Source organism: Dendrobates tinctorius, unplaced genomic scaffold (assembly GCF_039654945.1).
Source record: "Dendrobates tinctorius isolate UK_male_01 unplaced genomic scaffold, ASM3965494v1 ptg000116l, whole genome shotgun sequence".
In the NCBI taxonomy this organism is placed as follows: domain Eukaryota; kingdom Metazoa; phylum Chordata; class Amphibia; order Anura; family Dendrobatidae; genus Dendrobates; species Dendrobates tinctorius.
Window position 1 is genome coordinate 2743952 of NW_027361784.1, and position 288358 is coordinate 3032309.

Sequence of the window (288358 nt, forward strand, 5' to 3'; positions counted from 1 at the left end):
TGCTTAGCCCTATTCCTCCCATTCTGTATATTTTTTCATTTTTATTGCCCAGATGTAGAACTTTGCATTTTTCCCAGTTAAAAACTATTCTGTTAGTTTCTGCCCACTGCTCCAGTTTAGTTATATCTTTTGAATCAATCTGCGCTAGATAATTTGCATCTGATTCTTTCGCAAATTTAGGATTCTGATAACCCCCTTATTGGGGACTGTGTTCGGTTATACCTAACACATCCCATATCTGTACTTTGCTCTAATAAAATAAATTTAATACATTTCTAGGGTACACATGTGGGCTTTTCTCAGCTATAGATGCACACGCTCACTAATAATATTTAACACATTGGTTAATGTTGTATTAATTATCCCTTTCCCATTTAGTCTATATTATAGAAATTTAAAATGCTGGTCACCAACTCGGTAACGTTTTTGGCTAACACCCTAGTGATGACTTTCCATCTAATCATAAAAAATAGATTTCAATATTTCATATACCTGAAAAAATACGGAAAGGCCATGAATTAAAATGATAGGAAAAGACTGGCTACATCTTGATTGGAATCACATTAACTTAAAGTGGATCTCCGGTTATTTCACTGGACAGAGACAGAAGAAGGTCCCTGTGCACAAACAGTACAAGGGGTCCTTTGCAATCAATGCACAATCCCACCTGATTTGGAGGTGGTAGTGCCCCCCTTACCTCCAGGGCTCCTGTGCGGCTGCACATGCTGCACCAATGATATTATCCACCTCTGGGATATTTTACACTGATGGCTCAGGATAGGCCATCAGTATTAGGTTTATGGGTATCAGACACCCCAATCTCCCACCAATTAGCTTCTATTCATGAAAATAGGGGGCTGTTCTGCAATACTCAGCCGCCATAGCTGACAGCAGCCGATCAATGGAGGATTCCATGTGTCAGACTCCCACCGATCTGATCCTAAGACTAGCACATCAATATCTTATTACTGGAGAACACTTTTAAGGGGGTTGTCAAACTCTGGGGACAATTTTTTTTTCTAAAACCCATGTATTCAGGGGTAAAAATTATTTTTTGTTCTTTGGTTTCATTAAAAAATGTTCACCATTTTGCCTTCATAGGCTCTTATTTCCATGCAAATTTAACTTCAAAGTGGTCTATGGTCATAAGTTAGCTCAAAGGAGACAAAAAAGACAGCTAAAAGATTTAGAAAGTCTCCCACCAGATCATCAGAATGAGCTCACTGACGGTTTTTAGTTAATTCATTCTGCAGCCAGCAATAGACAGTGCACACAGAGGTCATAGGAGTCAAATAATGCAACATTTTGAATGAAACCCAACTACAAAAATTATTTTTAGACAAAAATGCATGCAGTTACGTAAGAAAAAAAAAGAGGTCCCCAAAAGTGGACAAACCCTTTAATATAGTAACATGTCATAAAAATGTTACTATCTTTAAAAAAAAATACATATTACCATAAAAACATTGTAAACACATGGACACATGGCTTTTGGCTCCTATCAATCAAGATTTACATATCCCAGTTTAGCTGCAGGTGAAATGTTCATCACTCAAAACTCAACTTTTTAAAGTTTTGCATGATTTCACCTTAACCACTACGCATGCTAATCAAAAAAGTGCTGCTGTGAGGTGACATGATTAGCACAAGGATTTATGACTGGGGAGTAAAAAGTTACTACCTGAAATGCTTCACCCACAAGGATACGTCTTCTTTGTCTCATCTAGATGTGTTTCATCAATTTTGGAACCACCTGTCAGAGCATGAATCCTATACCAAGGTTTCATCAATGTCATGAAATATGCACTTTAAACGAAGACGCCTCTACAAGCAGGATCACCGATGACGTAGAACAACCGATACTGTAGTAAAGGGCCTTAGTTAAAAAAATGTATGCATGATCTGTAACCTGAGGAAAAGCATGATCTCTTAGGATCTACTAAGCATATGATGAAGGCTTCTAAGGGCATACAAAGATCATATTACCCCTTCGTAGCCTGCTTTTAACTTTGCAATTCAGTCTTTTGGTGGTGTGAACACTGTCCTACAGACTTGTTCACTGTGTGCATGGCCCATGTGTTTATATGCAATTGGTTTCTTGTTTCTGCAAGATTAGGGAGGTCTCCACCCCTCCCTTGTGGGTCATGTACATATAAGCCGTCTTCCACAGCGTGTCCACATCGGACATTACCTTTCTGGATCCTGCTCATATAAGTACCATACACATGGTCAGGTTTTAAATACATCGGTTAGGAACTGCTCTGATATGGGTTACCTTTACGTTTGGTAGAGCTGCTTAGTATACATTTCTTGCAAGAAATGTATCAACCAAATACCCTGTTTTATTATCATCCTTTTACTAGCACTTGCTGTTTACTGTTACTTTTTTACAGCAGAGTATTTTTATACGTTTGTTATACTGTGTTTTCCTGTGTTTCAATTTAACAAGTAGACAGCACTCCCATAAACTTCTAACCTAGACCAGAACCCAAAATCCTGGACAATTGTAGAAAATAAAATGAATCGCACAATCTAATTTCATGTTGTGTGGGTTCGGTTTTAAAGATGACCTGCCACTTGCTCAAAAAATTAAGTTTAATACCTTGAAGAAAAAAATCTCTGAGCTCCTCTGATTCCACCACTTTTTTCCATTTTGTTCTGCGTCGCTCCATTGCAAAGATATTCACATTTGTTGCTTTCGGAGAGCAGTATGTGAAATCTCTGCTTGTAGTCAAACTGGTGTCTGAATAACAGAATGTCTGTGGATATTATCCACGCTTCTGAATAGAAATGAGATGTAGATCAGGATACATGTGGTCATTTTCTGATGAAGAAGTAACCTTATACTTCGAAACTCGTTGAATAAACCACCATCTTTCAGTTCATCACACCTGGATCTAGGTCTCATTTCTATTCAGCAGCGCGGATAATATCCACAGACATCCTGTTATTCTGATACTGATACGGTCACTTGCTGACTCATGGATCTGCTGCAGCTGACATTCCTATTTATACATTTTCACCCTTAAAAATAATAGATCAGGTTAGTATAATCTGAGAAAAACCTTTTATTGGAAAAGACCCTATTTTGATGTCTCCTACAGCTTCATCGTTTGTAGTCAAACTGGGGATTTCTTCTGGGGTCATGCGTTTTTACCCCTTCCTCTCAGATGCTGTCAATTTCAGTTCAGCAGTATCTGAGACTGTTAGATCAGTTGCTGAGCAATGCTCAGCTGCCTCTGGGAGGGAGAGGTGAAAGTGCACGCTGCCAGAGAAGACTCTGAAGAAACGCCCAGTTGGTCTGCAAACAGAGATTTCACATACTGCTCCCTAAAAGCAACAAATGAGAATGTCTCTGCAATGGCGTGACACTGGGCAAAATGGAAAATAATGGCAGAATCAGGGTCTCAGGGATTTTTAAAAAGTAATTCATTTCTTTTTTGAGCAAACAACAGATCCTCTCCTATTGGACATTGAATATCTTCTGCTGTCTGATTATCATGAGAACATGCAATTTAATCAGGGACAGGTATAATATATTCATAAAGTAAATGTGGGCTCTTTATCTCTTCTGTACAACCTCCAAAAAACCCTTTGGTTTATTATTATTGTGCGCCGCTTGTTCCTATCAGTCTATTTGGTTAGCACAGAATTAGAGCAACTCTACAAGCATGGGGTCATTTATTGTGGTATATAGTCTCTAAAGTTCCACACACACACAGACTCACCTCTGGTAAGAAAAATGAGCACAAAGTAATTGGAGGAAGGTAAAGTCCTTTTGATTGAATAGAATGTTTCAGTTTCCAGGAATGCTACTATCTACAAGATATGTGCTGAATTTGTTTTCTAGCTGGTGAAATATGGATCAAGCCTTGAGTCTTTGTCTTCCAGTTGACTGAGAGCTTTAGACAGGTTTTTCCAATATTTTCCAAATAGTGAGTAACATCCTGAGACTTTCTGGATTCACACAAAATTTGAAACATCTCCCAGGAACTGCAGAAGTCTCCAAAGTCTAAGTTTCCTGTGTATGGAGCGGAGAGGTTTTGTGATCAGACTGAGCCCCAGGTTCCAGATGCACAGTCGAGAGATGTAAATAGAGATGTGAAAGGGGCATGATCCATAAAAATTGGATGTGGGAAAAAACAGTCTACTTTCTTGCAAGCCCGTTTCAAATAGATGGCAAGAATGGTATTAAGAAAGATGTATTAAGAATCATACTATATCCTTGTGGTCACCTCTGATCTTGAGTACTTTTGATGTTTTTTTATTACTTGTACAAATGTATTCTCCTCTAAAACTATCGCTTTTTAAGGACATGGTGCTTTTTAAAGGCACCATATGGCAAAACACAAGGGCTCATAATACGTGTGAGGCTATATAAGGACCAGAAGTGACTCAAGTGACAACTGCATGCACAATATGATGCAATACATTCCCTGGCAGAAGTTATGTCGCTTATCCAAGTTATGTAAATAAAAGCTTATAACCTGATGTTAAATTCATCCATTGGTTGTATAAATTATTCTTCCGAAAGCTGAAACCCTCCGAAATGTGATTTAGGTTAAGAAAATAAATTGCCATCAATGCAGAAATATTGATCATTTAATGGACATAGAATGGTCAGATTTTGGCTAGACAAAAGTTTTGTCGGCCACAGAAAGTAATGTGATATTCAAACAAATAATTAACTTAAAATACAAATATATGTTGCATAACATTGGTGAATGAAGTTGTGGTGCTATTAGAGTCATAATTAATATTTTGTGTGACTTCCATGAGCTTGAAGGACTGCATCCATGCGGTTCAACAATGATTCATACAATTTATTAATGAAGTCATCAGGAATATCAAAGATTGCAGTCTTACATGCCTCCCAGAGTTCATCTAGATTCTTTGGTTTTGTCTTCCAAGCTTCCTCTTTCATCATACCCCAAACATGCTCAATAATGTTCATGTCTGGTGACTGGGCTGGCCAGTCCTTGAGCACCTTGATCTTTTTTTACCTGGAGGAACTTTGTTGTAGAGAATTTACCTGCTGCAGAATTTGACCCCTTTTATGATTTGGAATATAAGAGGTAGCTAATACTTCTTGATATTTTATGCTATTGGTATTGCCTTACACCTTGCAAATGTTTCACACACCCCCATACTGAATGTAACCCCAGACCATGATCTTTCCACCACTGTTTTCTGTGTGTATTTTTGATCCATACGGGCTCCAATAGGTCTCCTGCAGTATTTGCGGCGTCTGTGGTGTAATTCTACTGAAGATTCATCAGAGAAATCCACCTTCTGCCACTTTTCCAGCGTCCATCTGTTTAGCAGGCTGTGGGACTTTGCAAATGCCACACAGTTTTTTATTTGCCTTTTGTTTAGTGCTGGTTTCTGGGCACTGATTCGACCATGGAGGCCATTTCGAGACAGAATCCTACAAACTGTTCTAGTTGACACAGGGACTTGAGATGACCAGGCCTGTTGGAGCTCTGCTGCAGTAGAAGAGGGTCTTGCTTTGGATTTTGTAACCAACAAACGTTCCTCCTGAGCAGTTGTCTTGCAGGGTCTGCCCGACCTGGGCTTGGCAAACACATCTCCAGTCTCTTCGAATCTTTTTTTAATTCTTTGTACTTGACGCTGAGACACATTAAAGGTGCCAGCCACCTCTGCAGTGGATCTGGTCTTTAGCCTCTTGATAATCCAGGCTTTGGTCGCAGGGTGGATTTTTGGCATGTTGTCAGAGCTCATGTTGCAGCTCAAATGAAGGTCTGGGGTGATGGGTTTCTTTATATCCACACCCACTAATTATCCGATCATTTACTGAGCACAGGTGAGGATGTAAACTAGGATTGGGTGCATTATATAGGTGACAAAACTTTTGTCTTGCCAATATCTGACCATTCTGTGTCCATTAAATGATCAATATTTCTGCATTGATGGCAATCTATTTTCTTAACCTAAACCACATTTCGGAGGGTTTCAGCTTTCAAAAGAATAATTTATACAACCAATGGATGAATTTAACGTTAGGTTATAAGCTTTTATTTACATAACATGGATAAGCGACATAACTTCTGTCAGGGAATGTACATGGTCCATGCTTTTAGAGTTGCCCTAATGCTGTGCCAGCCAAATACTCTGATTTACAAAAGAAGTGTGCAATAACCTGAATGTTTTTGGGGGGATATGATAGACTGTAAAGGAGACATAAAAGCCCCAAACGTATTCTTCTACCTGTCCTTGATTAAAATGCACTTTTTCATGATGGACATACCAAGGGTGGACACAGACAGCAGAGAACTCACTATATGGGTCTCTAGTTCTCAAAAAGTGTAGCTTAGAGCACACGCCCCTTCTGAAATTATTTTGCTTGATCTGTCACATAGAATCTAATAAACAGTAGTATATTTTTTTTTAGGGTGACTTTAGACGTTCATGTCTACGGGTCCCCAGTGCATCTTCACGAATAGTATTTCTGCCTCTAGGTTGAACATTGAAAAAGAGCAATTACACAAAAAGCAAAAAGTTTCATGTCATCGCCCCTGAAGTCCTATACTCACTGACGTAGATATATGATGTTACCATGAACCTGTATGTCGAAATATTGGTTTAGTATCTACGGTAAATATCAAAGGTTGTCAGTTATGTCATGCAGTGTTCAAGCCTTTGGAAAGCACACATCCACTAATAGGAGTAGTAAGATAATCACAAAACACAGGCCCCCGCTTAGGTTACTATATATAGGAGAGACATGTTACTATCGAATTGAAAAGACTCGATAAAATGTTTTCAGATGTTCTCAAGAATAAAGTCAAGCACAGACCCTGTAGATGGAGGCTCATACTATGCTTCAAATTGCATCAAATGCGCTTGATATGAAGCCTCTTCCAGAAATCGAAATATCCACAAGACTTTCAACCTGATGCTTAGGTGCACTCAGCACGAAACTTTTGTGCCCCTTTTTTTCCCTTCTTGATACCCTCATAATATATCTGTTTCCAAAAGAAACCCTGTTCTTTTAAGAAAACAGTCATAAAGTATTACACTTTCTTTGCGTCCTTCTGCTCCTTCATTTAAGTGTGCAAAATGTTTTCAACATGCCCCCCGTGAGCATCTTCTTCCAGATTAATTAAGACAGTTCTCAGCAATCCGTCCATCGTTGTCCATTGGTCTTATGGTTTTCGATAAGTTGATGGTGACTTCTTTTTTGGGCATCCGCTTGCTGTCTCTTTTGCCCTATTGAAAATAATGCAGAAATAAAAATGAAATCCAATTGGGTTCCAGAGAGGGACACAATCTGTCAAACACATAGCCAAAATTACAGTTTTAATCAACTATTTCATTACTTTCTAGAAATAAAATTGCAATGTGTTCAAAAGGGTGAATAAAGTGAAATATAATTTTTTGAGTCTGAAGTTTCCCTTAAACACATTATAGGGAACTCGGATAAGACATCGGACTTAAAAGGGTGGTCCAAAGGTTAAGTCTGAGTAGAAGGAGGGCTGTGATATTTATGCATTCTTTCAAGCCCATAGCTGATATTTGGTGGGTCTCCGGAGGACAGGAGACTATTAGGGTCATGTGCATTTACTAGTTTAAAGAAGCACTCCTCTTCCTCCCATCAAAACTTTTATCTTATTAATTTATTGCAATCATCATATTATATAGCACTGTGTACAGTGGGGAAAAAAGTATTTAGTCAGCCACCAATTGTGCAAGTTCTTCCACTCAAAAAGATGAGAGAGGCCTGTAATTGAAATCATAGGTAGACCACAACTATGGGTGACAAAATGAGAAAACAAATCCAGAAAATCACCTTGTCTGATTTGGCAGGATTTATTTTTCAAATTATGGTGGAAAATAAGTATTTGGTCATAAACAAAAGTTCATCTCAATATTTTGTTATGTATCCTTTGTTGGCAATGACAGAGGTCAAATGTTTTCTGTAAGTCTTCACAAGGTTGGCACACACTGTTGGTGGTATGTTGGCCCAGTCCTCCATGCAGATCTCATCTTGAGCAGTGATGTTTTGAGCCTGTTGCTGAGCAACACAGACTTTCAAATCCCTCCAAAGGTTTTCTATGGGGTTAAGGTCTGGAGACTGGCTAGGCCACTCCAGGACGTTCATATTCTTCTTACGAAGCCACTCCTTCGTTGCCCTGGTGGTGTGCTTGGGATCATTATCATGCTGAAAGACCCATCCATGTTTCATCTTCAATGCCCTTGCTGATGGAATGAGGTTTGCACTCAAAATCTCACGATACATGGCCCCATTCATTCTTTCATGTACACGGATCAGTCGTCACTTTGCAGAGAAACAGCCCCAAAGCATGATGTTTCCACCCCCGTGCTTCACAGTAGGTATGGTGTTCTATGGCTGCAACTCAGCATTTTGTCTACTAAAAACACGACGAGTTTTGTTTCCACCAAACAGTTCTACTTTGGTTTCATCAGACCATATGACATTCTCCCAATACACTTATAATAATAATATAATAATAAATTTTATTTTTATAGCGCCGACATATTCCGCAGCACTTTACATTTCAGAGGGGATTTGTACAGACAATAGATATTACAGCATAACAATAATCACATACAGTAGATTATAACACATACCAAGAGGAAAGAGGGCCCTGCTCGCAAGCTTACAGTCTATGAGGAAAGAGGGAGACACGAAAGGTGGGTGGTAACAGTTACCCTGAATACCACTTCTGGATAATCCAAATGCTCTCTAGCAAACTTCAGATGGGCCCAGACATGTACTGGCTTAAGCAGGGGGACACATCTGGAACTGCAGGATCTGAGTCCATCGCGGCGTAGTGTGTTACTGATGGTAGCCTTTATTACGGTGGTCCCAGCTATATGCAGGTAATTCACTAGGTCCCCCTGTGTGATTCTTGGATTTTTGCTCACTGCTCTTGTGATCATTTTGATCCTATGGGGTGAGATCTTGAGTGGAGCCCCAGATCGAGGGAGATTATCAGTGGTCTTGTATGTCTTCCATTTTTTTATTATTGCTCCCACAGTTGATTTCATCAACTGGTGCAGGGCTACAGTTTTGTTTTTGGTGTCCTTCGACAGCTCTTTGGTCTTCACCATAGTGGAGTTTGGTGGAGTGTGACTGTTTGAGGTTGTGGACAGGTGTCTTTTATACTGATAACAAATTCAAACAGGTGCCATTACTACAGCTAATGAGTGGAGGACAGAGAAGCCTCTTAAAGAAGAAGTTACAGGTTTGTGAGAGCCAGAAATCTTGCATGTTTTAAGGTGACCAAAAACTTATTTTCCACCATAATTTGCAAAATAAATTTTGCCAAATCAGACAAGGTGATTTTCTGGATTTGTTTTCTCATTTTGACTCTCATAGCTGTGGTCTACATATGATGTTAATTACAGGCCTCTCTCATCTTTTTAAGTGTGAGAACTTGCACAATTGGTGGCTGACTAAATACCTTTCTTTCCCCACTGTACTTACAATTTCTCATTTTGCCTTTCTACCTAGCTAATTATTCTCTTTTCCATGAGGTCTATGACATCACATGATTAAAAACTGACTGACTAGCTAAATCCTTCTAAGCGCCATGTAGAAACAGGAGGTAAATTTTGTCTGCACAAGTCAAGAGTCACTGCAAAAGTCTATTTTAAGGGGAGGAGCGGAGCAGCTGGGTCAGAAGTTGAAGAGGGGGATGATAAATGCAGGGACAAGAGACATCCTGTTTCTACATAGAGCAGGGAAAAGAAAAGAACTAGCTGGGTAGAAAGGCAAAATGAGCAATTGTAAGTAAACAATGCTACTACTGTATAAAATATGATGACTCAAATATATTAAGAGGATAACAACTTTGATGGGACTGCCTCATTAAGTTCTAGTAGTGGTGAATGGCACCAGGGAGGCAAGACTGGGACTCTTTTTTGTATTGTGACTCTCACTACAGGGCCAGATTTTGACCCCGATGTCCAGCACAAATTCCTAGAAATTGTAACAGTGCTTCTCATTTTTCAGTGATGTGAGGTATCACAGGAACCATTTCTATTTAAAAGTCTGGCTGGTTTATTTCCGTCCTCATAAACCACTTCACAGGAAAACTTAAATACAACCCTTGTCCAACACAAAGTGAAACATGCATCAAAAGTCCATACAATAGTGCTGGCTTGTCAGTTTAGGTTAGAGTCCAGCTTGTTTGTCCTTTAGCAAAGCCACATAAACCAGGAGGTCAAAATACCTCCTTTCACAGAACCATGTGTGACATAAACAGGTCCCATTTTACAATGTGAACCACACACTAGAGTGGAGATATGGTGTGCAGCCGTCTTGCCCTAACTCTTCAGATGCGCACATTAAGACTTGGCCCTATCATGGACAATCAACCCCTCTTAGTAATATGTGTGCTATAGGATTACTCCAGGTTTTACGTGACAGAGGACATCCAGCTCTGTGATACATATCTCCCATCCACTATATGTCCAGCAGCCATGTTACAAAATATATAATCTTTCCACCATTTTTGCTGCTTTGCATTGCATGGTTATATTTCCTTGCTGTTTATCCTTCGACAATCTTGGCAACTATGAAGATTTGCAGTATTAAGAATATTATTAGCCGCCCAGAGTACTCAACTTTGATCCACTTCGGTCTCCATTACTTGAAATAGTTTATTGCTAATGGAGTGAATTATAATCACATGCTGGAAATGGGGAAGGTAATTATGCTAATGGCATGTGTCCTTCTAGGAGCTGACATACAATGGACAAGTCTGGAAGCCTCTCTTGTTGATTAGGAAACATGTGAGAGGCATTATCAGAGGCATAAATTAACATATTTATTCTGGTGCTCTCGAAGTGTCTCATTGAAGATCGTTCACCCCATCCTCAGCCAAGTGCGTAATGAAGAACTGAAGATTAAATCTGATTCTAGCTAACGTCATTGGGAGGTGTAGAGTCCTCAGCTCATTCAAATGGACTGTACCATGCTAAAATAATTAAAATTAAATTTCATATTATGTTAATAAAAGCTATTTTTATGCCTGTTTAGGACCAGTCCAGACGTGAGGGGGTGGTTCAAGATTCCCACTCCACACCTACTTGCCTGTGTAAACATAAAAGATGTTATTGGTGTTTTAGCCACTAGATGGCAGCGGTTCACAGATTCATACGACTTTCACCTGTATGTCAGTTGGAACACAGGGAGATAACCAGCTTGAGCCGCCCCAGCAACAGTTGGAAAACGGAAGGATGACTGAGAGCTGCAGGCCAATTTAGAGTGCAGTTAGTAAGAGACAGATGTGACAGGAGCACAGGAGAGTTAAGAAGAATGGGTATGTGCAGTGTGCTAGGAGCTGGTCAGATTAATGAGGAAAGGTGCAACTGTTCCTGTGATTCCTGTCAAAGAGGAAGAATCACATTGGGGAGACAACTACGGTTGGATACAGAGTTAGATCCCACCCAAAGCATTGGCTGTGACGTGAATGGCCTTCTGCTAGCCTGTCAGGCAAAAACTGTATTCCAGGTAACAAGCCCAAGATCCACTCCATGGTTTTCCAGCTAAACGGCTGTTCGGACTACTAGACAGCCATTTCTGTGTTCAGTTAATGGCCGGTAAGTCCTGAGCTCAGGCCCCATCACAGGGATCCTGGTGGGTGCTTGCATGCAGACTTTAGATAGAATTTGGCACCAAACCTAAATTCTCAGTTAGAGACATTGTTTCCTAAGAGGGCTGTGTGAACCTTAGCTGGATACTCCCTTCACTGGGTGAGCTTGTATATAGATAGCAGTTCTCTAAAATTACAATTCTGTTAGGCTAACTTTGTGAATCTCAACTGCTGCAGGGGCCGCCTCCTGCACTCATCTAATTACACTCATGCTCTGGGTAACTTCCGGTTACCACATTAGGCAGAACCAAAGGTCAGGCAAATTATAAAACATACTGGGCCTATCGGCTGTGCATAGCAGGGGTCCTAGCTGATCTGGGCAAGGTGTATGTATGATAGTTAACGGTGTTTCTTTCTTGTTATTTCCGTGTAACACAGTTTTCACAGAAGTCTTCCTAGACCTGGAAGTCCAGCCAAACTGAGCAATTGTGGGAGAAGAGCCTTGGTGAGAGAGGTAAAGAAGAACCCCAAGATCACTGTGGCTGAGCTCCAAAGATGCAGTAGGGAGATGGGAGAAAGTTCCACAAAGTCAACTGTCACTGCAGCCCTTCACCAGTCAGGCCTTTATGGCAGAGTGGTCCAACGGAAGCCTCTCCTCAGTGCCAGACATATGAAAGCTCCCATAGAGTTTGCTAAAAAAAACAAATAAAGGACTCCCAGACTATGATAAATAAGATTCTCTGGTCTGATGACACGAAGATAGAACTTTTTGGTGATAATTCTAAGCGATATGTGTGGAGAAAACCAGGCACTGCTCATCACCTGCCCAATACAATCCCAACAGTGAAACATGGTGGTGGCAGCATAATGCTGCGGGGGTGTTTTTCAGCTGCAGGGACAGGATAACTGGTTGCAATTGAAGGAAACATGAATGCGGCCAAGTACAGTGATATCCTGGATGAAAACCTCTTCCAGAGTGCTCTGGACCTCAGACTTGGCCGAAGGTTCACTTTCCAACAAGACAATGACCCTAAGCACACAGCTAAAATAACAAAGGAGTGGCTTCAGAACAACTCTGTGACCATTCATGACTGGCCGAGCCAGAGCCCTGACCTAAACCCAATTGAGCATTTCTGGAGAGACCTGAAAATGGCTGTCCACCAATGCTCACCATCCCACCTGACGGAACTGGAGAGGATCTGCAATGAAGAATGGCAGAGGATCCCCAAATCCAGGTGTGAAAAACTTATTGCATCATTCCCAAGAAGGCCCATGGCTGTACTAGCTCAAAAGGGTGCTTCTCCTCAATACTGAGCAAATGGTATGAATACTTTTGACCATTTGATATTTCAGTTTTTCTTTTTTAATAAATTTGCAAAAATTTCTACATCTATGTTTTTTCAGTCAAGATGGGGTGCAGAGTGTACATTAATGAGAAAAAAATCAACTTTTTTGAATTTAACAAATGGCTGCAATGAAACAAAGAGTGAAAAATGTAAAGGGGTCTGAATACTTTCCGCACTCATTGTATTTACCATACAACTATAGGATTAGTAATGAATATGTGTCTTACAGACGCCTCTCCATTACTAAGCCATGAGCTTGATGTCATGTGACAATACAAATATGACATCAACCCCACAAATATGAACCCCACTTGCCACCACTGCAGGGCAAGTGATAAGAGCCGGGCAAAGCGCCAGAATTGGCGCATCTAATAGATGTGCCTTTTCTGGGCAGCTGCGGGCTGCTATTTTTAGGCTGAGGGGGCCAATATCCATGGCCCCTTACTAGCCTGAGAATACCAGTCCCCAGCTGTCAGCTTTAGCGAGGCTGGTTGTCAAAAATGGAAGGGACCCCACGCCATTTCTTAAAAATTATTTATTTAAATAATTTAAAATACAGCGTGGGGACCCCTCTATTCTTGATAAATAGCCTTGCTGAAGCTGACAGCTGAGGGTTGCAGCCCCCAGCTGTGAGTTTTAACTGGCTGGTTAGCAAAAATACAGGAGAATCCATGCCTTTTTAAAAAAAATTATTTACTTACAGCACAGGAGCGGTTAATGAATACTTCCATCCGATGATCCTGCTTTCACTGTAATTCCGGCAGCAGGTGTCGGATAATGGGATCAATAGTCCCATCAGCTGACACCAGTGACCGGAGGTAACATTTATACCACCGATCACAGCCGAGCACTCACGTTTTCTTTTGACAGCGTGTGAACCGTGGCTCTCTGACCGGCGGGGATGATTTCACCGCCGATCAGAAACGGTATTTTTTGTGCTGACAGCGCGACAAACACCCAGTGTTCGAGCAGCCAGACCCGAACAGTAACATGGACTTCTTGTTTGGTGTCCATGCCCGAACAGTAGGTGTTTGGTATAGATGCCGTACTTTACTGTTCAGGTGCGCCCACCTCTAATGAAAGGCTGTATAGTCGCATTATGCAACAATGCAGCCTGCCATCCAGATGTAGCAGAGCTAGACCCATAGCAAGAGAAATGAATTATCTTCTCTGCGAACAGATGAGGAATATGGTTGTTTATTACTTTAATTCTCTTACAGGGGACAATGGCTTAATTGGAATGGGCAATGACTTAAGTATGGTTTAATTAAGATTGAGTAAAGGAGTCTGTGTCATTATTTCAATTAAAGGACTTTATTCTGGATGTGAGTGTTTTTATAAAATTTGACTATGGGGTTAGTAATGGGGGGGTCTTATAGACGCCTCTCCATTACTATCCTCTGCACTTGATGTCACCTGACAGTACAAAGGTGACATCTACCCTCCCCCCAACTATCGCCCCACTTGTCAACGCACCAGGGCAAGAGGTAAGAGTGAGGCTAAATGCTAGAATTGGCATATCTTATAGATGCAACTTTTCTGAGGTAGCTGAGAGCTGATGTTTTTAGCCTGGGGGGCCCAATATGCATGGCCCCTTCCTAGGCTATTAATATTAGCAAGCAGCTGTCTTCCTAGCTTTTGCTGGTTACTAATTATAGTGGGACCCTATGCTTTTTTTGGGAGGGTCCCCCATTTTAATAACCAGTAAAAGCTAAGTATACAACTGTGAGCAGATATTAATAGCCTGGGAAGCTCCTTGGGTATTACCCCATTCCTAGGCTATAAACATCTACCCCCAGTCGTCGGCTGGTTTGGAAAATTACGCGGAGGCCTACGCCATTTTTTTCAGAAAAATAATAATTTATTAATTAAATGCATATACAGTAAGCTGCACACACTGTAGTAATCATATATGTGACTGACATCTTTATATCTATCTATTCTATGTGTATATATCTATTCTATTGAGTCACACTGATTTTATTGTACGCGGCTGCTGAATTACCGGCTTTTCATCTATTTAATATATATGTGTGTGTGTGTATTGGAGAATATTTCCTTTGAAAATGACGTGTAAATGACAGAGATTTGCTCTATGTAAAGGCTCATGTTAAAATCACACTGCAATCAGATAGCAATCGCACTGCATTCGGATGTAAATCGGATGCTAGGTGTGAAAAATCAGATTGTATTCGCATGAAAATCGCATGAAACTTGCATTACACTAGTCCTACTTTTCTGGACCAAAATAAGAACTTTTTTTCACGGTGATGGATACGAGCACTTATTCTGGTTATATGCACTGTGCAGTACCACTTCTCCTGTCCTGTTTTTGCAGAGGCGGCATTGGACTTCTGGATTATCATTATTGGTTTATTATTTTCTATATTCCCAATGGCAGATAAAAATAAATCTTGGAAAACCTGTTTAAATGGGTTATCCCAAATTTAGAAGTTATCCCCTATCCTCTGGAAAGGAGATAATAATAATAATCTTTATTTTTATATAGCGCTAACATATTCCACAGCGCTTTACAGTTTGCACACATTATCATCACTGTCCCCAATGGGGCTCACAATCTAAATTCCCTATCAGTATGTCTTTGGAATGTGGGAGGAAACCGGAGTACCCGGAGGAAACCCACGCAAATACGGGGAGAACATACAAACTCATAACTATTCAATCGCTGGGGATCCGACTGCTGGGACCACCCAAGATCTGGAGAACCAGAACTCTGAAGGGCAACATGTGAATGCAGATTTGGTCGATCATACGCACTGTGGCGCCATTCACATGTGACTCTTCCAATATTTCCTTTAAGAGGGTGTTGACGGGCATGGCCAAGTGAAGCAAAACTCTTTGATCAGTGGGTGGGGAGTGTTATAGTATGTAGGCTGTTGGGGTTTGAGTGCCAGGGCTGCTTTTTTTTTTGTCCAAGTCCGGCCCTGGGCTAGTACCTATGTGCAGTTATATAAACTACAACATTATTAAAAACCTACTTAGTGTTGAAGTAATCATTTTAAATTCTCTGTTCATACTCTGCTTTATCAGTCTCCTAATCAAACCACTTAACCAGCTGTGCTGTGCCGATATGTTTATTGTCTGTTCATCTCATGGCTCTTCTAGCCTGAGTGTATATCGCACCAACAGATGAAAGTGAATAGTAGTAATGTGAATATATTGCCTCACACAGCTGCAGTCTAGCACAATGGGAAATTTAATATACTGTCTTATTACAGAAATTCAAATTACTTTCTTTAAAACCTTAACTTGCAGACTCTCTGACATGTTTCGCCATGACTGGCATCATCAGGGGTTAGAGGCTGCAAAGTAGTTTAGTTATGTAGCTTAATTTCGTTGTTTCTATAAGTGTACATGTGTTAAGTTTTTATTTGGAATAAATAAAAAATACCATATTTTATTTACATTTTATTTATGTTTTAAATGCAGTATGGAGTTTTGTGGGTAATAATTTGTCATTTAGCAACTTGTAGATAAAATACATTTGAATTGATCCCCACCTGGTCTGGTGGGCATAAAAAAAAGTTAAGTGTAGTTTTTGAATTAGGTTAAGGATTTAGTAAACGACACAACCTTCATAAAAGCTCCCCTCCCTTCATTTTTACCATAAACTTCTGCCTGTATATCACCCTGTAAACATCCCGGGTTGACATATCTGGATATATGAACAGACTCACTCATCAGTGGCCCTCACTAGGCTAGACAATGGGAACTAGAGCATGTGCCTCGTTGGGAGCAGTATTATTCAGTAGAGGCCACTTATGGATGGGTCAGGTTACATGCCCCTCAATTAGCGGTGTGACTAAACAAGGATAACACTTTCCAATTCAAAATCAGGATAGTGATGCAGATCTTCAAATTACATTACTATAGTAAATGACTTTATTTGCTGTTTCCACATTCATGCAAACTTTTTTAAGGCTGTGCACCTAACCATGCTTCCTTCTCTGCATCACAGCTTGTCACCCCTTTCTCATGCCCTCTTCTTTCTGTAAGATTTGTTGGCGACCAGTAGTAGATTTATTCATGGATTAATCGTTTCCAACAAAATTGAGAAACTAAAGTGGCCAACTCCTTTTATTAGACCTCATAGTGATGTTTTAAGCTTTAAATATGGCTGTATAGTCCTGGGATATCTAGTATTGGCTCTTCTCCCAAGTGACGGCATATGTAAAAGTGTCATAAATTTTAGTCCAAGCAACAATTTTTTACTATTTACTCCTTCCCAGCCTCCACTTCCCTAGTATGACCCAGTATGAACTGTTACAGTTCATGGTAATTGTGTAGAACTGGGATTTAGACACTATGGAATATTATATCTGGTTTTATAGAGTGGTTCAGATTTCTGATGGTATTTTCAGGATTGATTGGTGGTACCAAACAAAGTAATCTTCTCCGCTATAAGTTTCAGACAAGACTATTGGTGGTATTCTAAGGAGGTGGCAGGGACCCTAATGTACCTTCTACCGCCTGAACACTTTTCGCACGATTACATGTAGCACCTAATTTTTATTAATGTGTAATGTAATGATTATGTACTGTGATGTCATGTATTTGTTATTTATTGTGTATATGTTTAGGATTAGGGATAGAAGTTAGCATAGGGTAATAGCGGGGTTAGAACAGAGGGGGGGCATATTAGAGCTAGAGACTAGGATAGATAATGGTATTAGTTTAGGCACAGGCAGCAAGGAGTTAAGTAGAAGAGAGAGGCACAGAGCAGAACATCACAGAGCAGGGAGATATAGAACAGATGCTTCCTGGTTCTGTCAGACGCCTGGGCAGTCTGCCCAAGGGCAGGACATATGCAGTGGACAGTAGCAAGCTGTGGGGATAAGTCTGCAGATGGCAGTAAGAGGTCCCCAGCTGAAGAACAGGGTAAATGGGCATCACCTTAAAGCAATCATCCCCAGGAAGGATTCGGGGTCTAAGACCGGGACAGCAGCAGCTGAGATGGTGTTCCCGGCACCTTTCCCTATTGGAACCGGACAAGGGGCTGACAGAGAGCTGGTGATGCTGAAGGTACAGATGGGACATGGACTGTCCAAAGGGACTGCCCATATGGCAGAGGAAGGGAAAGTATAGGAAATGTTGCCCCGTGTGAACTGTGCTGCTTATGTTATGGATGCCTTACTGTTTAGTAAAGTTCAACTGTTGGAAAAGAACTGTGACTCTGTGGTGTTTCCTGGAACCTGGAAGCTGGAGTAACGGAGGTAACTAACAGTATAGCAGTACCAGGACTTTATTCATCCTTTCAAGTACAAGGTGCCGGGGTGCTCACTGACTGTGAACTCGCCCACAACTACCTCCTCGTGCCACCTTGTTACATTTGGTGTAGTCGGCAGGATCAAATCCAGAAGCCCTGCAGCTACAGAACTGGGGGAAACGATTCCTGGAACTTTCAAGGTGACAGCCGTGAAAGAGTTATAGATGGCGGCTGATTGTGACTTTAAGATGGTGCTGAACACTGACAAGGAGACAGTGGTCAGTGCCGCGAAAATGGAGAGTGGTGCTGCCTTTCGTGGGCATCCCAGAGAGAAACTAGCACCAAAAGGAAGGAGACCACATCCCATTGTGACTGGTGGCTGCCTGAGATGGGCGCGGCAGAAGAAGCCCCGACACCTGCAGCAGAATCTGAGGGAACAGGTGGGGCAGCTGGAAGTAACTCCACCCATGAACGGGTGGATCCCAGAAGAGCAAGACGGCCCACCCGGAAGAGAGACGCAATTACCAAGTGAGATATCTGTGCAGATCAAGATCGCCAAGAGCGAGTACACCATGGACGCGGAGAAGTTGGAGCCGGAAGAAGTAATAAAGAAACCAGAAGTCATGGAGAGAGGGACCATCGTGGCTGTGATCCCGAGTTCATGCGGCCATAGAGCAGGGCCATCGCAGCCGGCTGCAGTTACGGAGAGTGTGACACCAACCCTCACCCCAGTCCCCGCATCCCCCATGGCAGCTACCTAGACGAGTCCTGGGCCCCAATAGCGAGACAGGCTCGGTGGGTGAAGGAAGTTATTGAAGAAAAGAAATGGCAGGAGCCCTGAATTTTAAAGGAGTGAAAGAGGCACTGCATTGACTAGTGAGGACCCTTATAAGTGTGATGAGGTGTGCCGGATGCACTAAATGAGAGACTGTTCCGCGTCTCCTGAAGGGCAGGGAGCCCTGGATGGCACCAGGACTGAGTGTCGGTGGAGACCTGAATGGTCACAGATAAAAGACTGTTGTTTTTGCTTTCTCCCTTCCTCATCCAAGTTTCATTTGCGCATCCCCTGCTGGATTACAGAACTGGAACCCTGAAAGGGTTAATCACAATGGACTGTGTGTGCGGTTGCTTTAAGGACTGTGTTATTTTAACCCTACATCTTACCTGCATTTGCCCCAAATTTTAGTTGACCCAACCAAAGTTATCAGATAGAGACTGTGTTAATTGTAAATGTATGTTTAAAAAAAATGTTTTCTAACAGTTTTACATTGACAGGTGCCGCCATGGTCGAGGACATCCATATTTTAGGCGGAAGTAGTGTAAGGAGGTGGTGGGGACCCTCATGCACCTTCTCTCTCCTGAACGCTGTTCGCACGATTACATGTGGCACCTTATTGTTATTAATGTGTAATGTAATGTTTATGTACTGTGATGTCATGTATTTGCCATGTATTGTGTATATGTTTAGGATTAGGGGTAGAAGTTAGCTAGAGTAATAGTGGGGTTAGAATAGAGTGGGGCACATTAGAGCTAGAGACTAAGATAGATAATGGTATTAATTTAGGCACAGGCAGCAAGGAGTTAAGTAGAAGACTACCTGTGTGGACCTGGGCAAAAATGCAGCCATTCTGCTTGTGAATGCTCTTATTTCAGGACTGCAGTAAAATCATGATCTTCAGAACAAGTTCACATAAAAAAGTAATTTGCTTTAATAGGATTTGATTTGTGCCATGTTTTTTTTCTGAAGCATTCACAATGATATAACGAAGATGAAAATGTATTGGTTTTCTTACTGCAGTTGTTTAATTACAGAAATTCACAGTAGTATGGCATAAATTACAGGGGAACAAACCTACAATTAACTTTGCATAAATCACACGCATAGGTGAATATAAGAAACTTTGTAATATATCTTATCAATGAAATCTGCTTCTTTCTCCACTTACGAGCCACATGTCCCCATTTGCCTTTCCCTGTCTTCTTAACTCAACATCCACTATGAAAAGCAGCTCAATCCACCTTCCAGGTATCAATCATCTATTTTACGAATCCAAACTTTTTTTTAACTGTTAGGCCGAACCCACCGGACCTGAACATCTAGGGTCCGCCCATCTCTATTAAGGATTGTATCAATACATCTCTCCTCTGATCCCTAACTTACGACTTCTGGCAGTTTGGAACTTCTTGGACCGCACAGGACACTATGCCCCATGCCACAGCAAAGGCACTGGCTTGTCTCCTTGATCTCCTGCACCACTCTATCACAGGGGCACAGGGTTGCTTCTCCTGGGATTGGTAGATCTCCTGCAAGGGCTGCTACCTATCAGACCTCACATTAGCCCTTGAACTAATTATATGTGTGCATGTTAAAATGGCTGAAGAGCTGGCTACCTACACCATCAGATGCCACCTGGCATTGTAGGGCGCCACATATTTTTCATTCTCACGTTAACTGGCAGTTCTGGTAGTTGGTCATAGTATAGTGACAGCAAAGATATCAAATTGCTCCAGTAAGAAAAGGGAACATATGGATCTAGGGGCAGAAACTGTTGAGAAAGCAGCAGTACTGGAAGATTTGAGAATTAGAGATGATTTAGCCGGGAGGCTGATCCCAAGAGACACTGTGGGTTCACAGTGAATCACCCTGGATCAGTGAGCTGTGGCATAGTTGTAAGAAGAATGACCTCTATTGCGCTGGGTCCAGAACTGTTGGAACTGTCACCTTTGTTGTCCGGGGGAAATCTTAGAAACCCGGAACGACCTTAGCACTCAACAACAGAGATGTGGCTAAGCTAAAAAGGCCAGAACGAGCGAAAAAGCGGAGCAACTTTGCGGCAGAAGTTTGGTGCTCCGTCCTCTGAGCACCGTGACAGAGCAGGCCCACGCTATAGGGTCCCTGCGTTGGCGTACAGAGATTGTGACCAGAGACGTGCCGAGTGCCTGTTGGCTCCCGCAGCTAAAAGTGCCAAACGCTCCGGGCTATTAAGTACCGCGCGCGTGCCGTTTAAGAAGGACCGGGTGACTCACTGTGCCCTTTCTCACCCGCGTACATCTGTCGGGCTACATTGAGCTCCGGCAGAGTTGAAGACTGCATTCCACTCCACGCAACGAATCCTGGACCCAGGACCCCATATATGACGTCAAGGACTCCACCGCCGGGAACCAGATCATCAAAGCCTCCAGGACAACACTGGATTCATTATGCGTTAACTGCGTTGGCACCACCATTTGAACCAGGACTCTGCAATCAGGAAGCCTTTGGACTGATAAGTTAACCCTTAATGAACGATTGTTTTACTTATTACAATTGTGATCTCACCCTGCACACCCTTTCGGCTAGTATTATCTGCTACACCCCTGTTTACCTCTTCTCCTCCCTGCGTGGATATCTCCCTGTTCAAGTAAACTTAATGTTAACCTTTGCTCTGCCTCCTGTCCATTACTGCATCCGGCAACCTGCTCACATACTCTTGGCCAAGTCTAGGAAGTTTGTAGAGAAGAGATACTAAGGTTTCCTGACAGGGACACTGAGGAGCAGCTAATGAAGCTATATTGTAGGGGAAAAGAGAAGGAAGATGTGTGTGCCCAATCTATGAGGCCGATCTGCAACTGTTAAGCCCCCCGTTACACACTGCGATATCGCTAGCAATATCGCTGTAAAGTCACCGATTTTGTGACGTTGCAGCGATATTTCTAGCGATATCGCTGCATGTGATACTTACCTCCGACCGGCTCCCCCGCTGGTTATCGCTGATCGCGCGAGAAGCTCCTGGACCATTCCTCGTCGGTCACTTCCTGTGGCGCTTCCTGTGGCGCCGGCGAGCGACGCGTGGAGCCGGGCGGGAGGACGCAGGAGCACCGCGTCTGACAGGTAAGTAGCGATCCCCGTCCCCAGCGATGTCGCTGGTGAGATCTGCCTGTGTGGCAGCTCACTAGCGACCACCTAGCGATGCACCAGCGATCCTGACCGCGTCATATCGCTGGTCGGGATCGCTGGTGCATCGCTAGGTGTAACGGTACCCTTAGGCCTAGTACCACCAATTACAACTGTTAAGTCATTACTTTTGTCCACCACAGAAGCTCAGTATAACAAGTGTCATGCCTACTATCACTGAATTCTGCAGTAAAGACTGCTTTATTTTAAGAAGAGCCCGCTTCTCTCCTGATATTCAGGAAGTAATGTGTCTCAACTAGAAATGAATTTTGGAGATTCTGCTAGCATTCGAATTCAAAGTTGGCCAAGAAGTTCGATTTGCATCAAACTTATTTTATGTGAATCGATATAGGTTAAATGAGCCATTTATTAGCTGCTGAGTTTCCCAACAACAAAATATAATGCAGTAAATGGATGGGCCAGGAAGGGGTTAAAAATAATAACATTTCATACATACCTAACCCCTCATCTTTCCTGTGCAACTCCTCACCTGTCCTCTACTGTCCTTCTAGGCCTCTGCTTGGCTAGAACTCAACACACGTTCTGACATCATGACATATGATGGCAGAACATATTTCGAGGCCTAGCCGGTACCGGCAAACGGTGGGGAAGAAACCGACAAATGAGCAGAGTGGGCATCTAGAAATCCAGCAGCAGACCGAAGGAGAGCTGCGGTAGCAGAGACAGATGAGGGGTCAGATGAGTATGATTTTTTTTGTTTGTTTTTAGCCCCCTCCTGGCTCATATGAATCCAGCTGCCTTACATTTTGCTGGATTCATACAACTGAATTTACAAAAATTTGTATTTGCTAGAATCTCTAAATTTACTCATCCTTAGTTCCAAAAGATGCATCATGTGAACGGAACAGGCCATTAAAGGTACAACGAGAATATGGTGAAGCCCTCCAAGTTTGTGAAGTTGTGTTTACGATGGTGCATAACTGTGACCATGCGAGCACCTTACAAGCAGTGCAAGATTGAAGGGATGTCATTCTGGGAGGACATGAACAGATGGAGTATACTGGCACTACACACAAGAAATCCTCATGGAAGCACTTCTTTCCCTGAGAAGTTTTGGAGGTTTCAGCATTGCCCAAGAGACTTGCCACATTTTTTTGGAATCTACCCTTTTTAAGGCAGCTTCAGAAAAAGTCTGGGGAGTGGGCAACTATAGGTTAATTCTGCTCTACTCTCCCAAAAAGAAAATGGAGATGTAGAAATAATTGCTAGATTCTCCCATCAAGTACTGGGAAACACCAGTTGCCTCGTCAAGTTATTAATATTTGAAGGTTATGACATCTCTATAATACACAGATGAAGAAATGTATGTCAAATATAAAAACGATGCCATTTTTTAAAATTAGTAAATTGAAAATAATTATGTTGTGCATAAAATGGTAAAATATAATTGCTTGTTTTTAAATACATCATGGTTTCATAACTGGTCCCTACCCCGTTAGGTTCTTGTCCTGATGCGCGCTTTGCTTCTCTTACCCCAGTCTGCTAGACTATCTTGTGCTCCATGTCGGGCTGTGCAAGTAGCCCGAAACGCTCCCATGTGTTTTATTTCCTGGGCCTATATAAGGCCTCCCAAGATACATACCTGGATCTCGGTATTAAAACTTGCTAGTAACGCTTTTAGTTGTCTGTGTACAGTTTCTGTCCACAGTCTTCAGGACATCTATTGGCTGTCTGTGGTTTCCTGTCCATGAGTTATTGCTTGATGCTTCCAGTAACCCTGCTACCTATCAGTGGTCTCCAGGACGTCACCTGTTTGTCTGTGGCTTCCAATAACCCTGCTACCTATCAGTGGCTTCCAGTAACCCTGTTACCTTTCAATGGTCTCCAGGACGTCACCTGTTTGTCTGTGGCTTCCAGTAACTCTGCTATCTATCAGTGGCTTCCAGTAACCCTGCTACCTATCAATGGTCTCCGGGATGTCACCTGTTTTTCTGTGGCTTCCAGTAACCCTGCTACCTATCATTGGTCTCCAGGATGTCACCTATATGTCTGTGGCTTCAAGTAACCCTGCTACCTATCATTGGTCTCCAGCTTCCAGTAACCCTGCTGTCGGTCTGTGGTCTCAAAGACTTCACCTGTTTATGTGTGGCTTCCAGTTAGGCCGGGGTCACACTTGCGAGAAACTCGCACAAGCCTCGCGTCTCAATATCTAGCACTGCCGCCGGCTCTCGGGACCGGAGTGTGCGGCTGCATGTATTTCTATGCAGCTGAGCACTCCAGTCCGAGTTCCGGCGGCAGTGCCGGGTATTGAGACGCAAGACTTGTGCGAATTTCTCGCAAGTGTGACCCCGGCCTTACTCTGATATCTATTTCCCACGTACAATACCAGCCTGCTCCACCAACGCCCATGGCTCATATACCCACTCTACCCTTGGGTTTAGATGATCCAACTCATCTAGTGAGCCTGTTTTGTGTAACACCCTCCAATATTGAACTATTTGAAGTTAACTGGTGCACTTGTAGAAATCTGCTAGGTACCTCTGAAGTCCTGCACATACTCTTCTGCTTTTGGGTCTTTGTTCCTGTGGAGTAGACGGTTGGTTTTCCACATTGTGTTCCTGAATTGGTTTTCTTTAGGGTTTCTTTGCTAGAGGATGACACACATGTCTGAGTTAACTTCCCATCTTCCATAACACCTAAAACAAAAAGAAAAAAAGTACTAAATAACTTGAGAAAATATAGACAGAATATACCTCATGCTAAATCGGTCAGTAGCAAAAGTCCAAGGTCTGGGGCTCAGCGCCATCTACAAAAAAAATTATTTGATGACTGCTCATCAAGAATTCATTTGGTTCCAAAAAAATTGTTCTGTCCCTTTGGAGTCATATATCCCATTCACTAATGTTCATTGTGCTGGAAATGATCTCAGCTGTCAAGAGATAGGATGTACTCATCATAGCAAACTGATTAACCTCTCCTGGTGCTGACAAATCCCTATGGACATTTTCTTTTTCAATCCTTTGACTTTAGAAACATCCTTAAAAGGCAAGGTCACGTCTTATATTTCTTCGAGGCAATGCAAGTGCAGAAACGTAAGAACAAATTATTGCAGAAAGGAAATTTTATGATGAAAAATAAAAGATTCTGCCAGACCATCAAAGGTTTTTTTTCCAAGGTCAAACATTCAACAACCTCCTTGAAGAAAAGTCAGAAAACCCTGTGTGAATGCCTCCACTTATCCAGTGCGTAACAGCAGTGTACCAAGAGCAAGTATGGAAGAAACATGTAAAATGCAATCATATACCATAGTTATAGTTTGCATTGTAACACAAGAACAGACTGCTGACTTCTTTTAACCATTTCTCATCTTTTTAAATCTAAAGTGGTTCAAAGAAGCTTAACCCCTTAACGACCAGAGCTATTTTTGGTTTTGCATTTTCATTTTTTGCTCCCCTTCTTCCCAGAGCCCTAACTTTTTTTTATTTTTGGTCAAAATGGCCATGCGAGGGCTTGTTTTTTGCGGGACAAGTTCTACTTTTCAACGACACCATTGGTTTTACCATGTTGTGTACTTGAAAAATGGGGAAAAAATTCCAAGTGCGGTGAAATGGCAAACAAACTGCAATCCCACACTTGTTTTTTGTTTTGCATTTTTGCTAAGTTCACTAAATGCTAAAACTGACCTGCCGCTATGATTCTCCAGGTCATCATGAGTTCATAGACACCAAACATGTGTAGGTTCTTTTTTATCTAAGTGATGAAAAAAAAATCCAAACTTTGTTAAAAAAAAGCGCCATTTTCCGATACTCGTAGCGTCTCCATTTTTCGTGATCTCCGGTTGGGTGAGAGCTTATTTTCATTTTTAACAATACCATGTTGGTGCAGATAAGATCTTTTGATCGTCCGTTATTGCATTTTGATGCAATGTTGCGGCAACCAAAAAATGCATTCTGACGTTTTGACTTTTTTTCTCACTACGCCGTTTAGCAATCAGGTTAATCCTTTTTTTTTATTGATAGACCGGGTGATTCTAAATGTGACGATACCAAATATGTGCATGTTTGATTTTTCCTTATTGTTTTATTTTGAATGGGGCGAAAGTGAGGTGATTTGAACTTTTATATATTTTTTTTTAAAAAATTTCAGTTTTTGCATGCTTCAAAATAAATTCTCCATGGGAGACTAGTAGCTGCCATAACCCAATCGGCCCTGCTACATAGAGGCGTGTACAGTTATGGTGTGACAGCACAGCATTGAAACAGATTGATGTGTGAGGAAAAGAGAATAATACAGATTTAATTGATAGTGAGATAGAGTCTATAGGTAGCAGAGTCACTGCATTTCTGGTTACCAACCATAGATGGCATGAGATCAATGGAAGGCCCCATCTTACCACAGCCATATGTTTTGAGGTCACTTTGACATTAGTAAGGCTTTGTTTGTATGAAAGAGCTTGAAATAGGTTGGAAACAGTCCGTTGAGACCATAGAGCGCTGCACAGATCTTTTCAGGGCAATTGGAGGCTTTGATGTACTATCAATTTGCACCACTTCACAGTTTATCACATTTTTAGGGAAACATTTGACAAAGCTGGAGAAATTGAATTTCACAGGAATAGTTTGCCAGTACAGGTGATTATTGGACTTTTTCTTCTTATTTGATAAGATTTCATTATGTTGATTTTTTATTTTTTTTTTAAACTCAAAACAACCTCTCTTACGGGATTTTTTTTAAACATGCAACTGTCAAAAAATGTGTTTAAATAATAAAATAGCCATTTCTCACTTAGTCAGTCCACTGCTGCTGCAGTGATGTTGCTCCAGTGGTCCTCCATGGCCCTGCAATGATGATTTCACACCTATCCTTCACATGATCGCTGGCCTCAGAAACTGACGTGTAGATCATATGACCACTAAGACCAGTGATTTCCTATTGGAATCATGTAAATGATGAATATCATTTAATCATTGCAGGCGAGGACCACTGGAGCAGCAGCGCTAGAATGGAGGATTGAAGAATAGGTGAGTTTTATTCAAAACACATTTTCAACCATTTCACCATTATTCAAAAATTCAGGACAAACCATTTATTACCACTTATTGGGCTACAATGAGTGCTCCCTAATGGCAAAAAAAACAAATCATCTATGTTTTTGAGTGTAAGAAGGAAGCAGTGGCAGAGCAAACAACTGTGATGGGTATACTATTGCAGTTTAGATTTATATACAGTTAGGTCCATATATATTTGGACAGAGAGAACATTTTTCTAATTTTGGTTCTAGACATTACCACAATGAATTTTAAACAAAACAATTCAGATGCAGTTGAAGTTCAGACTTTCAGCTTTCATTTGAGGGTATCCACATTAACAGTGGATGAAGGGTTTAGGAGTTTTAGCTCCTTAACATGTGCCACCCTGTTTTTAAAGGGACCAAAAGTAATTGGACAGATTAAATAATTGTAAATAAAATGTTCATTTCTAGTACTTGCCAACACTTTGTTGGCAATGACTGCCTGAAGTCTTGAACTCATGGACATCACCAGACGCTGTGTTTCCTCCTTTTTGATGCTCTGCCAGGCCTTCACTGCGGTTGTTTTCAGTTGCTGCTTGTTTGTGGGCCTTTCTGTCTGAAGTTTAGTCTTTAACAAGTGAAATGCAAGCTCAATTGGGTTGAGATCAGGTGACTGACTTGGTCATTCAAGAATATTCCACTTCTTTGCTTTAATAAACTCCTGGGTTGCTTTGGCTTTATGTTTTGGGTCATTGTCCATCTGTAGTATGAAACAACGACCAATCAGTTTGGCTGCATTTGGCTGGATCTGAGCACACAGTATGGCTCTGAATACCTCAGAATTCATTCGGCTGCTTCTGTCCTGTGTCACATCATCAATAAACACTAGTGACCCAGTTCCACTGGCAGCCATGCATGCCCAAGCCATCACACTGCCTCCGCCGTGTTTTACAGATGATGTGGTATGCCTTGGATCATGAGCTGTACCACGCCTTCGCCATAATTTTCTCTTTCCATCATTCTGGTAGAGGTTGATCTTGGTTTCATCTGTCCAAAGAATGTTCTTCCAGAACTGTGCTGGCTTTTTTAGATGTTTTTTAGCAAAGTTCAGTCTAGCCTTTTTATTCTTGATGCTTATGAGTGGCTTGCACCGTGCAGTGAACCCTCTGCATTTACTTTCATGCAGTCTTCTCTTTATGGTAGATTTGGATATTGATACGCCTACCTCCTGGAGAGTGTTGTTCACTTGGTTGGCTGTTGTGAAGGGGTTTCGCTTCACCATGGAGACTATTCTGCGATCATCCACCACTGTTGTCTTCCGTGGGCGCCCAGGTCTTTTTGCATTGATGAGTTCACCAGTGCTTTCTTTCTTTCTCAGGATGTACAAAACTGTAGATTTTGCCGCTCCTAATGTTGTAGCAATTTCTGTTTTTGCAGCTTAAGGATGGCTTATTTCACCTGCATGGAGAGCTCCTTTGACCGCTTGTTTCCTTCACAGCAAAACCTTCCAAATGTAAGCACCACACCTCAAATCAACTCCAGGCCTTTTATCTGCTTAATTTAGAATGACATAACGAAGGGATTGCCCACACCTGTCCATGAAATAGGCTTGGAGTCAATTGTCCAATTACTTTTGGTCCTTTTACAAACAGGGTGGCACATGTTAAGCAGCTGAAACTCCTAAACCCTTCATCCAGTTTTAATGTGGATGCCCTCAAATGAAAGCTGAAAGTCTGAACTTCAACTGCATCTGAATTGTTTTGTTTAAAATTCATTGTGGTAATGTCTAGAACCAAAATTAGAAAAACATTGTGTCTGTCCAAATATATATGGACCTAACTGTACATTCACTGCCATGATCTTCACATGACTGTTTGTTCTGCAGAAATTCTGTGTTTGCTCCAAAGAGCATTGAATTAAAAAAAAGAATCAGAAAGTAAACAATAAATCAGTTAAATGCCGGAACTATTTAGATAATCCAACATTAATATTACAAATATAATTACTGCCGTTCGTCATACCAGATGGAGAAAAGGGATTAGTAACGGTTCTGCTATTGTTTTTCAAGGATTTCCAGAATAGGAAGAGTTAACTAAAAATAAACAGATTTACTATAATGAACCTGGAATATGGCACCGTGAACATGAAGGATTAGCATAACGAATGGGCGCAAAAGTCAAGTATGGAACCGCTATGGATTCTATTAATGTGCTGTCTGTGGGTAACGGTTTACATGAAGAATCCCATAGGATGGGAGCGTGCAGTTACTGTAAATGCTCATTAGACATTCGATGATAGTTCTCCAGTTTATACATTTTGATTCCTCTTATATGTTTTGTACCATTAAATTGCAAAGATGTTATCTTGAATTTATAGAGCTTAAAGAACTATTCCTGTTTTACTAAATGATGGAATATCGCTATCACTTAAAGTCGTCCCGGACTAAGATATTGATGACCTAACATATTCTTATGACCTAAGTGAAACGATCCTATGGATTTATTTTTTGTTTATTAATTTACAGATGTAGCCACCTTAAATTTCTGTTTTTGATATAAGTTTTACTATATGAAATCTTGCTTTTTTTGTGCTTGTAAGCAGGGCTGCGGAGTCGTGGAGTTGGAATTGAAGTCGGTATAAAATAGGCTGACTCCTAAAATATATAATAAATTGGGTACAGTAGGACAATGCAGAATGTGATGTAAATGTTTTCATAAGAATTTGGAAAAGTTATGAAATGTCCTATAAATGTCTGTGGAACTAAGGATCACGGCTTTAATTTGAGATGAATCTGTGCTGCACTTTATGTTGTGGAGTTGGAATCGTGGAGACGGAAGTCAAGGAAATTGAAGAGTCGGAGTCAGAGGCTTGGCTTACCGACTCCACAGCCCTGCTGGTGGTAAGATTGTCTTCAGTACTGTGTTTTATTTTCTGCAGGTGCCTGCACCAAACTGCATTAACAACTTCTCACATCCGATTTGCTTGGACATTTAAATGCAGCAGAATTTGAGCAAGAAAAAAATGCAGAATTTTACGCTATATGCATAAACAGTCTAAGGCCACATGCACACATTGAGTATTTGGTGAGTTTTTTACGACAGTATTTGTAAGCCAAAACCAGGAGTGGAACGGTCAGAGGAAAAGCATAATAGAAACATTTGCACCACTTCTGCATTTTTCACCCACTCCTGGTTTTGGCTTACAAATACTGGTGTAAAAAACTCAACAAATACTCAATGTGTGTATGTGGCCTAAGGCCGGAGTCACACTAAACATATGAAAAATCGGTCTGACTCTAAACTGCCGAGAGTTGTAGGAGTGTCATGCGAGTACAGTCCGATTTTCACACCTAGTACCTGATTTACATCCGATTGCAGTGCGATTTTAACATGACCTTTTACATAGAGCAATTCTCTATGTCATTTATACATTATTTTCAAAGGAAATATTCTTCAAAACGCACACGTATATATATATATATATATATATACATACAGTATATATATATATATACACAGCATATGTGAGTGTGTTTTAAAGAATATTTCCTTTGAAAACAATGTAGATAGAATAAAAGCTGGCACGTACAGTAAAATCACAGAGTGACAGATTAGAATAGATAGATACATACACATAGAATATGTGGTGCCCCCAGGAGTATGGTCACCACAGTGGCATTGCCTTCCTCCTAGGGAGTGTGATGTCTTGCTTGGAAGCAATAAAGGATCTCTCTGGCAGTTATCCACAACACAGTTTCCATTCCAGGTCAGCAGAGGGAGCTCTGAACCAAAGCTGGGGGAGGAGCTGCTCTCTGGGGGCCAGGAAGGAAAAAGCAGAAGTTCGTGTGAGGAGGGCAACGTGTGTGGACGTGAGAAGAAGAGCTGGGAGATTGAGCAGAGAGTTCAGGCTCATTCCCAGCTATAGCGCATGATCTGGAGCCCGGTCTCCAAGGCTGTACGGACACTGATGGTCCTGCAACAGAAACAGGAGGAATAGGAAGCTGTAAATGCTCTATTCCCACATAAGACTCGGAGGCACAACAGCGACACGTGAGCCAGAAGAGGAAGGCTACAGCTGTCTGCCATACGAGGGCGTTCTAAGGAGAATAAGCAAGTGGAACTTCAGTGTAGCTGAGCACTGCAAGTACCTAAAACTAAGCGCTAGGAAGGAGACTACACAACCCATCTGCCTATAGAGATTCCTAAGTTGCTTCCAGGCTAGCCAGCTCCTGTGCCATCTGTAATCTGGACCCTGGACTGCATTTGCCAAGCAAAGTAAAGGTAAAGAAACTGCACCCTGTTGTGTCCTTGCCTTCTTCCTGCAACCCCATCAGCACTGCTACATTTCTGCGCCAGACACTGCACCCTCTTCCTCAACATCTATCCTCACTGCCCTGGGATTACTGCCCTACCTGTGGAAGGCCACAACATCATAGCTGCACCGCACCATCTGTCCCAGGGGATCTGTCTGCAGCATCGGCTTAACATCTTCATTGCCGAACACCACAGGTGGCGTCACGAATCATTCACTCATAAACTTTATTCCATCACTTAATCCCTTTTACATGGGTGCCCAGGGCCACGGACCGGGTCACCGCTATTGTGACACTTCCCTCTGAGATACCGGCCCTGTACCGAGTACCCCACAACCCTGGGAGGGTGACCCATTTTGGCGTCACGAACAGGATTTACGGAGCCCGGTGTCCCCGGGTCCTGTGTGCCAGAGACTGTGTTATCTGCCATAGACTATTTGTGCAGTTGCCTCCATTACCCCGCCGCTTGGCGCACGCGGGAAGCAACAGGGGCGGGCCGTCATGGGCGGAGCCATCCGAAAAGCGCGAAAAAGTGAAGTTCCGCATGGGAAGAGGCCAGTGCGCGAGAAGTGAGAAGCGGAGGCCTGCAGCCCCGGCGTCCCCCCGATCGTCCAGCCGGTGGAGCGGTAACCGGTAAGCCAGTGCAACCCAGGGCCTGGCCAACGTTAACTAGGGGGAAAGACAATGTCTGAGGCAAGAGCAGATGCAACGGTGGACACCACCGCACCCCCCACAGCGCCGCAAGATGCAGGGACCAGCGCAGCTGCGGCTCCAATGGCACCACAGAATCCAGCAGCCAGTGCTGCCTCCACAGCGCCACAAGAATCAACGCCCACTGCAGGTGTCCCCATAATGCCGCTGTCCATACCCTATATACCGGGAGCGGCCTGACTACCGCAGTACTCAGGTGAGTCACATACCCTGAGTGAATTCAAAGAGAGACTGTGCATTTTGTTTGAGGTGTATCCTCTGTCTGAAAACCAAAAAGTGAACATCCTTATTGGGCAGCTAACTGGTGCAGCACAAAGGGAAGTATAAGCCTGGCAGGACACTGACAAAGAGACTGTAAAAAAGATTCTGGCTAAGCTGAAAAGCACCTTTGACACTCGCACTGCAGCTGAAATAAAAATGAGATTCTTTGGGTGTAAGCAGAGAGTGCAGGACGGTATACGGGACTATGCCCTTAACCTGCAGGAGGCGCTGCGAGCCATAAAGCAGATTGACCCAGACAGTGTGAAAGATGGAAACAGACTGTTAAAGGAGCAATTTATTGAAGGACTCCTATCCAGTACCCACAGAGCACAGCTGCGCATCATAGCCCTACAAAACACTGATCTAGACTTTGTAGACTTCAAAGACAGGGCTATTCAGGTGCTGCATGAACCAAATGTCTGCCGTCCAGCGCCCCCTAGGCGCCCAGTGATCACATACCATCTAGAAGCAGCATCTTTCCCTCTCAGCCCTGTGGAGGCTCATGCACAGACTCTGGACAAAGACCCATCTACCGAATTGCGTCTTCAGGTCCAGGAGCTGACCAAAAATATGGCTGCACTTGCCAAAACTGTGCAGTCCCTGCAGGTGTCATCAAAGGAGAAGATCCAGCTGGCCTCCAATCCAGGGGATGTCCCATGGCTACGGAAGAAGAGGATGCCGCCACGCTGAGGGAGGGACAACGATCGCTATGACTTGGACGGACGTCCCATCTGTCGTCACTGCTGCAAGGCAGGCCACATTGCAAGGTTCTGTTATTTAAACGAGCAACCCATGGGCAGAGGGCCAAACTCCAGGAGTAGGACCACAAGGCCCAAAGAACTGGCGAGCCAAGTATGTTGGAGGGCGACCGGTCCTCCCAGTGGTGATTGACGGCATCCCCATGAACGCTTTGCTGGACACTAGCTCTCAGGTGACAACTATGCCATATATCCTTTACAAGCGGTATTGGGCTGACTCTGAACTTACTCGCGGCCCAAGTGATGAACTCACAGTAGTTGCCAGCAATGGTCAGTCTTTGCCGCAAGTAGGATGTAAAGAGATTACAATTAAAGTGGGGCGAGTAGAGTTAAAATCTCAAGGTCTGATAGTTGTAGACATTGATCGACGAGAATGTAATCCAATGATGACCTTAGGTACTAATGTGATTTAAAATTGTCTTCCCGAGGTTATTGTTTTGTTGCAACAGGTGGCTGAGACTGCTGGTCCCAGCGAACAAGGAGATCAAGGCCCTGATGCAAAGACAGCAGGTAGAACTGTCTGGCGGAGAAATTGGCAGCGTCAGAGTGAGTGATTCTTTCCCCATTGCAATACCCCCCCAGAGGTGAAATGTAAATTTGGTGTCGGGCAGCCATAGGCCTCAGAGGAAAAGATTACAAGCATTGGTAGAGCCAGTGTACTCTGATAGCCGGCCCACTGTCCTGACAGCCAGAGGGGTAGTTGATGTTCGCAAAGGGAGAGTACCTGTACGCCTCTTGAATTGTGGGGAAGAGGAGGCCACAGTTGCTAAGCTGCTTACTGTCAGTAACAATGCAATACGGGCAGCAGAGCCCTTGGTCTCATCCGACCAGGTGGAGGACAATGGCTCCATAAAGCAGCTGGAGGAGTGGTGTCAGCAGCTGCAGGTGGGAACTGACTCCACCCCTTCATACCAAAAGAGTGGGGTTTACCGAGTGACTCAGGAGTATGAGCCTGTATTCAGTAAACACCCCCTAGACTTTGGGAAGGCAAAAGGGGTTCAACACCATATCCCCACTGGAGATCATCCCCCCATTAAAGAAAGGTACCGGCCTAAACCCCCAACACAATATCAATGTGCCAAAAGTATGTTGCGGGAAATGAAGGAGGCTGACAGTTGTAGCCCCTGGGCAGCTCCCATAGTCTTTGTGAAAAAGAAGGATGGTACCATGAGAATGTGTGTTGATTACAGAAAAATTAACAGCATTACACATAAGGATGCCTACCCTTTACCCAGAATTGAGGAGTCATTAGCTGCACTTAAAACTGCTAACTATTTTTCCACCTTAGATCTCACTAGTGGGTATTGGCAGGTTCCCGTGGCAGAGGCAGACAAGGAGAAAACAGCGTTTACTACACCAATGGGTCTCTGCGAGTTCAACTACATGCCGTTCAGGCTTTGCACCGCCCCAGGGGCATTTCAACAGTTAATGGAGTGCTGTCTTGGACACAAGAACATCGAGACAGTCCTGTTGTACCTTGATGATGTCAATGTTTTCTCCAAGACTTATGAAGACCATGTGAAGCACCTGGCTGAGGTGTTGGAAGCGTTGTCCAACTTTGGCCTGAAAGTGAAGCCATCCAAATGCCACCTCCTGAAGCCCAAGGTACAGTACCTCGGTCATGTAGTGAGTGCAGAAGGTGTGGCACTGGATCTTGAACAAAGTCACTGTCATCCGAGACTTGCAGAAGCCCAGCAACCTCCATGAAGTACGTCAATTCCTCGGGTTGGTAGGCTACTACCGAAGGTTCATCAAAGGCTTCACTGAGATAGCAACCCCTATGCAAAATCTTCTGGTGGGCCAGCCCAAGAAAGCCAGGAAGAAGTGTCCTACATTTGAATGGAATGAGGAACTGGAGAGGTCCTTCACTCGACTGAAAATGGCTCTCACAGGAGATGAAGTTCTGGCCTACCCAGATTATGACCAACCATTTGTGTTGTATACTGATGCCAGCAACGTGGGACTGGGAGCAGTACTGTCACAGGTACAGAATGGCAAAGAAAGAGTGATCTCTTACGCCAGCAGGAAGCTTCGTCCCACTGAAAGGAACCCTGACAACTACATTTCCTTCAAACTGGAGTTCTTCACCATAGTCTGGGCTGTGACTGAATGATTCAAGCACTACCTAGCTTCAGCCAAGTTTACCATCTTCACGGACAACAACACGTTGACTCACTTGGAAACTGCAAAACTAGGTGCACTGGAGCAGCGATGGAAGGCCCGGCTGTCTAACTGTGAATTTACCATCAAGTACCGAGCGGGGCACAAGAATGCCAATGCTGATGCGCTGTCCAGAATGCCTAATCTGCCACATGCAGGAGAAGACCCTGAGGCACTCGAAGAAATAGAGTTACCTGCCTTCCACCGGCCAATTGCGGCGCAACGTGCCCAAGGAGTGAGAAACAGACGGTCTATCGTGAAAGAGGCCACCCTAAATCCATTGCCTCATCATGACTGGGCAGAAATGCAGGATAGCGACCCCGCAGTCCACCTGGTAAAGGAGCTACTGTCACAAGCTGACTCACGCCCAGATCCAGATGCTCCTAAAGAAACCCAGTAGTTGTGGAAGGAAAGAGGCAGGCTGTTCATCTATGAAGGAAAGCTGTCGGAGGAGTATCAATGCCCGCACTCATGAGCTGGTCTGGCAGGTGGTAGTCCCAAAGAGGGAGGCATCAATGGTCTTGGAAGCATACCACAATGGAGCTGGACACTTCGGATGGAAGAAGTTGGAGGCCTTACTCCGGGAGAGATTTTACTAGGCTGGTATGAGGAAGGCCATTGATAATTGGTGCCGGGAGTGTGGATAATGCAACCTGCGCAGAAAAGACCGTAACAGCAAGCGAGCTCCTTTGCAGCCAATAATAATCAAACAACCACTTGAGTTGGTCGCCCTGGACCATGTGAAGCTGGTCCCAAGCCGTTCAGGCTACGTTTATGCTCTTACCATCATTGACCACTACTCGAGATTCCTGGTAGTCGTGCCTGTCAAGGATCAAACAGCCAGGACAGCAGCCAGAGCATTCCAACAGCACTTTTGTCGACCACACGGATATCCCGAGCGAGTGCTTACAGATCAAGGTCCAGCCTTTGAGGCAGAAGTGTTCCAGGAATTCTGTAACTTGTACGGTTGCAAGAAGATCAGGACAACACCGTACCATCCACAGACCAATGGCATGTGTGAAAAGATGAATCAGGTGGTCATCGATCTACTGAAGAGCTTGCCTTTGGAGGAGAGGAATCTGTGGCCAGAGAAGTTGCCAGATCTGGTCGACCTCTACAATCACATTCCTGTGAATTCCACCAACTGCACTCCAGCCTACCTAATGAGAGCGAGGCCTTGCAAGTTGCCTATTGATTTGGATATGGGAGTCCTTACACCTGAGGTAACATCACCAGATGCTGACTGGGATACAGAGCGGCAGAAACAATACCAAAGAGTACAAGAGTGCATAGAAAAGAGTATAGCTCAGGCGAGACAAAAGCAAGAAAAGAACTACAATCAACATGCACCTGCAGTTCCCTTGTCACCCGGAAAACAAGTCCTAAAAAGGAAAAGGAGGATGCATAAATTGGATGACCAATGGGAAGCTGAACCCTACACTGTCTTACCATCAAACTTTGACAACACCAAAGTGTGCCTTATAAGTAAGGATGGAGGAGAAACCTCATCAGCAGTATCGAGTGATCATCTGAAATTGTGCCCTGACCAACTAAAGGACAGAATGGAAGAACAAAACAACCTTCTGCCCATAGAGGAAGAAGAAAAAAAAGGTCAGCACTGTATTCGGAGAATTTCCTGCAAATTTGACTAGAGCGAATCAAGCCATAGTGGTGGCAGTTTTGACCTTTCCCCAACTGGTAGTGAAAGAAGAAGTGACTCAAGACCACCCTGAAACCAGCAAGTACAGGTAGTGGATGCCACACCAGCAGTGGAACAAGAGAATTCTCACCCTGCCAGTGGTGAATCTGTCATGCCCACAATGAGTAGAAGTGGTCCTAGGAAATATAGTATCCCTGTGCTATGCAGAACCAACAGTAATGTAGCCAGTACAACACACACTACACCAGTAGTAGTTAATACAAGGCATCCAGTAAGGTCCACAACACCAGTGCTACGTAGGTCTGTCTGTGGTACCCAAGGTATTCCACCCCTAAGGTTCCGCATATAGATAAGTTTGTAAATGTTTATCTGTAAATATGCAACGTTTCAAGTTTTGTGCCTATAGAGACTCTGTAAGACATTTTGGAGATTTTATTTTGTTTCAATGGACAGTTGGACCACAGGACTATGTGTGGCCAAAACTCTACTTGTAAATAGTTTACCAACTTGCTCAGGAATTGGACCATGGACATTGACGCTTGGACTAATCGTCACAGGGACTATTTTTGAGCTTGGTTTTTGTAATTTTTCATTTTTTTAAATCTTGTTACAGTTACAATTGTTAATTTGTTAATATGTTTTCCATGTTTTCTCAGTCCGGGAGTACTGAATTGCACTAGGGGGAATGTGGCGCCCCCAGGAGTATGGTCACCACAGTGGCATTGCCTTCCTCCTAGGGAATGTGATGTCATGCTTGGAAGCAATAAAGGATCTCTCTGGCAGTTAACCACAACACACAACACAGTTTCCATTCCAGGTCAGCAGAGGGAGCTCTGAACCAAAGCTGGGGGAGGAGCTACTCTCTGGGGGCTAGGAAGGAAAAAGCAGAAGTTCGTGTGAGGAGGGCAACGTGTGTGGATGTGAGGAGAAGAGCTGGGAGATTGAGCAGAGAGTTCAGGCTCATTCCCAGCTACAGCGCATGATCTGGAGCCCGGTCTCCAAGGCTGTACGGACACTGATGGTCCTGCAACAGAAACCGAAGGAATAGGAAGCTGTAAATGCTCTATTCCCACATAAGACTCGGAGGCACAACAGCGACATGTGAGCCAGAAGAGGAAGGCTACAGCTGTCTGCCATACGAGGGAATTCTAAAGAGAATAAGCAAGTGGAACTTCAGTGTAGCTGAGCACTGCAAGTACCTAAAACTAAGCGCTAGGAAGGAGACTACACAACCCATCTGCCTATAGAGATTCCTAAGTTGCTTCCAGGCTAGCCAGCTCCTGTGCCATCTGTAATCTGGACCCTGGACTGCATTTGCCAAGCAAAGTAAAGGTAAAGAAACTGCACCCTGTTTTAGGTACTGCAAGTACCTAAAACTAAGCGCTAGGAAGGAGACTACACAACCCATCTGCCTAGAGAGATTCCTAAGTTGCTTCCAGGCTAGCCAGCTCCTGTGCCATCTGTAATCTGGACCCTGGACTGCATTTGCCAAGCAAAGTAAAGGTAAAGAAACTGCACCCTGTTGTGTGCTTGCCTTCTTCCTGCAACCCCGTCATTTTCTTAACCAGCAGAGGGAAAGCCGAGGGCTGGGGGCCAATGTTTATAGCCTGGGAAGTGGGTAATACCATGGAGCTTCCCAGGCTATTAATATCAGCTCACAACTGTATACTTAGCCTTTACTGGCTATTAAAATGGGGGACCCTAAAAAAAATCACGTAGGGGCCCCCTATAATTAATAAACAGCAAAGGCTATGCAGACAGCTGCCCCCTCCAGGCTTAAAACATCAGCTCTCAGCCGCCTCAGAAAAGGCGCATCTGTAAGATGCGCCAATTCTGGCACTTAGCTTCACTCTTCCCAATTGCCCTGTAGCGGTGGCAAGTGGAGTGATGGTTGGGGGGGTTGATGTCACCCTTATATCGTCAGGTGACATCAAGCACTGAGGTTAGTAATGGAGAGGCATCAATAAGACACCCCCATTACTAACGCCATAGACACAAACAGAAAAAATTCCTTTAATTGCAAGAATGACACAGACTCCTTTAATAAATCTTAATGAAACCATACTTACGTCCTCGCCCATTCCACGAACGTCATTGTCGTCTGAAAAATAGTTAAAAAAACAAGCAACAATATTCCTCACCTTTCCGCAGAGATGATGATAATCCATTTGTCCCACAATGGGTCTAGCTCTGCTACATCTAGATGGCAGACTTCATGGTTGCATGATGCAACCATACAGCCTGCCATCCAGCAGAGACACCAAACAGCATGTGCTCAGTGTCTCCCTGTGAACTCCCATTCCCTGTCTGATGGCATTGCGAGAGTGAGAATGTTCTCCTGCTCGTGGTGCCATCATACAGGTCTTGCGAGTTCTCAGCCAATGAACTCAATTCACCTGTGTGACATCAGTGCGAGCACCGTGAGAAATTTTCCCACGGTGCTTGCTCTGACGTCAGAAAGGTGATGTGAGTTCACTGGCTCTGAGCTCCCAGGACCTTTGTTTAGTGTGCTCCACCATTATCTACAAGGTGTGCATTTACCTGGCTTACCTTTGTGACTCTGCATACCTTGCCGTACTGGTCAACCTTCTGCAACCCACCTCCTTACACTGTTGTTGCGCTTTCATCACATTGAACATTCATTCCTGCACTATGGCTGTGGTTCCCCTGTCTCCCTTGGTTGCAGCTTTGGACTTACCTATGTTCTTTCTAAATCTGCCACCTGTGGTTTCCACTGTGCCAAATCCTCACTCTCCATGTGCCTCCCTATCTGCTGTACTAATGCCAGTAGCCCATGTGCCCCTCCGGACCTAAGTCTTTGTGGATCCACCTCACCGGAGGAGCTTAACAATCAGTTACACAAATACATTTTACTACACGTGAAAGTGATTTTAGTAGTGGGGAAAAGCAGTTGCGGGGTAATCAGATTCCACATGGATAAACTACTGGCACCATGAGCAGAGATTAGGCTGTCACTAAAGTGTCCATTACTCAATGCATAGATTAGGTGGGCTGTCGTGAGACAAAAATAAAATCGCAACTCTTCAACCGCTGTCCTCCTGGTGATAGCATCCAAAAGGTAAGCAAAATGAATAATGCACCCCAACACTTCTACATACCGTTGCATAGTTTTCACAATTACAAATGTTCCAGTCATTCTTTAATCCATTCATTGCTTCCAACCTTTAGCTGTTACAAAACTATTTAAGGGCATATCCTCAGAGGGATACGGAGCGGTAATACTGCACCCATAACAGTGTGTGTCCCTATACTGTATGTATTTCATACAAAAGTCTTTCCTGTCCATCAGATGTCATGATGAAGTTATTCTAATATTAAATGATTACTTCCATGGGAGAAAAAGTCACATAAAAAACACATAAAGCCATGCAGGTTCCGTGGTCATGTACATCAGGGTTCCCCCACTCCAGTCCTCAAGGCCCACCAACAGATCATGTTTTCAGGATTTCCTTTGTATTGCACAGATGAAGCAATTATCACCTGAGCAATACTAAGGAAATACTGAAAACATGATCTGTTGGTGGGCCTTGAGGACTGGAGTTGGGGAACCTTGATCTACATGACACCTAAAGACTAAAGCCTGGGTCACACTTGCGAGTCTCTCGCCTCAATATCCGGCACTGCCACCTGCGGTTCTGACCGGAGTGTTCAGCTGCATAGAAATACATGCAGCCGTACACTCTGATCCCAAGTACCGGCGGCAGTGCCGGGTATTGAGGCGAGAGACTCGTGTGAGTTTCTCGCATTGCACTAGCAAGTCTGACCGCGGCCTTGGGTGTCTCCACGCTGTTATTTTCAGGAGCAGAAACACTTAGAAAAACTCTGAGGAGTTAAAAAAAAAACATGAGTTTTGATTGGAGACTTGAGGTACGTGAATCTGTTGTCTGCTCTAAGAAAAATCGCACTGGTCTCTTCCGTATTTAGGATGGGACTCACATGTTCAAGACTATGGGTGCACAAATAAATCTGATCCCATACGGAACAACTGTATAGCATCCGATTTTTAGGTCTACAATCCAATTCTTAACATAGGAAACTATTTGGGCTTGTAAATTTTATCAGCTGGTGTATAAAATCAGATGTCATACTGATGAAAAAGAGGAATTTTTTTTATATGTTTATGTAAATTTATCCAAAATAGTATTTTCATCTTAGACATTTATAGAATAGCCGTAGGATAATCCATAATCGGTGCAGGTGTAAAGGTGGTATCTGCATCTATCTTGAGAACAAGGCCCTATCTTGTGCCTTAGGGCTCATTCAGATGCCCATGTTTTTCAGAAAGTAGTTCTTGTAGTTTCAGCAGTGAGTTTGTTCACAGTTTCATCAGAGTGTCATCTGAGTTTGCTCCGCGTTTCAGCAGTTTTCTGATATGAAAAGTTTATGTTCCTTCTCCTGTGTTTGAATAATGCTTACTATTGTATGTATTGCATCAACTATTATTTACTACTGTTTGATAGTGCATGAATTTCTATCTCCAGCATTGGTGTTCTGTTGCCAGAAAAGCACTATTAAAAAAAAAAAAACGGGAAGTTCCTGCTCACTCATTGTGTGTGTGGCTGTAGCACAGATTTACTACTTTGCAATTTGACAGACAAGATGCTAAGACCCTAAGCTATAAGAAATAACGGTTGTACGCCGTGTTATCTTTGTTCCTGAATAAATATATATTCACTGTTGAACAGCTAAGGCCTGTTTCACACTTCCGTTTTTGACCATCAGTCAAAATCCGCCGTTTTTTTAAAAAAAACGGATCCGCCATTTTTTTTGGCGGATCCATTTTTTTTCCCATTGAGTTGCATTACCGATCTTGACGGATGGCCATCCGTTGGATCCGTTTTTTTGCGGATCCGCCAAATTTTTTGCGTCCGCCGACATGCCCGAACGGACCATGCAACGTTTTTTTTGCTGCAGGATCCGCATTTTACATTGCGCATGCCCGGAGGAAGGAAGTCAGCAGGAAATTTAACCCTGAAATCCTTTGTGGCGGACGGAAAATATCTCTCTCTCGCTCTCTCTCTCTCCATACATCTGAACCGATATTAAAATAAAGGTATTTATGCATGAAAGGAGCGGGGTCAGGGGGAAGCAAAAGTACTAAGAGAATCCTTATGTGACACACAATTGAATGATATCATTATATGATATCTCAAAAAAGGGGTGACAGATTCCCTTTAAGATTGTGTCTGAAGCTGTTACATCTGTGATTTAGTCTTGTGAAAACTTTACTATTCTTGAATTTACTTACTGAAAAGACATCTTTATATTTATGGTTTATTTTTTTTCAATAGCGCTCTTATAAGCCTTCTGCTGGGCATTGTGTCTTTTTTAATGGATTTTAATATTATCAAATACAATTATTAGTTTTAACACTATTTTTGCTGGGTCTTTTCAGTTCGGCTAAGTATATGATATACGTCCGATACCCCTTTTGTTTTTCTGATTTCCTCCACACGTATAATACGGGCGAGAAAAAAATCGGATGATGATTAACATTGAGACGAGTGCTATGCGATTTTTTTTTCTCGCATAGCACTCGTCCGTATTTCTCGCTAGTGTGACTCCGGCCTTAGAATAGTGCTTATTAGGCCAGGGACACACTTGCATGTGTGATGCAAGAAACTCACGCAAGTCTCATCAATACCCGGCACTGCCGACGGCAGAGCTGTGCACTCTAGTCCCGATTGCTGGCAACAGCGACGGGTATTGATGTGAGAGACTCGCGTGAGTTTCTCGCATCATACTCACAAGTGTGACCCTGGCCTTATTGTATATATTGCATCAACTACTATTCAATACTGTTTGATAGTGCATGAGTCTCTGTCTCCAGCAATGGTGTTATGTTGCCATTAAAACACTATTAAAAAAAAACGGGAAGTTCCTGCTCACTCAGTGTGTGTGAGGCCAGTTTCACACGTCAGTGTCTCCGGTACGTGTAGTGACAGTTTTCTCACGTATCGGAGACACTGACACACGTAGACACATTCTCATGAATGTGTCTATGCAGATGTCAGCGTGTTTTCACGGCCCGTGTGTCCCTGTGCAAAATATACTAACATGTCCGTTTTTGTGCAACAGCACGGATCACACGGACCCATACAAGTCAATGGGTCCATGCAAACACGTACCGCACACGGATGGCGTCCGTGTGCCATCCGTGTGCGTTTTTAGAAATCATAGGGTTAACATTGAAACCAATTTTTTCAATACACGGACAGCACATGGATCACACACGGATGGTACACATGGACATACGGAGAGCACACGGATCACACACGGATGGCCTACGTATCCAAACAGACACGGATAGCTCCGGTACCAGTTTTTCCGGTACCGGAATTATCAGGACGTGTGAAACCGCCCTGAGGCTGTAGCATAGTTTTACTTTCACTTTGCAATCTGACAGTCACAGACAAGGTGCTGAGATCCTGAGCAATAAGAAATACCAGTTGTAAACTGTATTATCTCTGTTCCTGAATGAATGAATAAATATATATTCATTATACACTGTTGAATTCCTAAACAGTACAGAGATTAATCCGCTGCCAATATCCTACCTAGCAGTCTGAAAACTGAACAGCACTCAGATGGCATCCGAGTGCTGTCCAATTTTTATTTTATTTTCATCATGGACCCATAGACTTGCATTGCCGAATTTGATTCGAGACTCGAATCAACATCGGACATATCTCCACGATTTTACACAGACCTCTCGGTCCGCAAAAAAAAAAATCTGACATGTGAACAGCCCCCTAAACAATACTTTTAAAGATTTCTTCAAAAAAAATTATTTTTGGGGGGGCATTTCTGAAGCTGGACTTTTCTAGTATTGACCTATGAATGAGTCCTAGATGGCTGACAGTTCATGAGCGTCTCTTTCCATTCAATATTATGAGCGATCTGAAAACAGCGGCCAACACTAACCATTCACCATCGAAGAGTTATAGCTAGATTTTTTTTTTATTATGGATAGTTGCATTAACATTTGTTTTTTTTTTTTAGTTTTTTTTTTCCCATTTCCTATCTTAATAATCACAAGCTCTAAATGAATTGAGGGTATTGTTCGAGCGAGAGGATGAATTGTGCATTATCTCAGAATATGTGACAGGTAGGCTGAATGCCGCCTCGCTTAGAGAGACAGATGAAGGGAATGCTATGTAAAACCATCTGTTCTGCAAAGACTTTGATTAGCAATATCCACTTTTCCAGACATATGGCTGAGCAGATACATCTGTTTTCCCGTCTTATGAGAATCGTACGAATGTTGTAGCAATAGATTCTTAATTTGACAATATGAATCTTAACATTCCACAACAGGCTCGTACATTTAACAAAATATTGTGTGACGGCGCAATATGCTCAAGATCTAGGACTGGGATCATTTCTTCTTGGCAAATTGACTCTGCAGGGAAATAGTAGTGTGTTCGTTCTTAAACATGGAAGCCACCGATATCAATGCTCATGTTTCTAACAGTTTAGTCTTTGGCCTGCAGTCCAGCGATGATCATGTAGGCATTTCCCACAGGTCTATTTGCTAACATCAGAATGACTTTCCAGGTTAAAGAAGTTGCATATGGCTGCTTGCTTCCAAAAACAGCGCCACACGAGAGTTGTATCTAGTACAGCAGCTCAAGAAACAATCGATACAGCACTAATGAGCCAAGGTAGTAGATAGCCACGAGATACATAGCAGGGACCTGCAAGCCGCATCCAGCTCATGAGTAGGGATGAGAGGATGGGTGAAAGTACCGGATATGGTACAAGACCCAATTTTAGTTCAAAATTCGGTTCGGGCGCCAGAACTGTACTCCAACTTGAACCTGAACCCAAATCCCATTGAAATCAATGGAGAGCTGAACATTTGAGATGGAAAAAAATCTCTCTCTCTGGATTCCCGAACTGTAAAATGGATTTCCAGTCCAGGTTTGCTCATCTCTACTCATGAGCCATGGGTTGAGTGAGGCCGTACTGGGGGGGCCACAGGCCTTTCAAAAGGGAGGCCAACATGACGAGGTTGAGGGGACCAGATAGTGAGAGGGCAGGGGTATAAGACTGGGTCGGCTAGGGTTAATTTGCTTGGATACGTGCGTGCAAAGGGATAGGGCTAGGGGATTGTAGGAGGGATTATGGAAGGGAGATGGGAGGGGGAGCAATATAAAGAGGACGGTCGCATGGGTAGGGCAATCATTTTAGGTGCCCCATAGAAGAGATACCAAGCTCCGTACCTGCAGAATGGAGGTCGACCTCATGTTACAGCAATTGAGGGACGCTGCCAGCTCCAGGGGCCCGGGGTGGCTGCAGGCTTCGATCCAGGGCCTGCTGCAAGGGGAAGCCGTTGATCCTCTGGCTCAGGATGTCAGTCGACGGCCTTAGAGGACAAGGCCTCCGGAGTGCCTCAGCCCCGAGGTAATGTAGGGAAGGTGACCTGACGGACGGACGGACTAGTCAGAGTGAAGAAAGATAGGTTTGCACAGTGTAGGTAGGAGTCAGTGATTACAGTGGGGAAACAACTAGGAAAGTGTAGTGGACGTGCAGTACCTTGGGATGACCATTAGATGGCAGGGTGGAGTGTGAGCGAAGGACTTTACAGCAGCTTAGGGCTTTAGAAACCGTTGGTCATGGGGGGCGTGGTGACAGTTGGAGTGACAGTTTCAAGGAACCGGATGAGCTATAAATTCTGAGGGAGGGTTCCAGAAAGTTCCAGTCCCCAGGGGGAGCTCAAGTGACAGGAGGACTACGACAGTCTGTGCACTCTGAGGAGAATCCAGACCAGGGGGACTGAGGAGAGAGGACGTCAGGGGGGTGGTCCTGACAGGAAAGGACAGCAGTTGAGACGAGGTACTGGGTGTAAGACACCGTATGTGACACGACGACTGAGCAGTAGAAGCGCTGTTGGTTAATGGGCCTAAGGCGGCCACAGTGACGGAACTGTCAGGAGCGTCGACAGTAAAGGAGGGGACGGTGTGTGCAGACACGTCTCCAGTGTACGGTGTGAGAAGCGGCTCTGGAAACGGAGGGCCGCGAGGTGTGCCGTCAGTCGGACGGCAAGTGAAGAAATAAACTTGGACCTGTTGCACCCAGAATCTGCCTCCATCGTGTCTCTGTTGTCATCTCTGCACGGTATAAAAGTAGGACCACCCCCCCAGCTCGGCACCCCACCACCGACACTACATTTGGCATAGTCGGCAGGATAGATGCCGCTAATACATCATCTTCTGCGGCAGGCCTGCCTCAAAGACTGGAAAAGGACTTGGACTACTCTTTGGATTACAATTACCTATGGATTACAAATGACCTACCTGTGGAATACAAATGGGAAGCGCTGTGGCGGATCTGTGTGGCCAGCAGAGGATCCGGGGCGGTACCAGGTACTGTGCAGTATGGCGGTGTTGCTTCAGCGCAGAGGAGAGGTCCGGGTGTTTGCAGTCATGTTGAATGGACTGGGACCCCCTCCAACGTATCCCAAAAGGAAGCAGTATGTGCCTGGAGATCGACGCTTCCATATATTGGACCCTGACAGGAGGGTGGAGAGGCCTGCTGACACCTCACCTCACAGAGGGAGTGGCACAGAAGAAAAACTTGGCTGTGGCTGTCTGATGCCATTCGAGTGCTGCCCAACGGACGGTATGAGACTCTGCAGGTGTTGGGGCATCGGCCGCCTAGAGTGGCAGTGGCGGCAGGGGATGGAGCTGTGCCAGAAGTCGCCCTCAGAGCCACGGGAGAGCAGCGGGATGCTGAGCTGGGGAGCGGAGCCTGAGCGGAGTCAGCGAGAACGGCCGCCACCAATACCAGCAGAGGACTTCTCAGCGGAGCCCCCGAGTTTGGGGGAAAGACCCGCGGGACAGTGGAGCGAGGGACGGAGGCTGCGGGTGAAGCCGCGTATTGATGTGATGGAGGCCGCAGCGCCGGGGAAGGTGAGAGTACCCCCGGCACCACCAGTGCCTCCGCCAGCGGCCCTCATCATTCCGCCGCAGCACGCTGCCCCCTGCGCACCGGAAGGCCTGGGTACATCGGGCCCAGTGGTGTATGCAGAGTTGTGCGAGGCCCCTGCTCAAGTCCCTGAGGTACCCCGCCTGGAGCCGCCAGTGCGGAAGTCATCCAAAGAAGACGCTGCTGCGTTCCCCCTGCTGATAGCAGCTGCGTCGTAGGAACCGGCCGTTACTCCGGCTCCATTGGAAGTAGTGGATGCGGCCTGTCCTGAGGCCGCGGTTATGCCGCTGCTGAAGTCGACTGCGGCCGACTTAGTGGGCCTTGTGATTCCAGCCTCCAAGGACCCGGTTGTCCCCATTTGCCACCTGGCCCCAGCGGCTGTTGAGCCGCAGGAATCATCGGCCGCCTCTGATCCACGTCCTTCCTCGGTTAAGTCCCGCCCACCGGACTCCAGAGATCATGCCGGACCCTCTGTTTGGGTCGCAGGAGTTATAGAGAAGAAGAGGGCCAGGGGGCAGGAAGTCTGGAACCTGCTCCATGAGAGGGGAGAGGCTGGCATGGCGGCTGCACGACCCCCGGGACGGCTCGTTTATACTATCTTGCAGAAAGGGACACTTCTTGCATCCTGGGAGCTCCACGGTTGTGGGGTCCCATACTACTGACCACCGAAAGGAGGATTGAACTGTCAGGAGTTCGTTGCACCGTTGTGCAGGTCAAAAGGACAGTTCGCGGTCAGCTTTTAAAAAAAAAAAAGAAATGTTTATCTGTGATTTTTATGTCTGTTTTTCTATGTTCCTCTTACAGGATAGTTTGTGTTTACTTGTTAGACTGACAGAGCGGGGATACTTAGAAGAGAGGGAGTGTCCATGTCCAAGGAAGGGGGGAGAAAGAAGACATGCAATGTTATGTTGTTATATGTTGGTTTTAAAATGAGCAAAAGAAAACGGAAAAAAAAAAATTATAAAAAAATGGGGTACTTGTGCTATTATAAAGTTGTATGATGTATAATATGCAAAGTAAAATGCAACAGGTCCGGGTAAGGGAAGGTCTGCGGGACCAAAGGAAAGTGTGAGATCCGGTAGGGATCTAAGAGTTGAGGAGGTCTGGGAGACCGGGACGCCGACCATGACATGTAATTGAAAGAAGGAAAATGAGTTGGAAGACGTGAGAAAGACAGCCGTCCTAGGTCAGGTCCCCAACACCACGGACACCCCTGAAGAAGGAAAGGCGGGCGCCGGCAATGATCTGGTAGGTGAGTGGCCTTGATCATGGCGTACCGGATAGTGAAAGGTAACAGTAGGGGAGAGTAGGGGAAAGATACACGCCGTAGAGAGAATACGGGTGTACCTTGCCCAATTTGAAAGACGTTGTCATGTGGCGTGCGCGCTGGTGAGTAGCAGTAGGCTGCTCAGAGCATAGTGCTCCCAGTATGGTTCGGCCCCCGCAGATAGTGGGTTTGGCTCAACTTCTGGTCCGACAACAGAATGTAGGTGTAGATTCAGAACGACGAAGGCAGGGATGACGATTGTCGAGGACGACAATGGACAAAGGAAGGTGGAGTGTAGGGAAGGTGACCTGACGGACGGACGGACTAGTCAGAGTGAAGAAAGATAGATTTGCACAGTGTAGGTAGGAGTCAGTGATTACAGTGGGGAAACAACTAGGAAAGTGTAGTGGACGTGCAGTACCTTGGGATGACCATTAGATGGCAGGGTGGAGTGTGAGCGAAGGACTTTACAGCAGCTTAGGGCTTTAGAAACCGTTGGTCATGGGGGGCGAGGTGACAGTTGGAGTGACAGTTTCAAGGAACCGGGTGAGCTATAAATTCTGAGGGAGGGTTCCAGAAGATTCCAGTCCCCAGGGGGAGCTCAAGTGACAGGAGGACTACGACAGTCTGTGCACTCTGAGGAGAATCCAGACCAGGGGGACTGAGGAGAGAGGACGTCAGGGGGGTGGTCCTGACAGGAAAGGACCGCAGTTGAGACGAGGTACTGGGTGTAAGACACCGTATGTGACACGACGACTGAGCAGTAGAAGCGCTGTTGGTTAACGGGCCTAAGGCGGCCACAGTGACGGAACTGTCAGGAGCGTCGACAGTAAAGGAGGGGACGGTGTGTGCAGACACGTCTCCAGTGTACGGTGTGAGAAGCGGCTCTGGAAACGGAGGGCCGCGAGGTGTGCCGTCAGTCGGACGGCAAGTGAAGAAATAAACTTGGACCTGTTGCACCCAGAATCTGCCTCCATTGTGTCTCTGTTGTCATCTCTGCGCGGTATAAAAGTAGGACCACCCCCCCAGCTCGGCACCCCACCACCGACACTACAGTAACCCCCAGGATCCGGCGCCGTTACAGGAGCCCCTCCGGGGACCCTCCAGCTCCCAAAGCGCGCGGCAGGCCGAGTGCGTGGGAGCCAAGAGCTGGGAGGAATCCAACAGTGAGGCGGGGTGCGCAGCGGGGGAGGTGTCGGCCTCCCCTTCAACACAGTCGGCGCGGCAGGAGAGGGGGCCAGGACCGGAAGCAGCTGAGGCGTAGGTGATTACATCTGGCCCGGCTCAGCGCAGGAGCGATCAGGCACGGGGGCCTGCTTCCCAGGCGCCTTTACCGGGCGTGCAGTCGGGTGGACCCGCCCGCTCAAAGGCCGTCCAGGATGACGTCACGGCAGGCGCCGTGTCAGGAGCAGCTTCGGGAGCACGCGCCGCACCACAGAGAGGAGGAGCAGCACGGCGGCGGGGACATACATCAGGACCAGGAGACCGCCGATCGGCCGGTGAGTGGGGGCGCGGGAGTCCCGCCAGCTCACGGGTTAATGCAGATGAGGGCTCAGTTGACGGCCGGCAGTATGCTGGGCCTAGCGGGACAGGGGATGGGGGGAGGGAAATTGGGGATTATGGACATGGTGGAGGGGGAGGGAGGGGGGAAGGGGGGCTTTATGTGGTACGCGAGCAGCCTCATCGCGTGGAGTACGCAAGGACCAAACCAGGCCGGCTGCTAGGGACTACAGATTTACAGCAGCAGCCTGCACGCCCTGGGTTACAAGCTGGCCTCATTGCGGCAAGCCAGCAGCTCCATCTTAGGGAGTACGCAGCGGCCAGTCCAGGCCGGCTGCGGGGGAACGCGGATCTATGTCAGCAGCATGAACACTCGGGGTTACCAGCAGGCCCCGTGGCAGAATGTCGGCAGCCCCATCCGAGGGAATATGCAGCGGTCAGCCCAGGCCGGCTGCGGGGGACCACAGCACATCACCACATCAAACAAGCAGAGGATGACAGATCACGGAGCGCATACGTCTGGATCCAGAGCTGGCGGCTGCTGGGAACACAGCACCCAGGCAGCCAGGTGAGACAGAACCATTGTCAATTTTGCAAATGTCATTAGCTCTTCATGTGCAGGGGGAAATGGCAGGGGGGGGGAGCTAGTGCCGGTATAGGGGTAGTCTTGCAAGGTCTAAAGGAGTTAGATAGAATATGGGAATCGGGAAGTGGGCAAAGTGAAACATCTCCGTTATCAGCTTGGTTAGGTGGCAGTGGTGATAGAGCATCAGGTTCGGCCAGTACGGTACAGGGAGCCGGGGCTGAGGTTTTAGTATCGACAAGGGGTTTGGGGTCACAGGGAGAGTCGGGGGATCAGACAAGGTCAGGAGATAGTGGCGAGAAGGATAAGGAAGAGTCGGTACGGCTGGATGATTCAGCCAAGGGTGAAGTGTACGTCCGCTTCGAGGGACCACTTGGGGCACATTTGAAGCAGGAGGCTAGAGAACGGATATGGAAAGGAGAGTAGGTAGAGATCTTTTCCTTACTCCCGCTGGAGCGTTTTAATTTAGATAGGGCTAGAAGAAATAACTCGAAAAAGGAGGATGAAGAAAAAAGGAGGTTTAGACTTATTCCCCGCACATTCAGAAACTGGCTGCAAGCTTTCGCAATACTAGCCAGCGTGATAGGGGAAAAATCGCCAGAGAATTGTTCCCCTCTGTTCTGTTATGTAGGTTCGGGACGAAGTGTAAATTTAAGCACGAATGTTCGTCATGTGGAGGCAGTCATGGTGGGTCCAAATGTTTCAGGGCAGGAAAATAAAAAGGGTCAGAGGGAACTGAAAAAAGGGGAGACCCCAGTCCGGCTAACAGAGATGGAGATTTTTCTTAATAGTTACCCGGATACGGAGGTGGCAACGCTCATACGCGAAGGTTTCAGGGATGGTTTTAAAATCCCCTTTGTGGATGTTGAGGTGAAGCTGTCAACCAAAAACTTGAAATCGGCTTATCAGTTCCCGGAAGTGGTCATGGAAAAATTACGCAAAAGAAGTTGCCTTAGGTAGAATGGCAGGCCCTTTTGACTCTGCTCCCATTGATAATTTGAGGGTATCTCCTTTGGGGGTAGTGCCAAAAAAGGAGCCGAATAACTTCAGGTTGATACACTACCTCTCATTTCCAAAGGGGATATCGGTTAATGACGGCATAGATTCGCAGCTGTGTTTGGTTTTGTACACGTCCTTTGATGCGGCCGTGAAGTTGGTTAGAGAGTGCGGCCAGGGGGCTCGTTTGGCTAAGACGGACATTGAGGCGGCTTTTCGTTTGTTGCCAGTTCATCCTGATAGCATGCACTTGTTAGGTTGTTTTTGGGAGGGGGGTTTCGACGATCGTTGTTTGCCGATGGGGTGTTCGCTGTCATGTGCTTATTTTGAAGCATTCAGCACTTTTTTGGAGTGGACGGTAAAAGAGGTGTCAGGGCTCAGGTCATGTATTCATTACCTGGACGAATTTTTGTTCGTTGGTACGGCACAGTCTCCTGATTGCTCGGTGTTATTGCACACAATGAAGGATGTGGCTAAAATATTCGGGGTCCCTTTGGCGGCGGAAAAAACGGTAGGCCCAGTGACATCATTGAGTTTCCTAGGTATCGAGATTGATACGGTGGCAATGGAGTGTAGGATCCCGGACGACAAAATATTGGACATGAGATCTGAGGTGAAGTGGGTTGGGGGCTTGAAGAAGGTTACGTTATGGGAGGTTCAGTCATTACTAGGAAAGTTGAACTTTGCGTGTCGGATCATGCCGATGGGCAGGGCGTTTTGTCGGATATTGTCTTTGGCGACAACAGGGATTAAGGCACCATCACATTTCATCAGGTTAAAAAAAAGAACTGAAGGATGATTTGAAGGTTTGGGTGCTTTTTCTGGATTCCTACAATGGGAGATCCATCTGGATGGCACGGAAGGTGCCGGCGGAGTCTCTGGGGTTTTTGATAAGATCAGCAGAGGAGCCAGGTTTCAGCTTGTTTTTTCAGGGAGAGGTGGTGGCGGAAAGGTGACCGTGTGGTTGGATCGAGAAGAGTCTTTCGGCCAATGACGTACTACGCGAAGTGTTTCCCATAGTTGTAGCATTATCGTTGTGGGGAAGGGAGGTGCAGAACAAAAAAATTGGATTCAGCTGCAAGTCAGTGGGGGCACTAAGGACGATCAATTCGCTATCTTCATCAGATCAAGCTGTGATGAAGGTTCTTCAGCATTTGGTTTGGGTAGGGTTGAGTTTTAACCTATGGGTTGTTGAGGAAGAGAGGCTTGAGGAAGATTACTTTGGTTTTGAAGCTTTTTCTTGTTCACAGTGGGAACACGCTCGAGAGTCGGGATTTCAAGCGGATTGCAAGAGGATGGAATGTCCGGAAGAACTGTGGAATCTTCCCTTGGGGCAGTGAAGGTTTTGTTATCTAGGTCCCTGTCGGTTGGAACCTGGTCTCATTATAAAAAAGCATGGGACAGTTAGCTAGAGTGGAAAGAAAGAGTAGGCGAGGAACTAGAAGATGAGTACAAGTTAGTTTTGTTCATAGGCCACAATTGGGAGTCAGGTTGGTCAGTTCCAAAAATTAATAATTTTTTAGCAGGTTTGCCATTTGGTTTTAAGGTTCAGGGGCTTGCGGGATGTAACAAAGGCGTTTATGGTGCGTCAAGTGGTAAGGGGGTGTAGGAAAGGCTGGAAGGTGTCGGACAGTAGACGTCCGGTGTCTTATGATGTGTTACTACGTTTGGGCGAGAGTTTAAGTGAGGTTTGTACGTCACCGAGGGAAGTAGCGCTGTTTAAAATGGCTTTCTCGTTGGCGTTCTTCGGGTCTTTCCATTTGGGGGAGCTGGTCAGTCCATCTAAATCGCGCAAGGGAGGGTTACTTAGAGGTGACGTAGAGATGCAGGGGGACAGAGTGTCAATATTTCTGCGATCATCAAAGACGGACACAGATGGCAGAGGTTGCAGGGTGGTGCTTTTTGAGGTGAGAGGTTCCCCGCTATGCCCGGTGGAGTGCTTAAGGAATTTTTTAAGCGGAGTAGGAAATGAGAGCGACCCGTTGTTAGTTCATGACGATGGCTCTTTTTTATCACGTTTCCAGTTCGTGACGGTATTCATACGTTGTCTAGAAAGAGGGGGCATTTCGTCAAAATATTATAGCGGACACTCCTTTCGCATCGGAGCAGCTACGGAGGCAGCAAGGAGAGGTCTGGGTGAAGAGACAGTAAAGAGGATCGGGCGCTGGGAGTCGGCGAGATTCTGTTCTTATGTTCGCCCATCAATGGTGTAAAAAACGGCCTATGTTTGTGTTGTTATAGTTGATTTTCCTGTTTTGTAGGTATGGGTCCGCTACTTACCTGGATTATGGGCCACTCTTTTGTATTTTGGGCAGCCCTGAGAGCGGAAATTCGCCCGAATGGGAGGCAGCTGGGCGTGCCAAGAACACTGGCGGTGTTAAGGTGGATCGGAAAAAGAGGGATGGTATGGAAGCAATTGGTACCTGAGTTTCACAGGTTCGTTCCGTTGGACCGGGCACCGGATGTGCTAGTGATACATTTAGGGGGAAACGATTTGGTTAAGCGCACTTGTAGGGAGTTACTTAGGGATATAAAATTTGATATGCTGAGGCTTTGGTCCATGTTTCCTAGTTTACTAGAAGTGTGGTCAGATATCATTCCAAGGAAGGTGTGGTACGGGGCTAGATCAGTGCAAGGAGTCAATAGGGCCAGGGTTAAGTTGAATAGAGCAGTGTCCCGATTCATGGTTCGAAATGGAGCAATTGTCGTACGTCATACAGATTTGGAGTCGGGAGAGGGCGAATTCTGGAGGAAGGACGGTATTCATCTGAACGCGGTGGGCCTTGATTTATGGTGTTTGGCAATTCAGGAAGCCATTGAAAAAAGCATAAGAGTGTGGCGGGACATAAATGTCTGAGGGGGTCAGAGCATTTGTGTCTGTGGCATGGGGGGGAGGTCCTCGAGGCTGGTGGTGCCAGAAATGGCGAATTGTAGGGGGGGATCGCAAAGGTCCTGGACTCCCCCTTCGGTGGATCACATGGAATGGAACGGTATGGTGATACCGACAAGTTAATGTGGGAGCTGTGGCCAGTTACGGCAGAGTTTGGCCAGGCGAGTCTCTTAAGGTCTCTGAGCTGGTGCTTAACGGCTGGAGACAAGATTCGTCCAGGGGTGGCAAGTTGGTGGAGGATATGGATCAGAGGCTGATACAGTTTGGGGCCTCGAGGATTGCCCCTCCCCCTATTTTGGTATTTGTTGTTAAAATTGTTATACTTTATATCAATAAAGGCTGCTGTGGCCATTTTATCCAATGAAGTGTCTAGTAACTTATGTGGGACGGTGTTGGGTTGGGGAGGCCGATCAGAGGCCGGGCAATTGTGGTACAAGATGGGTGAGGAGCGTAAACGCTGGGATCACGAACACCCACTTGTCATGGATCTCAGCTCTAGGGCATATTAACACAGAGTTCTTTTATGTGTGGATATTGGAGCAGGTTCCTAAGCATCCTTCCGTTCTTCAATTTACTTTCTCACAATAAATTATTTTTTTTTTTAAGTACGGTAGAAGATTTTTGACTATTTATAGAGAACTTCTGGTAAGGAAAATAGGAACTACAGGGAGCTAAGATGTGAGAAAAAAGATTCCAATTCAATAGGGTACTCAGGGAAGATTAGAAAAAAATACAAGATGCAAATCCAAAGGTGAAAATTCATAATAAATTCATAATAAACTAACCTGAGAGAGCTTGGAAATATCTGAAAACAAACCTCCAATTAATTAGAGGTCTGTTTGAAAAGAGTAATGGTAAAAAAATATAAATTATCAAAATAACAATCAAATCACGATAAAAAGAAAATTTAATAGGTATGACGAGATTGGAAGCAAAATAAGCTGGTTGTAAAGAAAAGAAAACAGCGACTAAAGGATTCTATTAAGAAATCATAATTAGAACCTGAAAATGTTTGGTGCTGGGGGAAAACATAAAAGTAACAGCACTTAAAAGGATGTGTGATACAATCTGGTAAATAATACATGTCAGCTCTGTGATAACGCAATCACGAAACAGCACTGACTAATACTGCTCAATAAAAAAAAAACTGTCGTGTAAGAGGTTTTACACATTCCGACATAAAGCTATAGAATAGATAGTGATTAATTTACGTGCTACTAATCTGATGTAAATGGTAACTCAATTTTAAGGTGTTTTAGGTTGTAGAACCAAAAAGGATTGGTGTACCAACATATATTTCCTAAGGCTGTGTTCATTCCAGAGTGCCGGAAATACGCTTTTGGCATATATGTGTCATTATGCTTATTTTACTGTAGAGAAAAGCTTGTGTGAAAAAAACAAAAATCTTATTCAGCACTCGATCTGCAAAATTTTCAAGTAAGCAAAGAGCTCTATTGAATCGATCCATGAAGAAGATTAAAAAAACATACGTTTAAAAACAGGACACCCTGCAAAAAAAGTCCTACTCTTTTTGAACCTCGAAATATGTACATTTCTTAGTCATAGCAAAAACTCTTTTTTGTGAATACTCAGGTGCGCAAAAAAAACCCATTTACTAGGGAATTGAATTTTGTGACTTTTTTGGTTGTCCATATTTCAGAATTAGATATCTACACTTTTTAAAAAGTGTGTGACGCCCGCCCACCGTACCCATCACTGTACACCAAATTGACTATAATTTACATCAAAAAGTGGCCTAAACTATAGCAGAAATCGATTTCTAAATTGTAGTCAATCTGGTGTACAGTGATGGGTACGGCGGGCAAGCCTCACTAAGCCTCACACTTTAAAAATCAGCCAATACTGTCTTATATATGGTGCTAAACGACCACTGATATAGTGACAACTAGTTAGCTAGGTGCTACTGGTCATAACCATGGATACCTAAGGTCCTGCAATGCCTTAAAAGGCCCTTTTACATTTAGCGATGCACCAGCGATCCGACCAGCGATCCCACCCGGTCAGGATCGCTGGTGCATCGCTAAATGATCGCTAGTGAGCTTTCATACAGAAAGACCTCACAGCGATTCAGCAGCGACGCAGCGCACGATACTTACCATTCACACACAGCGATCCTGCGTCCTCCCGCCCGCGTCCAGCGTCGCTCGTCGTCACAGCAGGAAGTCTCAGCAGGAAGCGCCCGACGAGAAATGGAGCCGGACATTCTCGCGCGATCAGCGATGGACAGCGGGGGAGCCGGTCGCTGGTAAGTATCACACATAGCGATATCGCTAGCAATATCGCTATAACGTCACAAAACCAGTGACGTTTTAGCGATATTGCTAGCGATATCGCTTAGTGTAAAACCCCCTAAAGAGACCGTGAATCAGATAAGCTATAATACATTTCTAATTGAAGGTATTTACTAATATTATTATTACACCTACTACATATTGGGATAGGAACTTGGAGATGGAAATAACCCTTTAACTAAGTACCCTATGCTATTTACATGTATTGTTACTATTTACTTACTCCAGGGTAATTGCTCATGTTGTTTTCATCTTTGGTTTTATCTATTAAACAGCAACAGTGAGAACAGGGTCCTACACATTGCACATACACCCACTTACGTTCCGGCTCATTTCTTCGGTTTTATTTTACAATATGAGCAAAAGCTATGAGATTTCAGAAATCTCATGCACATAAAGCTTTTTTTTTTATTCTGACTGAATTGAAGCACTGCAGTTTTTTGGAAATATGCAGGATTCATTCTTTGCAGCATTTTGACTAAAACTATCTTTATCATGCACTGTAGACATATCACACATGTAATCTTCATGCAAAAATTGCAGGAGATGGCTCCACTTTATATGTAGCATTTTTTTCTGAGGGTGAAGGTTTTGGCTGCAGAATAAAAAATGCTGCAAAGAAGCCTTAACCCAGTCTTAGGGAAGTTTCACATGTCCGGATAATTCCGGTACCGGAAAAACCGGTACCAGAGCTATCTGTGTCCATGTGTCCGTGTGGATACGTATGCCATCTGTGTGACATCCGTGTGCTATCCATATGTCCGTGTGTACCTGTGGGAAGAACGGCCCCCGTCGAGTGTCTGGGCCGGAACCAAGGGAGCCGTCATCTGGGTTCCGGGGGAAACTGTCCCCGGGGGACAGAGTTCAAGGACGGACCATTGTGACAGACAGATGGGCTGGGGGAGGGACCAATATAAAGGAGGTGGGGAATCCCCGGGACGATAAGTCAGCAGACCGGGACAGAGGCAGCAGGAGACTGTGGGAGCGACTGCAAGATAGAGCGACCTTCCAGTGCCAGGGAAGACGCCGACTGAGGACTTCAGAGGGACGGCGCCAGGGCAATCATCCGAGATTTGCTGCCCCGCTCCAGCCCGCGGCTGCGGCCTACCCGCGGTCACCCGCGGCCGCTGCCATCTCGCTCCAGCCCGCGGCTGCGGCCTGTTCTCCGCCACCCGCAGCCGCCCTGCTCTCACCAGTGGCCGTGGCAAGTACAGTGCCGCCGCTGGCCACCACTGTCCCGCTCCGGTCCACAGCAGGGCCCGAGCCTCTGCTGGTCACGGACTCCCCGTCGCAGCCGTTAGCTGCGCAGGTGGTCTGTGATTCGCCACCCTACATCGCTGCCGCTTACCCCAGTCCAGGGACTGCAGCCCATCCGTCCAAGGACTCCGCCGGGGCCTGTGGGGCTCCAGTGTCATCAGTGCGCCGGAGCGCGCTAAGACTTTGCCAACGCCTCAGCAACTGGGCCCAGCGACTACTACGCCGAAAGACCACCATCCCGAGCGGCGAGGGACGTCTGGACGGCTAAGTTGACTATATATTTACGGACCCGTAGTCGGCCATACCGCGGCCCTATAGTGACCGGCTATTGCCGGAAGTAATCGTGTTCTACCCATTTGTGTTTGTTTGTTTTAGAGCCCCTGCGAGGGCAAACCATGTTACCCCTCTTTTGTGATCAAGCCGTGACTGAGGAAAGTTCCCTCTAGTCTTATAAACATTATTATAGAAAGCACCAAATTGTCTCGCGACTCGTCACCTGCAATTACCACATACCATCCATGTGCTGTCCGTATGCTGTCCGTGTGTCCGTGTCCATGTATTGGAAAAGTTGGCTTCAATGTTAACCCTTTGACTTTTAAAAACGAACACGGATCGCACACGGACAACACACGGACAACATCCGTGTGCGGTATGTGTTTACACGGACCCATTGACTTGTATGGGTCCGTGTGATCTGTGCTGTTGCACAAAAACGGACATGTCAGCGGTCCATGAAAACACGCTAACATCTGCATAGACACATTCATTAGAATGTGTCTACGTGTGTCAGTGTCTCCGGTACGTGAGAAAACTGTCACTACACGTACCGGAGACACTGACGTGTGAAACTGCCCTTATAGTAAACATACGGCATGTGAAGGATAGTTATACAGTATGAACTCTATTCTATACGACAATAGTATAGCAAGTATGGGGACGCCATAATAATTTTAGTAATTCAAACCTATATTCAAGATATTAACGACATCTAGCGGCATATTGGAAGCCTTTTTCTTGCACAGCAGATAAGATTAGGTAAGAGGAGTTGAGGATTGATGGCCGCAGTTACACAAGCCTCATTGAATACAAACCAGAGGTGACGGCTATAGATCAGAATGGTATAAGTATCCGGCGTCGATTTCTTGTTCGATTTAGTTTCCTGCCTACAGTTCTAATTGCATCAGTTTTTTTATACCTTTATATATTTTTTGATCAGATTCATGATGTAATTAGTTGGGGATGATTAGAAATGTCACAGTAGTTCATCACTATTGTCAAAGGAACAAATCTTTACACATGTAAATTATTTTAACTGGTGTAAATGCCGATAGTCCCCTGGATCTGTGGTAGTGTTTTTTTTCTGTTCCTGCACCTCTCCATTTTTTTCATATAGCCCCATTTTAGTGTATACATTAATCTAGCCTTATTATTCAAGGTGTGGTCATCATGACACTCACTGAAGCGATGAGAACCACACCCACGAGGATAACAAGTCTGCAATAACATACAGGGAAGAAGGAGACATAAGTCAGGAACGGAGGGGTGCAGGAAGGAAAAAAAATAAAGCCAGATTCAGGAAAACAGCGCCATATAGACCAGGTAAAATAATTATATATTTTTGGCAATATGCTAATAGCCTCTTCAGAGAAGAAGAAGAAGACTGGATTCTAGTGCAACCTGTTCTCTTCCAATGTCCACAATGCAAATAAGAACTGAGGCAGAAAAGGGAAATAAGACCATGTGGTGGAGCGAGGGTGCGGATCCAAGGAAGTGACAGAAATGCATTGGGTGGAAGACTTGTTCCAATGGAGAAGTCTTTATCTTCTGCCTGCCTGCTCTTATTTGGAAGTTGAAGGTTCTCACCATCTGACTTAGGCTATGTAAACACGTATGCATGAAAAACCGGACTCCTTCCCAGGAAAAATGTGCGGTTTTTTGAGCGTTTTTTACCTTGATTTTTGCTCGTTTTTTATGCGTTTTTACAAGAGCATCCTCTAGAATATAGTTATAAATGCGGATTTTTCCACGAAATTAATGAGCATGCTGCGTTTTTTTACCGTGATGCGTTTTTTTCATGGTAAAAATGCATCAATGTGAACAAAAAGTGCGGAATTCATTAAAATGCATGGGATGCTTCTTGTATGCGATTTTGAAGTATTTTTACTGGGAAAAACGCTTAAAAAACGTGAAAAAAACGCTTACGTGGGTACACAGCTTAATAGTTGAGGGTTGTCACAGTAGATTTGGGGTGGAGTTCTTTTATGGTATTTCAGGCCTTCAAATAATGGTATGTTCACTTTTGAAATATAAAAAATCTTTAGAGAAACAAGGTTCAGACTTATTAAAGTTTTAAGCTTTAATATAAAAGGTACAGTGCTTACATTAAAATGGATATAAAAAATAGAAAGAAAAAGTGACATACAAATATGCAAAAACAGTGATAAAATAAAAGGGAGAAAGCTTACAGAAATATCGAACTTTGCAGTCTGGTATTCTGTCCCCGAGGGAGGGGGGAATATGAAATGGAGCACAACAGCTAGGCTGCCCCTCACTGTGAACAGGTTTCTATGTGTACAGGCCTAATTTATAGACTAACTTGAAGATCGGATTTACAGATCAGCCTCTCATGTTAATATTCTAATCCCTGGTTTGTGACTGGACCATGGTTATTTTACCAATGAATACATTATTTATTGAACATTATTTGTGTGACCTTTCTCAAAGATAGTGTCAGGCTGCAATTGGCCTCTCCATCAAAAGAGCTGTTGTGTGAAATGTTACCACTGTGTGGTTCTCAGTTAACCCTTTCGCGCCTGAGCCTGTTTTTGCCTTCGTGACCAGGCCAATTTTTTCAATTCTGAGCAGTGTCACTTTATGAGGCCATAACTCTAGAACGCTTCAACGGATCCTGCTGATTCTGACATTGTTTTCTCATGACATATTGTACTTCAGGATAGTGGTAAAATTTCTTAGATATGAACTGCGCTTATATGTTAAAAAAATCGAAATTTGGCAAAAATTTTGAAAATTTTGCAATTTTCAAACTTTTAATTTTTATGCCCTTAAATCAGAGAGTGATATCGCACAAAATAGTTAATAAATAACATTTCCCACATGTCTACTTTACATCTGCACAATTTTGGAAACATAATTTTTTTTTTTTTGGAAGTTATAAGGGTTAAAAGTTGACCAGCGATTTCTCATTTTTACAACAAAATTTACAACACCATTTTTTTTAGGGACCACCTCACATTTGAAGTGAGTTTGGGGGGTCAATATGACAGAAAATACCCAAAAGTGACACCATTCTAAAAACTGCACCTCTCAATGTACTCAAAACCACATTCAAGAAGTTTATTAACCCTTCAGGTGCTTCACATGAATGAATGGAATGTGGAAGGAAAAAATAAACATTTAACTTTTTTTCACAAACATTTTACTTCAGAACCATTTTTTTTATTTTCACAAGTGTAAAAACAGAAAATGAACCACAAAATTTTTTGTGCAATTTCTCCCAAATACGCCGATACCCCATATGTGGGGCTAAACCACTGTTTGAGCACACGGCAGAGCTCAGAAAGGAAGGAGTGCCGTTTGACTTTTTCAATGCAGAATTGGCTGGAATTGAGATAGGACGCCATGTCGCATTTGGAGAGCCCCTAATGTGCCTAAACAGTGGAAACCCCCACAAGTGACCCCATTTTGGAAACTAGACCCCTTAAAGAACTTATCTAGATGTGTCGTGAGCACTTTGAACCCCCAAGTGCTTCACAGAAGTTTATAACGTAGAGCCATGAAAATAAAAAATCATTTTTGTTCCACAAACATGATCTTTTAGCCCCCAATTTTTTATTTTCACAAGGGTAACAGGAGAAATTGGACCCCAAAAGTTGTTGTCCAATTTGTCCTGAGTACACTGGTACCCCATATGTGGAAGAAAACTACTGTTTGGGCACACGGTGGGGATCGGAAGGGAAGTAGTGACGTTTTGGAATGCAGACTTTGATGGAATGGTCTGCGGGTGTCATGTCGCGTTTGCAGAGCCCCTGATGTGCCTAAGCAGTGGAAATCCTCCACAAGTGACCCCTTTTTGGAAACTAGACCCCCCCAAGGAACTTATCTAGATGTGTGGTGAGCACTTTGAACCCCCAAGTGTTTCACTAAAGTTTATAATGTAGAGCCGTGAAAATAAAAAAATCATTTTTTTTCCACAAAAATTATCTTTTAGCTCCCAATTTTTATTTTCACAAGGGTAACAGGAGAAATTAGACCCTAAGAGTTGTTGTCCAATTTGTCCTGAGTACGCTGGTACCCCACATGTGGGGGGGGACCACTGTTTGGGCACACGGTGGGGTTCGGAAGGGAAGTATTGACGTTCTGGAATGCAGACTTTGATGGAATGGTCTGCGGGTGTCATGTCGCGTTTGCAGAGCCCCTGATGTGTCTAAACAGTAGAAATCCTCCACAAGTGACCCTTTTTGGAAACTAGACCCCCCCAAGGAACTTGTCTAGATGTGTGGTGAGCACTTTGAACCCCCAAGTGTTTCACTAAAGTTTATAATGTAGAGCCGTGAAAATAAAAAAATCATTTTTTTTCCACAAAAATGATCTTTTAGCTCCCAATTTTTATTTTCACAAGGGTAACAGGAGAAATTGGACCCTAAGAGTTGTTGTCCAATTTGTCCTGAGTACGCTGGTACCCCACATGTGGGGGGGACCACTGTTTGGGCACACGGTGGGGCTCGGAAGGGAAGTAGTGATGTTCTGGAATGCAGACTTTGATGAAATGGTCTGCGGGCGTCATATTGCATTTACAGAGCCCCTGATGTACCTAAACAGTGGAAACCCCCAATTCGAATTCCAACCCTAACCCCAACACACCCCTAACCCTAGCCCTAACCCTAGCCCTAACCCTAGCCCTAACCCTAGCCCTAGCCCTAACCCTAACCCTAGCCCTAACCCTAACCCTAACCCTAGCCCTAACCCTAGCCCTAACCCTAGACATAGCCCTAGCCTGCCTACCTGCTTTTTTTTTCTTTACTTTTTTTTTATTTTTGTGTTTTTATTTTTTATATTTTTGACTCATAGTAACGCCACTTCTCCTCTGATCTCACACTAGCAGATGATCAGAGGAGAAGCAGCGTTACTATGTGACAAGATCGCTGCCCGGCACATAGTAATGCCACTTCTCCTCTGATCTCACACTGACAGATGATCAGAGGAGAAGCAGCGTTACTGTGTGACAAGATCGCTGCCTGACACAGCTGTGCCAGGCAGCGATCAGCTGTGCCAGGCAGCGATCTAGTCACACTGTAACGCTGCTTCACCTCTGCTCATCTGTCAGCATGAGCTCAGAAGAGAAGTCGCGTTATAATGAGGGAGATCGCCGGGAAACAAGCAGCTTTCCCAGCGAGCTCTCCCATTGGCTGCTGTGACGCGACGTCATCAGGACCTGAACCAATCAGGTCTCGATGACGTCGGGGGTCCCAGCATGCATTGTGCACCGGGATCCCCGCGTTATAAGGTATGAGGGGGTCCCGGGGGGCACAAAACCTCTGACAGTAGATAAACGTCGGCGCTGCACAAAGCCCAGCAAGCGCCAACGTTTATCTACTGTGGGCGGTCGGGAAGAGGTTAAGCCCCCTGGTGAGATTGGCGACAGGAGACTGCCTTCTCAGGATAACATGAGGTCATGACCTGTGTGGAGAGCTGCAGTGTAAGGACAAATGTTAATTTACTGCTGGTCATACATGCATACATATACTGTACATATTTCACTACAGACGGATTCATAGCCGCTTCCAAAAATCCAACATGCTGCGTTCGCCGGATCCCGTCGCACACCGAAAAGCAACGCTTGCGTATGCTGATGCATGCGAACTGATGCAAACGCATGCCCCTGCGTACACCATGTTAAAGATAGGCAAACATGACACATACGGATTGTTGCAGATGAAATGCTGCGCAAACAGACGCAAATGTGAAACCAGCCTAACATTGGTCCAAGTGTTGTTCATTATTTTTTCGCAAAGACGGTTGTGTGATTGAGCCCTAATAGATTTAGTTGGCATAGTGACTTATTTAGCAAGGCTTAGAAATTGTGGTCTTCAAAAAGAATATTGGGAACAGATGAATTCCTTTTAGGTTAGACAATGGCTATATGGCAGGCTCGGACTGGCCCGCATGAGGACAGGTGAATTCCCTGGTGGACCCTGTGCAGCACTGGACCCTCAACGCTCTATATGAGCAATAGTTGGCACAATACACTTGATTTTGAACACCCAGTGTATTATTATATACAAGCAAATTTAAATTTGTAAAAAAAGAGGTAAAGTAGTTTGTGCATTTACAGTAACTGAAGAGTGGGGCCTTGTCGTAAATTTTGAACCAGAGCCCATCGGACTCTAACTACACCACTGTCAAAATATTGCTATTTGTTCACTATCTGGTAGTGGTTTGGTGATAATATTTGTCCTTTGTATAGTAGTATTATTGGTTTTTGTATACTGTTTTTCAGTAATTGTACTTGTTACTTTTAAGCGTGATTATTTGGTGACTGTATCACTTACATGAATTACATTTTACTAACAGTAAATTTTGATTTCCTCCAATGTCGAACAATTCCCACCTCAGGAACTCAGGAAGAAGTGGGGGGCAACAAGTGCTTGATTTTTTTTTTTGTTACTGCTTGTGATAGAGGTCACTAAGCTTTCCACTGCAAAAAAATGAAATAATAAAAACACTTTACAGTGTCACAAAAATACTTCACACAAATGAAGTGGACCTCACTGCTCTTGCATTCACCAAGAGTTTCCAATATACAATAACAAATAAAAATAAGTACCGATAAAATGTTAGTTTTTTTATGAATTAACAATGAGGTATCCCTCAGAATCATTACCTGTAATTAAAAAATTAGAGAACAAAATAAGGAAAGGGGTTCCTCTCCTCTGGATGTGTTTCCATAGTGCAATAGTCTGTTTCACCAAGGAACAGATCTTTTTGAAGAATAAGATTCTCGTAATGACTCTCTAGGACAGTGTTCAAGAGCCTCCAACAGGTTATGGTTTCGCACAGGTAATGGAATTATTGCTTCTCCAGGTGATGCGACGATCGTCTTGGCAATACTAAGGAAATCCTGAAAACATGACCTGTAGGTGGCTCTTGAGGACCTGAGTTGGGGAATACTGCTTTAGAATATTACAAAGGAGGTACGATCTGAAGAAATAAGCTGCCTTGTGTCTGCTAAGGGCTTGGATGTATGTTCGGCACCTTTCACATCTCGCACAGAAGATCCATTCTCCCAATTTTCTTTTTTGACAAATAAGCAGATTGGATTCTGTTGAGATTTGATCCCAAGAGATATTATCTCTCCTCCAACACTGTACTCCATGACAAACTCAAAAAAACCTTGGCATATACAACCATCGTGATCAATAAACCTTGCGAGAAAATATTTTTCAGCATTATTCAACTCTTCTCCACAATGAAAAAAATAATTGTTCCACTGGAGAAACTTTCCTGTTAGTTGGGATTAGGGATGAGCAAACACCTGAATGTTTGGGTTCGGTGAACAGCTAAAAAATTGTTTGGTTTGGGTACCAGAACCGTATCCGAACCCGGACCCTATTCACTTGAATGGGCACAGGGGCAGAACATTCAGTGTTTTCACGCTGTCATGTGCATGACAGCATGACAAACTTTGCCTCTGATCTGAGGTAAAATCATTATCGCCGGTCAGAGAGCCGCGGTTCCCACGTTGTCAAATGACAAGCATGAGCCCACAGCTGTGATCGGAGGTAAAAAGTTTACCTCCTGTCATTCATGTCAACTGATGTGACTACTACTCCCATCAACCGATATCCGCTGCCACTAATGATACTGAGAACAGGTGTCAGCTGATGATGGTATTCATCAGCCGCCTGCGCTCTAAATAAATAATTTAAAAAAAAACAGCATGGGCTCCCCTGTATTTTTGATAACCAGCAAGGCAAAACTGATAGCTGCGGGATGCAACCCTCAGCTGTCAGCTTTAGCAAGGTTGGTTATTAAGAATAGATGGGTACCCATGCCATTTCTTTAAATTATTGAAATAAACAATTTAAAAAAATGGTGTGTGGTCCCCCCATTTCTGATAACCAGCCAAGCTAAAGCATACAGCTGGGGGTTGGTAGTCTCACGCTGGTAAAGGGCCATGGATGTTGGCTTCCCAGCCTAAAATTAGCATCCGCCCAGAAAAGGCGCATCTATTAGATGCACCAATTCTGGCGCTTTGCCCAGCTCACTTGTCCTATGGCAGTGGCAAGTGGGGTTCATATTTGTGGGGTTGATGTCACTTGTGTTGTGTCCGGTGACAAGCCCATGGCTTATTAATGAAGAGGCGTTTATAAGACACCTATCCATTACTAATCCTATAGTTATATGGTAATTAAAGACACAGCCAGAGTAAAGTCTTTTATTTTAAATAAAAACAAAACACATTTTTCCATTTTTATTTAAAAGTAACAAACAACTATACTCATCTAACGCCCATTCCACAGAAACCCTCGTCTCCTGTAATAAAAAGAAAATAAAAAACAACAATATCTCTCACCTGTCTGTCGTTCTCTCTCACACCATAATCCATGTCTGGGGATAAACAGTGTTCAACCTGAACAGCGGCAAGATGCGACCGTCCAGACTGAGAACCACTGATGCATAAGCTGCTGTGAATCATAGAATCATAGAATCATAGAATTGTAGAGTTGGAAGGGACCTCCTGGGCCATCTGGTCCAACCCCCTGCTCAAAGCAGGATTCGCTAAATCATCCCAGTCAGATGTCTGTCCAGCCTCTGTTTGAAGACTTCCATTGAAGGAGAACTCACCACTTCTCGTGGCAGCCTGTTCCACTCATTGATCACTCTAACTGTCAAAAAGTTTTTTCTAATATCTAATCTGTGTCTCCTCCCATTCAGTTTCATCCCATTGCTTCTAGTCTTTCCTTGTGCAAATGAGAATAAAGTTGATCCTTCTACAATGTGACAGCCCTTTAGATATTTGTAGACAGCTATTAAGTCTCCTCTCAGTCTTCTCTTTTGCAAACTAAACATTCCCAAATCCTGCAACCTTTCTTCATAAGACAGGGTTTGCAGACCGGTCACCATTCTGGTCGCTCTTTTCTGAACTTGCTCCAGTTTGTTGATGTCTTTTTTAAAATGTGGTGCCCAAAACTGGACACAATATTCCAGATGAGGTCTGACCAAAGAGGAGTAGAGGGAAATAATGACTTCACGTGATCTAGACTGTATGCTTCTGTTAATACATCCTAGAATTGCATTTGCCTTTTTTGCTGCTGCATCACACTGTTGACTCATATTCAGTCTGTGATCTATTAGTATACCCAAGTCTTTTTCACATGTGCTGTCACTTAGCCCTATTCCTCCCATTCTATATATGCTTTTTCCATTTTTATTGCCCAGATGTAGTACTTTGCATTTCTCCCTGTTAAAAACCATTCTGTTAGTTGCTGCCCACTTCTCCAGTTTATTTAAATCTTTTTGAATCCTCTCTCTCTCTTCTCTAGTATTAGCTATCCCTCCTAGCTTTGTGTCATCAGCAAATTTAATCAGTTTACCCTCAATTCCTTCATCTAAATCGTTGATAAAGATGTTGAACAATACAGGGCCCAGGACAGAGCCCTGTGGTACCCCGCTTGAGACATTCTTCCAACTGGATGTGCAGCCATTTACGACCACTCTTTGGGTCCGATCACTAAGCCAGTTATGAATCCACCTAACAGTTGCCTTGTCCATTCCATACTTAATCATTTTTTCAATAAGGATTGTATGAGAGACTTTGTCAAATGCTTTGCTGAAGTCAAGATATACTATATCTACAGCATTTCCTTGATCCACCCAATCAGTGATACCGTCATAGAAGGAAATTAAGTTAGTCTGACATGACTTATTAGTTACAAACCCATGCTGACTCTGTTTAATCACTTCATTCTTATCCAGGTATTGACATACATGTTGTTTAATAATTTGTTCAAAGATCTTTCCTGGTATAGAAGTCAGACTCACCGGCCTATAGTTACCTGGGTCCACCTTCTTCCCCTTTTTGAAGATAGGAACAACATTTGCTCTTCTCCAGTCTTCTGGCACTTCTCCTGTTCTCCAAGAATTTTCAAAGATTATAGAGAGGGGTTCAAAAATTTCTTCTGCTATCTCCTTCAGTACTCTGGGGTGTAATTCATCTGGACCTGGAGACTTGAATTCATTTAGGCTAGCTAAGTGTTTCCTCACTATCTTTCTGTTTATAGATATCCTGGATTCTTCTATTCCCTTAATAGGACAGTGAATAACAGTTGATGTTACATTTCCTTTCTGAGAGAAAACAGATGCAAAATAGGAATTTAAAAGTTCAGCCTTCTCAACATCCTGTCTTACCATTTCAGCTCAGCCTCATTTCAGCTCAGCCTCAGTGACTAGCGGTGACCTCGGTGAGATCACCACTAGCATAGTGAGAAAAAGTTTCACAGTGCAGAAATGACTTCACCGCAGTTCACTGTAAGAAATTTCGATGACATCACCGCCAGTCACTGAGGCTGAGCTCGCAGCAGCTCACTCACCAGTGGTTCTCAGCCTGGTCGGCTCTCTGTAACTGCCTCACTATGTTTATCTGCAGCGCTGACATCATGTCAACAGCGCTGCAGCCAATCAGTAAACTCAATGGGTTTTTTGTTATAGCTACCACAGCCTACAAAAGAAGATTTTCTGAAAGGGGACAACTGCTTTAGCATGGAAAAGAGCTAATTAGCATATTGTTTTTTCCCTGTTTTTATTGCTGGTCTATAAAACTCCCTATGGCAGTGGGCTGTCTTTGTTAAGAAAAAACATTTGCCCTAAAATTGTAAGACTGCGTTCACATTTCTATCTGTATGCATTTTATTTTTGTTTGTTTTGAATTGCAGAAATTGGATATAATCCGTTCACTTAAAATGTCATCAGTTATCGTCCATTCTGTCTTACTGTCCGTTTTTTTGGACAGAGAAAAAAAATGTAATCAGCACAACTTGTTTTGCATGGGCCAAAAATTTGGATAGCAGACAGAATCGTCACTTACATTTTTTTTAACATAAAAGTCTGCAAAAAATATAATAATGCATGCTCAGTCTTTATACTTTCTGTTTAATGGATCCACTTTTACAGAAGACCTTTCACCAAATTTTTTACATTGAGCTGGGCATACGATGCAATTGTGGCTGCAGAGTGGAATAAAAAATTTTTGCTTCACCATTTCACCTCTCTCCATTGCGAATATATTAGCAAAATACTTTATTGACAGCTAATGAGTTTACTTTTCGTTATGTCCACATGAGTGTTATCAGATAGCAACTCCTACAGGGATAAGAAGTACAGGCCTCCAGTGAAAACCCCACTTGGACTTAAAGGGGTTGTCCGAAACTAAATTCTCTTTTAAATCTCTATCTATTTAATGTTATAATCTAATCTTTTAATTGAAAAAATCCTACTATTCCCTCACTATTTAATCTAACTGATTTTTTTTACTTCTACTTCCTTTTTGATGACAATTGTTAGATGCTGGGACATTCAGTCTGTGTGCACACGTAGCTTTTTTTGCATTTTCGCAAAAAAAAAGCATCCCATGCAATCCCATGGCATTCCGCACATGCTGTGCTAATGCTGCGTATTTTTCCGCATACGCAGCATACCCATTCTTTTTGCGGAATCGCTGCGATTCCGCACCAATAGGAATGCATTGATCCGCTTACTTTCCGCATGTGGCTATGCCCACCATGCGCAAAGTAAGTGGATCATGTGCGGATGGTAACCAGGGTCCGGAGGAGAGGAGACTGTCCTCCAGGCCTTGGGTACCATAATCCTGTAAAAAATAAAGTAAAAATAGTCCTTCCCACCTCTCTCCACGCTCCCGGCATCTTCCGGTCCCAGTAATGCTTTGCGCGAATGACCACGATGACGTCGCGGTCTCGCGAGCATGACGTCATTGCAGGTCCTTCGCGCAAAGCATTACTGAGACCGGAAGATGCCGGGAGCGTGGAGAGAGGCGGGAAGGAGATCGGGGGCCGTCAGAAGGTGAGAATAACAATATTTTTTATTATTATTTACATCCTATCATTTACTATTGATGCTGCATAGGCAGCATCAATAGTAAAAAGTTGGTCACACTTGTCAAGCGCTATGCTTGACATGTGTGACCAACCTGTCAATCACATTTCCAAGCGATGCTTGAAATCGCTTGGAATGCGCAAGCATTCTTCAAGCGAAAAACGCTTGTTTTAAGCGGGAAAAACGCATGTGTATTCGCATGCGTTTTGCCCGCAGCGGGAATTGCGGAAATGCTGCATAAATTTTGGCAGCATTTCTGCAACATGGGCACATAGCCTCAAATGAATTGTCAATAGAGAACAGCAGCCTCTGACCCCACACTGAAACAAAGAATCATCAGTGACCTCAATTTCAGGGCTGGACTAGTCCCTGCTCTACTGAGCATGCAAATTTTTTAATTAAGGTATATTAGAAAAAATATTAGATTATGATGATGACAAATAGTTTGATTGCTAATATCTCCCCAATGGAGAGGCTAAATGAAAAAAAATATATATTCTGTTCTTCAACCACTATTACATCACATGTAAAATTTGGTGAAGGTCCCCATTAAGTGCTGCACATGCCCAGTACAGTAGAGGTGTCCAAAGCAGGGGCGGACACATCATTGGTGCAACCTGTGCGGTGACAACACCGGAGGCCAAAAGGTAACGGGGCCACTAGCACCTCCAAAGCAGGTCGAATTGTGCATTATGACGACTTATAAGGCTGCCACTAAACTACCGTACAATTCGTTACAAATGCTCTGTGAAGGAGGGTATGTCGGTGGGCGCCAAACAGAATTTTTGCCCTGGGGAAAGAAAACCTCATAACGTGATTTGAGCCTTATTTTGTTTGTTTGCTCTAAGGCTTTTATTTCAGAAATACAATTTCCCCAGGCTTTGCTTAGATCTAACGTTCTGCTCATAAAATACACCGGAGACGATCTCTCTGCACAGATGTTACTCGGAGACAGACCATAAGTAGGTAGAAAACGTGGTGCAAATGAAATTTGTTGATTATGTACCTTACCACACAAGCAATCATCCGGCAATCCTTACATCCAATTTATATCATATTTCACTTCCTATTGATGTCGTGACCTCTCCGCAACGGGAAAGAGGCATTTAATTCCATCTATTTACTTAGGTCTATCCAGAGATTTGTGTTAATTAATACAGACTGAAAGCTCGTGTACCCATCTGCAATAATTACAAACTCCATTTCTTTGACACATTCAGATGTTTTTTAGGTTGATGCATTTCTATCATTATATTCAATTATTGCTACAAAACAGCTTTGTACTTTAATGGAAATATCCTGGAATAGAAAACTTTAGACTACATTTCGCTCATAGGAAAATGCTTCATCAGGACGTAACATGTTATTTAAATTAGGTCTTTAATACAGATTTATTTATTTTTCTGGCGTTTTAACAAGAGGTATTGAAATATCCACAGTATCCACTAGAGCACACACGTCATGCTAGCAATTAATGTTTTCTGCAGCTTTGCTGTGTAGACTGGGACAGAGTCTTTTCAGTATTATTAGAGAGTGATGAAATATTGGATCCCTTCTTATAAAGAGATGGCACATCACTACTGTTTGACATCTACAACCCCCATGGTGCCCTAAATCAGTTTTTCAGCCCCTTCATGATCATGCTTCGGTGGTAGTGATGTCAGAACACCATCCACTCCAAAGTAATGGCAAGATATGTCATTACTTAATAATAAAGGAATAACAATTTAGAGTGGATCTGTCAAAACAAACTGCATACATTATTAAATATTCCTTACATCTGATGAAGCTGATGTACTAACTTTGAAAATTCGTGTCAGAATAGCCGTATAATCCTTTTAAAAGTGCAAATTGAAAATCCATCCTCCTGTATTGATTTACCGCTCTTCAGTGTACCTCCTCCCTGCTGCTGCGGAGATCTCACACTGCTCAGTACAAGCTGCAACTGGTAAGTCAGGTGGGGTGGGAGGAGACTTGGACTCATGACCTCTTTCCCTCTTTAATTGGATTCATGAAATGCTCATTTTAAAATCAGAAGTATGCAGCCATTCTGACGTGGATTTTCAAAGTAAGCACAACTGATGTCAGGTCTAAGAAATGTATTATTTAATAATGTATGCAGTTTGAAATGTGAAATCTGGTGACAGAGACACTTTAATGACAGGTGACAGCTCTATTGTACTGCTGCAGACCTAACATAAGGCTCCATGTGTGCTCCATGCTTCTCTGGGGATGGGCACTGTACTCCATTACTGTCAAGAAACATTGCTAAGTTGTACTATAAGGCTATGTTCCCACAATGAGTTTTTGCTGAGTTCTTTATGTTGCATACTTAAAAAAAAAACGCAAGTAATCTATTTTACTTAATGGGTGCAGAAATGATGCAGTAAATCTGCAATATCAAAAACTCACCAAAAGCTTATTGTGGGAACATAGCCAAAAACATACCCATGCAATACAGACAGGATTCAAATAATTATTTTTTAAATTAAAAGTATCTAGTTACCATAAAGGAAGCATAATCTTATATCTTTGTCACAGCAACCTTCATTCATGCAAAGAAAATAAAATAAAATATTTCTATGTTATGTGATCACTGCAGCCAATCCACTGACCTCAGTAGTCTCATGACATGACATTGGCCAGTATATTTTGGAAAGTACACCATATTTTTTAAAGACTTGCATCCTTTTTGTAATGGTGTTATTAAACTTCTTAACTGGTACTCTAGTATACATATATATTCCACTTTTTTGCATAAAATACTGGCATATATATACAAAAGCCAAGCAATGGTATGTAGTGTGATTCAGCACATTGATAAGCACCCCTATGAATCATCCCATATATCCAGCAGTTACTCTATAATGAAATCCCACACTCTGCCTAATCATAATTTCATGCATTGATCCTTCTATGATAGTTAAAGGTTGGTCACATCTGTCACTTGTAAAATTCATCAATCAAGTATAAAAATAAGAAGTAATGTACTGGGACTTTCCAGCTGCCAGTTAATTATATCAGTGATGCACCATATGATGCTTTCTGTCATTGCTCAGAGTGGTGGACCACATGGGACCGGTTCTCCAAGGAAGAGGAGGATTTCAGTTCCAGATGAATGAGAAAAGACTGTCATTTTCTAGGAATCGGTAGTTACAGCTGAATATTCTGGCTTCTCACAAATGTCTTGCAACTTCCCACTGCGTTTGTAAGAAATTCAGAATAAGGGCTCATACTCACTTGCGTGAGACTTGCGCGATTCTTGTGCAAGTCTCTTGCATGAAAATGTGGCACTGCCACCGGCACTCGGACCATAGCGTGCGGCTTCATGTATTTCTATGCAGCTGCACGCTCCGGTCTCAGTGCTGGTGCCAGTGCCAGGTTTTCATACAGCTAGCATTGATGTGCCATCCTGGATGAGCTGCACTACCTGAGCCACTTGTTTGGGTTGTAGAGTCCGTCTCATGCTACCACGAGTGTGAAAGCACAACCAACATTCAAAAGTGACCAAAACATCAGCCAGAAAGCATTGGCACTGAGATGTGGTCTGTGGTCCCCACCTGCAGAACCACTCCTTTATTGAGGGTGTCTTGATAATTGCCAATAATTTCCTTCTGTTGTCTATTCCATTTGCACAACAGCATGTGAAATTGATTGTCAATCAGTGTTGCTTCCTAAGTGGACAGTTTGATTTCACAGAACTTTGATTTACTTGGAGTTATATTCTGTTGTTTAAGTGTTCCCCTTATTTTTTTGAGCAGTGTATATATATATATATATATATATATATATATACATACATACATATATAAAACAAAAGGTGTTAATCAACAGCACGCATGAAAATAAGCAATTTTGTAATATATCTTTTCAGCGGGATCTCTTTCTGCTCCTGGACTGATTATTCTCAAAATACACAATTTACAAGTCAAATGTATCTTCAGTGAATACAGATTTTCCTATTACTGAGATGGGAAATGACAGTTGGTGCTCATTAACTTCTATGGAGAGAGGAGGAGCTAGATACACAGACATTCTGCTGCAAGTTCTGAAACAAGTTACAGTTCTCCATAGAACTTTATGAGCAACAACTGTCATCGCCTATCGAAGTAGTGGGAAAATCTGTATTCACTGAAGATACTTTTTAAACATGAAGTGAGAATTTTGAGAATGACAGATCAGTCGAGGAGGAGAGAGAAGCTGATGTATCTAATATGTTATTACAATGCTTCTTATTTTCACATATACTATTGATTTATGAAAAAAATTAACATGAAGGTTTTTCTTTGAATTTATTTTTTATACTGATTTTTTTATTTATTTTTTTGCAAATCAAATCTCAAACCGGTCGATTTCATAGGAAATCACAAATTTAGGAAAATTTGATTCAAGCTTAATCAATCCTAATGGAAATGTCTTGCAAAGACTCTTCTTGCACAGTAAACTCCTCTCACACCTTGGTTGGCCATTTCATCAACCGCCAGTCGTATGGGTAAGGTTCGTGTGGGTCAGACTCAAGATGGTCAGTATTTTTTCCTTATTGCAAATTCCCTTTTTTACCATTTTTGAAAGAGTCGTAACTTTAATAGCTTTGATACAGTTCCCTTTACCTTGTACTGAAAAAAAAAATAAAAAAGGTGAAATTGTAAAAAAAAACTGCACACCTACATTGTATTTCGGTTTTCATTTTACGGTATTCATCGATTCTCTAGGTGAGTACCATTGCAACAATACCTAACGTGTACTTATTATTTTTTATTTTCGTGGCTTAAAAACAGTTTTGAACTTTTTTAAAAACAAATTGCCATGTTCCAAGATCCATAACTTTTTTTATTTTTATGTTGTTAGATCTATGTGAGGGTTTGATTTTTGCATGCCAAGCTGCAGTTTTCCTTGGTACCAATGGACTAAATACCGTCCAAAGTTTTGTTCAATTTTTATTGCATTTTTGGGGGAGGTACACCAACCAAAAAATTGACAATTTTGGTGTTTTTTATTTATTTATTTTTTTATAAATGACATTTACTTTGCATTTTGAGAGATTGGACTTTAGCGGACACGGCATAAATTAATATACTGTTTTTTACTATTATTATTATTATTATTATTATTTTTATTATTATTATTATTATAATAATTATATGGGGAAAATAGTGATTGGAGTCCATACCCCTGCACCATGACATCATGGAGCAAAAAAGGGGTTAAATGTATTTTTTACTCAATTTGTCTGATATATCCATCTGTTTTTCATATAATTCTAAAACATACCAGATTTCCAGATACATTGTTAAATAATCTCTTAAACTTGAAGAGGCTGGTGTACTTACTTCAAGAATCCATGTAAGAATAACTTTATCTTCCTTTTTTGAAATTTTTCTTAAAATTAGGTTTTTATAACATGCTCATTTATTTCAATATTAGTTGGGGAAACTTTGAAAAAGTGTTATACAGCAATCCTGACATTTTCAAAGTAAGTCCACCAGCCTCATCAGGTCTAAGACCTACATAATAATTTATGCAGTTTGTACTGTGAAATTTGGTTGCATATGCCCTTTAACAACAACCTTTTTTTTAGTTTTATTATAACTTGTCAATTTAAATGTAGGTTTGGTGGACGCTTGCTCCATGGGACCCTCAACATTGGGAAGAACAACAGCCTCCTAGTTGCTGATACCCGTTCAATAGTCCCGTACAGAACTATATACTCCATATGGCACAGTGAATAAAACATTGCGACTTCGTATGACACTCTATACTCTATATGCACATATGATGCCATACGGCCCTAATGTATGGCACTGTATTTTTTTTTGAAAAATTTCTTTATTTAAGAATGTTATTACAAGAGAGAAAAAATCAACAGCATACAGTTCAGTATAATCAACATTCAATTTTCTTTATGGGGAGGGAGGTTCATGAGGAGGGAGGGAGTAAAGGGAGGGAAGGGGGAACAAGAGACTAGTAGGTTGGAATGGGAAAAGGGGGAAACCGGGGTGGTAGTCTGGTGGGAAATAGCCTCTAGCTTTTTATTTACATCATCAAAGACAGAGTATAAGTAATCTAGTATAGCACAATATTTTTATATGGCTTAGTGAATGCCTTACATGGTGCCATAAGGTCCCTACATATGGCACTTTATTCTCCATATGGCACAATGAATGAGACATATGTCTTCTAAATTCGGCATAGCATTCTCCATATGGCACAGTGAATGACCTATATGGCATATATGGTCCCAATGTTAGGCACTGTATTTTCAATATGACATAGTGCATATCTTATATAGTCCCTACATATGGGACTGTGTTTTCCATATGGCACAGAGAATGAGACATATGGCACTCTATATGGCCCATATGCTGGCATATCTGGTCCCAATGTATGGCACTGTATTTTTGATATGGCTTAGTGAATGCTTTACATGGTGACATATGGTCCCTATGTATGGCACTGTATTTTTGATATAGCTTAGTGAATGCTTTACATGGTGACATATGGTCCCTATGTATGGCACTGTATTTTTGATATGGCTTAGTGAATGCTTTACATGGTGACATATGGTCCCTATGTATGGCACTGTATTTTTGATATGGCTTAGTGAATGCTTTACATGGTGACATATGGTCCCTATGTATGGCACTGTATTTTTGATATAGCTTAGTGAATGCTTTACATGGTGACATATGGTCCCTATGTATGGCACTGTATTTTTGATATGGCTTAGTGAATGCTTTACATGGTGACATATGGTCCCTATGTATGGCACTGTATTTTTGATATAGCTTAGTGAATGCTTTACATGGTGACATATGATCCCTATGTTTGGCACTGTATTCTCCATATGGCACAGTGAATGACCCATATGGAATATATGGCACTATTTTTGATATGGCATAGTAAAGGTCTCTAATGGTCCCTACATATGGAACAGTATTCTCCATATGGCACAGTGAATGACACATGGTGCCTACTTTATGTATGGCATCATATACCCCCTTCTTGCGAAAATAACACTTTTAGCATGGCCCTTTATATGGGAGTTAGATTCCAAATCTGTACAATATGGAAAGTTTGGTTTGTATGTGCTGCTCAAGGAGTTTGGAAGCGAATGGGAGCAGCGTTATGGGGCCATGGCTGGACATAGCAGACCGGTCAAGGGATGGCTTTTTAAGGATAGGCATGATTGTGTCATGCTTGAAAGCAGAAGGGAAGATACCAGAAGTTAGTGGTACGTTGAAGAGATGGGTTAGGGATGGGATGAGGGTGGTGGTGAGGTTGGGAAGGAGGTGGGAGGTGGGATGGGGTCAAGTGCACAAGTGGTGAGATGGGATTTGAAGAGGAGATGAGTAAGATCTCCTTCAGTGATGTCAGAGAGGGAGGTTATGGGAAAAGCATTGGTCTAGTGTACAAAAGGAATGTGGTGGTCGAACAATATAGACTTGCCTTGTTTGGTCGATCTTATTTTCGAAGTGTGTGGCAAAGTGATCAGCAGAGATGAGGGAGGTTGGATAGGGCAGAGGTGGGCAGAGGAGGAAGTGTTGAATAACTGTTGGGGTTGTAGGATAAGGAAGATACGAAGGTTGAGAACTAGGCCTGTTTAGCAGAGTTGAGGTAAGATTTGCATGCGAATGTTGCTTGTTTGAAAGCGGTGAAGTAATCTTGCGAATGTGTTTTCATCCAATGCCGCTCCTCAACCCTGGACACTTGCTGAAGCTCTATAGTGAGGTTATTGTGCCAAAGTTGTCTATTGATTCGACGCACACTGCCATGCATGAGAGGGGCAACCGCCTCAATTGCTGATGTGAGTGTGGCATTGTAGAAAGCAGTGGCACTGTCTGTGTCATACAGTGAAAATATGAATGCTAGTGGTAGAAAAGCATTTTCTATGGGGGGTGCTAGTTGCTGTACATGGGTGACAGGTGAAGAGGACAGGGATGAGAAAGTGACCAGATGGTGGTTAGATGGGGGAGAGGGGAGGTTGTGAGGTTAGATAGGGAGCAGAGACGGGTGAAGATAAGGTCTAATTTATGTCCGTCCCTCTGTGTGGGTGGCTGAGGAAGACCACTGAGTAAGTCCAAAAGATGGAGTGAGTGAGAGGAGTTTTGAGACTGCTGACTGGAGGGTATCAGTAGGGATGTTGAAGTCTCCCATGATGATGGTGGGAATGTCAGCACAGAGAAAGTGAAGAAGTAAGATGGAGATTTGGTCATTAAAGGCAGTGCCCGGGCCCAGATGTTGGTATATCATGGCCACTTGGAAGTTGGAGGGAGAGTAGATGAGGACAGAGTGCACTTCAAAAGGGAGGAAAAGGGAGGGTAGAGGTGGGATTGGTTGGGTTGAAGGTGCAGTGGGTAGAAAGAAGACCTGCTCCTCCGCCATGTCTGTTACCAGGGCGAAGAGTGTGGGTGAAGTGGAGACTACTGTAACACAGCGCAGCTGGGGAGGCGGTGTCAGAGGGTGTCAGCCATGTTTCAGTGAGGCCCAGGAAGGAAAGATTGCGAGAGGTAATGAGGTCATGAATCACATGGAGCCTGTGATTAAATGGGCATTACAGATTTCTCCAGAGAGAGGGATCAGTGGGTGGGCATCAAGGACACGGGCTTCATGTAGGAGAGATTGCGGTAGTTCATATTAGGTTGGGAGCGATAGGAAGAGGAATTAATGGGAAGTATTCGCTTTGGGGGTCCAGGATTGGAAGAAATGACGCCAGTAGAGACGAGAAGCAGAGAGAGGGAGAGCAGGTGGGAGAAGGAGAGTGGCTAAAATAAGTTATCTACAGGGCAGATGATCTCTGGTTGATCGCTAGGCGTACAATTGTTGAGAATCCCAATGATGGGCAAGTTATCACCTACCCTTTGGTTAGAGAATAAGGTGCTATAATGAACTAGCACTTTAACTGAATGCCTTGCATCAATACTGAGAATTTATGATAATTTAATACAAAATGACAAAATGGCTTATGTGTCATCACCACAGGAAGTCAGTGGCAACTAAAGTCCTTATTCACTAGTGACAGAGCGTCAAAGTCAATTATTTGAGAGATGATGTAATCTGATATTGAAATAACAATTAGCTTTAGGAACTTTCGGTGAGATAGTTGCTGGATCGATCACCGGGAACGACCCATCGCCTCCGAGTCTTTTTATCATTCTTCACTTTGCATTGTTTTACGCTGTAATTCTTACATCATACATATTACATATTATTATATCTGCTCATCCTGACAATAAACGTGACACTGACATTCTGTAACACCCACACAGACAAAAGAAGTGTTTTAATCCAGGACTGTGTGCACAATATCATTTCTATGACTAATGGGGGTGATGAATTCTCGACACTGAGGACGCTGTAATGAATGTTTTTCTCAGTACTCACAATTACAGAACATCAGTATAAATGATGATGATGTGAGGACAAAACTCATTCGAGGAGGGAGCAAACAAGCAAGGTTTACAAGGTTTTGTATGCTGCCAGTGATTTTTTTTATATCATTATGTGGATTGTCTACTTATGGGGACAATTTTCTTTTTCCTGCTTATATACATCTATTTTTGGCTAAAAATCTTTTTTTTTATTGGGATTAAAAATATTGCACCATTTGCCTTCTATAACCTTGGTGTTGTACTGTCTATTGCTGGTTGTAGAATGGTTAAACTGAGAATTCATCAGTGAGCTTATTCTGACAGTGAGTGAACAGAGCGGGAGCTGCTGCTTGTCCTGCACTGCCCGACGTCCCTCTATGATGTCCACATGCTCTAGTAGGTCAGTGAGACAAGGGTTGTCCTGATGAGGAGCCCCATTAACCACTTTCCACCCTACGACATATTATTATAACAGGGAGCTCAACAGCTTAGCTGCCAGCACCGGCCACTGACAGCAGTGACTGATACCAGCTCTGGTTGCTCCAGTTTAACCACTTAAACGCCGATGTGAATCTCTGACAACGACATTTAAATGGCACAATCCCGATAGCAAATGCCGATTTCCACCGTGGCTGTTGGGGGGCATGCTGATGGCTTAGCTTCATAGGAAATATTGAGTTAATAATTATTGTTATTTCTGTGCTGATAAAATGATTGTATCCGAAATGACGTCTTAGATACTTGTACAGGTATATTAGATGTTGTGCAGCCAGAATTATTGTTGATAAACTAAACTACATATTTTGTATATTTATATTTCCTCTGCATCATTTTTGTAAATGTACATTTACTGGGAGGGTACGAGCACACATTTTTTTTTTCCCAGCAAATTCAGCTCCGAAAATCTGGCTGAAAAAGCGCTAAAAAGAATGAACATACTGTATGCATTTTATGTAAAAAACGGCTTGCTGTTCACATGTTCGGTCTTTTGAGCGGCTTTTAACCACGTCAGGCATTTTCCGCTCTGAAGACTCTCTCTACTTATTAATACAAAGCAATGGGTTAGATGACGCCCGGGCATTAGTGATGAGCGAGCATGCCCGCCACTGCTCATTACTCGATTGAGTATTGCAGGTACTTGGGCGCTATGCTTAAGCCCTCTGGCCCACATGTTTCATGGCTGTTAGAATGCCAATAAACATGCAGGGATTGCCCACCAAACACGGTAATGCTGTAACCATGTTGGCTACTGGCATTACCGTGAATGGCTAACAGTATCACCTCATTAGGTCTTATATAGGACCCGGTGATGCGATGCTCGGCACACTGTCTTCTGGAAGCAGTTCGGGGAGAGTTGTGATAGATTAATGTCCTACCCACCCTAAATTTTGTAAGGTTACACCCTTTAGTGTCTTTCATGTGGCACTAATGGTTGTTTTAACCTTTTTTAAATCTATCAAACAAATAATTAATGTAAAAAAATGATGTTCCCCCTATTTTTAATAACCAGCCAATGTAAAGTAGACAGCTGCGGGCTGATATTATCAAGCTGGGAAGGTTGATGGTTATTGGGCCCTTCAGAGACTAAAAATACCAACTTCACATCATTTTCTCAATTATTTATTTATTTAGTTCCCAGGGACTTGGGAGTCAGAAATGCATCTTCCCCATGCTGTTCCCATTTCATTTGAGCACTGTTTCCATCCATTGCTGCGATTTTCCTCCCCCTAGCCCTCCTGTTAGGGTCTTCCGGAAAAACGCTTGAGTTTCCCATCGACTTCCATTATATTCGTTACTTGCGTGAGGCCTCTCCGAGTGCCCCATCTGCTTGATTCAAGTACTGAGCATTCAAGTATTTTAGTGCTCGCTCATCACAACCGTGCATTTTTTAGCATTTTGCCAATGATTTTGCTTGATAAACTGCTAGTGGTTTCTTCATTGTTAAATGGAGTTACCAAAAAAGCCTGAAAAACGCCAGTAAAAAAGATGCCACAAAAATGCTGGAAAAAACTGTCAAAGTCAACGGGTAGACAGTCGCACTCAAAATTGAATGTCACTTGCATCAGAGTCATTAAAGGAATTATTATGATTTTTATTTATTTATTTATTTATTTTCAATAAATCAAGAAAAGTGAAAAAACACCGCAAACAGAGATCAGATTCCAAACATGAGTATTACACGGTTACGTTTCGACCTATACCTAGGTCTTTCTCAAACCATACTCAATAGGAGTGTCAAGGTATATGGAAAGAGGACAATTATTCAGAGTCCCAAAGTAAGGGCTGTGGCAAGAGAGCGGCAGGGATCTGTCAAAACAGCACTCGAGGAACAGCCCTAAAACTGCTGTAGGAAAAAATGCCATTGTTACCTAAGCATCTTCCTTTTGAAAACGTTGTCATCCTGAAAAAAGAATGTGTTAACATTCGCTTTGTAGGCTGCTTCAGGTGTTAAAATGAGAGCTGTGCTGTTTGCTCTATCCAATAGGCTGTCTCCCCCATGCAGCTCCTCTTCCCCTCTCACAGCAGACTTTTATATACACAGCACGTACAGTGCCCTGAAAAAGTGCTCATTGACTTTTCCACATTCATTTGTTGGTATATCACATAAAATCTCCCCCCAAAAAGGTAAGTATCTGTGAAGAGTTGAAGAAATGATACATTATTTTCTAAGTACGGTATTTAAAAAAAAATAACTCTGAAATTTGTGACTTGCATTTGTATTCAGCCCCCCTGAGTCAATACTTTGTAGGACCACTTTTTGCTGAAATTACAGCTACAAGTCTTTTGGGGTCTGTCTACCAGCTTTGTACATATAAAGGTTACATTTTTGCCCATTCTTTGCACACTTGCTTTAGCTCAGTGAGATTGGATAGAGATGTCTGTGAACAGCAATTTTCAAGTCTTGTCACAGATTCTCAATGGGATATAGGTCTGGACTGTGACTGGACCATTCACACATGAATTTGCTTTGATCTAAACTATCCATTGTAGCTCTGGTAGTATGTTTAGGGTTGCTGTTCTGCTGGAAAGTGAACCTAAGCCCCTGTGTCAAGTCTTTTGCACCCTCTAACAGGCTTTCCTCCAGGATTGCCATGTATTTAGCCCCATCCATCTTCCCATCACCTCTGAGAAGCTTCCCTGCCCCTGTTGAAGAAATGTCTCCCCTCAGCATGATTCTGCCACTACCATGTTTGACAGTGGGGAAGGTGTTTTTAGGGTCATGTGCAGTACAGCATTTGTACTTACCCCAAAATGTTTTACTTTGGTCTCATCTAACCAGAGCACCTTCTTCCACATGCTAGTTGTGTCCCCTACATAGCCTTTTTGCACACTGCAAATGGGGCTTCTTATGGCTTGCTTTTAAAAATGGAATTCATCTTGTCACTCTTCCATAAAGGCCAGAATAGTTGAGTATACAACTAAGGCCACGTTCATAAGTTCAGTATTTGGTCAGTATTTGACATCAGTATTTGTAAGCTAAAATCAGGAGTGGAACAATCAGAGGAAAAGTATAATAGAAAAGCCTGCACAACCTCTGCATTTTTCACCAACTCCTGATTTTGGCTTACAAATACTGGTGTCAAATACTGACCAAATACTGAACAAATATGTGGCGCCCCTGAGGGTTCAGTCACCACAGAGGCACTGCATCTCCTCCTGAGGTGTAGTATCCTACTCCCCAGGTAAGTTGGTAACACCTGACCAGACTCCAGCACCTACATCCAGCACAGACACCTTAGAACAGCAAAGCACCCTTTATGGCAGCTGCTTTGGTTCATGAAGGGTGCTGGGTGGTGGGTGGAGCTTAGATTACACTAGAGGGGAAAGCTGACAGGAAGTTAGGTCAGTTTCCCGCAGGTAGAAGCAGAGAGAAGACCTCTCTGCAGTCGGAATCCCCATAGAAGGGGAGAAAGACAGTTCCCCTCTGGGAGAAGGAGGGGAAGGACATAGTTGCAGCAGCCTCCTGTGAGCTGGAGCTGCTGGCAAGGAAAGAGGAAGAAAGAAGGATCAGTTGTTCAGAAGGAAGATATATAAGAACGGAACGTGAGGAGGAGAGAGACTGGGAATTGGGGCTAGTGCAGAACCCTTTCCTAAGTTCAATGCGCCAAGGCCGGGAGCCGGTATCCGAGACTGTGTGTGATACTAATGATCCTACAGCAGAAACCGGAGGAATAGAAGTTGTGACCACTTTATTCCCACCTAAGACTCGAAATGACAGCTGCAACGTGTGTGAGTCGGGACATGATTGTATGGAGTCCCCGAAGCAGGCTACAGCTGCCTGTCATATGAGTGGAGTTATAAGTAACATCAAGAAGGAGGAACTTGAGTGTAATTCATAACTACAAGTACTTCAGATTACCGCTAGAAAGGAGACGTTCAGAAAAGACACACGATGGGAAGTGCTGGAAGGGTTAATTCCATCTGCCTGGGAGTTGGCTGAGCCCCTGACCTGGAGGCTGCGGCACTGAAGCGGACACCTGTCTGTGTCAGAAACGTGAGTAAAAGAATTGGAACTGCACTCAGTTGTGTCATTGCCTCCTTCCTGCGCCAACCTACTCAGCACTGCTACATCTCTGTGCCTAACACTAACCATCTACCTTAACACCTACTACTACTGCCCTGGGACTACAGCTCTGCCTGTGGAGAGCTATTCCATCTTTGCTGCATCACACCATCTGTCCCAGAGGTTCTGCACCGCAGCGTCGGCTTAACACCTTCATTGCCGAGTACCACAGCTGGCATCACGAACTATCTACATATAAACTTTATTCAGCTTCATTCCACCTATTTTACATGGACACCCAGGGCCATGGACAGGGTTACTGCCACTGTGACACATCCCTTTAAGACACCGGCCCGGTACCGAGTAAACCCCACGCCTGCCCTGGGGGTGCTCCACATATATGAGGCCTAATAGTTGTCCTGTGGATATATTGGCCCACATGAGCTGTGTATCTCTACAGCTCCTCCAGAGTGACCATAGGCTTCTTGTTTGCTTTTCTGATTAGTGATCTTCTTGCTTGGTATGTAAAGGCCCTTTTACATTTAGCGATGCACAAGCAATCCCGACCACGATACGACCCGGTCAGGATCGCTGGTGCATCGCTAAATGATCGCTAGTGAGCTGCCACACAGGCAGATCCCACAGTGATGTAGCAGCGATACAGCGGGCGATACTTACCTTTCAGACAAGGCGATCCTGACGTCCTCCCGCCCACCTCCACACGTCGCTCGTCGGCGCCAGCAGGAATCGCCCGACGAGAAATGGAGCTGCGCGATCAGCAATGGACAGCGGGGGAGTCAGTCGGAGGTAAGTATCACACATAGTGATATCGCTGCTACGTCACCAAATCGGTGATGCTTTAGCGATATTGCTAGCGATATCGCTATGTGTAAAACCCCCTTAAGTTTAGGTGAACGGCCATGGCTTGGTAGGTTTGCAGTTGTGCCATACTCCTTCCATCTTTGGATGATGGACTGAACAATGCTCCGGGAGATGTTCAGAGCTTGGCCTATTTTTGTATAACCTAACCCTGCTTTACTCTTCTCCACAGCTTTATCCCTGACCTGTCTGGTGTGTTCCTTGGTTTTCATGATGCTGATTGATCCCTAATGTTCTCAAACAAACCTCTGAGGCCGTCACAGAACAGCTGTAGTTATACTGAGAATAAATTACACACAGGTGGACTCAATTTACTAATTATGTGACTTCTGGAGGCAATTGGATTTTATTTAGGGGTATCAGACGACAAAGGGCTGAATACAAATGCACGTCACAATTTTCAGATATACATTTTTTAAATATTTAGAAAACCATGAATCGTTTCCTTTACACATCACACATATTTGCTACTTAGTATTGGTACAGAATATCACATAAAAGCCCAATAATATACTTGTTAGTTAAAATCAAGATAGTTGTGCTGCTCCATGCTGTACATATCTTTTTAATGACTCTACCACTTCCTATGAGCATAAGCATGGTTGGAGTCTATTGAACATTTATTGCACTTTCCAGTGCTGACAGAAGCTCATTGCACAGATCTGTTTTCTCCTTTGGGTTCCTCTAGACATTATGTTGCTCTTCCTTCTGCTTCAACAGACTGTTTTTCATCAATGTGCTGGATCAGATTTCAAACCATTTACTATCAGCATGCCTTCCATTTTTCTTATGCGCAATAAAAAAAGATTTCCAGCTTTTCCTATCCAATACACAGATAATATTTTTGCACTTATGCCTGTTTTTTTTACGGACCTATAGGCTTGAATTGGCGATTTTGATTTCGGAAAAAAAGTTTATGTCTTCATTTTTTTTTGTTTGCAAATACTCAGTCTGCCAAAAAGAAAAATTGGCCATGAACATATTAACTACCCTCAAGACTATACATATGCAATAAAGTAATGACATCTATTCACATTTACAAATAATACTTTAAACAACAAAGGCAGGTGAAAAATATGTATGATTTACAAAATTAAAGACAAATGTGTAAAAAAGAGCCCAAAATTATTTTGGGTGGGGGGTTAAAAAATGGGGAAAATTATTTGGGTGACATCACACAAATAATAACAAAGCACCTAGCCTGTACATACAGCAGTAACATATCTTCTAGTATATATCATTTAAAAGTACAGTACTTGCAGAATTATTTATTGGATATTGGAGCAGCACTCTTTTTACCCTAAAGGAACTACTGCATTTTCCCTCATGGGAAACCCCATTCTTATATAAAGAGACATTTAGTGCTATCTTTTTGGAGAAGCCCTAACCAACAGATGAAAACATCCACATCTGTAGCATGCCAACCACCCTCACCAACCAATTCATTTACCAATTGTGCTTTTTTCCTCTGAAGAAGCCACAAATGGCGAAACTCTGAATTGGAGTTGTGTGCCACTAACGATTTTATTTCTTTTTTTTGTTAATAAAAAAGGATATGGAAGCCATAATTTAAGTAAGGATATAACTTTTTTAACCACCCACATGATGTTTCAGCTAACAAGTCTATTCTGAGAATACTGTACTTTGTAAAAAAAAACTAGGTGAAATAATGCATGGGTGATTAAGAAGGTCACATCTTTATTCAGAGTACTGCTTCCTTCTCCTCTATTTTGCATTGAAAGTGAAAGATCTAAGGAACATGTCTCTTGGGGGCTTGCACCTTTGTTTTTTAATTCATTTTGTCTTTTGTGCTGCTTGCTGCTTTCATTTACTTAAGATTTTTAATATGTGTACTTTGATTTTGGACATTTTCAGGCAACAATTCAAATTGGCCATACAGAAGATTTCTGTCAGCTAAATTATTGCTTGGTTAACAGCTATCTTTCTGGATGCCTCTATACACAGGAATGCTCGGCTCAGCTGAGCTTCATTGGATTTCAATGAGCACAATGGAGAAAGCCCTTTGATCCTCAGAAGACAAAGGTTCATGCATTTCAATGACAGCTGCCTGAAACCCTACAAAAGGTTTTGGAAGAGAATTCAGAGGTTCCCATACACATCAGATACTTGCTTGGTCCCTCATATTCATTTCAAGTGTGACTGCAAACATCTTTGGCATTGGAAAAATTATTTTTGTATTTGTTAGTGGTTACCTTTGGTTAACAAAACTGCACTAAGTTTCTATCATTCTTTCAATTTCAGACACCTTAGTATGCAGTTTGCTACCTGATCCAAGTTTCAGATTTCTTCCTTATGATAGCGTCTATCCCAGCACCAAGGCTGGATGTGAGGGCTCTCTATCTAGGATGTTTTCGCTGTCCTCCCTGAGTCTGCACATGCTTTCTCCCCTGTCCTCTTTGTTGAAATCAGAGAACATCCCTAAGGCCAGATTCAAACGAGTTTATGTACCTAGAGAAAAACTAAACATTTTTACATCTGTATGAAGTCCATTTGTTTTTTAAATGAACAGTTTAATAAATTAAACTGTCGGTCTGCAGCGGGCATCACATAAGTGCATCATACAAGTGTGAGATATGAATGAATCCAGAATGATGTATAGAGACTGTACCCTGCCATCTGCCACCGTCGCACTATAATCAGCATGTTCATTTATCTATTTTCCCTACAGGTACGTTACCCAGCTTTCCACACTGATTTCCCTACCTCTGCTTTTCGCATCTACTTGGTACATCACCTAGCTTTCCACACTGACTTGACCTACCACTGCTTTTACATCTACTCGGTATGTCTTTCAACTAACCCCTGGTTTACTTCCAATGTTATTAATGACCTTGTTTACATTGCCTTGATCATATGCATCTGGCTCATTCTTAATTATCTGACCAAGATGAGCACAGACCACTCCTCTGTGCTTCACACCTGAATGCAATTTCTAGCACATATATTATACAACAAAAGTCTGCCAAGATGTCAGTCTGCAGCATGCATCACATAAGTGCATCATACAAGTTTGAGATATGAATTAATCCAGAATTGAACCAGAAGGGAACTAAAGGTAACTGGATAGTCACTGTAAACAATGTTTCTGTTTGCTTTCACTATCATCCCTATAATTCTTCACTTTCTGCTAACCCCCCTAGTCCCTACACCTAGCAAGGAACTGGTCATCTCTCCCTCCATCCTTCCCATCCATCTCACCTCCTCCTCAGATCTCTTCCTCAACATACAATCCTCTGTCTCCAAATGCAGACAGCCCTCTCATGACCTCTCCTGCTCCCACCTGCTAACACTCTCTCTGCTCTTCCTGACTGCCGATGATATCTCTCCAAATTCTGGTCCTCCTCACATCACAGTCATTTCTACCTCCCAACCACGTTCTATCACAAACCTCTGTAACTTCGCTAACCTTATACCCATTCGCCCATACCTCTGCTTTGCCAGTCCCACTAACAGGAGCTCTATGGAACACTCGCTCTGTCTGCAACAAACTTTCATACATCCATGATCTCTTCATTACTGACAAGCTTTCCTTCCTCGCTATCACCGAAACCTGGCTCATCCCCCCGACACATCCTCTCCTGCTGCACTTTCGTATGGTGGATTCCACTTTTCTCACACACCCCGCTCCAGCAGCAAGCATGGCGGAGGAGTTGGTTTTCTCTTGTCAAATAACTGTTCCTTCACCCAAATCCCACTGACACCCTCCATTAACCTACCGTCCTTTGAGGTGCACTCTGTGTTCATCTACCCCCCTTCCAGCCTCCAACTGGCTGTCACTTACCACCCCCCCAGGGCTAGCCACCACCTTCTTCAAACACTTCACCACCTGGCTACTTCAATTCCTCTCCACTGACATCCCCACTATCATCATGGGTGACTTCAACATCCCCATTGACACTTCCCTCTCAGCTGTCACAAAATTTTTATCTCTCACTTCCTCCTTTGGCCTCACTCAATGGCCTTCTGCAGCCACTCACAATGATGGCCACACACTGGACCTCATCTTCACCCGCCTCTGCTCCCTATCTAACCTCTCTAACTCACCTTTCCCTGTTTCTGACCACAACCTACTTACATTCTCTTCCCTCTCCTCTCTAGGTCCACAATCCCCACTCCATAAACTTGCACACCCTCGCAGAAATCTTAAATACCTTGATTTACACTCATTTTCTGAATTCCTCCTCCCTCTTACAGACATAAGTTCCTTACACAATGCGGACACTGCTGCCTTTTTATATAACACCACAATAGCTGCAGCTCTGGAATCGCTTGCCCCTCTCACACATAACAAAGCTTGCAAGATCACCAGACAGCCCTGGCACACCAACCTGAACAAAGAACTAAGATGGGCTTCCAGGGTTGCTGAGTGGAGATGGAAAAGATCCCACTCCAACTAGCATTTCATCACATTCAAACAGTCCCTCACTACTTTCAAGGTCACTCTCGCAGCATCAAAAGAAACCTACTTCTCATCTCTCATATCCTCCCTGACTCACAACCCTAAATAACTATTCAACACTTTCAATTCTCTTCTTTGTCCCCCAGCACCTCATCTCAGCTGAAGACTTTGCCTCTTTTTTCAAGCAGAAGATTGATAACATTAGAGAAAGCTTTGGCCTACAACCCCCACAACCTCTCTTCTTAACTGCTTAGCCCTCCACCTCCAAAATCAACTTCTCCACCATCACAGATCGACTCTCCACTCTACTCTCAAGATCACATCTCATCATCACCTGTGCACTCGACCCGATTCCATGCCACTTCATCCCAAACCTTACCACAATCTTCATCCCAACTCTAACCTATCACTAACAACTGGTGATTTCCCCTCATGCTTCAAACATGCCTCAATCACACCCATCCTCAAAAAGCCCTCTCTTGACTCATCCTCTGTATCTAGCTATTGCCCCATATCACTTCTCCCCTATGCCTCAAAACTACCAGAACAACACGTCCATCTTCAACTGTCCTCCCACCTTTCTTCCTGCTTCCTCTTTGATTGCTTACAATCTGGCTTCCGGCCACATCACTCCACTGAAACTGCCCTAACTAAAGTCACCAATGACTTACTAACCTCAAAAGCCAAGCGACACTACTCTGTCCTCTTCCTCCTGGACCTGTCCTCTGCCTTTGACACAGTGGACCACTCCCTATTACTACCGACCCTCTCATCTCTTGGCATCACAGACTTTGCCCTATCTTGGAACTCCTCATACCTAGCAGACCGGACATTCAGCGTCTCCCACTCGGACACCACCTCCTCACTTCGCCCCTATCTGTCAGAGTCCCGCAAGGTTTAGTCCTAGGGCCCCTGCTCTTCTCCATTTACACCTTCGGCCTGGGACAGCTCATAGAGTCCAATGGCTTTCAGCATCATCTCTATGCAAACGACAGACAGATCTACATCTCTGGACCAGATATCACCAACCTATTAACCAGAATGCCACAATGTCTGTCTGCTATTTTATCCTTCTTATCCGCTAGATTTCAAAAACTTAATATGGACAAAACAGAATTCATTATCTTTCCCCCATCTCACTTGACCCCCCCAGTGGACCTAATCATTAAAGTAAATGGCTGCTCACTCTCCCCAGTCCCACAAGCTCGCTGCCTTGAGGTAATCCTTGACTCTGAGCTCTCCTTCAAACCACATATCTGATCCCTTTCCTCATCCTGTCGACTTCAACTCAAAAATATTTCCCGGATCCGTACATTCCTCAACCAAGAATCTGCAAAAACCCTAATCCATGCCCTCATCATCTCCCACCTTGACTACTGCAACCTCTTGTGTTGTGAGTTCATTTTTCCCTTCACCATTGAGGTCTGATGAACTCCCTCCCCTGGTGAAGGAAGGTAGTGAGGCTGATTACCAAACACATGGGCAGCTAGATGATGACTGGGTGGCTGGAATTGAGGACTGGATATAAGGCTGCCGACACCCTTCTTCCTGGCTGGTGATTTTCCTGCTGGATGCTTGGAGACCAGTCTGATTCCTGCATCTCAAAGCTAAGTTTTTCTGCTCTGCTTTGTACTCTTCAGTTTGGTTTTTGTTTTGCCTTGTTTTTTGGGAGTTCTGCCATCCCTGGCCGGGGGTGAGCTGAACTCCATTTTTGTCTCTGATCTGTTGATATTTTGCTCTGTCTTCAGAATATACCTGAGTGCTGATATAGTCTTTTGAAGCCTAGCGACTTCAGGGCCTGTTTTTCCTATCAGTCGGTTGGCTCATTTTGATAGGGTTTTTGCAGATGGCAGACAGCAGCTTTCCTATCCTGTCCTATGTAGTTAGCTTGGGCCCCATCATTTTCTCAAACTATCTTTCTATCTGTGTTGGTGTTTTCATCTTGCTTCACCGTCATTATATGTTGGGGGCTGCCTTTTGCTTTGGGGTCTGCTCTGTGGCAGTTTAGTTTTTCCCCTTTCTGTCTTTAGGCTATATAGTTCTCCGGCTGTGATCGAGGGGTCTAGGGCACCGTAGGAACCCCCCACGGCTACTGCTAGTTGTTGTGGATAGGTTCAGGGGTCTGCAATCCGATAGCTGCCAACCTCTCTGGTTTTTCTGGACTTAGCTGGTATTTTGTTTTTTCCTCCTTCGGTGACTCATCATAACAGAATCACCAGCCATACCGCAGATCCTAGGGTACTCAATAGCAGGAGAGAATTGTAAAAAAAAAAAAAAAGTGTCAGAATTTTTTTTTTTTTTTTTTTTTATGTGCATATTTTTTCCTCTATATCTCTGAGGCCGAAGGAGGAATTTTTCTCTAAATGGAGATGAAGCAATTGTCTGATCGTGTGGAGCAGCTCGCTGCTGAAGTGCGGGGAATTTCTGCATATCTTGCTCATTCACATGCTGCTGAACCAAAGATTCCTACTCCTGATGTATTTTTGGGGGATGGGTCCAAATTTTTGAATTTCAAGAATAATTGTAAATTATTTTTTGCCTTGAAGCCTAACTCGTTGGGGAACTCCGCGCAGCAGGTTAAAATTGTCATCTCTTTGCTGCGCGGCGATCCCCAGGATTGAGCGCTTTCTTTGAAACCTGATGATCCTATTCTGAATAATGTGAACGCATTTTTTCAAGCCTTGGGGTTGTTGTATGATGAACCTAATGCTATTGATCAGGCTGAAAAGACCCTGTTGGCATTAAGCCAGGGTCGGGATTCGGCAGAGTTGTACTGTCAAAAATTCCAAAAGTGGGCGGTCCTTACTACCTGAAATGATGGTGCCTTGGCAGCCCTCTTTCGGAAGGGTTTGTCAGAAACTGTAAAATATACTATGGTGGGATTTCCTGTTCCCTCTGGTCTTGACGATTCTATGTCATTAGCCATTCAGGTGGATCGGCGTTTACGTGAACGCAAAACTACACGAGAGATGTTGCCACCTGTTGAACAAATGTCTGAACCTATGCAATGTGATAGTTTTGTCTAGGGCGCAACGTCAGGCGTTCAGAAGACGTAATAAGCTGTTTTTTTTTGTGGAGATGCCTCGCATATTATTTCTGTCTGCCCTAAACGAGAGAAACGTTGTGCACACACGTTTTCTGTGGGTGGTGTTCAACCCAAGTTTCTTCTTGCAATTACTCTGATCTGCTCCCTGTCCACATTTTCCGCCAAGGCTTTTGTGGATTCAGGAGCAGCTCTTAACCTAATGGACTTGGATTTTGCTAAACGTTGTGGATTTCCTATGACACCTCTGCGGACACCTATCCCATTGAGGGGTATTGATGCTACTCCTTTGGCGAAGAATAAACCTCAGTTTTGGACCCAGGTGGTAATGCGGGTTGCCCCAGGCCATCAAGAAAATTGCAGATTTTTGGTGTTGCATAATTTGCATGATACCATTGTTCTGGGGTTTCCCTGGTTGCAAATTCATAACCCAGTTCTGGATTCGAAATCTTTGTCTGTGGTGAGTTGGGGTTGTCGGTGTGCCCTTAGTGATGCTCCTGTTTTCTCCACCTCTCCCCAGTCGCATGATGTTCCTGACTATTTGGCTGACTTTTATGATATATTTAGTGAGAATGAGTCTGCGTCTTTGCCTCCTCATAGGAGTTATGACTGTGCAGTTGAGCTGAACCCGGGGTGTAAATTCCCCAAGGGTCGGCTTTTCAATTTATCTGTACCCGAGCACGAGGCTATGCGATCCTATATTAAGGAGGCATTGGAGAAGGGTCATATTAGACCATCCTCTTCACCCTTAGGTGCTGGTTTTTTTTTCATGGCTTAAAAGGATGGTTCATTAAGGCCTTGTATTGACTATCGTGCCCTCAACAAAATTACTGTTAAATATCAGTATCCGTTACCCCTGATTTCTGATCTATTCTCCAGAGTTAAAGGTGTTTGCTGGTTTACCAAGCTTGACCTCAGGGGGGCGTATAATCTTATTCGCATTAAGCATGGGGATGAATGGAAGACGGCGTTTAATACTCCGGAGGGACATTTTGAGTACCTGGTGATGCCTTTTGGGCTCACTAATGCCCCTTCTGTCTTCCAGTGCTTCATGAACGATATCTTCCGAGACTTTGTGGATACATTTTTGATTATCTATCTGGATGATATTTTGATCTTCTCCAAGAATTGGGACTCTCATGTGGAACATGTTCGGACTGTGTTCCGGATTTTGAGGGAGAATTCCCTGTATGTCAAGGGATCGAAATGCCTTTTTGGGGTACAGAGGATTTCATTTTTGGGATTTATTTTGTCTCCGTCAACTATTGAAATGGACCCGGCCAAGGTACAGGCCATTTATGATTGGGTTCAGCCCACTTCTTTGAAGGCCCTCCAGAAGTTTTTGGGTTTTGCTAATTTTTATCGGAAATTTATAGCTAATTTTTATGGTATTGCCAAGCCATTGACGGATTTGACTAGGAAGGGTGCTGATGTGCTGAATTGGTCTCCGGAGGCTGATTCTTCCTTTCAGGTGCTGAAGCGAAGATTCACATCTGCTCCGGTTTTGCGGCAACCTGATGTCTCACTCCCATTTCAGGTGGAGGTGGACGCTTCTGAGATTGGTGCAGGAGCGGTGTTGTCCCAAAAAAGATCCTGTGACATCTAAAATGAATCCTTGTGCTTTCTTTTCCCGAAAGTTCTCCCCATCCGAACGTAACTATTATGTGGGGAATCGGGAACTGTTGGCCATGAAATGGGCATTTGAGGAGTGGAGACATTGGTTGGAGGGAGCCAAACACCAAGCCGTGGTCCTTACTGACCACAAGAATTTGATTTACCTGGAGTCGGCCAAGCGCTTGAATCCTAGACAGGCTAGTTGGGCCTTGTTTTTCACACGTTTTGATTTTGTGGTCTCTTTTCTTCCGGGCACTAAATGTCATGATCACGTGTGTCCGGTCGCAGATGATGCCGCAAGGCGAACCCATAACACACGTGACCCTGGATACACCGCCTCCAGTGGGGCGAATTTAAATAAAAGAACGTGCAGGTGGATACGTCGCCTCCACCTGGCGAATTTAGGTATTACACGTTATAAATATATTTCTGGAAACACCGCCTCCAGTAAGGCGCATTTAAATAATAAGGGGGAACCTGGGAAACTTTAACAATGGTGGGCCCTGCGATAGGGAATGGGGACATGGAGACCTCCTAAGCTCCCCTGAGCCAGTGTCCCTGCACTCCTAACATTCCCTATGCCGGTTTCGCACCGGGCGCCGCACGCGTACCTCAACGCCTTAGCTCGCCCTGAACCTAAACCCTCACTAGGGAATAGGTCGGTGCAGAAACTAATCCCACCACTGCACTAATGACACACATGAGGAAAGAGACAATACAGGGGAAACACCACTTAGCTTTGCTCTGATGCGTACGCTCCTAGCAACAGAGCCCACCACCTGTGTGCATTTTCTCCTCCACCCTGATCCATCACCATAACTGGATCCATCACCATCGTGCAGCCTGGGAGCAGAGTCCATCACCACTTGCAGCAGTCCAGTACACAGAGTCCCAAGATGAGTCCAGCCTCTGCCAAGAATCCAAGCATGCTCGAGTCCAGTTCTCAGCAACCAAGTCGAGCATGCTGAGTGCAACTCTCTTCCTAGTCGCCACTCCTCTAAGCCATGCCCGCACTTCCTGCCGACACCATAAACTGCGACTCCACCAGGCCATGCCAGTCCTTCCTGCAGACACCATTAGCTGGCACTCGTTCTCTCTGGCTGACTGCGCAGGACTCCAATCCAGCTCCATCCTTCCACCAGGCTCTCCAACAACTCCGCAAGAAATATCACCAGCAGTGAGTGAACACCCTGAGACCCATTTATAGAGTGTCACACCTGAACCATAATTAAGTGCAACCTAACCTAAGGTGCAATACCACTAACCACCACCGGGGACAGTCAAAACACCTTTGAACTTAACCAAAGTAAAAAAAGTTCACTTTGTGCTTTTAATACCGCCAGATCCAACACTGGATCATGACACTAAGCATGTCAAGGCAGACGCCCTCTCTAGGACTTTCCTTGCTGATTCTCCTGTTGTGACTAAGCCTGCTACCATCTTAGGCGAGGGGGTAGTTCTTTCTGCCATCTCGCCCGATTTGAGACGTGCTCTGGAAGAGTTTCAGGAGGACAAACCTGGGCGTTGTCCCATTGGAAAGTTGTATGTTCCTGACCAGTGGAGGAAGAGAGTGATGTCTGAAGTTCATTGCTCTGCACTGGCTGGTCATCCAGGTATTTTTGGTACTAGAGATCTGGTGAGTTGGTCTTTTTGGTGGCCCTCCTTGTCTCATGATGTCAGGAATTTTGTGCAGTCCTGTGGGACTTGCTCCCGGTCTAAACCTTGTTCTCGCTCTAGTGGCTTGTTGATGCCTTTGCCGGTGCCCAGGAGGCCATGGACCCATATTTCAATGGATTTTATCTCTGATATTCCTGTCTCTCAGAGAATGACTGTTATTTGGGTGATTTGTGATAGGTTCTCTAAGATGGTCCATCTTGTACCACTCCCTAAGTTGCCATCTTCCTCTGAGTTGGTGCCCTTGTTTTTGCAACAGGTGGTTCGCTTGCACGGGATTCCTGAGAACATTGTATCTGACAGAGGAGTTCAGTTTGTGTCTAGATTTTGGAGGACTTTCTGTTCCAAGCTGGGAATTCAGTTGTCCTTCTCCTCTGCTTTTCACCCTCAGACCAATGGGCAGACGGAGAGAACAAACCAGACTTTGGAGTCGTATTTGAGATGTTTTATTTCTGCCGATCAGGATGATTGGGTTTCATTTTTGCCCTTGGCCGAATTTGCTTTAAATAATAGAGCTAGTTCTGCCACTTTGATGTCACCTTTTTTTGTAACTTTGGTTTTCACCCTCGATTTTCTTCAGGGCAGGTGGAGCCTTCTGCCTGCCCGGTCCCCAGTTTAAGGTGGGTGATATGGTTTGGTTGTCATCAAAAAATATCGCTATGAAGGTGGCTTCTCCTAAGTTTAAGCCTAGATTTATTGGACCTTACAAGATTTTGGAGATTATTAATCCGGTCTCTTTTCGGTTGGCTCTTCCTGTCACATTTAAAATTCATAATGTGTTTCATAAGTCCTTGTTGAAGAGGTTTGTTGAACCAGTAGTTCCTGTGGTGGCACCTCCTGACCCTATATTGGTTGAAGGTAACATGGAATATGAGGTAGAGAAGACACTGGATTCCCATCTGGCTAGACGGAGACTCCAGTATTTGGTTAAGTAGAAGGGTTATGGTCAGGAGGATAATTCCTGAGTCTCTGCCTCTGATATTCATGCCGAAAGATTGGTGCGTGCCTTTCATCGGGCTCACCCGGATCGCCCTGGTGGCATGGATGAGGGTTCGGTGACCCCTCCTCAAGGGGGAGGTACTGTTGTGAGTTCATTTTTCCCTTCACCATTGAGGTCTGATGAACTCCCTCCCCTGGTGAAGGAAGGTAGTGAGGCTGATGACCAAACACATGGGCAGCTAGATGATGACTGGGTGGCTGGAATTGAGGACTGGATATAAGGCTGCCGACGCCCTTCTTCCTGGCTGGTGATTTTCCTGCTGGATGCTTGGAGACCAGTCTGATTCCTGCATCTCAAAGCTAAGTTTTTCTGCTATGCTTTGTACTCTTCAGTTTGGTTTTTGTTTTGCCTTGTTTTTTGGGAGTTCTGCCATCCCCGGCTAGGGGTGAGCTGAACTCCATTTTTGTCTCTGATTTGTTGATATTTTGCTCTGTCTTCAGAATATACCTGAGTGCTGATATAGTCTTTTGAAGCCTATGACTTCAGGGCCTGTTTTTCCTATCAGTCGGTTGGCTCATTTTGATAGGGTTTTTGCGGATGGCAGACAGCAGCTTTCCTATCCTGTCCTATGTAGTTAGCTTGGGCCCCATCATTTGCTCAAACTATCTTTCTATCTGTGTTGGTGTTTTCATCTTGCTTCACCGTCATTATATGTTGGGGGCTGCCTTTTGCTTTGGGGTCTGTTCTGGGGCAGTTTAGTTTTTCCCCTTTCTGTCTTTAGGCTATATAGTTCTCCGAAAAGAACAAAAAAAGAAACAACAAAATTATAAATATAAAATATATAAATAATTATACAACCAAATAAAAATTAATAAATTAATAATTGACCAATGTGTTTCTTCCAGCAAGTGGATGGCAGACCATCCGGTATATATGAAAAAACCAACTACTGATGTAACAAAGAGAACCAGAATAATGGGAATGTATATATAAACACTAAAATAGAGGCAAAATATGTATAAAATAAGCCTTTATTAAAATTATGGCCAAACAACAACAGCAATATATGAAAAAACGTATAAAAATGGCAAAGAAAACCGCACAATGCATAAATGGTTAAGTGTCTATACTTATAATAATATCACCACTTATGGAATAGAAAGTGTAAAATAGGTCATATATAATAATCCCTATATATAGCAACCAAGAAACATGGTAGGCACAGTAAAACCAAAAATAAAATGTAAAGATCAAAAATAAAAAATGATAAAAATATATACCCAAGATTAGTGAAAGACTAATATATATACGTGTATACATATATTAAAGTGATTAATGTGCACCGAAAAAATTATATATATGTGTATAAACAAATAATGGTGAAAAAGAAAAAGAAATAATTAATGTGCAGTGCACCAAAAGGTAGCTATACAAAAACTTATCCTGAAAAGCGCTATATGGCAGAAATAAACCAGGGACAGAGGCCAGACTGCACATGCGCTAAACAATGGTAAAAAGGCCACAAAAAACACCATGAAAAGCGCTATGTGGCAGAAATGGGCCAAAACCATAAGTCAGACAGCACATGCGCTAAATGATGCCGCATAAGTAAAATGGGCCACAATAAACAAGACCTAATACACCTGGCAATGGCTAATGAAGCGCTTGCACAGAAATTATGTGCCCAAACTATGCAGCACTATACAGCACAATGCACTGCTTGGAGCACAAATGCTGAGGCAATAATCAGAATAATAAGCTGCAAGGACACACCGCAATGGGACGCCCATGCAGCAAAGACTGTCCTGAAAATATAACGCGATATAGCACAGTTGGTTACCTGGAGGGTGAATGACCAGGGAGTGGTGAAGGCGGTATGCCAAAAAGAACGCGCCCCGTTATTTCTGCCATATAGCGCTTTTCAGGATAAGTTTTTGTATAGCTACCTTTTGGTGCACATTAATTATTTCTTTTTCTTTTTCACCATTATTTGTTTATACACATATATATAATTTTTTCGGTGCACATTAATCACTTTAATATATGTATACACGTATATATATTAGTCTTTCACTAATCTTGGGTATATATTTTTATCATTTTTTATTTTTGATCTTTACATTTTATTTTTGGTTTTACTGTGCCTACCATGTTTCTTGGTTGCTATATACAGTATAGGGATTATTATATATGACCTATTTTACACTTTCTATTCCATAAGTGGTGATATTATTATAAGTATAGACACTTAACCATTTATGCATTGTGCGGTTTTCTTTGCCATTTTTATACGTTTTTTCATATATTGCTGTTGTTGTTGTTGTTTGGCCATAATTTTAATAAAGGCTTATTTTATACATATGTTGCCTCTATTTTAGTGTTTATATATACATTCCCATTATTCTGGTTCTCTTTGTTACATTAGTAGTTGGTTTTTTCATATATAGTTCTCCGGCTGTGATCGAGGGGTCTAGGGCACCGTAGGAACCCCCCACGGCTACTGCTAGTTGTTGTGGATAGGTTCAGGGGTCTGCAATCCGATAGCTGCCAACCTCTCTGGTTTTTCTGGACTTAGCTGGTATTTTGTTTTTTCCTCCTTCGGTGACTCATCATAACACTCCTGCTCTGTGGCCTCCCCTAATCCACCTGTCCCCCCCGCTATTCCCCAGCCTCCCCCTCTGTCAATCCCTGCACTGGCTCCCCATTACCCAAATACTTCAGTTCAAAACCCTAACCATGACATGCAAAAACATCCACAACCTGTGCCCTCCATACATCTGTGACCTCGTCTCCCGGTACTTACCTGCACGCAACCTCAGATCCTCACAAGATCTCCTTCTCAACTCCCCTCTTCTCTCCTCTTCCCACAATCGCATACAAGCTTTCTCCCATGCATCCCCCCTCCTCTATAACTCTCTAGCAGAAAATATCAGACTCTCACCTAACTTGGAAACCTACAAAAGGAACCTGAAGACCTACCTCTTCCGACAAGCCTACAACCTGCAGTAAACCACTGATCCGCCAAACCGCTGCACGACCAGCTCTCTCCTCACCTGCTGTATCTTCACTCATCCCTTGTAGATTGTGAGCCCTCGCAGGAAGGATCCTCTCTCCTCCTGTACCAGTCATGACCTGTGTTGTTTAAGATTACTGTACTTGTTTTTTATTATGTACACCCCTCCTCACATGTAAAGCGCCATGGAATAAATGGTGCTATAATAATAAATAATAATAGTTCATAATAAACAGTCAAATACTGTTTCCTATCTTAATATCTGCAATGGAAAAGGAATCCGGGAAAGAGTGCCACGACGAACAGTCCTGAACACGGCCCCCGTTCCTGTGCCTGTGCACGGCACTCAGCTTAACGGAGTCCACAGCCCTTCCTCTGCTGCTGGTCTCAGCGGCGTGCTCGTGTGTAGCTGCCCGCGATATGCTGTGGTGCTGCTGCACACCAACCGGAGCACGCTGCGCACCTCTCTGCCCTGTCACCGCCGACGGGAAGCTGACTGTCGCTTTGCGCGCTTTCCTTTTTGCCGCGCCCCCTGCTTCCGAGTCACTAGATCTGTGTGGTCCCCTATTCCTTCCCCCGGACAACCTGGGACGCAGCCTCAACAGTTCCGGTACCCGGAGCCCGGTCTTCCTCCTTACAAATGCACTTGAAAATAATGCCCGACAGAGCGCACATTAACTCCGTATGCACCATTATTGTCAATGACCCTGTTGGTGCATACGCCTAAATCCCGAATTTGCGGGGGGATTGGGTTTAAGCTCCGACGCAGTGTGAAAGTCCCTTAAAACGTGAGTACCCAATGTAACTGTCCATATATATAATTCAGATTTGTAATAGAGCATCTATAGATAAATGTCTCTTTGTGCCATCGATATGTGGTACGTGGCATGCAACATATTGGAGCTGTTCTCTTCCAGTGGAGAATGTGATATCTAATAAAGCCATTATATGGTGCATATAGTTTGCACATAAGTACGTTATATAGACAGGCTTCGTATTCTTTCCTTTCTCTACACAGAAGATAAATAAGATTATTCTCCTGAATCTTACATCAAGATTACTGTATAATAAATATATTTTCCATTTACATGCTACAATTTCAGGCAATAAAGCGTGGATGAGTTTTCCTTTCCTGTACATGGCCTGGGGCCGTGAAAAGTAAGAGAATTTCATTAATACGCTGCTAAGCGAGCTAGCGATGCTCTCATCCTGCCTATACAGTATTCATCACAGTGTAACAGAAATCGGTGCATCAGCAGCTGGAGCAAGCTCATATTATATATTCATACAAGTGGAAACATAGGTAAAGTTCTGCTCATCGCTATTGGCACCCATGATATGAAAGTACATGATGTGAAATATCTCCTGACAGAAAAATTTATGAAGTTAAACACTTTTTTTTCGTACAAAGCACTGGTGTTAAATATAAAAGAGCAAATGATAAACAGTAATGTAAAACGAAAAAAAATGAGAAGGAAAAATAGAAAAATCTAAAGCTTGCTGTGACACTGGTATTGGCACCTGTCAGGAAAATATGAATTATTCCCTATTGTCCTAGGTACACATACAGGGCAGCCTGCTTCTCTTCCCCCCATTGATTTGTGTAAAACTAAACTCCACATGCAGCCCCTGTTCACTGCTGCGGGCAGGCAGCCCCCTCCTTCTCCCTCTGTTAAATTCTACTCCCTTCCTCTCCTTTGGAATTTCCACTCGCCCTTCCCTTAGGTAAATGGTCTTTGTGTAATGCGAGATCATGATCTGCCAGCTCTAGCGAAAGGTGAAGGTTTCCCACCAAGAATTTCTTTGTTCCTTTCCCAAACTACACAAAGTCAAATTTAATAACTCACAGTAATCCTAGAATCAAATTGGATTTCCAGGATCAGGGCTACGTATGGTGGCATTTTGTGCCCATTCGGGCCATCGGAAACCTGGGAAATGAATTTCTGCTCCCCAGTAACACGCATACATGCCGTGTTTGGTCTCAAGAGAATGGTAAATTCGCAGGGGAAAATATAATGCCCATATCGTCTCTCTGTGAGTTTCCAAGCCAAAGATATGGAAAATAGTTCTGATAACTTCCAAAGAAAGGTGTATTGTGGAGAAATGGCGTCAGTGGGCGCTCTTGTTCGCTGGCCCAGCTGCCTTTAGCAAGACTGCATGGACCAGGGTTCATACCACTAAACACCCACTCTATCTCTCGTTGCAGAAATACACTACACAGACAAAACAGGGTCAAGGTAGTGGCAATATTTAATTGAACCACACACCCAATAGCAAACAGAACAATCCCAGCAAGATTGTGCATATTACAGGGTCTCACCCTTCCCTTCCGCTGACTCACCAGAATAATGGTAGATGTTTTGTCAGAGCTCCCAGGGTCGCTACTCCACCTGTGATACACACGCAGAGAGGAGGTAACGACACACGTAGGGAGATAACCGAGAGCAGTCCTGTGTTCTTTCAGCCGAGTCCGAAGTACCCTGAGCTGAGATCCTGAAGAGTGACACAAACCAGAAGAAAAGAAGTCTCTTTTATACCTGAGGCAGGTGATCTATTTTTAGATTTACCCAGTGTCCTTCAGTCCACCATAACAGCCTTTCCTTATCTACCTTCAAAGTCAACAAACTGGTTATAGAATACAATGCACAATTAGCATATCAGCACACAATAAACAAAGATAAACATAAACTATGTACAAGTCACTATTACAGACTTACACCTTATGTTAAATGGTATGCAAGTCTGTCTTCTTGACCCACCTGACATAAACACTTAAATCCACCAGCCAATATACAGATAAAAATTCAATTCTTCTTGGTTTGCAAAAACATGGTTGTCTGGGAAATTAAGATAAAATCTGGTTTCTTCACATATATCTTCCAGAAGGCAGCCCACCAGTGAGGTCAGCAAGGGAGGAGTCTATAGGTTTGTAGGCAAAGCATAAAACAGAAACGTATACTTTGGGATGTGTTCACAGCTGGAGAGACAGACAAGAACACCATGGTGTGATGCTGAATTGCTCCTTTGGGAAGTCTCTCCTCCCCTTTATTGAAATGTCATACCTGTGACTGAGATATAGTAAGTTCATATGTTCATCACTTTTATTTTTCACACTGCTTGTACATATTGCATTTTTTATCTTTTTGTAACATATTTTGTATTTTTGTAAACACTGCCAATATTTTCTGGAGTAAACTTATAAATTTACTAGCTTCGTTCTTTTGGCTCTATGACCGAACCAACACATACTGTACACAAATTCCCGCTACCTGGGGTTGGTTTCTGACCCGATATAGGCTTTGGTAATGGACCTTGCTTGTATCTAACGAGGAACTGGTGGCAGCATAGCATACTGGGGTTATTGGGGAATCCTGGCAACGATGGACCAGAGGTGTTATGAATGAGTCACCGTAGGAGGCAAAAACAGAAATGCTAGCTAAGTCCAGAAAACCAGAGAAATTGGCAGCTATCGGATTGCAGACCCCTGAACCTATCAACAACAACTAGCAGTAGCCGTGGGGGTTCCTACGATGCCCTAGACCCCTCGATCACAGCCGGAGAACTGCCTAGCCTAAAGACAGAAAGGGAAGCTAACTAGATAGGACAGGATAGGAAAGCTGCTGTCTGCAGTCTGCAAAAAACCCTATCAAAATAAGAGCCAACAGACTGACAGGGAAAAAGGCCCTGAAGACGCTAGGCTTCAAAAAGACTATGTCAGTACTCAGGTATTTTTTGAAGACAGAGCAAACAGACAAAAAGGAATTCAGCTCACCCCAGCAGGGAATGGCAGAATCCAGAAAAGCAAGGCAAAATTAAACCAAAACACAAATGCAAAAAGGCAAAGCAGAGAACTTAGCTTTTGAGGAGCAGGAATCAGACTGGTCTCCTAGAATCCCTCAGAGAAATCACCAGCGAGGCAGAAGGGCGTCGGCTGCCTTATATCCAGTCAGAAATCCCCGTCGCCCAGTCATCCTCTACCAGCTCAGGTGCTTGGTAATCAGCCTCACTACCTTCCTTCACCAGAAGAGGGAGTTCATTAGACCTCAATGGTGAAGGGGAAAATGAACTCATAACAGTACCTCCCCCTTGAGGAGGGATCACCGAACCCTCATCCACGCCACCAGGGCGATCAGGGTGAGCCCGATGAAAGGCACGCACCAATCTTTTGGCATGAATATCAGAGGCATAGACCCAGGAATTATCCTCCTGACCATAACCCTTCCACTTAACCAAATACTGGAGTCTCCGTCTAGCCAGACAGGAATCCAGTATCTTCTCTACCTCATATTCCACATATTCCATGTTACCTTCAACCAATACAGGGTCCGGAGGTGCCACCCCAGGAACTACTGGTTCAACAAACCTCTTCAACAAGGACTTATGAAACACATTATGGATTTTAAATTTTACAGGAAGAGCCAACCGAAAAGAGACCGGATTAATGATCTCCAAAATCTTGCAAGGCCCAATAAATCCAGGCTTAAACTTAGGAGAAGCCACCATCATAGCGATATTTTTTGATGATAACCAAACCATATCACCCACCTTAAACTGGGGACCAACTGTCCTATGTCGGTTGGAAAACCGCTGGGCCTTTTCCTGGGAGAGAGATAACTTATCCACCACTTGGTCCCAGATCTGGTGCATTCTCTCCACCACAGTGTCAACACCTGGGCAGGCAGAAGGCTCCACCTGCCCTGAAGAAAATCGAGGATGAAACCCAAAGTTACAAAAAAAAGGTGACATCAAAGTGGCAGAACTAGTTCTATTATTTAAAGCAAATTCGGCCAAGGGCAAAAATGAAACCCAATCATCCTGATCAGCGGAAATAAAACATCTCAAATACGACTCCAAGGTCTGGTTTGTTCTCTCCGTCTGCCCATTGGTCTGAGGGTGAAATGCAGAGGAGAAGGACAACTGAATTCCCAGCTTGGAACAGAACGTCCTCCAAAATCTAGACACAAACTGAACTCCTCTGTCAGATACAATGTTCTCAGGAATCCCGTGCAAGCGAACCACCTGTTACAAAAACAGGGGCACCAACTCAGAAGAAGATGGCAACTTAGGGAGTGGTACAAGATGAACCATCTTAGAGAACCTATCACAAATCACCCAAATAACAGTCATTCTCTGAGAGACAGGCATATCAGAGATGAAATCCATTGAAATATGGGTCCATGGCCTCCTGGGGACCGGCAAAGGCATCAACAACCCACTAGAGCGAGAACAAGGTTTAGACCGGGAGCAAGTCCCACAGGACTGCACAAAATTCCTGACATCACGAGACAAGGCAGGCCACCAAAAAGACCGACTCACCAGATCTCTAGTACCAAAAATACCTGGATGACCAGTCAATGCAGAGCAATGAACTTCAGACATCACTCTCTTCTTCCAGTGGTCAGGAACATACAACTTGCCACTGGGACAACGCTCAGGTTTGTCCTCCTGGAACTCTTCCAGAGCATGTCTCAAATCGGGCGAGATGGCAGAAAGAACTACCCCTTCACCTAAGATGGTAGCAGGCTTGGTCACCACAGGAGAATCAGCAAAGAAGCTCCTAGAAAGTGCGTCAGCCTTGACATTCTTAGTGCCAGGAAGAAAAGAGACCACAAAATCAAAACGCGTAAAAAACAAGGCCCATCTAGCCTGTCTAGGGTTCAAGCGCTTGGCCGACTCCAGGTAAATCAAATTCTTGTGGTCAGTGAGGACCACGACTTGATATTTAGCTCCCTCCAACCAATGTCTCCACTCCTCAAATGCCCATTTCATGGCTAACAGTTCCCGATTCCCCACATCATAGTTACGTTCAGATGGGGAGAACTTTCGGGAAAAGAAAGCACAGGGATTCATTTTAGATGTTACAGGATCCTTTTGGGACAAAACAGCTCCTGCACCAATCTCAGAAGCGTCCACCTCTACCTGGAACGGGAGTGAGACATCAGGGTGCCGCAAAACCGGGGCAGAAGTGAATCTTCGCTTCAGCTCCTGAAAGGAAGAAACAGCCTCCGGAGACCAATTCAACACATCAGCACCCTTCTTAGTCAGATCAGTCAATGGCTTGGCAATACTAGAAAATTTTGCTATAAATTTCCGATAAAATTAGCAAAACCCAAAAACTTTTGAAGGGCCTTCAAAGAAGTGGGCTGAACCCAATCATAAATGGCCTGTACCTTGGCCGGATCCATTTCAATAGTTGACGGAGACAAAATAAATCCCAAAAATGAAATCCTCTGTACCCCAAAAAGGCATTTTGATCCTTTGACATACAGGGAATTCGCCCTCAAGATCCGGAACACCGTCCGAACATGTTCCACATGAAAATCCCAATCCTTGGAGAAGATCAAAATATCATCCAGATAGATAATCAAAAATTTATCCACAAAGTCTCGGAAAATGTCGTTCATGAAGCACTGGAAGACAGAAGGGGCATTAGTGAGCCCAAAAGGCATCACCAGGTACTCAAAATGTCCCTCTGGAGTTTTAAACGCCGTCTTCCATTCATCCCCATGCTTAATGCGGATAAGATTATACGCCCCCCTGAGGTCAAGCATGGTAAACCAGCAAGCACCTTTAACTCTGGAGAATAGATCCGAAATCAGGGGTAACGGATGCTGATATTTAATAGTAATTTTGTTGAGGGTACGATAATCAATACAAGGCCTTAATGAACCATCCTTTTTGGCCATGAAAAAAAAAACAGCACCTAATGGTGAAGAGGATGGTCTAATATGACCCTTCTCCAACGCGTCCTTAATATAGTATCGCTTAGCCTCGTGCTCGGGTACAGATAAATTGAAGAGCCGACCCTTGGGAAATTTACACCCCGAGCTCAGTTCAATTGCACAGTCATAACTCCTATGAGGAGGCAAAGACGCAGACTCATTCTCACTAAATACATCATAAAAGTCTGCCAAATAGTCACGAACATCATGCGACTGAGGAGAGGTGGAAAAAAAACCAGAGGAAGAGTCTTGAGGAGATCATTTTGCATATTCCCAGTGCCTTCTGGGATAAGTGAAGAGTCTCCGCGAGCTCAACGATCACTGGGTTTTGGCCGTTGCAGCTGAAAAGAGGAAATCGGAAAACCAGGGGAAGAGTCTTGAGGAGATCATTTGCATATTCCCAGTGCCTTCTGGGAAAAGAGGAAATCGGAAAAACCGCGCGCCGAATTTTTGGCTCATCTTTCATCGTTTATAAGAAATCTAAAAATGGAAGAGGCCAGGAGCCATTTGGTGAGCTGCATTTCTTGCTACATGTTCACAGATTTACCAGTGGAAAAGCCAAACTTCACATGCCACAAATGCAAGCTTGTGACCCTGTTGGAGGAAAAGTTGCAAAATCTCGAAGAGAGGTTAGCTACATTGAAGATCATTAAGGAAGGTGAAGAGTTCTTGGACAGAGCAGAATTATCTCTTCATGTTACAGAAAGAGAAGAAATTCGAAGTGCACCTGAAGAAACAGAGGAATGGAGACATGTGACCCAGAGAAGCAGGAGGATCAGGAGGCAGTCAGCACCCATACTGCTCAGAAACCAGTACCAGGCTCTCACGCAGGAAAACGATGAAGAAATACATCAGGATAAGACTTTGCCAACAAACAGCAACCTTGTACGCCTTCAGAGTCCTCCTGGATGGTGAAAGAAAGATGTTGTGAAGAAGAAACGGAGAGTGGTGGTCATGGGGGATTCCCTGTTGAGAGGAACAGAGGCCGCTATCTGCAGACCGGATATAACTTCAAGAGAAATGTGCTGTCTTCCAGGTGCAAAAATTAAAGATGTGTCTGACAGGATATCAGGACTCTTCAGACCTACAGATGACTACCCATTCCTGCTACTACATGTGGGGACAAATGACACCGCAAGAAACGACCTGGAAACCATCTGCAGAGACTTTGAAGACTTAGGCAAGAAAGTGAAAGAACTGGGAGCGCAGGTGGTCTTCTCTTCCATCCTCCCAGTGGATGGCCATGGAACAAGGCGGTGGAATAAGATTCTGCAGGTGAACAACTGGCTACGTCGATGGTGCCGTCAGCAACGATTTGGATTTCTGGATCACGGAGTGAACTACTTATACAATGTACTACTTGCTAGAGATGGGGTGCACCTTACGAAGACTGGAAAGCAGGTATTTGGAAGTCGCCTTGCTACACTTGTAAGGAGAGCTTTAAACTAGAACAACATGGGAAGGGAAGCAAAAGACCAGAAAAAGCCATACACCTGACAAATGCTATTGAGAACTTTGCTATTAGAAGTGGAAAGGAAGAACAAAGACGAAAGAATCTAATTAATAAAAATATTGGAGAAAGAGAAACCAATCACAAACTAAAATGTTTCTATACTAATGCACAAAGCATGGGCAACAAACAAGGAGAATTGGAACTACTAACACAGGAAAAGAAATATGATGTCATTGGAATCACTGAAATGGTGGGACAATACACATGATTGGAATACAAGACTAGAAGGATACAACTTATTTGCAAGAAACAGACTTGATAAACGAGGAGGGGGTGTCGCATTGTATGTTAGAAACGCGTATATCTGCACAGAGATTGAAGCTTCAGAGACTGGGAGTTCTGTGGAAACTGTTTGGGTAAGAATACAAGGACAGAACAATGGAAAGGACACCATTGTAGGCATTTACTACAGGCCGCCTGTGCAAGCTGAAGATATGGATGAACTCTTTATGCATCAAATGGCCAAGTTCTCCAAAAAATATGACATAGTTGTCATGGGAGATTTCAACTATCCAGACATTTGTTGGGAATCTCTCTCAGGCAAAACTAACAGGTCAAGGAAATTCTTATCCTCTCTTGCTGACAACTTTATCTTCCAAAAGGTAAGGGAGAAAACAAGGGGAACTGCTACCTTGGATCTAATTCTTATAAACAGGGAGGAAATGGTTGAGGAGGTAAAAGTGGCTGGGACCCTAGGAGGTAGCGACCATGCTATTTTAGAATTTTGGATAACTAGAGGCGGAAGACCTGTGAAGACTCAGACGTCAAGGTTAGATTTCAGAAAGGCAGATTTTAAGGGATTCAGAAAGAGAATTGGAGGGATCCAATGGCTGGATATCCTTAAAGACAAAAATGTCCAGGAAGGATGGGAAATCTTGAAAAATGAAATTCTCAAAGCACAGTTGTTAACAATTCCGAAAAGAGGGAAGAATAGGAAGCATTTAAGGAAACCAGGATGGATGAACACAGAACTTAAGCACATGCTAAAAAGGAAGAAAAAAATGTTTATAAAATGGAAAGAGGGAGGCATATCTAAAGAAGAATATAATGCTGTCTGCAGAACCTGCAGGGCACAAATCAGATTATCTAAAGCTGAAAATGAATTGAGGCTTGCAAGAGATGTCAAAAGCAATAATAAAGGATTTTGGGGATATGTCAAAAGTAAAAGAAAAGTCAAAGATGCTATAGGATTTTTACAGGATGAAAATGATGAAATGGTAAGACAGGATGTTGAGAAGGCTGAACTTTTAAATTCCTATTTTGCATCTGTTTTCTCTCAGAAAGGAAATGTAACATCAACTGTTATTCACTGTCCTATTAAGGGAATAGAAGAATCCAGGATATCTATAAACAGAAAGATAGTGAGGAAACACTTAGCTAACCTAAATGAATTCAAGTCTCCAGGTCCAGATGAATTACACCCCAGAGTACTGAAGGAGATAGCAGAAGAAATTTTTGAACCCCTCTCCATAATCTTTGAAAATTCTTGGAGAACAGGAGAAGTGCCAGAAGACTGGAGAAGAGCAAATGTTGTTCCTATCTTCAAAAAGGGGAAGAAGGTGGACCCAGGCAACTATAGGCCGGTGAGTCTGACTTCTATACCAGGAAAGATCTTTGAACAAATTATTAAACAACATGTATGTCAATACCTGGATAAGAATGAAGTGATTAAGCAGAGTCAGCATGGGTTTGTAACTAATAAGTCATGTCAGACTAATTTAATTTCCTTCTATGACGGTATTACTGATTGGGTGGATCAAGGAAATGCTGTAGATGTAGTATATCTTGACTTCAGCAAAGCATTTGACAAAGTCTCTCATACAATCCTTATTGAAAAAATGACTAAGTATGGAATGGACAAGGCAACTGTTAGGTGGATTCATAACTGGCTTAGTGATCGGACCCAAAGAGTGGTCGTAAATGGCTGCACATCCAGTTGGAAGAATGTCTCAAGTGGGGTACCACAGGGCTCTGTCCTGGGCCCTGTATTGTTCAACATCTTTATCAACGATTTAGATGAAGGAATTGAGGGTAAACTCATTAAATTTGCTGATGACAGAAAGCTAGGAGGGATAGCTAATACTAGAGAAGAGAGAGAGGATTCAAAAAGATTTAAATAAACTGGAGAAGTGGGCAGCAACTAACAGAATGGTTTTTAACAGGGAGAAATGCAAAGTACTACATCTGGGCAATAAAAATGAAAAAAGAATATATAGAATGGGAGGAATAGGGCTAAGTGACAGCACATGTGAAAAAGACTTGGGTATACTAATAGATCACAGACTGAATATGAGTCAACAGTGTGATGCAGCAGCAAAAAAGGCAAATGCAATTCTAGGATGTATTAACAGAAGCATACAGTCTAGATCACGTGAAGTCATTATTTCCCTCTACTCCTCTTTGGTCAGACCTCATCTGGAATATTGTGTCCAGTTTTGGGCACCACATTTTAAATAAGACATCAACAAACTGGAGCAAGTTCAGAAAAGAGCGACCAGAATGGTGACCGGTCTGCAAACCCTGTCTTATGAGGAAAGGTTGCAGGATTTGGGAATGTTTAGTTTGCAAAAGAGAAGACTGAGAGGAGACTTAATAGCTGTCTACAAATATCTAAAGGGCTGTCACATTGTAGAAGGATCAACTTTATTCTCATTTGCACAAGGAAAGACTAGAAGCAATGGGATGAATCTTAATGGGAGAAGACACAGATTAGATATTAGAAAAAACTTTTTGACAGTTAGAGTGATCAATGAGTGGAACAGGCTGCCACGAGAAGTGGTGAGTTCTCCTTCAATGGAAGTCTTCAAACAGAGGCTGGACAGACATCTGACTGGGATGATTTAGCGAATCCTGCTTTGAGCAGGGGGTTGGACCAGATGGCCCAGGAGGTCCCTTCCAACTCTACGATTCTATGATTCTATGATTCTAAAACCGGAGCCTCACTAAGGGCACACCAACAACCCCAACTCACCACAGACACAGATTTCCAATCCAAAACTGGATTATGAATTTGCAACCAGGGAAACCCCAGAACAATGGTATCATGCAAATTATGCAACACCAAAAATCTGCAATTTTCTTGATGGTCTGGGGCGACCCGCATTACCCACCTGGGTCCAAAACTGAGGTTTATTTTTCGCCAAAGGAGTAGCATCAATCCCCCTTAAAGGGATAGGCATCCGCAGAGGTGTCATAGGAAATCCACAATGTTTAGCAAAATCCAAGTCCATTAGGTTCAGGGCTGCTCCCGAATCCACAAAAACCTTGGCGGAAAATGTGGACAGGGAGCAGATCAGAGAAATTGCCAGAAGAAACTTAGGTTGAACACCACCCACAGAAAACGTGTGTGCAAAACATTTCTCTCGTTTAGGACAGACAGAAATAATATGTGAGGCATCTCCACAAAAAAAACACAGCTTATTATGCTTTCTGAACTCCTGACGTTGTTCCCTGGACAAAACTCTATCACATTGCATAGGTTCAGATACTTGTTCAACAGGTGGCAACACCTCTCGTGCAATCCTGCGTTCACGTAAACGCCGATCAACCTGAATGGCTAATGACATAGAATTGTCCAAACCAGAGGGAACAGGAAATCCCACCATAGTATCTTTTACGGCTTCTGACAAACCCTTCCGAAAGAGAGCTGCCAAGGCATTGTCATTCCAGGTAGTAAGGACCGCCCACTTTTGGAATTTTTGACAGTACAATTCTGCAGAATCTCGACCCTGGTTCAATGCCAACAGGGTCTTTTCAGCCTGATCAATAGCATTAGGTTCATCATACAACAACCCCAAGGCTTGAAAAAATGCGTTCACATTAGTCAGACTAGGATCATCAGGTTTCAAAGAAAACGCCCAATCCTGGGGATCGCCACGCAGCAAAGAGATGACAATTTTAACCTGCTGCGCGGAGCTCCCTGACAAGTTAGGCTGTAAGGCAAAAAATAATTTACAATTATTTTTGAAATTCAAAAATTTAGACCGATCCCCAAAAAACACATCAGGAGTAGGGATCTTTGGTTCGGCAGCATGTGAATGGCAAGGTAGGTGGAAATTCCCCGCACTTCCGCAGCGAGCTGCTCCACACGATCAGACAATTGCTTTATCTCAATTGAGAGAAAAAAAATTCCCCCTACGGCCTCAGAGATATAGAGGAAAAAATATACACACTTTTTTTTTTTTTTTCAATTCTTTCCTGCTATTGAGTACCCTAGGATCTGCGGTATGGCTGGTGATTCTGTTATGAATGAGTCACCGTAGGAGGCAAAAACAGAAATGCTAGCTAAGTCCAGAAAACCAGAGAAATTGGCAGCTATCGGATTGCAGACCCCTGAACCTATCAACAACAACTAGCAGTAGCCGTGGGGGGTTCCTACGGTGCCCTAAACCCCTCGATCACAGCCGGAGAACTGCCTAGCCTAAAGACAGAAAGGGAAATCTAAACTGCCCCAGAGCAGACCCCAAAGCAATAGGCAGCCCCCAACATATAATGACGGTGAAGCAAGAAGAAAAAACACTAACACAGATAGAAAGATAGGCTGAGCAAATGATGGAGCCCAAGCTAACTAGATAGGACAGGATAGGAAAGCTGCTGTCTGCAATCCGTGAAAAACCCTATCAAAATAAGAGCCAACAGACTGACAGGGAAAAAGGCCCTGAAGACGCTAGGCTTCAAAAAGACTATGTCAGTACTCAGGTATTTTTTGAAGACAGAGCAAACAGACAAAAAGGAATTCAGCTCACCCCAGCAGGGAATGGCAGAATCTAGAAAAGCAAGGCAAAATTAAACCAAAACACAAATGCAAAAAGGCAAAGCAGAGAACTTAGCTTTTGAGGAGCAGGAATCAGACTGGTCTGCTAGAATCCCTCAGAGAAATCACCACCGAGGCAGGAGGGCGTCGGCTGCCTTATATCCAGTCAGAAATCCCCGTCGCCCAGTCATCCTCTACCAGCTCAGGTGCTTGGTAATCAGCCTCACTACCTTCCTTCACCAGAAGAGGGAGTTCATCAGACCTCAATGGTGAAGGGGAAAATGAACTCATAACACAGAGGTTTATATGTGTATTCCCGGCCTGGGACCGGTGATATACCACTGCAGAGTCCCCGTTGTCCAGTACGTGACACGGCAGTCTCTCCGGTGACTACTTATCCCAGGTGCAGTTCCATGACTGGCCTGAGGGTAAGGGTCACGCTAGAAAGCTGCAAGTTCCTGACCAGAACTGGAAACAGAAGGGGTTTCCCTGACTGCACCCATTATATTAAATTAGTATGGAAACACATTTTGACTTGCTTGTGGTAAATCATAAGTGAGCATCACCTGTGATTAATTGTCGGTGTCCATGTGACATGAATTAGACAATGAATGATGACGTCAGTATTTTAAAAAGCCATATTGTAGGACCTTTTCCTTTGTCACAATGGTGAAGACAAAGGAGCTGTCTGAAGACATCAGAACTGCTATTATTAGCAAACACAAGACTTCCAAATGGTATAAGGTCATTCCCAAAGACCTTAGTGTCCCAATTTCAACAGTGCGCAATGTTATTAAGAAGTTTGCCAAGCATGGAACCATCAAGATCCTCCTTGGATGTGGGGGAAAGAGGAAAATTGACAAGCTATCTCTCCGAAGGTTGGTGAGAATGGTGGAAAAATACCACGTCAAACATCCAAAGACCTGAAGGCCAACATGGAACAGTCTGGGGTCATGATTTCATCAAGTACTATAAGCCGCACACTAAACTAAGCAGAGCTTTATGGGTGAAAGCCAAGGAAGACATTATTGCTGAAGAAAAGACACAAAAAGGAACGACTGATCTTTGCCAAAGAGTACCTTGACAAACCACAATAGTTCTGGGAAAATGTTCCATGGATAGACAAAACAAAAATAGAGCTTTTTGGCAAAGCAAAGCAACGGTTTGTTTACAGATGGCGCAATAAAGCTTATAAGTAAAAAACACCCTACCAACAGTTAAGCATTATGGATCCATAATGATCTATAATGCTGTGGGGCTGCTTTGCTGCATGAGGTACTGGAGGCCTTGATCGTATCACAGGAATTGTGAAATCAGAGAATTATCAAAAGATTTTAGCGTGAAATGTCTTACCCAATGTAAGAAAAGTATACAGGAATGGTTGGAAAAAAATGGACTATTTTAAAATGGCCAGCAATGAGTCCTGACTTCAATCCCATTGAAAATCTTTGGGGTGAGCTGAAATCTGCCATTGGGAAAAAGAACCCTGCAAACATTCAAGAGCTTGTACAAACTGGAAAGGATGAGTGGGAGAAAATATCAGCTGAGAAGCACGAAAAGCTTATAGATGGCTACAAGAAACATTTGGATGCTGTCATCAATGCCAAAGGGTGTGCAACCAAGTATAAATTAGGGGTGTCTTTATTGCTGCACACGCTGTTTCGTATTTGAAATTGTAACATGTAAGTTCATAAACAATATTTTATTGTTGTATTACTTTGGATCACTGGTTTGGGTGCTACCTGCACTTGTTGATGGATTTGTGTTGAGGAGCTACATATTCTGCATGTATTTGGATTTCTCTAACATGCGCTCGATTGTGGGATTTTGTATTTTATTAATAATTTTTGGTTCTCTAAATTTCATCATTGTATTTTGTCCTATTTCTAAGGCTTTGGTGTCCTTATGATTGAGGGGCTATTTCATTGTCATTATCAAATATGAGCAAGCCTTTGATCAATGGGGGAGATTGTTGCCCATAGGATATGAATATGCCGCTGTGTTTTTAATATCTTTTTTGGATTTGGGTCATTGTGGCAAATAGTGGCCTTAATTGATGTTTGGGCTTTTTTGTCTTTTTTGCCTGTTAATCCTGGGTGATGAACCTACCAAATGAAATGTTTTATATTGCTAAGGATCTATTCCTTTCATTTCTTTTCTTTGCTATATTGTTTTCCCCCCTATATTGATAGGGTGATATTAGGGGAGAGAGGGATAGTCTACGTTGAGTGGGGGCGCCAAAAAATCGTCTCTAAGGGTACGTGCACACGCTGCGGAATCCGCTGCGGATTAATCCGCACGGATTTTGCAAAAACCGCAGATAATCCGCAGGTCCAAAGACCTGTGGATTATCTGCGGTTTTGCCTGCGGTTTGGTCCTGCGGATTTACTATCTCCACAATGGTGGAGATAGGAACCCGCAACGGTTTCCGCAGAAAGAATTGACATGCAATTCTTTCTGCGGATTCAAAACCGCAGCAAATCCGCGCGGTTTTTTCCGCAGCGTCGGCACAGCGTTTTTTTTTTTCCCATTCAAATGAATGGTACTGTACACCGCAGCTAAAACTGCTGCGTGTCCGCAGCGGCCAAAACCGCTGCGGAAACGCAGCGGAATCTGCAGCGTGTGCACACAGCCTTAGGGTGCCAACCTCCACGGCAAAGGAGTCAGTAAGGTGTATTGCAGGGTTATTGCAGGCAATTTTGTGTATTACGTGCACTATATAGTGTTTTTGTATTGCCCTATACACTGGGTTAGGTGCTTTTTTAACAAAATGAGGAATTAAAACATTGCTTTTTAAGGGAAATATATGTTCACTACCCCCTTACATTCACACATAGAGTAAATACTGTCTTTTTTATTTTCTACACAACAATAATCTGCTCTGATTATTGTATTTTTGCTGCATTTTTTATGCTTTTTCTTCCTTACTTGATGCTTTTTTGGTGCAGATGTGAAGCAGCACTTCTAATGTGTTTTTTGTAGTACAGAAAAGCTTTGACTATGATGCTGCAGGTCTATGTATAGCACGCGTGATCGGATGACCACAGCTTCAAGCCTCCATGGGGACTATTAAATACACTGAAAAGTAAAAAAAAAAAGTTCTAAAAAATATGAAAAATATAAAAATAACACAGCAATTCAAATCACCCCCCTTTTGTCCAATTAAAAAAATTAAACCATTTTGAGAAAATAAAAATGCACATATTTGGTATCGCAGTGTTCATAATAAGTCCGATTTATGAAAATATTAAATAAATTAATCAGACTGAAAAAAAAATCAAAAAGCCAGAATTGAATTGAGGGTTTTTTTGACGATGAAAACATTGTATCTACCCCAAAATGGTATCAGTAAAAATGTCAGTAAAAATGTCAGTTCAGATGCAAAACATAGTCTCTCATATAGCCCCATATCCCAAAAAATAAAAATGTTATGGGCCTTGGAAAAATGGTGACAAAGGGGGGGGGCGTGGTTTACAGGGGACGGGAGCAGACCTGCTTTGCAGGAGCTCCTGTAAATCCCCTAATTACAGCTACAAAAGCCAACCAGAAGTGGAATATTTGGTGTGGAAACCTTCAGGACAATGCCTGGATTCAATAAGAAGAAGCAAGATGCTGTCACGTTGAAGAACAATCCTTTGCCGGGACAAAGAGGCATCGGAGGGAGAGCCAGTGGAGGCCTTGACACTCCAGGAGCTAAAGTGACCAAGTCCCCACTTCAAGTTTCAGGTTCCTGTCACTCTCAGCAGAAGTCGGAGCTTCAAGATACACAGCCGGCCCATGGGACTTCAGGAGAGAAGAAGATTTCATTTACTGCGGCTCCGGCATCAGCTGCTGGACGTCTGAGGAAGTGCCGGGTGGCCGCGGTGAATCCTGGAACCATGACGCTGCGAGAGGCAGCGGGTGAAGTATCAACTGCAGCAGCATCAGGCAGGCATGGAGGAGCCTCTTCAATTTGATGGGACAAAGGGCGCAGTCTTCAGCATGACGCAGCGGTGTCCATGCTGACGGCTGAAGGAGCTATAGGAAGCCAGGTACATGCTGCGGCGCCGCCATAGGAGAGGAATCATAGAATCATAGAATCATAGAATCGTAGAGTTGGAAGGGACCTCCTGGGCCATCTGGTCCAACCTCCTGCTCAAAGCAGGATTCGCTAAATCATCCCAGTCAGATGTCTGTCCAGCCTCTGTTTGAAGACTTCCATTGAAGGAGAACTCACCACTTCTCGTGGCAGCCTGTTCCACTCATTGATCACTCTAACTGTCAAAAAGTTTTTTCTAATATCTAATCTGTCTCTCCTCCCATTCAGTTTCATCCCATTGCTTCTAGTCTTTCCTTGTGCAAATGAGAATAAAGTTGATCCTTCTACAATGTGACAGCCCTTTAGATATTTGTAGACAGCTATTAAGTCTCCTCTCAGTCTTCTCTTTTGCAAACTAAACATTCCCAAATCCTGCAACCTTTCCTCATAAGACAGGGTTTGCAGACCGGTCACCATTCTGGTCGCTCTTTTCTGAACTTGCTCCAGTTTGTTGATGTCTTTTTTAAAATGTGGTGCCCAAAACTGGACACAATATTCCAGATGAGGTCTGACCAAAGAGGAGTAGAGGGAAATAATGACTTCACGTGATCTAGACTGTATGCTTCTGTTAATACATCCTAGAATTGCATTTGCCTTTTTTGCTGCTGCATCACACTGTTGACTCATATTCAGTCTGTGATCTATTAGTATACCCAAGTCTTTTTCACATGTGCTGTCACTTAGCCCTATTCCTCCCATTCTATATATGCTTTTTTCATTTTTATTGCCCAGATGTAGTACTTTGCATTTCTCCCTGTTAAAAACCATTCTGTTAGTTGCTGCCCCTCCGACTGATCTCCCCCACTGATCAGTCGGAGGGGAGAGTACAGTGGGGGAGAAAATTCCTACTAATGTCCCTAAAATTTAGGTGGAAGGAACTTAAGAACAACGTGAGTGATGTTGAGATATGTACCGGTTTGATTGATCCTCCTGTGGATGGAGTGCAGCTGAATGACACCACTTGTTTGCTTAATGATGGATTACAAATGCGTTCTATAACTGGGAAAGGTTTATCTACTAACTTCTCAAACCCCACTATGACTTTTAAAGATAGTGCTGCTGGGGTCCTTGATTCCTCTTCTTATGGAACCATCGACTTTTATTCTGGGAAAATTAAAGAGATGCCCCAGGATGAATCTCCTCACCTTATTGAGTCAACAATTAATGGTTCAAAACCTACTTTGAAAACTTCCAGTGACATGGAAATAACAATAAATAAAAACAGCCCCTCTATGGTTGAACGCTATGCTTCTCTTAAAGGCAATGATTATAATGCCTCTACTCTAGATTCTAAGGTGGAAAGGACTAAATTTCTTCTAGCTAAAAGCCAGGAAGAATTACCCCAAAAAACTTCTCTTAACCCTACCCCTTCTATTGAATCAGCTAATATTTTAAATAACAGCGACATAGAAGGTCATTCGGATTATTCGGACCCAAACTGTGCCTCTCATTCTGAAACAGATAATTCCTCTAATTCAAGGGAAGGACTAGAGAGTGTCCATTCGGAATAGTTTACTGAAATTACGGATTCCTTTGTTTTCCAAAACTTATATTAAGGTTTTATAATAATAAGGGGGGGAGGGAAGAGGTGCGACAAGGGAGGGAAAAGACATAAAGGGAAAAGGGACCAAGTGGTCCTTGAAACCCGAAGGGTAGGAAAACAACAAGTCAAATTTTACAAAAAATTTCAATCAATTCTATAACTACAAAGGCACTAAATGCAACTCATATTAAGTATAGTGACTTAAGAAAATTTTATGGAAATAGAGATATCCATCTGACCATTTTTTTGCAAATTTATTGAGATTGCCGTTCACCATCGCTATTTTTTGTTCAAAGGCTTTATGGAGGGTAATTTTTTGACGGATTCCTTTGAACATAGGGGGAGTGATTTCTCTAATGACACAGATTTCGACAAACTTTCTTCTTTGCATTCTTCTTCAGAGAATTCTACTAGATGTGAGAATTTTGAGACCTCAGGAAAATCTAACTGGGGTCAAGGGAATCTTTGTATGGGACTTGGGGATCATATTTCTAATAGCTCTTTAATAGACAATATACCAGCTTCTGACGACTACACAACTGAAAGGTTTATGGTTAACAACTGTAAAGCCCTCTGAGCAAGGGTGGATTCCTTAGGAATGGCTAATTGGAATGTGGGAAGCCTAGAAGCTCCGTTTGAGACCAAAGACCCTCAGCAAACAAACAAAGTAAAGACCTCTGAAAATTTCATTAAAAAACTCTTTAAAGATACACTATCTCTCATAGTCAAATATACTAATTCAAATTCTTCTAAAGCTTTTGACATTTCTTATCAAGATTCAAAAATAATGGATTCATCAGATAAAAAACACGAGATCTCGCCTTCTGGGGGCGTTCAGGGTCTTTCCATGTTTTCAGATTCTCTGGAGAAGATTCAAAGGGATATTGTCTCTTTTAGAAATTGTTTGACTAATTTTGAAGTTTTGAAAAGAAAAAACAATGTTAGAATTAGAGGAATTCCGGAATCGGTCCAGCCTTCACAACTGAAAGACTATATTTCTACAATGATATTTCATCTAATACCCTCAACTAAAGAAAAAAATTTGATTGAGAAGGCATTTAGAATTCGAAGGCCTCCATCTCTCCCAACTAACACAGCTAGAGATGTTATTGTGTCATTCTACTCTAATTGGGTGAGAAATGTTCTTCTTGGCTTGACAAGGGACTCAAACTTCCCTTTATCTCTGTACAACAAATTAACCTTTTTTAAAGATCTGTCCAAGGATATTCTGCAAAAATGGAACTCATTCTACCAGACAACAGGAGAACTCCTACGCACCAGAATGTCTTACAACTGGACCCAGACCTCGACTCTACAGGTGAAATTTGCGTCAAAATTAATCATTATATCAACTCCTGAAGAAGGAATCGACTTTCTTGAAAGTGCGGGAATAATATCTTCCATGGTCTCTCCTGGACTCTCCTCTGCGTCTACCTCAGAACTTTGTCCCACTTGATAGAAATGGACTATAACAGTAGCTACATCTTCTGCGAGGTCTTAATCTAAAGAATATAACTACTGCTGTATTTGTAATAGTGACATCACACTTAAGCTTAAATATTTGTTTATTTAAAGGATCTCTATTCCACTTATTATAGTCACAAAAAGAAAAGAACTTTCCCTCCACTTAGTCTTAGGGTCACCCTTGGGTGTTCCCAGACGCGACAGGCATCTATATATTTCATATATTATATTGTACCTTTTTTGTAGGTTCTGCATTTTCTTGTTTACTAATGTGTAGGCTTTGTATTTTTTGTACAATACTGGTTTGATAGTTACTGATTTTATTCCTAGGTGCTGTTATATTAAGCAACATTTTATAATGTGTAAACTTACATAAATGTATGATGCCTGTCTCTCCCCTATCTTTATAGGGGTTTCTTTTTTTATTTCCCTTATCTCTTTCTCTTTTTCTCTCCTAGTTATTATTTTCCCTCCCTTTTTATTATAATATTTTCCCATCCTTTCTTCCCTATGATCTATCCTTACCCATTAAAAATTTTCAAAAAACAATAAAGATTATTGAAAAAGGAAAAATGGCGAAAAAAAGTGTTTTTTTTTCTATGAATTTCCAAAACAACTATACATGTTTGGTATCTGTGTACCATACTCACCTGCAGAATCATACTGCTCAGTTAGTTTTATCATATAGTTAATAGGGTAAATAAAAAAAAACCACAAAAACAATAGTGAAATTGCCCTTTTTTTGCAATTTCAATCCACTTGAAATTTTTTCCAGTAGACTATATGGTAAAATGAATTATGTCATTCCAAAGTGCAATTCATCTTGCAAAAAGCAAGCCCTCATATGTCTATATGGCCACAAACGCAAACAGTTATGGCTCTTGGAAGAAAGGGAGGAAAAAACAAAAACAACACACTTAAAAATTGCTTGGTCATGAAGGGGATCTCCATGTTCAGTAAAGTGATCCCCAAGGTGTGAATAGTACCTAATGTAACAAACTCTTCAGGTCCTCGCCCCACCACGGTCCAGCGCCGGCGTCTGCTGCTGCTGCGGTCCCGGTGTTATGACTAGAGCAGTAAGGTCACATCAGCTTGTCACATCCTGAATTTAGGGAGATGTCTTGTTAGAGGTAGGGGCTATGTCCCGACTTTAGCTTTATCTGTCTTCTCAGGAAACAGATACCGCTGAATATATCGGTGGAGCAGGGAACCATCAGATCCTCCTCTAACATTGAGTCTATGTAGAGACTGGAGATGCGGTCAGGACCCTTTGGTGCTTTAAGCCCAATGTGAGAAAAGCACAATATGAATGTTTTGTTGTGATTTATTGTTGTCACTTGATGTTTTCACATGACCTATATGTCCTGGCAGGATATCCAGCCTCTGCACAGACTGAACAGTGAAGGAGAGATCCAGTAGCAGGACACGTGCAAGGTGTGTATGTGTTGAAGTAGCAGATCTGTGTGTACATTGTGGGGATATCATACTGTGTGGGTGGCATCATACTACATGAGGGGCACTGCGGGGGCCATGAAAAACGGTGCTATACTGTATGAGAACACTAAGGCTTCACTAGGAGCAATATTTTGTGGGGGTGCATCTATGGGATCTTGAGGGTGAGGATAGGTTATTTACTTGGCATAAAATAAAAATTGCCATGCCACAGTACATGTCCCTGGGTCGCCCACCCAGGGTTGTGGGGTACTCGGTACTGGGCCGGTCTCTCAGATGGGAATGTCACAGCAGCGGTGACCCGGTCCGTGGCCCTGGGCGCCCATGTAAAAGGGATTAAGTGATGGAATAAAGTTTATGAGTGAATGATTCGTGACACCACCTGTGGTGTTCGGCAATGAAGATGTTAAGCCGACGCTGCAGACAGATCCCCTGGGACAGATGGTGTGGTGCAGCAGTGATGTTGTGGCCCTACACAGTTAGGGCAGTAGTCCCAGGGCAGTGAGGATAGGTGTTGAGGAAGAGGGTGTAGTGTCTGGCACCAAGATGTAGCAGTGCTGACGGGGTGGCAGGAAGAAGGCAAGGACACAACAGGGTGCAGTTTCTTTACCTTTACTTTGCTTGGCAAATGCAGTCCAGGGTCCAGATTACAAATGGCACAGGAGCTGGCTAGCCTGGAAGCAACTTAGGAATCTCTCTAGGCTGATGGGTTGTGTAGTCTCCTTCCTAGCGCTTATTTTTAGGTACTTGCAGTACTGTGTTACACTGAAGTTCCACTTGCTTATTCTCTTTAGAACTCCCTCATATGGCAGACAGCTGTAGCCTTCTTCTTCTGGCTCACACGTCGCTGTTGTGCCTCTGAGTCTTATGTGGGAAAAGAGCATTTACAGCTTCCTATTCCTTCGGTTTCTGTTGCAGGACCATCAGTGTCCGTACAGCCTTGGAGACCGGGCTCCAGATCATGTGCTATAGCTGGGAATGAGCCTGAACTCTCTGCTCAATCTCCCAGCTCTTCTCCTCCACATCCACACACGTTGCCCTCCTCACACGAACTCCTAATTTCCCCTTCTTGGACCCCAGAGAGCAGCTCTTCCCCCAGTTTTGGGTTCAGAGCTCCCTCTGCTTACCTGGAGTGGGAGCTGTGTTGTGTGCTGTGGTTAACTGCCAGAGAGATCCTCTATTGCTTCCACGCATGACATCACACTCCCTAGGAGGAAAGCAATGCCACTGTGGCGACCATACTCCTGCGGGCGCCACATCCCTCTTTCTTATCTTTCATAATTGGGAGGTATGTACAGTATATCCATGAGACTATCGAATTCAGGATAGTCTGTGCATCATGGTCCATAAATGGACTGTAAAGCACAGATGGTTGAATTCGGCAAATGTCCTCAAACATCCGTATATCACAGTCTGAAACCTCCTTTTAAGGCCTAACTTTGGGTCTTCTAACCTGAACTTAAAGGGAACCTGTCATCATTTTTGTGTCATACCAGCTAAAAATATCATCTTACTCAGCGTCTGCTATTCATTCCCTAAATACGTATGACTCCCCCCCGTATAGTCCTGAAAAGACTTTTTGATTTCTCTCGCGCTGTATTCTAATCGGGTCCGTCCGGTCTGATGGGCGAGTCTTTGGGCCACTCCACCCCTCCTCCCATCTGCTTCTCGCTGTTCTGGATGTTGGAGGCGCCTCTTACGTCATCCTCATCGCCGTGAGAAATTTTGTGCCTGTGCAGATGTATTTCCGGCACATTGAAGAAGTTGCAGTACATGAGCTGGAAATACGTTTACTGGCGCATGCACACTTCTGTTTTTCAGCTTTGCCCACAATTGGGCAAAGCATACTGTGCAAGCGCAAGTCATGATTTGTCTGCACAGGCACAAAATTTTTCACGGCGATGAGGATGACGCAGGAGGCGTCATCCACCCAGGATGGCAAGAAGCAGCCATGGGTAGGGGTGGAGGGGCTCGAAGACAGCCAAATTGGACCGGACGGACCTGATTCTGTGGGAGAAATCAAAAGGTTTTTCAGCGCTATACAGGGGGAGTCAGGGGGTTACATTAGTATTTAGGGAATGCATAACAGACACTGAGCAAGAGGATATTTTAACTGGTAAGATGCAAAAATGATGACAGGTTCCCTTTAACAGTCTTATATATGCCTATGAGGCATTTGAATTGGGGTCAGGAGTCCATAAGTCAGTCCAAAAAATCATGGTGGGACAGTGATATACAGGTGTCTTTATTCAGCCTTAAGCTACGTTCAAACTTACAGTGGGTATGGAAAGTATTCAGACCACTTTAAATTTTTCACTCTTTGTTTCTTTGCATCCATCTGGTAAATTTAAAAAAGTTCATTTTTATTTCTCATTAATGTACACTCTACACCCCATCTTGACTGAAAAAAAACAGAAATGTAGAAAGCTTTGCAAATTTATTAAAAAAGAAAAACTGAAATATCACATGGTCATAAGTATTCAAACCCTTTGCTCAAACACTCATATTTAAGTCACATGCTGTCCATTTCCTTGTGATCCTCCTTGAGATGGTTCTACTCCTTCATTGGAGTCCAGCTGTGTTTAATTAAACTGATAGGACTTGATTTGTAAAGGCGCACACCTGTCTATATAAGACCTCACAGCTCACAGTGCATGTCAGACCAAATGAGAATCATGAGGTCAAAGGAACTGGCCAAGGAGCTCAGAGACAGAACTGTGGCAAGGCACACATCTGGCCAAGGTTACAAAAGAATTTCTCCAGTACTTAAGGTTCCTAAGAGCACAGTGGCCTCCATAATCCTTAAATGGAAGAAGTTTGGGACCACCAGAAGTCCTCCTAGACCTGCCCATCCAGCCAAACTGAGCAATCGTGGGAGAAGAGCCTTGGTGAGAGAGGTAAAGAAGAACCTTGGGATCACTGTGGCTGAGTTCCACAGATGCTGTAGGGCAGTGTTCCCCAACTCCAGTACTCAAGAACCACCAACAGGTCATATTTTCAGGATTTCAAATAAAATCGCACAGGTGAGATCTGCTCACAGGCAATAATTCCACCACCTGGGTGATACTAAGGAAATCCTCAAAACCTGACCTGTTGGTGGCTCTTGAGGACTGGAGTTGGGGAACACTGCTGTAGGGAGATGGGAGAAAGTTCCACAAAGTCAACTATCACTGCATTCCTCAACCATTCGGGCCTTTATGGCAGAGTGGCCCGACGGAAGCCTCTTCTCAGTGCCAGACATATGAAAGCCCGCTTAGAGTTTGCTATAAAACACAAGAAGGACTTCCAGACTATGAGAAATAAGATTCTCTGGTCTGATGAGACGAAGATAGAACTTTTTGGTGATAAGCGGTATGTGTGGAGAAAACAAGGCACTGCTCATCACCTGTCCAATACAATCCCAACAGTGAAACATGGTGGTGGCAGCATCATGCTAAGGGGGTGTTTTTCAGCTGCAGGGACATTTCTGTTTTTTTTTAGTCAAGATAGGGTGCAGAGTGTACATTAATGAGAAAAAAATGAACTTTTTTGAATTTACCAAACGGCTGCAATGAAACAAAGAGTGAAAAATTTAAAGGGGTCTGAATACTTTCTGTATCTACTGTATTTTTGGCAGATGTAATATCAAATGTCAGCCTTTGTTCAGTGCAAAAAATCACAGAACGCAATAGTCTTCTCTGATTTACAGGCCAAACTAATGCAAGGAATTAACAAACGATTTCTGCACCCAACCACTATGTGGACAATCAGACATAGCTGCCTACAGAGCAAGTCAATTTCTAAAATTGCTTGACTGACCCAAGTTTTACAACAGCTGTCTGACTGTAGCATAGGAAAGAGTAGTAGATTCACTCACCCATTGGTTGCAATATGGATTCCACGATTTCTACCCGCAGATTGTGGCTCATGACCATCTCTAAGAGCGGACTGTGGCTCTCAATGTAGAAAACGTTGGGGACCACTACTCTAGAATATGCAGACATAGAAATACACTGTTATATACAGTGTATCTCTATGCACTAGTATAATGTGCCTGTGTGTTTGGTGACTGCAATACAGATCAAATATACAAAAATCTCCAAGTGACATCGCTGGAGTCTATAGCTCAAAGCTAAAGCTGTTGTCTGCAATTATAGAGGTAACAGTTTCAAGTTATGGGCAGACTCCCTAAAAAAAAGACAAAATGACATTTTTGTAATTGTTTCTTATTATTTTCAGTAGTTTTACAGGAAAAAAAAGTCTGACTTTCTCTTCACCTCTAGAGTAAAGGGACATAGAGATACACTGCTATACACAATGTATCTCTATGTACCTGTATATTCTGATTCTGTGTTCACTGCCTGCAATACAGCTCAATATTACCAAATTCTCCTATGTTTGTCATTGTGGGCTGTGGCTCATAGCTAGACTTGCTGTCTGCACATGTGAGTTTGAGTCTTGGAGAGAAGAAAGTTGTTTATTTAATTTATGTGAGAGACGAGACGGCTCCCGAGGAGGAGGAGGAGCCACGGAGTGAGGAGGAGCCACAAATCAATGACAACGACATCAAAGAAACGTATTAGAAGATGAGACTGAGCCCTCAAATCGGAACAGTCCCGCTGAATCGAGAATGGTTGGGAGCTATGGATCACTGGTTCAAAATTGTTTTTTTTACCAACAGGCAGCTGCTGCTGTTACAATTGTGCATATAAAATAAGAATTCAGTCTGAGAATAAACTTTTTCTGGATTCATCATACATGCTTCATCCAGTCGAGTCTAGTTATCTGATGAAGTTTTTAGTGTGAGTACTGGTTCTATGCAGACACCCATAGAAACGCTATTTACCGAGCCCCACACTCGCAGCCCAGTTATGGAGTCATAGGAAAGACTAATAAACTGAACGTTCTGCTTTAAGGTCTCATTCACACATTTGTTTTTGTATTTCTGGAGCACAAAAATAAAAGATTGATTTTCAGTGAGCTTGATCCAAGTTTTACTCATTCTTTGGTCTGTGTGATATCTTTATCTCTCATGCGAGAAATAAAATGTGACGCAGGTTTCCTAAGCTTCTGGAGTTAGTGAAAGCAGACAGTGCTCAGATGGTATCGGTGTGCTGTACATTTTTTTGGGGTCCCAATTATTTAAATGGGACCTAGACTGGACTGCAATGCTTGGACTGGAGGCAGCTCTCCCGAACCGAGTAAAGGCCCTGTCACACACAGCGATCTCGCTAGCGAGATCGCTGATTTTGTGACGCCACAGTGATCTCGCCAGAGAGATCGCTGTGTGTGACGGGGATCAGTGCCCCCCCCCCTGCCGGGTATTGCTGATCGTGCTCGATCGGCCTGGGCTATTTTTTGTTTGCTGGTCTCCCGCTGGCCAGCACGCATCGTGTGGCAGCGTGAGACCAGAGATCAGTCACGCTGGACGCTGGTTTCTAATGTAAACATCGGGTTTCCAGGAGCCGCGGCTCTTGGATACCCGCTGTTTACCTTGGAAACTGGCATACACGCTGGTTTCCAAGGTAAACAGTGGGTATCCAGGAGCCTCGCGACTCTTAGATACCCGTTGTTTACCTTGGAATATAAGTGTGTACGCCGGTTTCCAAGGTAAACAGCGGGTATCCAGGAGCCGCGCGACTCTTGGATACCCGATGTTTACCTTGGAAACCAGCGTGTACACCGGTTTCCAAGGTAAACAGCGAGTATCCAAGAGCCGCGGCTCCTGGTTACCCGATGTTTACATTAGAAACCAGCTTGCTCGCTGGTCCTGATCGCTGGATGGGCTGTCTATGTGACAGCTCACCAGTGATCAGCCTAATGATGTCCCAGCGATCCCATCCATGTCGGATCATTGGTGGGATCGCTGGGACATCGTTGTGTGTAACAGGGCCTTAAGGCTGTCTGACTGCGATCTAAAGCACTCTGAGCTTTACTCTCTCTCCCTGAGGTCCAACACTGAGTCTCCGCCGCTGCTCTCGGTGTCTCTTATTGTCAGCAGCGCTGATGTCACGCTGACAGCACTGCAGCCAATTACTGGGCCCATCGGCTTTGCTCAAGTTGATGGCACAAGCTGGTCAGAGCTGCGGATCTCACAGATGATTGGCTTGCAGCACTGTGAATGTGACAACAGCGCTGCAGACAATAAAAGACACCGGGAGCAATGGCAGAGACTCAGCGCTGGACCCAGGGTGGGTGCGTAAAGCCAAATTAGTTTTTTTAAAAGCAAATAGCAGCCAGGAGACAAGGGTTTTCCAAAAACTAAGAACTCCTACAACTCCAGCACTAACTTCATAGACAGTTTGGGTCTCTGGTGATGTGACTTGATGACATGTATCCAATCTGGGATTACTATTATTCTAAACCTTTGGCTTCTCTAGTCTCTATATCCAAACTACAACTTCTTGCATGATTGGAGTTGTAGTTTTGCAACGGTTGTTGAGCCAACAGACATCTGGACAATAATCGATTTAGTGGCTTTGATAAGAAGCTTATATATCAGGGAAGAAAATCAATTGATGCAACCAATCAATAATCATTAGCTGATGTTCCTGCTGTCACGATTGTCAATGATTTGTACAAGGACATATTTATATCTATCAATTCAGATGCCAGATCAATAGTAATAAAGGAAGAGAGTAAGCCTCAAAGCTACTAATAGCATTCTGCAGATAAAACTGTGTGCAATGTAGCAGAATGGAGTCTGTCATTTGCTTTTATGATGGTAATAGATAACTGAATGACCACACAGTAGAGCAGGGGTGCACAACCTACATGGTGTGAGTCATCCCCATAATAGGGCGCCAAATTTGCTACTCTTCATCCTACTACCCTACATACCGTACCTGTCAAAGAAGTCACTCGCTACTTATCTTTAAGATATATACTATTATTCATGTAAAAATACCCAAAAGGCTCCGATACAAAATAACTGACTTCACATCACAAAATTTCACAATGTGCATCTACCATGCATTAAAATAGTCTATGAATGTTTCATCTCATCAACAGTTATAAATGCATCTGGGTATAATTAAAGGGGCTAAGTGGTACTTCTTATTTTAGGGCTAAGCTCTTATCAATAGGTAGCTGCTAACTTTTTGCTTGTTCTGCCGATCTCTTCCAGCTCAGACAGTCACGGACCGCTCCTGGGGGTGATTCTCCCAATTCCTGTGACAGTTCTTTCTCTTCTGCTCTGCTCTGCTCATGGGGCATCACTGCCAACATCACGCTGATTGACACCCGGCTTCATGTTTTAGTTAGACAACCCTGCTAGTGACACTGATAACCTGTTCAATTAGGCAGCAGGGAGCTATGATAATGGCAGTGATGCCCGTTAACAGAGCGGATCTGAAGAGAAGGAACTGATACTCTGATGACGAGACATGGATGTGGGAGAATTTCCGCTAACAGTGGTTTTATGATTGCTCTGAGCCGGCAAAGATCGGCACATGGCAGAATAGGCACTTAGTTAGCAACTACCTGACGATAAATGCTAAGGCCTGTTTCACACATCCGTTTGTCACCATCAGTCAAAATCCGTCGATTTGCAAAAAAAACGGATCCGCCATTTATCTTGGCGGATCCGTTTTTTTCCCAATTGACTTTCATTATCGGCGGATTTTGACTGAGGATCGTCCATTGCATCCGTATTTCTGCGGATCCGCCAAAATTTTGGCGTCCGCTGAGATCACTGAACGGACAATGCAACTTTTTTGTTGTCCGGATCCGTATTTTCCTCTTTTCCAACATGTTTAACCCTAAATCCAATCTCTCTCTCTCCTCCACTCACCACGACATCGCCCGAGATCTCGCCTCCACTCACCGTGACATCGCCCGAGATCTCGCCTCCACTCACCGCGACATCGCCCAAGATCTTGCCTCCTCTCACCGCGACATCGCTCGTGATCTCGCCTCCACTCACCGTGACATCGCCCGAGATCTCGCCTTCTCTGCCCGCTACCGCTACATCGCCGGTAGTCATTTTTTCTTTTCAGCCACGGTTCCTTTAAAATTCTGAGATCGGCGGATCCAGGCGCACCAACGGTCCGGTGGCTCCCGTTGGTGTTTCATCGCCCAGGGATCCGTTATCCGCCATTTTAGCGGCTGCCAATGCACAGGAAAAGTAAGTGTGAAACAGGCCTAAGCCACCGTCCTGCATGACCCTTTTAATACAATATTTTGCAAAGCCGATGTAAACAATTCATTGGTAATTGCAAAGTAAAAAACAAAAACATTTGTAATGAGGTTTACTTGGTTCCAAAACTAAAAATATATATGAAGAGATCATTAGCAGGGAGGGAGATGGTGGCACAATCTGCCAGCAAGTTATCACGGTCACCATGTCATCGAAAAAGATGATATTGGGTGATAATAATTAGCAGACAAGTAGATCTAACACTCCAAAAGTATGTGGTTTCCGACAAAACTACCTATAAGATATAATGCGTGTCACAGTCTGAAATAATCCTGAATTATGTTGCATAATCAGAATCAGTGATAATAATAATGTATACAGGATATTGTTTATTCTGTATATCTAAATTGTTGCATAATTTACAAAAGAGAATTTAGTAGAAACCTCATGTCCCTCAGCAGTCGGGAACCAACTTTTGGCAAATTTTCACATCAGTAGTCATGGGATATTGGGTCTTTTGTACATAAATGAGACACCAATGTCCTGCTCTTAAAGAAGTTTGGGACATCATGGCAATAAGTTGGAATGAAGTGAATCTGCAGTTGTAGATCATCAGTATCTAGATGGTGGTGGAGATGAAGAAGAAGATGATGAGGAGGAGGAGGAAGAGGTGACAGTGTGACTTGTCTCACCAGGATGAAGTGATCCTCTCTTTTCTCTCACACCTGACTCTGTTGAGCCATGGTCATCTTGGCATCCATGTCCCAGTCCTGCTGGTGGGATCTCAGTATCAGTGCTGGTCAACCAGGTGGACTCAGTCTCTCTTGTCCAGCTCTCATAATACCGGGGTTCAATGGCATCAGCTCTGCTTCCTCCACAACCCATAGTCTCCTCAATGCAATGGAGAATGTGGAAGAAAGAAGATGCAGATCTAAATCCTTCTCCGCCTGCGGAACTATACTAAGCCCTTGAGATGTTGAGGAGCCAGAGTAGGTAGATCCTTGCGAAAACCAAGACTCATCAGATCCTTGTCCATCTCTTGTTATCTCCAGGGGGGAACATGTTATTATGCTGTGTGCAGGTTATAAGAAGGACAATGGAGAAGTGTAATAAAGGCTTCTAATGCTACAAAGTAGCCTCATTGCTTCCTACAGTCCATTGTTGCTGTTTTTTATGTCTGCATTGAATAGACTCTCCTGCCTCCTTTTCCTCCTGCCTTATGGTTTGTATCTTCCTTGTTACTCAGTGAGCTCAATCAACAAGATCCCCCGTTAGCACAGGAGACTGAGGTTTGCTGACGTCTGTAGCTTTGGCTCTGAGCTCCCAGAAATGCAGGAGGATGGTGATGGTGATGCCTTCAGTGCTGGCTGCAGCCTGTGGATGGGATGATGAGGATGCAGGAGCTCTTTGTGCTGGTGTCACAGACATAATGTGGGGAAGGTGGAGTTTTCCAGATTGTAGATTTTTTTTCTTCCCTGTGAAATGTAGCAGAGCATTGAGCCTGTGTGATGTCATTACACACTCATTGCAGCTGCTACACGTGTGCTGGAGACACATCTCCCCCTGCAGAGACCAAGCGCTGCTGCTGCCCTCCCTATTGTGCTGGCTCATTGATTCCGGGCTCTGAAAAGATGCACGAATAGGTAATCCCCAAAGTGAAGCCATCCCATCCGCTGGCCGACGCAGACAGAAAAAGACCACCATGCAAGAACAATATATAATGGGCCCCATGTAGTCCAGTAGTACATCATGATGCACATCTACATGTTTTGGGGGTGAAAATGGGTCCCAAGGTGTCTGCACAGGTTGTGCCACTGATATATCCGCCCCTGATCCCATACATCAAATCATAAATGGTCTTTATATAAAATATATATTATGGTAAACGGCATCACGCTCTCTCCCGCACCTGAAATCCTCTGCCTTGGAGTTACTCTCAACTCTGCCCTGTCCTTCAAACCACACATCCAAACTCTTGCCACCTCCTGTCGCCTCCAACTCAAAAATATTTCCAGAATCCGTCCCTTCCTCAGCCCTCAATCTACTAAAACTCCAGTACATGCCCTCATCATCTCCTGCCTTGACTACTGCAACACTCTCCTCTGTGGCCTCCCTGCTAACTCTCTTGCACCACTCCAGTCTGTCCTCAACTCTGCTGCCCGACTAATCCACCTCTCTCCTCGCTTCTCCCCTGTCTCTCTCCTCTGCAAATCCCTCCACTGGCTCCCAATTCACCAACGAATCCAGTTCAAACTACTAACACAGACCTACAAAGCCATCCACAACCTATCCCCTCCCTATATCTCTGAACTAATCTCCCAATATCTTCCCTCATGTAATCTTCGATCCTCCCAAGACCTCCTACTCTCCTCCACACTTATTCGTTCCTCACGCAACCACCTCCAAGATTTCTCCCGAAAAGCCCCTATCCTCTGGAATTCCATGCCTCAACACGTCCAATTATCCACCACCCTTGGATCCTTCAAATGGAACCTGAAAACCCATCTTTTCAGGAAAGCTTACAGCCTACAATAACCATTCTGCCGCCTCACCACCGCCTGAGCTGCCGCCTCATCACCACCAGAGCTGCTGCACCCCCAACCTTCTGTCTCTTCCCCACTATCCCATAGAATGTAAGTCCACAAGGACAGGGTCCTCTCCCCTCTGCACCAGTCGGTCATTGTAAATTTGTTTTCTGTTAACGATATCTATAACTTTGTATGTAACCCCCCTTCTCATGTACAGCACCATGGAATTAATGGCGCTATATAAATAAATAATAATAATATATTAATGTCCTGTATGAAACCTATAACCAGATCACCTGTAGTCGAATCCAGGCTCGGACTGGCCGACAGAAAGATAAGAATCCTCTGGTAGGCCGCCCCTTGAAGGAGTGCTGATGAGTAGTGCTATTACACTTGATCCACAATTTGCAGAAAAGGGTATCATCTGATCATTTATTAAACAAGAAAGCCAAGTTATTATTACATAGAAGCAAAAGTAAATTTTTGTACTAAGGTCAGGCTATCTTTGCATGTAGCTGAAAAGTGGGATCCACGGATCAATGTTACTGGTGGGCCTTTGCCAAGCCAGTCCAACACTGGTCAAGTCGATGCACATCATTCATTATGCATTTTATCAGTTAACTAGCTGAATAGCCCGGCGTTGCCCGGGCATAGTAACCAACTGTGGATAGTTATAACAAATTATAATGATTATATTGCACATAAAAACATTTCACATCATATATTTGTAGGGGTGCGGGCCGAGCTGGGGGGTGGTCCCTCTTCTTACCGCGCAGAGATAAAACAGAGACACGATGGAGGCAGATTCTGGGTGTAACAGGTCCAAGTTTATTGTTCACCGTCCGACTGACAGCCCTCGCAGCACACCGCAATATCTCTCTCTCTCTAACAGCCCTCCGTGTCCAGGGCCGCTTCATACACCGTGCGTTACACTAGGGACGTATTTATACGTACCGCCCCTTTTCACGCTGTGACAATCCTGTCAGCTCAGTCACTGTGGCCGCCTTAGGCCCGTACACCATCAGCACTTTACTGGCCAGTTTCGTCGTTACACATACGGTGTCCTTCACCCAGAGCCTCATCTCTACTGCGGTTCTTTCTTGTCAGAACCACCCCCCTGACGTACTCTCTCCTCAGTCCCCCTGGTTTGGTTTTCCTCAGAGTGCACAGACTGTCGCAGTCCTCCTGTCACTTGAGCTCCCCCTGGGGACTGGACCCTTCTGGAACCCTCCCTCAGTATTTATAGCTCACCCGGTTCCTTGAAACTGTCACTGTCACCACGCCCCCCATGACCAACGGTTTCTAAAGCCCTAAGCTGCTGTCAAGTCCTTTGCTCACACTCCTCCCTGCATCTAATGTCCACCCAAGGTACTGCACGTCCACTACACTTTCCTAGTTGTTTCCCCACTGTAATAACTGACACCTACCTACACTGTGCAAACCTTTCCTTCTTCACTCTGACTAGTCCGTCCGTCAGGTCACCTTCCCTACATATTCAACACTACAGATTTCCAACACAAATTAACTAAACGATTACCCAAGTATTGATAGTATTTTATTTTCAACTCTTTCAAGAGCCTTTTGATAAACAACATGTGTATCTGTGTATCTAACCCTATCCTGTGTGATAATGTCTGCTGATCTGTGTACCTAATCCTCTCCAGTGTGATAATTTCTGCTGAGCTGTGTATCTAATCCTATTGTGTGTTACTGACTGCTCAGCCGTGTATCTAATCCTATCCTGTTTGATACCGTCTGCTGAGCCGTGTATCTAACCCTATCCTGTGTGATACTGACTGCTGAGCCGTGTATCTAACCCTATCCTGTGTGATACTGACTGCTGAGCCATGTACCTAATCCTATCATGTGTATTACTGACTGCTCAGCAGTGTATCTAATCCTATCCTGTGTGATACTGACTGCAAAGCCGTGTATCTAATCCTATTCTGTGTGATGCTGTCTGCTGAGCCGTGTATCTAATCCTATCCTGTGTGATACTGACTGCAGAGCCGTGTATCTAATCCTATTCTGTGTGATACTGTCTGCTGAGCCATGTATCTAATACTATTCTGTGTGATACTGTGTGCTGAGCTGTGTATCTAATCCTATTCTGTGTGATACTGGGCTCCCCCTGCAGTCTGTGTCAGAGGGTGGTCTGTGTTGGCACGGTAATAAATTGTGTTATTTCCAGCTTTACAGAAGGACGATAACACCATAGAAATGATAAGAATACTAGGCAAAATTGTTTGGTGAATTGGAACGCGCGGGGTTAAAATTTCACCTCACAACATAGCCTATGACGCTCTCGGGGTCCAGACGTGTGACTGTGAAAAATTTTGTGGCTGTAGCTGCGACAGTGCAGATGCCAATCCCGGACATACACACATACATTGAGCCTTATATATTAGATAGGTATATGAGGAAATTGGGATCCAGCAAAAGGATGAAAGTTCACCAGATTTGTAAAAACTTCTTCTTTATTAATCCATTATGTCATAAAAAGTAGATAGGTATATATAATAGTGTATGTGTGATTAAAGGATGAACTATTCTGAACCGATATAATTATTGAAAAAGGAGAGGACACCAAACTATATATAACGTATAGAACTATAAAGTCCCGACCTCCAGATAATAACTAAAATACAAATTTTATTAATCATTTATCAATAAACACAATTACCCAAAAAAGTACCAAGAATAAAAAAAAGCAACACAAATAAGAAAATAGTAAAATATGAGGTTCACAGTGAAAGCTCAATATGAAGGAAATACACAACAGCATATGGATAGACAGTAAAAGGGGCTTCACTAGAAGGTTATAGTAGGAGAGTAAGGGACAGGGCCTGCTCCTGGTTTTGATGGGCCCCTGGTGAAAAAGTCTCAGTCGATCCCTTTAACACAATTCATGATGCACAGATAAGGACTATAGGTATAGTACAATGCCAAAGATTTCACTTACTTCTTACTTGCTCATCATACTGTATGGAGGACTATGTGGTGCTCATAATACTGTATGGAGGACTGTGCGGTGCCCATAATACTGTATGGACGTCTGTGTGGTGCCCATAATACTGTATGGAGGACTGTGTGGTGCCCATTATACTGTATGGAGGACTGTGTGGTGCCCATAATACTGTATGGAGGACTGTGTGGTGCCCATTATACTGTATGGAGGACTATGAGGTGCCCATAATACTGTATGGGGGACTATGTGGTGACCGTTACACTGTATGGAGGACTATGTGGTGGCTAAAATACTATATGGAGTATGCAGACTTTTCAATTCCACCAGCTCATGCACTGTATGCTGCGAGGATTCGCCGGTTTCTGAGCTATTGTATAATTTATAATAGATATCACTAAGGATAATAGCGTTTTTTCACATGACGGATTCCCTGTAAGCTTGATTCTGGTTCTGTATCTGTGAAGTGTTAGATTTTTGGTGATGATCCCATATAGAGTGATTTTTTATGTAATTGGTATTATATTTTCATCTATGGTGAATTTTATATAGCGGTCAACTACTAGATTTTTATTTGGGATGCTGATGTTCTCCATCTAACACAACTAGTTAATTTATTTTGGTATCACTGATAGTTCAACGTATCTGTCATGTGTCATGTGTCTGGGATTCAACCCTTGAGCTTGTGTTTTATGGTCGGCTTCTCTGTCCGTCAAGCCACAGCAAAGACACCTTTTCTCTGATATTTAGGTTAGCATAACACAGGTGCTCTCATTTGTCTGCCCTATCACTTTTCACGTACAGCTTTATATTCCATCCCCCTGCTAGCATTTCCTGTTGGTGATAGTTTCCTGTGGATGTTTAGCCATTCTGCTGTAGCTTAAAGCCAGTCAGTGAAATTCCAGTTAGGGTTTTTTCTCCTTGCTGTTTCTGTTCTTCACTCTGCACCTTCCTTTTGCTTCTTTTTAGGAAGTAGGCAGCATAGAATCTAAAGCCCCCGTTACACACTGCGATATCGCTAGCAATATCGCTGTAAAGTCACCGATTTTGTGACGTTGCAGCGATATTGCTAGCGATATTGCTACATGTGATACATCCGACCGGCTCCCCCGCTGGTTATCGCTGATCGCACGAGAAGCTGCTGGACCGTTCCTCGTCGGTCACTTCCTGCTGGGCTTCCTGTGGCGCCAACGAGCGACACGTGGAGCCGGGCGGGAGGACGCAGGATCACCGCGTCTGACAGGTAAGTAGCGATCCCCGTCCCCTGCTATGTCGCTGGTGAGATCTGCCTGTGTGGCAGCTCACTAGCGACCACCTAGCGATGCACCAGCGATCCTGACAGCGTCATATCGTTGGTCGAGATCGCTGGTGCATCGCTAGGTGTAACGGTACCCTAACAGTCTGTACTTCATTCTTTATTTTGTATTTACATTTTTGATTTACTTATCTCACTCTGTAATCTTTACTTTTGTAGGTAATTTGCACTCTGCTCTGCCCTCCAGTTCTTTAGGAGGAACGTGAAGCGCTCGATGGCCTTTCAGGCAGCATAGGCTTGAGCTGCCATCTTCCAATCTGTGGTTAGGGCTATCTAAGTTCATGCAGGAACCACTAGGGACTGTGGGTCAGAATCTCTGGTCTGTACAAAAACCGGCAGGGTCAGTTGTCACTGTCAGAATGAGTTGCTACTCTATCATAAGACTTTCCAGCAGACAGTTGATTACAAAAGGGCATTACTTTAAGGGTTTGCCCAGGATTGGTATGAAAATCTGTAGTCACTCTATGTGGGGGAGATACATTTCATTGATGGCATCATGTATTCACAGATGTACTGCTCTATAGTGAAAGATAAGAAGTCAAGATGCCACCATCACTTTGTGCCCTTGGTAGACGTGCGCTTTTCCAACATGACAATGATCCAAAACACACATCTAAAGCCACTGTTATATTTCTGAAGAACATGGTGAAAGTGATTCAGTGGCCAAGTGTCTCCTGATCTGAACCCGACTGAAAACTTAGAGGGAATTCTGAAGAGTCCAGTTGTCAGCACTCTCCATCCCACATCCAGGCTCTAAAAGAGCTTGTTCTTGAAGAATGGAAAAAGATCTATTTTGCAATATGTCGCCAGCTTGCTCATTCCATGCCTAGAAGTCTTGGAGCTGTAGTTGTTTTTGTTGTGGGGTGTATTCATTTATGCTTCAACTAAATTGCAGATGAAATTTATATTATTAACCTTACTTTCATGTTATGGGTTTAAGTAATGTTCTATGAAACTCGGTCTTGTCAAAATGTTGGAAATTGTTCTTGTGTTGAGTAAGATATTGACTGAGATCTTACTTTTCAAAGGGGTGTACTCAGTTATCCTGAGCACTGTAGATACCAATAACCCACATTACCAAACTAAGAAACACATCATTGATTGCCTGTGCTATGTGCTGTGTATATAATCAATTACATATAAAGTAGAGTATCAACAGATGGCTGCATATTTGTTATATTTGGCCCAACAGATGACTGCATATTTGTTATATTTGGCCCTACAGATGATTGCATATTTGTTATATTTGGCCCTACAGATGACTGCATATTTATGATCGCCGCTCCTTTGCAATTAGTCTATGCAATGCTTGGACCAGTGATTGGACTATATATTGCCAGCTCTTGACTACCTCTGACGCAGGGTGGACTTACCGCTCCGGGGGCTCCTGCAGGGTGGCTAATAATGAGGGCAAAATAGCCTGTTTATCCAGCCCTAGGGGGCCCCTGGCCAGATTGCCCTCATGTGCGGCGGGCAGGCAGAGATCCCTGCAGCTCCGCTGCCTACAAGAGAAAATGACAGCGGAGCTGCAGTGATCCGGCCTGCTCTTTGCCCGCGCTTCCTGTCTCACAGCAGTCAGCTACAGCTGGATGAAATCATCATTCAGTGCCAAGGCTGTAAAGGAGAGAGGAAGCTGATAGTGAAGCTGCTGCTGCGTGAGAGCGTGCGGAGAGGTGAGAAGTGCTGTGTTTGTGTACGTACGTGTGTGCATGTGGGTGTGTGTGTACGTACGTGTGTGTCTAGCGCTGCAGGGGAGCATGCAGAGAGGTGAATGGTGCTGTGTGTGTCTGTGTGTGTAGGTGGAGAAGAGGGCAATGATGGGGGAGAGGACAATGATGGGGGTGATGGGGGAGAAGGCAATGACGGGGGTGACAGAGAGGGCATTGATGGGAATGGTGGGGGAGAAAGCAATGATGGAGGTGGTGGAAAGGATAATGATGGGGTGGTGTTAAGGACAATAATGGGGGTGGTGCGGAAGGAGGAAATGATGGAGGTGGTGGGATGGGCAATGATGGTGGTGGTGGAAAGGGCAATGATCGGGATTGTGGGGAAGGAGGACATTATGGAGGTGATGGCGGAGAAGGCAATGATGGTGGCAGTGGAAAGAGCAATGATGGAGGTGGTGGGGAAGAAGGCAATGATGGGGTGGTGGGGGAGAGGGCAATGATGGAGGTGTTGGAAAGAGCAATGATGGGAGTGTGTTATGAATAGGTCACTGAGGAGGAGAGCAGATCCAGGCTAAGCCACAGAAAACCAGAGAGGTTGGTACCTAAGCGGATTGCAGACCCCTAATCCTATCCACACAACTAGCAGTAGCCGTGGAGCGTACCAACGATGATCCTAGATGCCTCGGCACTGTCATGGTTTGAACAGGGTTCTTGCCCTGCACTCACAGGGTTAAGTGTTCGTGGCCTCTTTCTGGATCTGGGAGGGGTATTTATACTCACTCTTTACCAGGGTTCTCTGTCAGCTATACTGTTGTTCTGTTGTGTCTGACCGCTGGTGTGTGTGTATTCTGCGTTGCTTGTTTGCTTCCCGTGTATGACCCGGTCTGTTCCCTCACTCTGTACTCCGTCTCTCGTTTTGGTATTATTGTCTTTTCTGGTTCTGACCTACTGGCTTGGCTATCGTTACTCCGTTACAGTTTGTCCCTATTGTACCGTCTATTGCCCGTTCTGGTTTTCTGATCTATTGCTACGTCCTGACTATCCATTCTGTCAAACCCTTTGGTACTGTATTGCTATCTTGTGCTTTGACCCTGGCTTCATCTGGTTTCTGTCTCTGTCTATGCCCTTTGGTAACATTGTCCTGTAGTTACCTTTCTAGGAGTTTCCCTACAGCTCCTAGCTCTGTGGTGCTTAGGCCATGCCCCCAGCAGTCATGTGCTTCAGGTCCTGATACTCTGAAGCACCCATGGTCACTGCTGCTGCCCTGCTTCACAGGTATCTTTGAGCACTGTTTTTGTACTCAGGACACCCGCACTGGCTCAGTGAGCAAGTGCAGTGCGGGGTTCCTGACATTATAGCTGACCATTTCAGTTTTTTTTTCCTCTGAAGGCAAAAAAAAAAAAGTGTGTTATCCTCATGGATTCCATACAAGCTTTGGCTGATCAGGTCAAGCACCTGACCCAAATGTTCCACAAATTTAATGTGGAACAGCGCACGATGGCCCATACCCAGCAACAGTTGGTGGATACTGTGCAGGGGGCTGTCACTGCAGGGGCTTCTAGTGCTGGGGATAGAGATGTGTCATTGGCATACCCCGAATCTCCGGTCAAATTGCCAGACCTTTTCTCAGGGGATAAAAGGGAGTTCAGGTCGTTCAGAGAAGGATGCAAGCTTTTTTTTTCTCTGAGGCCCCACTCCTCCGGGGATGAGTTCCAGTAGGTGGGGGTCGTCATTTCCCTACTTCGTGGGGGCTCCACAGGCATGGGCTTTCTCTCTCTCTTCCTCTGCTTCTGAACGTATGTCTGTGAATTTGTTCTTTGAGGCTCTGGGGCACATTTATGATGAGCCTGATAAAGTGCGCCTGGCAGAGGATATGGTGATGAGTGTGACACAGGGGAGGCACTCTGCTGAATGGTTCTGCTCTGAGTTCAGACGCTGGGCAGCGGAGGTCTCCTGGGATGATGCTGCCCTCCGGGGTTTGTTCTGTAGAGGCCTGTCCAAACGTTTGAAAGATGCCCTAGCCCTTCATCCTCCACCGGATTCTTTGGAGGACGCTATGATCCAGGCTGTCCGCATGGACCGTAGGCTGCGGGCAAGAGGGGTCATGCTACAGGAGACCCCTTTATTCTCCAATTTGAAAGACTCTGCATCTAGTCCTGAGCCCATGGAGGTGGGTGCCACGTCATTGAAGGAAAAAGAGAGGAGACACCGTAGAAACAACCAATTGTGCTTTTACTGTGGATCCGCTGGACATTGGAGAAGGAACTGTACTTCTTGCCCTTATTCAGTGAAGCCGTCAGGAAAACGACTGAGTCTGGGTAACAATCGAGGAGGTTGCCCAGACTCCCAGCTACCCTTTTCCTCACTTACTAAAATTCTACTTCCGGTGGAACTAGAACAAACAGGCAGTTCGGTTGTGAATACCGCCTTTGTTGACTGTGGTTCTTCTATTAATCTGATCGATGCAAAAGTTGTGACTTTTCATAAGATAGGGACAGTCAGGTTAAAAGATCCTATTAAAATCGTGGCAATTGATTCTTCTCCTATCACCTAGGAGGGAATTTGTTTCATGACTGATACTTTTTCTCTGAAAGTGGGTTCCACTCACGTGAAAAAATTAAGGTGTTTTGTTCTAAATAATCTGCCGGCTGGACTGGTACTGGGTATGCCTTGGCTTCAACATCACAATCCTACTATTGACTGGGTCACAGGGGAGATCATTCAATGGGGTTGTATGGCTAACGGTCTATGTTGTAACTTGACAACTCTTGTCACCCCAGTAAAATCTGTGTCAGTGTCGTCTGTCGATCTGGAAGGTATTCCAGAGTACCTGAAAGATTTTGAAGACGTATTTTCTGAAAATAAGGCTGAGGCACTACCACCACATAGATCCTCTGATTGTGCCATTAATCTAGGCCCAAGGCTTGCCTGTTCAATTTGTCCGGGCCCGAACGTCTAGCCATGAAGGAGTACATTACCGAGAGTCTCCGCAAAGGGCATATTAGGCCTTCTGTTTCACCTGTGGCGGGCTTCTTTTTTGTTAAGAAAAAAGATGGTGGTTTGCGGCCGTGCCTCAACTTTCGGGAATTAAACAAAATTACTGTGAAAAATACATACCCTCTCCCCCTATTTCCTGATCTATGTAACCAACTCACCGGGGCCAAGTGGTTCTCTAAACTGGATTTACGTGGGGCATATAACCTTATAAGAGTCCGGGAAGGGGACGAATGGAAAACAGCATTCCTGACGACTGAAGGGCTGTTCGAAAACTTGGTTATGCCCTTTGGTCTCACCAACGCTCCTGCTGTTTTTCAGAATTTTATTAATGCAATTTTCTCTGAATTAATTGGTCGTTTTGTGGTTATCTATTTGGATGACATTCTGGTGTACTCGGTGGACAGTCAATCTCAGTTGCACCATTTGCGGATGGTTAAATAAAGAATGGAATCTCCAGCGCTGGACTTCAGTTAAAAATACATCATTTATTGTAAATTCTTAAAATAGAACAGAAAAAAGTAAGGATAAGGACATACAGGCAGATGGGGTCTCTGGTGGTCTCCAACTCGGTGGACAGTCAATCTCAGTTGCACCATTTGCGGATGGTTCTCATGAGCCTGAGGGAGAATCATTTGTATGCCAAGTGGGAAAAATGCTCATTTTTCATGCAAGAAGTATCCTTTCTGTGGTTGATTGTGTCAGGGGAGGGGTTCCGCATGGATCCTAAGAAGGTCCAGGCTGTTACGGATTGGTTGCAGCCTCATGACTTGAAAGGGTTGCAGCGATTTTTGGGCTTTGCCAACTTTTATAGGAAATTTATTAAGGGCTTCTCGCAGGTGGTAAAGCCTCTAACGGACCTCAATCTAAAGGGAGCTGATGTAAAAAATTGGTCTGTAGCTGCAAAAAATTCTTTCATGACATCAAAAAAGTGCTTTTCTTCAGCCCCTGTATTGGTACAACCCGACCCGTCAAGACCTTTTGTCGTGGAGGTTGACGCCTCGGAAGTAGGGGTGGGGGCAGTTTTGTCTCAGGGCCCTCCTACCCTTACTAATCTGAGGCCTTGCGCCTTCTTCTCTAAAAAATTTTCCTCTGCCGAGAGAAATTACGATGTCGGCAATAGAGAGTTGTTGGCGGTAAAGTTGGCTTTTGAAGAATGGAGGCATTTCCTGGAGGGGGCTGTTCATCCCATTACAGTCATCACTGATCACTAAAATTTGGCCTATATCGAGTCTGCCAAGAGATTGACCCCCAGACAGGCTCGGTGGGCGCTTTTTTTTTCTCGATTTCAGTTTACCATCACATTCCGCCCGGGATCTAAAAACATCAAGGCTGATGCCTTATCCCGAAGCTTTGATTCGGTGTCCCCTCCAGAACCTCCCTCCTTCATTCATCAGCCAGGAGTAGTGGTGGCCGAAATCTCATCTGAGTTACAGAGAGGGATTTTGGAGGCCCAGGCTCGGGCTCCGGGTGGTAAACCCCCGAGTAAATTGTTTGTACAGGAACGTTTCCGTCTCTGACTTATGCAGGAATTTCATGATTCTATGTTGAGTGCTCACCCTGGGATTGCAGCTACCCGGGGGGCAATTGCGAGGGGTTTCTGGTGGCCCTCTATGGTAACAGATATTAAAAAGTTTGTGACTGCATGTGGGGTGTGCGCTCGTTCTAAAAGTTCTCAGATCCGGCCGGCTGGGGAGTTGGTGCCTTTGCCAATTCCGGATAGACCATGGACACATTTGTCCATGGATTTTATCACAAATCTTCCTCCTTCCAGGGGCAACTCGGTGATATGGGTGGTGGTGGATAGGTTTTCAAAACAAGCCCACTTTGTATCTCTCCCCGCGTTACCATCTGCTGAAACCCTGGCCCGCTTATTTATGCAGCATATAATTCGGTTGCATGGAGTGCCTATGAATGTGGTGTCAGACAGAGGGGTACAGTTTGTAGCCAGGTTCTGGAGGGCTTTTTGCAAAAAGCTGGGGATTTCGTTGTCCTTCTCCTCTGCCTACCACCCAGAGTCTAATGGACAGACGGAGCGCACGAACCAATCGTTGGAGCAGATTCTGAGATGCTTGGCCTCTTCCAGGCAGGAGGACTGGTGTGAGGTATTGCCCATGGCAGATTTTGCATTCAACAGTCGTGTGAGTCAATCTACTGGGAAGTCTCCCTTTCAGATCAACTATAGGTTTAACCCACATTTTGGAGAGTTTTCCCGCATGGATTCAGGTTGTCCTGGAGCTGAGGGTGCGACACAACATCTGAGAATTCTTTGGAGGGAGGTTCAGCGGAATATTTCCAAGGTAGGTAGTTTGCTGACAGGAGTAGGGGGACAGGTCCAGCATTTGCAGTAGGGGAGAAGGTGTGGCTATCCACCCACAATATCAAGCTCAAGATACCATCTATAAAGCTGGGCCCCAAGTTTATTGGCCCATACAAAGTTGTGGAGGTTGTTAACCCAGTAGCCTACCGACTGCAGCTGCCCACCTCCTTTAAAATTTCTGATGTCTTCCACAGGTCCCTGTTAAAGCCTGTGGGGATGGTAAGAGAGGATCCCTCATCAAATGCTCTGCCAGTGCTGGTAGAGGGGCAGCTGGAGTATGAAGTAGGGAGCATTGTTGACTCCCGGTGGGTGCGCCGGAGACTCCAGTATCTGATACACTGGAAGGGGTACTGTCTGGAGGATCGGTCATGGGTTCCGGCCAGTTCGGTGCATGCCGATCGTCTGGTGCGGCTTTTCATGCTAGATACCCAGACAAGCCTGGGGGTCCAGTGGCCCCCCGTTAAGAGGGGGGTACTGTCATAGTTTGAACAGGGTTCTTGCCCTGCACTCACAGGGTTAAGTTTTCGTGGCCTCTTTCTGGATCTAGGAGGGGTATTTATACTCACTCTTTACCAGGGTTCTCTGTCAGCTATACTGTTGTTCTGGTGTGTCTGACCCCTGGTGTGCATGTATTTTGCGTTGCTTGTTTTCTTCCCGTGTATGACCCGGTCTGTTCCCTCACTCTGTACTCCGTCTCTCGTTTTGGTACTATTGTCTTTTCTGGTTCTGACCTCCTGGCTTGGCTATCGTTACTCCGTTACAGTTTGTCCCTATTGTATGTATTCATGAAACGAAACCCGACCCTAGGATGAGGTCGGCCACGAGGTCGGCGACTTACGCGCCAAAGTCGCGTTTCAAAAGTTTGTTTTGCGCTCTTTTTCAGCCAATCAGGATCCACGGACACTGTGGGCAACGTGATGACATAGGCACGGGTCACCACCATCTTTCAGAAGGGCATGCAAGTGATTGGCTTGCTTTGGTGGGCGTCACAGGGGGTATAAAAGGGCGTGCACGCCGACCGCCATCTTACTTCTGCCGATCTTAGTATAGGGAGAGGTTGCTGCTGATTCTGTAGGGAGAGCGTTAGGCAGGGAAGAAGACAAAAAAACTGCTTCTGCTGCTAGCGATTTGACCTGCACAACACACCAGTCACTGTGTGTGCAGTGCAAGGGGAGGCTATATAGTGGTGTATCAGTGGTGTTGGTTGTTGGGCTGCCTTCTAAGGCTTCCTGACATTCCTGCATTGCTGTTTACCCACTGCTCCGCAAACTGCTTTTTTAAAAGCAATCTCAATTTTTTTTTTTTTGTCCTGCTGAGAAGAAAAAAAAACTGCTTCAGCTGCTAGCAATTTGGCCTGCACAACACACCAGTCACTGTGTGTGCAGTGCAAGGGGAGGCTATATAGTGGTGTATCAGTGGTGTTGGTTGTTGGGCTGCCTTCTAAGGCTTCCTGACATTCCTGCATTGCTGTTTACGCACTGCTCCGCAAACTGCTTTTTTAAAAGCAATCCAATCTCCCTTATCCTCTAGTCACTTTTGTCACAGCTGTGCCATCGAGCCTGTCACATAGCGCTCAGATATCAGTGGGCCTCACACAATCCAAAAGTGTCCACTGTCCACAAGTGTGTGCAGAAATTCAAAATCTCCCTTATCCTCTAGTCACTTTTGTCACAGCTGTGCCATCGAGCCTGTCACATAGCGCTCAGATATTCATTGGGCCTCACACAATCCAAAAGTGTCCAGTGTCCAAAAGTGTGTGCAGAGATTCAAAATCTCCCTTATCCTCTAGTCACTTTTGTCACAGCTGTGCCATCGTGCCTGTCACATAGCGCTCAGATATCAGTGGGCCTCACACAATCCAAAAGTGTCCACTGTCCACAAGTGTGTGCAGAAATTCAAAATCTCCCTTATCCTCTAGTCACTTTTGTCACAGCTGTGCTATCGAGCCTGTCACATAGCGCTCAGATATTCATTGGGCCTCACACAATCCAAAAGTGTCCAGTGTCCAAAAGTGTGTGCAGAGATTCAAAATCTCCCTTATCCTCTAGTCACTTTTGTCACAGCTGTGCCATCGAGCCTGTCACATAGCGCTCAGATATCAGTGGGCCTCACACAATCCAAAAGTGTCCATTGTCCACAAGTGTGTGCAGAAATTCAAAATCTCCCTTATCCTCTAGTCACTTTTGTCACAGCTGTGCCATCGAGCCTGTCACATAGCGCTCAGATATTCATTGGGCCTCACACAATCCAAAAGTGTCCAGTGTCCAAAAGTGTGTGCAGAGATTCAAAATCTCCCTTATCCTCTAGTCACTTTTGTCACAGCTGTGCCATCGAGACTGTCACATAGCGCTCAGATATCATTGGGCCTCACACAATCCAAAAGTGTCCAGTGTCCAAAAGTGTGTGCAGAGATTCAATATCTCCCTTATCCTCTAGTCACTTTTGTCACAGCTGTGCCATCGAGCCTGTCACATAGCGCTCAGATATTCACTGGGCCTCACACAATCCAAAAGTGTCCAGTGTCCAAAAGTGTGTGCAGAGATTCAAAATCTCCCTTATCCTCTAGTCACTTTTGTCACAGCTGTGCCATCGAGCCTGTCACATAGCGCTCAGATATCATTGGGCCTCACACAATCCAAAAGTGTCCAGTGTCCAAAAGTGTGTGCAGAGATTCAAAATCTCCCTTATCCTCTAGTCACTTTTGTCACAGCTGTGCCATCGAGCCTGTCACATAGCGCTCAGATATCAGTGGGCCTCACACAATCCAAAAGTGTCCAGTGTCCAAAAGTGTGTGCAGAAATTCAAAATCTCCCCTGTCCTATAGACACCTTGTACCTTGTTTTACATTACTATATAGTTTGTTGGATTTTGTCTACATTTCTACCAAAAATGAGGAAGGCTGGTGGAAGAGGCCGTGGAATTGGGCGGGGGTTGGCAGCTGGTAATGATGGTGTTGGTGGTGGATCTGATGGTAGTGGCAAGAGCAAAATAGGACCGAATGCAGGAGGTGCTGACCCTGCGTCATCGTCTGGCTACATAAGGCCTCGAACGCTTAGTTTTCTAGGAGTTGGCAAACCGCTTTTAAAGCCAGAGCATCAGGAAAAAGTTTTGTCTTACATTGCTGACTCAGCCTCCAGCTCTATCGCCTCCTCTTCTTGAGTTGTAAAAAGTAAAAGCACTGAGTCGTCATTGGAGGCTCATGTTCATGAACCACACCTTTCCTTGTGTCCTTCACCCCAACCAAGATTGAAGGATGACGCAGGCCATACTACTGATTACTCCATGGAGCTGTTTTCACATACCATGCCTGGATTATCAAGTGAAATGGTGAATTACCCAGGCCAAGATGAATCTGACATGGAGTGCACTGATGCACAGCCGCTGATGGATGATTCTGCTGGTACATTCACTCAGAGCACTACATTGTCCTCGCAGTGTACAGAGCCAGATTCTGACCCTGATGAGACTCAGGTGCCCCTTCCCGCACACTATACCACCATACACGGTGACACAGAGGAAGGTGCACATGACATAGAAGAGGAGGTGATGGATGACCCAGTTGTTGACCCAGATTGGCATCCATTGGGGGAAGAGGGTGCTGCTTCCAATAGCTCAGATGAGGAGCATCCACAGCAGACATCGACATCGCAACAGCTGTTATCTGGCAGGCCCGGAGCACTCCAAAGACAGGTTCCAAACATCAAAAGAGTTGCTGGACAGCTTGTCCAGAGGGTCAAAAGATCACATCGTGCTAGGCCGCAAAATGTCTGCCAAAGTAGGAAGAGTGCAGTGTGGCACTTTTTTGAACAAAATCCTCATGATCAGGCCAAGGTTATCTGTAAGAAGTGCGCAAAGACCTTTAGCCGAGAGAAAAATCTGAAAAATTTGAATACCAGTTGCATGCTTAGACATTTAACCAGCATGCACTTGCAAGCATGGACACAACACCAAACCTCAAGTGCCACATGTGCAACTGATCACAACGAAGGTAGTCAGCAACGCTACATTGTTTCCCCCACTGTAAGCCCACCGGTTAGCACAGCAGCAAATGTTGAGGTGTCGTTGCAAGACCACAGCAGTCAGGGAATCCCACTGTTATATCAACGAAAGATTGATTCTAGGCCATCAGAAAGAACACCAACTCCATCACCATCATCAACCCTCTCTCAGTCCGCCCTGTCCACCGCTACTTCCATCATATGCAGCTCTCAAGTCCAGCTCACCCTCCCAGACACTATGAATAGGTCAAGAAAGTACTCAGTCTCTCATCTGCGTACACTGGGTTTGAACGCCCACATTGCCAAACTAATCTCGTTTGAGATGATGCCCTTTCGGTTGGTGGAAAGCACAGCTTTCCGCAAACTCATGGCCTATGCAGTACCACGCTATCAGTGGCGGATTATAATGAGGTCAATTTGGGCAGTTGCCCCGGGCCCAGTGGGGTTAAGGGGCCCACAGCCCAGGCCAGTAAATTGCCCCATTATAATCCGCCACCGCGCAGGGCTTCAGCCCCGGGGCCCCCACCACAAGAGCTTCTAAGGGGGCCCCCAACACATTCCTGCTGGCTGCTGCAATGGCACTCCATCTTCTCCCCACCTAAAAGTGAGTGACCGTGGGGGCGGCATTATGTGCTCTGCTACCAGCAGCATCTACAAGTAGCGTGAACGCTGATGCTGCTGGTAGCGTGCAAAGGCTTGTGATGAGATCACAGGAGGCAAGGTGTCAGGGCCTTCGATCATGTGACCCCTGTCTCCTCCCCTCCTGTGACCTCATCACAGGTCCTGTGCGCACAGCACAGAGCACTGAGAGCAGCCATGTATGTGGAGTGCGGCTCTGCCGGTGGAGGTCGGTGCTGGAGGCTCCATTATTCTCTATGTGGAGTGCGGCTCTGCGGGTGGAGGTCGGTGCTGCAGGCTCCATTATCCTCTATGTGGAGTGCGGCTCTGCAGGTGGAGGTCGGTGCTGGAGGCTCCATTATTCTCTATGTGGAGTGCGGCTCTGTGGGTGGAGGTCGGTGCTGGAGGCTCCATTATTCTCTATGTGGAGTGCGGCTCTGCGGGTGGAGGTCGGTGCTGGAGGCTCCATTATTCTCTATGTGGAGTGCGGCTCTGCGGGTGGAGGTCGGTGCTGGAGGTTCCATTATTCTCTATGTGGAGTGAGGCTCTGCGGGTGGAGGTCGGTGCTGGAGGCTCCATTATTCTCTATGTGGAGTGTGGCTCTGCGGGTGGAGGTCGGTGCTGGAGGCTCCATTATTCTCTATGTGGAGTGTGGCTCTTCAGGTGGAGGTCGGTGCTGGAGGCTCCATTATTCTCTATGTGGAGTGAGGCTCTGCGGGTGGAGGTCGGTGCTGGAGGCTCCATTATTCTCTATGTGGAGTGTGGCTCTGCAGGTGGAGGTAGGTGCTGGAGGCTCCATTATTCTCTATGTGGAGTGTGGCTCTTCAGGTGGAGGTCGGTGCTGGAGGCTCCATTATTCTCTATGTGGAGTGCGGCTCTGCGGGTGGAGGTCGGTGCTGGAGGCTACATTATTCTCTATGTGGAGTGTGGCTCTGCAGGTGGAGGTCGGTGCTGGAGGCTCCATTATTCTCTATGTGGAGTGCGGCTCTGCGGGTGGAGGTCGGTGCTGGAGGCTCCATTATTCTCTATGTGGAGTGCGGCTCTGTGGGTGGAGGTCGGTGCTGGAGGCTCCATTATTCTCTATGTGGAGTGCGGCTCTGCGGGTGGAGGTCGGTGCTGGAGGTTCCATTATTCTCTATGTGGAGTGAGGCTCTGCGGGTGGAGGTCGGTGCTGGAGGCTCCATTATTCTCTATGTGGAGTGTGGCTCTGCGGGTGGAGGTCGGTGCTGGAGGCTCCATTATTCTCTATGTGGAGTGTGGCTCTTCAGGTGGAGGTCGGTGCTGGAGGCTCCATTATTCTCTATGTGGAGTGAGGCTCTGCGGGTGGAGGTCGGTGCTGGAGGCTCCATTATTCTCTATGTGGAGTGTGGCTCTGCAGGTGGAGGTAGGTGCTGGAGGCTCCATTATTCTCTATGTGGAGTGTGGCTCTTCAGGTGGAGGTCGGTGCTGGAGGCTCCATTATTCTCTATGTGGAGTGCGGCTCTGCGGGTGGAGGTCGGTGCTGGAGGCTACATTATTCTCTATGTGGAGTGTGGCTCTGCAGGTGGAGGTCGGTGCTGGAGGCTCCATTATTCTCTATGTGGAGTGCGGCTCTGCGGGTGGAGGTCGGTGCTGGAGGCTCCATTATTCTCTATGTGGAGTGCGGCTCTGTGGGTGGAGGTCGGTGCTGGAGGCTCCATTATTCTCTATGTGGAGTGGGGCTCTGCGGGTGGAGGTCGGTGCTGGAGGCTCCATTATTCTCTATGTGGAGTGGGGCTCTGCGGGTGGAGGTCGGTGCTGGAGGCTCCATTATTCTCTATGTGGAGTGCGGCTCTGTGGGTGGAGGTCGGTGCCGGAGGCTCCATTATTCTCTATGTGGAGTGCGGCTCTGCGGGTGGAGGTCGGTGCCGGAGGCTCCATTATTCTCTATGTGGAGTGCGGCTCTGCGGGTGGAGGTAGGTGCTGGAGGCTCCATTATTCTCTATGTGGAGTGCGGCTCTGTGGGTGGAGGTCGGTGCTGGAGGCTCCATTATTCTCTATGTGGAGTGAGGCTCTGCGGGTGGAGGTCAGTGCTGGAGGCTCCATTATTCTCTATGTGGAGTGTGGCTCTGCGGGTGGAGGTCGGTGCTGGAGGCTCCATTATTCTCTATGTGGAGTGTGGCTCTTCAGGTGGAGGTCGGTGCTGGAGGCTCCATTATTCTCTATGTGGAGTGAGACTCTGCGGGTGGAGGTCGGTGCTGGAGGCTCCATTATTCTCTATGTGGAGTGTGGCTCTGCGGGTGGAGGTCGGTGCTGGAGGCTCCATTATTCTCTATGTGGAGTGTGGCTCTTCAGGTGGAGGTCGGTGCTGGAGGCTCCATTATTCTCTATGTGGAGTGGGGCTCTGCGGGTGGAGGTCGGTGCTGGAGGCTCCATTATTCTCTATGTGGAGTGTGGCTCTGCAGGTGGAGGTCGGTGCTGGAGGCTCCATTATTCTCTATGTGGAGTGGGGCTCTGCGGGTGGAGGTCGGTGCTGGAGGCTCCATTATTCTCTATGTGGAGTGCGGCTCTGCGGGTGGAGGTAGGTGCTGGAGGCTCCATTATTCTCTATGTGGAGTGCGGCTCTGCGGGTGGAGGTCGGTGCCGGAGGCTCCATTATTCTCTATGTGGAGTGCGGCTCTGCGGGTGGAGGTCGGTGCTGGAGGCTCCATTATTCTCTATGTGGAGTGGGGCTCTGCGGGTGGAGGTCGGTGCTGGAGGCTCCATTATTCTCTATGTGGAGTGTGGCTCTGCAGGTGGAGGTCGGTGCTGGAGGCTCCATTATTCTCTATGTGGAGTGGGGCTCTGCAGGTGGAGGTCGGTGCTGGAGGCTCCATTATTCTCTATGTGGAGTGCGGCTCTGCGGGTGGAGGTCGGTGCTGGAGGCCCCATTATTCTCTATGTAGAGTGTGGCTCTACGATTCGTGACCCCCGTCACGTGACGAGGGGGGCCCACAGAGTCTGAACTGCCCCGGGCCCTGGCTACCCTTAATCCACCCCTGTCGCCACTTCTTCTCTCGCAAAGCCATCCCAGCCCTCCACCATCATGTGAAAGACCGCATTGTCCATGCACTCAAGCAGTCAGTGAGCAGAAAAGTGCACCTCACAACTGATGCATGGTCCAGTCGGCATGGCCAGGGCCGTTACGTGTCCATCACTGCGCACTGGGTTAATGTGGTGGATGCAGGGTCCACAGGGGACAGCGGTGGTGGGACAGTGCTGCCTAGCCCACGGTATAGGAAACAGTTGGCTGTAGGTGTTCGACCCTCCTCCTCCTCCTCCAGAAGCGAAAGCTCGTCCACAGAGCGCAGTCGTACGAGCACTCCATCTGCAGCTGCCACTGTTGCACACGATGTGTCCCCCTATCGAGCAGCTAGTGGAAAGCGTCAGCAGGCTGTGTTGCAGATGATGTGTTTGGGCGACAGACACACCGCCGAGGTGCTGGCCGAGTACTTGAAGCGACAAACTGAGTCATGGCTGGGCAGTGTACATCTTGAGGCAGGCAAGGTAGTTAGTGATAACGGCCGTAATTTTGTGGCAGCCATAGCCCTTTCAAAACTCAGCCACATACCTTGCTTGGCTCACACCTTGAACCTGGTGGTGCAGTGCTTCCTCAAAAATTATCCGGAGTTAACAGCCCTGCTCCAGAAGGTGCGAAGACTGTGCGCGCACATCCGCCGGTCGCCTGTACACTCCGTTCGTATGCAGAAGCTGCAGCGATTGCTCCACCTTCCCAACCACCGCCTCATTATCGACATTGCAACAAGGTGGAACTCCACCCTGCACATGGTGGAGCGGCTGTGCGAGCAGAGGCAGGCCATAATGCATTTGTGGGAGGATACACGGCCAGGCACTTTGAGAGCAGACATGGAGTTGACAGGTGTGCAGTGGTCGAAGCTGAAAGACCTTTGTAAAGTCCTTCAGTGTTTTGAGGAATGCACACGGCTGGTAAGCGCAGACGACGCCATCCTAAGCATGAGCATCCCACTTATGCGTCTGCTCATGCAAACTTTGACGCACCTTAAGGAGCAGGCGTCTGCAGCCAATGTTGATGAGGAGGAAGAGGAGGAGGGAATCCTTGATGACATTCAGCCATTGTCTGCTCAGGGACCTCTCCTGGACGAGGTGGAGGAAGAAGAGGAGGAGGATGATGGGGATGATTACTTAGGGGAGGAGGATGCATCTCGTGGGGCAAGTGAAAATGTTGGCGTGGCAAGGTCTGGTACAGGGTTTGTGCGTGACTGGAGGGATGTGGATTTGCCAGAAAGTGCTCCTCCAACCAGCACTCGCAGTGCATCATTGACAACGGGAACATTGGCCCACATGTCAGATTATGCCTTGCTGATCCTAAAAAGGGACCCCCGCATTGCCAAAATGATGAACGATGACGACTACTGGTTGGCCAGCATCCTGGATCCACGCTATAAAGGCAAATTACAAAACATCATGCCACAGGAGAACCTTGACCTAATATTGGCTAATAAACAAGCAACTCTGGTAAATCGGTTGCTTGAGGCATTCCCAGCACACAGCAGCGGTGATGGTTCTCACACGAGCCGTACGTGCTAGGGGCAGCTTGGCAGAGGTGTTCGTGGTGCACACAGCAGAAGTGGCGTTGGAGACAGGGGTTTCATGACAATGTTGTGGACTGATTTTTCAAATACCGCTCACACAACTGGTAATACTGCATCGATGGAAAGTGACAGGAGACAGCAGTTGTCAACTATGGTTACAAACTACTTTTCCTCCCATATCGATGTTCTCCCACACAGGTCATTCCCCTTTGACTATTGGGCCGCTAAACTGGACACCTGGCCTGAATTGGCACAATATGCCTTACAGGAGCTCGCTTGCCCAGCTGCAAGTGTGCTATCGGAAAGAGTCTTCAGTGCAGCTGGATCAATCCTGACAGAAAAAATGACCCGTCTGTCAACCCAAAATGTGGATGATCTAACCTTCATTAAAATGAACCACGCATGGGTTTCCAAGGATTTTGTCCCACCTTCCCCTGATGACACATAGGGTGACAGAAAAATGGCTTGCTTTGGTCCACCTCTTCCTGGTACTTCACCTATTTCGCCTTTTGCATCAGCTGAATGTCCAACATCAACATATGCCACTTTCTAAAACTCCCTAACTGTGCTGCCTCCCCCCCATGGCCGGGGTCACCACCTACCGCACGACACCGTGCGAGTGCCGTTGCCCTGGACAGGTGGGTAGGCCGACTCTTGGGCGCGGGCACTGGCACAGGGTCCCTCATAGTGCAATCAAGTGTCTCTGACGGTGGTGGTGCACACCCGCCGTCAGACACACCGCTGTACTATGAGGGGCCCAGTGCCAGTACCGACACCCATGAGTGGGCCCCCCTTGCTTGGGCAGGGCCCCAGCATTTGCAATCTTTACCTCTCCCTGCTCCTCCGCTGTGTAATCTGGGCCGTCAAATCCATACTGTGCCTGACACCGTCTGAGCCTGCCTCCTGAGACATATATTTTGAATGTGTACGCTATCCATACATGTTATCCAGGGATACGGTACCCTTTCTAACCTTTGTGCAATCACGTGCAATCCATACTGGGCCTAACACCGTCTGAGCCTGCCTCCTGAGACATATATTTTGAATGTGTACGCTATCCATACATGTTATCCGGGGATACGGTACCCTTTCTAACCTTTGTGCAATCACGTGCAATCCATACTGGGCCTAACACCGTCTGAGCCTGCCTCATGCTGTATAGACATATATTTTGAATGTGTACGCTATCCATACATGTTATCCAGGGATACGGTACCCTTTCTAACCTTTTGTGCAATCACGTGCAATCCATACTGGGCCTAACACCGTCTGAGCCTGCCTCATGCTGTATAGACATATATTTTGAATGTGTACGCTATCCATACATGTTATCCAGGGATACGGTACCCTTTCTAACCTTTGTGCAATCACGTGCAATCCATACTGGGCCTAACACCGTCTGAGCCTGCCTCCTGAGACATATATTTTGAATGTGTACGCTATCCATACATGTTATCCAGGGATACGGTACCCTTTCTAACCTTTGTGCAATCACGTGCAATCCATACTGGGCCTAACACCGTCTGACCCTGCGTCCTGAGACATATATTTTGAATGTGTACGCTATCCATACATGTTATCCGGGGATACGGTACCCTTTCTAACCTTTGTGCAATCACGTGCAATCCATACTGGGCCTAACACCGTCTGAGCCTGCCTCATGCTGTATAGACATATATTTTGAATGTGTACGCTATCCATACATGTTATCCAGGGATACGGTACCCTTTCTAACCTTTGTGCAATCACGTGCAATCCATACTGGGCCTAACACCGTCTGAGCCTGCCTCCTGAGACATATATTTTGAATGTGTACGCTATCCATACATGTTATCTGGGGATACGGTACCCTTTCTCACCTTTGTGCAATCACGTGTAATCCATACTGGGCGTGAGAACGGCTGGCGAGCTGTTAAGCAAGCTACAGCACCTGTCCAGACAAGTACAGGGATTCCCTAGCGAGGAGACTTATTTGATTGTTTTCAATGTTGGGACAGCAATTTTTGGGGAGCACTATACTCTGGAGAATGATAGATGGGGCCCACCATACACTGGAACATTCCAAAGGTGGACATCAGACACTGGAGCAGCATTTACAGGGCCCATTATACACTAGAGCATTAGAAATGGGGCCCATTATGTTTGGAGCATTATTTGGGCCCATAAGACAGTGGAGCTTCATCCATGGGGACCAACATATACTGTAGCATTATGTGGAGCTCATCATATACTGTTTCAAACATTATATGGGACCAATGATTCTGTATGGAGAAATAGATGGGCCTCGTCATGAGATGTAAAAAGTGAGGTATTTTTCATTGTACTATACCGCTATTTCTCTGCCGTATCGGAGCATAATGAGTTGTGGTATGTGTTAAAGGGGCGCTCTTTCGCCCAGGGCACATGAAAACCTGCAGCCAGCCCTCCCCCCCCACAACTTTAGCCAAATAACCCCCATTTTTCAGTGCGTAACTTGTATTATGAAGTTAATTAAGGTTGACAAGCTTAAGAAAGAAGAATTGATGCTTTTGGCATTCAAATGGGCACTGTAGGTGTGTTTCCTGTCCTCCTCTCACTGCCGACTTTTATTCCCCATTGACTTACATTGGGTTTCGTGTTTCGGGACGACCCCGACTTTTCCCTATAATCGGACGATCTTGCTCGACCCGACTTTTGGAAAAGTCGGGTTTCACGAAACGAAACGCGACCCTAAAAAACCAAAAGTCGCTCAACTCTAGTCCTGACTATCCATTCTGTCTAACCCTTTGGTACTGTATTGCTATCTTGTGCTTTGACCCTGGCTTCATCTGGTTTCTGTCTCTGTCTATGCCCCTTGGTAACATTGTCCTGTAGTTACCTTTCTAGGAGTTTCCCTGCAGCTCCTAGCTCTGTGGAGCTTAGGCCACACCCCCAGCAGTCATGTGCTTCAGGTCCTGATACTCTGAAGCACGCATGGTCACTGCTGCTGCCCTGCTCCACAGGTATCTTTGAGCACTGTTTTTGTACTCAGGACACCCGCACTGGCTCAGTGAGCAAGTGCAGTGCGGGGTTCCTGACAGGCACAGCCGGAGAGCTAGCTAAGCCTAAAGCAAGAAAGGGGAAATCTAAACTGCCCCAGAGCAGACCCCAATGGAATAGATAGCCCCCAAACATATATTGTCGGTGAGACAAGATCAAAACATAACCACAGTCAGGAAAATAGACTGAGCAAATGATGGGGCCCACACTGACTAGACAGGACAGGAAAGGAAAGACACCGTCTGCAATCACGCAAAAAACCCTGCAAAAAGTCCAACACATGATGCAAAAAACAAAGAAGTCACACGACTTCGCCCCCACTATATCAGCACTCTGGTATATTCTGAAAGCAGAGTAAAAAGAGACCAATCTAACAGGGGATAAAACAAACTGGCACAAGCAGTAACATATGGGTGGTGATTCAGCACAGCCCCAGCCGGAGCTGGCTGACCCGCACCAAGAAGAGATAGACAAAACCAGATCAAATGCAAACAGAATAGCAAATAAACCACTTAGCTGAACATGCAGGGACAGAGCTGGAGAAATCAGACCTCAGGAAGAACAGGAAGCAAATCACCAGCAGGGATAGAGGGAGTAGGCTGTCTTAAATCCCAATCTGAAACCCCAGATCTCCAATCGTCATCATCATTATCAGGTGGCAAGCCTCTGTCAATCAGATCAGCTCCATTACCTCCAGTAACCACCAGAGGGAGCCCAGAAAGAGAACTCGCAACCCCTCTGTCGATCTGACCAGCTCCACTACCTTCAGTAATAACCAGAGGGAGGCCATAATGCGAATTCACAACAGGGGTGGTGGAATGGGCAATGATGGTCATGGTGGAAAGGACGATAATGGGGTGGTGGGGGAGGAGGAAATTATGGTGGTGGTGAAATGGGCAATGATGGGGTTGGTAGAAGAGAAAGCAATGATTGAGGTGGTGGAAAGGACAATGATAGGGTGGTGGGGAGAAATCAATGATGAAGGTGGTGGAATGGGCAATGACGGGGGTGGTGGGAAAAAGGCAATGATGGTGGTGGGGGGAAAAGGTAATGATGAAGGTGGTGGAATGGGCAATGATGGGGTGGAGGGGGAGGAAGCAATGATAGAGGCGATTCAGGACCTTACAACTCTCATCATGTGACCAGACCTCAGTCACATGTAGCTGAAACCACCCACATAGGTGGGAGGTGTGTGTGATTAGCGAGTCCCACCCAGCTCACTGACTAACCCCGTAAGCACCCCTTTTAAACTAAACAAACACTTGTGGCTCTACAGGTCCCAAAACAACATGTCGGGCTTACAGCGCAGAGGACATCCTCTGTCTCTGCGACACATACCGGCCAATCACAATGACGCCTGTCACTGTCTCACCATTACAGTTACTCCTGCGACTGCCATGCACTCCCATGGCCTAAATACACCTCCGTGCATATACTGAGAACACACAGCGCCCCGTAGCTGTAACAGGGGCCACTGCCTCACAATATATACATATATATATTGCCCCCATCCACCTTCCCTATGCCATGGATTTCTATAGCCCCATCCTGGATCTGCCCCCATCTACCTTTCCTACAACCCCCTACCCAACATCCCTACAGACCCTCTCCCTATTCCCTTTTGTACACTTGCTTTGGCAAAGCTAATGCGTACTTAGTCCTGCCAATAAAGCTTCTTTGAATTTGATATACAGTTAGGTCCATATATATTTGGACAGAGACAACATTTTTCTAATTTTGGTTCTAGACATTACCACAATGAATTTTAAAGAAAACAATTCAGATGCATTTGAAATTCAGACTTTCAGCTTTCATTTGAGGGTATCCACATTAAAATTGGATGAAGGGTTTAGGAATTTCAGCTCCTTAACTAACATGTGCCTGTGACGAGTGTCAGCTTACGCTGAGTCGTACTTCTTAGAAAGAGTGGACCCTCTGGGCCGTGGCACCCATCCACCTAGGGCGAGCTGACCTAATGAGAACCACCCCCTATACAGGGAGTGTCAGGGGCAAGACCAAGGGGGTGAGCCACCACGGCAGCTGAACCAGACGGCCAGCTCAGGGAAACAAGACAAGGCAAGACGAGTCGTTAATTCAAAGAAACTTCATTAAGGAAGACTTCAGGTACAACAGGTGAAAAACGTGGACACACAGAACATAAGGCAAGGTGCGTGAAAGAGCATGCCGAGGTCCAAGACTTGAGGAACTCTTCAGGGTGCAACAGGAGCAAACGTGAACACACAGAGTTCGTGGAACAGGGTGCGTGCAATGGCACGCCGAGAACCAAGCATGGAACGTGCAGATGGTACGCGGACATCGGACTCCGGACTACAGTCCACGATCAACCAAGGCATCAGGGTCTGTAGCTCAGAGGGTGATCGGCAGAATCCGGACATCCAGAAGTTAGCCAGGGTTCCATGCAAGGAAACAAGATAGAGTTAGTGACATGGTGCATGTCAACGGACACGCCAGGATCAGGTTCACGGAACAGAGGTTTGCGCATGCCAAGGGGCATGCCAGGGACGGGTCAAGTCCACAGGACGGTGGCCTGCGCACGCCAAGGGGCATGCCAGGGACGGGTCAGGTTCACAGGGTACGGTGGCATCGGAATCCAAATGCTGGCATCGACCGACAGGGTCCAGGTATCTGGATACGGACATCAGCTCTGGACATCAGGCCGCAGTCATCTAAGTCCAGACCTCTGGCAGCGGTCGGCAGGTTATGGAATCCAGCAGGCAAACTAGGGGTCAGAGAAGAGCAAAAGAGACAAAGGCTTTGTGCAAGAGTAGCACGAAAAGGCACAGTGCGAGAACCAGCGTGAGTGCAAGGAAGCACAGAGACCATGGCTGGGAGCACCGGCAGGTGGTACCGGCGATGGCAGTTGCAAGCGGGCACAACTAGAGGCGGCACCGCTGCGGGGCCACGCAGCCAGACCACTATAGCACTGGACGGGGCACGGCTAGGGCACACAGGCGAACACGGCTAGAGGCGGCACGGCTGAGGCACACCAGGCAGGCACAGGCGACCAGGCACGTGCACGGAGCCACAAAGCAGGGCTAGGCAAAGGGTACAGGACAGAGCCACATGCGAGACAGCATGGCAAAGCCTAGTACGAAATGTGCATGAGCGCACGAAACAACAGGGACAAGACAAAGAACGAGGCAGAGACCTGTGCATGCGGAGAGCATGCCAGGGACAGGGACAGTCTAGCAGTGGAGCGTATGCCGAAGCCCAGAGCCGGGCCAAGGAAGGACCTTGGGACTAGACAGGGTACAGAGCGAGGCCTGCACGTGTAGAGACATGCCAGGGAGAGGTTCTGAGTGGAGGCCTGCACGTGTAGAGACACGCCAGGGAGAGGTTCAGAGCGGAGGCCTGCACGTGTAGAGACCTGCCAGGGAGAGATTCAGAGCGGAGGCCTGCACGTGTAGAGACACGCCAGGGAGAGGTTCAGAGCGGAGGCCTGCACGTGTAGAGATACGCCAGGGAGAGGTTCAGAGCGGAGGCCTGCACGTGTAGGGGGACACGTCAGGGCAGGATACAGAGACTGAGACCTGCACGTGTAAGGACACGTCAGGGCAGGGTACAGAGACGGAGGCCTGCACGTGTAGAGACACGCCAGGGAGAGGTTCCGAGCGGAGGCCTGCACGTGTAGAGACACACCAGGGAGAGGTTCAGAGCAGAGTCCTGCACGTGTAGAGACATGCCAGGGAGAGATTCAGAGCGGAGGCCTGCACGTGTAGAGACACACCAGGGAGAGGTTCAGAGCGGAGGCCTGCACGTGTAGAGACACGCCAGGGAGAGGTTCAGAGCGGAGGCCTGCACGTGTAGGGGGACACGTCAGGGCAGGGTACAGAGACGGAGACCTGCACGTGTAAGGACACGTCAGGGCAGGGTACAGAGACGGATGCCTGCACGTGTAAGGACACGCCAGGGACAGAGACAGAGGCAGGGTACCTGAAGCCACAAAGCAGAGCGAGACATGACACGAGGACAGAAACACGGAACAGAATCAGAGCAAACAAGGACTACAAGACAAAGCAGAGCAGGGACAAAACATGGCACGAAGGACAAACACTAGACAAGACCAGAGACGGAATACGAGCACGGAGCGTGTGCAGAGATGCACGACAGAGCAGAGTGCAAGGGCAGAGAATAGAGGGAGCGCCCCACAGACCAAGCAGCCATGCAGGGACACCACACAATACTCAGGCCCTGAGCATAGGAAGGGGCAGCCTGATATAGGGCATAGCACCTCCTCTTCCAGGTCAGGACCAGGGGAGCACTTCCGGGTTCAGATCCACAGGATAACAGAGCGTAGTCACATGATCGGAGTTCCAGCCATGACGAGATGATTTCAGAACCAGACAGTGCAGGATCCAGACAGGGACACCTGATCAGAGATTCTAGACATGACGAGAAGATCACAGAAGACAGAGCAGAAACGCAGGCATCCTGCAGCTCAGACATGAGTTGAGTGTGCACACTGCTCTAGGGAACAAGCAGGATAGGAGACAAGATATGCGCATGCACATCGCTCCAGGAGTTCTTCAGACAAAACAGACATAGCAGACATGGCGGACATGACAGTGCCACCCTGTTTTTAAAGGGACCAAAAGTAATTGGACAATTGACTCCAAGGCCATTTCATGGACAGGTGTGGGCAATCCCTTCATTATGTCTAAACAATCAGGGCAATTGTTACCACCCACCTTTCGTGTCTACCTCTTTCCTCATAGACTGTAAGCTTGCAAGCAGGGCCCTCATTCCTCTTGGTATTTGTTATAATCTATGTGATTATTGTTATGCTGTAATGTCTATTGTCTGTACAAATCCCCTATGAAATGAAAAGTGCTGAGGAATATGTCGGCGCTATAGAAATAAAATTTATTATTATTATTATTATTATTATTATTATTATTATGTCATTCTCAATTAAGCAGATAAAAGGCCAGGAGTTGATTTGAGGTGTGGTGCTTGCATTTGAAAGGTTTTGCTGTGAAGGAAACATGCGGTCAAAGGAGCTCTCCATGCAGGTGAAACAAGCCATCCTTAAGCTGCAAAAACAGAAAAAAAACCATCCGAGAAATTGCTACAAAATTAGGCGTGGCAAAATCTACAGTTTGGTACATCCTGAGAAAGAAAGAAAGCACTGGTGAACTCGTCAATTCAAAAAGACCTGGGCGCCCACGGAAGACAACAGTGGTGGATGATCGCAGAATAGTCTCCATGGTGAAGAGAAACCCTTCACAACAGCCAACCAAGTGAATAACACTCTCCAGGAGGTAGGCGTATCAATATTCAAATCTACCATAAAGAGAAGACTGCATGAAAGTAAATACAGAGGGTTCACTGCACGGTGCAAGCCACTCATAAGCATCAAGAATCAAAAGGCTAGACTGGACTTTGCTAAAAAACATCTAAAAAAGCCAGCACAGTTCTGGAAGAACATTCTTTGGACAGATGGAACCAAGATCAACCTCTACCAGAATGATGGAAAGAGAAAAGTATGGCGAAGGCGTGGTACAGCTCATGATCCAAAGCATACCACATCATCTGTAAAACACGGCGGAGGCAGTGTGATGGCTTGGGCATGCATGGCTGCCAGTGGCACTGGGTCACTAGTGTTTATTGATGATGTGACACAGGAAAGAAGCAGCCGAATGAATTCTGAGGTATTCAGAGCCATTCTGTGTGCTCAGATCCAGCCAAATGCAGCCAAACTGATTGGTCGTTGTTTTATACTATAGATGGACAATGAGCCCAAACATAAAGCCAAAGCAACCCAGGAGTTTATTAAAGCAAAGAAGTGGAATATTCTTAAATGGCCACGTCAGTCACCTGATCTCAACCCAATTGAGCATGCATTTCACTTGTTAAAGACTAAACTTCAGACGGAGAGGCCCACAAACAAACAGCAACTGAAAACCACCGCAGTGAAGGCCTGGCAGAGCATCAAAAAGGAGGAAACACAGCGTCTGGCGATGTCCATGACTTCAAGACTTCAGGAAGTCATTGCCAACAAAGGGTTTTCAACCAAGTACTAGAAATGAACATTTTATTTAGAATTATTTAATCTGTCCAATTACTTTTGGTCCCTTTAAAAACAGGGTGGCACATGATAAGGAGCTGAAACTCCTAAACCCTTCATCCAATTTTAATGTGGATACCCTCAAATGAAAGCTGAAAGTCTGAACTTCAACTGCATCTGAATGGTTTTGTTTAAAATTCATTGTGGTAATGTCTAGAACCAAAATTAGAAAAATGTTGTTTCTGTCCAAATATATATGGACCTAACTGTATATATATATATATATATATATATGTGTGTGTATATATATATATATATTTATATATATAGCTTTGTCTCCATAAAAGGAGGGGGGCCCAGACACATTTCTTACACAGGGGCCCCAAGCTGTCAATGTCCGCCCCTGCTCTGACGGTCACTATACTAGAGGCACGAGACAATCATGTGATCCTTTCCTGTTCTAATAGCAAGTGTAATGATTGGAAACCTGCTGTGCTAATGTCAAAATGGACACTTTCGGCGTCTGCATACCTGACGTTGCACATCCATGCTTTCTGCTTAAAACCTCATGTATTTATAGCATGCATAACTGTAGGTGGATATTTGTAATAATTTTTTTCTACTATTTTTTTCCATTTCTAAGTAGTTTCAGCGTAAGAAATACTGTATATTAATTACAAGATTGGAATTTTTATTAAATGTGAACATGACTGACAAAGTGTGCAAGAAAGACAATAAAAAGTGTTGTGTTCTGGCCACTACTATGGCCAGATTAACCCCTTGGCAACCTCCAACTTCAATCATCTAATCTACTGGAAGCTTGTAATTTGCAGCCAGTTCTTGAAAACATACACCAGTGTAATCGAAGGGTGAGAATAATTGTGCCTCTGCGATCACCTATGGAAGAACGAACATGATTGATAGCCGACAATCTAAGGCAACAGCTAGGATTGAAGAAAACAAATAATACCGGTTGAAGCCTTTCTAATACTGATATCAATAATGATTGCGGCGTGCCATAACATGGGAGAGGTGGTGAAACTTATGGTCTAATGTTCTGTCTCTTATGCTGCCTGCAGAAACTTTTATTTTGCATAACGACTTTTCATGGTGGTGATTCTCTCCCATTTTGGGGATGATCTGGCAATGAGGAGATATGCCTTGGGGAATGAATATGCTGTCATTCTTGGCCATGTAATTGGACACACTATGGACGTTGTTACGTTAGCGTTCATGTTTAGGGATAAAGTGGAGAGAACTATTAATTAGGTAGAATCCGAGTAAAGATATTGGATGACAGTCTCCAAATATGTGCATTGCATGTAGCAACAGAGTTACACCTGGTGTAGGAACAGTCAAGAACCAACTAGGCATGATACAGTGGGGAATAAAGTATTTTGTCAGCCACCAATTGTTCAAGTTTTCCCACTTAACCCCTTAATAACCGGAGCTTTTTTCAATTTTTCGTTTTCGTTTTTCGCTCCCCTTTCCAGAGCCATAACTTTTTTATTTTTCCGTCAATATGGCCATGTGAGGGCTTATTTTTTGCGGGATGAGTTGTGCTTTTGAACGACATCATTGGTTTTTCCATGTATTGTACTCGAAAACGGGAGAAAAATTCCAGGTGTGGTGAAATTGCAAAAGAGTGCAATTCCACACTTGTTTTTTGTTTGGCATTTTTGGTAAGTTCACTAAATGCTAAAACTGACCTGCCATTATGATTCTCCAGGTCATTATGAGTTCATAGACACCAAACATGTCTAGGTTCTCTTTTATCTAAGTGGTGAAAAAAAATCCAAATTTTGCTGAAAAAAAAATATTGCACCATTTTCCGAGACCCGTAGCGTCTCCATTTTTTTTATCTCGGGGCTTATTTTTTGCATGCCGAGCTGATGTTTTTAATGATATCACATGTGTGCAGATACGTTCTTTTGATCGCCTGTTATTGCTTTTTAATGCAAAGTCACGGCGACCAAAAAAACGTAATTCTGGCGTTTTGATTTTTTTTTCTCGCTGAGCTGTTTAGCAATCAGGTTAATCCTTTTTTTATTGATAGATCAGGCGATTCTGAAAGCGGTGATGCCAAATATGTGTAGGTTTGATTTTTTTTTTTATTGTTGCATTTTGATTGGGGCAAACATTTATTTTTTTTATTTTTTTTCAATTTTTAAACACTTTTTTCTTTTACTTTTGGCATGCTTCAATAGCCTCCATAGGAGGCTAGACGCATCCACAACTCGATCGCCTGTGCTACATAGAGGTGATGCATAGATCACCTCTATGTAGTAGAATTATAGCATTGCTATGAGCGCCGACCACAGGGTGACGCTCATAGCAATCTGCCATCAACAACCATAGAGGTCTCTATGAAACCTTAGGTTGCTATGGCAGTGCGTCACTGACCCCCGATGATGCGCTCATTTCCGGACGCGTGCCGGAAGCTCTAGTTAAATGCCCGCTGTCAGCGTTTGACAGCGGGATTTAACTAGTTAATAGGAGCGGGTGGATCGCGATTCTGCTCGCGCCTATTGCGGGCACATATTCACCTGTTTATAACAGCTGACATGCCGCGGCTTTGAGGTAGGCTTACCGCCGGAGCCCACCTCAAAGCAAGGGATACTGGCCACTGGCGTACTATCCCATCAGCGGTCAGTAAGGGGTTAAAAATATGAGAGATAAGTATTTGGTCACCTAAAAACATGTAAGATTTCTGGCTCTCACAGATTTGTAACTTCTTCTTTAAGAGGCTCCTCTGTCCTCCACTCATTACCTGTAGTAATGGCACCTGTTTGAACTTGTTATCAGTATAAAAGACACCTGTCCACAACCTCAAACAGTCACACTCCAAACTCCACTATGGTGAAGACCAAAGAGCTGTCAAAGGACACCAGAAACAAAATTGTAGCCCTGCACCAGGCTGGGAAGACTGAATCTGCAATAAGCAAGCAGCTTGGTGTGATGAAATCAACTGTGGGAGCAATAATAGGAAAATGGAAGACATACAAGACCACTGATAATCTCCCTCGATCATAGTAACATAGTAACATATTAACATAGTAACATAGCTAGTAAGGCTGAAAAAAGACATTAGTCCATCCAGTTCAGCCTATAAAATTCTGTCAGAATAAATCCCCAGATCTACATCCTTCTAAAGAACCTAACAATAACTGTAAGGCTGGAGTCACACTAACCTGTGCAAAATACGGTCCGTAGTTTACATGCGTAATACGGATGAATGACCCCTAAATAGTGCTCCGTAGGTCATCCGTAAGCCAGGTGAGGTCGCGTATTTTGCGCATGTCTGCATCCGTATGTAATCCGTATGGCATCCGTATGGCGAGATTTTCTCGCAGGCTTGCAAAATGGACATTTAACGGTTTTGAGGCCTGCAAACAATTTAAATCATTAGCCTGCATCCTATTTATACACTCTGAAACAGGTGGCTGCCTACATTCTGTCCATTTGTGACCTTGCTTTCACGAGGTGTGTTGGTGTTCTTTGTGCAACATGGCAGAGGGTCTGAGATTCAATACAACTGAGCAGGTTCTCTTTACCTGGCTGTTGTCACGGCGCTTTGGCCAACCATACCCAGTGATAGTGGATCCGCGGAGGAGGAGACGCATGTGGGTACATCCACTTTTGAGGCAACGACTCACAAGATGTCATTTTCACCGCCTCTATTCTCTGCGGGAGCATCCGGAGAAATTTTACCAGTACTGTCGCATGAGCATTTCCACATTTGATCGACTCTTGGAGACAGTGCGCCCTGGGATAACCTTTCAGGACACAAGGATGCGCAAAGCGATATCTGCAGAGGAGCGACTTCTACTCACAATACGGTATGTACTACACAACCACATTCTCTATGTTCATAATGTGTGTGCTAAATTATGTTTTTTGGCTTTCTTGGACAAAGTTTAATGCCCTCATCTTACTCCAAATATGTTTCAACTGACACACCAGAATGTTAGATCTAAAATGTCCTGCATATCACTTAGTCATTGTGCCACCAAATATGTGTGTGTTATTCTATCTCAATTCCTACCAAGTTTGGTCGGCATGTAACTGATTTTTTTGGACTTTAGGCATTCTAAACTTAACAATTTGTGTTGTTCTACAGCTTCCTGTCCACTGGCCTGTCTTATGCCACCCTCCACCATGAGTTTCTCATAGGAAAATCAACCATTTCAGGCATAGTGAGGTCTACATGTACAGAAATCTGGACAAGACTCCATCAAGTGGTCATGCCCGAGCCCAGGATGGAAGACTGGTTGAGAATATCAAGGGACTTTGAGGAGGACTGCCAGTTTCCAAATTGTATTGGGGCCCTGGATGGCAAACACATCAGGGTGCGTAAGCCGCCAAACTCTGGCTCCCAATTCTTCAATTATAAGCAATACTTTTCTGTTGTATTGTTGGCTCTGGTAGACCCTCAATACAAGTTTATAATTGTTGACATTGGGGCCTATGGAAGGACGGGAGACTCTTGAGTCTTCAATACTTCCATAATGGCTCGGCGGCTACGCACCAACCAGTTGGATCTACCACCACCACGCCAGCTACCAGGCTCCCCTGAAGAATCAGTCCCTTATGCCCTTGTGGCAGATGAGGCCTTTCAGTTATCACGCAATGTCATGAGGCCATATCCCCGGCGCAACCTTGACCACAGGCGCAGAATTTTTAACTTGCGACTATCACGTGCTAGGCGACTGGTGGAGTGTTCCTTTGGGATTCTTTGTGCCAAATGGCGGGTACTCCAGTCTGCCATTCAGTTGAGTGAGCAAAATGTGAATGAAGCTGTGAAAGCCTGTGCTGTTCTGCATAACTTCACCAGGATACATGATTGTTCCTCCTCTGATGGTGTTGTGCATAGGCCGGACAATGTGCGCAGGGTGAGACCACCTATTAACCCTCAACGTAGACCGCTCTCTGGCCTAAAAGTGCGTGATATTTTCACTAATTACTTTATCTCACCTGAGGGGGCAACTTCTTGGCAAGAGAATGCTGTGTCTATGTTATAATTTGTTTCTTTAATTGTGTCTAAATATATATTACTCCACCCCTTATGATTCTATGAGTGTTTCATTGCATTGGTTAGTGTATGTTTGTATGTTGTGAGGGATTGTGAAAAATCACACAGAGACGTTAACTAGAGTAGACAAATTTTTAGTTTTGCCTTTTTTTTTTTTGGTTTGCTTAAAGGCAAACATAATATTGCCATAAGAACATTTTGGCAATGGGCAAAATGACCCTTTGTGCCTTCTTTCACTTTTTTGAAAAGTTAAATTACATAACAAAACACAAAAAAAGATTAGGCAATAACAACATTGCTGCATGACAGGATTAAACTAGATTTGCCAAAAAAAGGTGAGCTCCATCACCAAAATAAATGCTGAAAGATAACACTCACATTTCCTCATAATGTTTTCCAATCATAGAAAGATTCCACCATGACAGGCAAGGCTACCTCACGGCTTTCAGACAGATATTACCTGTCTGTAGAACAGAGAATATTTAACCATGCTATACTTGAAAGGATGAAAAAACAAAACTCACTTGTTAAGACATAGAGAGAGCGTGATATTCTGAATGCTGGTCGCCTTGAATAGTTTTACTAGAGATTGCTACCAAAAAAGGTGACTACTTCACTAAGGCCAGCACGCCTTTCCTAGGCATTAGCAAGTGAGTAGTGTCTGTTCATCCTTTCATTTTACAGTATAGCACGTTGAAATATTCTCTTTTGTACACACATGTAATATCTGTCTGAAAGGCGTGAGGTAGCCTTGCCTGTCATGATGGATTGTTTCATATGTTTGGAAAACATTGTTTAAAAAAGAGAATGTTAAATTCTGTACAAAATGTTGGTGATGGAGAACACCTGTTTTTTCCTTTCTATTTGGAGCACCAATTAAAACCCACTGGACATCTCCCGCCATCAGAATCATAAATCCTCATAGGTTGGGGAAGGGGAACGTGGAAGAACAGCCTGTGGGTGCTGCTGGACACTGTGGCCAACATTGCCCTGTGTGGGGCCATACTGTTGCCCATGATGCTGGAATTGTCCTGCCTCCTGGGACTGTTGGGGATACTGGCCAGAGTAATGATGATGGTGAGGGGCTTCTTGTTGGCTCTGGTAGGCACCTGGCTCATACCCACCAAGATAGCCAGATTGTCCCCAACCAGGTTGGGACCAGCCTCCAACACTGGGTGGGTACAAGTGGCCATATTGGTGGGGTTGGCTTGAGGCTGACATTTGGGGCTGCGGAATAGAAGGTTGGGTAGGGGGAGGAAGGGGTTGAGGTGTTGGCCCACGTATTAGGGGCTGTTCGGACCCTGCTTGAGCAAGCATCTGTGTGGATGGTCTCATGCGCATTAGATTTCGTGATGAGAGCTGCGACCTCTCCAGAAATTCAAAAACCTCATATGGGGTATTGGGGGGGGTGGTTGCATCAAGCAGGATCTGAATACATCCCCTAATACGGAGCCTGACCTCACGGGTAAGGGCACGGAGATAAAGGGTGAGGCTACGTGCATAGGCCTCCTCCCCATCATCTGTAGTTACTCTAGATAAATAATTGAGCACCCCTGTGTCCACATTGGTCCTGCTCTCTTGAATAGTGACCTGGCGCCTTCTTGTTCGCTGTGATGTAAGAGCAGCCTGTGGGGAGGCCCTGATCTGGGCAGTTGGGCTGCTGCTCAAGTTGCCCGGCTCTTCCAGGATGGATGATGGGGCAGCAGCAGACCATCCTGGTGGTGTTGTGTGTAGGCCAGCCATTGTGTTGTCCTGTGATGCCTCATCTTCAGCCATCCTTCTTGTAGGGGGAGCAGATGGGCCAGCCACCTCATCTCCTACAGGATCTATAATGGGCTTTGCCTCTGAGGCCGTTTCTCGATCCGTAAGGTTGGATTGAGTTCTGTTATGAAATAGAACAGAGCCAAAAATACATCAATATTTTTGTCCCTGTAAAGTATTTGTGTAATGTATTTGTGTAATGTGGTGTGAGGTATCTACTTACGGTCTCAGATCCAGAATTGGGGCGAGGAAGGACAGCCGGTCATAGTATATGTACTTCCTTTTTACATATCCAGCATCCCCACTCCTGGACCACTGCTGGCGTTCCCGGCGGAACTGGTCCCCGTTGCTTCGCCAACGTTTCATCACATCTTCCACTGCAATGTGACAGGAAATATTGTAAAATTCACATATTTGAGAGGTCACATTTTCTACCAGTAGTCTAGGCATGGGGCCTTCTGGGGTGTGCTTTATACCCATGGTGGCATATGTAAATGGGCAGATACACAGGGTCTCATTAGCTACACTTAAAATAATTTGTTTGGCTAGGAGGATGAGGAGCTTGTGGCCTAACCCCAAATTATGGCTGTGTGAAGCCACGTGTCACATCCAAATGTAACGGCCTCATGAGGCTAAAAGTACATGCACAGGAAGGGGGGTGCTGATTCTAGATTCCTTTTTTCTTGCGTGCTAAGGTTAATGATGTTTTGCGTTGCACTTACGAATTTTATGCTGCTCATCACGTGGTCGGTCACCAAAGTCATGGTACATCTGGTGACAGATGCGCCTCCATGACGCCTCCTTTCTTGTCCGGTTAGCATAATTTGCATCGCGTGGGTTCCATATTTCGGGACGCTCCTGCACCAGGACAATGAGCATCTCCACATTTATGTACGTGGACGCCATGCTGCTGCTGTACTCCGTGGAGGCGTACTTCCTGGATGTCTGGAGCGCTTTTTGAGCTCATTTGCATGTCTAGGCTTCCTGATGATGGATTGGCCCATTTCCTGTCACCAGCCAAAAGACCTGCGTATTGCTCGCAGGTCACACGTGTGGTCCGTGTGTAATCCATATTTTTTGCGCACCCATAGACTTGCATTGGCATACTATGGGCGTAGTACGCTGACAATCGCAGCATGCTGCGATTGGCACGGAGCGTAGGATACGGATGAGAAATATACGCCTGGTGCGAGTGACCCCATAGAGAATCATTTGTCCGTGTCTAATGCGTGCTTTTAGCGCCTCTCACTCGGCCGTATTCCTCACCAGTGTGACTCCGGCCTAAGATACAATATTGTTACGCTCCAGGAAGACATCCAGGCCTCTCTTGAACCCTTCGACTGAGTTTGCCATCACCACCTCCTCAGGCAGGGAATTCCAGATTCTCACTGCCCTAACGAATCCTCTTCTATGTTGGTGGAAGAATCTGTTCTCCTCCAGACGCAGAGAATGCCCCTTGTGACAGTCACCTTCCTTGGTATAAACAGATCCTCGGAGAGATATTTGTATTGTCCTCTTATATACTTATACATGGTTACTAGATCGTCCCTCAGTCGTCTTTTTTCTAGACTAAATAATCCTAATTTTGCTAATCTCTCTGGGTATTGTAGTTCCCCCATCCCCTTTATTAATTTTGTTGCCCTCCTTTGTACCCGCTCTAGTTCCATTATATCCTTCCTGAGCACCGGTGCCCAAAACTGTACACAGTACTCCATGTGCGGTCTAACCAGAGATTTGTACAGAGGCAGTATAATGCACTCATCATGTGTATTCAGACCTCTTTTAATGCACCCCATGATCCTGTTTGCCTTGGCAGCCGCTGACTGGCTCTGGCTGCTCCAGGTAAGTTTATCATTAACTAGGATCCCCAAGTCCTTCTCCATGTCAGATTTACCCAGTGGTTTACCGTTCAGTGTGTAATGGTGATATTGATTCCTTCTTCCCTTACATTTATCATTGTTAAACCGCATCTGCCACCTTTCGGCCCAAGTTCCCAACTTATCCAGATCCATCTGTAGCAGAATACTATCTTCTCTTGTATTGACTGCTTTACATAGTTTTGTATCATCTGCAAATATCAATATTTTACTGTGCAAACCTTCTACCAGATCGTTAATAAATATGTTGAAGAGAATAGGTCCCAACACCGACCCCTGCGGTACCCCACTGGTCGCAGTGACTCAGTTAGAGAATATACCATTTATAACCACCCTCTGCTTTCTATCACTCAGCCAGCTACTTACCCATTTACACACATTTTCCCCCAGACCCAGCATTCTCATTTTGTGTACCAACCTCTTGTGTGGCACGGTATCAAACGCTTTGGAAAAATCAAGATATACCACATCCAATGACTCACCTTGGTCCAGTCTATAGCTTACCTCTTCATAAAAACTGATTAGATTGGTTTGACAGGAACGATTCCTCATAAACCCATGTTGATATGGCATTAAACAGTTATTCTCATTGAGATAATCCAGAATAACAACCCTCAGAAACCCTTCAAATATCTCACCCCGTGGGGTCAAAATGATCACAAGAACGGTGACCAAAAATCCCAGAACCACACAGGGGGGACCTAGTGAATGACCTGCATAGAGCTGGGACCACCGTAACAAAGGCTATCATCAGTAACACACTACGCCACCAGGGACTCAGATCCTGCAGTTCCAGACGTGTCCCCCTGCTTAAGCCAGTACATGTCCGGGCCCATCTGAAGTTTGCTAGAGGGCATTTGGATTATCCAGAAGCGTATTGGGAGAATGTCATATGGTCTGATGAACACAAAGTAGAACTGTTTGGTAGAAACAAAACTCATCAATTTGGAGGAGACAGAATGCTGAGTTGCATCCAAAGAACACCATACCTTCTGTGAAGCATGGGGAGGCAACATCATGCTTTGGGGCTATTTCTCTGCAAAAGGATCAGGACTAGTGATGAGCGAGCATACTCATTACTCCAGATATCCCGAGCATGCTTGGGTGATTTCCAATTATTTGGATGTGCTCAGAGATTTAGTTTTTGTCGCTGTAGCTGCATGATTTGCGGCTGCTAGCCAGCCTAAATACATGTGGGATTGCCTGTTTGATAGGAAGGCAAGCATTGAAGATGAAACGTGGATGGGTCTTTCATCATGATAATGATCCCAAGCACTCCACCAGGGCAATGAAGGAGTGGTTTCTTAAGAAGCATATGAAGGTCCTGGAGTGGCCTAGCCAGTCTCCACATCTCAACTCCATAGAAAACCTTTGGAGGAATTTGAAAGTCCATGTTGCCCAGCAACAGGCCCAAAACATCACGGCTCTAGAGGAGATCTGCATGGAGGAATGGGCCAACATACCACCAACAGTGTGTGCCAACCTTGTGAAGACTTACAGAAAACGTTTGACCTCTGTCATTGGCAACAAAGAATGTATAACAAAATATTGAGATGGACTTTTGTTAATGACCAAATACTTATTTTCCACCATAATTTGCAAAATAAATCTTTGCCAAATCAGACAAGGTGATTTTCTGGATTTGTTTTCTCATTTTGACTCTCATAGTTGTGGTCTACCTATGATGTCAATTACAGGCCTCTCTCATCTTTTTAAGTGGAAGAACTTGCACCATTGGTGGCTGACTAAATTCTTTTTCCCCACTGTATGAACTAAGCAGGGTTGAACAAGGAACTAGAAGAGATGCGGGTCTTATGTAGAGGCTGTGAGGCCAGATTTGCAATGCCAGTTCTGGATATCAGTCATCTAAAATGGTGAAGACCAATATCACCTTATCTGAACTTTATTACACCAATTCAAAAAAAGAATTCAAGCTCAAGAATAAATAAATAAATATACTTAAACTTTATTCATACAAACATATACAATCACATAGGCAGCCTCAATAGTAAAAAGTTGGTCACACTCGTCAAACACTATGTTTGACGAGTGTGACCAACCTCTCAATCAGTTTTCCAAGCGATGCTACAGATCGCTTGGAAAACGCTATCATTCTGCCAGCTAATTACACTTGCAAATCGCTAGTTTTTCCGCGGGAAATAGGCAGAAATTAAAATGCGGTTTACTCGCTTATTTCCCTCGGAATGGAATTCCGGAATTCCCGCGGAAATTTCCACGGCAATTCCGCAACGTGTGCACATAGCCTAAAAGCCATTTTCTGCTACGCACTTGACCTGCTGAAGCCACATCACATATAGAAATCATTTTAGTGAATCATTTTTTATCACTAGTCGCAATGAGAGCACTGATGCATGCACACCCATTCAGCTGCACCAAAAACTTTTCCATTTGCCCTTTCAATTTTTAATAATCCTCTTTCTGCATCTTGATTTATTAAATTATTTATTTTACCTAGAAAGTTACATGTAGAAAATAAGTGAGGAAGGTTCAGTGATTGCATTTCCTCTCAGGTGATATCTATTGTCTTGTTAAGGAAGGCTGAAAGAAAGATCCAAAGGAAACTTTGAACTTTGCTCCTTTTTAAAATAACCCTCTTTAACTCTCCCGATGTCACTGCTCCTGGAGTGGACAGAAGATTTGAAGGAATAATAAAGATATTTTTGAGTTCACATCTGTTGTCAATGTCAAGTGGTTTTATACTTTATTTCAAGATGATGCTGAGAATCTTAGAGGGATTACCCAGAATATGAGAGAAAATGTTCAAAAAGCATAAAATGTGGCAAGAAAAAAAATAAACTTATAGTCACCTGCTAATTACATACTTGTACATACTTGGGAGAGACTTGTGAAGATTTTTATGATTGTATATGTAACATCCATTGCCAGCATCCCCACATGGTTCCCCTGCTCTCTCCATGCGGGGATGCCGACATACCGTCTCAGCCACGGCAGCATCCTCACGCTCCTCTCCCTCCTTATCTTGTGCATACTGCACTGACCTTCAACAACACGACCCTGCTCTCAATAGCTGGGACTCTGGGAGGCATCTTGTATAAATGGCACCCTCCCCAAATGGGAGGTGCCTGAGAAACCCCTATAATTACTTTGTGGTAGTTTGTGTGTGTGACCCTATGTTGCCAGGTCCCCTGTCCTTAGCCTATTATAGTTATTTCCTTATTCAGTACCATCCCTGTAGTCTTGTGTAGTTTATATGTTTCTCTGAAGCCGCTATGAGGGTACCTGAACCCTGAAGCCCCTTCAGCGGTATCTGAGCCTGATTTCTGAGTCCTGTGTCTCTGAACAAGAACCTATCCCCAAAATCCTCATTGTCTGGACTGTCCATCAGTCTCCAAATCCTGCTTGTCATTGACTCCAGTTCCATATACATGTCCAGCGAACCTGACCCCTGGGGTCGACAGCTGCGGTACTGGGGACTACCTAGGAGTGGTACCTGGAGGCCACCTGCAGCTCATACCTGACTCCAGTGAACACCAGGTAGCCGCTTAGCCACACTCCTCCTAGGCAAGCCCGACCCGCATGCACAGTGGGTCCACGAACCACATGTGCCACCTGCGAGCGTCACAGTATTTATCACTCTTTTATGGTTCACAGTGAATGCAACTGATGTCTTCATATAGGATTTAAGGTCTGTGGACATGTATCACTTATAAACTTAATGATTTATTATGATCATCTAATATGTGCCTAAAAAAAGTTAAAGTTGACTGTTCATTATTTTTTGCAATCCTGGTAATGAACGGAAATTAAAGGAGTTGTCTACTACTTCTCAATCTGCGTATTTGCCATTGTTAAAATAAAAACACTTATACTCACCTGCTGTGCCGGTGTCATTTCAGCAGTATCGGCTCTCATATTCGCGGGACTCACGTGAGGTTCTTACGTCATGTGATCCCTGTGCCCAATCAGCGAAGGCTTCATTGTCCCGGACTTCAGACGTTTAAGTAATCAAGAAGAGGTGAAAGACAAGCCGCGACTCTGACTTCCTCTTGAATACATATTTGTCTGAAGGTGGGGACAAAGAAACTGGCACTGATTGAGTCAGGGCTCGCATGATGTAACAACCTCACGTGAGTCCCGGGAATCCGAGTGCCAACACCACCGGAATAGCCCCAGAACGGGAGGTGAGTGTAAGTGTTTATACTTTAGCATTAGCAAAGATTCAGATTGAGAAGGGGTTGTCCTAGTAGTGTACAACCTCTTTAAACACTCTCCAGGCTTACCACAGATAACAGATGATTTCTGGAGGCCCTAAACATTTTATCAATTTATTATCAGGTGACTTTTCTAACAATTAGGGATTATCCAAAGCAAAGAACTAAATGCATGTAGGGAAAGTGCTTTCTTAAAGGGAATTTGTCATGTTGTACATGCAGTCCGACCTGTGGACAACACAGTATAGAGAAATGTTGAGCACAATTATATGTAGTTTTGTTGGGAAAGATTCAGTATAACTTGAGTTTTATTTATTGCAATTCCTGGTGTTTCTATGCATACGAGTCCAGTGGGCGGTCCTATGCATTGATTGACAGCTATCTTTGCATGCACAGTAATACAGGGACCGTTCATTAGAAGCATATAATCTGACACCCCATTTTTCGAGTATCAGCTGCCGGGATCGCCATCAGGGGCTTATCTACAGCAATATAACCTGAAAGATAAGAAAAATGAGTTATATTATACTCACCCAGGGGCGGTCCGGGTCCGGTTTTGGTCTGATGAGTGTCACGGTCCGGTCCAGCGCCTCCCATCTTCTAACGGTACATCCTCTTCTTTGCTTACCGTCGCGGCTCCTGCGCAGGCGCACTGCTCTGCCCTGTTGAGGCAGACAGAATACTGTAGTGCACAGGCGACAGACCTCTCCCGGAACCTGCGCACTGCAGTACTCTGCTCTGCCCTCAACAGGGCAGAGCAATGTGCCTGCGCCGGAGCCACGATGGAAGCAAAGAAGAGGACCTCACCGTTAGAAGATGGGAAGCGCCGGACCGGACTGTGACACTCATCGGACCAAAACCGGACCCGGACCGCCCCTGGGTGAGTATAATATAACTCATTTTTCTTATCTTTCAGGTTACATCGGGGGCTTATATACAGTATTACAGAATGCTGTAGATAAGCCCCTGATGGCAGTGCCGCCAGCTGATACTTGAAAAATGGGGTGACAGATTCCCTTTAACAAACAATGACGGGCATAGCCCATCATGGCCGGGTGTTATTTCCCGCACCTGACACGCAGTGACAGTTCAGTGCCGACAGCTGTCTGTGACAGCTAAGAGGCACAGGAAGAGCTGCAGGGACCCGTTCTGTTGGTCCCACACTCAGGTCAATCTGTCTGACCGATCACAGCATGATCGCACAGGAGATGCTGAAACATCAGCATCTCCTGTCTGATTAGTGCAGGAACTCAGCTCTGCCAGTGGCCGAGCGTTTGCACTAACAGCCAAGAGCGATGTCAAAGCCGCCCCTGGCTGTTAATCACACTTAAATACTGCGATCGAGCACGATTGCAGCATTCAGGAGGGATGCAGAGGGAAGAGAGCTCCCTCTGCCTTCAGATCAGCATCCCTGTTGCATCATCACGGGACCCAATTGCTGCCATGGTAACCTGGGATCGTCATAGCGATCCTCGGGACAGCAAGCTACAGAAAGCTTCTAAAGGTACTGTCACACTTATCGATGCACCAGCGATCCCGATCAGCGATATGACGCGGTCAGGATCGCTGGTGCATCGCTAAGTGGTTGCTAGTGAGCTGCCACACAGGCAGATCGCACCAGCGACATCGCAGCAATCGGGGGTTGTTACTTACCTGTCAGACGAGGCGATCCTAGCCTCCTCCCGCCCGCGTCCACGTGTCGCACGTCAGCGCCACAGGAAGCCCAGCAGGAAGCTGACAACGAGAAATGGTCCAGGATGTTCTCGCGCGATCAGCGATAACCAGCGGGGGAGCGGTCGGAGGTAAGTATCAGACGTAGCGATATCGCTAGTAATATCGCTATAACGTCACAAAACCAGTGACGTTATAGCGATATTGCTAGCGATATCGCTTAGTGTGACAGGCCCTTAAGACCATGCTCACAGCATGGTGTCAGAAGCTTTCAGTATAGGTTCAGTATAATGCACTGCAATGGTAGTGCAATGCATTATACCTTCAATCAAAATAAAACGTGCAAGTCCCTTAAAGGGACAAGGTTAAAAAGGAAAAAAATAAATTAAAAAATTTGTAAAAAATTACAAAAAAATAATAAAAAAAATCCACTAATGTCATGCCTTCAGTGAACACCGTAAAAATAAAACACAAAAAAAGTAGAAAACTATGCTTTATCATACCGCTTGGAAAAAAAAGGAATAAAACCCGATCAAAAAGATGAATGTAAATTAAAATGGCACCAATGAAAATGCCATCTTGTCCCGCAAAAAATAAGTCACCATATAGCTCCATCAGCGGAAAATAAAAAAGTTATAGCTCTCAGAATTATTATTATTATTATTATTATTTATTATTATAGCGCCATTTATTCCATGGCACTTTACATGTGAGGATAAAGCAATGCTAAAATAATTGTTTTTTTCTATAAAAGTTTTTATTGTGTAAAAGCGCCAAAACATTTAAAAAAAATATAAATGTGGCATTGCTGTAATCGTACTGACAAGAACAATAGAACTTTATACCAAAAAAGAAAAAGGAGTATAGATAACCTAATATAAATCAATAATGTACCAATTGGTTCAAGTAGATAACTCAAACTTATACTGTACACACAAAAACTACTTGAGCATTAAGATCAGTCAAAAAACTATAATGTAAAGAATCTGAATCATAACATAATTTTATTAGGAACACCAATCAAAATGCACTGACAAAAAATAATAAAAATGGGGACTAGACATGATAAAAAACATATATTTATGCAATGTTATCTGAACACAATAACACTATTATGACAAAATTGGATGAGAAGATTAAGACTCTGGAGGAGGAGTTAAGAGCCATTGGGACAGTGGAGAAGGTGAATTTATTTCATAATCAGTTGGATAAAACACTGTAAATGGTGGTTAAAAAAATTCAGTCCACCCAGATCACCAAACTTAATTGTGACCGACGAGACTATGAAAATCAGACGGTCTACTTATGGCGTAAACCCCACCAACAGAATTATTCAATTGGACGTACCCCCTCCCAGACCTCTATATCCTCTGTGAGTGATATATCAGAGGCCTCAGGATCATCTGTGGCCACTAAGTCTGGATCAACCAGACACGAACAAAGGAATCACTCTTATAATCCGTATAGACACCAAAACTACTCTCCAGTGTCTACCCGCTATAAGAACAAGGTAATTAATTTAAGTAAACATGAGTTCACAAGTGTTGATTTGGTTATTTTGGAAAAGGGGTTGTCCTTTTCCCCTGCAGCACCATTTGATGCGTTTTTGGCGGTTAAGGATCTCCACTTGTTTGCTTGATCTTTAATTTTTAAAAAGCATTTCTTTGAGGGCAACCTCTCTGAACTTTTTCCAACAGAAGAAGAACAAGTAGCGTTATGGATTTTGGAGGATCGGTCCACCGAACGCAATGCTCCAGAAGGAGGTAAAATACCTGATACGATATGTCCTCGATCCAAAAAACTCCCCCCTGCTAGCATCATGTCCAAATGTGGATCTCTTTGTGCAAATTGTTGCTAAGGAGTTCATGGAGATCCCCCGACACATCTATAGAGATAATCTAACAAGGGAGGAGAGGGGGCATTTGCGCCACCTACAGAATTTAACGGACATTGTTTACAAACCTGCAGACAAGGGGGGAAATGTGGTAGTGTGGCCCAAGACACTCTATGAAAAAGTGGCCGTTCACCAACTTAACAACAGTATTTGTTATAAGAAATTAACATTTAACCCCTTGTCTGCATTTTCTACAAAATTACATAACATCATTAATCAAGCTAGGGAGGTGGGTGTAATATCTAAAGAGTTGGCAACGGCATTGATTGTGCCAGAACCAACTGTCCCGACCTTCTATTTATTGCCCAAAATTCATAAGGACGCACAGACTCCCCCCGGTCGCCCTATTATCTCAGGAAGGGGTAATTATCTGGAGCATGTGAATCGGTGGATAGATTCGAAGCTACAGCCACTAGTAGAGGGGTTGCCATAATTTTTGAAAGACACTGGAGAGCTGTTGAGGCAGATAGATGGCCTTCAATTGGATGATGATGTGATGCTGGTGACAGGGGATGTTGCGTCCCTGTACACCAGCATATGGCATGAGGATGGCATTAGAGCAGCTAAATTTTTTCTGAGCATGTCGAACTTACTTCTAGACATAGGAGAATTGATCATTTAACTTCTTAGGTTCACATTATTCCATAATTTTTTGTTTTTAAGGGGTCTTTCTTCCTGCAGCTCCAGGGGACAGCTATGGGAGCTTCTTTTGCCCCTGCGTATGCTAGCCTGTTCCTGGGGTTGTGGGAGAGAAACCTCTCCCTGCTGGATCAATCGTCACCGATGTGCCGTGTCCTATCTTGGATGCGGTACATCGATGACATTTTACTGATCTGGCAGGGTACGTTGGATGGGTTGGAGAGATTTATGTCATCTCTCAATGAAAATGAGTTAAACATCTTTATCACGTATAAATACCATCCACGGATTATTGAATTTTTGGATGTTTCAATTTGTAAAGATGATAGAGGTGAAGTGCAGACAAGCATCTTCAGAAAACCGACATCCACCAATATGCTACTACATGCCACCTCATCTCACCCGGGCCACATGATTCAATCCATTCCCATAGGCCAGTTTTTATGATTACATAGGTTATGATCTACAGAAGAGGAGTTTTTCAAACAAGCGGAAGATCTGAGCGATAGACTGAAAGAACGTGGTTACAGTATCCGCATGATTAAGAAAGCCTTTAATAGGGCTAAATATTCGTCTCGGAATAGCCTACTATATGATAATAAATGGAAAGGAGAGTCAAATATTGTAAGGTTTGTAACGGATTTTCATTCACAATTCGCCCAAATGAAGAAAATCATGAATAAATCGTGGCATGTTTTAAAGGCGGATCCGGTGATTTCCAAATTTATCCCTGAGAGAGATGCCATTGCAGCTAGAAGATCAAGAAATTTACGGGATAGTTTTTGTAAAATTCCCCATAAAAATTTTCCCATCATGGTTGGTGTGATGCTCGTTGCTTATGAGCCTCATTTTATAACTGTTTTGTTTTTAATTTCACTAGTTCCTTGCATGACTGTTCTGGTGTATCTGGACATTCGACGGCGGAGTCTCCTCTGGTGGCTATGTTGATTACATTGAAGAAGAATTACACCTTTAAAATCATTATGATAATAATTTTGTGACGGCTATGATATGCGACTTATGCATGTGGTTATTAGCGTATATGCTGTATTTATAATTATATATGCTACGCTTATTGATATATGTAAATGTGCAATGATACCCTGTATGCATTGTATGTCATTATAAGTAACTGGTCACATGATGTGTTTTTTTTATAATGTATTTGTATTATCTGTGTAATACTATTCTATTGATTCTGATTATTAGTGCGCCAATCTTCTAGTAACTTTGATAGGCCTATGGGTTAATAGACCCATGTTAGGTCTAGATAGCACCGGATGGTGTCTTTAGGATTGATTGTTTGGCTGAATGCATGTGTGAGTTAAAGTGTCTCTACGCCTCCCACCCTGTACGCACATGTTGCTTTGTCACTGCGGTGCCCGCTGATGCTGTTGACTGGGCCCGCCCCGTCCCCACATTGTGACTCCGACGCCCGCCGGCATCGCCGTTGCCTTGGCAACATAGCGCGTCACGCGCGTCACATCCGGGTGGGGGAACGCACTTTCGGTCGCACGTTAATGTACGCTGTGATTGGGGGGATATTTAAACATGGAGACATGATCAGGATAGCAGGCCCCTTGAGAAAGGAGTCCGAAACACGCGTCGGGGCGGACACGCTGGTCCAGGAAGCGGCAGCACCTTGTATCCCGGTTACCCACTAGGTAAATTTATCATCTATTGTGCTATGTGCGGGCTATTGTAATACTGGGTAATAGGGTGGGTGCCCTTACCGGCGGTGCTTTTTCCTGCACTTAATATGAAGGGTAGCCACTGTGTGAGGATAAACATACTCACAAACAGTGTAATTGTTCTACCCATATGATATAGGCAGGTCGCATGGGAGGTGATGATATTTAGGGCCAGTTATACATTGAATTAATAAATCCAATGCTGCACAGGAGGTGTTAATTACTCTATGCTACTATGATTGGCAGTTTGCACAGGAATTTGTATGCGATATATTGTTTACATGCCCATAGGATATATTAAGGGTAGTATTTATTGAGGCCTCGTTGTGTAACTGTAGGAGGGATGGCCACCGCAGAGTGTCCGGGCCGGAACCAGGGGGACTACCATCCCTACCATCCCCCCGGAACCAGGGGGACTACCATCTAGGTTAATAATAATAATAATCTTTATTTTTATATAGCACTAACATATTCCGCAGTGCTTTACAGTTTGCACACATTATCATCACTGTCCCCGATGGGGCTCACAATCTAAATTCTCTATCAGTATGTCTTTGGAATGTGGGAGGAAACTGGAGTACCCGGAGGAACCCCACGCAAACACTGGGAGAACATACAAACTCCTTGCAGATGTTGTCCTTGGTAGGATTCGAACTCAGGACTCCAGCGCTGCAAGACTGCAGTGCTATCCACTGAGCCACCGTGCTGCCCATGGTGCCCATGCTGCCCATGCCCAGGTTCCTAAGGGAGCTGTGCCCAGCGGCAGAGTGAGTGGGTGGACCGCTGAGACTGACAGAACAGCAGGGGGAGGAGCCAATATAAAAGGGGCAGGGCGCGCGCAGGGGAGTGAGTCAGCAGAATGGCAGAGACGGAGCAGGAGACTGTGGGAGCACCTGAGGGCCAGAACGACAAGCGGCGACCAGAGAGGAGGCCAGCAGCAGAAGAGAGACTTACGGTGGCCTGCAGGGAGAAGGTGCCGAGCTGACCAACAGGAGACTACTGCTATCCTCCAGCCCGGGGTTGCAGCCTGGCCGCTGCTGCTATCCTCCAGCCCATTGCGGCCTGCCCGCTGCCGCCCGCGGCCATTACCGCTCCACTCCAGTCCGCGGATGCAGCTTATCCGTTACCGCCCGCAGCCACCTCCCGCAGTTACCGCCCGCAGCCCGCATTCCGCAGTTGGGGCCTGCCCCTCACCATCAGTGAAACCCTCTGCACAGCGTCAGGCCATGCACGCGGCCTACCAACCGCCACTCCACGTAACTGCGGCTCACCCCTGCCCGGGGGCTGCGGCCTCCTTCATCCCACTAACAGGCGGAACCCCACTGCCCTTACAGGGGGTTGCTCTAGCAAAGGACTCACCTAGGGCCTGTTGTGCCCCCACCTGCCTGGGCGTCGGAACGCCCGAAGTTTACGCCAGATCCTCAGCGGCTGGGCCCAGTGGCTGCGACGCCGCAGCATCATCATTCAGGATGCCGAGGGACGTCTGGACGGATAAGTGACTCAATAGAGCTAAGGACCCATAGTCGGCCATACCGCGGCCCTATAGTAACCGACCTTCGCTGGGGTAGTCGTGTTTCCATTTGTAGTGTTTGTTTGTGCTGAGTCCCTGCGTGGACGACCGTTGTTATTTTGTTTGGTTGCTTAGGATAGCCCTAGCGGCTTCCAGTTATAAAAGTTACTATCTAAAGCACAAAATAGTCTCGCGTCTCGTCACTGCATCCCGCGTACCTGCTATTACCACATAACCATCTGTGGTAGCCTATTTTTCATACACCTTTTCTAATTGTGGATTATCGTGATGGTAGCAGCCGTTCCTGGATCCGGTGTGTCACATGAGTATTGTGAGTGACGAGTGTTCGGTATTATCCTATCCTCTTAATGTTTGGCAATATGATTTTAACAATGTTGCTCTAATAAAAATTATTTTTTATAATATTATTGCATTTTGATCATCGTTTTTTCTATGATGCTATGTGATAATTGATGATAGGCTGTAGTAATCCAACCAGATACATGGTTATTTAACCATGTGTGGTTGTCAGACTTTTTGATGATAAAAACATATAACATGTAATTATAAACAAGGTGAGTAGGGCATCACATACAATATAGTTATGATCTAGGATAATAGTAGAAAATAGGAGATTTTGATGACCAAAAATATAAGTAAGTATTATTAAATAATAAAGTGCTCTGCATAAAAATTATCCAAATGGTATTATTGGAATAATAATAAGAAAGATAAAAGGATGCTTAATAATTTTCAAGCGAATAATCCAAATGGTATTAGAATAATAATAAGAGAGTTAAAAGGATGCTTAATAATTTTGAGGCGGTGTATATATGTTTATAAGCACCACAAATTGCCAGAGTGAATATGATGGTCTGTAAACATCTCCATGAAAATAGAAGCAAGGTAAGTTTATACTAACTAGGATTCATCCTGTGTGTGGTGCCACTGCTGCCCCCCACTCCAACGCGCGTTTCACACATTGCCTGATGAAGCGCAAAATGGTGTTCCTTCCCTTCCGAGCCGAAATATTGTGGTTCATTTTCTCCTGATACCCTTGAAAAAATAAAAAAAATTGTGTCCGAAGTAAATTTTTTGTGAAAAAAAGTTAAATGTTCATTTTTTCCTTCTACATTGCTTCAGTTCTTGTGAAGCACCAGAAGGGTTAACAAACTTCTTGATTGTGGTTTGAATTGGTGCAGTTTTTAGAATGGTGTCACTTTTGGGTATTTTCTGTCACATAGGCCCCTCAAAGTCCCTACAAATGTGATGTGGTCCCTAAAAAAAGTGGTTTTGTACATTTTGTTGAAAAAATGAGAAATCGCTGGTCAACTTTTAACCCTTATAACTTCCTAATAAAAAAATTATGTTTCAAAAATTGTGCTGATGTAAAGTAGACATGTTGTAAATGTTATTTATTAACTATTTTGTGCGACATAACGCTCTGATTTAGGGGCATGAAAATTAAAAATTTGGAATATTGTGAAATTTTCAAACTTTTTGCCAAATTTACATTTTTTTTCACAAATAAACACAGGAAATTTTGAAGAAATTTTACCACTATCATAAAGTACAATATGTCACGAAAAAATAACCTCAGAATCAGTGGGATCCGTTGAAGCGTTCCAGAGCTATAACCATATGAAGTGACAGTGGTCAGATTTCAAAATTAAGGCCTGGTCATTAACCTACAAAGTGGCTTGGTCCTTAAGGGGTTAGAGAATAAAATATAAGTTTAACTAAAATTTTCCCACAAAAATTTACAGCAATCTGAGCAGCTCATCCTGCAGATCCAGTCTAAATGACAGTTTTAGGGTATTTTGCTTTTACGGTAAGTTGCAACCAATGTGGGCTGCATTGAACGTGACAGAAGGAGACTTACCATAGGCTGCTCTGTTTCTTGTAGAAGTCAGTTCTGGGTGATCCAATGTCTGTATGTTTACCAGCAAAAGTTAATTGCGGCCTTCATCGCAGATTTCAGTGAGACCTTGTTGTACTTTAACCCCTTCATGACCCAGCCTATTTTGACCTTAATGACCTGGCCATTTTTGGCAATATTGACCAGTGTCCCTTTATGAGGTAATAACTCAGGAACGCTTCAACGGATCCTAGCGATTCTGAGATTGTTTTTTCGTGACATATTGGGCTTCATGTTATTGGTAAACAGGTCGATAATGTTTGCATTTATTTGTGAAAAAAACGGAAATTTGGTGAAAGTTTTGAAAATTTCGCAATTTTCACATTTTTTATTTTTATTCCGTTAAACCAGAGAGTTATATGACACAAAATAGTTAATAAATAACATTTCCCACACGTCTACTTTACATCAGCACAATTTTGGAAGCAAAATTTTTTTTTGTTGGGAAGTTAATAAGGGTTAAAAGTTGACCAGCGATTTCTCATTTTTACAACAAAATTTACAAAACCATTTTTTTTAGGAACCACCTCACATTTGAAGTCACTTTGAGGCGTCTATATGGCAGAAAATACCCAAAAGTGACACCATTCTAAAAACTGAACCCCTCAAGCTACTCAAAAACTACATTCAAGAAGATTATTAACCCTTCAGGTGCTTCACAGCAACTAAAGCAATGTGGAAGGAAAAAATGAACATTTTAATTTTTCCAACAAAAATTTTCTTTTAGCATCAATTTTTTCATTTTCACATGGGCAACAGGATAAAATGGATGTTGGGTAATTTCTCCTGAGTACACCAATACCTCATATATGGGCCCGGAAGGGAAGGAGCACCATTTAACTTTTTGAATGGAAAATATGCAGGAATATTTAGCGGTTGCCATGTCGAGTTTGGAGAGTCCCTGTGTGATTAAACATTGGAGCTCCCCCACAAGTGACCCCATTTTGGAAACTAGACCCTCCACGGAACTTATCTAGATGCATAGTGAGCACTTTGAACACCCAGGTGCTTCACAAATTGATCTGTAAAAAAAAAGGACTTTTTTTCACAAAAATTTTCTTTTAGCCTCAGTTTTTTCATTTTCACATGGGCAATGGGATAAAATGGATCCTAAAATTTGTTGGGCAATTTCTCCTGAGTGCACCGATACCTCATATGTGGTCATAAACCACTGTTTGGTCACACGGCAGGGTCCCGAAGGGAAGGAGCACCATTTGACTTTTTGAATGGAAAATTAGCTCCAATCGTTAGTGGACACCATGTCGTGTTTGGAGAGCCCCTGTGTACCTAAACATTGGAGCTCCCCCACAAGTGACCCCATTTTGGAAACTAGACCACCCAAGGAACTTATCTAGATATGTGGTGAGCACTTTGAACCCCCAAGTGCTTCACAGAAGTTTATGACGCAGAGCAGTGAAAATAAAAAAATAATTTTTTTCCTCAAAAATGATTTTTTAGCCCGCTATTTTTTATTTTCACAAGGCTAACAGGAGAAATTGGACCACAAAAGTTGTATAATTTGTCCTGAGTACACCAATATCTCATATGTCAGGGGAAACCACTGTTTGGGTGCATGGGAGAGCTCAGAAGGGAAGGAGCGCGATTTTGGAATGCAGACTGATGGAATGTTCTGCGGGTATCATGTTGCGTTTGCAGAGCCCCTGATGTGCCTAAACAGTAGAAACCCCCCACAAGTGACCCCATTTTGGAAACTAGACCCCCCAAGGAGCTTATCTAGATGTGTAGTGAGCACTTTGAATCCCCAAGTGCTTTACAGAAGTTTATAAACACAGAGCCATGAAAATAAAAAATCATTTTTTTTCCTCAAAAATGATTTTTTAGCCTGCTATTTTTTATTTTCACAAGGGTAACAGGATAAATTGGACCCCTAAAGTTGCTGTTTAGTTTGTCCTGAGTACGCTGGCACCCCATATGTGGGGGGGGAACCACTGTTTAGGCACACGGCAGGGCTCAAAAGGGAAGGAGCGCCATTTGACTTTTTGAATGGAAAATTAGCTCCAATCGTTAGCGGACACCATGTCGTGTTTGTAGAGGCCCTGTCTGCCTACACTTTGGAGCTCCCCCCACAAATCACCCCATTTTGGAAACTAGACCCCCTAAGGAAGTTATCTAGATGCATAGTGAGCACTTTGAACCCCCAGGTGCTTTACAGAAGTGTATAACGCAAAGCTGTGAAAATAAAAATATTTTTTTTCCTCAAAAAATGATTTTTTAGCCCATTATTTTTTATTTTCACAATAGTAACAGGAGAAATTGGACCCCAAAAGTAGTTGTCCAGTTTGTCTTGAGTACGCTGGTACCCAATATGTGGGGAGGGACCACTGTTTGGGCACACGTCGGGGCTTGGAAGGGAAGTAGTGACGTTTTGAAATACTGACTTGATGGAATGGTCTGAGGGCGTCATGTTATATTTGCAGAGCGCCTGATGTGCCTAAACAGTGGAAACCCCCACACGTGACCCCATTTTGGAAACTAGACCACCCAAGGAACTTATCTAGATATGTGGTGAGCACTTTGAACCCCCAAGTGCTTCACAGAAGTTTATAACACAGAACCGTGAAAATAAAAAATCTTTTTTTTCCTCAAAAAATGATTTTTCAGCCCGCAATTTTTTATTTTCACAAGGTTAACAGGATAAATTCGACCCCAAAAGTTGTTGTCCAGTTTGTCCTGAGTACGCTGGTACCCCATATGTGGGGGATGACCACTGTTTGGGCACACATCGGGGCTCGGAAGGGAAGTAGTGACGTTTTGAATTACCGACTTGATGGAATGGTCTGCGGGCGTCATGTTACGTTTGCAGAGCGCCTGATGTGCCTAAACAGTGGAAACCCCCACAAGTGACCCCATTTTGGAACCTAGACCACCCAAGGAACTTATCTAGATATGTGATGAGCAGTTTGAACCCCCAAGTGCTTCACAGAAGTTTATAACTCAGAGCAGTGAAAATAAAAAAATAATTTTTTTCACAAAAATCATTTTTTTAGCCCCCAATTTTTTATTTTTCCAAGGGTAACAGGAGAAATTAGACCCCCAAAGTTGTTTGGCAATTTTCCTGATTACATTGATAACCCATATGTGGGTGTAAACCACTGTTTGGGCACACGTCGGGGCTCGGAATGGAGGGAGTGCTGTTTGACATTTTGAACGCAAAATTGGCTGGAATAAATCGTGGCGCCATGTCGCGTTCGGAGACCCCGTGATGTGCCTAAAGAGTGGAAACCCCTCAATTCTAAATCCAACTCTAACCCCAACACACCCCTAACCCTAACCCAACCCTAATAATAACCCTAACTACAACCCTAACGCCAACACACCCCTAACCCTAATCCCAACTGTAACCCTAACCACAAGCCTAACCCTAATCCCAACGCACCCCTAACCCTAATTCCAGCCCTAACCCTAATTCCAGCCCTAACCCTAATTCCAACCCTAACCCTAATTCCAACCCTAACCCTAATTTTAACCCTAACCCTAATTCCAACCCTAACCCTAATTCCAACCCTAACCCTAATTCTAGCCCTAACCCTATTTCTAACCCTAACCCTATCTATAACCCTATTTCCAACCCTAACCCTAATTCCAACCCTAACCCTAGTTCGAACCCTAAATGGAAAAAAATATATTTTTTTTATTTTATTATTTGCGCCTGGTTATGGAGGTGATACAAGGGGGGTGTATTTACTTTTTTTTTTTCATTTTGATCACTGTGAGAGTGTATCACAGTGATCAAAATGAAAAATGAACGGGCAGCCGGCAAATTCATGGGCGCCGCCATCTTGGACATGGCAGGCGCACTGCGCATGCAACCTTCATTTTGCAAGATGGCGGCGCCCATGATCCGGACGGCGGGACACCGGGAGCACCATCAGAGGTACCGGGGGGATCGGAAGGTGGGTGGGAGCGATAGGAAGGGGAGCAGATAATGACGGCGGCGACCGATCGGCCCCGCCAGTCGGTGTGGGGGGGGGTCGGGTGTCGGTGTCCAGCCATGTCCGATGCTATTGCAGCATCGGCCATGGCTGGATTGTAATATTTCACCAAATTTCATTGGTGAAATATTACAAATCGCTCTGATTGGCTGTTTCACTTTTAACAGCCAATCAGAGCGATCGTAGGCATGTGGGGGCTAAGCCACGCCCCCTGGGATTAACCGTAGAGTGTCCTCTGTGTGCGGGTCGGGTGACCTTTCAGTGACCCCGGTCACCCAACCCGCAGGGGGACTATTTATAGCATGACGCCTACGTAGGCGTCATGGGTCGTTTGGGAACGACTTTTCATGATGCCTACGTAGGCGTCATGGGTCGTGAAGGGGTTAAAAGCAACAATCTTTAGAAAGCCCAACTCAACAAGATGTCCTTGAGCCATTAGCTCATTTTAATTTTTGCTTGAAAAGGGAGAGAACAGGACTGGACTCCCATTCACACCTTTCAGATACCAGATGGATTGATTAACAGCCTCTTCTACATATATCAGTAGCTTTTTGAAAAACGATCTTCCCTTCATCCATCTACAATCTGGCTTCCGCCCCCATCATTCCACTGAGACAGCCCTGACCAAAATTACCAACTACCTACATACAGCCAAAGCTAATGGACAATATTCTATATTCCTGCTTCTAGACCTGTCCTCTGCTTTCGACACAGTTGACCACTGCCTCCTACTACAGATCCTCTCCTCCTTTGGCATCAAAGACCTCGCCCTATCCTGGATCTCCTCATACCTTTCCAACCGCACATTCCGCGTCACCCACTCCCACACTACCTCCTCATCCCACCCTCTCTCTGTTGGAGTCCCCCAAGGCTCTGTTCTAGTACTCCTAATCTTCTCAATCTGCCGATGATACTCAGATCTACCTCTCTGGCACAGACATCACCTCTCTGCTCTCCAGTACACCAGAGTGTCTATCAGCCATATCCTCCTTCTTCTCCTCTTGCTTCCTCACACTCAATGTGGACAAATCTGAACTGATCATCTTTCCCCCATCTCACAGATCTTCCTTACCTGACCTTTCTATAACAGTTGACAACATCACACTTTCCTCCGTACCAGAGGTCTGCTGCCTCGGAGTAACCCTTGACTCTGCCCTGTGCTTCAAACCGCTAATCCAAGCTCTCTCCACCTCCTATCGCCTCCAGCTCAAAAATATTTCCATAATCCGTCCCTTCCTCAACCCTCAATCTACTAAAATGCTTGTGCATGCCCTATCATCTCCCGCCTTGACTATTACAACATCCTTTTCTGTGGCTTCCCTGCTAACACCCAAGCACCTCTCCAGTCCATCCTCAACTCTGCCGCCCAACTAATTCATCTCTCTCCTCGCTACTCCTCCGCTTCTCATCTCTGAAAATCTCTTCACTGGCTTCCATTCCCTCAGTGTATCCAATTCAAATTACTAATACTGACCTAAAAGGCCATCTAAAACCTGTCTCCTCCATACATCTCTGAACTAATCTCCCGATACCTTCCCTCCGGTCCTCCCAAGACCTCCTTCTCTCCTCCACACTTATTCGCTCCTCACCCAACCGCCTCCAAGACTTCTCCCTAATAGCCCCCATCCTATGGAATTCCCTGTCCCAACACGTCCAGCTATCAACCACACTCGGATCCTTCAGACGGAACCTGAAAACCCATCTCTTCAGGAAAGCCTACAACCTGCAATGATCCCCGCTGCCTCCTCACCACTACTGGTGCTACCACCTCACCATCACTGGAGCTGCTGCAACCCCCCAACCTACTGTCTCCTTCCCCACCATCCTGTTGCATGTAAGCCCGAAAAGGCAGGGTCCTCTCTCCCCTCTATATTAGTCTGTGATTGTTAGTTTGTTTACTGTAAGTGATATCTGTAATTTGTATGTAACAGCACCATGGAACCAATGGTGCTTTATAAATAAATAATAATAATAATAATATTGGAAAATTTTCCTGCTTTTATTGGGCTTCCTTAATTCTTCACTACTGATGTTATTCACAAGTCCCAGCCCCAGCGCATGCTTCTGCTGCCTCCCCCTATGTCTGGATTCCTCTGTGCTTGTCCACTCTTGTTTAATTGGGTAACCCATCATGCACCTCAGATATCATCATCCAAGAATTTTTAAGCCTGGGTCAGGTTGCTGCACGCATCCTGAGTATTCAGGTAGCAGTGCACTTTACTATCAAGTGCTTATCAGACTTGACTTTGCATCAGCAAAGTGCCTGAGTTTGTTCTCAGATACTACTGAGTGAACACTATGCAGAAAACAGCTTCTACAACCAGCTCATTCCTGCTATTACTATTGAATCAAGGTACCTGATATCCAACTTGTCTTTGCTTTTCCCTGTCTCTCCCCGTAATAAAATTGATGTCCACTTACATTAACAGTCATTTGGAGAGAGGATTCACCTGGAAATCTATGTCTCCATCTCTATGAGTCAAGGTTTCTTCATATAGAAAAGACAAGTCTCTAAGGGTTAATCTACATGAGCTAACTGGCTCCATGATAAGACCGCTGATCCGATCTGTAATCATTTAAATGCCTGTTTACACAGGTAGGCCAAAGTAAACATTATGCAATGAACAAGCTATACTGGATCATTCAGTGCGCATAGGCTGCAATGGTAAGTCCCCACTATAATTCAGCACAGGTTTTTCACTATATAAGATGTATAATGACAGCCAGCCCTGATCTCCTGGTCTCACCTCAATCATACCTGATTACAAAATGCTGAAGTAGTGCACAGATGACTAACATCTTACAGATAAGATCCCTGGGGGGGAAGGGCAGCACAGCTGAGTTTAGCTGTGTCAGATTACAAACCCCTCTATCAGCTCTCCTCCATCAGCTGTGCTGTACTGCCCCTTTCCACACGCATGTCTGTTTTGCTCTACCTATAATCACAATCCAGTGAGAACAGAGCAGGTTGTCATTATATGTCTCACACAGGAGTAGCGTAGAACAGGCAGGCTGCTCCTGTGTGAGATGCATCAAAACTCCAGGGCAAATGTGCATATCAATTTAAAGTATACATATTGTGAAGTGGAGAATAGGACTATCAGATTGGTGCACAAATGGATAAGGTCAAAAAGAAAAGGACAGATCGGAGATTTTAAATATATCAACTGCGAAAAAATCCGAACAACATGTGTCCAATGATTGAAATAAAATAAATATTTTATTCAAAAAATTTAATAACATGCAAAATATGGTGGGAACACAAATACCTAAAGGAGAGGGCAAAACTAGGAATCAATGTAGCACCTTTATATTGCACATGGATGTAGCAAGGATGATTGCAACCAAAAAATCAAAAAGTCAAAAATTGAACAAAGTATAATGTGCAAATATAGCTATATTTAATAAAGTGCCATAGTGCAAAAAATATATTAAAACAATGACCAGGTGAAATAGAACAATTCACAAAAAATACTGATTCAGAAAATAAAGTGCAAATGCAAAAATGTCAGCAAACTCAACAGTTGAGATACATATGTACTTGTGAAGTGTCACTATAGTAAGAAGAGGGCTGGAACACAACATTATGTACCGGTATATAAAGTGCCAATGCAAAAAAATACCATTAGAAATACAATGAATAATGCATATATGGGCTTATATGATATAGGCTCAGTGGCTGCTTGTATACAAATCTTAATGCATCGCGCTGGAGATATAAATATATGTTCAAAAGAAGTGCCCAATCAATACCTGGTGCCCGTGGTGCAGGATTCCTAAGATGCGCCCGACCCCGACGCGCATTTCTGCGTCTGCCTTTGTGTGAGATGTAATGACAACCCTGTTCTCAATGTAGAGCAAGTACAAGTTGCTTAAGCACAGCAGACATAACTGAGAAACCTGCTCTGAGCTATGATGGGAGGCGTGTTTTTCTTTCCTTTGTGTGCTGCTGCCTGTTTATGATTGGCCAGCATCATACAGGGAGAATAAGTACACACCCCCAGTGAAAACTGTCTGATAACTTTTTTTAAGTCCAAGTGGGTGTTACCTCATTAGATGCCAAATACTTTGCTAATATCTTCGCAACAGAGAGGTCAAATGGTGTGCAGGCACCATTACATCTTCTGTCCAGTGCAACATGAAAAATTTGTTGAAGGGTCATCTGTAAAGAGGTTGTTGAACTCTAATATTGATGGTCTATCCTTAGGAGAGGTCATCAATATCTGATCGTAGGGGGTGTGATACCCGGCACCCCCCAGGCATTCTGCTGCTCCCGATGTCGTCGGCGGCCTTAAATGCTCAGTTATGGAGCTGCACAGCTCTGTTGATCGTGGCCGGGTACTACACATCGGCCAGCAACTAAACTCAATAGAGGGTGAATCGCCAATGCTGGGAACAGCTAATAGGTGGGAGTGCCAGGTGCCACACCCCTGCCGATCAGATACTGATGACCTGTCTTAAGGATAGGCCTTCAATCTGAAAGTCCTGGAAAACCCCTTTAAGGTAACAATTATTTGGTCAGCTTTATTCAGTGGTCAGATTTACTGGTCAGCAGATGATGGATGATGTATCCCATCACACACAGAAACTTATATACATACAATACTCAGCGAAGCCAACATTTACTTACCCTATTTACTCTACCATGTATTGCTTATTATGGTCTGAAGGGGAGAAAAACAGAATGAAACATTCAATTTTATCCCAGCAAGTAAAGCACAGTGATACACTTTAATCCATTGCAAATATACATTAGCACGTATGTTATTCATGGGTTTTTTCTTTCCCGTCTGCGACGCAGGTTGTCATGGTAACGTGCGCTGGTTTGCTAACCCTGAAGGGATTTCCCATTGCCCAATTAGTATTGTGCTTTACGACGTATTAATGAAACACGAGGACCGGTCTTCGCTTGCTATTGGCTATGAATGGTCTCGTTTTCCTTGGTCTTATGGAAAATATTGATTTCTGAAAAAAAAGAACAAAAAACTAATATGTCATTCAGTACCTAGATGGCAAGTGCTCCATACATATGGAAAGCACGCATTAGGAATATGTCATCCGCGAGACCTGCCATTTTTTTAGCATTATATAGACAGCAGGTATTTACAAACCTGGAATTTCATGATGTCCGTCCCCTTATTTTCTAAAGCATTATGATGCATTATGATGCCTACCTAGAAGGACTATAAAGCGTCTATATATCCTCTATATGCAAATCAAAAATTGGTTTCCAGCTACTGACAATTAGAGCTTGTTGTGTTTTTTTTCTGGTATAGGGTTTCAGTGGATTTGTTCTTGAACCTATGGAAAAGTATGGACTTCATTACGTCGTCCGACACAGCAGATTGTTGCACATACCAGACCAATATGTCCAGGAACTATCCCAATTTTTATGCTTTGTAATTTACCATCTACTCCTTTTAATTGAGGTGTTCCTTTTCTTCAGCATTCTACCTGAACTACAGGTACTAGAACATCCCTTTCTTCACAAACCAGCATGTATTGTCTCCGTAATTTTCCTGTTAGCTTACCTGCCTCGAACTGACTAGCCGCCTCTCTGTTACGCCTGTATGGAGCTTGACAGACAGGAGATCAAGTCAGGAGCAGAAAGACGACGACCCTCCAGCACTTTCTGTAATCCATCTCAGCCTCTTCTACTACTAAAGATGGATTTCGCTTGACAAAAGCAAGTTAGGCCAGAAGGCAGACACCTCATGGCTGGCAATTGGGGAGTATATTTTCTTAACGTGATTTTCACATTGTACCTCTATCACTTATAAGATTTAGCCACTCTCGGCTGACATCATGCCTCCACCTCTAGTGGACGGAGCTGGATGGAGATCTCAGCTCATCAGTACTTTTTACTGTTCGTGCTGCACACCAACTATCCTGTTGAATGAATTCTCCGGGTAATTACCAGGTTTAGGTTTTTCTTTTTTTTGCTATACATATAGTATGTGATAAAATGTAATTTATTTGAAAATTGTTTTGCAATTTTTGCAACAGGAAATTTCAATTTTTATAACTTTTTTGCAGATGTTTTTATATCTATTTTTTAAAATATTTTTTGGGTGGGCATGTTTTTTTCTTAATTGTGCTTTTTTTTTTACTGTAGCTGAAGCATCCATGGGAGCCTAGATTTCAGGGAAAAATAGTCCTCTGCTGTGTCCCACATCATGGGCAGACCTGATCGGGGTCTACTAGAACTCAGCAGACAATCATATGATCGCCAGATTCGACAGAAGCATCAGCAGCACCAATGGTTCTGTTTACTTCATAACTGTTAGCTTGCAAAATACACGTCGTGGTTGCCACGGATACGCCTGCGTCACCATGGGCAGATGTGACGCGCTCTGAGGCACTGGGCGCTTTACTTGCGCGCATTATGGTGCGTCTATATGTCGCCACTTTCTGGATGCCTGATGGCTGTTGCCAGGGGAACGGTCGCAGGTCTGTGACATTACTAGTCGCGGCTTTTTGACGCGGATTCGCGTCTTTGGATACTATGGTCACGCCCACTGCTTCCTTTCTTTCTGGGGGCGGTGTGATGCGATATATTATCGGATACTGCGTGAAACTCTCCCTGGGCCACCTTAGTTATGCCTGTGACTCTGTAGGTTGCGGTGACCTTATATAACATTAGATTATGTGTGAATTTTTTTTATTTTTTGCTTTATTTGGCGTACTATGGTTACCTCGGGCTATCTAGGTTAATGGATTAAACACTATTACATCTATCTTGAGGGACTTTTGTGGCTAATGGCTACTATTATGAGGCTGGATCTTCCCTTTCTTATTAGTATTTTATCTGATACCGATATATATATATACACTTTCTATGGGAAGTGCTGCTTTCTCATATCTCCATGACGATAGCGGCCATCTTATGGGAGGGAGGCAAAACGTGCTATTCTATTGGCTTGCTATATCACGTGTGCTGTAGCTTCAACTCCATTGGTGGGTGGGCTTCTCTTTTAAATACTTCCTGTTTCTTACTTTTTCTATACCCCTTGATGAAGGCCATTTAGCCGAAACGTGCGTTGGGGAGGATACACCAGGGTGGACTTATATCATAGACCAGTCTGAAGGTAATATTATGATATGTGATTGTGTATGGTTTACTCCGGATTAAGTACATACCATTAGTGGTGGCAGGCTCCTCCACCTATGGTAGTGCTATCCGGTTCTGATTTTGACTCTGTGACTGGCTATTTTCTAACAATGGGATTGTGTGGAATATTTAAATTTTGTATAGTATATTTGTAAAATTATGTACATTCCCGTGTCCATGTACCCTTGTGTGTCCTATTGTCTTTGCCCATGTACCTATTATGGTCATCATTGACTCTTACTTCACCCTCTTTCAATAATCCTGATATACTTGAATAAAATTATTGCTAATTTGTAAATTTATGGTTTTGGACTCTTTGTTCGCCGTTGTTTTGTATATATCTTACATAATTTTTGCGATTGTCCTTTATGTCCATATATAATTATACCCATTTGGTTAGTAACAGTACACATAAGTATACTTGTTTTACTATATGTTAATGGGGTGTTCTTCCATGAAAAAAATTATGAACCTGTGCTCAGTGTGAACCTGCTTTCATCTGTGAAGAGCACAGGGTGACTGTGGTGAATTTGCCAATCCTGGGGTTCTGTGGCAAATGCCAAGCGTCCTGCACGGTGTTATGCTGTGAGCATAACCCCCATCTGTGGACGTCAGGCACTCAGACCATCCTCATGGAGTCGGTTTCTAACCGTTTGTGCAGACACATGCACATTTGTAGCCTGCTGGAGGTCATTTTGCAGGTCTCTGGCAGTGCTCCTCCTGTTCCTCCTTGCACAAAGGCGGAGGTAGCGGTCCTGCTGCTGGGTTGTTGCCCTCCTACTGCCCCCTCCACATCTCCTGGTGTACTGGCCTGTCTCCTGGTAGCGCCTCCAGCCTCTGGACACTACGCTGACAGACACAGCAAACCTTCTTGCCACAGCTTGCATTGATGTGCCATCCTGGATGAGCTGCACTACCTGAGCCACTTGTGTGGGTTGTAGAGTCCGTCTCATGCTACCACAAGTGTGAAAGCACAACCAACATTCAAAAGTTACCAACACATCAGCCAGAAAGCATTGGTACTGAGATGTGGTCTGTGGTCCCCACCTGCAGAACCACTCCTTTATTGAGGGTGTCTTGATAATTGCCAATAATTTCCATCTGTTGCCTATTCTATTTGCACAACAGCATGTGAAATTGATTGTCAATCAGTGTTTCTTCCTAGGTAGACAGTTTTATTTCACAGAAGTTTGATTTACTTGGAGTTATATTCTGTTGTTTAAGTGTTCCCTTTATTTTTTCGATCAGTGTAGAAGACAGAGGTGGTAATACACTGCACCTGTCTTCTCCCCACGGTCTCTGTACTAGTTCCTAATAGATTGCGGGATTAAGATCTTTAACCCTATACTATCAATTTACAATGGCGTGGGGTCCATGAGATGTAAATTTATTATGCTTGGTTGTTAGCAGGTTAAAGTGTATTTGTTAAACTTTATGTATTAATAAATCGATTTCTTAGATAAGACAAGACAGGTGTACTTACTTTGGAAATCCATGTCAGATTACACTTTGTATAATCCAAGTTTTATGAATCCAGTTAAAGAGTAAGATGCTTCATGAGTCCAATTGTATTAAGTCTCCATCCACACAGACTGATTGACAGCTGCAGCTTGTCCTTAGTAATGTGAGATAGATGGCAACAGGGAGGAAGGTCACTGAGGAACTGCCAGTTATGCTAGGTGAGAGATGAAGTATAAACTGTCATTAAAGATTATACAGCAATTCTGACATGCATTTATAAAGTCTGTTACACTTCGGATCTAGGAGAGACCTATTGAATAATGTCTGTAGTTTCTAGTGTGAAATCTCGAGACAGATCTGCATTAACATTTTTTTATTATTATTACTTTCTAATAGGTACTGTATTGTATACATTTTTTTTTATCATTTATATTTTTCATTTAAATCAGCGGTGAATGTAAAAAAATATTGTCACACTCAATTCTTTGAAATAACTTAGAAAGCTACGTATGTGTGTCTGCTACATGTATTTGTGTGACCTTTCTTTTTCACCTTGCTCCCTTTGATTTGTCAAGGGCTCTTCATCATGATGGAAAGCACAAAGTGCTCCTTTAATTATTAAGAGGGTATATTTTTTTTGAGCGGGGCAGACTTGCAGCACGCTCAGGAGATTGCATAGTAGTGACATCACTGACTCCATCTTTCTTTATACATAGTCTTCAACATTTTGAGGTTGTGCATGATTGACAGATGCATGGAACTTGGATGCGATTTAGGCCATGTTGACACGTTGAGCACTTGGTGAGTATTTTACCTCAGTATTTCTAAGCCTAAAACAAGAGAAGAACAAACAGATGAAATGTATAATAGAAACACGTGCAAAACGTGTTCATTTTTTACCCATTCCTGATTTTGGCTTACAAATACTGAGGCAAAAAAATCACCAAAAACTCAATGTATGAACGTGTCCTACTACTCAGATAGGGGAGCAGTTTGTAAGCTTCAATCCCTGGCACTAGAGTGAAGGCTTCTCAGTTATATATCAATCACATTTGTACGACATGTCCATGCTTTTTATAACATAGATGGAAACATTAATATAACTATAAAAGACTGCCAGTTAGTAGAAGATACACTATAAAGAATTGTGCAGATTTATTCCTCTATCAACATGACATGATTGTTTTTGGTGCAAAGTACATCCATTAAAATAGGTTGTCCAGTGGAAATAAGTATGCGCAAGATAGGAGATAACTTACTTATCTTGGGAGATTTTTATCACCGTTACAAAATGGATTAGCAGGTTATATACAGACAGCTGCTCCATTCATTCTATATTGGGCTGCCAGCAAAAGCCCTAAAGGGAATGAATGGAAAGGCGGTCAAGCATGTGCTCCATTCTATCAGGGAAAAAAGTGGCTTATTCTACTGATCAGTGTAGGTCCCACTGGTCAGAGTTATCACCTTTTCAAAAGATAGGTGATAACTTGTTTTCAACAGCCGATGCAACAGCAGAACAGAGTACAAGTCTGACATGCTGTGAATGACTGGAGAGGATGGTGCAGGAGTATCTGGATCTGGAGCTCTATATCAATGCCATCAGGGAGGGTTTGGACCCTTTTGCCTTTTAGTCTTCAAAAAAGGAAGAGTGGCCTGAGCTCACCTGTCATGCCTTGGAGGTTTTGTCATGCCCCAAAGCCAGCGCTCTCAGAACCTGTCTTCAGCACTGCTGGTGATGTCCTGACAGATAAGCACATCTGGCTGTCCCCTAAAAGTGTAGACCACCTAATTTTCATCAAAATAAACAAGTAGCTCTATGTAACAAATTGCTCCTAAAGGTTTCCTAATTCTTGAAAGTATAGTTAAACTTTAAATTAAAATATAGGAGTTTGTCTAACCCATCATTTGTGCTTAACATTTTTGTGATGCATGATTCAGACTCCATTTTATTGAAATAAATATTCTGCTTTTCTATCATAGGAGTGTCTAATTTTGGAGGTCAAAATGAAGAAAGGGCGAGATTCAGTGTTTATCACCATACTGTAAAACTTTGTGCTTGAATTCTCCAGATAGGTGTTATTATGGAGAATTACCCAGCTGAACCTTACTAAGGAACAAACGAAATACCTTTGCTTACTTTTTTCCATCCTTAGACTACAATTATACTGAAGACCACTCCTTTTCTATCAGAATATAAGAAATTCAAACAAATACTATCTAGAAGGTAACTGACTCAAGGCTTTCAAAAACGACATATTTTTTAGTGGAAACTACTTCACGAAAAGTTCCTCTTTGTGGAGATTTAAGATGAGTTTTTCATTTCCTGAAGCAATGCTGGAGAGTTTTTGAAGCGTTTTGAAATAGGTTTTCGCTGCATCATTCTTTGAGGTTTTCTGATTGGACAGTGACTATTTTGGAGCTGCTTCCATCAGCAGATGTTTCAAAGAAGTAACATGCACTCTCTTTTTTTCCACTATGTGGTTTTTAACATTTGAAGTGATAAAAAATGCTAAAACAGTCAATATATCAGCAGCAAAGTGTTTTTACAATAGAAATAAGCAGAAAGCATTTTTCAGCGATTTTTCAGGCATAATGTAAAGAGCAGCTCTATTCTGTCACGATTCCACCCTTCAGTGCGTCTTGGACGCAATGTCCGACAGCTCAGTCGTCCAATCTACTGCAGGGGCATGCTGAGCTGTCAATGTTTCCATTGACAGCTCAGCCGTCCAATCTGAGACTGGGAGGTACTGAGCTTCCCTCAGGTGCTCCCTGTCCCAAGTGATTACCCAGCTACTTAACTAAGCTGTCTGTCTCAGATAGCTGCCATTCGTAGCTTTCAGCTCAGTAAAGTGTTTTCTCTGGGCTTTGTGCTCTGAACTCAGACATTCTGATCTACTGTTGCAGAACCCTTGCTTTGGCCATTGACTACCCGTTTGTATTACTCCTTTTTTCTTGACGCACTCTGATCTTGGTTTTTTGATTCTGGACTATGACCTGACTACGCCTTTGTCCATTCCCTCTGTTTATGACATACCCTTTTGGCTCTTTACCTCGGACTCCTTCACTACCCCGACTCACGGCTTGTCCATGAGAGGAGACTCAGCGTAACATATTGCACGTATAGCGGCCGTAGCCTGTACCGCAGAACAGCGACTATTATTGGGTCACCCGCCAGGGCAGTGGGGTACTCGGTACCGGGCCGGTATCTCAGAGGGAAGTGTCATAGTAGCGGTGACCCGGTCCGTGGCCCTGGGCATCCATGTAAAAGGGGTTAAGAGTGGCTGGTTAAAGTTTATGAGTGGATGATACGTAACGCCATCTGTAGTGCTCGGCAATGAAAATTTTAAGCCGACGCTGCAAACAGATCCTCTGGGACAGATGGCGTGGTGCAGCAATGATGTTGTAACCCTCCACAGGCAGGGCTGCAGTCCCAGGGCAGAGTAGATGAAGAGGATAGGTGTTGAGGAAGAGGGTGTAGTGTCTGGCACAGAGATGTAGCAGTGCTGGAGAGTTTGCAGGAAGGAGGCAAGGACACAACAGGGTGCAGTTTCTTTTACCTTTACTTTGCTTGGTAAATGCAGACCAGAATTCCAGATTATAGATGGAACAGAGGCTGGCCGGCCTGGAAGCAACTTAGGAATCTCTCTATCAGATGGGTTGTGTAGTCTCCTTTCTAGCGCTTATTTTAGGTACTTGCAGTACTGTGTTACACTGAAGTTCCACTTGCTTGTTCTCATTTAGAACTCCCTCGTATGGCAGACAGCTGTAGCCTTCTTCTTCTTGCTCACACGTCGCTGTTGTGCCTCCGAGTCTTATGTGGGAATAGAGAAGTTACAGCTTCCTATTCCTCCGGTTTCAGTTGCAGGAACATCAGTATCCATACAACCTTGGATACCAGGCTCCAGATCATGCGCTATAGCTGGGAATGAGCCTGAACTCTCTTCTCAATCTCCCAGCTCTTCTCCTTACGTCCACACACATTGCCCTCCTCACACGACTGACTAAATCTCCCCTTCCTGGCCCCCAGAGAGCAGCTCTTCCCCCAGTTTTTTGGGTTCAGAGCTCCCTCTGCTGGCCTGGATTGGGACTGTGTTGTGTGTTGTATTTAACTGCCAGAGAGACCCTTCATTGCTTCCAAGCATGACATCACACTCCCTATGAGGAAGGTAATGCCTTTGTGGCGACCATACTCCTGGGGGCGCCACATTCCCCCTAGTGCAATTCAGTACTCCCGGACTGAAGAAAACATGCAAACATTTTAACAAATGAACAATTGTAAATGTAACAAGATTTCAAAAATGAAAAATTACAAAAACCAAAGCTCAAAAATAGTCCTGATGACGATTAGTCCATGCGTCAATGTCCATGGTCCAATTCCTGAGCAAGTTGGTAAACTATTTACAAGGAGAGTTTTGACCACACATAGTCCTGTGGTCCAAATGTCCATTGAAACAAAAGAAAATATCCAAAAAGTCTTACAGAGTCTCTGTAGGCACAAAACTTGAAACGTTGCATATTTACAGATTAACATTTACAAAACTTATCTATATGCGAAAGTTTAAGGGTGGAATACCTTGGGTACTACGTACAGACCTACGTAGCACTGGTGTGGGTAAACTGGGTAGTAACCGTCTGTGAACTCTTAGACTCACTGTGGGCATGACAGATTCACCACTGGCAGGGCGAGGATTCTCTTGCTCTACTGCTGGTGTGGCATCCGCTGCCTGAACTTCCTGATTTTCAGGGTTCTCTTGAGTCTCTGCTACTTCAGTTGCAGTAGGCTGGGGAAAGATTAGGACAGGTACTACGATGGCTTGATCCACTCTTGTCCAGTTTGCAGGAAATTCTCCGAGTACAGTGTTGACCTTTTCTTCCTCTTCTATGGGTTGAAGGTTGTTTTGTTCTTCCATTCTCTCCATTAGTTGGTCAGGGCACAGTTTCAGATGATCCCTCGATATTGCTGATGAGGTTTCTCCTCCATCCTTAATGATAAGGCACACTTTTGTGTTGTCGAAGTTTGATGGTAAGATGGTGTAGGATTCAGCTTTCCATTGGTCATACAATTTATGCATCCTCCTTTTCCTCTTTAGGACTTGTTCTCCTGGTGACAAGGGAACTGCAGGTGCATGTTGATTGTAGTTCTTTTCTTATTTTTGTCTCGCCTGAGCTAGACTCTTTTCTACGCACTCTTGTACTCTACGGTACTGTTGCTGCCGCTCCGTATCCCAGTCAGTATCTGGTGATGTCACTTCAGGTGTCAGGACTCCCATATCCAAATCAATAGGCAGCTTGCCAGGCCTCGCTCTCATTAGGTAGGCTGGAGTGCAGTTGGTGGAATTCACAGGAATGTGATTGTAGAGGTCTACCAGATCTGGCAACTTCTCTGGCCACAGTTTCCTCTCTTCCAAAGGCAAGGTCTTCAGTAGGTCGATCACCACTTGATTCATCTTTTCACATATGCCATTGGTCTGTGGATGGTACGGTGTTGTCCTGATCTTCTTGCAACTGTACAAGTTACAGAATTCCTGGAACACTTCTGCCTCAAAGGCTGGACCTTGATCTGTAAGCACTCGCTCGGGATATCCATGCTGTTGGAATGCTCTGGCTGCTGTCCTGGCTGTTTGATCCTTGACAGGCACGACTACCAGGAATCTCGAGTAGAGGTCAATGATGGTAAGAGCATAAACGTAGCCTGAACGACTTGGAACCAGCTTCACATGGTCTACGGTGACCAACTCAAGTGGTTGTTTGGTTATTATTGGCTGCAAAGGAGCTTGCTGGCTGTTACGGTCCTTCCTGCGCAGGTTGCATTGTCCACACTCCCGACACCAATTTTCAATGGCTTTCCTCATACCAGCCTAGTAGAATCTCTCCCGGAGCAAGGCCTCCTACTTCTTCCATCCGAAGTGTTCAGCTCCATTGTGGTATGCTTCCAAGACCATTGATGCCTCCCTCTTTGGGACTACCACTTGCCAGACCAACTCATGAGTGCGGGCATTGATACTCCTCCAGCCCAGCTTTCCCTCATAGATGAACAGCTGGCCTCTCTCCTTCCACAACTGCTGGGTTTCTTCAGGAGTATCTGGACTTGGGCGTGAGACAGCTTGTGACAGTAGCTCCTTTACCAGGTGGACTGCGGGGTCGCTATCCTGGATTTTTGCCCAGTCATGATGAGGCAATGGATTTAGGGTAGTCTCTTTCATGACAGACTGTCGGTTTCTCACTCCATGGGCACGTTGTGCCGCCATTGGTCGGTGGAAGGCAGGTAACTCTATTTCTTCGAGTGCCTCAGGGTCTACTCCTGCATCTGGCAGATTAGGCATTCTGGACAGCGCATCAGCATTGGCATTCCTGTGCCCCGCTCGGTACTTGATGGTGAATTCATAGTTAGACAGCTGGGCCATCCATCGCTGCTCCAGTGCACCTAGTTTGGCAGTTTCCAAGTGAGTCAACAGGTTGTTGTCCGTGAAGATGGTAAACGTGGCTGAAGCTAGGTAATGCTTGAATCGTTCAGTCACAGCCCAGACTATGGCGAGGAACTCCCGTTTGAAGGAACTGTAGTTGTCAGGGTTCCTTTCAGTGGGACGAAGCTTCCTGCTGGCATAGGAGATCACTCTTTCTTTGCCATTCTGTACCTGTGACAGTACTGCTCCCAGTCCCACGTTGCTGGCTTCAGTATACAGAACAAATGGTTGGTCATAATCTGGGTAGGCCAGAACTTCATCTCCTGTGAGAGCCATCTTCAGTCGAGTGAAAGACCTCTCCAGTAGTGTTGAGCGACTTTTGTTTTTTTAGGGTTGAGTTTCGTTTCATGAAACCCGACTTTTCCAAAAGTTGGGTCGAGCAAAATCGGCCGACTATAGGGAAAAGTCGGGGTCGTCCCGAAACACGAAACCCAATGTAAGTGAATGGAGAATTAAAGTCGGCAGTGAGAGGAGGACAGGAAACACACCAACAGTGCCCATTTGAATGCCAAAAGCATAAATTCTTGTTACTGAAGCTTGTCAACCTTAATTAACTTCATAATACTAGTTAAGCACTGAAAAATGGGGGTTATTTGGCTACAGTTGTGGGGGGGGGAGGGCTGGCTCCAGGTTTTCGTGGGCCCAGGGCCAAAGAGCGCCCCTTTAACACATACCACAACTCATGATGCTCCGATACGGCAGAGAAATAGCAGTATAGTGCAATGAAAAATACTTCACTTCTTAGATCTCATGACTGATATCCATTTTAAATTCTCCAATACCTCCAAAAACGGACAGTATATAACTCCATACAGTATTATGGCCAGCGCTTAGTGCGCTATACAGAGTAATGAGGCCCATATATTTCTCCATACGGAATCATTATTCCCATATAATGTTTCAAACCATATATGATGAGCTCCACATAATGCTACAGTATATGTTGGTCCCAATGGATGAAGCTCCACTGTCTTATGGGCCCAAATAATGCTCCATATATAATGGGCCCCATTTCTACTGCTCTAGTGTATAATGGGCCCTGTAAATACTGCTCCAGTGTCTGATGTCCACCTTTGGAATGCTCCAGTGTATGGTGGGCCCCATATATCATTCACCAGAGTATAGTGCTCCCCAAAAATTGCTGTCCCAACATTGAAAACAATTACATAAGTCTCCTTGCTAGGGAATCCCTGCACTACTCTGAACTCCTTGTCGTCCCTATCTTCCATCTCACTGCACTTGGCTGTTTAGGTCCTCCCACCGGCAGAGACACTTTTGCGTACTATGCGGTGCCCTGTGCCAGTGCCATCGCCCATGAGTATGCCCCCCCACCTGCTCAAGGAACCTACACTTTCATCTGCACCTTCCTCTTTGTCACCGTGTAAGGTGGTATAGTATGCGGGAAGGGGAACCTGAGTTTCCTCTGGGTCAGATTCTGGCTGTGTAGCATGCGAGGGGAATGTAGTGGTCTGGGTCAATGTACCAGCAGCATCATCCAGCAGTGGCTGGGCCTCAGTGCACTTGTGGCGTCCCCAAGAGTACGGTCGCCACTGTGGCATTGCCTTCCTCCTAGGGACTGTGTTGTCAAGCTTGGGAGCAACGAAGGATCTCTCTAGCAGTGAAACCAACACACAACACATTTCCCACTCCAGGCCAGCAGGGAGACCTCTGAACCTGACTGCTGAGGAGCTGCTCTCTGTGGTCGGGAGGAGGTAAGTTAGGGCACTCTGTGCAGGGAAGGGGAAGTGTGTGGATGTGAGAAGGGGAGCTGGAGGGTGAGCAGAGTTAAGGCTCACTCCTAGCTGGAGCGCATGGTCCGGATTCCGGTCTCCGAGTTTGTAGGGACACTGACGTTCCTGCAGCAGAAACCGGGGGAAGTAGCAGCTATAAATGCTCTGTACCCAACTAAGGCTCGGAGGCCCCAGCATCGACGTGTGCGAGGCAGAAGGAAAAGGCTACAGCTGTCTGCCATACAAGTAAAGTCTGAGGAACATCTGTTAGACAGGAGGCGTTTCAGTGAACCACGGTCCTGTGAGTGCTTCCCCCACAAGCGCTAGAAAGGAGACATTCAGGAAGGTACATGTTGGCGGAGTGTTGGAAGGGGGCTTTCCATTCTGGTCCCGGAGGTTGGCAGAGGTCCTGACCCGGAGGACACAGCACGGAGGCAGGCATCTGTGTAACCTGCAGACTGTGAGTAAAGCTTTGGAACTGCACGCTCTGGTGTCCTACAGTTATTCCAGCACCGCTACATCTGGGTACCAGCACCTACACCGCCTGTGCCTTTCCCCCATCACTACATCTACACTTCCCTGGGACTCCAGCTCCACCTGTGGGGAGCTTCACCATCTTTGCTGCACAACACCATCAGTCCCAGAGGATCTGCATGCAGCGTCGGCCTAACATCTATGTTGCCGAACACCACAGGTGGCATCAAACTATCTATATAAACTCTTTACCATTATACCACGCCATTTACATGGGTGCCCAGGGCCACTGTCTGGGTCACCGCTGCTGTGACACATCCCACTGACACCGGCCCGGTACCGAGTACCCCACAGCCCTGGGAGGGCGACCCATATGCCGACTGCTGATCCGGCGGCGTTATTCCCACGAACCTCCAAACAGCGTCCCTGAAGGCAAAGTTTTTGGTTTCCGGGGGCAGTATGATTGCAAAGCTGAACCTTAAAGGAATGTCCAAAAGGGCACCACCAGGAGTGGAGCCTGTGGCTTAATTGAACTGCACCCGGGAAACCACTACCATACAAGCTACAGAAAAGATGGACAGATTGCAAGCTTTGTCGATTCTGTGTGTGGTGTGGTATGTCCGTTTGTAGTTGTGCTAGCGATTTCTTAGTTTTATTCCGTTAACGACCGAGACTCCGGCATGGCCCCGCGGTACGCGTCAAGCTTACTAGAGGGATACGCGAGGCTGTGGCACGTGAGATCGAGCAATAACAGGTTTAGCATTCCAGTACATGTCCGGGGCTGCATGCACGCTACACTGAAAGGACCAGCTTTTGTTGCTTACAGGTGCAGATAACCTGCTGAACTCCGTTAGTGATGGGGATCTGGGATTCAGATTATTCCCCGCGAACGATGATTTCCCAGTAAGTTCAGGTCAACCGCAATTCCGGAGTTAGGCCTAACCGTCATTCCTGAAAAAATTGCGTGTCCAAACCACAGGTGCTGTAGCTTGCTTAACAGCTCGGCAGCCGTTCTCAGGCCCAGTATGGATTCAACAACATTGTAGAAAGTTGATAAAGGGTACAGTTTCACCGGATAACACGTATATATGTAGCCTAGTTTACACATTAAAAATATATGTCTATAGATCAGGAGGCAGACTCAGATGTTCTCAGGCCCAGTATGGATTTGACCAGATTGTACAAAGTTGAGAAAGGGTACTTTATCACTGGATAGCAGGTATATATAGCAAAGTTTAAACATGTAAAATCTCCGTGTTCTCAGTATGGATTACACAGCAATCTAAAAAGTGGAAAAAAGGAAATGCATTTGAGGCGTACACAACTATATACTTTTGGTGTTATTTTTAAATCTTCATATATATTTCTGTCTCAGTAATACAGTCCAGCCTCTCCGCAATAGGAAATGAGATGCATACAATTAGTGACATAAAGGCTATTGATTGCAGAAATCTAGGAATTATTATTCACGGGAAAAACTTCCGTCACAATTCTCATAGGCGATGCTGACCCTCAATTAATTTGTATGTTGAGACAGTGAAAATATTTTTTTGTGAATAAAGTCTTGCTGTATCGCACTTCCGTTGATTCCATCACTGTTACTCATCTCAATCCAATTTTTATCACAGGGAGCGATGTAAACATGGTGCTCACTGGCTATCATGATCTGTCACGTAACTTTGGAGTGCAAAAGACAGAAGCCACAGGCCGTAGGCGATTCTATTTGATTGGCATGAGAGGGCACATTTTGAAATGTGCGCCGGAATGTCACATGTTTGTGAGTAAGCTGATGATAAACCACCACTGCATGTAATTGTGAGTCGACGTCCATAAGAAATGGAAGCCACTGATCATCTGGAGCTAGAGCCCAGCCAGCAGGACAGGGCATAGCTACATCTTAACCATTATCTTTCAGTTCAATCAATTTGTAGTAGCAGTCCCAGTGAAGGATTTGACAGCCCAGACTACACAGCGGAGGAGCAGGGAGAGGTAAACATTGCAAATGCTGGGGCCCTGCCCAAGCAAGGGGAGCACACTCGTGGGCGTCGGTACTGGCACTGGGCCCCTCATAGTACGGCGGTGTGTCTGACGGCGGGTGTGCACCACCACCATCAGAGACACTTGATTGCACTATGAGGGACCCTATGCCAGTGCCCGCGCCCAAGAGTCGGCCTACCCACCTGTCCTGGGCAACGGCACTCGCACGGTTTTGTGCGCTAGGTGGTGACCCCGGCCATGGGGGGGGCCGCCCACTTAGGGAGGTTTACAAAGTGGCATATGTAGATGTGGGTCATTCAGCTGCTGCAAAAGGTGAAATAGGTCAAGTTCGCGGAATAGGAGGAGGACCAAAGCAAGCCATTTTTCTGGCAACCTATGTGTCATCAAGGGAAGGTGGGACAAAATCCTTGAAAACCCATGCATGGTTCATTTTAATGAAGGTTAGATCATCCACATTTTGGGTTGACAGACGGGTCATTTTTTCTGTCAGGATTGATCCAGCTGCACTGAAGACTCTTTCCGATAGCACACTTGCAGCTGGGCAAGCGAGCTCCTGTAAGGCATATTGTGCCAATTCAGGCCAGGTGTCCAGTTTAGCGGCCCAATAGTCAAAGAGGAATGACCTGTGCGGGAGAACATCAATATGGGAGGAAAAGTAGTTGTTAACCATAGTTGACAACTGCTGTCTCCTGTCACTTTCCATGGATGCAGTATTACCAGTTGTGTGAGCAGTCCGTGAAAAATCAGTCCACAACATTGTCATGAAACCCCTGTCTCCAACGCCACTTCTGCTGTGTGCACCACGAACACCTCTGCCAAGCTGCCCCCGGCCCGTACGGCTCGTGTGAGAACCATCACCGCTGCTGTGTGCTGGGAATGCCTCAACCAACCGGTTAACCAGAGTTGCTTGTTTAGTAGCCAATATTAGGTCAAGGTTCTCCTGTGGCATGATGTTTTGTAATTTGCCTTTATAGCGTGGATCCAGGATGCTGGCCAACCAGTAGTCGTCATCGTTCATCATTTTGGCAATGCGTGGGTCCCTTTTTAGGATCTGCAAGGCATAATCTGACATGTGGGCCAATGTTCCCGGTGTCAATGATGCACTGCGAGTGCTGGGTGGAGGAGCGCTTTCTGACAAATCCACATCCCTCCAGTCACGCACAAACCCTGTACCAGACCTTGCCACGCCAACATTTTCACTTGCCCCACGAGATGCATCCTCCTCCCCTAAGTAATCATCCCCATCATCATCCTCCTCCTCCTCTTCTTCCTCCACCTCATCCAGGAGAGGTCCCTGAGCAGACAATGGCTGAATGTCATCAAGGATTCCCTCCACCTCTTCCTCCTCGTCAACATTGGCTGCAGACGCCTGCTCCTTAAGGTGCGTCAAAGTTTGCATGAGCAGACGCATAAGTGGGATGCTCATGCTTAGGATGGCGTCGTCTGCGCTTACCAGCTGTGTGCATTCCTCAAAACACTGAAGGACTTTACAGAGGTCTTTCAGCTTCGACCACTGCACACCTGTCAACTTCATGTCTGCTCTCAAAGTGCCTGGCCGTGTATCCTCCCACAAATGCATTATGGCCTGCCTCTGCTCGCACAGCCGCTCAACCATGTGCAGGGTGGAGTTCCACCTTGTTGCAATGTCGATAATGAGGCGGTGGTTGGGAAGGTGGAGCAATCGCTGCAGCTTCTGCATACGAATGGAGTGTACAGGCGACCGGCGGATGTGCGCGCACAGTCTTCGCACCTTCTGGAGCAGGGCTGTTAACTCCGGATAATTATTGAGGAAGCACTGCAGCACCAGGTTCAAGGTGTGAGCTAAGCAAGGTATGTGGCTGAGTTTTGAAAGGGCTATGGCTGCCACAAAATTACGACCGTTATCACTAACTACCTTGCCTGCCTCAAGATGTACACTGCCCAGCCATGACTCAGTTTGTCGCTGAAAGTACTCGGCCAGCACCTCGGCAGTGTGTCTGTCGCCCAAACACATCATCTGCAACACAGCCTGCTCACGCTTTCCACTAGCTGCTCGATAGGGGGACACCTTGTGTGCAACAGTGGCAGCTGCAGATGGAGTGCTCGTACGACTGGGCTCTGTGGACGAGCTTTCGCTTCTGGAGGAGGAGGAGTAGGGTCGAACGCCTACAGCCAACTGTTTACTATACCGTGGGCTAGGCAGCACTGTCCCACCACCGCTGTCCCCTGTGGACCCTGCATCCACCACATTAACCCAGTGCGCAGTGATGGACACGTAACGGCCCTGGCCATGCCGACTAGACCATGCATCAGTTGTGAGGTGCACCTTTCCACTCACTGACTGCTTGAGTGCATGGACAATGCGGTCTTTCACATGATGGTGGAGGGCTGGGATGGCTTTGCGAGAGAAGAAGTGGCGACTGGGTAGGTCATAGCGTGGTACTGCATAGGCCATGAGTTCGCGGAAAGCTGCGCTTTCCACCAAACGATAGGGCATCATCTCTAACGAGATTAGTTTGGCAATGTGGACGTTCAAACCCAGTGTACGCAGATGAGAGACTGAGTACTTTCTTGACCTACTCATAGTGTCTGGGAGGGTGAGCTGGACTTGAGAGCTGCATATGGTGGAAGTAGCGGTGGACAGGGCGGACTGAGAGAGGGTTGATGATGGTGATGGAGTTGGTGTTCTTTCTGATGGCCTCGATTCAGTCTTTCGTTGATATAACTGTGGGATTCCCTGACTGCTGTGGCCTTGCAACGACACCTCAACATTTGCTGCTGTGCTAACCGGTGGGCTTACAGTGGGGGAAACAATGTAGCATTGCTGACTACCTTCTTTGTGATCAGTTGCACATGTGGTACTTGAGGTTTGGTGTTGTGTCCACGCTTGCAAGTGCATGCTGGTTAAATGTCTAAGCATGCAACTGGTATTCAAATTTGTCAGATTTTTCCCTCGGCTAAAGGTCTTTGCGCACTTCTTACAGATAACCTTGGCCTGATCATGAGGATTTTGTTCAAAAAAGTGCCACACTGCACTCTTCCTACTTTGGCAGACATTTTGCGGCCTAGCACGCTGTGATATTTTGACCCTGTGGACAAGCTGTCCAGCAACTCTTTTGATTTTTGGAACCTGTCTTTGGAGTGCTCCAGGCCTGCCAGATAACAGCTGTTGCGATGTCGATGTCTGCTGTGGATGTTCCTCCTCCTCATCTGAGCTATTGGAAGCAGCACCCTCTTCCCCCAATGGATGCCAATCTGGGTCAACAACTGGGTCATCCATCATCTCCTCTTCAATGTCATGTGCACCTTCCTCTGTGTCACCGTGTATGGTGGTATAGTGTGCGGGAAGGGGCACCTGAGTCTCATCAGGGTCAGAATCTGGCTCTGTTCACTGCGAGGACAATGTAGTGCTCTGAGTGAATGTACCAGCAGAATCATCTATCAGTGGCTGTGCATCAGTGCACTCCATGTCAGATTCATCTTGGCCTGGGTAATTCACCATTTCACTTGATAATCCAGGCATGGTATGTGAAAACAGCTCCATGGAGTAATCATTAGTATGGCCTGCGTCATCCTTCAATCTTGGTTGCGGTGAAGGACACAAGGAAAGGTGTAGTTCATGAACATGAGCCTCCAATGACGACTCAGTGCTTTTATTTTTTACAACTTCAGAAGAGGAGGCGATAGAGCTGGAGGCTGAGTCAGCAATGTAAGACAAAACTTTTTCCTGAAGCTCTGGCTTTAAAAGCGGTTTGCCAACTCCTAGAAAACTAAGCCTTCGAGGCCTTGTGGAGCCAGACGATGACGCAGGCTCAACACCTCCTGCATTCGGTCCTATTTTGCTTTTGCCACTACCATCAGATCCACCACCAACACCATCATTACCAGCTGCCCACCCCCGCCCAATTCCACGACCTCTTCCACCAGCCTTCCTCATTTTTGGTAGAAATGTAGACAAAATCCAATAAACTATATAGTAATGTAAAACAAGGTACAAGGTGTCTATAGGACAGGAGAGATTTTGAATTTCTGCACACACTTGTGGACACTGGACACTTTTGGATTGTGTGAGGCCCACTGAATATCACAGCTCTCTGTCACAGGCTCGATGTCGCAGGTGTGAAAAATGTCACTAGAGGATAACGGAGATTTTGAATTTCTGCACACACTTGTGGACACTGGACACTTTTGGATTGTGTGAGGCCCACTGAATATCACTGCGCTATGTCACAGGCTTGATGTCGCAGGTGTGAAAAATGTCACTAGAGGATAACGGAGATTTTGAATTTCTGCACACACTTGTGGACACTGGACACTTTTGGATTGTGTGAGGTCCACTGAATATCACAGCGCTATGTCACAGGCTCGATGTCGCAGGTGTGAAAAATGTCACTAGAGGATAACGGAGATTTTGAATTTCTGCACACACTTGTGGACACTGGACACTTTTGGATTGTGTGAGGCCCACTGAATATCACAGCGCTATGTCACAGGCAGAAATTGGCTAGTGTATGACAAACTACAAGGTGTATATAGAAGAATAGGAATCTCCCTAGAGTGTAGGTCTGTAAGAACGGAACAAGTCCTCGACTTATCCTTACAGAGCGACACACAGATAGCTTCACTGTGGCCGTGATAACAGCCGTTACACGGTACTGAGAGAGGTGTACGGCTGTCCGGTGTACGTAAAATTGTCAAGCTCCGTGTTTTTTAAGTATACGGACTGACACACGCTGTCTCTCTATAGTTTTGAATGTGATCAAACAGCAAATATATTTAACTGTTTGAAAGCTAGACAAAACTAGTAGGTGCAGGTCTGTAAGAACGGAACATGTCCTCGACTTGTCCTTACAGAGTGACACACAGATAGCTTCACTGTGGCTGTGATAACAGCCGTTACACGGTACTGTGTGAGGAGTGTGCACCGCTGTATGGTGTGAAAAAATGCACGCTCAGTACCTCACCAGGACAAAAAAAAAATTGGGATTGCTTTTAAAAAAGCAGTTTGCAGAGCAGTGGGTAAACAGCAATGCAGCCGTCAGGAAGCCTTAGAAGGAGGCCTAACAACCAACACCGCTGATCCAGCAAAATATAGCCTCCGCTTGCACTGCACACACAGTGACTGGTGTGTTGTACAGGCAAAATCGCTAGCAGCAGAAGCAGTTTTTGGTGTCTTCTTCCCTGCCTAACGCTCTCCCTACAAAATCAGCAGCAGCAGCAGCTCTCCCTATTCTGAGATCAGCATGAGTAACATGGCGGTCGGCGTGCACGCCCTTTTATACCCCCTGTGACGCCCACCAAAGCAAGCCAATCACTTGCACGCCCTTCTGAAAGATGGTGGTGACCCCTACCTATGTCATCACGTTGCCCACAGTGTCCTTGGATCCTGATTGGCTGAAAAAGAGCGCAAAACAAACTTTTGAAACGCGACTTTGGCGCTTAAGTCGCCGCCCTCGTGGCCGACCTCATCCTAGGGTCGGGTTTCGTTTCATGAAACCCAACTTTGCCAAAAGTCGTCGACTTTTGAAATTTTTCGACCCGTTTCGCTCAACTCTACTCTCCAGTTCTTCATTCCATTCAAATGTAGGACTCTTCTTCCGGGCTTTCTTGGGCTGGCCCACCAGAAGATTTTGCATAGGTGTGGCTATTTCAGTGAAGCCTTTGATGAACCTTCGTTAGTAGCCTACCAACCCGAGGAATTGACGTACTTCATGGAGGTTGCTGAGCTTCTGCCAGTCCCGGATGACAGTGACTTTGTCAGGATCCAGAGCCACACCTTCTGCACTCACTACTTGACGAAAGTATTGTACCTTGGGCTTCAGGAGGTGGCATTTGGATGGCTTTACTTTCAAGCCAAAGTTGGACAAGGCTTCAAACACCTCAGCCAGGTGCTCCAGATGCTCTTCATAAGTCTTGGAGAAAACAATGACATCATCAAGGTACAACAGGACTGTCTCGAAGTTCTTGAGTCCAAGACAGCACTCCATTAGCCGTTGAAATGTCCCTGGGGCGGTGCAGAGCCCGAACGGCTTGTAGTTGAACTAGCAGAGACCCATTGGTGTGGTAAATGCTGTTTTCGCTTTATCTGCCTCTGCCACGGGAACCTGCCAATACCCACTAGTGAGATCCAAGGTGGAAAAATAGTTAGCAGTTTTAAGTGCGGCTAATGACTCATCAATTCTGGGTAATGGGTAGGCATCCTTACGTGTAATGCTGTTAATTTTTCTGTAATCAACACACATTCTCATGGTACCATCTTTCTTTTTCAGAAAGACTATTGGAGCTGCCCAGGGGCTACAACTGTCTTTGATCACCCCAGCCTCCTTCATTTCCCGCAGCATACTTTTGGCACATTGATATTGTGTTGGGGGTATAGGCCGGTACCTTTCTTTAATGGGGGGATGATCTCCAGTGGGAATATGGTGTTGAACCCCTTTTGCATTCCCAAAGTCTAGGGGGTGTTTACTGAATACCCGCTCATACTCCTGAGTCACTCGGTAAACCCCACTCTTTTGGTCTGAAGGGGTGGAGTCAGTTCCCACCTGCAGCTGCTGACACCACTCCCCCAGCTGCTTTACAGAGCCATTGTCCTCCCCCTGGTCAGATGAAACCAAGGGCTCTGCTGCCCGTATTGCATTGTTACTGAAGGTAAGCAGCTTAGCAACTGTGGCAAGCCGAGGTATTGTGGCCTCTTCTTCCCCACAATTCAAGAGGCGTACAGGTACTCTCCCTTTGCGGACATCAACTAACCTTCTGGCTGTCTGGACAGTGGGCCGGCTATCAGAGTACACTGACTCTACCAATGCTTGGTAATCTTTTTTCCTCTGAGGCCTATGGCTGCCCGACACCAAATTAACATTTCACATCTGGGGGGTATCGTAATGGGGAAAGGATCACTCACTCTGACGCTGCCAATTTCTCTGCCAGACAGTTCTACCTGCTGTCTTTGCATCAGGGCCTTGATCTCCTTCTGCAGGACTCGTTCACTGGAACAAGTAGTCTCAATCACCTGTTGCAACAAAACAATAACCTCAGCAAGACAATTTTCAATCACATTAGTACCTAAGGTCATCATTGGATTACATTCTCGTCGATCAATGTCTACAACTATCAGACCTTGAGATTTTAACTCTACTCGCCCCACTTTAATAGTAATCTCTTTACATCCTACTTGCGGCAAAGACTGACCATTGCTGGCAACTACTGTGAGTTCATCACTTGGGCAACGGGTAAGTTCAGAGTCAGCCCAATACCGCTTGTAAAGGATATATGGCATAGTTGTCACCTGAGAGCCAGTGTCCAGCAAAGCGTTCATGGGGATGTCGTCAATCACCACTGGGAGGACCGGTCGCCCTCCAACATACATGGCTCGCCAGTTCTTTGGGCCTTGTGGTCCTACTCCTGGGGGTTGGCCCTTTGCCCCAGGGGTTGCTCGTTTAAATAACAGAACCTTGCAATGTGGCCTGCCTTGTTGCAGTGACGACAGATGGGACGTCAGTTCTGGTCATAGCTATCGTTGTCTCTCCCTCGGCATGGCGGGATCCTCTTCTTCCGTAGCCACGGGACATCCTCTGGACTGGAGGCCAGCTGGATCTTCTCCTTTGATGACACCTGCATGGACTGCTCTTACCTCAGACATTCTCCTCCCCCCCTCGTTAACGTTTGGCCAGACCCTGAGTGGCGCTGGCTTACCGGCTGCCGCTCTGCAGGCTGGATGATCGGGCGATGCCGGAACTGTAGGCCTCTGCCCCTCACTTCCCGCACGCTGGCCTCTTCCCGCGCGGCACTTCACTTATTCGCGCTTTTCGACTGGCTCCGCCCACGACGGCCCGCCCCTTTGGCTTCTCGCGTGCGCCAAGCGGCGGGGTAATGGCGGCGATGGCGCCAACAGTCTGTGGCACACAACACAGGACCCGGGGACACCGGGCTCCGTTATCCTGTTCGTGACGCCAAAATGGGTCTCCTGCCAGGGCAGTGGGGTACTCGGTACCCGGCTGGTATATCAGAGGGAAGTGTCACAGTAGCAGTGACCTGGTCCGTGGCCCTGGGCGTCCATGTAAAAGGGGTTAAGAGTGGCTGGTTAAAGTTTATGAGTGGATGATACGTGACACCATCTGTAGTGCTCTGCAATGAAGATGTTAAGCCAACGCTGCAAACAGATCCTCTGGGACAGATGGTGTGGTGCAGCAATGATGTTGGAACCCTCCACAGGCAGGGCTGCAGTCTCAGGGCAGAGTAGATGAAGAGGATAGGTGTTGAGGAAGAGGGTGTAGTGTCTGGCACAGAGATGTAGCAGTGCTGTAGAGTTTGCAGGAAGGAGGCAAGGACACAATAGGTTGCAGTTTCTTTTACCTTTACTTTGCTTGGTAAATGCAGTCCAAAATTCCAGATTATGAACAGAGGCTGGCTGGCCTGGAAGCAACTTAGGAATCTCTCTATCAGATGGGTTGTGTAGTCTCCTTTCTAGCGCTTATTTTAGGTACTTGCAGTACTGTGTTACACTGAAGTTCCACTTGCTTGTTCTCATTTAGAACTCCCTCGCATGGAAGACAGCTGTAGCCTTCTTCTTCTGGCTCACACGTCGCTGTTGTGCCTCCGAGTCTTATGTGGGAATAGAGTATTTACAGCTTCCTATTCCTCCGGTTTCTGTTGCAGGAACATCAGTATCCATACAACCTTGGATACCGAGCTCCAGATCATGCGCTATAGCTGGGAATGAGCCTGAAATCTCTGCTCAATCTCCCAGCTCTTCGCCTTACGTCCACACACGTTGCCCTCCTCACACGACTGACTAAATTTCCCCTTCCTGGCCCCCAGAGAGCAGCTCTTCCCCAGTTTTTGGGTTCAGAGCTCCCTCTGCTGGCCTGGAGTGGGACTGTGTTGTGTGTTGTATTTAACTGCCAGAGAGACCCTTCATTGCTTCCAAGCATGACATCACACTCCCTAGGAGGAAGGTAATGCCACTGTGGCAACCAAACTCCTGGGGGCGCCACATTATTTTAAATAAAGCAGCCACTGCTGCGCTTTGCAGCTTCGTTCAATGTGTTCACATCTGGCTCCTGCTGGAGCAAATAACAGCTGATCAGGGTAGAGAGTGAAGTACCCGGGTGTCAGGCCCTTCTGGACCTGCTATTGGTGGCCAATCCTCTAGATATATTATTGATATTTTGTGGCTGGACAACCCTTTTAATCAAGCATCTTGTGAGTCTCTAACCCCAAACGTGTAAAGTAATGCTGGATATTACTGTATAATACTCTATATATCTGAAAATAATGAGAAATTCTGAACTGTTTTGAAGGGATAACTTCTCTGTTAATAATCTAATTGCTCCAAACCACTTTTCTTGTGTAATTTCCCCCCCACAATCCTGCTTCCTTTTTTCCTTGCACAATCTAAACTTCTATTGGAGAAATTTGTTTCTCTTAGCCCCCTATACATTAGAAATGTAATGTTTTTCATCTTACCATCTTTTACGAGACCCTGCAATTTACTAAACCAGATGAGTTTTGGTTTTCTACATAATCCCGGGCTCCATAATGCTGTCTTTAATTAGAGGTACTTAAACCAATCATTTTTGGACTCTAAAAGTATTGGAAAAGTTGATCAAAAACTTAAGGTCCTTTTCATCAGTCAGATTTACCGATGTCCTCAACTCTCTGAATTCTTACTTTGAAGAGATTTCTTCTTTGTATTTCTTTCTAAAAATGAAAAAAAGTGCCCTTTTACGTCTTTTCTGATATGTCCCAAGACTTTTGTATTATTTTGTACTTGTATTGTTGAGTAGAGTTGAGCGAAACGGGTCGAAAAATTTCAAAAGTCGCCGACTTTTGGCAAAGTCGGGTTTCATGAAACGAAACCCGACCCTAGGATGAGGTCGGCCACGAGGTCGGCGATTTACGCGCCAAAGTCGCGTTTCAAGAGTTTGTTTTGCGCTCTTTTTCAGCCAATCAGGATCCACGGACACTGTGGGCAACGTGATGACATAGGCACGGGTCACCACCATCTTTCAGAAGGGCATGCAAGTGATTGGCTTGCTTTGGTGGGCGTCACAGGGGGTATAAAAGGGCGTGCACGCCGACCGCCATCTTACTTCTGCCGATCTCAGTATAGGGAGAGGTTGCTGCTGATTCTGTAGGGAGATCGTTAGGCAGGGAAGAAGACAAAAAAACTGCTTCTGCTGCTAGCGATTTGGCCTGCACAACACACCAGTCACTGTGTGTGCAGTGCAAGGGGAGGCTATATTGTGGTGTATCAGTGGTGTTGGTTGTTGGGCTGCCTTCTAAGGCTTCCTGACAGGCTGGCATTGCTGTTTACCCACTGCTCTGCAAACTGCTTTTTTAAAAGCAATCCAATCTCCCTTATCCTCTAGTCACTTTTGTCACAGCTGTGCCATCGAGCCTGTGACATAGCGCTCAGATATCAGTGGGCCTCACACAATCCAAAAGTGTCCAGTGTCCACAAGTGTCTGCAGAAATTCAAAATCTCCCTTATCCTCTAGTCACTTTGGTCACAGCTGTGCCATCGAGCCTGTCACATAGTGCTCAGATATTCATTGGGCCTCACACAATCCAAAAGTGTCCAGTGTCCACTAGTGTGAGAAGAAATTCAAAATCTCACTTATCCTCTAGTCACTTTGGTCACAGCAGTGCCATCGAGCCTGTCACATAGCGCTCAGATATTCATTGGGCCTCACACAATCCAAAAGTGTCCAGTGTCCACTAGTGTGAGAAGAAATTCAAAATCTCCCCTGTCCTATAGACAGCTTGTACCTTGTTTTACATTACTATATAGTTTGTTGGATTTTGTCTACATTTTTACCAAAAATGAGGAAGGCTGGTGGAAGAGGCCGTGGAATTGGGCGGGGGTTGCCAGCTGGTAATGATGGTGTTGGTGGTGGATCTGATGGTAGTGGCAAGAGCAAAATAGGACCGAATGCAGGAGGTGTTGAGCCTGCGTCATCGTCTGGCTCCATAAGGCTTCGAAGGCTTAGTTTTCTAGGAGTTGGCAAACCGCTTTTAAAGCCAGAGCATCAGGAAAAAGTTTTGTCTTACATTGCTGACTCAGCCTCCAGCTCTATCGCCTCCTCTTCTTCAGTTGTAAAAAGTAAAAGTACTGAGTCGTCATTGGAGGCTCATGTTCATGAACCACACCTTTCCTTGTGTCCTTCACCCCAACCAAGATTGAAGGATGACGCAGGCCATACTACTGATTACTCCATGGAGCTGTTTTCACATACCATGCCTGGATTATCAAGTGAAATGGTGAATTACCCAGGCCAAGATGAATCTGACATGGAGTGCACTGATGCACAGCCGCTGATGGATGATTCTGCTGGTACATTCACTCAGAGCACTACATTGTCCTCGCAGTGTACAGAGCCAGATTCTGACCCTGATGAGACTCAGGTGCCCCTTCCCGCACACTATACCACAATACACGGTGACACAGAGGAAGGTGCACATGACATTGAAGAGGAGGTGATGGATGACCCAGTTGTTGAGGTGTCATTGCAAGGCCACAGCAGTCAGGGAATCCCACTGTTATATCAACGAAAGACTGATTCTAGGCCATCAGAAAGAACACCAACTCCATCACCATCATCAACCCTCTCTCAGTCCGCCCTGTCCACTGCTACTTCCACCATATGGAGCTCTCAAGTCCAGCTCACCCTCCCAGACACTATGAGTAGGTCAAGAAAGTACTCAGTCTCTCATCCGCGTACACTGGGTTTGAACGCCCACATTGCCAAACTAATCTCGTTTGAGATGATGCCCTTTCGGTTGGTGGAAAGCGCAGCTTTCCGCGAACTCATGGCCTATGCAGTACCACGCTATGACCTACCCAGTCGCCACTTCTTCTCTCGCAAAGCCATCCCAGCCATCCACCATCATGTGAAAGACCGCATTGTCCATGCACTCAAGCAGTCAGTGAGCGGAAAGGTGCACCTCACAACTGATGCATGGTCCAGTCGCCATGGCCAGGGCCGTTACGTGTCCATCACTGCACACTGGGTTAATGTGGTGGATGCAGGTTCCACAGGGGACAGCGGTGGTGGGACAGTGCTGCCTAGCCCACGGTATAGTAAACAGTTGGCTGTAGGAGTTCAACCCTCCTCCTCCTCCTCCTCCTCCAGAAGCGAAAGCTCATCCACAGAGCGCAGTCGTACGAGCACTCCATCTGCAGCTGCCACTGTTGCACACGAGGTGTCCCCCTATCGAGCAGCTAGTGGAAAGCGTCAGCAGGCTGTGTTGCAGATGATGTGTTTGGGCGACAGACACACTGCCGAGGTGCTGGCCGAGTACTTTCAGCGACAAACTGAGTCATGGCTGGGCAGTGTACATCTTGAGGCAGGCAAGGTAGTTAGTGATAACGGCCGTAATTTTGTGGCAGCCATAGCCCTTTCAAAACTCAGACACATACCTTGCTTGGCTCACACCTTGAACCTGGTGGTGCAGTGCTTCCTCAAAAATTATCCGGAGTTAACAGCCCTGCTCCAGAAGGTGCGAAGACTGTGCGTGCACATCCGCCGGTCGCCTGTACACTCCGTTCGCATGCAGAAGCTGCAGCGATTGCTCCACCTTCCCAACCACCGCCTCATTATCGACATTGCAACAAGGTGGAACTCCACCCTGCACATGGTGGAGCGGCTGTGCGAGCAGAGGCAGGCCATAATGCATTTGTGGGAGGATACACGGCCAGGCACTTTGAGAGCAGACATGGAGTTGACCGGTGTGCAGTGGTCAAAGCTGAAAGACCTCTGTAAAGTCCTTCAGTGTTTTGAGGAATGCACACGGCTGGTAAGTGCAGACGACGCCATCCTAAGCATGAGCATCCCACTTATGCGTCTGCTCATGCAAACTTTGACGCACCTTAAGGAGCAGGCTTCTGCAGCCAATGTTGATGAGGAGGAAGAGGAGGAGGGAATCCTTGATGACATTCAGTCATTGTCTGCTCAGGGACCTCTCCTGGACGAGGTGGAGGAAGAAGAGGAGGAGGAGGAGGAGGATGATGGGGATGATTACTTAGGGGAGGAGGATGCATCTCGTGGGGCAAGTGAAAATGTTGGCCTGGCAAGGTTTGGTACAGGGTTTGTGCGTAACTGGAGGGATGTGGATTTGCCAGAAAGTGCTCCTCCAACCAGCACTCGCAGTGCATCATTGACACCGGGAACATTGGCCCACATGTCAGATTATGCCTTGCAGATCCTAAAAAGGGACCCACGCATTGCCAAAATGATGAACGATGACGACTACTGGTTAGCCAGCATCCTGGATCCACGCTATAAAGGCAAATTACAAAACATCATGCCACAGGAGAACCTTGACCTAATATTGGCTAATAAACAAGCAACTCTGGTAAATCGGTTGCTTGAGGCATTCCCAGCACACAGCAGCGGTGATGGTTCTCACACGAGCCGTACGGGCCGGGGGCAGCTTGGCAGAGGTGTTCGTGGTGCACACAGCAGAAGTGGCGTTGGAGACAGGGGTTTCATGACAATGTTGTGGACTGATTTTTCAAGTACCGCTCACACAACTGGTAATACTGCATCGATGGAAAGTGACAGGAGACAGCAGTTGTCAACTATGGTTACAAACTACTTTTCCTCCCATATCGATGTTCTCCCACACAGGTCATTCCCCTTTGACTATTGGGCCGCTAAACTGGACACCTGGCCTGAATTGGCACAATATGCCTTACAGGAGCTCGCTTGCCCAGCTGCAAGTGTGCTATCGGAAAGAGTCTTCAGTGCAGCTGGATCAATCCTTACAGAAAAAAGGACCCGTCTGTCAACCCAAAATGTGGATGATCTAACCTTCATTAAAATGAACCACGCATGGGTTTCCAAAGATTTTGTCCCACCTTCCCCTGATGACACATAGGGTGACAGAAAAATGGCTTGCTTTGGTCCACCTCTTCCTGGGACTTGACCTATTTCACCTTTTGCATCAGCTGAATGTCCAACATCAACATATGTCACTTTCTAAAACTCCCTAACTGTGCTGCCTCCCCCCCCATGGCCGGGGTCACCACCTAGCGCACGACACCGTGCGAGTGCCGTTGCCCTGGACAGGTGGGTAGGCCGACTCTTGGGCGCGGGCACTGGCACAGGGTCCCTCATAGTGCAATCAAGTGTCTCTGACGGTGGTGGTGCACACCCGCCGTCAGACACACCGCCGTACTATGAGGGGCCCAGTGCCAGTACCGACGCCCACGAGTGGGCCCCCCTTGCTTGGGCAGGGCCCCAGCATTTGCAATCTTTACCTCTCCCTGCTCCTCCGCTGTGTAGTCTGGGCCGTCAAATCCATACTGGGCCTGACACCGTTTGAGCCTGCCTCCTGATGTATAGACATATATTTTGAATGTGTACGCTATCCATACATGTTATCTGGGGATACGGAACCCTTTCTCACCTTTGTGCAATCACGTGCAATCCATACTGGGCCTAACACCATCTGAGCCTGCCTCCTGATGTACAGACATATATTTTGAATGTGTACGCTATCCATACATGTTATCTGGGGATACGGAACCCTTTCTCACCTTTGTGCAATCACGTGCAATCCATACTGGGCCTGACACCATCTGAGCCTGCCTCCTGATGTATAGACATATATTTTGAATGTGTACGCTATCCATACATGTTATCTGGGGATACGGAACCCTTTCTCACCTTTGTGCAATCACGTGCAATCCATACTGGGCCTGACACCGTCTGAGCCTGCCTCCTGATGTATAGACATATATTTTGAATGTGTACGCTATCCATACATGTTATCTGGGGATACGGAACCCTTTCTCACCTTTGTGCAATCACGTGCAATCCATACTGGGCCTGACACCGTCTGAGCCTGCCTCCTGATGTATAGACATATATTTTGAATGTGTACACTATGCTATCCATACATGTTATCCGGGGATACGGTACCCTTTCTCACCTTTGTGCAATCACGTGTAATCCATACTGGGCCTGAGAACAGATGGCGAGCTGTTAAGCAAGCTACAGCACCTGTGGTTTGCACACGTAAGTTTTTCACTTTTTCAGGAATGACGGTTAGGCCTAATTCCGGAACTGCGGTTGACCTGCACTTACTGGGAAATCATCGTTCGCGGGTAATAATTGTAATCACAGATCCCCATCACTAACGTTGTTCAGCGGGTTATCTGCACCTGTAAGCGACAAACGCTGGCCTTTTCAGTGTAGCGCACATGCAGCCACGGACATGTAAGGGCATGACACACCAGTTATTGGCCAATCTCATGTGCCAGAGCCTCACGTGTCCCTCTAGTAAGCCAGACTCGGACCGCGGGGCATGACGGAGTCTCGTTCGTTAACGGAATTAAGCTTGCAATGTGTGCATCTGTTCTGTAGCTTGCATGGTTGAGGTTTCCCAGGTGGAGTCGAATTAAACCGTAGGCTCCACTCCTGGTGGTGCCCTTCTGGACATTCCTTTAAGGTTCAGCTTTGCAACCATACTGCCCACGTAAAACAAACACTTTGCCTTCATGAATGCTGTTTGGAGGGTCAAGACTCATGGGAATAACGCCGCCCAATCAGTTAACCTGCTAAAGAGATCCTTCGTTGCTCCCAAGCATGACATCACACTCCCTAGGAGGAAGGTAATGCCACTGTGGCGACCGTACTCCTGGGGGCGACACAAGTGCACTGATGCCCAGCCACTGCTCGATGAATCTGCTGGTACATTGACCCAGACCACTACATTCCCCTCGCACGCTACACGGCCTGAATCTGACCCTGATGAAACTCAGGTTACCCTTCCCATATACAGTTCCATCTTACACGGTGACAAAGAGGAAGCTGCAGATGAAAGTGCAGGTTCGGCCCACCCGCCATCAGACACACCACCGTACTATCAGGGCCCTGTGCCAGTGCCGTCGCCAACGAGTGGGCCCCCCCTGCTTGCTCAGGATCACAGCACTTGCAAGGTTGAAATACTGTGCAGTGAGATGGAAGATGGGAACGACGAGGAGTCCAGTCTAGTACAGGGATTCCCTAGCGAGGAGACTTATTTGATTGTTTTCAATGTTGGGACAGCAATTTTTGGGGAGCACTATACTCTGGAGAATGATAGATGGGGCCCACCATACACTGGAACATTCCAAAGGTGGACATCAGACACTGGAGCAGCATTTACAGGGCCCATTATACACTAGAGCATTAGAAATGGGGCCCATTATGTTTGGAGCATTATTTGGGCCCATAAGACAGTGGAGCTTCATCCATGGGGACCAACATATACTGTAGCATTATGTGGAGCTCATCATATACTGTTTCAAACATTATATGGGACCAATGATTCTGTATGGAGAAATAGATGGGCCTTGTCATGAGATGTAAAAAGTGAAGTATTTTTCATTGTACTATACCGCTATTTCTCTGCCGTATCGGAGCATGATGAGTTGTGGTATGTGTTAAAGGGGCGCTCTTTCGCCCAGGGCACATGAAAACCTGGAGCCAGCCCTCCCCCCCACAACTTTAGCCAAATAACCCCCATTTTTCAGTGCGTAACTTGTATTATGAAGTTAATTAAGGTTGACAAGCTTAAGTAAGAAGAATTGATGCTTTTGGCATTCAAATGGGCACTGTTGGTGTGTTTCCTGTCCTCCTCTCACTGCCGACTTTTATTCCCCATTGACTTACATTGGGTTTCGTGTTTCTGGACGACCCCGACTTTTCCCTATAATCGGACGATCTTGCTCGACCCGACTTTTGGAAAAGTCGGGTTTCACGAAACGAAACGCGACCCTAAAAAACCAAAAGTCGCTCAACTCTATTGTTGAGTAGTGCATTCTCTATCTCTCATTGTATGCCTCTCTAGAGATAATTAACATCTCTCTCCAATCATTATCTGGAAAGTTCTACGTTTGTGAAGCCAAGCTATTGTATTGATTCACTTGAGATGCTATAAAGTATCAATAAGGGAAGGGAATTGCCCACCATCTGTGGAAGACACTTCATATGTAACAAGACTGTGCTACGTGCCCATATGAAGATTGAAAGTGAAAGCTATGACTTGGACAGGGCTGCCAACCGTCCAGAAATTATTGGACAATCTATATAATTAGGTCACTTTTTACCCTTTCAGTTAAAAAAAAAAGTTATTTTGAAGCCTACGACCAATAGGCTCCTTTATGATTCGTGATCGTCTACGGGACTGAGTCCATATAAATCTTCTAGTGCATGGTGCCCACACCTGTTACTTGCCACAGGTTAGTTTGAACGAGCATCACATGCTTGAAACAAAGTTGTTTACCCACAATTTTAGAAAGGTACTATCACTGCTCGATTGTCTGGCGACCTGGGACTAGAGGCTCCTTCCCTGTCTCTAATGCTAGGGTGTTGTGAATTCTCTTGATCTGACTTCTGAGTCAGGGCTCCCTCTGGTGGTTACTGCGGGTAGTGGAGCTGGCCGGTTTGACAGAAGTCTGCCACCTGACGATGATGATTGGAAATCAGGGGTTACTCACTGGGAGGATATAAGTGAGCAGGCTTCCCTCAGTTGCTGCTGGTGATTAGTTTCTTCCTGTGCATTTTGAGGTCTGCTGCCTCCTGCCTGATCCTGCATTTTTCTGTTAAGTTGTTCATTTGCTAATCCTTTGCATCTGATCTGGTTTTGCCTCTTTCTGCTTTGCTGTGAGGGTTCAGCGTGCTCCCTGCTGGGGCAGTGCTGGACCCCGCTCCATATGTTACAGCTTGCGTCAGTTTGTTCAGGCCCATGTTATATTAGTCTCTTTTGCCTTGCTGCCAGTTCACACTAGAATGCTGATATAATGGGGAAGAGGTCGTGAGACCTCAGTGTTTTTTGTACATCAGACGTGTTGGATTTTTTAGGGTTTTTGCGTGATTGCAGACAGTGTCTTTCCTTTCCTATCCTATCTAGACAGTTTGGGCCCCATCATTTGCTCAGTCAATTTTCTGCCTGCGTTTGTGACTCATCTTGTCTCACCGACATTATATGTTTGGAGGCTATCTATTTCTTTGGGGTTCTAATCCGGGGCAGTTTAGATTTCACCTTTCTTGCTTTAAGCTTAGTTAGTTCTCCGGCTGTGCCAAGGCGTCTAGGGCATCGTAGGTACGCCCCACGGCTACTGCTAGTTGTGTTGTTAGGATCAGGGGTCTGCAATCTGCTAAGTTTCCAACCTTTCTGGTTCCCTGGTGGCCTAGCCTATTCCTGCCATCCTCCTCGGTGACCTATTCATAACACTAGGAGCCTAGCGCCCTATTTCACCCCACTCCCCGTGTTATTTCTGAAAGTGAAGATGCCAGGGCCATGTACCTTGCCTTATCTCCGGAATCCGCCCTCCGTCTGTTCCCTTCCCCTACCCAGGGAAGAGGGAAGCAGCTGTGCACCACAGTACACCAACCAGAACAATGCAACACGCACAGGGGCAACTCAAAATAGCAGGCATGCAAATATTCACTCACAAATAAAAAAGGAATGCACCAGTGAGTGGAGGATGGGGAAAAACCAAAGTAAAAGGTAAGGCAATTATCACACTTACACACTTGAAGTTTTTTTATGACACATTATAGTTTTTGATACTGGTACATTTTGGTTGATATGTTTTGCTTTTATTTATAAAAATATCAGAAATTTTACAAAATTGTCAAAATATTATCAATTTTGAAACTTTGAATGTTTACATCTGTAATCCATACAGTCATACCGCACAAATACAATAGATAATAAATAACATTTCACTTATCTTATGTCTGCTTTAAATCATCACTTTGTTCAATGTCCTTTTATATGTTAGGATGTTAGAATGTTTAAAAATTTAGCACCAATTTTTTTATTTTCAAGAAAACTTACAAAACAAGTTTTTAAGGGACCCATTCAATTTTGAAGAAACCTTCAAGTAATAATAAATTCAAAAAAAAATTTTAAAAACAGCACCCAATCAACATATTTAAAACTGTTTTCAGTTAACCCTTCAGGTGCTTTTCAGGAATTAGCACAAAGTGGAATGACATAAATGAAAAATTAAAATGTAACCATCAAAATATTGCTGACATCTGAACAGGCCACTATAGTTGGCACACCCAGCTTGACTTGGATTACAATGGAAACCATCAGAACCACACAATGGTGATCTCAGGATGCTCATTTGGAGCACTCATGCTGTTAACCATCTAGATGCTGCTGTCACTAATGACAACAGCATCTAGGGCCTTAAATGGCCATGGTTGATGCCAACATCAATCATGGCTGATGCAGCAAGGGTGTCAACTATAGTTTCCAGCTGACTGTTGCTGCATTTTCACCCATCAGATGCAGCTATTCTCATGGAGTATTGGTGGTCATTAAAGGGTTAAAAAATAAGTCAATTTTTTTTTAATGACACATTTCCTTTACCAAAAAATCTCCTTAATTTAACATGTTGTCATCTAACGTGGATTAATGATGACTAAGCACAAGAAACAGAATACAAATGATTGCATTTTGTATCTCTCCATCTCCCCCATTCTGATTTTGCCATAGGCAGCTGCCCCGTCTGGCTGCCATTTATCCAAACCTGAACATCTACATATTCATCTCTAAGGACATGCCTTTATTATAATAGATGCTAATTGCTCATATTACATGTATACTCCTCAGATTCCTGCTGGCATCTGTCTAATGTGAGGTTCAACACATGTAGAATAATGGAAAGACATTATTATTAGATTATTGTTAATTGTGAGTGAATGTGGCACTCCGGCTTTGCCTATTGAGAGAGCAGCCTGAAGCAGCATGTTAATATTCCACGCAGCTCTCGCTGTTTAGGTAATTCATTTACAATTCCATACTATTCAGCGAGGCGTCGTAGGCAGCACATTCACCTCCCCTGCCATTCCTGAGCAGCTCCTAATAAACCTCACTTGTGCAGGAGAAACAATTACATGAGAATGCCTACCATTGATGTAAATATGTTCAGCAGGAATTGCACAATGCACATGAATACGGTGAAGAAGAAAAAAACACTTTGAAATGACAAACGCCATCGCACTATTTATAGATTCAATATAAAGTTTCAGATGTACCACAACCCATGAGACAGCTTACACAAGATATACAGCATTGTCTTGGTGGCCCCTCCAAATGAGTCACGCGTTTCACGTGCAGGGTCATTTTTTATTTTTTTTTGTGTTTGCTTTTTGCATTTGCATGCTCAGTGTTTGTCATGGGAGCCCCAAATTATGAAAATAATGCAAATTCATTTTCCTAATGCTGATAGAGAACTGTATCATTTTGTCTTCAAGAATTAGATGTAAGTTTGTAGAGAGTTCATAATTTTGTAGTAAGGTTTCTCCTTGCGGAGAGTGACATGCCAGCTGTGGCTTGTCAAGGTAAGGAGACTTATTCGCCGTGCAATGCTCCTCTGGGAAAATAATATGCAAATTGCCTCTTCAGAAAGAAAGAGGACTTTTACTCTACAGCGCCACCTATTGGTAGTAGCGATCCTACAAGTCACAATCAACCCTTTAACGAGTCTTGTAGTATGACTTAGGATACAAGCCAAATCAGAATCTCAATTTGCAGACACGGTGTTTCGAGCTGTTGGCTCTCGTCAGTGCAAAGTATGAGATCTGATTTGGCAAGGTGAGAGGCTCTGGACTAGGGTCTAAGAAGTAAGGTTTCTCCTTGCGGAGAGTGAATTGAGATTCTGATTTGGCTTGTATCCTAAGTCATACTACAAGACTCGTTAAAGGGTTGATTGTGACTTGTAGGATCGCTACTACCAATAGGTGGCGCTGTAGAGTAAAAGTCCTCTTTCTTTCTGAAGAGGCAATTTGAACATAATTTTTTATAAACTTTCCCGAGGTGGCTATATTGGAGGCACAAACCTCCGTTTCTGTATGGCCCGTGGGGTACGTGCGTCTATTGGCAGCTGATGGACAGACAAGTGTCAATAGCCAGTTAATGCATTCATCAAGAAGCGAGCCCCCTCCCCAAGAGACCAGGTAGTTGCAGGGTAGACGTATACAGAGCCTTGGGCAAGGATCACACATGTGCAGTGAGCACTGAGTCAAGGTTTCGATTCCCAAAAGAGAAGAGTCTTACAGAAACCTCTATGGAACCATTCACTATTATGAGTCATTTTGCACTCCAGTCGCCTTCCTCAAAAGCAGTTTCCATCTTTTTGGATGTGCACAAAAGCATGGTAGATGGACACTGCTGGGATGGAGGCCAAATGAAGTTCAAAGGGACTCTTTCAGTCCAATAATAGTGAAGGGCTCCCTCCATCGTATCTCTATAGGGAGTTACAGATTAGATATTAGAAAAAATGTATTGACAGTGAGGGTGATCAATGAGTGGAACAGGATGCCATGAGAGATGGTGAGTTCTCCTTCAATGGAAGTCTTCAAAGAGAGACTCGACAGACATCTGTCTGAGATGGCTTAGTGAAATCTGCATTGAGCAGGGGATTGGACACAATGACCCAGGAGGTCCCTCCAACTCTAACACTCTATGATTCTAATGGATTCCCACAAATACAGGATTCCAACCCAGTGCTCAGAGTATAGGCCTGAATATGTGGTTATCTAACCTTATCTGTAGACTGCATGCAGAATTATTAGGCAAGTTGTATTTGAGAGGATTCTTTTTATTATTGAACAACAACTATGTTCTCAATCAAAACATAAGACTCATAAATATCAAAGCTTAATATTTTTGGAAGTTGGAGTGGGTTTTTTTTAGATTTGGCTATCTTAGGAGGATATCTGTTTGTTTCAGGTAACTATTACTGTGCAGAATTATTAGGCAACTTAATAAAAAACAAATATATACCCATCTCACTTGTTTATTTTCACCAGGTAAACCAATAAAACAACACAAAATTTAGAAATAAACATTTCTGACATTCAAAAAAAAAAAATATCAGTGACCAATATAGTCACCTTTCTTTACGATGACACTCAAAAGACTTCCATCCATAGATTCTGTCAGTTGCTTGATCTGTTTATGATCAACATTGCGTGCAGCAGCCACCACAGCCTCCCAGACACTGTTCCGAGAGGTGTACTGTTTTCACTCCCTGTAGATCTCACATTTTATGAGGAACCACAGGTTCTCTATGGGGTTCAGATCAGGTGAACAAGGGGGCCATGTCATTATTTTTTCTTCTTTTAGACATTTACTGGCCAGCCACGCTGTGGAGTATTTGGATGCATGTGATGGAGCATTGTCCTGCATGAAAATCATGTTTTTCTTGAACGATACCGACTTCTTCCGGTAGCACTGCTTGAAGAAGGTGTCTTTCAGAAACTGGCAGTAGGTCTGGGAGTTGAACTTCATTCCATCCTCAACCCGAAAAGTTCATCTTTGATGATACCATACCAGTACCCCACCTCCACCTTGCTGGTGTCTAAGTCTGAGTGGAGCTCTCTGGCCTTTACTGATCCAGCCTCGGGCCCATCCATCTGACCCATCAAGAGTCACTCTCATTTCATCAGTCCATAAAACCTTAGAAAAATCAGTCTTAAGATATTTCTTGGCCCAGTCTTGACGTTTTATCTTATGTTTCTTGTTCAAAGTTGGTCATTTTTCAGCCTTACTTACCTTGGCCATGTCCCTGAGTAAGGCACACCTTGTGCTTTATGATACTCCAGTAACGTTGCAGCTCTGAAATATGGCAAAACTGGTGGCAAATGGCATCTTGACGCTTGATTTTCCTCAATTTATGGGCAGTTATTTTGTGCCTTTTTTATCAACACGCTTCTTGCGACCCTGTTGGCTATTTGCCATAAAACGCTTGATTGTTCAGTGATCACGCTTCAAAAGTTTGGCAATTTCAAGACTGCTGCATCTCTCTGCAAGACATCTCACAATTTTTGACTTTTTAGAGTCCGTCAAATCTTTCTTCTGACCCATTTTACCAAAGGAAAGGAAGTTGCCTAATAATTAAGCACACCTTATATAGGGTGTTGATGTCATTAGACCACACCCCTCCTCATTACAGAGATGCAAATCACCTGATTTACATAATTGGCAGTTGGCTTTCAAGCCTATACAGCTTGGAGTAGGACAACATGTATAAAAAGGATGATGTGATCAAAATACTTATTTGCCTAATAATTCTGCACACAGTGTATTTATAGTGTTGCTATCCTACAATAATTAGTCCTACAGAAATACAACTGAACTCACCTATCTGGGTTTTCTCATGATCAAAACTAATCACCTCCCCATATTCTACATGATAAATGTCCAAGAAATGTTTGGGAATTAAACACTTCTTTGAATAAACAGTGGCTGATAAAGGGACTGTACCATTCAAATATTTTAAATCAAGTTTATATTAGATTTGTAGGCTGAACATTTTTAGCTTAATTGTGTAGAATGTGACAGGGTCAACAGAGTCATATCCTTATCATTGGAGGCTTGAATAGAGTTTTCCTGTAAAAAAAAAAAAGTTTCCACCTTTCTTCAGCAGGTGAGGTAAGTGCCTGATTAGTGACACAGTCCTACTTCTGAGACTCCCACTGATCATGAGAACAGTGGCCTGAAAAGTCTCATTGTGAATTAAGGGATGATCAGGAATGCACACAGTCACGCCATCCAAACAAAGCCAAGTACTGTACAATGTTTAGTTACTTTTAAGCCCATAGACCATGAACAGAGTGGTAGTCAAACACTGAAAACTACTGATTCATTAAGACAAGGGACCCTTATTTTCATGTCCAATGAGGGTCACATGCTACTTAGGAAAGATGACAAACTTTGACCAAGGGAAACCTCTCCTGTCAAATTGAGCAGGAAGATGAAGTCCGAGAGCAGCTGCAGCCAGGACTTCCTTTTCATGTTCGATTTGTCCGAAAGGAGGAGACAGTGACACCGGCGCCGGCTGGGTGCCAGCGTCACATGTCACAAGAACCGCACGCAAGCCCTGAGACCGCAAGTGATGACATTACAGGAACAGCGCCGGCACAGGAGGCAATTATAAGCTTTATTATTTTATCGGCGCCAATTATTTTGATCAAGAAGGCATTGTTCTAGGAATAGACAACCCCTTTATTACTGTAAATTTCCTTGCAGTTGGGATCCAAAATGTTCAAGATGCAGCCATTGCAAATTTAAAGAAATAGACAAAAAGATGAATATAGTCTTCAAGTGTTGATTAAGCATAAATGCATGCAAAAAGAAAAAATAGAACATGCTTCATTGGGCATCACTATAACAATAAAAAAACAAAAAATGAAAACTGTCATGCTATGTATTTATGCTCAGAGCATAACATCCAAAGTAGCCTACAAGTTAATAAATGGCAGCCAGACCTCTCCTTGCCGAGATCCCACATGTGGGTTTGGTCAACAGAAGAGAAATTATAGGTCACTGTTACAATCCATACAGCCAATTGTCATGTACAAGATGAACTTTATCAGGGGTGCAAGGTAAAAACACATTTCGAAGACTAACTGACTTCTTCGTCAAGTAAATTACTCCAATAGCCTATAACTATATAGATCTACAACTCCCAACTTCTCAATTTCTACTCCAAGATGTAATTACCTACAGCGCTATACCCAGAAACCAGAGAGTAAGAAGGGAGCTGCATAAAGAGAATTATCTGTTTGCCTCATATATAGTGTAGCGATCCTGCCGAATCTAGACTTCCATCAATACAATAAAGCATTTATAGATGTGTATCATTCTGTCTGAGTCTGCACAGCAAAGCTAAAAGTGATTCAAAGTAAAGGCCCCGCCTCACATAACGAGATCGTTAGCGAGACCACTTAAACATCACCGATTTTGTGACGCAACAGTGATCTCGCCAGCGATCTCGCTACATGTGACACATAGCGGCGACCGGCCCCCCGCTGGATATCGCTGATCGTGCTCGAATGTCCTGGGCCATTTTTTGATCGTTGGCGTCCTGCTGGCCAGCATGAATCGCTGTGTTTGATGCCGACGAGCGACCTCGTTGGCGACGCAGAACTCATGGCAGGCGGAAGTCGTCAGAATAGCTGCTGTGTGACCAGGTACCAACGACCGCCGAGGACGTTATACGGATCATCGGAGCGTTGCTGCGTCATTGAGTAGATTTGTCTGTTTGACAGCTTACTAGCGACCACTTAGTGACATACCAGCGATCCTTACCAGGTCGTATCGCTGTCGGGATCGCTGGTGCATCGCTTAATGTAACGGTACCCTTACTGAAATAAAAATAATTGAAGTAATGTCATGTTCTAATATCACATAGACTAATACAGTCTCCAGGTAATAAGCCATCCCTGGATTTTTGCAGCCAATGGCATGGGGAACATTTCACAAGTAGAAGGAAGAATTAATTGAAATTTCAACCAATTCTTGATGCAAACATAGCATGTGTAAAAAAGCTGAAGGTGAAAAGAGGATGGCTTCTACACATGGATAATAATCCTAAACACACGTCAAAATCCACAATAGACGACCTCAAAAGGCGCAAGCTGGAGGTTTTACAATGTGTATTACCAACTGTTTAGCAATAAGGTTCGGATACAGCTTTAAAGAAGGCACCACTTGGATATGACACAATTTATTAAGATTACATCAGGATAATGCTGAATTATGGAATGGCAGATATAATATTACCCTGTTTTGTTAAATAATTTCATGTGACTCATACAATTAATATGAATTATAGTACATAGAGAAATAAGCATCAATACTATACATTACCAAGTATTGTAACATCACTTCTCCACTGGAGGGACCACAGTGTCAGCGAGAAGGAAATACTCTGGTCTTGTCATCACAGAAACCGTGCATCCATGGTACCTTCTGGAAATGTCCCTCCCTCACTGACACAGGGTCCACCTTTTTTATACACAACTCCCACATCCTCCCTATTACATCTGTGCAGTATGTTTAGGCTGACTCATCAGTATCTTGAAACTGCACATTTGGTTGTTGTCTTGATAACAGCACAAGACTTCAAGGTCTGTTTGTTATGGACTCCTACAATCTTAAAGTTTGTTTGCACCAACCCAAGATTTATTTGCCATTGGCATGTCTCTTAACAATAGCACAATGCTTGAAGGTTGCTTGCTACTGATTACAACCCAAGATCTGTTTGCCTCTAACAATCAAGGTTGTTTGTCACTGTTCAAAGTTCAACATATGCTGCTTGTCACAAAGTTAACTCTTCATGATCATAGCATAACGCACTAAGATGGTGGCATGTGATCAGCATGACTTCCATAATCACCTATTCTGAAAACTGGATACCTACCGTAACCCAGTCACACACTCATACTCGTCTCATTTGTATCACAATCGGTCTTTGATTATTGATGTCATGCATGACCATTGCTAGATGAAACCATCAAAACATTTTGGTCTCCCTTGTCTCCAATAATACGAGTAGTATGATGCTCGAACACAAGACTTCCTTGTTCAAGCAGCATAAATATTCATTATCTGTACAGTTGTTATTTTTAACCTTGTCTTACGGTATTAACACAGAGCAAACACTTTGTGGCTCAGCATCAATGATATTACACCGTAGTATATTGCAATATATAGTGTTTGGATTCAAACAACCATATTTCATATTTGCAATACATGCCACCCTCGGTCTAGTGACCACACTATATCAAAGCATATGAACAATATATTACAATATGTAGGCTATAAGATATCCTTATTTTTAATAGCACCACACAATGGCCCTCACAGTCCCCTGATCTGAACATCATTGAAAAAGATGACCTAGGAATCTCACTGAACTGAAAGAATTTTCCAAGGAAGAATGGATGGAAATCCCTCAAACAAGAATTGAAAGACTCTTGGCTGGCTACAAATAGAGTTTACAAGATATGATACTTTCAAAAGGGGGTTCATTTAGGTGCTAACAGTGCAGGGTGAGCAAACTTCTGCATCGGCTCATTTTTATTTTTGCCATTTAAAAAAGTAAAAGATGAAAATATATTTTTTGCTTTTTGACTAAAATACAAAGGAAATGTGTATTTAACTTTAGACCTTTTACAGATTATTTCATCTTCAAGTTGTTTAACTGTTCGCAACATCAGTCATTTTGACCAGGGGTGCTTCTTTATTATATTCCTACAATTTCATTGATTGACCATTCCACCAATACAAGTTACTGATATCGCCTTTGGGTTGAAATTATGTTTCTCTTTTAAAGGGGACCACTCACTTCAAAAGTGGCCAGTTTTTGCTCTTGTGTTAGTCTTGCTGAGTATTCTGTTTTTTTGATATTTTAAAATCCACCATATGGTTCTAGAGATATGGCCTTTTTACTTACTGCTGATTTTTACAGTATTTTCAAGGGGGCGTGGCTCACAGAGTAAAAAATGCAGAGCAGCCTAAAGTCTGGCCCCAGAGGATCCTGTGAGCCATGTCCACTTGCCAATGACCATAAAATTCACAATAAATAAAAAGGCCCATATAGTGGGTAACGAAAGTATTCAGACCCCTTTAAATTTTTCACTCTTTGTTTTATTGCAGCCATTTGGTAAATTCAAAAAAGTTCATTTTTTCCCATTAATGTACACTCTGCACCCCATCTTGACTGAAAAAAACAGAAATGTAGAAATTTTTGCAAATTTCTTAAAAAAGAAAAACTTAAATATCAAATGGTCATAAGTATTCAGCCCCTTTGCTCAGACACTCATATTTAAGTCACATGCTGTCCATTTCCTTGTGATCCTCCTTGAGATCTACTTCTTATGGGTAAGATAGCCTATCCACTTACTTATCTATGAGTTGATATGATGATGCATAGCTAGCTCTGTGTAGAGTTCTCCTTGCTCCCTCTATTTGGGTATACCTCTTTTTGGCAAGGCAGTACCAACACTTAGTATACACCCTTACATTTAGCACCCCTATTGTTACTGGTGGTTACATAGGCTTACTCTTAATCCCAAACCCAAAAGAAAAGACCAATATTGTTTGCCAACTTCCAAAAAGAAATGCAAGAATCCAAAAAAGGGGAAGTACCAGACAAAGTGAAATCAGGTATTGAAAATAACAATAAAACACTATTAGCGTGATTATATTCTAAAGAAAGGGAGCAAAACTTCTTGTCTTTGGATTGCCTCCACCAGCGCGGCATCATGCGCAGTATCATTATAAACAGCTGACACTATCGCTACACACACTGACGCCCCCTTTGGAAGAAGCGACTCAGCAAAACGCGCGTCGGGGTTTTCTACTTCCATGCCACCAATTGACAGGTATACATAGGATTCCCTTACCTAAGCTTTTTGGCTAGTTTATATATCATGCACCTTATCCCTACATCATGCACTTTATAGCGTTGCTGCTTAAAATAACTGGATGTATTGTAACTCAGATATTTCTGCATTTAGGGACTTATAACTAACTATTTTCATAGCATGATGCACTTTGGTATTAAATTTTGGGGATAATTCATAAATTTAGTACAAGCCAACATTTAGCACTATGCACTTTATATGTCGTACTGTAATTTCATGGATATGATTTGGTACACCTAGCCCACTGCATTTATATCCACTTGGATTGTTTATAGCTGTGAACATAGGGTTGGGGGTACACTCTGAATCACTTTAGTGTCTTTCTGTGCTTATACACTGTCCATTTGATTTTATGTCTCCTTCTCTTGGCTGCATGGAGCACACTCTGCTATGTTCTGAATAATTTTGTGATCATGATTTATCTTTTAATATTGTGTCTAATAAAATGCTAATAATTTTACTTTGTCTGGTACTTCCCCTTTTTTGGATTACTCTTAATCCCAGCCTATATACACTTTTTATATGTGCATTTACTGGCATTTATCTGACACCGTGTGCCTTTGCCTTTTTACTGTACTTGTACATTTTTTTGTATTTTTATGCTTTATATATGTTTTGTTTTCATGATTGTTAATAAAACTTCATAGATTTTTCTATAATCTGGTTTATACTCCTAGTTTTTTACTGTGTATATGTGGTGCCCCCAGGAGTATGGCCGCCACAGGGGCTTTTCCTTCCTCCAGGGGAGGGTAATGCCAGGCTTGGAGGCAATGATGGGTCTCTCTCACAGTCAATCCATACATGCAACACAGTTCCACTCCAGGCCAGCAGGGGGATCTCTGAACCGGATTAAGGGGAGGAGTGCTCTCTGAGGGCCAAGAGGAAGGAGTAGTGGGTTAGTCTGCGGAGGGTCAAGTGTGCAGACGTGTAGAGAGAAGCTGGAGGTTGACCTAGGAAAGGAGAGCTCCCTCACAGTGAGTGCATGAACTGGAGCCTGGTCTCCACGGTTGTACGGATACTAACGGTCCTGCAACAGACACCAGAAGATTAGGAGGCTGTAAATGCCCTACTCCCATCTAAGACTTGAGGGCACAACAGCAGCTTGGATAGTGAGCCAGGACTCAAGAGAGAGGAGTCCCCGATAAAGGCTACAGCTGTCTGCCGTGCAAGTAAGGTTCTTGGGAACATCTGACAGGAGGAACTTCAGTGTAACTCAGTACTTGGAGTACTTCATTCAAACAAGCGCTAGGAAGGAGACTGCACAGCCTATCTGCTGAGAGAGAATCCCTGAATTGCTTCCAGGCTAGCCTGCTCCGTTACCATCTGTAATCAGGACCCTGGACTGCAGTTATCAAGTAAAGGTACAGAAATTGCACCCCGCTGTGTCTTGTCTGCTTCCTACCCTTACGGCACTGCTACATCCCCGTGCCAACCACTCCTACACTGCCCTGGGACTACAGCTTCACCAGTGGGGAGCTTTTACACCTTTGCTGCACACTACCATCATTCCCAGTGGATCTGCATGAAGCGGCGGCTTAACATCTCACTTGCTGAACACCACAGGTGGCGTCACGAACTATTCCATTCCATTAACTACATTTCCCCATTACTTGGGCGCCCAGGGCCACGGACCAGGTCACCGCTGCTGTGACACATTCCCCTGACACCGGCCCGGTACCGAGTTCCCCACAGCCCTGGGAGGGCGACCCATATACATCTGTTTTGGAGTTTCCAGTATGCAGTTATATTTATGGTTCTAAAGTTATGGGGTAAACATATATCGCTATATGATATTTTCTGTTTGGAAAAGTCTGGTAGTCATTGAGATGTTCACATAACTGTGCTTCTGTTCAATACAGATGATATAACCACAAAGTTTGTCCCTGCTACCAACTGTATATACAGCACTGGAAAAAATGAAGAGACCACAATATCAAAACCCTGTCATGAGCAGCCTATTCTCCAGACCTGAACCCCATTGAAAACCTCTGGAATGTAATCAAGAGGATGATGGATAGTCACAACAAGCCATCAAAGAAAAACCGCTTACATTTTTGTGCCAGAAGCAGTGTGAAAGACTGGTGGAAAGCATGCCAAGACGCATGAAAGCTGTTTTTAAAAATCATGGCTATTCCACAAAACAACATTAGTATTGTTGTTTCTAAATGATTATGAACTTGTTTTCTTTGCATTATTTGAGGTCTGAAAGCAATTTTTTTTTTTTTTTTGACCATTTTTCTTTGTCAGAAAAAAATACAAAATGTACTGCTTGGAAATTCGGAGACAAGTTGTCAGAAGTTTATAGACTAAAAGTACAATATACATTTTACTCAAAAATATACCTATAAAGAGAAAAATCAAACAAACTGAACGTTTGAAAGTGGTATCTTAATTTTTCCCAGAGCTGTATGTTTCACCAAGTTCCACAGTAAATCCTTTGTATTTTTGTAAAGTGGACTGAGTCCTTCCTAGTCATTTTTGTGGGCTCTGGGTTACTGTGTTATCTGGATGCAAGCAGCCATAGAGGGAAACATCTGCAGAGGTTAATAACAGACACCATGGAGAACCTGTTTCTTGGTGTTTACGGCTTCAGTACACCTCGGCTTGTGCGGCGACCCTTCCATCGCCACAAGGGTTGGTCAAGTGGTGGTGCTACATAGGTGACTGACCAATAATTAGGAAAGATGAATGTGACCAGTTGGAGAATTTTTTGTCTGTACTTAATTTTAACGTTGAAATTGGTAAGGTACATCAGTAAAAAGTGTATAAATGTTTTAGAACTGACACTAGACAGTAAAATGATCTGATTAAAAAAAAAATTTAAATCGATTCACTGTGAGCTTGTTGTGAGGTTTTATCAGGTTTTTGATTTTTTTATGTTTTTTATGCATTTTTGGTGTTAGGTCATTTTAATCTCAAAAGGGAAAAAAAAACAGTAAAAATACTGCAAAAACATGCAAAAATCTCATTCATTTAACTGTTATTGTAATATTCAGCTTTTTTCCTGCAAGAAAAACAAACATAAAGAGCACATAAAAAACATTTGAATGAGCTTTCATACCAAAATTGTAAAAGAGAGCTAGCTGTCACTATGGACGGTGGCTGACTAATGTTCCGAAAAACAGTTTCTTAAGATGAGAAGAAATTGTACTAGAACATAAGATTTTAGGAACAGAGTGACATTATTAAGAGCCGGTTTGAACAAAATAAATATCATAGCAAAGAACTAAAGTGAGCACCTAAGGATGTAGAAAAAACATAGAAGAAAAAAAATAATAAAGGAAATGGGTCAGCAACTACTGAGTTCTCAAAAGATGCACACTATTACATAATATATAATATTTAAAAAGGATATTAGATTACTGCAAGAATATCCTGAATGTATATTAAATATCAGCACCAATTCCTAAAACCCAAAGGAAGGAAGTAGAAATGCTAGGATTATAAAAGATCTGCTAGTACATAGTGTTTTGGATAAGGATCTGAAAAAACAGATGGGGTTGGACCAGATGACCCAAGAGGTCCATTCCAACTCTATCATTCTATGATTAAAGAGCATCTGGCATTAATGGGCTATTTCCATGTAAAAGATGGAAAGTATAGAGAACACTAAGCCTCAAAAATCAGATCTCATACTGTACTAAAGATAGGAAAGAGATGTATGAATTAAAGATGAGTGGATGTGATACAAAAAATGTAACTGTGGATATCGGCATAAAGGAAGGACTGAGAGGAAACTAAAAATGTGGATCAATGAACATATAAGGAACATATGGAAAGGTGTACACACACATAGCATATTGTCGGCTTCTGCAGATGATCATATTATGGGTCTGAGTGCAATCTGACAAAACATCGGATTGTACTCGGACTAATGTAATGTCCAATGATGTTATTCACTTGCAGATATAGGGTTAATCTGCAGGTTAATAGCGTTATGAAGGTGCCCGGCTGCTGTACTGAAAATGTGGCGCCTGAGAGAAAATACACTTTATTCCTCCTGTGAGCCGCCGGTTTTCAGTCATACAGGCATGCAGGCGCTGCTATAGTCACGGCTCACAGCACTGAGAGCAGCAGCAGCATATCCTGTAACCTGTACTGTAGAGCTGGCTGTCAGTTAGGCCCCCTTCACACGTCCTACTGGAAAAAAAAACAGTATCCATGAGAGCTGTGGTCCAAGTCCATATGTCCGTGTGCAACATCTGTGCCATTCGTGTGCGTCTATGTACACCATTAGAGGGACACGTGCTGGGATAGATAGATAGATAGATAGATAGATAGATAGATAGATAGATAGATAGATAGATAGATAGATAGGTAGATAATACAGGTTGGGCCACTTATATGGATACACCTGGGTTGGCCATTTATATGGATAAACCTAAATTAAATGGGAATGGTTGGTGATATCAACTTCATGTTTGTGGCACATTAGTATATGGGAGGGGAAAACTTTTCAAGATGGGTGGTGACCATGGTGGCCATTTTGAAGTCAGCCATTTTGGATTGCATCTTTAAAAATGACCCACCCAGGTGTATCCATATAAATGGTCCTCCCTGTAGATAGTTAGATAATAGATAGATAGATAGATAGATAGATAATCAGTGAGATATATAATCGATGCAGTGTGTGTTTCATTTTCTGTAATTGTATTTAGCACAAAAATAAATAAATGACTGGAAAAAAGTGGTGTGGGGTCCCCCTTATTTTTACTAACCAGCTAAGGGAAAGTGTGACATCTTTAAAGTGTTACATCAGAAATATACCAGAAATAGTTCAGAAATCGATCAGAAGGTAAGACTAACCACTGCTTTCTTATTTTATTTGCCTTTCTTTTCTTACCCTGCTCCTTAACCATGCTCACATTTGCCATCATTGTTTTTGCTCCACTAATCTTGACTCTCCTTCCCTATCCCCAAACCCCTGCGCTCTTGAAGCAAATAATTATCTCCCCCTCTCTCTTACCCCCCTTCTCGTTTCATCTGCAGACATACTCCTTAACCTCAGACCTCTCCTACTAAAATACAATACAAGGCGATCACTCTCCCTCACCTACCTGCTTTCCCTTTCTCTGCTTCTTCTCACTGCTGGTGACATATCCCCCAATCCTGCCCCCCCGCCTCATACATCCCACTAATCCTCACCCCTATCTTACTCATACTAAGAGAAACTACCGCAATCCCTCACTTAAAACCCGTGCCACTGACCCCCACCCTCCCACACCCTCTCTCTGGAGCACTTTGGAATGCTCGCTCAGTCTGCAACAAGCTCCACGTGATCCATGACCTCTTTACCTCCCAGAACCTTTCCTTCCTGGCCCTCACTGAGACCTGGCTGATTCCCCCTGACATGGCCTCCCCTGCTGAGTTATGGCGGCCTCCACTTTACCCACACTCCTCGCCCTGGCAACAGACATGGTGGAGGAGTGGGTTTCCTCCTTTCTAAAAACTGCTCCTTCAACCGTATCCAACCCCCACCCTCCCTTATCCTCCCTTTTTTCGAGGTTCACTCTGTCCGTATCTAATCTCCAAATGGCTGTCATATACCGACCACTAGGCTCAGCCACTGCCTTCATTGACCAATCCTCCACCTGGCTCCTCCACTTTCTCTCTGCTGACATCCCCACCATCATCAAGGGGGACTTCAACATCCCCATTGACACCCACCAGCCAGCAGCCTCCAAACTCAATGGTCCTCCACAGCCACCCACACAGATGGACATACACTTGACCTCATCTTCACCCGCCTCTGCTCCCTACCCAATCTCACAACCTCTCCCTTCCCCGTCTGACCACCACTTACTCACCTTCTCATCCTTGTCCTTCTCACCTGCCCCCCATGTCCAGCCACTAGCACATCCTTGAAGAAACCTCGCACACCTAGACATTCACAGACTCTCAGACTCTCTTATACCTCTGTCCTCCATATCTTCACTCCACAACACGGACAGTGCCACCGCTTTCTACAACATCAGCCATAGACTCATTCGCCCCTCTCATGCATGGCAAAGTGGGACAAATCAATAAGCAACCCTGGCACAACAACCTCACCAAAAAAATTCGACAAGCATCCAGGGTCGCTGAGCGACATTGGAAGCAAACACGACTTCACTGCTTTAAAACAAGCTACACTTGCCTTCAAATTAGCCCTCACCTCTACTAAACAGACCTATTTCACAAACCTTATATCTTCATTATCCCACAACACAAAACAACTGTTCAGCACATTTAACTCTCTTCTCCGCCCACCACTGCCACCTCCAACTCCCCTCATCTCTGCTGAGGACTTTGCCACCTACTTCAAAAACAAGATCGACCAAACAAGGCAAACCTTTACTGTTCCCCCATCCCAACCACTCCACATCCCAGACCTCTGCCCTTCCCTAATAACCTCCCTCTCCATCATCACTGAAGGAGAGCGTACTCATCTCCTCTCCAAATCACACCTCACCACCTGTGCACTTGACCCCATCCCTTTCCACCTGCTCCCCAACCTCACTAACATGATCATTCCAGCCCTAACCCATCTCTTCAACCTACCCCTATCTTCTGATACCTTCCCCTCTGCCTTCAAACATGCCACCATAACACCCATCCTCAAAAATTCAAACCTTGACCCAAATGCTATGCCCAGCTATCGCCCCATATCACTGCTCCCGTTTGCTTCCAAACTCCTTGAACAGCATGTCCATGCTCAACTTTCCTCCCACCTCTCATCTAACTCCCTACTTGACATCCTGCAATCTGGCTTCCGCCCCCACCACTCCACTGAAACTGCCCTGACCAAAATTACTAATGACTTACTCAAAGCCAAAGCTAACAGACAGTTCTCCATTGTCCTCCTTCTGGATCTGTCCTCTACCTTCGACACAGTCGACCACTGCCTATTGCTTCAGATTCTTTCTTCCCTTGGCATCAAAGACCTTGCTGTTGTGAGTTCATTTTCCCCTTCACCGTCGATGTCTGATGAACTCCCTCTTCTGGTGAAGGAAGGTAGTGAGGCTGATTACCAAACACCTGACCTGGTAGATGATGACTGGGTAACAGGAACTGCTGACTGGATATAAGGCAGCCGACGCCCTTCTGAGTCGCTGGTGATTTCTCTGCTGGATTCTTGGAGACCAGTCTGATTCCTGCTTCCCAAAGATAAGTTTTCGCTCTGCTATTGAACTTATTAGTTTTGTTTGATTTACCTTGTTTTTTGGAGTTCAGCCATCCCCGGTCGGGGGTGTGCTGAGTTCCATTTTTGTCTCTGATCAGTTTGTCTCTTTGCTCTGTCTTCAGAATTTACCTGAGTGCTGATATAGTCTTTTTGAAGTCCTAGCGACTTCAGGGCCTGTTTTTCCTATCAGACGGTTGGGACATTTTTTGGTAGGGTTTTTTACAGATTGCAGACAGCAGCTTTTCTATCCTGTCCTTTTTAGTTAGCTTGGGCCCCATCGTTTGCTCAACCTATCTTTCTATCTGTGTTAGTGTTTTCATCTTGCTTCACCGTCATTACATGTTGGGGGCTGCCTATTGCTTTGGGGTCTGCTCTGGGGCAGTTTAGATTTCCCCTTTCGTTCTTTAGGCCTATTTAGTTCTCCGGCTGTGATCGAGGGGTCTAGGGTATCGTAGGAACCCGCCACGGCTACTGTTGGTTGTTGTGGATAGGATCAGGGGTCTGCAATCTGATAGCTACCAACCTCTCCGGTTTTCTGGACTTAGCTTGTATTTTTGTTTTTACCTCCTTCGGTGACTCATTCATAACAGAATCACCAGCTATACCGCAGATCCTAGGGTACTCAATAGCAGGAAAGAATTGTAAAAAAAAAAAAAAAAGAGTTTGTCAGAATATTTTTTATTTTGTGTATATTTTTTCCTCAGGATTGGGCGTTTTCTTTGAAACCTGATGATCCTATTCTTACTAATGTGAACGCATTTTTTTCAAGCCTTGGGGTTGTTGTATGATGAACCTAATGCTATTGATCAGGCTGAAAAGGCCCTGTTGGCATTGAGCCAGGGTCAGGATTCTGCAGAGTTGTACTGTCAAAAATTCCGAAAGTGGGCGGTCCTTACTACTTGGAATGATGGTGCCTTGGCAGCTCTCTTTTGGAAGGGTTTGTCAGAAACCGTAAAAGATACTATGGTAGGATTTCCTGTTCCCTCTGGTCTTGACGATTCTATGTCATTAGCCATTCAGGTTAATCGGCGTTTGCGTGAACGCAAAACCGCACGAGAGGTGTTGCCACCTGTTGAACAAATGTCTGAACCTATGCAATGTGATAGAGTTTTGTCTGGGGCGCAGCATCAGGAGTTCAGAAGGCGTAATAAGCTGTGTTTCTTCTGTGGTGATGCCTCGCATATCATTTCTGTCTGCCCTAAACGAGAGAAATGTTTTGCACACACATTTGCTGTGGGTGGTGTTCAACCTAAGTTTCTTCTGGCAATTACTCTGATCTGCTCCCTGTCCACATTTTCCGCTAAGGCTTTTGTGGATTCGGGAGCAGCTCTGAACCTGATGGACTTGGATTTTGCTAAACGTTGTGGATTTCCTATGACACCTCTGTGGACGCCTATCCCTTTGAGGGATATTGATGCTACTCCTTTGGCGAAGAATAAACCTCAGTTTTGACCCAGGTGGTAATGCGGGTCGCCCCAGACCATCAAGAGAATTGCAGATTTTTGGTGTTGCATAATTTGCATGATACCATTGTTCTGGGGTTTCCCTGGTTGCAAATCCATAATCCAGTTTTGGATTGGAAATATGTGTCTGTGGTAAGTTGGGGTTGTCGGTGTGCCCTTAGTGATGCTCCTGTTTTCTCCACCTCTCCCCAGTCGCATGATGTTCCTGACTATTTGGCTGATTTTTATGATGTATTTAGTGAGAATGAGTCTGCGTCTTTGCCTCCTCATAGAAGTTATGACTGTGCAATTGAGCTGAGCCCTGGGTGTAAATTTCCCAAGGGTCGACTTTTCAATTTATCTGTACCCGAGCACGAGGCTATGCGATCCTATATTAAGGAGTCATTGGAGAAGGGTCATATTAGACCATCCTCTTCTCCCTTAGGTGCTGGGGTTTTTTTTGTGGCTAAGAAAGATGGGTCATTAAGGCCTTGTATTGACTATCGTTCCCTCAGCAAAATTACTGTTAAATATCAGTATCCGTTACCCCTGATTTCTGATCTATTCTCCAGAGTTAAAGGTGCTTGCTGGTTTACAAAGCTTGACCTCAGGGGGCGTGTAATCTTATTCGCATTAAGCATGGGGTGAATGGAAGACGGCGTTTAATACTCCGGAGGGACATTTTGAGTACCTGGTGATGCCTTTTGCGCTCACTAATGCCCCTTCTGTCTTCCAGTGCTTCATGAATGATATTTTCCGAGACTTGGTGGATAAATTTTTGATCATCTATCTAGATGATATTTTGATCTTTTCCAAGGATTGGGACTCTCATGTGGAACATGTTCGGACTGTGTTGCGGATTTTGAGGGAGAATTCCCTGTATGTCAAGGGATCGAAATGCCTTTTTGGTGTACAGAGGATTTCATTTTTGGGATTTATTTTGTCTCCGTCAACTATTGAAATGGACCCGGTCAAGGTACAGGCCATTTATGATTGGGTTCAGCCCACTTCTTTGAAGGCCCTCCAGAAGTTTTTGGGTTTTACTAATTTTTATCGTAAATTTATAGCTAATTTTTCTGGTATTGCCAAACCATTGACTGATTTGACTAAGAAGGGTGCTGATGTGCTGATTTGGTCTCCGGAGACTGTTTCTTCCTTTCAGGAGCTGAAGCGAAGGTTCACTTCTGCTTCGGTTTTGCGACAACCTGATGTCTCACTCCCGTTTCAGGTAGAAGTGGATGCTTCTGAAATTGGTACAGGAGCTGTTTTGTCCCAAAAAGATCCTGTAACATCTAAAATGAATCCCTGTGCTTTCTTTTCCCGAAAGTTCTCCCCATCCGAACGTAACTATGATGTGGGGAATCGGGAACTTTTAGCCATGAAATGGGCATTTGAGGAGTGGAGACATTGGTTGGAGGGAGCTAAACATCAAGTCGTGGTCCTTACTGACCACAAGAATTTGATTTACCTGGAGTCGGCCAAACGCTTGAATCCTAGACAGGCTAGGTGGGCCTTGTTTTTCACAAGTTTTGATTTTGTGGTCTCTTTTCTTCCGGGCAGACGCCCTCTCTAGGAGTTTCTTTGCTAATTCTCCTGTTGTCACCAAGCCTGCTACCATCTTAGGTGAAGTAGTTCTTTCTGCCATCTCGCCCGATTTGAGACGTGCTCTGGAAGAGTTTCAGGAGGACAAACCTGAGCATTGTCCCATTGGAAAATTGTATGTTCCTGACCAGTGGAGGAAGAGAGTGATGTCTGAAGTTCATTGCTCTGCATTGGCTGGTCATCCAGGTATTTTTGGTACTAGAGATTTGGTGAGTCGGTCTTTTTGGTGGCCCGCATTGTCTCGTGATGTCAGGAATTTTGTGCAGTCCTGTGGGACTTGCTCTCGGTCTAAACCTTGTTCTCGCTCTAGTGGGTTGTTGATGCCTTTGCCGGTGCCCAGGAGGGCATGGACCAATATTTCAATGGATTTTATCTCTGATATGCCTGTCTCTCAGAGAATGACTGTTATTTGGGTGATTTGTGATAGATTCTCTAAGATGGTCCATCTTGTACCACTCCCTAAGTTGCCATCTTCCTCAGAGTTGGTGCCCTTGTTTTTGCAACAGGTGGTTCGCTTGCACGGGATTCCTGAGAACATTGTAGCTGACAGAGGAGTTCAGTTTGTGTCTAGATTTTGGAGGACTTTCTGTTCCAAGCTGGGAATTCAGTTGTCCTTCTCCTCTGCGTTTCACCCTCAGGCCAATGGGCAGACGGAGAGAACAAACCAGACTTTGGAGTCGTATTTGAGATGTTTTATTTCTGCTGATCAGGATGATTGTGTTTCATTTTTGCCCTTGGCCGTATTTGCTTTAAATAATAGAGCTAGTTCTGCAACTTTGATGTCACCTTTTTTTTGTAACTTTGGGTTTCATCCTCGATTCTCTTCAGGGCAGGTGGAGCCTTCTGCCTGCCCAGGTGTTGACACTGTGGTGGAGAGAATGCACCAGATCTGGGACCAAGTGGTGGATAAGTTATCTCTCTCCCAGGAAAAGGCCCAGCGGTTTTCCAACCGGCATAGGACCATTGGTCTCCAGTTTAAGGTGGGTGATATGGTTTGGTTGTCATCAAAGACAAGGAAAAAAGGAGGAAAAAACAAAAATACAAGCTAAGTCCAGAAAACCGGAGAGGTTGGTAGCTATCAGATTGCAGACCCCTGATCCTATCCACAACAACTAACAGTAGCCGTGAGGGGTTCCTACGATGCCCTAGACCCCTCGAACACAGCCGGAGAACTAAATAGGCCTAAAGAAAGAAAGGGAAATCTAAACTGCGCCAGAGCAGACCCCAAAGCAATAGGCAGCCCCCAACGTATAATGACGGTGAAGCAAGATGAAAACACTAACACAGATAGAAAGATAGGTTGAGCAAACGATGGGGCCCAAGCTAACTAAAAAGGACAGGATAGAAAAGCTGCTGTCTGCAATCCGTAAAAAACCCTACCAAAAAATGTCCCAACCGTCTGATAGGAAAAACAGGCCCTGAAGTCGCTAGGACTTCAAAAAGACTATGTCAGCACTCAGGTAAATTCTGAAGACAGAGCAAAGAGACAAACTGATCAGAGACAAAAATGGAACTCAGCACACCCCCGACCGGGGATGGCTGAACTCCAAAAAACAAGGTAAACAAAACAAAACTAATAAGTTCAATAGCAGAGCAAAAACTTATCTTTGGGAAGCAGGAATCAGACTGGTCTCCAAGAATCCAGCAGAGAAATCACCAGCGACTCAGAAGGGCGTCGGCTGCCTTATATCCAGTCAGAATTTCCTGTTACCCAGTCATCATCTACCAGATCAGGTGTTTGGTAATCAGCCTCACTACCTTCCTTCACCAGAAGAGGGAGTTCATCAGACATCGACAGTGAAGGGGAAAATGAACTCATAACACTTCCCTACCCGATCTATCTATTTTGGTAAACAGCATCACGCTCTCTCCGGCACCTGAAATCCGCTGCCTCGGAGTAACTCTTGACTCTGCCCTGTCCTTCAAACCGCATGTCCAAACTCTTGCCACCTCCTGTCGCCTCCAACTCAAAAATATTTCCAGAATCTGTCCCTTCCTCAGCCCTCAATCTACTAAAACTCTTGTACATGCCCTCATTATTTCCCGCCTTGACTACTGCAACACTCTCCTCTGTGGCCTCCCTGCTAACTCTCTTGCACCACTCCAGTCTGTCCTCAACTCTGCTGCCCGACTAATCCACCTCTCTCCTCGCTACTCCCCTGTCTCTCCCCTCTGCAAATCCCTCCAATGGCTCCAAATTCACCAGCGAATTCAGTTCAAACTACTAACACTGACCTACAAAGCCATCCACAACCTGTCCCCTCCCTATATCTCTGAATTAATCTCCCAATATCTTCCCTCACGTAATCTTCGATCCTCACAAGACCTCCTACTCTCCTCCACACTTATTCGTTCCTCACACAACCGCCTCCAAGATTTCTCCCGAATATCCCCAATCCTCTGGAATTCCATGCCTCAACACGTCTGATTATCCACCACCCTCAGATCCTTCAAACGGAACCTGAAAACCCATCTTTTCAGGAAAGCTTACAGCCTGCAATAACCATTCTGCCGCCTCACCACCGCCCAAGCCACCACCTCAAAACCACCAGAGCTGCTGCACCCCTGACCTTCTGTCTCTTCCCCACTATCCCATAGAATGTAAGTCCGCAAGGACAGGGTCCTCTCCCCTCTGTACCAGTCTGTCACTGTAATTTGTTTACTTTTAACAATATCTATAACTTTGTATGTAACTCCCTTTTCATGTACAGCACCATGGAATTAATGGTGCTATATAAATACATAATAATAAGGGAAAGCAGACAGCTGTGAGCTGGTATAATTATTATGGGAAGGGGACTATGTCCATGGTGATTCCCAGCCTATTAATAACAGCTCACAGCTGTCTGCTTAACTTTTACTGGTTATTAAAAAGGGGAGACCCTAAAAAAAATTGCGTAGGGTCCCCTCATCTATTTTTCACCTAAAATCCTCTTATCATTCGCCAGATGGACCACTGTAAATGCAGCAGAGATGATGAAATTTTGGGTCATTGTGCTGCATATTGGCATTGTCACAAGAGATTTGGCAATACTGGAGTACTGATACACTCTACAGCATATGGGTATTCCATACGGCCATGACAATGCACGATTTGAAGTGATCCAAAATTGTTTGCATTATAGTGATAATGTGCAGTGTCCTCCAAGAGACAATCCTAACTTTGATCGTCTACACAAAATTCGGCCAGTGGTTGAAAACTTCAGCAGAAAATTTGCTGAGGCGTACAACCCCCAAAGGGACATCACTATAGATGAATCTCTAGTGCATTTCAAAGGGAGGCTAAAATTCCGACAATACCTGCCAGGTAAGAAGGCCAGATACGGAATTAAATTGTACAAGCTGTGCGAGTATACCTCAGGGTACACCCACAGATTTAGGGTCTACGAAGGTAAGAACACCCAGATTAACCTGCCTGAAAGCCCCCCTGTCCTGGGGGTGAGTGGGAAAATTGTGTGGGAATTGCTGCACCCACTGCTAGATAAGTGTTATCAGCTCTACATAGATAACTTTTACACCAGCATCCTGCTGTTCAAGACCCTCTCTGCCAGAGGTACAGTTGTATGCGGCACTGTGAGAAAAATTCATAGAGGCCTCCCTAAGCCGCAAATTGGGCAACTGAGGAGAAAGGGTGAAAGCAGAGCCCAATGCAGCGACAAGATGCTGGTAATCAAGTATAAGGACAAGAGGAATGTCCTTATCTTGATCACCAAATACTGTGACAACAGCTCGCTTGTTACTGTCCGAGGTTCCACAACACAAGTCCCAAAGCCAGATTACATCTTGGATTATAATAAGGGCATGAGAGTTGTAGATCTCTCAGATTAGGTCCTCAAGCCATACAGTGCCAATGAGAAAAGCTGTTTCGATCTACAGGCAATACGGGGAGTTTCAGTAGGTCATCATCAAGGACCTAATGTTTGGCACTCAGGTAGGTGAGGGCAGGGCTGGCTCCAGGTTTCCGTGGGCCCTGAGCCAAAGAGTCTCAGTGGGCCCCTTTAACACATACCACAATTCATGATGCTCCGATATGGCAGAGAAATATAGGTATAGTAGAATGACAAATAAAGCTTCTTACATTACATGAGTGATATCTATTTTAAATTCTACAATAGCTCAAAAACCGGACAGTATATTCCTCCATACAGTATTATGGCCACCACATAGTGCGCCATACAGAATAATGAGCCCCATATATTGCTCCATAAATAATTTGTCCCATATAATGTTCCATACTGTATTTGATGAGCTCCACATAATGCTACAGTATATGATGGTCCCCATGGATGATGCTCCAGTGTATGATGGGCCTATATAATGCTCCTTATATAATGTGCCCCATATGATGCTCCAGTGTATAATGGACCCCGTATATGATGCTCCAGTGTATGATGGGCCAAATTTGGAATGCTCCAGTATATGATGGGCCTCATGGATGATGCTCCAGTGTATGATGGGCCCAAATAATGCTCCATATATAATCTGCCCCATTTAGAATGCTCCAGTATATGATGGGTCCCATGCATGATGCTCCATTGTGTTATGGGCCCAAATAATGCTCCATATATGATGGGCCCCATTTCTAATCCTCCAGTGTATAATGGGCCCTGTACATGATGCTCCAGTGTATGATGGGCCCCATTTATAATGCTCCAGTGTTTGGTGGTCCCCATGGATGATGCTCCAGTGTATGATGGGCCTATATAATGCTCCATATATAATGGGCCCCATATAATGCTCCAAATATACTGGTCCCCATATGTAATGCTCCATATATAATGGGCTTCACGTGATGCCCCATAAATAATGAACCCCATATGATGCTCTAGTATATGATGGGCCCCATATACACTGTGTGCAGAATTATTAGGCAAATGAGTATTTTGATCACATCATCCTTTTTATACATGTTGTCCTACTCCAAGCTGTTTAGGCTTGAAAGCCAACTGCCAATTATGTAAATCAGGTGATTTGCATCTCTGTAATGAGGGGTGTGGTCTAATTACATCAACACCCTATATAAGGTGTGCTTACCGTATTTTTCGGACTATAAGATGCACCGGACCATAAGACGCACCCCAAATTTTTACAAGGAAAATAGGGAAAAAATAATAATGTGCCAAATGGGGGTCTGTCTTACAGTCCGAATTCAGCTTACCAGGGAAGGGATCCAGCACAGGTGGAGGAGTGGTCACAGGGGTCATTCGGTGTTCCAGGCTGGTGCGGTGGCCTCTAGGAAATCCCATCCCAAGCTGGTGTGGTGGCGGCTCTGTGCTGGGGCAGGGGTGCTGTGTTGGGGCAGAGGCACTGTGCTGGGGCAGGGGTGCTGGGGAAGGGGGGCTGTGCTGGGGCACTGTGCTGGGGTACTGTGCTGGGATGCTATGCTGCTGTGCTGGGGATGGGGTGCTGTGCTGGGGCACTGTGGTGCAGAGCTGGGGTACTGTGCTGCGGTCCTGGGGTACTGTGCTGGGGCGCTGCGGTGCTGTGCTGCGGTACTATGCTGGGGAAGGGGTGCTGTGCTGGGGTGCTGTGCTGCGGTGCTGTGCTGGGGCGCTGTACTCCTGTGCAGGGGCGCTGTGCTCCGGGGCTGGGATGCTGTGCTCCGGGGCTGGGACGCTGTGCTCAGGTGCAGGGGCGCTGTGCTCCAGTGCAGGGGCAGCGGCTCCAGCGGCATTTCCTCAAAGACCGGAGGCTGCCATGTTGTGGTGGCCTCCGGGAACATGGACGCCAGGAAGATGGCCGCCAGTCCAGGGACGGCGCATGCTCCGGTTCAGATCTCGTCCAGAGATCTCATTGCCGAGATTTGAATCTCGTCTCCTGAGATCTCAGGATGAGATCTGTACCTGAGCATGCGCCGTCCCCGGTCCGGCGGCCATCTTCCCGGCGTCCATGTTCCCGGAGGCCACCGCAACATGGCAGCCTCCGGTCTTTGAGGAAATACCGCCAGAGCCGCTGCCTCTGCACCGGAGCACAGCCCGCCACCACCAACTTACCACAGAGTCCCACCGCACCCACACCAACCACAGAAAGTGAGTATGTTGTGACCATAAGATGCACCCTCCACTTTCCCCCAAAATTTTTGGGGAAAAAAGTGCGTCTTAAGGTCCGAAAAATACGGTAATTATTAGGCAACTTCCTTTCCTTTGGCAAAATGGGTCAGAAGAGAGATTTGACAGACTCTGAAAAGTCAAAAATTGTGAGATGTCTTGCAGAGGGATGCAGCAGTCTTGAAATTGCCAAACTTTTGAAGCGTGATCACTGAACAATCAAGCGTTTCATGGCAAATAGCCAACAGGGTCGCAAGAAGCGTGTTGATAAAAAAGGCACAAAATAACTGCCCATGAATTGAGGAAAATCAAGCGTGAAGCTGCCAAGATGCCATTTGCCACCAGTTTTGCCATATTCCAGAGCTGCAACGTAACTGGAGTATCAAAAAGCACAAGTTGTGCCATACTCAAGGACATGGCCAAGGTAAGGAAGGCTGAAAAACGATCGCCTTTGAACAAGAAACATAAGATAAAACGTCAAGACTAGGCCACGAAATATGCAAAGACTGATTTTTCTAAGGTTTCATGGACTGATGGAATGAGAGTGACTTTTGATGGGGCAGATGGATGGGCCCGAGGCTGGATCAGTAAAGCCAGAGAACTCCACTCCGACTCAGATGCCAGCAAGGTGGAGGTGGGGTACTGGTATGGGCTGGTATCATCAAAGATGAACTTGTGGGACCTTTTCGGGTTGAGGATGGAGTGAAGCTCAACTCCCAGACCTACTGCCAGTTTCTGGAAGACACCGTCTTCAAGCAGTGGTACAGGAAGAAGTCGGTGTAGTTCAAGAAAAACATGATTTTCATGCGGGACAATGCTCCATCACATGCATCCAAATACTCCACAGCGTGGCTGGCCAGTAAAAGGTCTAAAAGAAGAAAAAATAATGACATGGCCCCCTTGTTCACCTGATCTGAACCCCATAGAGAACCTGTGGTCCCTCATGAAATGTGAGATCTACATATCTGGCTATGACGGTGGTGCAGGCAGCAAGGATTTGGATTCTTGGACCATGGCGTGAATTACCTCCACGATGGACTTCTCGCAAGAGATGGGATACACCTCACAAAACCTGGGAAACACATTCGCCAGAAGACTTGCCACACTCATCAGGAGGGCTTTAAACCAGAAGAAGAGGGGATGGGAAGAAAAACAGCAGACAAGAACATGCAGCAGAAGGACAAACTAATCAAGGATACTAGATGTGGTAAAGAGGACCCAAGACAGCGTACTCAGAAGGAAGCTAAGAAAAAGGAAGCAAAACTTCTTTCCTGCATGCTGACCAACGCAAGAAGCCCGACCAATAAGATTGAAGATCTGGAGTTGGTAATGTATGAGAAAAAATACGACATAGTAGGAATAACTGAGACATGGTTAGACGACAGCTATGACTGGGCGGCTAACTTGCAAGGTTATGATTTGTTTAGGAGGGATCGTAAAAAAAGGAAAGGGGGTGGAGTCTGCCTATATAGAAAGTCCACTTTAAAACCCACACTAAGAGAAAATATACAAGAGAGAAATGAAGAGGTGGAGTCTCTATGGGTGGAGATACAAGGAGGGAAAAGTAATAAAATCCTCATAGGGGTTTGTTATAAGCCACCAAATATAACAGAAACCACTGAAAATGTATTATTGAAACAAGTAGACAAAGCAGCAAATCACAATGAGGTGATTATTATGGGGGACTTCAACTACCCCGACATAGACTGGGAAACTGAAACCTGCGTATCTCAGAAAGGAAACCAATTTCTGTCAGTGACCAAGGATAATTATCTGTCACAACTTGTGCAGGGCCCAACTAGAGGGACAGCCCTTCTGGACTTAATTTTAAGCAACAGGCCAGATAGAATAACCGAAGTACAAGTCGATGGACACCTAGGGAACAGTGACCACAATATAATACAATTCCACTTTTCCTTCAGTAAGGTGCCCTGGAAGGGGGTTACAAAAACGCTGAATTTCAGGAAAGCAAAGTTTAATGAGCTTAGAGAGGACCTACGCCGAATTGATTGGGATAATGTCCTCAAAAATAGGAGCACAGAAAATAAATGGGAAATATTTAAATCAGTTTTACACACCCACTGCGAGCTAGCCATACCGTACAGAAATAAAAGGGCGAGGAATAAGAGAACACCAATGTGGCTAAATAAGGATGTAAAAAGGGCAATAAATAACAAGAACAAGGCATTAAAGAAGCTAAAACAAGAAGGCAATGAAGAAGCATTAAAAAGTTATAGAGAAAAAAATAAAATGTGTAAAAAACAAAAACATTTAGCAAAAGTGGAAACTGAGAGACTCATTGCTAAGGAAAGTAAAACAAACCCCAAACTATTCTTTAATTATATAAACAGTAAAATTATTAAAATTGATGGTGTCGGCCCTTTAAAGAACAATGAGAGAGAAATCATAGAGAGCGATGTGGGAAAAGCAAATGTTTTAAATTCTATTTTGTCAACAGTGTTCACACAGGAAAAGGATTTGCCAGGGGAAATGCAGAGTGATAATGTAAACTCCCCATTAAGTATTACCTGCCTAACCCAGGAAGAAGTGCAGAACCGCCTTAGTAAGATTAAAATTGACAAATCACCAGGCCCTGATGGCATTCACCCTCGGGTATTAAGGGAGTTAAGTAATGTGATAGACAGGTCTCTATTCCTTATATTTAAAGACTCTATAGAAACAGGGTCTGTTCCTTTTGATTGGCGGCAAGCAAATGTGGTACCAATATTCAAAAAGGGGTGTAAAAGGAAACCTGGAAACTATAGGCCGGTAAGCTTAACATCTGTTGTGGGTAACATTTTTGAAGGGATTCTAAGGGATACCATTATGGAATATCTCAATGTTAATAAATGTTTAACTCCATATCAACATGGATTTATGAAGGATCGCTCCTGTCAAACTAACCTGATCAGCTTCTATGAGGATGTAAGCTCTCAAATGGACCAAGGAGAATCATTGGATGTCATTTATCTCGACTTCTCTAAAGCATTTGACACTGTCCCACATAAAAGATTGTTAAGTAAGATGAGAAAGCTTGGGCTAGGGGAAAATGTGAGTAGATAGGTAGGTAGCTGGCTTAGTGATAGAAAACAAAGAGTGGTTATTAATGTGGCATATTCAGATTGGGCCAGGGTTACTAGTGGGGTACCACAGGGTTCTCTTTTGGGCCCCCTACTATTTAATATATTTATTAATGATCTAGTGGATGGCTTACACAGTGAAATATCAGTATTTTCAGATGATACAAAACTATGTAAGGTAGTTAACACAAAGGAGGACAGTTGGCAACTACAGACAGAATTGAGTAAATTGGAGAATTGGGCTGTAAAATGGCAAATGAGGTTTAACACAGATAAGTGTAAGGTTATGCACATGGGAAGGAGAAACAGATGCTACAATTACTTACTAAATGGGAAACTGCTGGGGAAATCAGACATGGAAAAAGACTTAGGCATCTTAGTCAATAAGAAGCTAAATTGGAGTGCCCAGTGTCAGGCAGCTGCCACCAAAGCAAATAGGGTCATGGGATGCATTAGAAGAGGTCTGGGGACACGAGATGAAAACATAATTCTCCCTCTGTACCAATCACTTGTCAGTCAGACCACACTTGGAGTATTGTGTGCAGTTTTGGACGCCGGAGCTCAAGAAAGACATTACTGATCTTGAAAAGGTTCAAAGGCGGGCTACTAAAATGATAAATGGATTTGGTTCACTACAATACCCAGAAAGGTTATCAAAATTAGGTCTATTTACTCTAGAAAAGAGAAGACTTAGGGGAGACCTAATATATATGTACAAGTATATCAGAGGGCAATACAGAGATCTCTCCAATGAACTGTTTGTACCAAGGACTGTGACAAGAACAAGGGGGCATTCTTTTCGTTTGGAGGATAGACAATTTCTGCACCAGCATAGAAGAGGGTTCTTCATGGTAAGAGCAGTGAGGCTCTGGAATTCTCTTCCTGAGGAAATGGTGATGGCCAACTCACTGAATGATTTTAAGAAAGGAATGGATGCTTTTCTTGTGAGTAACAGTATAGAAGGTTACGAATAACAGAATATTATAGGTAGATGGTTGACCCAGCTTAGGGGAAGGAATTTTTTTCCCTATGGAGAAAATTGGCTTCTACTCTGTGGGTTTTTTGCCTTCCCCAGGATCAACAATGCAGAACAGCTGCACTAAAAATAGGCTGAACTAGATGAACATAAGGTCTTCCTTCAGCCTTCAAAACTATGTTACTATGTTACAGGGAGGGAAAACAGTACACCTCTCGGAACAGTGTCTGGGAGGCTGTGGTGGCTGCTGCATGCATTGTTGATAGTAAACAGATCAAGCAACTCACAGAATCTATGGATGGAAGGCTTTTGAGTGTCAACGTAAAAAAAGGTGGCTATATTGGTCACTGGTGTTTTTTGGTTGTTTTTGAATGTCAGAAATGTTTATTTCTAAATTTTGTGTTGTTATATTGGTTTACCTGGTGAAAATAAACAAGCAAGATGTGTTTATATTTGGGTTTTATTAAGTTGCCTAATAATTCTGCACAGTAATAGTGACCTGCAAAAACAGATATCCTCCTAAGATAGCCAAATCTAAAAAAAACAACTCCAACTTCCAAAAATATTAAGCTTTGATATTTATGAGTCTTTTGGGTTGATTGAGAACATAGTTGTTGTTCAATAATAAAAAGAATCCTCTTCAATACATTTTGCCTAATAATTCTGCACACAGTGTATAGGATGGGCCCCATGGATGATGCTCCAGTGTATGATGGGCCCCATATATAATTCTCCAGTGTATAATGCTCCCCATATATTGCTCCAAACATAAAAAATAATGAAATACCCCTCCTCACTGGGCACTGCTCTACTCTGGACTCCTTAGCAACGCCATCTTCCAGCTCTCTGCACTGTGACTGTTCAGGCAGAGGGCGCACAGACGTGACATCATTGCGCTCTCTGACCTGAATGTCACTGTCAGGAAACGCGGAAGACGTCACAGTGGTGGAGCAGGGAGATGTAAGTATTGCAAGTGCTGGGGCCCTGAGCAAGCAGGGGGGGCCAACCCATGGGCGCCGGCACTGGCACAGGGCCCCTCATAGTACGCTGGTGTCTCTGATGGTGAGTGGGCCCCCCCACCTGCTCAGGGCCCCGGCACTTGCCCAGGTGCGCCAGGTGCTGACGCCGGCCTTGGGTGAGGGTCCCAGTATTTCTGAAATGATGGTTCCCATATCTTACCAGGTCAACATTTTCCAGGACAGGTTCCCCAAACAGCAGAGAAGGGAAGGTCATAAAAAAAAGTGCTGAGTATGCTCCAAGGTGGGAATCCGAAAATATACAATTAACCATTGTGAAACCTGCTCTGAGAAACCTGGCCTTTGCATTAAGGATTGTTTTAATCCGTACCACATGTCCACAAATTAATAACATTTTTTTTTTTTTTACCCTGTTGCCATAACACACTTTTATATTCTGATATGCCCCGCACAACTTACACATACCAACACATTATAAATTCATACACCAGTAAAATCAAAAGCATTACAATCATTACTATAACTAGTCACTTGTGAGGGATTTCTACTGTTTAGGCACACCACAGGGGCTCTCCAAATGCAACATAGCACTCGCAGACCATTCCATCAAATGGTAGTTCCTTCCACTACATATGGGATATCGGGGTACTCAGGAGAAATCTCACAACCGTTTTCATGGTCCATTTTCTCCTGTTACCCTTGTGAAAATTAAAAAAATTGGGGCTAAAAGAACATTTTCGTGGAAAAATTTTTTTGTTTTGTTTTCACAGCTCAGCGTTATACATATCTGTGAAACACCTGGGGTTTCAAGGTGATTACCCCACATCTAGGTAAATCCTTGGGGGCTCCAATTTCCAAAATAGGGACACGTGGGGGGGTTTCCACTGTTTACAAAAAAGGAAAACAGTCAACTCTCCCAGTTAGGTGTGGTAGATATGGAGTTCCTATTGGGACCCCGCACGGATCCATATAGAAAGAACACCGTGAGCACAACTCATGATGGTGCTAAAGTTAGGTTCCCAAACCGTTAAAGCAACAAATATGAACCTAGCACTCAAGGAGAGGGGCAAACGTGCCTCCAGATGCGGTGAGATGGCCGGTGGACACCGCATCTGGAGGCACATTTTCCCCTCTCCTATATACTGACAAGCTCATTACCTTAGAGAGATCATTCTCCTCAATGCCTAAAGCACCATCGTCCTTTCTGATAGATGCCTATAAACTCTACACAATCTATATACCACACGTAACTGAAGAAGGTCACATTGACCGAAACGTCTTTTTTCGTGTACTACAATAAACCGCCTTACAAATACCTTTAAGTTGAGTGCTAGGTTCATATTTGTTGCCCGCACGGATCCAGTCAGAGTAGGTGTATAAGGACAAGAAGAATGGCAGAGGCAATCCAACGAAGTGAAAAGCTCCCAATGAGGTAAGTAAATCCATAAAACAAACCATTTAGGATTAAGTCCTGTCTAAGAGTGAGACCAAAAGGGGAACGTGTTTCAAACATAAAAATCTTGTAAAACTCTGTTAAGCAATTTACGTTTATAGTCACCACCGTGTTGCAGTCTTAGACAGGACTTAATCCTACAGTATTAATTTAATTACCGTATATACTCGAGTATAAGCCGAGATTTCCAGCCCATTTTTTAAGGCTGAAAGTGCCCCTCTCGGCTTATACTCGAGTCCTAGACCAGGAGGTCGGCGGGTGAGGGTGAGCGCAGCTGTCAAATCATACTCACCCCCTCCTGGCGCAGTCTCTGCAGTCCCTGCTTCTCAGATTGTCTCTGGCGCCGCAGCTTTTCATGTGTTCAGCGGTCACGTGGTACCGCTCATTAAAGTAATGAATATGTGCATATTCATTACCTTAATGAGCGGTACCACGTGACCGCTGAACACTGGAAGGAGCTGCCGGCATCAGAGAAGCAGGGACTGCAGAGACGCACCAGGAGGGGGTGAGTATGACAGGGGGAGTGTGGCACCCCTGAGGGTTCAGTCACCACAGAGGTACTGCACCTCCCCCTGAGGTGTAGTATCCCACTTCCCAGGTAAGATGGTAACACTTGACCAGACTCCAACACCTACATCCAGCACAGACTTCTTAGAACAGCAGCGAGCACCCTTTATGGCAGCTGCTTTGGCTCATGAAGGGTGCTGGGTGGTGGGTGGAGCTTAGAAACACTAAGAAGGGAAAGCTGACAGGAAGTTAGGGGAGAATCCCCTGAGAGGGGGAGGAAGGCAGAAGTTCTCCGCAGGGGGAGTGGAGAGAAGAACTCTCGACAGTGATAATCCCCGGCGGGGGATAGAGAGGACGTGTTGCAGCAGCCTCCTGTAAGCTGGAGCTGTTTGCAAGGAAAGAGGAAGAGAGAATCAGTTGTTCTTAAGGACGATAGATAAGAACGGAACATGAGGCGGAGAGAGACTGGGGACGAGGGCTAGAGCCTCTTCCTAAGTTCATTGCGCCAAGGCCGGGCGCCGGTATCCGAGGCTGTTTGTGATACTAATGATCCTGCAGCAGAAACCGGTGGAATAGAAGTTGTGACCACTTTATTCCCACCAAAGAATCGAAGACACAGTGGCAACGTTGTGTGAGCCGGGATACGAGGGAATGGAGTCCCCGAAGCAGGCTACAGCCACCTGTCATACGAATGGAGTTTAAGTAACATCGAGAAGGAGGCACTTGAGTGTAATTCAGAAATGCAAGTACTTCAGATTAGCACTAGAAAGGAGACGTTCAGAAAAGGCACATTTGGAAGGGATTGCAGGAAGGGTTAATCAATCTGCCTGGGACTTGGCTGAGCCCCTGACCTGGAGACTACAGCATTGAAGCGGGCACTTGTCTGTGCCAGAAACATGAGTTAAAGAATTGGAACTGCACTCAGCTGTGTCATTGCCTTTCTCCTGCGCCAACCCACTCAGCACTGTCACATCTCTGTGCCTAACACCACACCATCTACTTCAACACCGATTACATATGCCCTGGGACTACAGCTCTACCTGTGGAGAGCTATTACATCTTTGCTGCCTTATACCATCTGTCCCAGAGGAACTGCACCGGAGCGTCAGCTTAACTCCTTCATTGCCGAGCACCACAGGTGGCATCACGAACTACCTACCTATAAACTCTAACTCTATTCAATCCATTTTTACATTGGACGCCCAGGGCCATGGACCAGGTTACCACCACCTTGAAACCTCCCTTTGCAAGACACCGGCCCGGTACCGAGTAACCCCTCAGCCCTGAGGGTGATCCAGGAGCATATGCCATATTCACCTGTCCCTGTTCCACCGCCGCGCGCCACTGTCTTCCGTGTCCTCTGGCTGTGACGTTCAGGTCAGAGGGCGCAATGATGTAGTTAGTGCGCGCCCTCTGCCTGAACAGTGACTGCACAGACCCGGAAGACGGTGCGGTGGTGGAACGGGGACAGGTGAATTTTGCAGGTGCCGGGGCCCTGAGCCAGCAGCAGCATCGGCACCTGGCCCCCCAGCGACAAGAGGTATGTCATTTTTTTATTTGCAGCAGCAGCATATGAGGCATATTCTATGAAGCATCTTATAGGGCCATAACCTTTATGGAGCAGCATATGGGGCATATTCTATGGAGAATCTTGTGGGGCCATAACCTTCATGGAGCAGCATATGGGGCATATTTTATGGAGCATATTATGGGGCCATAACCTTTATGGAGCAGCATATGGGGCATATTCTATGGAGCATCTAATGGGGCCATAACCTTTACGGAGCAGCATATGGGGCATATTCTATGGAGCATCTTATGGGGCCATCAAGATATATGGAGCAGCTTATGGGGCATATTTTATGGAGCATATTGTGGGGCCATAACCTTTATGCATTATATGAGGCATCTTATGGGAACATCAATCTTTATGGAGCAGCATATGGGGCATATATATCTATGGAGCATCTTATGGGGCCATCAACCTTTATGGAGCAGCATATGGGGAATATTATTCTATAGAGCATCTTATGGGGCCATTATTAACATCTGTGCAGCATTATATGGGGCATATTTTGAATGGAGCATCTTATGGGGCACATCATGAACTTTATGGAGCATTATACGGGGCATATTTTTTGTATGGAGCATCTTATGGGGCCATCATGGACTGTATGGAGCATTATATGAGGCTCCTGATTCAATATGGATGTTCAAAAACATTTAACCTACTGATGTCTCAATTAATTTTACTTTTATTGGTATCTATTTTTATTTTTGAAATTTACCAGTAGCTGCTGCATTTTCCACCATAGACTCGAGTAAATAAGTTTTCCCAGTTTTTGTGGCAAAATTAGGGGCTTCGGCTTATACACGGGTAGGCTTATACACACGTATATACGGTATTTGTTTTTTTTTTGCATTTTTCTGTATACTCTCATTGTTGTAATCTATTTTCTCCCTTTTAGCCTTTCTACTGATGACACCTCTTGACTAAGTAATCACATTATCTCCAGAAACGCCCATGTTACGTACATTTTCTATATATGAGTGATTGCATGTCAGCAGGTCAGACCATGAATAAGATGCATTTCAAAACGCGAAGGTCTGGCCATTAGTATTTTCTTGTAATCTTACTGCCATATGCTGGTGGTAGTTCCACTTTTAATGAAGCAATAAATGCTATGTTTTATGGACTTACTTATCTCATTGGGAGTTTTTTTCTTCTCTGGATTGCCTCTGCCATTTTTCTTTTCCACTCGATGCAACCCGTGAAGTATAGCATTAATACTTATACTGGTAACATACTGACCTGAATATTGTTCTTCATGCCAGAGTGTGATTCATCAAATAGTGCATGATGGTATTCACACTCACTTGCAATCATTTTGTTTAAGATGTCACCAAACAGATACCAGTCCACTCTGGAGCCATACTCATCCAGAGCAAGCATCTGCCATGCAGAAGAGAAGACTTACTAAAGAGATCAATGAATTCTACATGTTTTATGTCAATAAAGAAATTGCCTGTATACACAAAGAAAGCAAAAGATCTTCATGATGGAGCAGAATCAGGAGTACATCAGTCACACAGTAGGAGAATTGTCATCTGCTCTTCTCAGAAGCTACAAAAGTCTTAAGTCTCAGCATATTGGGTGGCTGAGTGGTCTTCAAACATGTTCTCAAGAGCGAGACCGAAATCTATGATTTTGATATGATGTGTTTCAGCCAGCAATATGTTATCGGGCTTGAGATATCAAAAATATAAGAAGAAACATTGGATGATAAGTCAGTGTCCATCATGTAATAAGTTATCGGTAAAGATTCTGTAAGTGTTATAGATTTAATATTTGGGAACTTCTTTTCTACAAGCTCTAATTATAATGCATTGTGGAGTGGGACTGACTGTGCATCATATATTTACATCATTATGGAGCCACTATATGTAATTACCTGGCAACAATGCCCTTACAATGGAGGAACTGGATGCCACTCCCGAGCTCAGTGGCATAGAATCTTCCAGAAAAGAAAATGACGGACTGTAACAAGTGGAGGAGAGGAACGGAGACTCTAAGATTCCTACTACCCACATATTATAACCATATATTTACTTTTTTTAAAGCTGTTGAAGAGCAACCAACCACTCAGAAAGAGTGGACGGCAAGAAACAGGACAGCTCCTGGTCAAATTGGACTGGTATGTGCCCTAAAATCCGTTGTATCCAGTTGTAAGGGATGAGGAAAGCACAACCATGCTTATGTACTGGTTCTGCGAAAGATCATGTACAACAGGTGATCAGTTTCTTATTGCCCATGACTCTACCACAATGAGTATGAGATTAAAGTACAGGATGATGTAAAATAAGGATTAAAAAAAAAAATCCGGCCTCCTCCACCCCTTGATAGCCGGCCAACTCACACCTTATTCCCCATAGCCCATGATAGTACTTTCATGAATGTAAGGAATAAAAATTACCGGTAATTGAAAAAACTTGTCATAGGCATTATAGAAAAATAAAATCTGGCTTCCTCCTACACCCCTTAATAGCCGGCCAACACTCACCTAGTTATTTTCTCTTAGCCCAAGACAGCAACATAATCTGCTGCTATTGTGGACTAGAGATAAATGGTCACCGGTTACAAATGCCTAAAACATAGTGCAGGTGTTTTGCACTTCCACTTTTTTTTTAAATCAGATTATTTTTATTAAACAGTTTTAACTTACAAAATTGAGATGAGGCACACACAATTTTAACATACAGATTTGAGACATACCTTTTATACACAACCGAACCCCCCCATTATCAAATTATAACTAATATAACCGTGGGTCCCTTAGAATGTGACCTATAGATGTATAATAGAAAAAAAAAAAAAACAAGCAATTCTTAAGGGGGACAATATGAAACAAGATAAGACTTGTACAGCATAGAACTATGAACAGTCAGGCACATAGTACAAAATGAGCAATAAATATATTCATGAAACCTATTCATAAAGCAAGAGATCATACGGAACCAAGAGGGAATAAGGGGTACCATAATTAACGAAGCATAGGGAACAGATTCTCCAGCAGCAAAATTTGGGATGGCAAACCCGGGGTGTTAAGCCAGGGGCTCCAGATTTTATCAAATTTTCCGATAGCTTTTCATTTAATATGCACTCCTTTTTCCAGCCTTATAGAACTATTAACTCTATTAATAAACACCTCCACCGTCGAGAGTGCAGATTGCTTCCAATGCAAGGTAATAGTTATCCATGCTATATATAGAATTCTAGCCATACCGATTGCCAGCGGGTCTTCCACAGGAATATCCGGTATAATACCCAGCACACAGACCTTTGGATCAGGGAGCAATCTTGTACCATAAACTCTTGCCAACGTATTCAGAACATTATTCCAGAACTGTCCAAGCTGAGGACACTACCAGAACATATGCATAAGGTGTGCATCAGGTAGGCTACATCGGGGGCAGCACAAGTCACTCCTTATCGTGATTTTGTGCAAGAACGCAGGCGTTTTATATTTCCTATGTTTTAGATACACCTGCGATAATCTCTGGGCCTCCGATAACGAAAGACAGGGCACTGAACTCAACACATAGTCCCATTGATCATCTGAGAGCTGGCCAACATCCTCCTCCCATCTAGCTTTGGTGCAAAGGGGGTACTTATCGTGGAATGCATTGAGAAGTATTTTATAGATGGAGGAAATCAGTCCTCTTCTAGAGCCCAAGCCCCCCACCAACATTGTCAAGGGATTAGGGTCTATACTTAGATCTCTAGTTTTGATTTGAGCTGCATACGCAAGCCGGAGCTTTAAAAATCTGTAGAAAAACCTATGGGGAATGTCAAATTCAGTGCACAGTTGTTCAAACTGTTTTAATGTATTTTTAGACTGAATGTGTGCCACTGTCATCACCCCCTTCGCCTCCCAATCAGAGCACACTTCTAAAGTTTGAAATTCCAGGAGACTAGGATTATGCCACAATGGTGTAAACAAAGAGCAATCAGACCCACCCAACAGGTGCTTTCCTCTATCCCAAACCTTATAGATCATGGCCAGAGTTGGAGCTTGAGATGATTTGTTTCCCCCTCCCTGGGCGTCTACCCTCTCCAGGGGCTATTCTGAATTGCCAGTCGCCCATTTTTCTACAGTGCACCACAATGATCCCAACCCTTCAGTTGCTGAATCTGAGCCGCCAGATAGTAGATCCAAACATTCGGGATAGCCAGCCCTCCATTTGTTTTTTCTCTTTGTAGGTACTCCAGACGGATTCGAGCCTGCTTTTTTTTCCAAAGTAATTGTCTGAATAACCTATGACCCCTCTGAAAGCACCATGCCGGGATCCACACCGGGGGAGTTGTGAAGTATATAGAGCAGTTGGGGCATTAAAACAATTTTGATGAGATTTCCTCTCCCAACAACTGATAGGGGAAGTCTACACCATGCATCAATTTTAGTTACAAATCTGTCTAGCAGGGGTGTCAGATTAAGAGGCACATAGTCAACAGGTTTAGCTATAACATTGATCCCCAGATACTTAAATTCTGTTACAAGTTTAATATTGGTTTCCTCTAACCTCTGCGTGTCTACACACGGGTCTATAGGTATAAGTACCGATTTGTTCCAATTTATAAGGAGGCCCGACCACTTACCAAATTCCTCAAGGATAGCCATAACTGGTCTAATAGAGGAAGAGGCATCCCCCAGATACAGAAGCATGTCATCCACATAGAGCGAGATGCGTTCCTCCAGGTCCCCCACCTTAAATCCCCGCACTTCCTTAGAGGCCCTAATAATACATGCAAAGGGTTCAATAGCGATGGCAAATGGGAGGGGCGACAGAGGACATCCCTATCTTGTTCCCCTCCCCATCGCCACCACCCCAGACAACTCACCATTGACCCTAATCCTTGCTGACGGACCATTATAGAGTAGCTTAATGAGGGCCAAGAACTTAGGGCCAAACCCCATTCTTTCTAAAATCTTCCAAAGATAACTCCACTCAACCGTATCAAAGGCCTTAGCTGTGTCGAGTGATAGCACCGCCCTGGCCCCTGCCTCAGGAGAACTTAACTGCATATTGAGGAACAACCGACGCAAATTAATGGCAGTAGACTTCCCCGGCATGAACCCTGACTGATCCTCATGAATGAGCCCAGCAATAACCTTAGCCAGTCTGACCGAGAGAACTTTGGCAAGAATTTTAACATCCGTCTGGAGTAGAGAAATGGGCCTGTAAGATTCAGGATGGAGGGGATCCTTACCCTGCTTAAGGATGACCACTATAATAGCCTCCAGCATGGACGGAGGGAGCTGACCCATATCACTTGCAGATTGAAAGACTTTTAGCAGCAGAGGCAGTAAACACTACTGAAGCGTTTGTAAAATTCACCAGGGATACTGTCCGACCCTGGGGCCTTCTCATTCGGAAACCCTGAAAGCGCATACTCCAGCTCCTCAATCGTCAGGGGCCTAGCCAACTCCTCAACTGCCTGCTTAGAAAGTTTAGGAAGTTTTATCTTAGACAGATATGTGTCCATTTCTCCCTTGCAAGGCGGGGCCCTAGAAGCATACAGTTCAGAATAGTAATAATAATAATAATATATTTTATTTCTATAGCGCTGACATATTCCGCAGCACTTTATATTTCAGAGGGGACTTGTACAGACAATATACATTACAGCATAACAATAATCACATAGATCATAACAGATGCCAAGAGGAATGAGGGCCCTGCTCGCAAGCTTACAATCTATGAGGAAAAAAGGGGAGACACGAAAGGTGGGTGGTAACAGTTGTCCTGATTGTATGGACCAGCCATAATGTTAAGTGTTTAACAGTACGGATGCAGAGGGCTAATGGATGCATAAAGCATGTGGGAACATGATGCGGGGAACCTGGTTATGGTAATACTTTTGGCTGTGCCACACAGGGATAGATTAGGTTAATATGTTGAGGCGATAGGCCAGTCTGAATAAATGCGTTTTCAGGGCACGCTTAAAATTGTGGGGGTTGGGGACTAATCGTATTGACCTGGGAAGTGCATTCCAAAGAATTGGCGCAGCACATGTATAGTCTTGAAGACGGGAGTGGGAGGTTCTGATTATTGAGGATGCTAACCTCAGGTCATCAGCAGAATGGAGGGCGCGCGTAGGGTGTTATACTGAAACAAGGGAGGAGATGTAGGGTGGTGCTGAGCCATGGAGGGCTTTGTGGGTGAGGGTAATAAGTTTGTACTGGATTCTGGAGTGGATGGGTAGCCAGTGTAATGACTGGCACAAGGTAGAGGCATCGGTGTAGCGATTGGCGAGGATTATGATCCTGGCAGCTGCATTCAAGACAGATTTTAGGGGGGAGAGTTTGGTAAGAGGGAGACCGGTTAGAAGGGAGTTACAATAGTCGAGACGAGAATGAATAAGAGAAACAGTAAGTGTTTTTGCAGAGTCAAAAGTAAGAAAAGGTCGAATTCTAGAAATGTTTTTGAGGTGCAGATAACAAGAGCGAGCCAGTGATTGGATGTGGGGGACAAAGGAAAGCTCAAAGTCAAGTATGACCCCAAGACAGCGGGCATGTTGCTGGGGAGTAATAGTAGCACCACACACGGAAATGGCAATGTCGGGTATAGGTACATTAGTAGCGGGAGGAAACACAAGGAGTTCAGTCTTTGACAGGTTCAGTTTCAGATATAGTGAGGACGTGATGTTAGAGACAGCATTTAGACAATCGCCGGTGTTTTTTAGAAAGGCTGGCGTGATGTCAGGAGAAGAAGCGTATAATTGGGTGTCGCCAGCATAGAGATGGTACTGGAAACCAAATCTACTGATTGTTTGACCAATAGGGTCAGTATACAAAGAGAAGAGGAGGGGGCCTAGGACTGATCCTTGAGGAACCCCAACAGTAAGGGGAAGATGAGAGGAGGAGGAGCCAGCAAAAGATACAGTAAAGGAGCAGTCAGAGAGATAGGAGGAGAACCAGGAGAGAACGGTGTCCTTGAGGCCAATGGAACGGAGCATAGTGAGGAGGAGCTGATGATCCACAGTGTCGAATGCTGCAGAGAGATCCAAGAGAATTAGCATGGAGTAATGACCATTTGATTTAGCTGTTAGTAGATCATTAGAGACTGTAGTGAGGGCAGTTTCAGTAGAATGTAAAGAGCGGAAACTGGATTGGAGAGGGTCGAGAAGAGAGTTTTCTGAGAGATAGCGGATAAGACGGGAGTGGACCAGGCGTTCCAGGAGTTTAGAGATGAAGGGAAGATTAGAAACAGGTCTATAGTTAGCGGCACAGTTTTGGTCGAGGGATGGTTTTTTAAGTAGTGGATGTATGATGGCATGCTTAAATGAGGAGGGAAAGATACCAGAAGAGAGAGAGAGGTTAAATATTTTAGTTAGGTGAGGGGTGACAGCAGGGGAAAGGGGCTGGAGTAGATGTGACGGAAATGGGTCACTGGTGCAAGTGGTTGGGCGAGATGATGCAAGGAGCCTGCTTACTTCTTCTTCTGTGACTGGTTCAAAGTCAGAGAGTGAGCTTGATGCAGTGGGTGAGGGAGGACAGTGCATGGTATGAGGTGATTGGGAGATAATTTCCTGTCGGATCTGGTCAATTTTTTCTTTGAAGTAATTGGCCAGATCGTCAGCTTGAAGCTCCGTGGTAGGGGCCTGCACTCTTGGGTTGAGTAGAGAATGAAAAGTGTCAAAGAGATATTTTGGGTTATTGGACAGTGAGGTGATTAGGGTGTTGAAATAGGTTTGTTTTGAGAGGTGAAGGGCAGTGTTGTATGTTCGAAGCATAAACTTATAATGGATGAAATCTTCGGGTAGGTTGGATTTTCTCCATAGACGTTCGGCGCACCTGGAGCACCGCTGCAGGAAACGTGTTCGCAGGGTGTGCCAGGGTTGTCGCCGTCTGTGTTGTGGTGTTCTATGTATAGGAGGAGCAAATTCATTCAGGGCACTTTGAAGTGTTTCATTGTAATGCTTCAATGCAGAATCAGGACATGAAAGGGAGGAGATAGGGGCCAATTAAGTGTGCAAGTTCTTCATAAGTTTCTGGGTGTTAATGGCCTGTATGTTTCTATAAATATGGGCAGTGGGGGTGACCTGAGCAGCCTGGCAGTTCTTGATAGAGAATGAAATAAGGTTGTGATCAGAGAGCGGGAGAGGGGAGTTTGCAAAATCATCCATTGCACAAAGCCGAGAGAAAACCAAGTCGAGGGAGTTCCCGTCTTCATGCGTTGGAGAATTAGTAAGCTGCAAAAGGCCAAACAAGGAGGTTAGAGATAAAAGGTGAGTAGCAGATGGGGAGAGGGGAAGAGCAATGGGGATGTTGAAATCGCCCATGATGAGGGTAGGGATGTCACAGGAGAGAAAATGTGGAAGCCAAGTGGCAAAATGATCCAGGAACTGATGGGAGGGGCTGGGAGGACGATATACCACCGCCACTCGCATGGAGAAGGGGTGTAGAGTCTGACGGCATGGACCTCAAAAGAAGGAAAGACAAGTGAGGGTACTTGAGGGATAACCTGAAAGGTACATTTTGATGATAGAAGCAGACCTACGCCTCCACCTGCTCTATTGTCTGATCTTGGGGTATGAGAGAAATGTAGTCCCCGTATGAAAGAGCAGCAGCAGCGGTAGTGTCTAACTGCTGGATCCAGGTTTCAGTAAGAGCCAGGAGGTTAAGAGAATTAGAAAGGAAAAAGTCATGAGTGAAGGAGAGTTTGTTACACACTGAGCGAGAATTCCAAAGTGCACAATTAAGAGAGACAGATGGCATGCAGGGAATAGTACTTTTTAAACTCTGCTAAGATGCCCTTATTATCTGTGATAGTTACCCCCTCTGTATTATGTAAACTCGATATATGGGCCAAGTCCTCCTGTGCCTTAATAACAGAAGCCAATAGGTGTCCTGTACTTTCTCCCGCCTCTAAGAACTTCTGCTTATAGAAAAAACCTTTATGCTCAGCTTTATCAAGTAAGTGGTCTGAGTATACTTTCTGAGCCTCCTCCCACTTCCTCCTACTTGAGTCTGATGGTGTAATAGTAAATTCAAGTTCATATTTACAGTATCTACCTCTTCACGAGGGAAGGATGTCAAACTTCTGGATTTGGACTTAAATTGGTAGATTTCTTTTGAAAGAACCCCTCTACAAAAAGTCTTAAGAGCATCCCAGACAATGTTTAGCATGGCGGTGTCAATATTATGATGTAGATATTCCTTAATACACCGTTCTATAGTATTCCAATTAATCAGAAGACAATTTGGGTTTAGCCGCCACGGGGCCCAACTCCTCACTCCGTCAGCTCTCCATCTAATCTGCACTCTAATGGGCGAGTGGTCCGAAACACTTCTTGTTAAGTATTTGACCTCGGCCACCAGAGTCAGCATCGAATCAGAACCCATTGCCAAGTCAATTCTTGACAATGTGTGGTGAGATGAGGAGTAACAGGAATAGTCTTTAAGTTTAGGATTTTTTAGCCGCCAAATATCATGAAGACCCAACTCAGTAAGTGCAGCAGCCATTTTCGTGGGGGGGAGAGCTCTGATATATTACCTGAGTGGAATTTATCCCAGAAGGGATGGAGGTAGTTGTTAAAGTCCCCCAACATTAGGACTGGGTCAGGAGGGTTTTTGCTAATAAAAAGAGATATTTTTCTAAGAACTTCACCAGAGTAGGGGGGTGGGATGTACAGGGCAACCAATATCATATGAATACCATAAACAGAGCAGACCAGACAAACATATCGTCCATCTGCATCAATAGAAGAGCTGTCACACACAAACGGGATGGAGCAATGAATTAGAATGATAACCCCTCGGGCATGCGTGGAATACACTGAGTGGAATGACGCACCCACCCAGGGGTTTCTAAGTGTCTGGAGATTGTCTCTGACTAAATGTGTTTCTGTCAAGCATACAATAGCTGGGTGATATTTACGGAGGGATGAAAAAAATTGTATACCTTTTATTGGCGTTCCCCAACCCTCTTACGTTCCAGGCCAATAGGTTCACGTTTTGAGCCATATCATATTTATATAATTGTTTACCAAAATATCCAAATTATCTAAGTTGACTATGCCTGCATAATATAACTGAAACCTGGGCCCCCTAGGGAGCATCTGTTTCATACTGAAACCCCCACACACAAACCCAAACAATATCCACACAACGAAACATCTCTCTAGAAGAGAGATTAGGGGCCTTTAAGAAAACTAGGCCAACACTGCAGTTAAGGCAGTGTGTCATTCACATAGGCAGATACAAAAATCTCCACACAGGGACACCCGCCATCCGGCGGGACTAGATGGCACTCAGCCCCTCCTCAAGTTCAAGTCAACCAAAAATCTGCACAGGTTTTGGTGTGGTAGGACAATTTAATGCTATCCCACATATCATCCATATCCTCAGCTGCGAAGATGAAAAAATCCAAGTGCAAGTGGATATGAGAGCCACCGGCTTAGCAACAGATGCCGTAGAAATTGCCAGAAAGTGCTGGTGTAAATGTATGCTCCTCCATAAGTCTTTCTCGCTATCAAGCCAGTCCAGGGCGGTTTTTGGAGAGTCAAAAAAATGAGTAGTCCCCTTGGCCACCACGCGTAGCTTGGCTGGGTATAGCATAGGGAATTTGGATATTCCTCACACGTTTCTTGACATCTAGAAATTGTGACCTCATTTTCTGCACCTCCAGGGAAAAGTCTGGATATATAGAAACCCTATTGCCATCAATGGTGAGTTCCTGAAGTCCTCTAGCCCGCCTGAGAATGGCGTCTCTATCTTTGTAATGCAGGAGTTTCAGGCTAATGGGCCGTGGGGGTGTCTCAGGTGGGGGAGGCCAAGCCAGGACCCTATGCGCCCTCTCTATGGAAAAAAAAACAGGGAGAGAATATCCTTTCCCATGGCACTTGTCAGCCACGTCTCCAGAAAGGCAGCCGGATCTCTGCCTTCCGCTCTCTCCGGGACCCCCACCAGGCGCAGGTTGCTTCTGCTAGAGCGATTTTCCAAATCATCAACTTTGCTGATCAATAGAGATATATTGTGGATAGCTCTACCCAGGTCTCGAGTCACAGGGGTCAATTTATCTTCAGTTATGCCCACTCGCCTCTCCAACTCACCCACTCTCTCATTCACTGTGTGTAGATCATGCTTTATACAGGATATGTCCACTTTGATCTCTGCCATCTGAGTGGTTACATCCTTCAGAGTAGAATTAAAGGCATTGATTGCTGCCAGGATCTCACCCAGTGTGGGTTCAGACATTGAGGAGTTAACCTGTGAACTGTCTTTCTCAGCCTCTCCATCCTTTCTGCTGATCTCATCAGCCTGCTTTGTGGAGTTAACAGGGACGTTTGTACTCACAGTCTCAGCAGATAATGAAGGCTGCATCTCTCCATCAGGGTGTTCATAAAGAGTGACTCTGGTAAACTTCTCAAGTTTAGCACATGCAGCTGAATTCCTGTTTGCAGGAGAGAAATGCATAGTCACCATCTTAAATTGTCCTCTCTTACCCCCTGCCGAGCCCATATCAGTCCTCCTGCTTCGGGAAGAAGCCACACTCATTCCCCAGAATTTCTCTTTGTACAGGAGGATTTGGGTGAAAGAGCAGAGGGTTCACAGATAGCAAATATCACCGGTGGCAGGATAAACACAGGACAATCTGCCCTACATGCCACGCCCCCCGTTTTGCGCTTCCACTTACCGCCAGTGCGTCTGCTGGCTCCTCTATCCTGCATGGTCCATCGATGTTCTTCTTCCCAGCCAGGGTATTTCTCAAGGTCAACTTCTTCAGCCAGTGCCCATCCACAGAATCTTCATAACTGATGTTCTTCTTAAGTCCCATAGATGACCTTCACATACTTCGGTAGTTCTTCTTCCAGTAAGTAAATAGGACAGCATGCTCCGATGACAATTGAGCTGGTGTCTCATGGGTTTTCTAGCTGACAAATGAAAACCCTCTAAATGCAGCCTGTTTTTTGGTGTTATGGATGACTCTCTGTTCTCTGCTGCCTCCATTTCTCCAGCTGGAATATTTCGGGAGAGAAATGTGGCGGGGGCACCTGCAGAAATATGCTGGAAAAAGTGATGACCTCTGATGTTTCCATTGACTCCTAAGCACTTGGCAGGATCTTTACGCAGAACTAAAAAGAAGAAATATACAAAAGTTTAGGATTCAACTAATGAAAGATGAAAACAGTGGGCCCATTTCCTGGACTTGTGTAGTATAGCAATGGTTCTTATACTCGTAACATAGTGACCTTCTGAATGAATGTTCTTCATGCCAGAGTGCGATTTCTCAAATAGTGCATGATGGTATTCACACCCACCTGCAATCATTTCATTTTAGATGTTACCAAATGCATACCTGTCCACTCCGGCGCCATACTCCTCCAGAGACAGCATCTGCCATAAAGGAGAAAAAGTTACCAAAGAGATGAAAGATTTACAGATGTTTTATGTCAGTACAAAAATGACCTGTGCACACAGAACAACCACAAGTACCTCATGTCAAAGCAGAATAAACAACACATCAGTCATCAGTCACACAGTAGGAGAATTATCATCTACTCACCTCAGGAGCCATGTAGTCTTCAGCGCTAGCATATTGGGTGGTTGTGTGGTCTCCAAATATGTTCTCAAGAGCGAAAACGAAATCCATGATTTTATTATGTCCAGTAGGACATTTTCAGGCTATGGAGAACTTAATAGACATTGTATTAAATATAATTACTTGTGTATGATGCCCTTAGAATGAAGCAACTGTAGGCCACACATGAGCTCAGTGGCATACACTATCGCAGAAAAGAAAATGACGGAATGTAACAAGTGAAGAAGAACACAGACACTTAGATTCCTACTACTCACATACTATAACCAAACATTTACTTTTTATTAAGGGAGTTTTAAGTTCAGGCTTTTTGCATAAAACTTCACCTTGCACTGGGAATGTCAAGTCACCCCATCATCTCTAAGAAGCCAGAAGTTCCCGCAGCTCATGTATTCCAGCCCAAGTAGCAAATGCATCTGTTACATAGGAAAAGCAAGGAGAGAAAAGATTTGATTACCAAATCATGATCATATGTACTCAGTTGTTTATTTCCTCCATCTATGGTCCTGGATATGAGGACATTAAATAATGAGAAAGTGGTCACTTCTGTACTTTTGTCTGGAATGCGAAGTCTGCGTGGACCTAGAAGGGGCTCCCAGTTGCCAGTTGTATGACCCGAATTTCCACCATCACATATTCCTCATTGCCTGAAGAAATGTGCAGCGATCTCTTGCTGATGATCTTCATAGCATCCTTCTGATGGTTAGAAGCATCTATGAAATGGGAGGATTTGATGGCCAATTTCGTTTAAACACTTGGCGTGTGGTGCCAGGCATGTACACACCACGTAGCAACATTGGAATGCAAGTAATAGATGACCTTCTTTTTGCTATATTAAAGGAGTTTTAAGATCAGGCTTTTTGTATAAAACTTCACCTTGCACTGGGAATGTCAAGTCGCCCCGTCATCTCTAAGAAGCCAGAAGTTCCCGCAGTTCATGTATTCCAGCCCAAGTAGCAAATGCATCTGTTACATAGGAAAAACAAGGAGAGAAAAGAATAGGTTACCAAATCATGATCATATATACTCAGTTGTTTATTTCCTCCAGCTATGGTCCTGGATATGAGGACATTAGATAATGAGAAAGGGGTCCCTTCTGTACTTTTGTCTGGAATGCGAAGTCTGCGTGGACCTGGAAGAAGCTCCCAGTCACCAGTTATATGACCCGACTTTCCAGCATCACATATTCCTCATTGCTTGAAGAAATGTGCAGAAATCTCTTGCTGACGATCTTAACAGCATCCTTCTGATGGTTAGAAGCACCCTCGGGCCAGCACCACCTTCCCGTATCCTCCCTGCCCAAGCATGTGATGGAATACCAATCTCTTTCTGATATTAGGTGAGATTGTGCTTCTAGATCAGGTTGGCCGAACACTGCAGTCCTCTGCCAGGGAAAATAAGACATAAAACATTTATTCTCTAGGTTCACAATGACTAGATGGAAACTCACAATACTGCTCTGCAGGGCTGACGATTTCTCCTGTAGTACTTAACATACGGTGTTTATAGATATCTGTTGTCTACAGTATAGAACAAGCCTTCACAATATGTTAGCCTGTACTCAGCACTATGGCATATTATATTATGTATGTTATTTTCTGTGACATGGATGCATTTTACATGGATGTCACAGATGCAAATAGTAATGAGATTATATCACAGAATATATTACAGAAATACATAAATACACCACCAGACCTTGCGTGAATATTCCCATCACTATATAATCTTCTGCCTACAATAAACATTTCTTTTCATATGGATTTTTGCCCACTTACATATCCCATGCATGACCTAAAGTGTTCTCAGACGGGATATTTCTCAAGGTAAAATTCTTCAGCCAGTGCCCATCTCAAGGATCCATTCTGCAATCTTCATACTTGATGTTCCTCTTTAGTCCAGATGGTCTTCACTTTTTTTGTGAGTCTTCTTTAAGCGAGTTAAGTGGATAGCATGCTCCGATAACAACTGAGCTGGCGTCTCATGGGTTTTCCAATTGACAAATGAAAAGCCTCTAAATGCGGCCTGTTTCTTTGGTGGTATATATGAAATTTTGGCTTCTGCTGCCTCCATTTTCTCCAGCTGGAATATTTTGGGAGTCAATGAGGTCTAGATGGCTAATAGGAAGCAACAGAAGATAATTGTGTGATGATGATACCTTATTATCTGAGTTTTACATTCAATAAAAAGTTCCTCTAGGAAGCAGTAAACTTTCTATCCATTTACTTATAAGAGGGATGTGTGTTGGGGACATCTGAAGGGCTTCCACAGGGACCCAGTAAATATGCTGGAAAAAGTGATGACCTCTGATGTTTCTGGTGTCTCCTAGGCATGGTTTTTTTCGGAGGAGCTAAAAAGGAGAAATATGCAAAAGATTTAGGATGCAACCAGTGCAGTATAGCATTAGTTTTTATACTGGTAACATACTGACCAGAATGATGTTCGTCATGCCAGAATGTGATTCATCAAATAGTGCATGATGGTATTCACACTAACTGGTAATCATTTTGTTTAAGATGACACCAAACGGATAGCAGTCCACTACGGATCAGGAGTACATCAGTCACACAGTAGGAGAAATGTCATCTGCTCAGCTCAGAAGCTATATAGTCTTTCAGTCTCAGCATATTGGGTGGCTGAGTGGTCTTTAAACATGTTCTCAAGAGCGAGACTGAAATCTATGATTTTGATATGATGTGTTTCAGCCACCAAAATGTTTTCGGGTTTGAGATATCAAAAATATGAGAAAAAACATTTGATGAAAAGTCAGTGTCCATCATGTAATAAGTTAACGGTAAAGATTCTGTAACAGTGTTATAGATTTAATATTTGGGAACTTCTTTGCTACAAGCTCTAATTATTATGCATTGTGAAGTGGGACTGACTGTGTATCATATATTTACATCATTATGGAGCCACTATGTAATTACCTGTGCACGATGACCTTAGAATGGAGGAACTGGATGCCACTCCCGAAGCTCAGTGGCATAGAGTTTTGCAGAAAAGAAAATGACGGAATCTAACAAGTGGAGAAGATGAACGGAGACTCTAAGATTACTACTACCCACATACTATAACCATGTATTTACTTTTTTTTTTTAAAGCTTTTGAAGACCAACCAACCACTCAGAAAGAGTGGACGGCAAGAAACAGGACTGCTCCTGGTCATATTGGACTGGTATGTGCCCTAAAATCAGTTTTATCCAGCTGTAAGGGATGAGGGCAGCATGATCATGCTTATGTACTGGTTCTGCGAAAGATCATGTACAACAGGTGATCAGTTTCTTATTGCCCATGACTCTACCACAATGAGTATGAGATTAAAGTACAGGATGATGTAAAATAAGGATTAAAAAAAAATCCGGCCTCCTCCACCCCTTTATAGCCGGCCAACTCACACCTTATTCCCCATAGCCCATGACAGTACTTTCATGAACGTGAGGAAAAAAAATTACCGGTAATTGGAAAAACTTGTCATAAGCATTATAGAAAAATGAAATCCGGCCTCCTCCTACACCTCTTAATAGCTGGCCAACACTCACCTAGTTATTTTCTCTTAGCTCAAGACAGCACCATAATCTGCTGCTATTGTGGACAAGAGATAAATTGTCACCAGTTACAAATGCTTAACGGTACTGTCCGCGTCATATCGCTGGTCGGGATCGCTGGTGCATCGCTAAGTGGTCGCTAGTTAGCTGCCACACAGGCAGATCTCACCAGTGACATAGCAGCTGTCGGCGGTCGCTACTTACCTGTCAGACGAGGCGATCCTGACGTCCTCCCGCCTGCGTCCACGCGTTGCTCGTCGGCGCCACAGGAAGCCCAGCAGGAAGCTGACAACGAGAAACGGTCCAGGACGTTCTCGCGCAATCAGCGATAATCAGCGGGGGAGCTGGTCGGAGGTAAGTATCACACATAGCGATATCGCTAGCAATATCGCTGCTACGTCACAAAAACCAGTGACGTTATAGCGATATTGCTAGCGATATCGCTTAGTGTGAAAGGCCCTTAAGTGCGTCTGCTGGCTCCTCTATCTTACATGGTCTATCGATGTTCTTCTTCCCAGCCAGGGTATATCTCAAGGTCAACTTCTTCAGCCATTGCTCATCCACAGAATCCATTTGCAATCTGCGTACTTGATGTTATTCTTAAGTCCCATAGGTGAACTTCACATCCTTCTGTAGGTCTTCTTCCAGTAAGTAAATAAGACAGCATGCTCCGATGACAATTGAGCTGGTGTCTCATGGGTTTTCTAGCTCACAAATGAAAACCCTCTAAATGCAGCCTGTTTTTTCGGTGTTATGGATGACTCTCTGGTCTCTGCTACCTCCATTTCTCCAGCTGGAATATTTTGGGAGAGAAATGTGGTGGGGGCATCCAAAGAAATATGCTGGAAAAAGTGATGACCTCTGATGTTTCCATTGACTCCTAAGCACTTGGTAGGATCTTTACGCAGAACTAAAAAGAAGAAATAAACAAAAGTTTAGGATTCAACTAATAAAAGATGAAAACAGTGGGCACGTATCCTGGACTTGTGTAGTATTGCAATGGTTCATGAAGAGTGACTCTGGCAAACTTCTCAAGTTTAGCACGTGCAGCTGAATTCCTGTTTGCAGGAGAGAAGTGCATAGTCACCATCTTAGATTGTCCTCTCTTACCCCCTGCCGAGTCCATATCAGTCCTCCTGCTTGGGGAAGAAGCCACACTCATTCCCCAGATAATCTCTTTGTACTGGAGGATTTGGGTGAAAGAGCAGAGGGGTCACAGATAGCAAATATCACCGGTGGCAGGATAAACACATACTCATCCAGAGCCAGCATCTGCCATAAAGGAGAAAAAGTTACCAAAGAGATGAAAGATTTACACATGTTTTATGTCAGTACAAAAATGACCTGTGCACACAGAACAACCACAAGTACCTCATGTCAAAGCAGAATAAACAACACATCAGTCATCAGTCACACAGTAGGAGAAATGTCATCTACTCACCTCAGGAGCCATGTAGTCTTCAGCCCTAGCATATTGGGTGGTTGTGTGGTCTCCAAACATGTTCTCAAGAGCAAAAACGAAATCCATGATTTTAATATGTCCACTAGGACATTTTCAGGCTATGGAAAACTTTATAGACATTGTACTAAATATAATTACTTGTGTATGATACACTTAGAATGGAGGAACTGTAGGCCACACATGAGCTCAGTGGCATAGACTATCGTAGAAAAGAAAATGACGGAATGTAACAAGTGAAGAAGAACACAGACACTTAGATTCCTACTACTCACATACTATAATCAAATATTTACTTTTTATTAAAGGAGTTTTAAGTTAAGGCTTTTTGAATAAAACTTCACCTTGCACTGGGAATGTCAAGTCGCCCCATCATCTCTAAGAAGCTTTTAAATTCCTATTTTGCATCTGTTTTCTCTCAGAAAGGAAATGCAACATCAACTGTTATTCACTGTCCTATTAAGGGAATAGAAGAATCCAGGATATCTATAAACAGAAAGATAGTGAGGAAACACTTAGCTAACCTAAATGAATTCAAGTCTCCAGGTCCAGATGAATTACACCCCAGAGTACTGAAGGAGATAGCAGAAGAAATTTTTGAACCCCTCTCCATAATCTTTGAAAATTCTTGGAGAACAGGAGAAGTGCCAGAAGACTGGAGAAGAGCAAATGTTGTTCCTATCTTCAAAAAGGGGAAGAAGGTGGACCCAGGCAACTATAGGCCGGTGAGTCTGACTTCTATACCAGGAAAGATCTTTGAACAAATTATTAAACAACATGTATGTCAATACCTGGATAAGAATGAAGTGATTAAACAGAGTCAGCATGGGTTTGTAACTAATAAGTCATGTCAGACTAACTTAATTTCCTTCTATGACGGTATCACTGATTGGGTGGATCAAGGAAATGCTGTAGATATAGTATATCTTGACTTCAGCAAAGCATTTGACAAAGTCTCTCATACAATCCTTATTGAAAAAATGACTAAGTATGGAATTGACAAGGCAACTGTTAGGTGGATTCATAACTGGCTTAGTGATCGGACCCAAAGAGTGGTCGTAAATGGCTGCACATCCAGTTGGAAGAATGTCTCAAGTGGGGTACCACAGGGCTCTGTCCTGGGCCCTGTATTGTTCAACATCTTTATCAACGATTTAGATGAAGGAATTAAGGGTAAACTGATTAAATTTGCTGATGACACAAAGCTAGGAGGGATAGCTAATACTAGAGAAGAGAGAGAGAGGATTCAAAAAGATTTAAATAAACTGGAGAAGTGGGCAGCAACTAACAGAATGGTTTTTAACAGGGAGAAATGCAAAGTACTACATCTGGGCAATAAAAATGAAAAAAGCATATATAGAATGGGAGGAATAGGTCTAAGTGACAGCACATGTGAAAAAGACTTGGGTATACTAATAGATCACAGACTGAATATGAGTCAACAGTGTGATGCAGCAGCAAAAAAGGCAAATGCAATTCTAGGATGTATTAACAGAAGCATACAGTCTAGATCACGTGAAGTCATTATTTCCCTCTACTCCTCTTTGGTCAGACCTCATCTGGAATATTGTGTCCAGTTTTGGGCACCACATTTTAAAAAAGACATCAACAAACTGGAGCAAGTTCAGAAAAGAGCGACCAGAATGGTGACCGGTCTGCAAACCCTGTCTTATGAGGAAAGGTTGCAGGATTTGGGAATGTTTAGTTTGCAAAAGAGAAGACTGAGAGGAGACTTAATAGCTGTCTACAAATATCTAAAGGGCTGTCACATTGTAGAAGGATCAACTTTATTCTCATTTGCACAAGGAAAGACTAGAAGCAATGGGATGAAACTGAATGGAAAGAGACACAGATTAGATATTAGAAAAAACTTTTTGACAGTTAGAGTGATCAATGAGTGGAACAGGCTGCCAGGAGAAGTGGTGAGTTCTCCTTCAATGGAAGTCTTCAAACAGAGGCTGGACAGACATCTGACTGGGATGATTTAGCGAATCCTGCTTTGAGCAGGGGGTTGGACCAGATGGCCCAGGAGGTCCCTTCCAACTCTACGATTTTATGATTCTATGATTCTTAAGCCAGAAGTTCCCACAGCTCATGTGTTCCAGCCCAAGTAGCAAATGCATCTCTTACAAAGGAAAAACAAGGAGAGAAAAGATTTGGTTACCAAATCATGATCATATATACTCAGTTGTTTATTTTCTCCAGCTATGGTCCTGGATATGAGGACATTAGATAATGAGAAAGGGGTCCCTTCTGTACTTTTGTCTGGAATGCGAAGTCTGCGTGGACCTGGAAGAAGCTCCCAGTCACCAGTTATATGACCCGACTTTCCAGCATCACATATTCCTCATTGCCTGAAGAAATGTGCAGAAATCTCTTGCTGACGATCTTAACAGCATCCTTCTGATGGTTAGAAGCACCCTCGGGCCAGCACCACCTTCCCGTATCCTCCCTGCCCAAGCATGTGATGGAATACCAATCTCTTTCTGATATTAGGTGAGATTGTGCTTCTAGATCAGGTTGGCCGAACACTGCAGTCCTCTGCCAGGGAAAATAAGACATAAAACATTTATTCTCTAGGTTCACAATGACTAGATGGAAACTCACAATACTGCTCTGCAGGGCTGACGATTTCTCCTGTAGTACTTAACATACGGTGTTTATAGATATCTGTTGTCTACAGTATAGAACAAGCCTTCACAATATGTTAGCCTGTACTCAGCACTATGGCATATTATATTATGTATGTTATTTTCTGTGACATGGATGCATTTTACATGGATGTCACAGATGCAAATAGTAATGAGATTATATCACAGAATATATTACAGAAATACATAAATACACCACCAGACCTTGCGTGAATATTCCCATCACTATATAATCTTCTGCCTACAATAAACATTTCTTTTCATATGGATTTTTGCCCACTTACATATCCCATGCATGACCTAAAGTGTTCTCAGACGGGATATTTCTCAAGGTAAAATTCTTCAGCCAGTGCCCATCTCAAGGATCCATTCTGCAATCTTCATACTTGATGTTCCTCTTTAGTCCAGATGGTCTTCACTTTTTTTGTGAGTCTTCTTTAAGCGAGTTAAGTGGATAGCATGCTCCGATAACAACTGAGCTGGCGTCTCATGGGTTTTCCAATTGACAAATGAAAAGCCTCTAAATGCGGCCTGTTTCTTTGGTGGTATATATGAAATTTTGGCTTCTGCTGCCTCCATTTTCTCCAGCTGGAATATTTTGGGAGTCAATGAGGTCTAGATGGCTAATAGGAAGCAACAGAAGATAATTGTGTGATGATGATACCTTATTATCTGAGTTTTACATTCAATAAAAAGTTCCTCTAGGAAGCAGTAAACTTTCTATCCATTTACTTATAAGAGGGATGTGTGTTGGGGACATCTGAAGGGCTTCCACAGGGACCCAGTAAATATGCTGGAAAAAGTGATGACCTCTGATGTTTCTGGTGTCTCCTAGGCATGGTTTTTTTCGGAGGAGCTAAAAAGGAGAAATATGCAAAAGATTTAGGATGCAACCAGTGCAGTATAGCATTAGTTTTTATACTGGTAACATACTGACCAGAATGATGTTCGTCATGCCAGAATGTGATTCATCAAATAGTGCATGATGGTATTCACACTAACTGGTAATCATTTTGTTTAAGATGACACCAAACGGATAGCAGTCCACTACGGATCAGGAGTACATCAGTCACACAGTAGGAGAAATGTCATCTGCTCAGCTCAGAAGCTATATAGTCTTTCAGTCTCAGCATATTGGGTGGCTGAGTGGTCTTTAAACATGTTCTCAAGAGCGAGACTGAAATCTATGATTTTGATATGATGTGTTTCAGCCACCAAAATGTTTTCGGGTTTGAGATATCAAAAATATGAGAAAAAACATTTGATGAAAAGTCAGTGTCCATCATGTAATAAGTTAACGGTAAAGATTCTGTAACAGTGTTATAGATTTAATATTTGGGAACTTCTTTGCTACAAGCTCTAATTATTATGCATTGTGAAGTGGGACTGACTGTGTATCATATATTTACATCATTATGGAGCCACTATGTAATTACCTGTGCACGATGACCTTAGAATGGAGGAACTGGATGCCACTCCCGAAGCTCAGTGGCATAGAGTTTTGCAGAAAAGAAAATGACGGAATCTAACAAGTGGAGAAGATGAACGGAGACTCTAAGATTACTACTACCCACATACTATAACCATGTATTTACTTTTTTTTTTTAAAGCTTTTGAAGACCAACCAACCACTCAGAAAGAGTGGACGGCAAGAAACAGGACTGCTCCTGGTCATATTGGACTGGTATGTGCCCTAAAATCAGTTTTATCCAGCTGTAAGGGATGAGGGCAGCATGATCATGCTTATGTACTGGTTCTGCGAAAGATCATGTACAACAGGTGATCAGTTTCTTATTGCCCATGACTCTACCACAATGAGTATGAGATTAAAGTACAGGATGATGTAAAATAAGGATTAAAAAAAAATCCGGCCTCCTCCACCCCTTTATAGCCGGCCAACTCACACCTTATTCCCCATAGCCCATGACAGTACTTTCATGAACGTGAGGAAAAAAAATTACCGGTAATTGGAAAAACTTGTCATAAGCATTATAGAAAAATGAAATCCGGCCTCCTCCTACACCTCTTAATAGCTGGCCAACACTCACCTAGTTATTTTCTCTTAGCTCAAGACAGCACCATAATCTGCTGCTATTGTGGACAAGAGATAAATTGTCACCAGTTACAAATGCTTAACGGTACTGTCCGCGTCATATCGCTGGTCGGGATCGCTGGTGCATCGCTAAGTGGTCGCTAGTTAGCTGCCACACAGGCAGATCTCACCAGTGACATAGCAGCTGTCGGCGGTCGCTACTTACCTGTCAGACGAGGCGATCCTGACGTCCTCCCGCCTGCGTCCACGCGTTGCTCGTCGGCGCCACAGGAAGCCCAGCAGGAAGCTGACAACGAGAAACGGTCCAGGACGTTCTCGCGCAATCAGCGATAATCAGCGGGGGAGCTGGTCGGAGGTAAGTATCACACATAGCGATATCGCTAGCAATATCGCTGCTACGTCACAAAAACCAGTGACGTTATAGCGATATTGCTAGCGATATCGCTTAGTGTGAAAGGCCCTTAAGTGCGTCTGCTGGCTCCTCTATCTTACATGGTCTATCGATGTTCTTCTTCCCAGCCAGGGTATATCTCAAGGTCAACTTCTTCAGCCATTGCTCATCCACAGAATCCATTTGCAATCTGCGTACTTGATGTTATTCTTAAGTCCCATAGGTGAACTTCACATCCTTCTGTAGGTCTTCTTCCAGTAAGTAAATAAGACAGCATGCTCCGATGACAATTGAGCTGGTGTCTCATGGGTTTTCTAGCTCACAAATGAAAACCCTCTAAATGCAGCCTGTTTTTTCGGTGTTATGGATGACTCTCTGGTCTCTGCTACCTCCATTTCTCCAGCTGGAATATTTTGGGAGAGAAATGTGGTGGGGGCATCCAAAGAAATATGCTGGAAAAAGTGATGACCTCTGATGTTTCCATTGACTCCTAAGCACTTGGTAGGATCTTTACGCAGAACTAAAAAGAAGAAATAAACAAAAGTTTAGGATTCAACTAATAAAAGATGAAAACAGTGGGCACGTATCCTGGACTTGTGTAGTATTGCAATGGTTCATGAAGAGTGACTCTGGCAAACTTCTCAAGTTTAGCACGTGCAGCTGAATTCCTGTTTGCAGGAGAGAAGTGCATAGTCACCATCTTAGATTGTCCTCTCTTACCCCCTGCCGAGTCCATATCAGTCCTCCTGCTTGGGGAAGAAGCCACACTCATTCCCCAGATAATCTCTTTGTACTGGAGGATTTGGGTGAAAGAGCAGAGGGGTCACAGATAGCAAATATCACCGGTGGCAGGATAAACACATACTCATCCAGAGCCAGCATCTGCCATAAAGGAGAAAAAGTTACCAAAGAGATGAAAGATTTACACATGTTTTATGTCAGTACAAAAATGACCTGTGCACACAGAACAACCACAAGTACCTCATGTCAAAGCAGAATAAACAACACATCAGTCATCAGTCACACAGTAGGAGAAATGTCATCTACTCACCTCAGGAGCCATGTAGTCTTCAGCCCTAGCATATTGGGTGGTTGTGTGGTCTCCAAACATGTTCTCAAGAGCAAAAACGAAATCCATGATTTTAATATGTCCACTAGGACATTTTCAGGCTATGGAAAACTTTATAGACATTGTACTAAATATAATTACTTGTGTATGATACACTTAGAATGGAGGAACTGTAGGCCACACATGAGCTCAGTGGCATAGACTATCGTAGAAAAGAAAATGACGGAATGTAACAAGTGAAGAAGAACACAGACACTTAGATTCCTACTACTCACATACTATAATCAAATATTTACTTTTTATTAAAGGAGTTTTAAGTTAAGGCTTTTTGAATAAAACTTCACCTTGCACTGGGAATGTCAAGTCGCCCCATCATCTCTAAGAAGCTTTTAAATTCCTATTTTGCATCTGTTTTCTCTCAGAAAGGAAATGCAACATCAACTGTTATTCACTGTCCTATTAAGGGAATAGAAGAATCCAGGATATCTATAAACAGAAAGATAGTGAGGAAACACTTAGCTAACCTAAATGAATTCAAGTCTCCAGGTCCAGATGAATTACACCCCAGAGTACTGAAGGAGATAGCAGAAGAAATTTTTGAACCCCTCTCCATAATCTTTGAAAATTCTTGGAGAACAGGAGAAGTGCCAGAAGACTGGAGAAGAGCAAATGTTGTTCCTATCTTCAAAAAGGGGAAGAAGGTGGACCCAGGCAACTATAGGCCGGTGAGTCTGACTTCTATACCAGGAAAGATCTTTGAACAAATTATTAAACAACATGTATGTCAATACCTGGATAAGAATGAAGTGATTAAACAGAGTCAGCATGGGTTTGTAACTAATAAGTCATGTCAGACTAACTTAATTTCCTTCTATGACGGTATCACTGATTGGGTGGATCAAGGAAATGCTGTAGATATAGTATATCTTGACTTCAGCAAAGCATTTGACAAAGTCTCTCATACAATCCTTATTGAAAAAATGACTAAGTATGGAATGGACAAGGCAACTGTTAGGTGGATTCATAACTGGCTTAGTGATCGGACCCAAAGAGTGGTCGTAAATGGCTGCACATCCAGTTGGAAGAATGTCTCAAGTGGGGTACCACAGGGCTCTGTCCTGGGCCCTGTATTGTTCAACATCTTTATCAACGATTTAGATGAAGGAATTAAGGGTAAACTGATTAAATTTGCTGATGACACAAAGCTAGGAGGGATAGCTAATACTAGAGAAGAGAGAGAGAGGATTCAAAAAGATTTAAATAAACTGGAGAAGTGGGCAGCAACTAACAGAATGGTTTTTAACAGGGAGAAATGCAAAGTACTACATCTGGGCAATAAAAATGAAAAAAGCATATATAGAATGGGAGGAATAGGTCTAAGTGACAGCACATGTGAAAAAGACTTGGGTATACTAATAGATCACAGACTGAATATGAGTCAACAGTGTGATGCAGCAGCAAAAAAGGCAAATGCAATTCTAGGATGTATTAACAGAAGCATACAGTCTAGATCACGTGAAGTCATTATTTCCCTCTACTCCTCTTTGGTCAGACCTCATCTGGAATATTGTGTCCAGTTTTGGGCACCACATTTTAAAAAAGACATCAACAAACTGGAGCAAGTTCAGAAAAGAGCGACCAGAATGGTGACCGGTCTGCAAACCCTGTCTTATGAGGAAAGGTTGCAGGATTTGGGAATGTTTAGTTTGCAAAAGAGAAGACTGAGAGGAGACTTAATAGCTGTCTACAAATATCTAAAGGGCTGTCACATTGTAGAAGGATCAACTTTATTCTCATTTGCACAAGGAAAGACTAGAAGCAATGGGATGAAACTGAATGGAAAGAGACACAGATTAGATATTAGAAAAAACTTTTTGACAGTTAGAGTGATCAATGAGTGGAACAGGCTGCCAGGAGAAGTGGTGAGTTCTCCTTCAATGGAAGTCTTCAAACAGAGGCTGGACAGACATCTGACTGGGATGATTTAGCGAATCCTGCTTTGAGCAGGGGGTTGGACCAGATGGCCCAGGAGGTCCCTTCCAACTCTACGATTTTATGATTCTATGATTCTTAAGCCAGAAGTTCCCACAGCTCATGTGTTCCAGCCCAAGTAGCAAATGCATCTCTTACAAAGGAAAAACAAGGAGAGAAAAGATTTGGTTACCAAATCATGATCATATATACTCAGTTGTTTATTTTCTCCAGCTATGGTCCTGGATATGAGGACATTAGATAATGAGAAAGGGGTCCCTTCTGTACTTTTGTCTGGAATGCGAAGTCTGCGTGGACCTGGAAGAAGCTCCCAGTCACCAGTTATATGACCCGACTTTCCAGCATCACATATTCCTCATTGCCTGAAGAAATGTGCAGAAATCTCTTGCTGACGATCTTAACAGCATCCTTCTGATGGTTAGAAGCACCCTCGGGCCAGCACCACCTTCCCGTATCCTCCCTGCCCAAGCATGTGATGGAATACCAATCTCTTTCTGATATTAGGTGAGATTGTGCTTCTAGATCAGGTTGGCCGAACACTGCAGTCCTCTGCCAGGGAAAATAAGACATAAAACATTTATTCTCTAGGTTCACAATGACTAGATGGAAACTCACAATACTGCTCTGCAGGGCTGACGATTTCTCCTGTAGTACTTAACATACGGTGTTTATAGATATCTGTTGTCTACAGTATAGAACAAGCCTTCACAATATGTTAGCCTGTACTCAGCACTATGGCATATTATATTATGTATGTTATTTTCTGTGACATGGATGCATTTTACATGGATGTCACAGATGCAAATAGTAATGAGATTATATCACAGAATATATTACAGAAATACATAAATACACCACCAGACCTTGCGTGAATATTCCCATCACTATATAATCTTCTGCCTACAATAAACATTTCTTTTCATATGGATTTTTGCCCACTTACATATCCCATGCATGACCTAAAGTGTTCTCAGACGGGATATTTCTCAAGGTAAAATTCTTCAGCCAGTGCCCATCTCAAGGATCCATTCTGCAATCTTCATACTTGATGTTCCTCTTTAGTCCAGATGGTCTTCAAGTCCTTTTGTGAGTCTTCTTTAAGCGAGTTAAGTGGATAGCATGCTCCGATAACAACTGAGCTGGCATCTCATGGGTTTTCCAATTGACAAATGAAAAGCCTCTAAATGCAGCCTGTTTCTTTGGTGGTATATATGAAATTTTGGCTTCTGCTGCCTCCATTTTCTCCAGCTGGAATATTTTGGGAGTCAATGAGGTCTAGATGGCTAATAGGAAGCAACAGAAGATAATTGTGTGATGATGATACCTTATTATCTGAGTTTTACATTCAATAAAAAGTTCCTCTAGGAAGCAGTAAACTTTCTATCCATTTACTTATAAGAGGGATGTGTGTTGGGGACATCTGAAGGGCTTCCACAGGGACCCAGTAAATATGCTGGAAAAAGTGATGACCTCTGATGTTTCTGGTGTCTCCTAGGCATGGTTTTTTTCGGAGGAGCTAAAAAGGAGAAATATGCAAAAGATTTAGGATGCAACCAGTGCAGTATAGCATTAGTTTTTATACTGGTAACATACTGACCAGAATGATGTTCTTCATGCCAGAATGTGATTCATCAAATAGTGCATGATGGTATTCACACTAACTGGTAATCATTTTGTTTAAGATGACACCAAACGGATAGCAGTCCACTACGGATCAGGAGTACATCAGTCACACAGTAGGAGAAATGTCATCTGCTCAGCTCAGAAGCTATATAGTCTTTCAGTCTCAGCATATTGGGTGGCTGAGTGGTCTTTAAACATGTTCTCAAGAGCGAGACTGAAATCTATGATTTTGATATGATGTGTTTCAGCCACCAAAATGTTTTCGGGCTTGAGATGTCAAAAATATGAGAAAAAACATTTGATGAAAAGTCAGTGTCCATCATGTAATAAGTTAACGGTAAAGATTCTGTAACAGTGTTATAGATTTAATATTTGGGAACTTCTTTGCTACAAGCTCTAATTATTATGTATTGTGAAGTGGGACTGACTGTGTATCATATATTTACATCATTATGGAGCCACTATGTAATTACCTGTGCACGATGACCTTAGAATGGAGGAACTGGATGCCACTCCCGAAGCTCAGTGGCATAGAGTTTTGCAGAAAAGAAAATGACGGAATCTAACAAGTGGAGAAGATGAACGGAGACTCTAAGATTACTACTACCCACATACTATAACCATGTATTTACTTTTTTTTTTTAAAGCTTTTGAAGACCAACCAACCACTCAGAAAGAGTGGACGGCAAGAAACAGGACTGCTCCTGGTCATATTGGACTGGTATGTGCCCTAAAATCAGTTTTATCCAGCTGTAAGGGATGAGGGCAGCATGATCATGCTTATGTACTGGTTCTGCGAAAGATCATGTACAACAGGTGATCAGTTTCTTATTGCCCATGACTCTACCACAATGAGTATGAGATTAAAGTACAGGATGATGTAAAATAAGGATTAAAAAAAAATCCGGCCTCCTCCACCCCTTTATAGCTGGCCAACTCACACCTTATTCCCCATAGCCCATGACAGTACTTTCATGAACGTGAGGAATAAAAATTACCGGTAATTGGAAAAACTTGTCATAAGCATTATAGAAAAATGAAATCCGGCCTCCTCCTACACCTCTTAATAGCTGGCCAACACTCACCTAGTTATTTTCTCTTAGCTCAAGACAGCACCATAATCTGCTGCTATTGTGGACAAGAGATAAATTGTCACCAGTTACAAATGCTTAAAGGTACTGTCCGCGTCATATCGCTGGTCGGGATCGCTGGTGCATCGCTAAGTGGTCGCTAGTTAGCTGCCACACAGGCAGATCTCACCAGCGACATAGCAGCTGTCGGCGGTCGCTACTTACCTGTCAGATGAGGCGATCCTGACGTCCTCCCGCCTGCGTCCACGCGTTGCTCGTCGGCGCCACAGGAAGCCCAGCAGGAAGCTGACGACGAGAAAAGGTCCAGGACGTTCTCGCGCGATCAGCGATAATCAGCGGGGGAGCTGGTCGGAGGTAAGTATCACACATAGCGATATCGCTAGCAATATCGCTGCTACGTCACAAAAACCAGTGACGTTATAGCGATATTGCTAGCGATATCGCTTAGTGTGAAAGGCCCTTAAGTGCGTCTGCTGGCTCCTCTATCTTACATGGTCTATCGATGTTCTTCTTCCCAGCCAGGGTATATCTCAAGGTCAACTTCTTCAGCCATTGCTCATCCACAGAATCCATTTGCAATCTGCGTACTTGATGTTATTCTTAAGTCCCATAGGTGAA

At 44.3% G+C, this 288358-nt stretch overlaps 1 protein-coding gene across 1 annotated transcript; it reads right to left on the reverse strand.

Annotated features, from left to right (window-relative positions):
* Nucleotides 1-6082: 6082 nt before the first annotated feature.
* BAALC (BAALC binder of MAP3K1 and KLF4) lies at nt 6083-130417 on the reverse strand. Its single transcript, XM_073590106.1, has 3 exons — nt 129600-130417; nt 24592-24749; nt 6083-7230 (listed from the first exon to the last, which is right to left on the reverse strand). The coding sequence occupies exons 1-3, from the start codon at nt 129790-129792 to the stop codon at nt 7120-7122; spliced, it is 462 nt and encodes a 153-aa protein (XP_073446207.1). The 5' UTR covers nt 129793-130417; the 3' UTR covers nt 6083-7119.
* Nucleotides 130418-288358: the final 157941 nt, after the last annotated feature.

Coding starts and splice junctions, on each gene's coding strand:
- BAALC (XM_073590106.1), bottom strand. CDS start 129,792: ATGGGTTGTGGAGGAAGCAGAGCTGATGCCATTGAACCCCGGTATTAT. Junction 24,750..129,599: donor GAGAGGATCACTTCATCCTG/GTGAGACAAGTC, acceptor TTTTTGTTTTAG/GTGTTATGGAAGATGGGAAG. Junction 7,231..24,591: donor GTATGTGCAGGACTTCAGAG/GTACCTAGCAGA, acceptor TATTTTCAATAG/GGCAAAAGAGACAGCAAGCG.